This window comes from Cervus canadensis, chromosome 13 (genome assembly GCF_019320065.1).
Source record: "Cervus canadensis isolate Bull #8, Minnesota chromosome 13, ASM1932006v1, whole genome shotgun sequence".
NCBI lineage: Eukaryota > Metazoa > Chordata > Mammalia > Artiodactyla > Cervidae > Cervus > Cervus canadensis.
This window is the reverse complement of record NC_057398.1, coordinates 1,773,386-2,046,014: the sequence shown is the minus strand read 5'-3', so window position 1 is coordinate 2,046,014 and position 272,629 is coordinate 1,773,386. Positions and strand designations below refer to the sequence as shown.

The window sequence follows — 272,629 nt, the reverse complement described above, 5'->3', positions numbered from 1 at the left end:
TGTACGAATCCCCTAGTGGTCCAGTGGTTAGGACTCCACGCTTTACTGCCAAGGGCGTGGGTTCAGTCTTTGGCCTGGGAACTAAGATAACATATGCTGCATGGCACAGCTTAAAAAAAAGAAAGAAAAAGAAAGTAGTACATGTGCTGCCAAAGCCAGAGGAACCCACTCTTGACGGAGGTTGAGTAAAATAGTGTTCTTAATCCTCTAGCTTTAGACGATGCTCGGAGATCTGGGTAAATGCAGGTTTTAAATGACAAGCTGAAAATGAGTTTTGAAACCAACAACTAAAGTTAGTATTGCCCCTTGGTTAATGTTCTCATCGTGTGAGACACCTTCATTTTGATAAGTTATATGAACGATAGCTCCCGACAACCATACCAAGAATTCAAATTTAATCAGCATAAGGATAAGTGGATTGTTTAAATAAGTAAATAAATAAATAAATGAAGGAATGGCTTTGTCTTTGGCACTTGGTTATAAAAGCCTTATTCCATCACAGATATTTTAAAAGTATCATAAACGACCATCCAGTAACATAAATCAGAGCATATACCTTGCAAAGCAATATCACTGATGTCTATTATCTGCCTGTGATTGATTATCTGCTTACCCAGACTCATCAAGTGATGATCTAGACTGCACAATGAAAGCAGATTTGGTTCTAAAAATAGGGGGGAATTTTTTTAAAAAAAAACGATGGTTTCATGGTATAGAATTTTTAATTACTCATCTTAAGCGTACTCACCATCAGGAATAAAGGTAATTGTTAGGTTGTAGTATTGTGGTGGCCAGAGGAACGTGGGAGATGGCCAAGGTGTCTGCATGGCTCTCTGGAGGGAAGTTCCTGGGACCCGCTCTGAAAAGCAGCTTTATTAACCTGACATTCAGTAAAGGCCAATAAAGGGGTCTATTCAATGTGCCAAGTTCATCTTCATCTCGCTGCATATCAATTTCTCACCAAATCAATCATCCTATCACTATTTTTTTAATCTGTCAATGATTATTCTATATTGAAATGTCTGGCTTTTACTCTTCTCTCATTTATGTTTCTTAATTTTAAAAAAATGTTTTTTAATATTTATTTGGCTGTGTTGGTCTTAGTTGCAACATGCAAGATCTTTTTTCTTTCTTTTCTTTTTTTTGTTTTTTGGCTATGCCATGTAGCTTGTGGGATCTTAGTTACTTGACCAGGGATTGAACCCAGGATCCTGCATTGGGAGCACAGAGTCTTAGCCACTGGACCACCAGGGACGACCTTCTCTCTTGTTTCAATTCTTTAATCTATCTTCTCACTCATGCTACCTTTTCATCACCTGTGAAAACCCAGTTTAAAATGTCACCTCCTCCGTGAAGCCTTCCCTGGCTCCAGTTACTTAGCTAACCCCACCTCCTCCTCCAACGCCGCTATATACAGTTACACACTTCCCTCTGCCCCTAGACCTTTCTGAATCCCAGCACTGACACTGTAATCTCAGTAAAGAGAGGATTTTGAAAGTCACGAGATATGCATGGGCACTAAAGTAACTGGGCCATGCCATCTCAGGCAGTTCCCCTCGCTCCCTGCAGCTGCCATCATCACGGCCTCCTCACACACACCCTACATGCAAGCCCTCTCAGCCTCCCATCCTGCTTCCGACTCAAACGTTTCCTATGCTCAACCACGCCGCTCATGTTTTCACCCGTGTATCTCCCCACCTCTCTCCCTGCTTCTCTCTCCACCTGCCCCGCCAGAATTCACATCTCTGCATCAGCAGGGAAGACTTCAACATTCTCTCACCTGCTTCTTGCTACTCTCAGACCATCTCTTGGACACTTCTATCCATGGAACCCTCTGACCTGAAGCCTATGCTTCTCCCTCTCCTGGTCAGTTTCAATTACCTGTTTCAAGTCCCCTCCCCCCGCCCCCCACCGCCCCGGAAAGTCATGGATGCCTTTCGCATCCACTTCTTCCTTTTATCTCCTTCCTGACTTCGGGAGACTTCAACAATGGTGTGGAAACATTAAAAAGCAGTGAAAATCCTAGCTGATATTTTGAGCATCTTCTGTGTGCCAAGTGCCGTGTAGGTGCATTCCTAAATCATCTTGTTTAAGCCCTCCTCCAGTCCCATGAGGCGCATGCTACAACTAAGCCCACTGTACAGAGGAGGGAATGCAGGCTTACAGGCTCCATCTGACTCCCGGCTAAGGTCACTCGTAGGTAGCAGAGCCGGAGTGGAGGCCAGGAAGCCTGTCCCTGAGCTACAAAATGCAGGCGATGCAGGAGACCCAGGTTCAATCCCCGGTCCAGAAGACCCCCTGGAGAAGGAAACACCCCATGCCAGTATTCTAGCCTGGTGGATCCCATGAACAGAGGAGCCTGGCAGGCTAAGGTCCATGGGGTCAAAAAAGAGTCAGACACGACTCAGTTACTAAACAACAACAACGCCTAGTGTAGTCCCTGGCCCATCACAAACGTTCTGCTGATTCATCGATAAAAACTGTCATACTTGCAATTTAAGAAAGACTACACAAGTTGGTGATGGACAGGGAAGCCTGGCGTCCTGCAGTCCATGGGGTCCCAAAGAGTCGGACACCACTGAGCGACTGAACTGAACTGACGCGATGTATAATCTGACGTCATCTGTCAAGAGTCCAAATAACTTTACCTAGAGCTCCACAGGCAACATGCGTGTATCCCTCCCCCACTGTAAGCCCGAGATCACAGGCGCCCGGGGTGCAGGCGGCCCTACACAGGCTGACGCCCCAGCTTCCGTCTGTGTTTGAGAATTCACCGGGATCTGTGTACATTATCCTTTCTCCGAGCAAATGGCACTTCAGCTTGACCAAGTTTAATGTCCATATAAAAAGCAGAAACGCTGCAGACTGAGGCACGTGGACACATTTCCCATCCCTCTTGCAGGCTCCGCCGGCCATCTGGATCCCGCATCACCACCGCGGCGGAGCACTTTCCGGCCAGAAACCTCATTCTCCGTGGAATACTTGAATCAGAACAAATTACAGCAATAAGGAAAATGGGCCTCTGGATGCGCGCGCCGCACAACAGGCACACTCGGGCCGGACTACTTGGCCGTGGCGCGGGTCTCCTAATGGGCTGCGCCTGGCCTCCCTGCACACAGGCCTCAGACGATGGGAGCCTGCAGTTAAAGTCACAGGAGGCCACGGAAACCAGGAGGAATAGAGAGTCAAATTCGTCTCCTTGGGACGAGGCTTTAAAACACTCCGCTAATGGGAAGAAGAAATTGAAAGGGTGCGTTTCAGAGCAGATGTCCCACCGAACGCTGGGCTGGTTCTGCAGCCTCTGCTCCGTACTTGGTTTTCTGAGGCCACCATGTCACTGTTTTAGAAAAGCAACCTGAGACGGGGTGCAGAGTGAGAAGCTGAGCTGGGCCTTGCAAGGGTCAAGCTCTCCTTCCGTGGAGCAGCCCCCTAAAATGGAAGGGGCGGACCAGGGCTTTCTCTAGCTCTCTCTCTCACTCAGCTTAATTGAAGAGAAAACGGCCCAGAAAAACTTAAATCAGGATGGTGTTGCCAAAGCACAGACGTAACCGGCTTAGTTTTTGGCCAATTCCAGCATTTCCCGGGTGGCACTAGCTGTAAGGAACCCGCCTGCCACTGCAGAACACTCAAGAGACACACGCAGGTTTGACCCCTGGGTTGGGACGACCCCCTGGAGGAGGGCGTGGCAACTCACTCCAGTTCTCTTGCCTGGAGAATGCCAGGACAGAGGAGCCTGGCGGGCACCTCCGTGGAGTCTCAAAGAGCTGGATACGGCTGAAGCGACTGAGCCCACACACTCTGGGCTGTGCACTTTTCATCAAGACTCCTCCGGAAGGGGCTTCTCTGGGAGTCCAGTGCTTAAGAAGCCACCTTCTCAATAGATGCAGAGAAAGCCTTTGACAAAATTCAGTACCCATTTAGGACTAAAACTCTTCAAGAAATGGGCATAGAGGGAACCTACCTCAACATAGTAAAGGCCATGTATGATAAGCCTACAGCAAACATTACTCTCAATGGTGAAAAACTGAAAGTCTTCCCCCTAAGATCAGGAACAAGACAAGGGTGTCCACTTTCACCACTGTTTTTCAACATAGTTCTGGAAGTCCTAGCTGGAGCAATCAGAGAAGAAAAAGAAATAACAGGAATCCAGATTGGAAAAGAAGTAAACCTCTGTAGATGACATGATACTGTACATAGAAAACCCCAAAGATAGTACCAGAAAATTACTAGAGCTAATCAGTGAATTTAGCAAAGTTTCAGGATACAAAATCAACACACAGAAATCACTTGTATTTCTATATACTAACAATGAAAACTCAGAAAGAGAAATTAAGGAATCAATCCCATTCATCATTGCAACAAAAAGAATTAAATGTCTAGGAATAACCTTACCCAAGGAGACAAAAGAACTATACACAGAAAATTATAAAATAAATAGCCAAAGGGAATTTGCTGTTTGGCTCAGGAAACTCAAACAGGGGCTCTGTATCAGCCTAGAGGGCTGGGGTGGGGAGGGAGATGGGAGGGAGGTTCAAAAGGGAGGGGATATATGTATACTTACGGCTGATTCGTGTTGAGGTTTGACAGAAAACAACATTCTGTAAAGCAATTATCCTTCAATAAAAAAAAAAAAAATAGAAACAAAGAAGCCACCTTGCAATGCAGGGGACTTGGATTCCATCCCTGGTCAGGGAACCAAGGTCCCTCCTGCCAAGGGGCAACTCGGCCAACAAGCCACAACCAAGCCAGCACACCACAACTAGAGGTCTGCCCGCCACAGAGAAGATCCTGCATGCCACAACTAAGACCCGACACAGCCAGATAAATAAGTAAATTTAAAAAAAAAATACAGAGGGAAACATGGGAATAAACAGGACAATGTCTCAAGACAGAAGGCATATTACATGGTAGTTAATACACTGGACCATGAATCAAAACAGCACTGGGCTTAAACATAGCTCTTTTACTTAGAGCTGTAAGACCGGACCATCGCAGAGCCTTGTGGGTCTCTGTCTACAAGAAAAGAATGGACCGCTGTGCCCCTGAAACTAACACAACATCGTAAATCAACTATGCACGTGCTGTGGGCTCCGTCGCTCAGGCATGTCTGACTCTTTGCGACCCCATGGACTGTAGCTCGCCAGGCTCCTCTGTCCATCAATTCTCCAGGCAAGAATACTGCAGTGGGTTTCCATTTCCTTCTCCAGGGGATCTTCCCGACCGAGGGATCAAGCCTGCGTCTCCTGCACTGGCAGGTGGATTCTTTACCACTGCACCACCTGGGAAGTCCTAACTAACTCCTAGGAGTGGGGTGTAAAATAAATAATAATAATAATAAAAAGAATGGAGCTTTTAATTAAGTTCCAAGGAAATATATTCATCAATGAATTCAGATGATCTTAGCATCTGCTCATTGCTGGTACAAGGTAACAAGTAGCATGTGAACAAGAGGGTGGGTCTATTATTTCTTTCTTTGGTGAATAACATGCAAAAAAAAACTTTATATAAATGTTGGCCACTTGGCTCACTGACAAATGCAAATGCAACAAACACCTAAAGAGGTTGTCCGGGCACCATGTACCTCTTTCTCTGACTCCTGATTTCACCTTCAGTGAACCCTCAGTAAATAGTCTATGACAGCCTTTTTCAACGTAATGATAAAGATAATATATTTGAAATGCTATTTCCAAACTTGGGCAACATTTCTCTGATCTTCAAACACAAATTTCTACCAAATTGTCATCAACACTAAGCCTGCAGAATGTTAAAGCATTTCAACTATCAAAGTTGAAGTCAGGAAATATACAAGCAACTCCTGCAGCTCAATTCCAGAAAAATAAATGACCCAATCAAAAAATGGGCCAAAGAACTAAACAGACATTTCTCCAAAGAAGACATACAGATGGCTAACAAACACATGAAAAATGCTCAACATCACTCATTATTAGAGAAATGCAAATCAAAACCACAAAGAGGTACCATTACGTGTCAGTCAGGATGGCTGCTATCCAAAAGTCTACAAGCAACAAATGCTGGAGAGGGTGTGGAGAAAGGGAACCCTCTTACACTGTTGGTGGGAATGCAAACTAGTACAGCCGCTATGGAAAACAGTGTGGAGATTTCTTAAAAAACTGGAAATAGAACTGCCATATGACCCAGCAATCCCACTTCTGGGCATACACACTGAGGAAACCAGATCTGAAAGAGACACGTGCACCCCAATGTTCATCGCAGCACTGTTTATAATAGCCAGGACATGGAAGCAACCTAGATGCCCATCAGCAGATGAATGGATAAGGAAGCTGTGGTCCATATACACCATGGAATATTACTCAGCCATTAAAAAGAATTCATTTGAATCAGTTCTAATGAGATGGATGAAACTGGAGCCCCTTATACAGAGTGAAGTAAGCCAGAAAGATAAAGAACATTACAGCATACTAACACATATATATGGGATTTAGAAAGATGGTAACGATAACCCTATATGCAAAACAGAAAAAGAGACACAGATGTACAGAACAGACTTTGGGACTCTGTGGGAGAAGGTGAGGGTGGGATGATCTGAGAGAACAGCATTGAAACAAGTATACTATCAAGGGTGAAACAGATCGCCAGCCCAGGTTGGATGCATGAGACAAGTGCTTGGGCCTGGTGCACTGGGAAGACCCAGAGGGATGGGATGGGGAGGGAGGCGGGAGGGGGGATCGGGATGGGGAACACATGTAAATCCATGGCTGATTCATGTCAATGTATGGTAAAAACCACTACAATATTGTAACGTAATTAGCCTCCAACTAATAAAAATAAATGAAAAAAATAAAAATTAAAAAAAATTTTTTAAAAAAAGAAAATCTTAACTATTATCTCGGAAAAAAAAAAAAGTTGAAGTCAGGAGCGCAAACTAAATTTAATTTAGCTCTGATTTGAAAACATTTTGCTGTCATGGTTCTGTGGTTTTTAGAAGGAAAAAGAAGAAAAAAGTACTCACAAGCAGTTCTGGTTGAAACAGGTTGAGTAGGTTAAATCTGAAATAGTTCTCCATTGGTTTGTGGTTAACCAATTCATTTATTGCTTCAGAAACTGAAATTGGTTCGCCAGCCTCTGGTTTGGGTCCCTGATTCAGTTCAGTTCAAGATCTTGGCAAATGAATACTCAGAAAAATGGACAATTCCCAAATGACCCCGTGCTAAATACGCCAGCTTTCTCAAAACCTACATGTGTTCCGCAAACCACTCTTCTGCTGGTAGGATTACAGAGAACTGTCCTCGCCGGGGCTGCCCGGTGTAACCCACATTAGAGCTGCAGCATCTCTCGTCCGAGAGCAGAGACAGTCCTAAGGTCCTGCTTCCAACAGAGGGTGGTGACGGAGCCAAAATGGGCACCTCTCTCTGGCATCGGAAATCTTGGCGTTGGTGGCTCTCCACAGCGACGTCCGGCCACAGAGGTGTATCTCGTTTAGTCATGCGGCAGGGGTCGAGTGCTTGTCTTAGTCGCTCAGTCGTGTTCCACTCTTTTCAGTCCCCGGCCTGTAGCCCGCCAGGCTCCTCTGTCTGTGGGGATTCTCCAGGCAGGAATGCTGGGGTGGGCTGCCCTGCCCTGCTCCAGGGGACCTTCCCGACCCAAGGATCGAACCCGGGTCTTCTCCCGCATTGCAGGTGGATTCCTTACCAACTGAGCCCCCAGGGAAGCCCTGTAAGTGTCGAGTAGTCAATTATAAATAATTGGTGGGTTTTTTTCAAGTGGATATATTGATACACACATGAGCACCTTCATACAGATACTGACTGTATATAAGGATTCATGAACAAATTATTCTGTTACCTGTGCTCTGAATGACATTCTTGACTAGGAGTAAAACGCATGGGGCAACAGGGCACACGTCTAGAAATGTGACCCCCAAGGGGCATAAAGTGCTGTATGTAGCAAAAGAAAATTGTGACGGCAGATACTTTTTCGACATTCTCTTCTTCTGTTCATAGCACAGATACACTTGGAAATGAAGACCTGAAATCCGGACCAGACTGAGGACTGAGGTGTGGCCCAGGTACCCCAGGTCGTGGACTCCCTGAAGTCTGGGTGTAGCCACGAAAACAGCTCAGGCCCTTAAGCCAATTTGCCCTGAAAACAACCAGCTCCAAAAAGATCGTGGTGCCTTGACATGACCATTTGAAAGTCAATAGGTTCTTAAGTTTGATTCTGCTTAAGAGAAATCATCCCTGAATATTCATTGGATGGACTGATGCTGAAGTTGAAGCTCCAATACTCTGGCCACCTGATGCGAAGAACTGACTCATTGGAACAGACTCTGATGTTGGGAAAGATTGAAGGCAGGAGGAGAAGGGGACGACAGAGGATGAGATGGCTGGGTGGCATCACTGACTCAGTGGACACGAGTTTGAGCAAATTCCAGGAGACAGTGAAGGACACGGAAGCCTAGTGGGCCGCAGTCCATGGGATTGCCAAGGGTTGGACACAGCTTAGTGACTGAGCAACAACAAAGAGGAAAAAAAAAAAAAAAACCAAAGAGAAAAAATGACACTTCCTTTTCAGTCAGGTCCCTGTCGGTTTCAACCAGGCTTCAAGTTCTCACCCTTGAGACGGGCACAGTGCCCAGTGACCTTGGTTAATGCAGATTTGCAGAAGCTCAAGCAATAAATACTGAGAAAAGAATCTTCTCCATGTTCCAAATGTGAACTCTGGATGGTGCAGACAAGAGGGAATTTAGAAATCTTCTCCTCTAGTGGCTTCTAGCTGACCAACAGAATGAGCCACACAGCTAGCACTGAAACAAGTATACTATCAAGGGTGAAACAGATCACCAGCCCAGGTTGGATGCATGAGGCAAGTGCTTAGGGCTGGTGCACTGGGAAGACCCAGAGGGATGGGATGGGGAGGGAGGCAGGAGAGGGGATCGGGATGGGGAACACATGTAAATCCATGGCTGATTCATGTCAATGTATGGCAAAAACCACTACAATATTGTAAAGTAGTTAGCTTTCAACTAATAAAAATAAATGAAAAAATTTTTAAAAATAAATAAATAAATAAAATAGTTGACAGAAAATAGCAAAATTCTATAAAGCAATTATCCTTCAATAAAAAATAAATTAAATAAATAAATAAAATAAAATGCCAGTGCTGTAACCAGGAAATCTGGGAATTTAGGAAGGTCCTCCCAAAATTCTGATGATCAGTCGTATGTGGACTCCACTGATCTAGCCCAATCCCCTCCTTCCATTCAGAACGAAGCAAATGCAGACCACGCCTTGATTGTAGGAATAACAGCTAATATGTGTGGGGTGCCCACTGTGGACCAGACACTTTAATATGTGTTATCTCCAGTCTTTACAACCCCTCTTAAATTCATGCCGTGAGCAGACAGCTACTTACAGCCTCCTCTCTCTAGATGTTCAGCACTGTTCGTGTGTAGTTACTCTTCGATGGACATTACGGAGTTCCCACGTGTTGCTCCAACAAGTCCTGCCACCAAAGCAAAGAAGAGAAAGCGACTGAGTTGCATTTCTCATCAGCAGCACGTTCTCAGGGATGTTTCCGGGGACCTTCAGGAATCTACGATCCTATTCTGAGGCTGGTGGCATGGCAGCTCCGCAACGATCAAGGAGATGAACAAACTCCGAGGAGATTCATGTGCTCATGATTCACAAGCTGGTACGAATAACCCAGTGCAAACCCTCATGCTCAGCCACCAGGCAGCCAGAGAGGCTGGGGCTCCTGGAATCCAACGACCCTGTCCCACCTTCAGCCATTTCCATGTGGGGTCAACTCACGATCTGAATTGATGGGACCTCCCAAAGTATTAAGACTCCTGGCTATATGACTGGTTTTCAGATGCAAAGTGGTTTGCCTCTCATTAAACATATTCACAAGTTTAATTTCAAGCAGTTTTCTTGCTGCTTTTTCTACTGCTGCTTGCTTCCAGAATTTCTAGCAAAAAAAAAAAGTTACAAAATGAACATGAATATTTCACTTTTCAAACTATGTTCAAACTTATTAAACATAGTTTCCAAAAATGATAAAATGAAGTAAGTCAGCATCTGACATCACCCCTGGCAGCCCTGCCACCAGACCCTGCCGCTTGCCCTCAGCTCCTTAACCTCATTTCTGAACCCCAATCAAAGCTTCCTAAAGGAAAATTTTGGCAGCCTAAAGACTTAGCTAATCCCCTTATAAATAGTTGTTCTTCTCAACTGCCAGAAAATTGAATGGATTATAACACAATAGAGCTATAAAAGTTAGTGCCTCCATAATAAATGTCAACTACACTTCTTGTGATTGTTTATCTCATTCTGTCAATTATATAGGTAACGCAATTTACATAATTGACATTGTGTACACAGAAACTAATGCCTGAAGCAGGAAGGAGATATAAAAGTTTCTCCTGCAAACGAAAAACTCGATGAGCTTTACAAGGCATTCCTTGGCCATATTGCTGGTTTGGTTCCAGACCGACAGTAAAGCAATTACATGAATTTTTTAGTTTTCCAGTACACATAATAATGTTTAGGGGCTTCCCTGGTGGTTCAGGGGCTTCCTGGGTGGCAGAGTGGTAAAAAAAAGTCCACCTGCTGATGCAGGAGATGTGGGTTCAATCCCTGGGTTGGGAAGATCCCCCGGAGGAGGACATGGCAACCCACTCCAGTGTTCTTGCCTGGAGAATCCCATGGACAGAGGAGCCTGGCGGGCTACAGTCCTTGGGGTCACAAGAGTCAGACAAGACTGAGCAACTAACACACTGGTGGTCCAGGGACAAAGACTGCGCCTTTCAAGGCAGGGGTTCAATCCCTGGTTGGGGAACTGAGATCACACTTGCTTGACACCAAAAAAACAACAACCATAAAACAGAAGCCACATTGTAACAAATACAATAAAGACTTTAAAAATGAACCACCTCAAAAAAAAAAAAAAAACTTTAAAAAAATAAGAAGTTGTGTTTATCCTATGCTGTAGTCTGTTACGTGTGCCATAGCATTACATCTTTTAAAAAAGGTACATACTTCAATTTAAAAATAATTTATTGCTAAAAATATGCTAAACATCACCTGAGCCTTCAGTGAGTCATAATCATTTTGCAATAGTAACATCAAAGATTATGTGTGTATGCTGTCGCTTCGGTCATGTCCAATTCTTTGAGACCCCATGGACTTTGAGAGCCCTGCCAGGCTCCTCTGTCCATTGAACTCTCCAGGCAAGCATCCTGGAGTGGGCTGCCATGCCCTCCTCCAGGGAATCTTCCCCACCCAGGGATCAAACCCATGTCTCTTAAGGCTCCAGCATTGTTAGGTGGGTTACCACTACTGATTACAGCTCAGCATGGCAAATATAGTTAATAAAGAAAATTTAAAATTTTGTGAAAATTACCAAAGTATGACAGAGACACGAAACGAACAAATGCTGTTGGAAAAAATAGCACAGATGTACTTCCTCAACCAGAGCTGCCACAAAACCTTTAATTTGTAAAAAGCAAAATAAAGCAAAGCACAATAAAATGAGACATGCCTGTATTTACAGAAACGTGTGGGGACTTCAGCATCACTGAGTCTTCAGTTCAGTTCAGTCGCTCAGTCATGTCTGACTCTTCACCACCCCATGAATTGCAGCACGCCAGGCCTCCCTGTCCATCACAAACTCCCAGAGTCTGCTCAAACTCATGCCCATCGAGTTGGTGATGCCATCCAGCCATCTCATCCTCTGTTGTCCCCTCTCCTCCTGCCCCTAATCCCTCTCAGCATCAGGGTCTTTTCCAACGAGTCAACTCTTCACATGAGATGGCCCAAGTATTAGAGTTTCAGCTTCAGCATCAGTCCTTCCAATGAACACCCAGGACTGATATCCTTTAGGATGGACTGGTTGGATCTCCTTGCAGTCCAAGGGACTCTCAAGAGTCTTCTCCAACACCACAGTTCAAAACCATCAATTTTTCAGTGCTCAGCCTTCTTCACAGTCCAACTCTCACATCCATACATGACCACTGGAAAAACCATAGCCTTGACTAGATGGACCTTTGTTGGCAAAGTAATGTCTCTGCTTTTTAATATGCTATCTAGGGTGATCATAACTTTCCTTCCAAGGAGTAAGTGTCTTTTAATTTCATGGCTATAGTCACCATCTGGAGTGATTGTGGAGCCCAAAAAAATAAAGTCTGTCACTGTTTCCACTGTCTCCCCATCTATTTCCCATGAGGTGATGGGACCAGATGCCATGATCTTAGTTTTCTGAATGTTGAGATTTAAGCCAACTTTTTCACTCTCCTCTTTCACTTTCATCAAGAGGCTTTTTAGTTCCTCTTCACTTTCTGCCATAAGGGTGTTGTCATCTGCATATCTGAGGTTATTGATATTTCTCCCGGCAATCTTGATTCCAGCTTGTGCTTCTTCCAGCCCAGCGTTTCTCATGATGTACTCTGCATATAAGTTAAATAAGCAGGGTGACAATACGCAGCCTTGACGTACTCCTTTTCCTATTTGGAACCAGTCTGTTGTTCCATGTCCAGTTCTAACTATTGCTTCCTGACCTGCATACAGGTTTCTCAAGAGGCAGGTCAGATGGTCTGGTATTCCCATCTCTTTCAGAATTTTCCACAGTTTATTGTGATCCACACAGTCGAAGGCTTTGGCCTAGTCAATAAAGCAGAAATAGATGTTTTTCTGGAACTCTCTTGCTTTTTCGATGACCCAGTGGATATTGGCAGTTTGATCTCTGGTTCCTCTGCCTTTTCTAAAACCAGCTTGAACATCTGGAAGTTCTCAGTTCACATATTGCTGAAGCCTGGCTTGGAGAATTTTGAGCATTACTTTACTAGCGTGTGAGGTGAGTGCAATTGTGCGGTAGTTTGAGCATTCTTTGGGATTGCCTTTCTTAGGGATTGGAATGAAAACTGACCTTCTCCAGTCCTGTGGCCACTGCTGAGTTTTCCAAATTTGCTGGCATATTGAGTGCAGCACTTTCACAGCATCATCTTTCCTTCACATTCCAGGATGTCTGGCTCTAGGTTAGTGATCACACCATTGTGATTATCTGGGTCATGAAGATCTTTTTTGTACAGTTCTTCTGTGTATTCTTGCCACCTCTTCTTAATATCTTCTGCTTCTGTTTGGTCCATACCATTTCTGTCCTTTATTGAGCCCATCCTTGCATGAAATGTTCCCTTGGTATCTCTAATTTTCTTGAAGAGATTTCTAGTATTTCCCATTCTGTTGTTTTCCTCTATTTCTTTGCATTGATCACTGAGGAAGGCTTTCTTATCTCTCCTTGCTATTCTTTGGAACTCTGCATTCAAATGGGAATATCTTTCCTTTTCTCCTTTGCTTTTCGCTTCTCTTCGTTTCACAGCTATTTGTAAGGCCTCCTCAGACCATTTTGCCTTTTTGCATTTCTTTTCCATGGGGATGGTCTTGATCCCTGTCTCCTGTACAATGTCATGAACCTCCGTCCATAGTTCACCGAGTCTTAGCTCACATTAACTCTTCAGACCCATTCATGGACATTGTCCTGCCTGAGCCTCAGGCGGTTATCGAAGGAAGCATCCCTGGGCCAGTGGAAGGGGAGGACTTCTAACAGGAACCCTAAATTGGAGCCCAGGCTCCCACTGAACTTACTGTGAGATAAACAGTTACAGTATTTAACTACATGTCCATGGCCCTCAGTATCCACATGGAAAATATTCAGGAAAAAAAAAATCCTGGAAAGTTCCCCAAAGCAAAACTTGAATTTGCCACCTGCAGGCATCTATTTACATCTATTTCCATATCATTTACATTGTATTAGGTATTATAACTAATCTCAGTTCCGTTTAGTCACTCAGTCATTGACTCTTTGCCACCCCATGGACTGCAGCATGGCAGGCTTCTCTGTCCAACACCAGCTCCCGGAGCTTGCTCAAACTCCTGTCCATCGAGTTGCTGATGCCATTGAACCATCTCATCCTCTGTCGTCCCCTTCTCCTCCTGCCTTCAGTCCTTCCCAGCATCAGGGTCTTTTCTAATGAGTCCGTTCTTTGCATCAGGTTGCTGAAGTATTGGAGCTTCAGCTTCAGCATCAGTCCTTCCAATGAATATTCAGGACTGATTTCCTTTAGGATGGACTTGGTTGGATCTCCTTGTAGTTCAAAGAACTCTCAAGAGTCTTCATATTATTCATGCGTTTCTCTAGACAAGAATACTGACGATACCAAGAGGTGACTGCATTTAACCTGTCTGAGCCTCACTGTCACTACCTGTAAAATGGGGATGGTAATAGCTACTTTCATTTTACTGAAAAGACCAAACAACATGAACACCTAAAAGCATCAAGGTCAGTAGTCAATTTATACTTTCTGGTGGTGCAAATCCCAGTGGGCAATTTTTTATCTTGACAAAATGATTCCAAAACATAACAAGTTTTCAGGAAGAGTCAGTAAAAAGCCTTAAAGAAGAGTAGCAATAGGAGACTATCCTGGCAGTACATTAATTACCTTAGTGGCCCCCACTTCTCTACCCCTCCCTTCCTGCACCTTCCCTGCAAAGTGCCTCTGCAGTCTCCTCCATGAAAAGGTGAAGTAGATTTCCCAGCCCCTCAGGGCTGAGTTCAGTCATGTGACTTGTTTTGGCCAATGAGATGTTAACAAGCTTGCAACAAACAGAGGTTTGAAAACATTGTGTCTGCTTCCTGTCCTGACCCCTGCCCCTTGCAGTAGGAACATCTGGGCTGGTACCTGGAGGATAAAATGTATGCAGCCTGGTTAATGCAGCTCCTCAGCCCACAGCCGGCAAACCACCAGGCCAAGAATGAGCCCAGCTAAAACCAGCTTCAGTTCAGTTCAGTCGCTCAGTCGTCTCCCTGTCCATCATCAACTCCCGGAGTTTACTCAAACTCACGTCTATCGAGTCAGTGATGCCATCCAGCCATCTCTTCCTGTCGTCCCCTTCTCCTCCTGCCCCCAATCCCTCCCAGCATCAGGGTCTTTTCCAATGAGTCAACTCTTCGCATGAGGTGGCCAAAGTACTGGAGTTTCAGCTTCAGCATCAGTCCTTTCAATGAACACCCAGGACAGCTCTCCTTTAGGATGGACTAGTTGGATCTCTTTGCTGTCCAAGGGACTCTCAACAGTCTTCTCCAACACCACAGTTTGAAAGCATCAATTCTTTGGCACTCAGCTTTCTTCACAGTCCAACTCTCACATCCATACATGACCACTGGAAAAACCGTAGCCTTGACTAGACAGACCTTTGTTGGCAAAGTAATGTCTCTGCTTTTTAATATGCTATCTAGGTTGGTCATAACTTTCCTTCCAAGGAGTAAGTGTCTTTTAATTTCATGGCTGCAATCACCACCTGCAGTGATTGTGGAGCCCAGAACAATAGTCTGACACTGTTTCCACTGTCTCCCCATCTATTTCCCATGAGGTGATGGGACCAGATGCCATGATCTTAGTTTTCTGAATGTTAAGCTTTAAGCCAACTTTTTCACTCTCCTCTTTCGCCTTCATCAAGAGGCTGTTTAGTTCCTCTTCACTTTCTGCCATAAGGGTGTTGTCATCTGCATATCTGAGGTTATTGATATTTCTCCCGGCAATCTTGATTCCAGCTTGTGCTTCTTCCAGCCCAGCGTTTCTCATGATGTACTCTGCATATAAGTTAAATAAGCAGGGTGACAATATATAGGCTTGACGTACTCCTTTTCCTATTTGGAACCAGTCTGTTGTTCCATGTCCAGTTCTAACTGTTGCTTCCTGAAAACCAGCTTAGCCTGACCTAAATCAAGCTGCAGATTCATGAGCTAAATAAATGTGTATTGTTTTAAGCCACCCTTTCTCAATGGAGTCTCCATGAGAAAATTAAGCCCCATAGAAAAAATATTTGAGTGACTATTTTTCTAATCTTCCCCCTTGGAACATAGTTAATTAGTTACATATAATAAATGTCTTAGGGTATTAAGGTTTAAATGCTTCTTGAAACCCTGTTTAAAAGGGTTATTTTAAGCCCTTGCATTTTGGGGGTTTTTTCCTTGGGTGGGATTTTTTTTTTTTTTTGGCCCCTCATGCAGGATCTTTGTTCCCTGACTTGGGATTGAACCTATGCCCCCTGCAGTGGAAGCACAGAATCTCAACCACTGCAGGGAAGTCCCTAAGCCCTTGCATTTTGGATGGTGGTTATACAGCATAGGGGCTTCCCAGGTGACTCAGCGGTAAAGAATCCACTGGCCAATGCAGAAGACGCCAGAGACACCAGTTCGATCCCTGGGTCAGGAAGATCCCCTGGAGGAGGAAATGGCAACCCACTCCAGTATCCTTGCCTGGAGAATTCCCTGGACAGAGGAGCCTGGTGGGCTACAGTCCACGGGGTCACAAAGAGGAGGACACAACTGTGTGACCGAGCACGCATGTATAAAGCATACCAACAGATGACTGACACAACCATATAGGAACACATTGACATATAGATGTATATTTCAGTGCGTTATCAAGTCACCATTTTGCTGAAATACAGTTGATCCTTAAACAGAACAACACACCGGTTTGAACTTGCACAGGTTCACATATATCCAGATTTTTTTCAATAGTAAACACTACAGGACCCCATGGTGTGTGGCTGGTTGAATTCGAGGAAGGGTTGGCGCCCCTAACGCTCTCCATTGTTCAAAGGTGACCTCTCATGTGTCACCAAAATGGCAGAGCAACAGACCAAAATTTAAGCTCAAACAAGTCTGAAATACACACAAAATAGAAAACAAAAGTGGCATGGTAAGTCTTTGGGGAAGAGATGGAGCATTCGATGAGGTCTCTTAGGAAAGGGAGGTATTATATGGAGAACAAAGTTGTCACTACCTGACATCGCGCCTTCAAATATACTCTACTCAGTTAAAAATTTAATATTTTGTTAAAGAAAGAGCTCTATCATAAAAGGTAGATAACAATTTATGTCATTTTCTAGTGAAAGAGGTCTGTTCAAGCACAGTATTAATAAAAGGAGCCAATGCAGAAAGTGTGACAGTCAACGATGTAAAAATTTTAAACATCAGTACATATTTTAAGTATTAACTCTGGCACAAAATGCTTATATTTTGATACGTACTTGAAAGGCAAACAAAAAATGGAATTTGGTCGTGAAAAATAAAGAAGTGAACTGTTAGACGCTCAATCACGTCCAACTCTTTGTGACCCTATGGACAGTAGCCCACCAGGCTCCCCTGTCCATGGGATTCTCCAGGCAAGAATGCTGCTGTGGGTTGCCATGCCCTCCTCCAGGGGATCTCCATGACCCAGGGATCAAATTCAGGTATCTTGCATGTCTGACATTGGCAGGCAGGTTCTTTACCACTAGCACCAGCTGGAAGCCCCTTGGATGTATGGACCATATCTATATCCACTCGTCTCTTGACAGACATTTAGGTTGCTTCTGTGACTTCGCTATTAAGGTAAATTTAACTTAAATAGCTAAATGAGATAAGATACATAAAGTTCTTAGTTCAGGGCCTGACATAAATATCCATCTTCTTCTCTTTTCTCTTTTTATGAATAACACTAAAGTCTAAAGACAACTGAAAATGTTTGCGTGATCAATGTTGACTGTTCTGCTTTATCAACACTAATCTCAACTGGATACATTCTGCTTATTTTACTTCTTTCATACTCTGTTAGTACTTATATGCTTGTATTACAATTTATTTTAACTAATAGAGATTTAATAACCAAATACGTTACAAGATGCTATTCAATAGTTTTGACTGTGGTGTGTTTTTAAAAAAAAAGACATTGGGGGACTTTCCTGGCGGTCCACTGGTTAAGACTCTGCACTCCGAATGCAGGGAACACGGGTTCCATCCCTGGTTGGGGAACTAAGATCCTGCAAGTCACACGATGCCACCAAAAATCAGCAAAGGCAAAAGTCGATTCTTTGGGAAGATTAATAAAGTTAATTTTAAAATAAATAAGACATTCAGGGCACAATTCATGCATCGACATACATGATTGGGAAAACAGATCCACAAAAATATTTAACCTATGTAAGGTCAATAATAAAATCAGAAGAAGTGGTAAATGAGTCCTTTTCTCCCTGAAAACCTGCCTCAGCCTGAAAAGCAACAGGCATCTGTGAGTCATTCAGCATCAAGAATGTACTTCATCAGGGGCCTCGGGCACAAGGAAATTAGATGTTACCGCTTTGCTCCTATGTGTGTGCCTGCTCTGTCGTTCAGTCGTGTCCGACTCTTTGTGACCCCGTGGACTGTAGCCCTCCAGGCTTCTCTGTCCACAGGATTCTCTGGGCAAGAAGACTGGAGTATACTGGGCATAAGCCAAGAGCCCACTGCAGCCAGGCCCCTACAGAAGGAATCTGTCTAACCCCTTCCAGAGTATCCCAAATAAGAAAGTACAATAGGTGGAATCATAGCCGTCTGGAGCTAGGGCACATTTATATCTCTGACAAGTATGGATTATTCAGTCAGACCTCTCAGTGCACCAGCAAGCAGGAACGCGCGGAGAGCTAATAAAAGTAATGAAGTCTTTGCCGGACATGAACTCTCTGCCATTAAATCTCTTCTGAGAAATGGGATGAGCCTGTCAAGTCTGCGGGGGCACAGCTAGGTCCGTGGGCCACAGAAGTGCAAATACCGAGCGCCCTGTGGTCACTGTGGCTGAGATCATGGGTGTTCAAGCTCAGGGATGGAGCGCTTTATCTAGCCTTCAACTTTATGGAGAAGCGATGATGACATAAAGCCCGGCTCATCGCAGTTGTACATTTCAGCGGAATGGAGAGATAAGGACCCGCGTTTGATAACACCCTAAGCTCGGGTGTATCGTGTGGTTTGCAGCCCTGAGCCGCGTCATGTAAACTCTGCATTCTTCACCCAGGGACTGAGAGCATTCTTCTCCCCCGTTTAAGGCCCGATGGAGTCCCTGAAAAGACCCTGATGCTGGGAAAGATGGAAGGCGGGAGGAGAAGGGGATGACAGAGGATGAGATGGTTGGATGGCATCACCGACTCAATAGATATGACTTTGAGTAAGCTCCGGGAGTTGGTGATGGACAGGGAGGCCTGGCGTGCTGCAGTCCATGGGGTCACAAAGAGTCGGACACGACTGAGTGACTGAACTGAACTGAACCGGAGTCCCTGAAAAGCTGGGATGAGGTTCAGGTCTGTGGAAGGGGGTCTGTGGAGCAATGGAGGGGACACAGCACACAGCAGCTGAGGACGGCTTAGTCCGCAGAGCCGCGGGCGGGGACACCCCAGGACGTGGAGGACCCCGGGGTGGGGACGCCGGGCACGCCCCTCGCCCCTGCGACAGAGGTGTCAAGGGAAGGGAGAGGTCACCGCAAACCAGGGATAAAAGTGGCTCTGCAGAAAAGAGCTCCCTCTGGGAGCTGTGACTTCAGAAAAGGGACACGAGCCGCCTGCAGGGAGGGAGGGGGTCCCTGGCCTCTCTTCCCTCTGCGCCCCAGCAGGTAGCACTGACTGAACCCCACCAACATGGGGGTCGGGGCAGGCCACCTCCCAAAAGCCACCGAGCAGGACAGAGCAGCAGGGAGAGCGGAGCAAAAGGGGCAAATGAAAGACGCCCAATCTAAGTGGAAAGAGAGAATGTGAATGACCTCTGGCGGGGGACTTCCAGGGCGGTCCAGCAGTTAAGACTTCACCTACCAACGCAGGGGTTGCAGGGTCCATCCCTGGTTGGCCCACATGCCTCATGGCTAAAAAAAAACCTAACCATAAAACAGAAGCAGTATTGTAACAAATTCAATAAAGTTTCTCAAAAAAAAAACCTTCAATAAATGAATAAATAAATAACCTCTGGTGTCGCCTAAGCCTTTCTCGCAGTCATCCCCGAGGGGACACGCTTGCTTGGTTCCCGCTCCAGGAGGACCAGTTTGAACCCAGGAGCCAGTGAAGGACTTTGCTCTCCCCTGATCAGTTTCCTTGAGCCCTTCCAGGTCACAGATACATCAACTCCTGCTTCCTCCTTCCTCCCTTCTTCAACATCCACCCCCCCTAATCAAGCATCATCACTTCAATCCCCCGAAGAGTATTTATTTTCCTCCTACAAAGAGCACCTACAGCGGAGTGGTGACATTCTTTTGAAGAGAATAATCAGAGCTCTCCGTTTTCCCTTTAATACACATCAGGTGAGCAGTGCACTTCCTCCGAACGCTGGCAGCTTTTTGGCTGCTTGGGAACCCTGGAAATATTGATCAGTTACAAATACCCGGACGCTTGCATCTCCTGGATTTGCTTACTGCAGCCCTTCTTCCTGGTCCGTCAGGAGAGCTCCAGCGATTTTGTTATCATGATAAATTATCCTAGCGGGTAGGTCACTCTTTTTTACCTAAAGTCACCATTTGCTCTCTCCTCTAGGTCACAACCTGATTTTTCAGGGTGACAGATTTATTGCATGCTTTGTGCTCCAAAAAACAAATAGCCAACATTGCTCAAAATACAGTCCTGTCACAATAACTTTGGCTATTTCCCAAACGGGAATGAAACCCAGCATTCATGCCTCTGTTTGCATGTGGTGGAGAGAGAAGCCATTTCCACATGGCTATGGATCGGGGCTGAAGGGGCAGTATTAGGTCAAAGCCATGCTGCTAGTTCAAGCAACTGATAAGTATTTGTTGGCAAGGTCTTGGAGGAGCTTTTCTTCTTTGAAGGAAGCTCAAAAGACAGAGCAAGCAGCCACCTGTGACCTCTCAAGCACGCCTTTTTGCTGATGGCACATTTTCCTCAGCCCTTGTCCTCCATAAAATGTCCCTAAAAGCCGAGAATGATGCTCTGATGTTTCCAGGGTCAGGCCAGGTCACGGAGCAGAGCTCACACAATGGAATGTGGGCCGAAGTGATGAGCAACACTTCCAGGTCTGTACATCACACACCCACACTCTGTCTCCCAGCTTCCTCCCCGGCCTGCGCCCGGGTGTGCCCCCAGCACCTCTGCAGGCACTGCCTCCATAGGAAGTCTGCCCCGACCCCGTGCACACGGGGCTCCAACCCGGCTGGTCTCTGACCCAGCCCCACACCCTGTGTTCTCTTCTCCATCCATTAAACCAGGTTCACCCTCTCCCCCGAAAGAATTCATGTTTTTCTTCCAGTCCAGATCTCCCACGCATCACTAGAAACCAGAAAAAGTTCTAGAGCCTTCTGACTTCTTTTGATCCATCCGTCTGAGCAGTTACCAGATGTCCCAGCTCTGCCTCAGATCCATAAGGGTGTGGTGTGTGCGTGCCCATCGCTCAGTCGTGTCTGACTCTCCATGACCCCATGGACCGTAGCCCACCAGGCTCCTCTGTCCATGGGATTCTCATGGCAAGAATACTGGAGTGGATTGCCATGCCCTCCTCCAGGGGATCTTCCTGACTCAGGGATTGAACCCGCATCTCCCGTGTCTCCTGCATTGGCAGGTGGGTTCTTTACCACTGAGCCACTTGGGAAGCTCTAAAAATAAAGACTAAAATGAGTGAAAAATAGCAGCCTAATTAAATTGTGGAGGAACCTCAATAGCATAACAGTGAAAGGGAAATATGCCTGCCAATACGAGGAGACACAAGAGAGACACATTCAATCCCTGGGTCGGGAAGACCCCCTGGAGGAGGAAATGGCAACACACTCCAGTGTGCTTGCCTGGAGAATCCCATGGACAGAGGAGCCTGGCTGGTTACAGGCCATGGGGTCGCCAAGAGTGGGATGCAACCGAGCACGCGTACACACATACACATATAGTAGGGTTCTGTTTGTATTCAGGGTGAAACGGGCAAGAGGAAGCTGCTTTTTTCCTCTGTGGTATGCATAGAAGGCTGGGTGGCAAGACCAAATAGAGATGGACATTATCCGTATCTCTTCTTTTCTATGTTATCTCTGGATTCTTAAGAGAACATTCTCAGGACTCCCCTGGTGGTCTGGGGGCTAAGACTCTACCCTCCCAGTGGAGGGGACCCAGATTTGAAACCTGGTCAGGGAACTAGATCCCATATGCCGCAACGAAGTGTTTTCATTCTACAAATAAAGATTCCGCACGCTGCAACTAAGACCCAGGACAGCCAAATAAATAAATGCATGTATGTGTGTGTATATATATATATATATATATATATATTTTTTAAATAACATTCTCTCCATGTTTGACACTAGTGTCTACATAGGTGGAACTCTGACAATTTAGTGAGTGGAACACTGAAAATCCAGATGAACTCTTCATGTGATGCCATAAAAAGGAAAAACAACTCAAACGATAAAGTGATGAAAAATGAGTTAAGCTCACGACATGGTGTGGATAGACAGAATTCACATTATTTGCATTCCCCACTCTATTCTAGAGCATGCTTTCTGCATCATCTTTCTAAGCATTTATTAATCTTCCGCTCTGTGTCAGCCACCATGCCAGCTCTGATAACACAAAGATGATTGAGACAAATTTTCCTTCTCAGGGATTTACTGCTTCCTGAAAGGTGATGAGAAAGAGGCAAAAATATTTAAGAGTCACAAAAACTGGTAGCAACTGATGTAATAGAAATGCAAAGGGGTTCCATGGGAATACAAGGGGAAAAAACCTAATTCTTCCTGGAAACAGAGCTGAGAAGAATTCACAGGTGAGGCTTTGTTTTGTTCTTGTTTGAGGGTTTTTTTGTTTTCTGTTTTGGTGGAGTTTTTTGGGTGATTTTTTGGTTTTTTGTTGGAAGAAGTTCATCTGTAAGGAAAAGTGGAGGGGGGTATTTAGAAAGAAGAGTTTGCACGGGAGTGTGGAAGGAAAGCTTTACAGTGTGTTAGGGAAATGAAAATACAGGAGAATGAGATCAGAAGATGAAGGGGCTTGTAGGTCATGCCTTTTGCTACTGCAGACCACAGACGAGTTAAATAGAGCCTGTCATATAAATAAAGCTTTATTGGCACCCAGCCCTGTCCTTCGTTCCCCTCATCACCTGTGGCTGTAACGCAGAACTGAGCGGTTACAACAGAGACCCTATGACCATCGAGAAAAATGGGCCTTGCTTTGCAGCAATGAGGAACAACAGAATAGTTGTAGGCGTGGGTGCATCCCGCACAGGACACCCACACGAGGCGCTCAGGGCATGTGAGCAGAGGGGCAGTCAGGACGCTTCTCACGAGGGACGAGATGAGACCTGTCACTGATGCCACGGTGTAAACGCTGTAGAGGAAGAAGCCTACGACGTGAATAGACGCCAACCTGCTCTCCTCTTCTGCTGTGAATGGACACTTGGCTTCTTGCCAAGGTTTTCCCTCTCTCTTGTGACCACTGCTACCCTGAATCTTTGACTCCAAGTCTCTGAGTCCACACGTGCAATGATGAGTTAGTCTGCGGTGAAGACGGGAAGAACTGCCAGGCCACGTGGTCTGCACACAGTCAGGTTTACTGGGTCACATCACACTGCCTCCCAAACCAGGTAAGCGTGAATCACGTGCACCACCCCAGCCTCCACATCGTCAGGGGGAAGAGGAGAGCAGAGGTGAAGATCAGGGACTCTGGAACCAGGACACGGACCGTCCGTCCCTGGCTCTGCCTCTTCCCTGCTGTGTGACCTCGCAAACTCACCTAACCACTCTGTGCCCCTGTTTCCTCATCTGGTCAGTCGGTTCAGTTCAGTCGCTCAGTCATGTCCGACTCTCTGTGACCCCACGGACTGCAGCACGCCAGGCTTCCCTGTCCATCACCAACCCACACAGCTTGCTCAGACTCCAGTCCATCGAGTCGGTGATGCCATCCAACCATCTCATCCTCTGTCGTCCCCTTCTCCTCCTGCCTTCAATCTTTCCCAGCATCAGGGTCTTTTCCAAAGGATCAGTTCTTTGCATCAGGTGGCCAAATATTAGAGTTTCAGTTTCAGCATCAGTCCTTCCAATGAATATTCAGGACTGATTTCCTTTAGGACTAGACATTTGGCTTGTTGCCAAGTTTTTCAGTCCAAGGGACTCTCAAGAGTCTTCAACACCACAGTTCAAAAGTATCAATCCTTAGGCACTCAGCTTTCTTTATGGTCCAACTTCACATCCATATGTGACCACTGGGAAAACCATAGCTTTGACTAGACGGACCTTTGTTGGCCAAGTAATGTCTCTGCTTTTTAATATGCTGTCTAGGTTGGTCATAGCTTTTCTTCCAAGGAGGAAGCATCTTTTATCTTCATCTGGTAAATGGAGATAATTACAGAACATTCCTTACAGTGTTGTTGAGAGAATTAAATAGCTACTGTGTGTAAAACCTATAAAATAATGCCTTCCAACACAAGTGTTAGATAATTTTCTATAAATTTCATTTAGTGGGAATAAAGTGGTATCTTTCTTGTAGCTTTCATTTCCCAAAATGACAACTCAAATCTTTCCCCACTTTTCTCCTCCATTCATTAGACTTTCTCCTGTTGATTCACTGAAATTCTCTGTGTGGTATTCTGGACTCATCATTCTTCATTTATATGTGTTGCAAATATCTTTTCCCAGCTGTGGCCTGTCTTATTCACTCTTTTTATGACATACAGAGTATAGATGTTGATCTTCACATGAATTTTTGAAAAAGATATCATAAATATTGGGAAGTCAAGGCCCTGATGACTAGAGCAAAGTTTTCCAAACAGACATCTGTCAGCCTCCATCAGACAATTGCCAAACTCTCCCCTTGGCTTTTTACTAAATCAAACCAGCCTAAACAACACACCAAACTCAAATCGAAGTAAATTGATAATCACTAATCCCCCATACTAACACAGTTAGGGACACACAGAAAAATAAAGCACAATTCCTGCCTTCATCAGGTTTCATGTCCAGCTCTGACAAAAGAGCAAACATGTGAAAAGACATCTCAGATTACAGGGTAACGATGTCGCTTCGGGGGTGCACACCACTGTATGCACGTGCAGTCGTGTCTGACTCTTTGTGACCCTATGAACTGCAGCCCACCTGGCTCCTCTGTCCACGGGATTGTCCAGCAAAAATACTGCAGGGGGTTGCCATTTCCTCCTCCAGGGGATCTTCCTGACCCAGGGATCGAACCCACATCTCCTGCATTGTAGATGGATTCTTCACCACTAAGCCAGTGGGAAAGCCCGCACCGTGGTATATATCACCATAATTCATTTCTATGTTCAGGAAACTTATTCCATAAGTCACACCAACAAAGGGAACAAGAGGGTGAAAAAGTCATTTCCTGCCCTGTCGTGGGAACCCTTGAAATATCACAGTTTATAATGTCCAAACCACAAAAGAACAGACTCACTAAATTAGTGGTCCACAGATGGGGGTGTTGCCATGGATTCCGTGTCTGAGAGGACCATCAGGCTGCAGCTAAGCCCCTGCTGTCTCATCCTTACCATCATCTATGATTTCAAACACGTCGTGCCTGTTGAGCAACCCCTGGCCTTTAAAGAAACCTCATTATCTCATTTCTTGTGAACATTGTGGTTTCTTCACGAGAGTCACTTGGGTTGTTCAAGGATCTTCCCATAGGCGTCTTCAGTGATAAATTCAAGTTGCTCTTAACAATTTGTATTCTTCATCATTCTGTGATCCAAATATGGCCTCCGTGGACCTGAAATACTTAAAGTCGACGGTGTTTGATTTAATCAATCCAACTCTGGTTCTGAGGTCAATATCAGTGATCCGAGAACAAGAAATGTTTCCAAACACAGTTTTCACTGGACATTTAAAATGTCATACTTTAGTAGTATTTGTCGATCCCAATCTCCCAATGTATCTCTCCCTCACGCCTCCTTAACCCCTGGTAACAATAAGTTTATTTTCTACATCTGTGACTCTATTTGTGTTTCGTAGAACTCTACTCAAAACTCTGTAATGGTCTATATGAGAAAAGAACCTAAAAAAAGAGTGGACACGTGTATGTGTATAACTGATTCACTTTGCTATACACCTGAAACTAACATTGTACATAAACTATACTCCAAAAAAATTTTTTAAATACCATATTTTGATCATCAAAACTTACTCGAGTCCATATTACAATTATTAGAAGCCAAAAGACCAGTAGGCAAAACTATTTGAATTCTGATGTATTGCTTTAATTCAAGTAATGGTCACAATAATAATAAGGATGGTTAATATTAAATGAGTGTCTTTGTGTGCAGCCCTGAGCAAAGTACTTTATATCAATTATTTTACTTTATTGCAACAGTCACCCTCTATGCTAGGTATTATTAGCATTCCTATTTCACGGGCTCTATCTGAATTAGGACTTATCTATCCAAGTCAATAAACATTTCTCATGCACCTGTTGTGTGTGAAGCAGTCCCAGGCAGTGTGGAGGCTATAAAGACTGCAGCACAAGTGATTACGCTACAAGAGAGCAGACCACCATGAGGTGTCGTAGGAGAAGCACAGCTGCTTGGAAGCTCAAAGAGATCAGTGACCGTATCTGCAAAGCAATCTGGAAAGGTTTCACTGAGCAGATGTTAGCAGATTACAGCTTTAAAAACAAGGAAACACTTCCCATTCCTTCCCTCCCCACTCAGACCACAAGGGCTCTCTGCCCTGGGCCTTCAGCAAAGGCAACACAGCACAGAAGATGACCCCACCTCTGTCGGGACCCCGGCACAGGAGTCCTGATCGCTCTTCCCTGCCGGTATCACCCCCTCTCGGCGGCTCTGATTCTGGGTCTCCATCCTGCCTCGGAGGTGTCACCTGCTCAGGAGTTGGGTCATGGCCCACTCTGATCTCAGCCCGTCCCACACTCCCAGAAAGATCTGTTAGGACCCAACAGATCATGTCCATATATTTAGCTCCTTACATAAGGAAATATGTAGAGATTTAAAGGTGTATCATTTTACCCCCGAAACTATGTAATAAAAACCACAGAGAGCAAAATCCACTGGACTGTAGTCGTGACATGCAAGACATTTGGGGGAAATTGCTTGGGCACGCAATGATACCCCTGACTCCAACCCACTCATATTTTTTTCCATTTCCATTTTGTAGACAATCTATAATAACATGCCGTCAAAAAAAAAAAAAAAAGTATTTCCACAGGAATCAGCAGAATTTTCCAAGGTCCTATCCAAACCGCTCTGTACACATTCAGAATCTGAATCACAGAATTCCTTTTCTGCTGTCAATCACCATGTTTGTTTCCTTTTTGTGGCCACCAGAAGCTACCACTGAGATAACCCAGAAAACCTCAAGCACATAGGAGCTGATTGGAATGGACTTTGCTACTCCCCAGCTGGTCGGAAGAAGTCTGCCTGGGGCAAGGAGCTTCAGAGGCTGGAGGGTGACTCCACCAGCCGGTGGTGTGATTCACCTACCCTGGGGCGGATCAACTCACAGGGAAGTGAGCCTGATCCTTAATGGGAGGTATCGGGGCTCTGTAATCATCACTGCTTGGGAAGACTTGGGGTCCAGGCAGAGATGGGTGTGGCCCAGGGCAGAGATGGGCGAACTCAGAGCAGAAAGACCTGATTCTGCCATAACTCATCATCAGTCTTTGGTTTTCTTCTGCTGCAAAAGAATGGGTAGTTCACTATCGTTTTAACATTTTCTAGCTAGATTACTTTCCCTTCTAGACATGGCTACTCTCCTGTGACACTCATCAGGCTGGTTTCCCAATATACAGAGGAAGGGGCTCTTAGAAGCAGCAGAAGTTAAATTTCAGGTCACCATCATTAAAAACTAGGGTTTCTCTCTGTGCACTAAGATAATGCACCACCTCTCAATCTAACCTCAGATATGCAGACGACACCACTGTAATAGCAGAAAAGTGAAGAGAAACTAAAGAGCCTCTTGATGAAAGAGAAGAGTGAAAAGGCTGGATTAAAACTCAACATTCAAAAAACTAAGATCATGGCAAATAGAAGGGGAAAAAGTAGAAGCAGTGGCAGATTTTATTTTCTTGGACTCCAAAATCACTGCGGACAGTGACTGCAGCCATGAAATTAAAAAACGCTTGCTTCTTGGAAGGAAAGCTATGACAAACCTAGACAGTATATTAAAAAGCAGGGGCATCACTTTGCCAACAAAAAGTCCACAGAGTCAAAGCTGTGATTTTTCCAGTAGTCATGTACAGATGTCAGAGCTGGACCATAAAGAAGGCTGAGTGCAGAAGAATTGATGCTTTTGAACTGTGTTGTTGGAGAAGACTTTTCAGAATCCCTTGGACTGCAAGGAGATCCAACCAGTCCATCCTACAGGAGATCAACCCTGAATATTCATTAGGACATATGCTGAAGCTGAAGCTCCAACACTTCAGCCATCTGACGTGAAGAGCCGACTCATTGGAAAAGAACCTGATGCTGGGAAAGATTGAAGGCAGGAGAAGGGGATGACAGAGGATGAGATGGTTGGATGGCATCACCGACTGGATGGACATGAGTTTGAGCAAAGCTCTGGGAGATGGTGAAGGACAGGGGAGCCCGCTGTGCTGCAGCCCAAGGGGCTGCAAAGTGACTTAGCGACTTAGCAACTGAACAACAACGTAAGTTACCAGACAAAGATGCCTCCTGCAAGACTGCCCATGCCTCTCCCTCCTATGGACTCCGGGGTAGGGGTGGGGGGATGGTCCCTGGCTGCCCTTCCCAACACCACATCCCAGGCCCCATCTTCACTTTTATTTTCCTCTTTAGCACTTATTAGGGCTTCCCCAGAAGCTCAGATGGTAAAGAATCTGCCTGCCATGCAGGAGACCCAGCTTCAACCCGAGTCAAGAAGATGTCTGGAGAAGGGAATGGAAACCCACCCCAGTATTCTTGCCTGGAGAACCCCATGGACAAGGAGCCCGGCGGGCTGCTACAGGCCATGGGGTTGTAAAGACTGAGAGGACATGACTGAGCCATCAACAGTCAGAATTTATCAACATCCAGCATGGGGTACAGTTTATTCATCTCACTTGTTGCTGTCTCCTCTCTATGAAAGTATATTCCGCTTTATTCGCAGCTGAATTTTTAGCACCTAGAAAAATACCTGGCACATAACAGGCACTCAACAAGTATTGGTTGAATGCATAAATAAATATTATTTACTGTTATGATAGGACAATAGCCATTTTTAAAAAGAGGGACATGTGTCAGGCATATAACCAAAATAAAGGCAACCCCTGCCTTCCGGAGGTTTTCCAGCTTCAGATTACAGGAAAGGCCCACTCACCGTCTACTGAAAACAACAACAACAAAATGAACACGTGGCCAATCACGACACAATCTTGTTTCTGACATAAATCAGGGGATGTGGACTCAGGATGATAAGAGAATCAGATAAATGCATTATTCTAGAAGGTTTCCAGTCTGGGCTCAGAGTAAACACAGGTATCTTAAAGGCTTTTCTGCTGGAGAAGAGTCAGGCCGCTTGCAGCCTGGGCTTTGCTTCTTAAGCCCAAAGGGTAGTGAATCGTTCCAACAGCTCCATAACAGAAGAAAACCATAATCTTTCCTCCCGAAATGACTCCCAAACCCAGCGCCGGATGCAGTCTGAAGCGGGCAGGCAGTGACAGGCCCACCCCGTGTCCCTCTTTACTCTCTGAAAGTCACGCTTTCTTGTCTCCTCGTCTGTTTACCACTTCCGGGCTCATCCTTTGGGTTGGCAGAATTCAGTGCCCTCCAGCTATGGGACTGGGGCGCCCCTTTCCAGGCGGGTTGCCAGGTAGGGCCCATTTCAGCTAGGATAGGCTACCCACCCGCGTGCCTCATGGCCCTCTGCGTCTCCAAGCCAGCGAGAGGGTGTCCGGACTGTCTCAGGTGTCCGAGGATTGGGAGACTGCCACCCACCGCAGTAGCTCAAGCTGAGAGTCTGGCCATCTTCCTTAATTCCTCCTCGCCCACCCCACAAGTGTGTTTAACTCTGTCTCCACGTATGTATCAAGTGTATCCATTCAGCCCCAACTCAGCTTCACTGCTCTGGCCCCAGAGTCCATCATGGGCCACCTAATATTATGCAGCAGCCTAACATTCTCCTTGCCTCCCCACAATTCGATCTGACTCTTTTAACTGCCTTTCTAACTCTCGCTTATCCCCAAGATAAGGACAAAGTCCCTAGCCTAGTTTACGAATGGCATTCCTAATCTAGCCCTGTTGATCTCTCTGATTTCATCTCTGGCTTCTCCTTCTGCCCTGCTCTCCACATGGAGTAAAAATCCAGGGATTTCCTGGCAGTCCAGTGGTTAAGACTTTGCCTTCCAATGTAGGCAGATGCGGGTTTGATCCCTGGTTGGGGAACTAAGATCCCACACGCCTCGAAGTCAAAAAAGCAAAACGTAAAGCAGAAGCAAATTGCAACAAACTCAATCAAGAGTTTTAAAATGGTCCTCATAAAAAAAAGAAGAAGAAGAAAATCCAGAATCTCCCTCCTCAGGCTTCTCCTAATTGTTCACAGACTTCCTCCCTGCCCCTCGGCTGCACCTTTCAGAACTGCTTGCTGTTCACCCACACCCAGTACGCAATGCCAGAGGTTTCACCTTCCGGATCATTCTGTCCGCCCGTCAGCTTTCTCAGGTATCACCTTGGAAATCATGTCTTTAGGAAATCTTCCCCAAACCTTCAGTTCTGCCATGTGCTGTACTTACTCCCCACGCCACTCAGCGCATCCTGGTATCATTGTCCGTCTGTAACCCCATCAGATGATAAGAAGCCCTTTTAGGTGGGAACCATACCTTGTTCTCTATCGCATCTCGTGTCGTAAGATGGTGACTTGCAAATACAAAGCACCACATTCTTCAAAAAGTGATTGCGTGAGAGTTGCATCTTCTCCAAGTCCGGGATTCTATAGGGCAACCCATCCAAAGGCAGGGGTAAAATCCTGAGCACTCCCAAAGGTGCGTCCTTGAGTGAAAAACAAGTGAGGGCTTCCCTGGTGGTCCCGTGGTTAGGGGTCCACCCTGCAATGCAGGGGCCGCCGGTTCAGTCCTTGGCCAGAGACGACCCACGTGCCTCAGGGAGACTAAGCCCCTGTGCCACAAGTACCGAGCCCGCTACTGAGCCCGAGTACTGCAGCTTCCGAAGCCCTGCTCCACAGCAAGAGAAGCCACCCCAAGGAGAAGCCCAGGCTCTGCAATGAAGACACAGCACAGCCAAAAAGCGAACAAATAATACAAGAAAAATTAAAGAAAAAACAAATGAGGGGGTAACAAGGCTCCTCTGCTCTTCCTTTGCTTGGGAGGTTTTTAGAAAACCTTTCAGGACGTGAAGCAAGTGGTCCAATGTGACCACGTTCTCCAGCATCCACAGGTGAGAAATCGAGGTGAAACATAATTCTCACGACACTTTCCTCCCTAGGGATCTCCCTGGAAGAAACGGCCTGAATGCAGGTTTTTAGCTAAAAGGAAAACAGATCGCAACTCCTCGAATCGGCCGGGGCCTCCCCCACCATCTGCGGGTGGTGCCAACATCAGCGCCCCCCGGGAGAACCTCCACTTGCTCTTCTAGGGCCTGCGGGCTTCAAACGCCCCGCGCCTCCCACCGCTCCAGGGTGAGGGAACCGAGCGCCCAGCCCCCTCCACCTACAAGGACTGCGGCTGAGATCGCCTCCAGCGTCTCCTCCCCAGGTCATCAGGGACCACACCCGCCTGAATTCACACACAGAAGGCGGAGTGACGGGGACCCCCGGAGATCACACACAGCCAGCCCTTCTGGGTCTCAGACCCCGGGCCGGGCCCCTGGGTTCCCTCCTCCTGAAACCCCATCCCCAGATGTTCACTTAGCCGGCTGCTCCTCCCGGAAGCTTCCAAAGCTCTCACTTCCGTGACCACCCCGTCTAAAGCAGGGTCTGCCCCCAGCCTCTCCGCCCGCAGGGGTGAGACAGCGGCCACCCTCCTCACTCGGAAATTCCTTGGTGCACAGTGAGCCCAAACAAGCGGAAACGTCGGAGTCGCGCAGAGAAAGCTTTATTGCAAGGCCGCACAAGGAGACCCGAATTCCCCTAAGTGTGCAGTGTTTCGGCAAAGCGCTTTTAAAGGCCAGGTTGCAGGAAAGGGGCTGAGGGGGCGGGGAGGGGTCACAGGGTGTGCGATCTCTCTGCTTGGCTGATGGTGAGGGGGCAAGGCTGGTCACAGGAGTTCAGCCCTCAGTCCCTAGGTTGCAGAATCCCTGGGGCGATGAGCTCATAGTTATCAAGTAGTTAACATCTTCTATTGGAGACAGGTTTTTACATATGCAAAACAACTCAGGAAATGTGCATCAAACACTATTATCTAACTCAACATTCAAAAAACGAAGATCACGTCATCCAGTCCCATCACTTCATGGCAAATAGATGGGGAAACAATGGAAACAGTGACAAACTTTGCTTGGGCTCCAAAATCACTGCAGATGGTGACTGCAGCCATGAAATTAAAAGACGCTGCTCCTTGGAAGAAAAGCTATGACCGACCTAGACAGCATATTAAAAAGCAGAGACACTGGAGGAGGAAGCAGAACAGGCTCCACCTTGAAAGCAGGGCTCCATCTTGGGCCGGACTGTGGGCTCTGAGCTCTATGCCCAGTATCTATGGAAACGACATACCAACTTGGGCCCCCAGAAGGAAGAGACTCAGGGCTGTCCATCGCCTAAAAGAACACCCGAATTATCTGTGTTACTGAATAGAATCGTACATTCTGTTATGCTTATTGGGGTATGACCACAGCCTGTTGATAATTGGCCACTGTTAACTAGCTAGGCTTAAGGCATATGAATCACGGGTTAACTTTGATTGTATCTTTCTTTTTCCTTTGTTCAGATTAGTTTCAGAGAATTTGGGGAGGTGGGTTTGGGCACATACACTTAAGGTATATAAGGTTTTCACAAAAGCTGGTCGGGGTCCTTGGCTGAGAGGAGACTCGGCCTTGGGCCCACCAGTGTGATAAACTGAGCTCCACTGTCTGCATTGTCCTTCTGAGTGAGTTTGTTTCCTGCAGTGTGTGGCCACAACAACATTGCTTTGCTGACAAAGGTCCATATAGTCCAAGCTATGGGTTTTTCAGTAGTCACATATGGATGTGAGTTGGACCATAAAGAAAGCTGAGCACCAAAGAACTGATGAACTTTTGAACTGTGGTGTTGGAGAAGACTCTGAGAGTCCCTTGGACTGCAAGGAAATCAAACCAGTCCATCCTAAAGGAAATCAGTCCTGAATATTCATTGGAAGGACTGATGCTGAAGCTGAAGCTCCAATACTTTGGCCACCTGATGTGAAGAATTGACTCATTTGAAAAGACCCTGATGCTGGGAAAGATTGAAGGCAGGAGGAGAAGGGGACGACAGAGGATGAGATGGCTGGATGGCATCACCGACTCGATGGACATGAGTTTGAGCAAACTCCGGGAGTTGGTGATGGACAGGGAGGCCTGGCGTGCTGCAGTCCGTGGGGTCACAAAGAGTCGGACGTGACTGAGCGACTGAACTGAACTGAGGTACTTTAGAGAGAAGCTAAAGCAGAGGATTTGGGGGAGGGGTCTGTCCCAGGAAGGCCCTATGGGGTCTTGGTCATTCGGTTTTGCTGTCTTCCTCAAACACAGGCTCCATGAGGGCAAACAGCTGCTCGGTCTGTCTGCCACTGCAGGGCCGGGTCAGCACAGTGCCCAGGAGAGGTTTACTATCCAATGAGCAAAGGCTGGTCCTGCATTGCCCGAGTGGCCAAAAGTCTGAAGGTCAGTTTTCCAATGGCTGCATTTCAATGGGATAAATTCCTCATAAGCAAGTCAAAAGCAGAGATTGTGGCAATTATCCGGAGTTCAGATGCAAACCCCACCCCCTCCACCCCAAATCTCCATTTCAAGAGACAGTGCCTGTTTCCAGTTCTGGACCTGACTGTGTGTAAATCTCCCCATAAGCTCCTTTCCTACTGCCAGTGGGCAAGAGGGCTTTCTCCTTCCTCCCCAAGTGGGGAGTTTCAAAAGAGTGAGGTGCTGGTGTCATGGACTTGTATGCAGGTGATTTGGGATGGGGTTTTGGTTCTCATTTCCACTCTTTACTTAGAAAAGAAGGCTTCCCTGGTGGCTCAGACAGTGAAGATTCTGCCTGCAATGCAGGAGACCTGGGTTCAATCCCTGGGTCCGGAAGGTCCCCTGGAGGAGGGCATGGCAACCCACTCCAGTATTCTTGCCTGGAGAATCCCATGGACAGAGGAGCCTGGCGGGCTACAGTCCATGGGGTCACAGAGTTGGACTTGACTGACACTTCCACTTTCACACAATATATATAATAGATAAATAACAAGAATCCGGACATGACTGAACGACTGAACTGAACTAAACAAGAACCCGCTGTATAGCACAGGCAACTATACTCAACATCTTGAAATAACCTATAATGGAAAATAATCTGAAGAATAATATACATATTATTATATATAATAACTGTTACTGAATACAAACTCGTTCTGCTTGTCAGAGAGCTGGCTGCCCGAGCAGATGGGGACTGACGTCTCAAACAACCGTCTTCCCTGGGTCTGAGGCCAGGTTCCTCTATGGGTAAGAGATGGGGGAGGCGAGGAAACAAAGTAAAAAGGCCAATAATCTTGCAAATACCTCCTAGAATGGCAAACCTCTGGCAGGGGGATATATTAATTTCTTCCTTCCTGCCATCCACAGGTGGATAGGGTTCTACACAAAGGCATTTTAACTTAACAGTCAGGCAGAGGGGCAGGATTCTCGGAGGCAGGCCACTTTGTGTGATTATAATTACAACAGCAAATGAAAAGCAAGTCAAAGCAGCAGTTCCAACAGAGTCAGAACTGGCTTTTTCGTGCAACAATACTATGTATTGTGTTATATAATATACATATATATAATATATTGGACATATATATTAATACATGTACAAAATATTATATAACATTATATACAGTATTCTTATATATTAATATATAGCTGCAACAATACTATATGGAGTGTTATAATATTTTCTGCAACAATACTATATTTAACACGATGCATAGTATAATATTATATTACATATTAATATATGACTTCCCTGGTGGCTCAGACGGTAAAGTGTCTGCCTACAATGCAGGAGACCCGGGTTCGATCCCTGGGTGGGGAAGATCCTCTGGAGAAGGAAATGGCAGCCCACTCCAGTACTCTTGCCTGGAAAATCCTATGGGAGAAGCCTGGTAGGCTACAGTCCACGGGGTCACAAAGAGTCGGACACGAATATATAACACGATGTATAGTATAATATTATATTATATATTAATATATAGCTGAATCACTTTGCTTTATATCTGAAACTAATACAACATTGTAAATGAACAATACTTTAATAAAAAATAGAAAAAGTTTCACCATGGTTATCTCAATTTAAATCTTTAAAAGAAAGAAATCTGGACCTTCCTGGTGGTCCAGAGGTTAAGAATCCTCCCGCCAGTGCAGGGGAGGGACATGGATTGATCCCTGGTCCAGGAAGATCCCACATGCCTCAGGGTCACTGAGCCTGTGTGCCCGAGAGCCCAAGCTCCACAAGAAGAGAAGCCCACACACTGCAATGACCAATAGCCCCAGCTCGCCACAACAAGAGAAAAACCCTCACTGCACCAAAGACCCAGCACAGCCAAAATGAAAAAATGAAAGAAACCTGCGTACGTCTACTGCTCTCGTGCTTTTAATCTTTTTTTAAAAATAGCATTTATTCTTGGAGCAATTTCAGGTTAACTGAGTGGAAAAGTAGAGAGATTTCCAACACGCCCCCCATCTTCAGGGGTGATCACCTCCCCAACTGTCAACATCCCCCAGGTGTGGTAAGCTTGTTACAGCTGATAAAGCTACACTGACTCTATCATCACTGTTGTTGTTTAGTCGCTAAGTCGTGTCCGGCACTTTTGTGACCCCATGGGCTGTAGCCTGCCAGGCGCCTCTGTCCATGGGATTTCCCAGACAAGAATACTGGAGTGGGTTTCTACTTCCTCCTCCAGGGGATCTTCCCCACCCAGGGATCCTGCATTGGCAGGGAAATTCTTTACCACTGAGCCCCCGGGGAAGAGTCCTAGTTCACATTAGGGTTCACTTTTGCTGTTACACTTCCTGTGGGTTTGGAGAAGTATAATCCACCATAGGAATCTCAGACAGAGTAGTTTCACTGCCTAAATTTGGTTTGGGGATTTTTTTTTTTTTTAACTCTCTTTCATTCTTAAAAATTCAAATGAACCCTTCACTGTTACCATATTCAAGAAAAATATAAAGACAACATTCCAAATGTATATACAGTGATGTCTGGCATTCAAATCCAGAAAGCTGTTGGATAAGATTAAATAAGCGAATAAACTTAGTTTTCCTTTAGTTATGTAGGGGGGATAAAAACGTCTGACGCTCAAGGTTGCTCAGAATCAGACTCCAGGCACCCGCTCTAATCTCTACCCCAGCCTGCCTTCTGTCGTCACTACTGCTCCGGCACACTTTGTTCACTCAAGCCCCCGCATCTTTGCCCAGGCTGCTCCTCCCCCGAGCATCCTCCGTCCACCTCGTCACCATCCCTCCTTCACGGCTCAGGTGTGTCCGAGGGCGCCCAGGAGGCCGCTGCCGGTGCCCCCACGCCTCCCGATATTCCCCTCGCTGACCTCCCGCTCAGTCACTGCTCCATCATTTGCTTTTGATTCATATCCTGGTTTTTACTGCTAGTTAAAATTTTATATGTGTCAGTCTCGTCTCCCCCAACTGAATTGTAAACCACTAAAACACAAAGGCTCTGTTCTCTCCTTGAGAGAGACCCAAGCTTAGATACACAGCTCACCACGTTCTTTGCACATTTCACTAACTGTCGTCAAGCCAAGCCTGCAGTGCTTCCACCATAAGAAAATGGATTTCCCACGCGGCGCTAGTGGTAAAGAACCCGCCTGCCAATGCAGGAGACATAAGAGACGCAGGTTCGATCCCTGGGTCGGGAACATCCCCTGGAGAAGGGAATGTCTACCCACTCCAGTATTCTTGCCTGGAGAATCCCGTGGACAGAGGACCCTGGCGGGCTACAGTCCATGGGGTCACAAAGAGTCAGACATGGCTAAAGCTACTGAACACACCATAAGAAAAGTAGGTACAATCAAATCATAAAGACCATCTTTTTTATGCCTCAGTTGAACTAGAACAGAGCCATAAACCTGACCTGATTTGGTTCACGATGACAAATCCAGATTTACCTCCCAGCAAAGCTTCCACAGAATGGAATCAAGATTGCCAGGAGAAATATCAATAGCCACAGATATGCAGATGATACCATTCTAATGCCAGAAAGTAAAGAGGAACTAGAGAGCCTCTTGATGAGGGTGAAAGAGGAGAGTGGGAAAGCTGGCTTAAAACTCTACATTTTTAAAAACCAAGACCATGGCATCCAGTCCCATCACTTCATGGCAAATAGAAGAGGAAAAAGTGGAAGCAGTGACAGATTTTATTTTCCTGGGCTTCAAAATCACTGCAGATGGTGACTGCGGCCATGAAATTAAAAGATGCTTGCCCCTTGGAAGGAAAGTTATGACAAACCTAAACAGCGTATTAAACCAGGGACATCACTTTGCTGACAAAGGTCTGTAGAGCCAAAGCTATGGTTTTTCCCGTAGTCATGTATGGTTGTGAGAGTTGGACCATAAAGAGGGCTGAGCAGCAAAGAATTGATGCTTTCAAATTGTGGTGCTGGGGAAGACTCTTGAGAGTCCCTTGGACAGCAGGGAGATCAAACCAGTCAATCCTAAAGGAAATCAACCCTGAATATTCATTGGAAGGACTGATGCTGAAGCTGAAGCTCCAATACGTTGGCCACCTGATGCAAACAGTTGACTCATTTGAAAAGACCCTGATGCTGGCAAAGATTGAAGGCAAAAGGAGAAGAGGGCGGCAGAGGATGAGATGGTTAGAGAGCATCACCAACTCATTGAACATGAATAGAGCCAACTCCTGGAGACAGTGAAGGACAGGGAAGTCTGGAGTGCTGCAGTCCATGGGGTCACAAAGAGCCGGACACGACTGAGCCTCTGACCAACAACGACGACAAAGATTCCCAAACAAGAACCAGGCACAGTGATTCCACCTCCGCTAGATGTTAAGTAACCCACAGCTAACCAAACCGATCTTCCCCCAAACTCCACACCCAGCTGGCTCTCCATATTCCTTAGGGATAACTGGAATTATACGTGGCAGATAAATTGTTAGCACTGGGATATATTCCCTCTAAACCAACTTGCCCTGACATACCAGCTCCCGGTCCTTCCGGAAAACAAAGTACATAAAAATGTTTTTGTACAAGTGACTGTCTTTTGGGTCTAATCTCTCCTGGAGTTCTATAGCATGGAAACAATTACACCACAAAAGGACAGAATTGAGAAAGGCGAGTTTGTGTAATGAGGATAAACTTCTTTGGTTGACAGAGGCTATTTTTTGCTTAAAAGCTGTTTTAGTGCTGTTCTAAGATGCCAGTCCCCTTTTTCTTTTTCAAGCCCATCCCTTAGAAGAAAAGAAAATACGGTCAGCGATCATTAGCCAGTTTTATTTTATTTACTAAGATAAGATTTACAGCTTTCAAGCACGGCTAAGCTCTTGTGTACGGCCCACAATTACCTTTGTGACACAGAATATGGTGGCCAAGTTTCTTTGTAAATGCTGGACTCTCCCAAGACAGTGAAAATTCCTGCATATCACTTGCCCCAGTGACCTCAAAGAAACAGTCAAATCACAGCTCATTACTGATTAGAACAGTCATATAACAGAAGGTAATGTGTGGAAAATCAGTTATCACAAGACAACAGAAAAGCAAAGATTATTTTTAAATGGTATTAGGATGACTAGATAACTTTGTGGACAGGGAAAAGGGTGCAAGACCATGATTTATATTAATGCACAACATCAAAGTCCTAACTAGAGCACATTAAATAGTTTTAAAATCATTACAATTTAGCAGAAAACCAAGTAGGTCTTTGGAAAAACAATCACACGTTCCTCAGATTTGACACAACTGAAGAAAATCTGAAAGAAAACAGAACTCTATCAAATAAATAAAATACTTAAATTTCTATGCAAAAAAATATCAAGATTAAAGGAAAATTAGTATAAATGTCAGATAAGGAGTATCATAAATATCTCATCTTAAAGTTTAAGAATAACAGAACTCAAAAAGCCAAAAGACAAAAGATGGAAACAGCTAAGTCAACAAAAGAATATAAAAATTATAAAATAGTGCCTGTTGGTAATTAAGGAAATGAAAATAAATACTGATAATGACAGTAAAAATAATGAACATTTGCTACGTGCTGAGCACTAGATAGCTCGGCTATCAAGCCCGAGCCCCTGGTGGTGGGAGCTCCTATTCTTAGCCCCTGGACTGTCAGGGAAGTCTGAAAAACACTCTCATACAGTAGGAACACATAGCAACATAGGAAAGTATTAAAATATAAGGTACCACTCAAAAATAAGTGTTATCTTTAATTACTATGATTCAGTTCAGTTCAGTCGCTCAGTTGTGTCTGACTCTTTGCGACCCTGTGAACCACAGCACGCCAGGCTTCCCTGTCCATCACCAACTCCCGGAGTTCACCCAAACCCATGTCCACTGAGTCGGTGATGCCATCCAACCATCTCATCCTCCGTCGTCCCCTTCTCCTCCCGCCTTCAATCTTTCCCAGCATCAGGGTCTTTTCCAATGAGTCAGTTCTTCACATCAGGTGGTCAAAGGATTGGAGTTTCAGCATCAGTCCTTCCAATGAATACTCAGGGTTGATTTCCTTTGGGATGGACTGGTTGGATCTCCTTGCAGTCCAAGGGACTCTCAAGAGTCTTCTCCAGCACCACAGTTCCAAAGCATCAATTCTTTGGCGCTCAGCTTTCCTAATAGTCCAACTCTCACATCCATACATAACTACTGGAAAAACCATACCCTTAACTAGATGGACCTTTCTGGGCAAAGTAATGTCTCTGCTGTTTAATATGCTGTCTAGGTTGGTCATAACTTGATTACAATGACCTAAAATGTATAAAAAAGAGATGGAAAGGAAAAACAGAAAAGAAGGGACCATCTATAGTATTTGAGTGTTCCTAAGCATCTTAGCTCAGTTGGTAAAGAATCCGCCTGCAAAGCAGGAGACCCCGGTTCAATTCCCGGGTCAGGAAGATCCCCTGGAGAAGGAATAGGCTACTCACTCTAGTATTCTGACCTGGAGACTATATAGTTCATGGGGTCACAAAGAGTCAGACAGGACTGAGCATCTTTCACTTTCAAGCACATCAAACTGACTTTCAACAATCTACACTTAGAATCTTTATCCAAATTTTATAAAATAAAAATGTTCTAAAAATTTTCATAAAAATATAGATAAGTATGACCTTATATCCTAGTCATCCTTCTTGTTTCGTTTGAGTCAATGAATTTGAAAACTAACGGGGATGGAGTTGAAAGATCCTTGAAAATGCCTTAGGGTTAGTAACAGCTGCACCAGCGCAGATGCAGGGTGACACTGTCATCCACTCATGTAAGCACACGGGGTCTGCAAAGAGCTGGAATATTTTCCTTCCTCTGCTCATTGGGGCAAAGTTTTTTTATTAATTAATTTTGTATTTATTTTGGGTGGGAAGGGTCTTCATCTCTGCTCAGGGCTTTCTCTTGCTGTGGCGCATGGGTTTAGCTACTCCATGGCACGTGGGATCTTCCCGGACCAGGGATTGAACCTGTGTCCCCTGCACTGACAGATGGATTTTCATCCACTGTACCACCAGGGAAGTCCATGGGGAAATCCTTTCAATTTGCTCCAAGGGAAGACAGGCTGTGTCTGAGATCACATAGTAGACAGCTGCCCTCTGGAATCCACTGAGAACAAAAATGGCAGCAACAATACGTGCGTGGCGATGTGCGTTCAGTCGCCCGGCTGTGTCCGACTCAGCAGCAGTATAAGCACCAATATCTTCAGCCTCCCACATGCTGCTGGTGAATTTCTAGGACAGCAGCGCTCAACAATGCCACCAAGACCATCATGTGTTAGCTCTCCTGGTACTGGAAGAACCGTTCTCATCAGACGTGAGTCCGGTTTGGGATCCTTAATGTGAGCATAATATATACATGATCCAAAGTATTGATCCCTGACACGTGCCAGTGTTCACAGCGCTGTATCTTGATTCTGATCCCTTCTTCTGGCATCTTCTTCCATCTTTGTCATCAGAATCTATCCATCCCTCTACTATACAATGTTGGCTATCACATTAAGTGTGAAGGTGAAAGCAGTCCATCGTTTGACACGTCAGCTTGGTTCCCCCTCGGAGGTGGAAGCAGCACAGTCCCCCTGAGCTCCCTGGGAGGCTGGAAATGTTCTCTGCACCTACCGTCCGTTACTGCAGCCGCCAGCCAGAAAGGGCAGAGCAGAAAGAGTTCAACAGCAAGAAACCACACCCCGAGGCCTCCGTGGGACAGCCGGTCAACCCAGGAGCTCAGCATGGAGCTGGCAGGCCCTGACCTGCGGAGGTGACCGTCTCGGACTTTGCAGCCAAAGTCGCTACATCTCCAGGACACAGAGGCCTGTGTGTCCACGGAAGGGCGAGATCACAGCACTTGGTTTCAGTTGATGTGCTATTTATTTACTGAGTTTAGACTAAAGCAGGAAGAAGAGAGAAATGAAAACAGAACTCACTGTTAGGTATGTTGAAAACAGTCATCTAAGGAATCAATTGGACGTGATATGTGATCAATCATACTCTTTGTGACCCCGTGGACTGTAGCCCACCAGGCTCCTCTGTCCATGAGGATTCTTCAGGCAGGAACTGTGGAGTGGGTTGCCATTCCCTCCTCCAGGGGAATCTTCCCGACCCGGGGATTGAACCCGCGTCTCCTGTGGCTCTTGCATTGGCAGGCGGGCTTTTTACCACTGAGCCAGCAGTAAAGTGACAAGATTCATTTCCCACAGGGCTTACAAACTTCTAGACCTTACTCCCTTTCTTCAAAGTCACCAAAGGGAGAGGGAACGGCGGCACCAGTGGCAAAGACCCTGCCTGACAATGCAGGAGACGTAACAGACTCGGGTTGGATCCTGGGGTCGGGACGATCCCCGGAGGAGAGCATGGCAACTGGCTCCAGGATGCGTGCCTGGAGAATCCCACGGACAGAGGAGCCTGGCAGGATATACAGGGTGCAAAGAGTCGGAGGCGACTACAGCAACTTGGCACAGAAGAAAAGAGGATGAGCACATCACGTTCTCTTCCCTGACAACCTGCAGGGTGTACAGATTCACAGATCACATCTCAGCCAGAAAAGCCTGCCAGAATCTATAAGCTCCGTTATTAATGACAGCAACAACTACCCCTAGCGAGAGTTCTGATGAGAGCCCTTGTGCTGGGGCTTTAAACACACCCATCCTCACCCATCTTAAATTCTGCGTGGCCTCCCCATTCTACAGATGAGGAAACAGAAGTTCAAGCGTGTTAAGAAATTTGCCCAAAATCAGGCAGCAAGGAACAGAGTCAGGATTTAAACCCAGATCAGTAGGACTCAAAAACCCAAGCTCTTCACATGGAACTCTGCTCAATATTGTGTGGCAGCCTGGATGGGAGAGGAGTCTGGGGGAGAATGGACACATGCATATGTATGGCCGAGTCCCTGTGCCGTTCACTTGAAACTGTCCCAACCTTGTTCATTGGCTGTGAAAGTGAAAGTCGCTCAGTCGTGTCTGACTCTTCGAGACCCCATGGACTATACAGTCCGAGGAATTCTCCAGGCCAGAATACTGGAGTGGGTAGCCTTTCCCTTCTCCAGGGCATCTTCCCAACTCAGGGATCGAACCCAGGTCTCCTGGACTGCAGGTGGATTCTTTATGAGCTGATCCACAAGGGAAGCTGTACAAAACAAAAAGTTTTTTTAAATAAAACTCAGATGAGACAAATAAACAGAAAGACGATAGGTTTAAATCTCACCATATCAATAGCAATAGTAAATGTAAAGAGTCTAAACACCCCAATTAAAGGGTAGGAAAAAAAAAACCAAAAGCCCGTTCCCACTCCTCAGCTTAACTCCATAAAGTGAAACGCGACAGACACACGGGAACAGCAGCTCACAGCCACGCAGCTGCTGCAGTGGGTCTGCAAACACAGTAAGAACAGCGTCCGCCCTTCTCACCTTTTGCCTCTGTTTCGTGGAACCTGTGTTCTCCTCCTGAAGCCGGACTCCTGCCCTCTGCCCCTCCTCCCCTCTTCTCTCTCCCTCCCGCGTGTGGGTCTCCCGGGAGCCTTCCCCGCCCCCCCCCCGAATAAACCCAAGCTCTTCGATGCAAAAGTGGTCACGTCCACTTCATCTTGGGCCCTGACAGCACTGAACACGGAGATAACCCCAGTGCACTCACAGAGGCTGCTCAGTCCCCGGCGGGTCTCAGGAAAGGAGTCAGACATGAACGCACGACTGTGATCACATATGTCCTTACTTCCCATGCGGGCTTTTATACCAACGCCTACTGTCTCCAGGGCCTGAGGACAGCGAACATTCATTGAGCACCCGCTGTGTACCTTGAGAAACCTGGCACATTATATAATGAGTTGCTAAATGAGAGCATATACAACGGATCTGTCAAAGCATCGATGAAGCAGATTAGCACTTTCATCAAAAGCGGCCTGTGTGTTTGTGGATCAGAGAACTGACTCTAAAGCGGTTACTCGGGAGCCGCTTCGTGACTCCGAGGGTGAACCGGGGGCTGGAACCACAGGCGGCTCTTGCTGACTCCTGCACTGTGCTCAGCCCATCCGAAAATTGGGGCCAGTAGGTTAAAGCAGCCCCGAGATAGATTCTGAAAAATAATTAATCTACTAGAAGGACAGAAAAAAAGTCTTTTCTAATGTTGTAGGGGAAGAAAATCCTACACGACAAAGTCCAATGGATCCTAAGGAGCATGTGCAAATTACACCCCACTGAAAAAACAAAAACATAGACACTCTGGGAGATCCCCAGAGGGGCTCCTGTTTCTGATGGTATCTCACGAGCCATGCGTATAAGGTTGGTTTCCCCACCTCAGTGGGATGGTCCTTTTGTCTCACCTGAAACATCAGGCACTATTGGGTTGTATAGTTTTCTGAAATCCACCCTTTATTTGGATTGCTGCTCAATTAAAAATAGATGAAAAAATTCATACAGATAACTATGAATTGGAGAGGGCAGGATTTCAGTGTTTATTTCCTATCATTTGAGAAAACAATGAATCCTTTGTAGTTGGGAACTTGCCCAAGTCTCACCAGGAAGGGCCCTGAAATAGACACCTGACATTAAATTGTGCCTCAGTGGACACTAAGTATTCACATGGATGGCCAGGTTTAATTCAGTGAACCTAGATACTACCACAATTTATTTTATTCTCAGACAGACCAATTTTAGAATACCTTATGATTTTCAGGGGTGTGGGAATGTCAGCTAAACAGCGTTATCTGACATGGTCAGGTCCAGGCAAGTTACCTGTCCGGTCCAGGGGCATCCTTGCCATCAACTCCCAAGTCCTTAATAATCTAGTTCAACCTGAATCCTTTTCTTTTTTCCTCTGAGCAACCAGTGGAAGCCCGTATAATTCTCATCTTATAAAAGAATTCATTTAGAGCTGGTTTGAAAGTTAATGGTTAAACCCATTGTTTGTGGTCCCATGAATACAGGTCACAATAGTAACAAGCCTTTAGACAGAAGGTACATAAAGAGAGAGGAGCAGTTCAGGACCTTATTACAACATGTCTATCAAACCCAGGGGAACAAACAATGTGTCTGATTGATTTTTAAAAAGTCTGGCAGACAGCTCTCATTGTGCCTGTAGGCCCAAACCTTGCCCCAAATTAAAACTGGAAGCTGAAAAAAAAACCAGCCTTCCTGACTCAACCACCAGGACTCACTCTCTCGGGGCAAAACCCCTCAGTTCCACTCAAGATTCTCATCTTTCCTCTCGTAGGTTCAGGTGTGGGTGACCCAGAGAAGTCTCCCCATCGGCGACTGTGCCAAGGATGGAGAGATTTCTGGAGAACAAGACCCGCCCACCCTGCCCCTGACCGCAAACAGAGAAGCTCCTTTTCACTTTGACTATGTCTGTTCCCTTCAGTCTCTCCTCTTGTTATGGTAAAGGCCAAACACTAACAGGGCAAATGAGTAACATGCAAGAAAGGCCCCTGGAGAATAACTCAGGGAAGAAGATCACTTCTGAGCAGTAAGTCACATCTCAAGTCTCCCAATACCAGCTCTGCAGAGCTTCTGAAGCCCACAGGAAATACGATGGTGGCTCTTATCACAAAACATTTTTGTCTCCATGTGACCGTGAGCCATCTCCTTGCCCTTCTCATCACGGCCAGCGAGTGTCATTCCAAAGGTGCCCAGTCCTGGGCGTTCAGAGAGCAGCTCTGCAGGCTCCACTGGGATAAACTCAGCTGGTTGGGGACTTCAGATTAAAGGTGCAGAGCATGTAGCAGATTATAAAACAATATTTAGATTCAAACAGATACAGGAAATACAGCTGGAAATCGTGGGGGATTAATTAAAAGACACATGGAGAGGGGGCAGCTTTCCTCGCGGTCCAGCAGTTCAGCTGCCAAGCTCCCAATGCAGGGGGCCCGGGTTCCATCCCTGGTCACGGAGACAGATCTCTCATGCCACAGCTAAGATCTCGCATGTCGCAACTAAAGATACCAACTGCGGCAGCTAAGACCCAGAACAGCCAAATAAATACATCAGGAAACATTTTTTTTTAAAAAAAGACTATATTTGGGTCCATTCTAACAATCACATTTAAGATTTATAAAATGCAGGCAAGTGAAGGATAAAAATTGGATGTGGGCATTGTATAAGGTACGAAAGAGGTCTGCGTTCACAATTACTTAGAGGAAGAATCATCTTTCTGGACTTTCAGAGCCAAGGGAACCAGAAAGCAGAAATCTCAGAGTACGGAAGGAGTATATTTGGATATAGCACTTACATTTTCTTTTTTCCACTGACTGGTTCCTGACTACACGAAAACAGGAATTAACTAGCTTAGCAAAATACCAAACCAAATTCCTTTCCCCTAAAAAACAAAAATGAACAAACGAAACAGGTTGTTTGTTTTAGGACAGGAGGTAGGAGAGGACCGACATTCCCCAGTTTTCAGGTGCGAAACGAGGGAAGAGCGTTCACGTGACCGGGTTTCTAAGGTAAAACTGCAGCTGGCATCGCGGCCAGGTTCTCAGGGAGGCGGCCCCCCGCGAGTCGTGTCTCCCGGGACAGAGGGGGTGCTGGGCAGGGCCTCCCCGCACCGGCGGTCCCCACCTGCAGTCCCCGCCCCACCACTGACGAGCCGTTCCGGCGTGCACGCCGTGGAGGTGACACTGTTCACGCTTCCCTCCTGGTGCAGAGGGCAGTGAATGGAGCAGAAGTGTACAACTCTTGGCAATCTACAGACGCCCTCCAGGCTTCCCAGAACACACCTCAGAAAGAAGCATGATATATACATACACACACGCCAAATGGAAAGTCATCCCAAGTGACATCAAGTGAGGTTTACATTCCATTATTTAAAATAGAAAAGCGATGATAATAAAGACTGTATCATTTGTTATCGCCTTATCTGTGGAATCTGAAAAAATGATACAAACAGACTCACAGACATAGAGAACAAATTTATGTGACCAAAGGGGAAAGGAGGGAAGGAGTTTGCAATTAACATATATAGTCCTGAACATATACAGAGAACTATATATAAAATAGATATCAACAAGGACCTACTGTATAGCACAGGGAACTCTACTCAATACCTTGTAATAATCTATAATGGAAAAGAATCTGAAAAAGAAGAGCTATACATATATATGTATATATAACTGAGTCACTTAGCTGTACACTTGAAACTAACACAACACTATAAATTAACTGTTTTTCAACTTCAAAATTAAATAAAATCAAACACTAGCTAGCTGAGCATCGAAGAATTGATGCTTTCGAACTGTGGTGCTGGAGAAGACTGAGTCCCTTGGACTGCAAGAAGATCAAACCAGTCAGTCCTAAAGGAAATCAATCCTGGATATTCACTGGAAGGACTGATGCTGAAGCTGAAGTTCCAATATTTTGACCACCTGACACTAACAACTGACTCACTGGAAAAGATCCTGATGCTGGGAAAGATTGAAGGCGGGAGGAGAGGGCAGCAGAGGATGAGATGGTTGGATGGCATCACCGACGCGATGGATGTGAATCTGAGCAAACGCTGGGAGACAGTGAAGGACAGGGAAGTCTGGAGTGCTGCAGTCTATGGGGTCACAGAGAGTGGGACACGACTGAGCAATTGAACAACAAGCTTTCAAAGTGATAAGATTTTAAAATTCCAAGATAGTATTTTGGTTTTTTAATACATACACACACACATGCACACATGTGTCTGAGCTATGGAATTATATTTTAAACTAAGCCAAGGAGAATAAAATATTAAATGTAGATTATAGATTACAAAAGCTGTAAAGAAAATTCCCTAAAGTAATAAAGTGTAACTTCTATGCTGAATACAGAAAAGTAACTAAACATTGCCCAAAGGCTCTGGAATCATCTCCCTCACCCCTTTCAGGGTCTGAGACAGATTTGTAACTGTAACCAGTTTGTACAGAAGAGGTAACTAGAGCTGAATTAAAATTAAAAAAAAAAAACAACAACACATTATCACAAAAAAATACAAATTGAAGCTCTTGAAATCCAGTTCCCCGTGTTTGGGTATAACAAAAAAATCTGCTTTCAGATTCACAGGTTTATTGTGAATTTAATTAAAGTTCTTTAGATATTTAAATTAGCATTTGGCAATGGTTTTGAACTCTATCTTTTTAAGAAACTGCACATTTGAAAAAAAAAAAAAGAAACTGCACATTTGAAATGACCTGATAAAACATTTAGGAGGAGTTAACAATGCAGCTTATATAAAACTTCAAAAGTTATCAACACAATCGGTCTTTTGTGCCTCTTAATGATTTTAGGACTGAGACAGATCCTTGCAGTCAGTCAAAACTGTTCAAACTCCTTCTAGAACAATGACAGTAATCCAGCTGAGGCTTAACAAAGAGTACAAAATATTGTAGATTGCTAAATTGGGCCAGCTTAAGATAATACTTCTACTGATGTCAAATAAGATAAAACCAAATATACCTAATTTGCTATCAAATTGTTTGGAAACCCATTCTTAAAGAAAAAAGAAATTAAATTACCTAACTCGTTTCACGCATGCAAGCATTTCTCAATTTTTCTGCTTTTTGTTTGTTTGTTTCTGGATGTGTCGCGTCTTAGTTGCACTGGGCGGGTTAACTGCGCCTCGGCAGGTGAGAGCTTAGTTCCCTGACCAGGGATAGAACTCGCGTCCCCTGCTCTGAACGGTGGATTCTTAACATACTGGACCACCAGCGGAGGCTCTCCATTTTTCGTGTTTTGCCTTTTGTTTTGAAACTTAAGCAAACCTCCCATGCCTTCATTTGTCAAACAATGAGTGGACTGGTACTTTCTATAGAAAATACAACACAAATATGCCACCTGTGTTTTGCAACTTCACCAAGTTCTCACAAGCTGAGGCCAGGTCAGCAAAATCAGTGACACACCCCTCCCCTCCCCGACGACGAAAAAAATCTGCGTGTACACTGCCCCACTTCACCAGACTGATTTCCATATTCCATTTTTGCCATATCAACTTTGATATTAGAAGGTCCAGAAAGCAGCTTTCATCAACCACAGTGACAATTCCCAGTATTTGTCCCAAGAAGATAATAAGGGTTTTTCTTATAATTAATTTACATGTAGGTTTAAGATGAATCAGTGATTGTTCGAAACAATTCCAATCAATAGTCAATCATTTTCCAGCTCTAGTCAACTCAGATCCACTTTGGAAGATCTGAGTGGTTTGCAAACAATGGGGACAAAGTAATAACCGATATCCATTGTTACTATGGGCTGGGTTTTTTATGTATTAGCCCATTTAACCCTCACAACAACCTTAGGACCTAAGTACAACCCTTCTTTTACAGATGAAGACATTGAAGTGTCAGGGCAGAGAGGAGCTTGCCCAGGCTCATCCAGCACAGCACACCGAAGCCACTGGCCTCCAGCACGTCACTGTCTCTGGGCGCACACGCACGCACACACACACACACACACACACACACGCACACACACACGCGCGTGCACACACACACACACGCATGCACACCCTCCGCTCACTGCAAATGAGCACCCTCTTTCCCGCTTGGTACTAGCAATGTACTCTCCCGGCAGACACGCAGCGGACATTGTGATCTAATAACACGCCAAACATGCGTAAGGAACGAGTCTGTGACGATTCTCTGGGTCCGAAGTCCGATGCTCCATTATTCTGCCCTGTGCATCCCCCACAACGCCCAGGACAGCTCTGGGAGGACCGTGTCAGTTCTCAGGACTGCCTACCGACTTGATTTTGATAATACTGGCGAATGGATGATGGAACTTAGAAACAAAGTCAGCCCAGTTGCTGGCACTTTCTGTAGCAGCTGGGCGTCAGCCAGACAGTCCAGATAATGCCCACGGCGCGGACAGAATAACCAGGGGAAGGGGGTGAGGTGTGAACGCAGGACGGGCTCTCGTTGTTGTTCTAGATTTTTAGAAATATTGTCCAGTGATCAGTTCTGGTGCTCATACTGACGTGAGTCACTGAGAGAGGTATTTCTGTGACTGAGTGAGTGAGCAAGCAAAGAAGAAAGGGGAGAGAGATGGAACACGGGAGAAGAGGAGGAGACAGCGTCCACACAGACCTGAAACCACACAGACCCGATACCCAGCACTGTGAATGTCTACAAAGTGGAAGACAAACAGCAACACTGAAGAAAGTTTCCATTTTGAGAAAGGAATACAAATTGGCATCCAACAGTAAGTACGCTGCATTTTTAGGCTGCTTAATTTGATTTACATCTGATTAAAACAACAACAACAACAACAGACTGAGCTAGCAAGGTAATGCTCAAAATCCTTCAAGCTAGGCTTCAGCAGTACATGAACCGAGAACTTCCAGATGTTCAAGCAGGATTAAGAAAAGCAGAGGAACCAGAGATCAAATTGCCAACATCTGACTAGATCATCAGAGAAGGAAATGGCAACCCACTCCAGTGTTCTTGGCTGGAGAATCCCAGGGACAGAGGAGCCTGGTGGGCTGCCATCTATGGGGCCGCACAGAGTCGGACACGACTGAAGTGACTCAGCAGCAGCAGACTGGATCATAGAAATTTTCCCAAAAAAAAAGAGAATTCCAAAAAAATATCTACTTCTGCCTCACTGACTACACTAAAGCCTTTGACTATGTGGATCACAACAAAGTGTGGAAAATTCTTAAAGAGATGGGAAGACAACCTTACCTGCCTCCTGTGAAACCTATATGAAAGTGAAGAACTGGACATGGAATAGTGGACCGGTTCCAAAGTGGGAAAGGAATCCATCAAGACCATATATTGTCACCCTGCTTGTTTTACTTATATGCAGAGTACATCATGAGAAATGCCAGGCTAGATGAATCACAAGCTGGAATCAAGATTTCCAGGAGAAATATCAACAACCTGAGATATGCAGATGATACCACTCTAATGGCAAAAAGTGAAGAAGAACTAAAGCGCTTCTTGATGAGAGTGAAACAGGATAGTAAAAAGGCTGGCTTAAATCTCAGCATTCAAAAAACTAAGATCATGGAATCCAGTCCCATCACTTCATGGCAAACAGATGGGGGAAAAGTGGAAACAGTGACGGATTTAATTTTCTTGGGCTCCAAAATCACTTCAGACAGTGACTGCAGCCACAAAATAAAAAGATGCTTGCTCCTCAGAAGGAAAGCTATGATGAACTTAGTGTATTAAAAAGCAGAGACATCCCTTTGCTGACAAAGGTTTGCATAGTCAAAGCTATGGTTTTTTCACATGTACAGATGTGAGAGCTGGACCATAATGAAGGCTGAGCGCTGAAGAATTGATGATTTTGAACCGTGGTGTTGTTGAAGACCCTTGAGAGTCCCTTGGACTGCAAGGAGATCAAACCAGTCCATCCTAAAGGAAATCAACTGTGACTATTCATTGGAAGGACTGATGCTGAAGCTGCAGCTCCAATCCTTCGGCCGCCTGCTGCAGTGCCCCATCAAAACGGACTGACCTGCAGTAGAAACTGGGTGCCCTCAGCTCTAGTCTCTCTCTCTTTTTTCTTTTCTTAGCGATCTTTTCATTTCTGGCATCTCAACTATGTCTTCCTCAAGGCTCACATGTTTGGGATTTTTAAAAATACATTCTCAAGTGTTTTGGCCTTTAGTTTTTCAACTGTTGAAGGTTCCTGGGTTCACATCCCTGTTTAAAAATAAAATAGGTTTTGGTTTTGCTATTAATGTCTCCCTGCCAATTGAACCAACATCGTGCTCCCCTTCCACCCCTGAGTACAGGAAAATCCCGTCTCCTGCCATCTCCTGTCCTGTGTCTGCTCTTCGTCCTCAATTTTCTTGACTTTTCACTGATGACTCATGAGCCACGGGACGACAGCCGTGCCCGCACAGGCAGGCCAAGCCGCAGGGCCACGGATGACCAGGGGCACGACCAGGGCGCACCTCCTGCTCGGTCCACGCGGACCAGGCTCTCTCTGGCATCTCCCGGGGGACATTCTGACCTTCCTCACTTGGCTTCCTACTCGAGGCCTCTGTCTCTTCACAGGTCACCGGGGAGCACCGAGAGAATGTCAACGACCGTATGCCGACTATTAACAGAGAGGGGTGCTGAGAGCTGGGCGGGCTGTGTGATTCACCACGCGACTGGCAGGACACACTTGACCTTACTGGATGAGCAGGGGAGCCAGGTCTGGTCCGAGCTCCTTAAAGGATGGGGAAAAGCAGAGAGACGAGTGGCCAGACTCCAGGACCAGACAAACGGGCCAATCACAGCTCCATTCCCGAGCTGATCGACTCCGGGAAAATAATTTAGCTTCACGAATCTCCACTTACCCCATTTTTTTTTTTTTAAGTATAGGTGATTTACAATGTTCTGTTAGTTTCAGGTGTATAGCTCAGGGATTCAGAATATATAGTCGTTTTTTTCAGATTCCTTTTCCTTATAGACTATTACAAAATATTTAGTAGACTTCCCTGTGCTATGCAGTAGGTCCTTGATAATTATCCATTTTATATATAGTAGTGTGTATATGTTAATCCCAAACTCCTAATTTATCTTCCCCCCACCCTTTCCCACAGACTTAAGCATAAGTCTGTTTTCTATGTCTGTGGGTTTATTTCTGAATGGCCAACAATAGGAGAATGGTAAGTTACAGAGGAGCCATCTAAAAGAACAGCAACCAGAAATTAAAAATTATGTTTTAGAAAGAAACATATGGGGTGGAAAAATATTGATCATATAATGTAAATGTCTAAAAGGGAAGACTATAAAACAATATATATGACACCAATTTTGCCTGTATTTCAGTACTTAAATACACTGGAAAAGACTAGTAGAAAACATTTCAAAGCTTTTCTTCCAGATCCTTGGAAGGATGACAAACCAAGACACTGTATTAAAAGCAGAGACATCATTTTGCTGACAAAAGTCTGTCTAGCCAAAGCTATGGTTTTTCCAGTAGTCATGTATATATGTGAGAGTTGGACCATAAAGAAGGTTGAGTGCTTAAGAATTGAGGTTTTCAAATTGTGGTGCTGGAGAAGACTCTTGAGAGGCCCTTGGACTACAAGGAGATCAAACCAGTCAATCCTAAAGGAAATCAACTCTGAATATTCATTAGAAGGACTGATGCTGAAGCTGAAGCTCCAATACTTTGGCCACCTGAGGCAAAGAACCGACTCACTGGAAAAGACCCTGATGCTGGGAAAGACTGAAGGCAGGAGGAGAAGGGGACAACAGAGGATGAAATGGTTGGATGACATCATTGGCTCGATGGACATGAGTTTGAGCAAAACTCCAGGAGATGGTGAAGGACAGGGAAGCCTGGTTTGCTGCAGACCATGGGGTTGCAAAGAGTGGGACATGACTGAATAACAATAATAACAAAAGATCTCAGGATGCCAGGATTACAGGTGACTCCCTTCATACTTGGCTGCATTTTCTAAGTTGTCTTAAACTCTTTTTCTGTACACATATCTACATGTACCTAGATTGTTTTACTTGAATGCATATGTGATCATACGCCCCTAATTTTTCTTCTCTTTGGCTTGGTTCTCCCACTCACGCAATGACCTGCCTTTGCTCTTCTACTATACATCTTCACGAGACCCCTCCAAGCTTTCCTGAGAAGGCTCTGCGTAGCTTTTCTTTAATGGCCGCATTATAAGGAATGAAGTAGAGATTCTATAATTTATTCAGCTATCCCCCCATCAGTGGTCGGTCTCTCTGCTTGCATGTTTCCATGCTCCCAGGACGGACGCTAAACACAGGCCAGGCTCTGTTCGGGTGGAACAGGGTTAGGACCCCGAGCCCTCCACAGCACCTCAGGAACCCCTGGTTACTTGGCCCACTCTGAGGTGCCCTCAGGGATGCTCCAGCCCCACTTCCGGAATGCTGTCTCTCATCCCTCCCAAGATGCATTAGGGACGCCTGGTACCCCCAGCATCCTACACTCTGAAAACAGCTCTCCTCCTTCCTCTCTTCCACCAGACCGAACTTCACAAGGTCTACTCTTCATCCCCAGGACCAGTTACAGCCTCCTGCACATTTTAGCTGGTGAAGCAAATGGATGGATGGATAAATAAACAGATGAAGATGCGAGTGAACAGACAGAGGCATGAATGTTAGGACGTTTTGAGGAACTACAAGTAGTTCTTTACAGCCAGAGTATAGAATGAATGAGAAGGTAGGGGAGAAGACAGATCAGAGAAGTTAAAAAAGAAAGTAAGGGGACATATGTACACCATGGCTGATTCATGTTGATGTATGGCAGAAACCAGCACAATACCATAAAGAAAGCAATTATCCTTCAATTAAAAATAAATACATTTTTTAAAAATGGTCAGATCCTAAAGGGTCTTGTGTGATAAACAGTATGAATATTTTATTCTAAAGAGTAGGGCAAACCACTGAAAAATTTAAAGCAGCAGAATAGTTAATCACTTTTTAAAAAAATGTGTTGAGCAGGAGTGTGGGAAAAGGCCTGAAGGAAGCCAGAGCGAAGGCAGAGAACCATCTGGAGAGGACAGAGGAATCAGAGGTGGAAATGATGCGCTGGCGCTGTGTTCTCACTCAACCTTCCCGCCGTCTCAGGAGCTGGGGTCCATGCTGCACCCACGCTGAGAAAACAGTGGGAAAGGGAACACAGAACTCACCAAGGGTCACACTGGTGACCGATGTGTGCCCGGACCAGACCTCGAGTCCCTCGGGCTCCAGGCCAGTGAGCTGTCCGTTCTGGACGTCGGAAGCCAAGGCAAGGGCAGGGCCAGAGGACGGATGCCACGGAGGGAGGTTGGGGAACGGAGGGACGGAGCTGGGCCACTGAGTGGACGCGGCAAGTTAATCAGGCGGAGACTTTCAGAGCACTACTCGAATTTCCGGTTTAGCAATTTGGTGGTGTCCTTCATTCAAAAAATTGGGCATTTGAAATGAAAGATGATGAGTTCTGTTTAGGAATGATGAATTGGATCTGCACTTATGATTTATTGATATTTATATATATTTATATTATTTAAGGACATTGTGCCTTACCAATTCTATGTTTAAATTTCTATGCATTTCCCTAGCTTAAATCTTCTAGCCATCAATACTAATAGTGTTAGTGGATATTTATGGAATGACTGTTGTGTCCCAGGCATATAAACCATTTAATTCATAATAATTAGTTTTAGGATTAAACAATAGCACATATGTAAAGCGCTTCGCCTGGCTTATAGTATGTGTTCAACAAATGGAGAAATGATACATGAGGACATAAAAGGGAAGAGAAGTTGAAAAAGTAGGAAAAAATCACATACCTAGTTACAACTATTCTAAATCTCACATATACTCTAATATTAATATAATTAATTGGAATAAAGCTTCAAGATCACAATAATGGCCCAAAAAGGACACTAAATTTAAGCACAGCACAATTAAGTTTGGTGGAATTCTATTGGGTGGTAATAGAAGTTAGTGAAAAAGAGAATAAATAATTGAAATCTCACAATTCCAAATTTTTTATTTACCTGAAAAATCAACTCTCTTTTCTCTTAATTATTAGTTAAAGATAAAGATGATTTATGGCTATTTGGGAAATACAAAAGAACTGGAAAGATCTAAAAAATACATTAGTACCTACATAAATAATGCTTGAGGATATAACTTGTTAGATTCATGGAAATAAAAATATCAGGTAGAAAGTATGCCTGTCTCTTTGAAATTCATTTTCACTTTTCTCTACTTCATACAGTACAAGACAACCGTTCTAAGTACTGGGTTGACCAAAAAGTTCGCTTGGGTTTTTCCATAAACCTTACAGAAAAACCAGAACAAACCTTTTGGCCAACCCAGTATCTTCAATCAATCCTTTCTTTTTTGGTTTTATCTTTTCTTTCCCAAAATGTAATGTGCATTTATGCCCTTATTTTATTACTATCAGTAGATTGGTGATTGATGTTTTGACTAATCACAGATTGCTGTGTGTTCAGAAACCGTTTAAGGATTGCTTACACGGGGGTGTGTGTGTGCGCATGCGTGTTCAGCCGCTAAATCATGTCTGACTCTTTGCAACCCCGGGGACTGTAGTCCGCCAGGCTTCTCTGTCCGTGGGATTGTTTTCAAGCAAAAATACTGGAGTGGATTGCCATCCATATTTTAAAATCCTTCCTCATTTACCATTTTTGATTAAATGCTCTCTTATTTCACAAAGGATTGAGAGGGCAAAAAAATAACAATAAACAGTGTGTATTAGAACAACACAATCAAGATTGAGTTGTATGGCCCTACGGAAGATTTAGCCATGTGAATATTTCATTGTAGAGAAACACTCATTACTTGAAAGATCATTTCACTCATGTAGTCTATCAGATGATGTCAGGTAACATACAACCTTCAGGTCCATGAATTAAAAATGCCTGAAATCTATTTGTGGCTCCATATCTTTTACAAAATAATTACTATGTAATTTCTAGAGAAATAACTTTGGATGTTCTACATATCCCTCTTTTAAAAATAGTTTAGATAATTTAGTTATTTGCCTAAATGTTTTAAAAGGCCTTAAATGGAAACAAAATGGCACTGAATTTATTTCACTTACTCTAAATAAAGATATGAACCAAAAGTCATCAGACCCAGATCACAGATTGTGATAAACGTGGGGAACTCAACACAAGCCTACAGAAGAATCAAGTCTGAAAGATTTCAATTGCTGGAAGATTGACTAAGGCTCTGTTTAATTATTAGTGCTATAAAAAGTGAGTAATATTTACCTGGCCATAATAGTACTGTGTAAAAATAACTTATCTTTCCTGCCAGGTGCCCCATTTCTCACAGTTATTAAAAAGAATGAAAAGAAATCTTTACACAGTCATTACTTCTCCAGATCCGCCACCCCATCATCTTATATGACTGGGGGCGTGTGGATTGTTAAAGAAGCTGATTTTTTTTTTTTTTAACTGCCAGTGCTAGCCCGGGTCTTAAATGAAATCAGTGACAAGTGGCTTTGTTAGTGAAGGGTACCAGCAAAAATACCCCAGGGAGCAACAGGGTATGTGTATGTGTGTGCCGTATGTGTGATAGTGGTAAAATATCTGCCTGCCAGTGCGGAGATGCAGGAGATGTGGGCTCGATCCCTGGGTGGGGAGGATCTCCTGGAGGAGGAAACGGCAACCCACTCCGGATTCCTGCCTGGAGAATCCCATGGACAGAGGAGCCTGGGGGGCTACAGTTCATGGGGTTGCAAAGAGCTGGACACGACTGAGCGACTGAGCACACAAACTTCCCAGTAACTGGTACAGTCAGTCCCGCTGAGTGATGAGTCATTTAGGGTGCTTGTTCTTAGTAAATCCAAACATAAACATACCCACAGGACTTTCTGGGATGTGCTCACGCACCGTGCTGACCAGAAAAACTGATTTTACAAGACTATCAGTTCCTAATGGATATGTCATAATGTCTCGGAAGAGTATATTCAGGAAGTTTACAGCGACTGTGATTCATTAACCCAACTTCAACATCATCATGCAATATGGGTTCAGATGACATTACTGAATGCTTTCTGGATTTTGGCAAAGATGTCCAGGAGTCATTAGTTATCTGTCAATCATTTACAAATCCTTTCTGAAATCAGTTAGCAAATAATGTTTTATCAGTATAAACAAGGGCCCTTGTACATGGGAGTCACTGCAGGTCTGCTCTGTGGTGGTGTCTGATGAGTTCAGTGGGATAGCAAAGGTGATTAAATGCCCACATCTGCCCAAAGGAAATGGTCGGGCTGTGCCTTGATTGGGAAAAATAACAGCTAAAAATTGAGGTTGTAATTCCTCTTTCACTTTTCCCCCAGCCTGGCTGGAACCTAAATTGTTCATTAACCATCTCTCGGGCTGAGTTCTGTGCACCTGTTGTTTGTATCACATGTGAATGTTATTCCAGCCTTCTTTCACAAAAATATGTTCATTTCTCACAAAGTTCTGAGTGTCTATTTCTAGTCAATTAGCCTCCTAGATAAGCTTCAAAAGACCAGAGTAACTCATTAATGCGACATCTCCTCAGCATGCCAGTAAGTTCTACAGGAACGTGAATAAGACAGGCAAATAGCAAATTGTACTTTTTAAAGGTTCAAGTGGGAGTTATTAGGAAACCAGTAACACTATCATCTTTCAATATTTTTTTTATATTTTGTAAATAAGTCTGTCTAATCAGAGGTATATAACAAAGCATGGAATCCAATCTCTCTTATTGTTGCATGTTTTATTAAATAGCCATACACACAAAAGAAGAGGACCAAAGCAAAGAATGACGTGATGCTATTAAATTACAAACCATTGGAGGTCTTCCATAGGGTGTCAGGTCATACCTGTAACTAAGAATGGGTGTCAAGGACAAAACACAGAAAAGAAACTTGCATATATCTTCCAAAATTCCATTTATGGAAGATGGGTCTCTCACCCAAGACCCCAAGTCACCCAGTCCACAGTGGATTTCAATGACATCAACATGTATGTATTGGAGGGCTTCCCTGGTGGTCTAGTGGTTAAGAATCCACCTTGTAATGCAAGGGATATCGGCTCCATCCCTGGTCTGGGAAGACCCCACGTACTGCGAGCAACCAATATGTCACAACTGCTGAGCCCAAGCTCCAGAGCCACAGCCATGGGCCCACGTGTCACAGCTACCGAAGCCCACGCGCCTAGAGCCCAGACTCTGCAACAAGGGACGCCCCCGCAACAAGAGGCCCGCACACCGCAACTGGAGAAAAAGCCCAGACAGCAACGAAGACCCGGCACCGCCAGAAGTTTAACCAGTAAATAATTTTTAAAAATAAAATAAAGACTTCTGTGACTTCCCTGGAGGTCCAGTGATTAACAATCCACCTGCCAACGCAGGGGACACAGGGTCAATCCCTGAAGACCCTACATGCTGCAGGGCAGCTAAACTCACCTGCCTCAACTATCGTCGGCACACCCAGAGCCTGTGCCGCTCAGCAAGAGAAGCCCTTACACCGCCAAGAAGAGCGGCCCCCACTCCGCACAGCTAGAGAGAGCTGGCGCAGAAACAAGACCCAGTGCGGCCAAAACACAAGCAAACAAATGAGTCTTTTTAATTGCTGAAGATTGAAATTAAAAATACACAATATATTACTACAGCCTGAATGCAGAAGTGCATGGGAGAAGGCAGCTTTCTATTAAGCTGGACATTAAAAAGGCTTCTGAAAATGCCACTTTTTAAAGATTCTTTTGCTTTGGAAAATAGCTCTTTTCAATTTTCAATATGTTATCATAATCACCTTGATAACAATAAATTAATATACTTATAACTAATAATTTTTACTTTCTCAATTTTAATTCCAAATGCAATAAACATGAATATATATATATATAATTTACATAACCAAAAACCTTTTGGAGTCCTAATAATTTTTAAGAGAATAGATGCTTCACAGGATCATATATCCTTTAACATTTACACAGGTACATTTCCGGTACTGCACCACATTATTGTCTGATTGCTTAAAGAAATAGCAACAAAGAACTGACATGGATAATTATAATCACCCAATCCTTTGTAGCTTGAAATATATATTTACTTGTCCAGCTAAATATTCACTTCCAGCCTCCCTTGCAGCTAAGTGTGAAAGAAAAAGTGAAAGTGAAAGTAGCTCAGTTGTGTCTGAATTTTTTGGAACCCCATGGACTGTAATCCATGGAATTCTCCAGGCCAGAATACTGGAGTGGGTAGCCGTTCCCATCTCCAAGGGATCTTCCCAACCCAGGGATCGAACCCAGGTCTCCTGCATTGCAGGCGGATTCTTTACCAACTGAGCTATCAGGGAAGCAGCTAAGTGTGCATATGTGTCAAATTTCTGCCTAGTGAAATAAAAGCAAAGTGTTTACACAGTACTTTCAGCAAATGTACTGGAAAAGGAACACATGTTTTCTCTCGTCATCCACACTGCTTCCTGGTAGTGATGGCTGGCCTCTAGCAGCTGTTTTGGAACATGAGGACGGGAGACAGAGGATAGAGTAAATGGAAGGAGTGAGGTCTTGTGTAACTTCATAGGGGCACTGTACCATCCCTACCTCTGAATTTCTTTTATAGAAGAAAAATAAATGTCTTACTTAAACCACTGCCTTTCTGATTTTCCTATTATATGCAGTCAAGTTTAATACAAAAAAATATAATTTTGATGGGGAAAATGCTGTACATAAACAGTCTGTGTTTTCCAAATGGTACCTTAGGCGAAAAAAAAAAAAAAAAATTGCTCCATTAGCAAAATCAAAACATACAAGAAAACGACTAACTGTTCCACAACATAGGAAAAGACATGCATTGTTCTAAGAATCCAGATTTTATTACTTCGAAAAACAATAGACATATTCCACAAGAGCCTAAAACTAATCTTGGTCATTTGAATAATATCTCTTTCATGTGAGGAGTAACCCTTTTTTTCCCATGGATTCAAGGAAAGAATGAAAATTTTTTAATTATGGGATATGTATTTGTCAGCATTAACCTCAAAGTATAAAGTGTTACTTTTGGGGGGCAAAGAAATAGTCTGCCCTTTTAATCAACTGACCAATCTACAAACAAGCTAAGGTTAACTCCTCAGCTAATGAACAGGGACGATTAAAAAAAAAAAAAGCTGGTTGACAAAACAAGAAGAGATAAATGAGCACAAGCTCAGCAAGGCTGCCTGCAGGGTTTCGAATTGTCAATCATATCCCCGGTCATCACTTGGAGAATGAATGTCTGCCCACGTTATCATCTAAAATATATTTACAGAGGTCAGAAGAGCTACGTCTGTCCTCCTCTATGCAAAGAGGTGATGACATCCAGGGGGTATGTCACAAGCCTAAGTTTAGTTAGTGGACTTAAGCTGGTTTGCAGTTTTCCCCACTAAGTGTGATCTTCTGACCCCTCAGTTTTACAACCTTCCACTCTCTGCCTGCACACCAACTCTCCACTTCTGAGTTAATCATTTCTGTGCCATTATCTGCCAAGAGTTCTTATCTCTTTTGCTGTCACTTTATAACAGGGTCCTCTTATCAACCTGCCTGGAGTCACATGATTCGTCCAAGCCTATCAAAAGTTTCCATTCCTCTGATTAGAAACCATCACGAAACTGGATACAAGGTTTACGGCAGATCACTAATGCTGGAAAAAGTACAGAGTCCAGGGAAGGACTTGCTTGTAACTTTCTGGTTTCTTGGAGTTGCTTTTTTTTTTCCCCTTGCTTTTTCTTAACTTTCACTCAGGGTTATTGTAGTCTGATGTGTCCTGCCCAAGGCTACAAAATTTGACAAGCTTCACTTCCTTCTTATACTCAATGATATCTGCTTTAAACCAAAGGACTGCCTATCATTTCATTAAGAATGTCTTCTAATTCGGATACTGGGGATTTACAAGAATCTCTAAAGCACGGACTTACACCTATTGGTAAGTAGGAGTTGCTCTATTTATCATCTATTTATTATCCTGCTATGACACTAATACATGTAATTCAATGCCATTGATGTATTTACTATTGTAAGTCACTGCTTTTCCAGTTGTTTATTAAAAGCACCTAAGACCATGTATATATCACACATTTATCTTTCTTGAAGTTGAAGAGGCAAATGAATATTTCAAATAATCTTATAGCTTTTGTTGCTGGATGTCATTCCACCAACCTAAATCAGCGAGAAAACAAAATGTACAATATATTCATTTCATCCCTAATATTTTCTGATACTTTTAAATGAGAAATAATAAACTAAAAGTTGAACCACTTGAAACAAGTTAACCATATGGAGTCATCATTGGTCCAACCTTAGCAAATGCTTTCAACTGTCCGTGGAGTTTGAAGCCACACCACAGTCTATCTCATTCATTGCAGGTACTACAGAAAACTTTTGTTTTTCGTTCCAAAAGACAAAACCAAAACCCCAAATAATACCATCATTAAGTTAAGAAGTTACAGGTTACAGATTTTCAAAATAATGGGTCTATCTTCTTTTTATAAACAGAATAAGTACACAAAGCTAATTTTCCTTTTTAAAAAGAACAAGCAATGCCAAGTCACAAACGTTAATGTTACAGCAAGAACACCTTCAATTAACCCTAAACGTAAAGGGTGAAAAAGAAAAGACTCCCAGGCATCTGTAATCATTGGTCTGTGGAAAATCTTGCCTTTATTCCTCCGCACTAGTTTTTGAAGGCCCTAAGCCCTTTCTTGCAGCACTTTCTTAGGCTTTGGAATGAATTGGAATGTCCCTGTAATTCGCAAAGGCCTGAGTTCCAGCTCTGCTGAAAAGGAAAACTAAGGTCTGGGTTTTTCCTCCTTCTCCCTTCATAACCAGCTGACTCCACTGAACGCAGTGATTGCTTTTTTATGGGTCAACTACACCCTAAAGTATATCAAATGAGGAAATGGCAAAAAAAAAAAAAAAAAGTTCTGCACTTACGAAAAGGAAAACACTGGGAAGGCAGGCAGAGTGCAACAGAATTCAATTGCTCTGCAGATAAAAAGAAAATACGGGTACAGAAATGAGCTGGAAGAGAACACAGCGGCGATTTCACATCTTTGCCCAGGGAGCAGCCGCCGGGCGCCTGGGCAAAGGGTCCCTGAAGGCGGAGGCCGCTGGGGCGAGGGCGCGCCCGAGTGTGGGGCGCGGGGACGCGCGGCGAGGCCCGGAGAGGCGGGGGCGCGCAGCGAGGGCGCGCTCAGAGACGCACCCACCTGTGGCTGAGAATTCAGGGCGAGGAAATCCGGGACCGCGCTCGGGGACCCTCACGTGGCCGCGCCAGCCCGGGGAGAATGAACCGGGTGAGGGGTGGAAGGGACCGCCTTCGCGTTGCGTCGGATCCCGCCCAGCTCTCAGGCCGCGCGGGGTCTGTCCGGGGCACGTAGCTGGACCCCCTGCCCGTCTGGGGTCCGCGGCGTCAGGAGCGCCGGCGGCCGAGGGGGCGGCGCTGGGGGCGGCCGTCTAATCCCGGAGGGACCGCTGGAGGCTGAGCCTCAAGAAGGTCCTGAAGGAGGAACCCAGGAGCCCACCCCGACTCCCGATCACAGGCCGACCAACTTTGAACAGTTTTCCGTTCAAAGAGCCGTCTCCCCGGACCTCACTCGCCTGCACGGCCCGCTCCGGGTCCAGGCGCGCTCCCTCCACCCACCTTACCCACCAGGTGCCCGGGGATGGCAGCCTCGCAGGTGGTGTGAGACGCCCTCTTTGGAACACCCTGGTCACCTCGGGGAGGCTGCTGGCTCTGGGCGTCATCTGCTCCATAGCGTAGCCTCCGGGGATGCTGGGGGTGGGGGTGTCATTCCCCGGGTGCTGGGGACCCTTTCCTGGATGCTTGGCCAGACGGTCACTCAGAAGGACAGTGCTCCATCAGCTCCTTCAGTGCGTCCCTGAAGGCCACTCGCCTCTAGAATGGGGGTGGGGGTCTGACCGCCCAGGCCAGGCCCACCGAGGAGAACCCACCTGTGCAGCTCGTGGCTGCTTTCCCCGGGGCTTTGATGGCAAATGGCACCTTGGGACCAGGGGAGAGAGGTCCCCAAAACTGAGCCCATTGTATGTACAGCACAGTCAGGGACTGAATTCTGCCTCAGTTCCTCTGTTCCGCTGGGAATGTGCCTGTTTATCTAAAAGGCCGTCTCTGTGGGTCCAAGCTGGCATGACAGTTTTATGTATTGGTGGTTCCATGACAGCTGCATATAGCCTGTGCTCGTAGAGAAAAGTGAAAGTAAGATGCGGGTGTGCCTCCTGCCTGCCCGCAGGGCTGTCTGAGAGCGTGAGGGCTGCAGACCTGGGCTGTAACTAGACTGTTCCCTTCAGGGGAACTGCTCTCAGATGCCTCCCGGACTCCCGGCTTCTGGCTTAGGTTGTTTACATTCTCATAAGTAGGGTGACGTTACAGAGTGATATGCAGTACCAGTTTGAGAGAGAGTAAAGTATTTGTCTATATCACCGAAAGAGCCAAATCTGCGTTGTAGGAAACATGTCATCTAAGGAGTTTTCAGCGACCCTCCAACTATGTGCCCAACGTTATGGTTGATTTGTGTTAAGTTGATGTAATTTTTCTAATTAAGTGCATTTTCAAAGAATATTATACAGTCCGCATAATGTTGCATATGAGCCATAGTAAGTTCTTTGTAGCTAGGGTATATAATAGGAGGTCCCCGGTGGCTCAGATGGGAAAGAATCCGCCTTCAATGCAGGAAACCAAGGTTTGATCCTTGGGTCAGGAAGATCCCCTGGAGAAAGGAATGGCAACCCACTCCAATATTCTTGCCTAGAGAATCCCATGAACCAAGGAGCCTGGCGAGCTACAGTCCATGGGGTCGCAAGGAGTCAGACAGGACTGAGTGACTCAGCGCACGCAGGGTGCATGAGACACAGCGAAAGCGCTGCCCGGAGGCTGTGACAGAAGCGTTGCTCTCTGGTCCCCTTGGTGCTCTCGGAGCCTGCTTTTACTTGGATGGCAAGCTTCAGCGAGCTCTGTGCCCTGAAGGACCTCTGGAAGCCAGCGTCACACCGTGGACGCTGAGACAGCCGGCTGTGTCACCCTAACCTCCCGCCAGCGCTATCCGCAGTGCCGTTGAGAACACTGTCACCCAAGCCAGTGCTCTGGTCCTCGAGCTGGGCTCAGGCGGCCAGTTTTGTCTGGGAGGCTGAACCCCAGAGCCTCTCTCCTCCCTGGCTCCTGCCCGCCTCCCAAACACTGCTTCTGAGATTCTCTTTACTGGCCTGGATCTGCAACTGTGATGGGACTTGAAGGACTTCTTTAATGACTCCTTTAATGAACCAAGAGAGATACACGGAGAAAGCAAGAACAGAGGCTTGGTGATGCTTTTTTCCTTGACTTGACCCTTCCACCCAGACACAATGTCTAGGGTTATCTTGGCTTCAGCCTTGAACTTGAACTGAGCTAGAGAAGGGCTCTGGGACTGTCTCCCACCATGGTCCAACCTCCCCAGACACCTCCTGGCATGCTCTATGCAGGGAAAGAAGCAGACATCTTGCCCCCCAGTCCAGACCCTCCCTCTGAGGGTTCGTCCTTACCCCTCACCTTGTTGGAACTTCTCTGAGAAATCCACTTGGCTTCAAGGAGCTTCAGGAATTTGGGGGGCATTGTATCTGGGGAGGGCCTAGGGGAAGAGCTGAATATGAAAGGTGTCAGTATGAGAGATGGAGCCTGGAAACCCACATGGACTGAAACTGACCAGACCAGTCAATAAAGACTGCCTCCTTCTCAGCCTTTTAGGAAGCTCTGTTATGTTTGTTTACGTGATTCATAAGAAATGATACATTTAACTTTTAAATCTCGAATAAGCAGAATATCTGCAGATAATGCGATCGAGTCCTGAGGACGGTGTCAAACACTGCAAGACAGCGCAGTTGGCAGGAACCTTCCACTAGAAGGATCCATGTTTCATGGTCCTTAGAACGACTGGGCTCCCCAGGAGGCACTAGTGGTAAAGGGCCAGCCTGCCAAAACAGGAGATTGTGGGTTCCATTCCTGGGGCAGGAAGATCCCCTGGAGGAGGGCATGGCAACCCACTCCAGAATTCTTGCCTGGAAAACCCCATGGACAGAGGAGCCTGGCAGGCTACAGTTCATGGGGTCACAAAGAGTCAGACACAACCGAAGCGACTTAGCATGCAGAATGGCTAGTGACTCCCTTCCTACTTGGTTTTCTTACAGAGGATGCTTTGGGGGAAATTAGGGGGAAAGAGAAAAAGATAAAATAACTGATATTAGTAACAGTGTGATGGGCTGCTCTCCTGACATGATCGCCTGCATGTAAAATTTATTTTGTTTTAAAAAAAAAAAAGGTTTTCTTTGTGAACCTTATTTTGTTGCTTAGTCACTGAGTTGTGTCCAGCTCTGTGACCCCACAGACTGTAGCCCACCAGGCTCTTCTGTCCATGGGATTCTCCAGGCAAGAAGACTAGAGTGGGTTGCCATTTCCTTCTCCAGGGGGTCTTCCCAACCCAGGGATCCAACCCGGGTCTCCTGCATTGGCAGGCAGATTCTTTACTACTGAGCCACCAGGGAAGTCCAAGTCTTACTTTACTGATGAAAAAAAAAAAGAACTTAGAAAGGTCAAGTGATTTACCCAAGGTCACTCAGTTTGTCAAAAGAGTGGGCTGTAAGTGGAACCCATGGATGAGACTCTGAAAACCATGCATTTTCCTCAAGGTTGTATCTTTTCGTCCTTGTTGATACAAAGAAGTAATGATCACAAGCAATGTTGATTTATTCAGACTTTCTGCCAAAAGGCATTTTGGACTTAAGAAAGACACTGGTCAATGGCTCTTTGGCTTCCTCCTCCATCCACAGTGCAAACCAGGTTTAGAACCCCCAAGAGTTTGAAAGAGTGGGCTCGCCAGCATCTGGAGCCCTGAGGGCAGAGCAGCCTTGTCTCAGACTCTGCAATTTCCTGAAAGGATCTTTGACGTTGAGCTTGCAGTTCTGTGGCCTCTTGTGACAACCCGTGGGGCTACTAATCGGATGACCAAGGCATAGAAAATTCACAGCATCCACTTATTATCGTCAGAGGTATGAGGATGGCAAGGAAATCCCTCAAAATGAATGCATTTACAGAGGACTTTTTATTCCTATATATAATACAGAAAGTCACTCAGTTGTGTCCGACTCTTTGCGATCTCCAGGCCAAAATACCAGAGTGGGTAGCCTTTCCTTTCCCCAGGGGGTCTTCCCAACCCAGGGATCGAACCAAGGTCTCCTGCATTGCGGGTGGATTCTTTACCAGCTGAGCCACAAGGGAAGTCCAATAGATCTACATTTTACTCCTAAGAAACAAGCAAATGTCTCCTGGGGGGAGGGGACAGGGAAAGAGTTTAAACACCGCCTCCCACGCCCTTTTTAAGCACTTTTGACAAAGCCGGGTGTGTCTCCCACGCCTGGGCTAAAGTGTTTTCACAGTAAACGCTACTTCTGGCTGCGCGTCTGGGCGTCTGCAGCCTCGGGGTCCCAACGCTCCATCACCTCCAGTGGTCTCTGTGGGCCTGGAAAGAAAACTTCTCGGAACCCGCCCCCCGCCCATCCCGTCCCCGAGGCGACGCCCCACAGTGTCCAGACAAGAAACCCAGGGGAAAGCGAAAGGATTCGCCCCAAGGCTCGGCGCACGCTGGCCACCACCTCTTAACCACGAAAGTTGTTTTCCAATTGGAGGCAGGTTGGAAAAGGACCCTCCCCGAATCGCGCGATCCGCGACCCCTTGGGGGACCGTAACTTGCCCGCGCGGCAAGTCCCGGGGGGACGGTCCCCCCGCGAGCCCCGCCTTTCCAAACCCACACTTTCTTTGCTGGGTAAGAGGCACCCAAATTGCTCGACGGCCGCAGCTCAGCGAGTCTGACACCCTTAGATCTTAAGAACCTCCCGCCGGGGGGGCTTCCCTAAGACACAGCCTCGCGGCGGTCCATCCCCGAACGGCCCCAGCCCGGGAAGGGGAAGCTGGGGGGCACGTCACCCCATCCCTCGTGAAGCTTCCAGTCTGGCCACAGTCAGTGGGACGTCAGTCTAGAGTCATCTACCGCTGGGATCCGAGTTCCTGCTCCGGGGTGGGGGGTGGGGTGGGGGCAGACGGCGGGGCGGGGCAGGGGTCCCTCTGGGGAGTGGGGTCGCCCGGGGAGCAGCTCTCACCCAGAGCTTGGTGGTCTGCTCTGGGCCAGCAACGTCCTCGTGGATGTCACTCACCGTTCTGGTTTGTCCCTAACAACCTGGACGGGGTGGTTCCCAGAGTTGAGTTGCAGCTCACTCACGCTTCCATTTCAATCACAGAGAGGAACAGCTAGATTACATTGGCGGATTCCCAGGTGGCGCTAGTGGTAAAGAGCCAATGCAGGAGACGTTAAGGGACGCAGGTTCGATCCCTGGGTTGGGAAGATCCCCTGGAGGAGGGCATGGCAACCCACTCCAGTACTCTTGCCTGGAGAATCCCATGGATAGAGGAGCCTGGCTGACCCCGGTTCTTAAGGTCGCAAAGAGTCAGACAGGACTGAAGCGACTGAGCGCACAAATTAGGTTGGACCAGCACCTACCCAAGGTCAGGTCCCAGCCGGCTCCTTTCGCAAGACTGGATGTCCCCGTTCACCTCGAGGGCCACTGGCTCTACCAAAGTGGGACGTGCCTGGGTCCCTGGGCTGGGGCAATTCTCTGCAAAGCAGAAGTTCTGCGAGGAAGCCTTCATACCAAGAACAGGTTCTGATACTCCAGGCCAAAGTCTCCCCAACCTCACCTTTCCCTCGATACAAAGATGCGAGTTTGTCTGGGGAGAGCTTGAGGGGCCTTGGTTACCCAGGTAACTGTGTCACCTTGCGTTTTCCTCGCTGGTCAAGACGGGGCCGGGTATATACTAAGATGTTCCCATAGTGACTGTGCTTGGATCGCTGTTGGCGGCCACCCTACCCGGCAGTCTTTCCGGGGTAGAAGGTCTAAACTGGCTGCAGTTCTTCTTCCTGGACTGGAGGTTGTGTTGAGGATGTCGGAAGTAGTTATTTACGCAGGCGTCAGAAAAGGATTTTTAAAAAAAAGACACGACTTTTCACCTATTCCAGTTTACTTTCTGAACGCTTCGGCCAATTCCATGCTCTTCGTAACTTACATGTCTGCACTAAAATTTAACTCTTTAAAAAAAAAAAGCGCTTCCAGCGCGGGGGTGGGACGCCTCCACCCCAGCCACCCCGCCCTCCAGCTTGGGAGCGCGACTCCAGAGTTCTTGCTAAATTTAATTTTCAGAGGAAAGCAAAAGTGACTTCTGATGGGCTTCTCGAGTGGCAGGGGCGGAGAAATGAAACAGAACCCGCGCTTCAGCCGTGGATTCTGTCTCCCCCCAGGCTGGCCTGGCCTGGGCGCGGAGACTTTCTGGGGAAAGGGCGGAGGGTTGGGGTGGGAATCTAGGTTTCTTCTGAAGAGTAGACACGTGCTCCGAGAAAGTATTCCGGTTTCTCGAAAGCACCAAAAAGTAGGAATGGAGGAGGTGCTAGACATGGTTTCCAAGGATTCGGATTTGCAAATTTTTGAGAGGTTGGGGTGGGTCGGGGCGGGGGGCTACCCCCACCCAGGCGCGCGAGGACAAGGGTCTGCCATTTCTCTTCCTCCGGGGACCCGTGTTGTCGAGTCCAGGGAACCAGTCCTGAACAATCTTGACATTTTATGCCTTTGCAGAATGCAAAGTGCGCGCGGCCGGCAGGCACGCCTCAGGTCAGGTCAAGGGCAGGCGGTGCCCGGCGCGCCCGGGAACGCGACGCCGAGCTGCGGGCCGGCGGAGGCGGGAGGGCCCGGCAGTAGCCTCCTCGCCGGCCGGGGGCGCGAGACCCCCTCCGCTGCTGCCCGCGGGCGCAGGGGGCGCACGGCCCCGTGACGCTGAGCCTGGATAAAATATGCCGGGACTGCGCTTCTCGGGCTCGTCAAGGCTGCGGGAGCCTCCCCGAGCCATCATCTTTCGTAATTGCAACCGTCAATCAAGGCTTTAAGACAAAGTCAGAACCGGGAAGGGCGAGCCTGGAGACAGGCCCCGTAGGACGGGAGGTGGAGGCGTGGGGGACGCGGGGGGAAAGGGGAGCGAAGTTTGCAGGGGAGCATGGAGCAAGTGGAGTATGTTGGGGGTGGCTGGAGCTGGAGCCGTCTCACTGAGCCTCCGGTCCCCACCAGTTAACTGCCCCGCAGCCGGGGTGGCTTCCTCGGGGCACTCTACCGGGAGGCCGCGGGCGAGACATCCCTCGCCGAGGGTGGGAGGCGTCGGCCCGCTGGACCGGGCTTTGTGATTCCAAGGCGGTGGGTGTATACTTCCGAAAGCGCGGACCCTCCGGGCCTGGACGAGTAGACCACCCAGGCCCTGCCCCTCAGCCCCACCTCCCCGCCCTTCCAGGCGTCCGCGCGGCCCCCGTCCCCCCGCCTCGCGCTTCGGCCGCTGCCACCTGGAACCATCCCCAGGTAACCTCGGCACCGCGGGCGGGCTGGGCGCCTCCTCCCGGCGCTCTGCTTCCTCCAGGGTGTTCGGGGAGACGCCCAGGCCCATCCCAGGTCACAGGGCGAGCGGGTCCCCGGCTCCGGAGGGGGCCCCCTGCCCCGCGGAATTGAACGGGCAAGGACCGGAGGGAGTGCGCGAAGCGGAAGGGTGCGCCCGGAGCCGGGATGGAGCCGGCCAGCCGGCCTGCCGCCCCTCCCTCCGCGCCTGCTGCCCAGACCCCACGCGGAGCGCCCCGGGGAAAGATGACCGTGCCCTCGGCTTTCTCCTGCGGGAGGTTTCCCGCCTTGTCCACCAAAGGCGGGGGTTCCACGTCCCCCGGAGGGATCGGCATAGCTCTGGCCCTCGGGACACCCCTCTCCCGCCCGGTTCCTGGAACGAGCCCTCGGGGCCGGGGGTTCTCGGGAAGGGAGGTTTTCTCCAGGTCTGAGGCCTCCTTCGCGTTCGGTGCCCGCTGGGCTCGCAGCTGACCGGGCCGAGCCGTCAGCCTGGACACGAGCTTCAAAGCGAGGCGAAACCTTTCTGCTGTTACACGCCTGCGCATTCTTTTAAGAGCCGACCTAAGAAGCCCTGACCCGGGCCCCTTTTCTGACACTGTCGCCGCTCCCGTTTGTGAGGAGACAAATGCATGCCAGGTGGTTCATGCCAGGCCTTTGGGGAGTGGCGAGAGGGGAGAGCGGCCTCAACAGGCCCCCTCTAGGGCTGAGGCTGGGCTCTGAACCTGACCACGACCTCTGCCTCCGGCCAGGTCAGGCACACCTTAAGCCCCGGGCAGAGACGGGTCCCACCGCAACCCACGGACCTGTTAGACGCTCTGCATCCTTCTCTCAACCCTCCCAACCTCTTCCTCCTGCTCCAGCAACCGGCGGGCCTTCCTTCCCACACCGGGAGGAGCCCTAGAGACCCCCACCCCCCACCCCCCAGCTGCCAGCTTGGTGTTGGTAAGGAGGGTCAGAGTGCCCCCGGATGCTCTCTGCGGTGGGAGGGCTTTGTAATAAACTGATTAAGGGTTCCTAATAAACTTATTCTGAAAGTTCATCTGAATCCACAAGCAGCGTGCTAGCATTGATTTGAGTCCTTTCTGAGCTTCATTCACAACGAGGCTTAAAACACCAGGCAATACTGAAAATGGACTGGCTGTATGTGATATTATCACCAACATCTGAGCATCAGAAGGGTCACTGATGGCGGCAACTGCAACCCACTCCCCTTTACCACCTAAGGGGCGGCCTTCTCACCAAATTTAAAGGTTTTAATGGAACCTGTAGATGCTACTAAAGCTGAGGTCTGAATAACTTAGATTCTGAGTATTGTATGTTAAGCAGCAAAATGACAAGTCAGTTCTGAGAGGCAGCAGTGTGTGAATGGGCAGGCCTGGGGATGTGGTGAGCAACCCATTTCATTCAAAAGTGTAGATTATGCGTGGCAGTGATTGGAGTACTTTTCAATTCATCAAATACTGGGCTGGCCAGTTTGAGTGTGTGATCTCTGTGCCATTCACATAGAATAAATTCAGAGCCTTTGAGATTCAAATTCACCCCCTTGTGGGTGGACTCTCGGCAGATACTGAATATGAGGCGTTTCACATGCAGTCAGGAGGCTGGGGATAGAGTGTTTTCATCTTGTTGAGATGAGATCTGAAAACTTTGAAGATGGGGCTGGTCTGGTGTGGAAGAGCTCGCATAACAGATGGTTCCTTAAAACTTTTTTTCAAGTGCTGGGCCTCTGGGCCCTCAAGTGGCCCGTCCCACCCCAGAGACCTGGGTATGGAAAAGGAAGCCGGCGCTGTTCTTTGCATTCTGTATGGAAACACGGCTCACTAACATTTTAGGAAGTCTGTCGCCAGCCTGATCTGGGGGCTTGAGGAGGCGGGTGGTGTTTATAAAGTGAGCGAAGGAGCAGGAGGAGAATGGGGGGCTGGGAAGGGCCGTTCGGATTGCCGGCTATTGCGCCAACTCTCGGCGACGCGGCTGTTCCCTCCATAGCAGGTGGACCGCGCCGCTGGGCCCCTCGTGGGGGGTGGGGGGCGACTGCAGACTCAGTGCCGAGGGGAATGGGGCCCGGAGACCCTCGAGCGCAGGCCAGCTCTTCTTTTCTCTCCTGGCTTGTTGAAACGCGTTCAACTCCCCCTGCAGCCCCTCACCCGGCGCGCACGGTGGGCGCACCCCCGCGGGCTTCCCCTCTTCGCGCCGACACCTCCAACCAGCTTCTCCTCGGCCGCCGCGCTCAGACAGAGGTCGCCTCTCAGCCGCTCTAAGACCCGCCGCGCGCACATCCCCCGCCCCGGGCCGGGCGGGGTGGGAGGGGGCGAGGCGGGGTGAAGAGGTTGGGGCAGCGAGGGGCCGGGAAGCCTGCGCCTCTTCCTCATTGGCTGGCGCCTGGGGTCCGACCGGAGTCCGGAACCCGCGTCCCCATCCCCTGTCCTCACCCCTCATCCCGGCCTCCCCGACCCGGTCCTCCTCCCCTCCCTCTCCCCCACCCCCAGTCTCGCTGCCCCGGGGCTGCAGAGGACCTCTCCCGGACGGGAGTGGACGAGGCGGCGGAGGGAGGTTGGAACTTCCAACTCCACGCCAGAGAGTGAGCGGGAGGGAGGCAGACACGGGCGAGGGGCGGAGAGGAGACGAGACTGAGGCCAGAGAGCGCGCGAGCGGGAGACCCTGCGGATCCCGAGCGGAGGGCGGGGTGCGGGTCGCCGAGCCGAGCCGTCCGGGAGCCGCGGCGGCAGCAGCAGCTCGGCCGCCGCCTCCGCTGCGCGCCGGGAGCTCGGCCGGACGCGCCCCCGCGCCCCCGGCAGCTGCGCCCTCGCCGAGCCGGGCCCCCGCGCCCGGACGCGGTCTTCGCTCGGTGCCCGCCGCTTCCTCCTCGCGGTTCGGGGGCGGCTGGGGAGCAGCGCGCCTGGACGGGGCTCCGGGGTCCTGACGGCAGCCCCGGAGGCGGCGGGGGCGCGCTCTAGCGCGCCGGCGAGACAGCAGCCGACCGGTCGCCCCCTCCTTCCCGGCGGAGTTGAAGCCGTGCCGCCCGCGTTCAGGTGCAGGGCTTCCGGACGGACACGGACCCCCTGCACCCGCGCGCGGCCGCCTTGTCATGCTGCCCAAAGTGGAGACGGAAGCCCTGGGACTGGCTCGGTCGCATGGGGACCAGGGGCAGATGCCGGAAAACATGCAAGGTAAGGAGGCGCTCGCGGCGCGCGGCTCCCGCGGCTCCCCCGCCCCCGGCTCGCCCAGCGGGCTGCAGCCGCCGGCCCCGCGCGGGCGCTGGACTGGCCGCCCGGCGCTCGCCGCCGCGGGGCTGCCGGGCGGCGCGCGGGCGTCGGGCCCCCTCCCCAGGGGAAGGCATAAAAGTTTATGGCTCTTGAACAATGTGGGGCGGGGATTTTCCGAGCAATGCCTAATTGGCCGCTTCTAATTAAGAAGAGAGGCTTCGAGGTCCGGCGACCGGAGCCGGGGCAGCCTCAGTCTAGAGATCTCTTTATTCCGACGATCCTTCTAAGAAATGGAACTGCTCTCGGGAAGCCCGAGCAGGTTCCCGGTCACTGGAATCGGGGGAACTTGAACCAGTGCTCTTGAGTGCGGAAGAACCCTTCTGCCTGGGAAAGTCAGCTGCAGAACGCGCAGGACCTCGGGGAGAGCTGGCTTAGTGGTGTCAGGACGCCTGGGCATCCTGCAGCCCCGGCGCACCCGGGGAGTCGGCTGGCATTTGAACAACTTCTTAAAACGGCAGGCAGAACTGGAAAGAACCAGTTGTCTCCAGCCCACCCTCCGGCCGGGCACTGCAGAGTGAGTGCGGGGCGGGGGCGGCGGCTTAGCTTCCAGCCTCTTCGGTCGGATACCTGGGCATCTAGAAGTCCTGTTTGTTCCCCAGCTTTTGATTGCTAACAGCAAGCGCGCGCGGGGGGGGCGGGGGGGGATGGCAAATTCCGTAAGCTGTATTTTCGCCGCGTTCCAAAAGAAGGGATTCTAGACCTGGCCTTGTTAAGCCCTTCAGAAGTTTATCGCAGTTGCTCGGGGCCAGGGAGGGAACAATGCTAGGAAAAGTCTCCAGTGCCCTTCCATCCTCGCCCCCGCTAGCGCGCAGGATGTGCGGGCCGGCGGGCCTGTGATCCCGAGCGCTTCCTGCCATCCCCTCGAGCGAACTTGAAAGGGCCGGGGACGCGCCGAGAGCAGAGTTCAGGGCTGGCGCCCACGGCGGTGCGGGAGAGGCGGCGCTGGGCCCGGGGCCTGAGGTCGCCCGGCTGTTTGGAGACCAGGGGGCGGCGGGAGGGCGTGCGTCCCCGCCGGTGGGGTCGGTCACGGCTAGAGGATCCTGGGGTCTCGCCCAGCCTCCAGGGAGGGCCGTGGAAGTCCCCGGGGGCCGAGCTCCTGGAGTCTAACCTGTAGGTTGGCCGCCCCGGGCAGGACCCGGTTGGCCCAAAGAGGCTTTCCCGCCGGGCACCTGGGATTCCGCGAAGCGAGCGCAGGGGAAGCGGCCCCGAGGCGCCGCATCGGGCCCCACGGCCGCCAGCTGCAGGGAAGGATTGTCCCTTGGGCGCCCTCGGGGCCGGCGAGACGCTGGCGTCCAAGGGAAAGTTTCTGCTTCTCCTTCCCGCGCGCGATTCTGGGCGCCTCGGGGAAAGAAGCGCAGCGAGAAGCTGGAGCAGGAAGTCGGGTGAGGGGCAGACGGGAGGAAGATAGCACTATGGTATTTTCTTTGAAAAATTCGAGAGGGCCGCTCCTGACCCGACCCAGCGCCCCGGAGCAGAGAGCCGGACTTCCCTGGTGCCTGGGGCTCCGGGACGTCGCCGGCTGCTTGCTCAGCCCCGGGGTGGAAAGCTGGTGGGAAGCGCCCGGCGCAGTTTCCTCCAGACCACGCGGCCTGCCGCCCGAGGGGAGCCCCTGGGGACGCGGACCCCACGCCCTAGACCCGCTCGGGCCCTGGCCTGGGCCGCGCCGCCGTCCGAACCGTGGGGGGTGGGGGGAGGTGCAGCAAGGGTACTCCCTACCGGGTCCCGGGACGGCTCGGGGAACTCGTCCACGTGCGTCCGCGGCCTCTGCCGTCCCAGGCGCCGGCGTCCCCCTCTGCTTTCTCAAGACCGGGACTTCTTTGCCCGGATGCATTGGATTCTCCGAAGACTCACTCGGACTACAGCACGTGGGCGCCTCTGAAAGATGCCCGGGTCTCGCACCGCGGCCTCGGTCTCGGAATTTTCCAAGAGGGTCCCCAGCCCCGGTCTTTAGGATGTCGGATCCCGAGGTGCGGATTAGGTCCCCTACGTCTCCGCACTGCTCAGGTGCGAAGTGAAGAGTTTACTTTGCTGGGGAAAGGGGGAAGGAGAAAGGCACACACGTGGTGAAGTACACTTTTCCCCTGTCCAAAAACACGGCTGGAGACAAGAGTCACGACCTTTTAGGAGGGTGAGGCTATTAACAAACCTCTGGAAACCTCAGCTTCAGCCAAACCCCCAAGTTCCCCAAACGCGAGCGGGGACCTCCCTTGGCCCCGCCGAGAGAACTGCGCTCTGCGTCTCATTTGTTTCTTGGAGCTCAGACGCCTGCCTCGGCTTTTCCCATCATTTCGTGGATTCCCCCCTCCCCAAACTCCGGCTAACTCATCCCGATCTACGCCCCAGCCCAGGACTCCGTGTCTCGGGAGAGGCTATCGGTAGGGGGGTCAGTCGAGAAGCGCGGCTAGGGACCCCCCACCCTAAAGGCCCTTTCCAGAGGCCCCCAGAATCCGTAGAGAAAACAGAACTGTATTTTAAAAAAAAAAAAAAAAAACTTTTTGGCCAGGAGGCCACAGTGGTGATGGAGTGGCCTGGCACTTTGGGGATGGGTGGGGGGCCTATTTCTCCCTTTCCTTTTCGGTAAACAAATCAGAGGAAACTCCTGCCGGCCCTCAGTTCCCCACCCCCCCGCCCCGCCCCCTGCAAACGCCACTGATTAACTTAAAACAAACTTGACTGGGGCGTTTGTGCGCCTGTGTGTAGCCCAAAGTTGAGCAAGGGGCGAGAGGCAAGTGCGCCCCGGGGTTTCGCGGGAGGTGCCCGGAGGTTTCGGGCGGCGGCCGGGCCGCGCGGACCTGCCCTCGCGGTACCCCCCGGCGGCGCGCGCTGCGAGGCCCCCCTTGCGTGGACCGAGTCTCCCGGAGAGGCCGGATCAGGTATTACCTGGGTCTCCCGGCCTCCGCCCCTCCTGCGCAGTTTTTCTCGGTCTTGGAGCTGCGAAGACGCTTTCCCGGGACTGCGTCCGGAGCTGGATGGTTACCCGATCCCAGCAGGGAGCCGCGCGAAGCTGCCGCCTGATTTCTGTTTAACCGGGGAGCTCGAGGTGTTTATATTTTGCAGTGATCATCGGAAACATGTGAAGTTCATTAAAGGACTTCAATACTTAGAGACGAAAAGACGAAACCAAACTCTCGTGTGTATCTTTTGCTTTCCTTCTTTTCCTTTTTTTTTTTCTTTCCCTTTCCGTCCGTGCTCCCTCCTTTTTTTTTTTCCTTGTAATTTTTACAGTAGATTTTCAAAAGTGCAGAGATCAAAGCCCAACTAGTACGTAACTGGGTGTTAGGATTAATCTTAACAGCTCTGAACGCTGGGAGCCTCGGGCTGTGGCTGGAATAGGGCTGCTGACAGTGTCCGGGGCTTCCAGTTCTCGGTGGAGGTTTGGCGTTGCTTTCACCCAGACACCCTTAAGGCTCGGTGAACTTTGAGCAAACCCCGTTCCAGTGCGAGGATGACGCTGTGTACTGCTTTCTCTTCCTTAGGAAAAGGTGACGTTTTGGAACTTGCCAGCAAGGCGATTTAAAAGGAATTCTAAGTTCTTTATGCAGTTCGTGTTTCTTTTCTGGATCTCTTGCTTTGCAGAGTTAAGAGACTTGTGTTCAACAGTCAGCTTAAGAATGTTTAACAAAAGAACTTAGAATTATTTTTAAATTAAAATAATGTAAAGTGCTTACTCATTTATGTCCAAAGAGGTTTTACTTCGACTGTAAAAATAACTCTCTGCAGTGCACCTTAAGACATTTTTATTTTCTGTTTTACCTGGTGATGTTTGCCCTCCAGTCACCAAAAGGCTTCCTATTGCAGGATTGAAACCTACCTAGTAAATTAATTGGATGTGTGCATTTCTCTTCTTGTTTCAGTGTCTCAGTTTAAAATGGTGAATTACTCCTATGATGAAGATCTTGAAGAGCTCTGTCCCGTGTGTGGAGATAAAGTGTCTGGGTACCATTATGGGCTCCTCACCTGTGAAAGCTGCAAGGTTTGCTTCTACGTTGCTACCTGAGAAATATAATGTTCAAAACCAAAATAAACCATTGGACTACTTCTTCAAGCTAAACGTAGGCTGTCTTTTTTGGACTCAAAAATGAGAGAGGGAAAGAGTGAGTCTTAGTGAGATGATTCTTAGAAATATGTGTCTGATTTAATCCCCAAAGCAAAGAAATTTATGCTGTTTAGAAAACTTTGCCAGTATCATGACTTTAAAATAGTTTATTGTAGGAAAGTGATGTAGCTGTAGAAAGACTTCTATTTCTAACAGTCCAGAATATTGATTTTGCTTGACTTATATATATTTAAAGCATCGTTGTTCTTGAGAGCCAACATGAAAAAGTATTTCCCAAATACATTTTAACTTCAGAGTATTCTGTGCTACACATCCCAACATTTTTTATCCACAGATATAAAAGTCTAAATTCCCAACTGCATGATTTCATCCTGATTTATTCCAAAAATAATTTTTAAGACTTTTGAAATTTATATCAGAAAGAATAAGATCTTAAGTTTATAATATGAGTAGTTTTAAGTATATGGTGACTTACTTAAATGCAAGAGTTTTTAATATGTGAGATGTACTGTATTATTACTAATAACGTCAACTATACAGTAAGGATTTATCTCAGACTTTTTTCATATATTCTCAGTAAATTTAATACTCCTTAGTTTTCAACATTTTTAAAAGTAGAAAACTCAGTACAATTACTAAACCACTGCCAAGAAAATCTCTCTTTTTTTTATAACAAAGTAAGATGGTTTCACTTTGTGGTCAGTAGGGCAAACAAAGAATATACCATCCAAGCAGTTACTGTGTTATAAAGCTACAGATTTTATTTCTGATTAATTCTTTTGGGTGAAATATAGGGAAGGCATACACTCTGCTAAAACCCAGTTCTCTGCTCTACATGCTGTTTTCTCTTATAAGTTTCACCTTTTTCTTTGCAGTTCCCCAACTTGAGTGTGTTCCAATGGAATTATGAACATTTTCTACATTTTTCCATTTTATTCTTTAAATGCTTTTAACTCTTTAGGGCTGACGTTTATAAAAGGTCTGAAGTGTTTTGTTATTTCATTTTTTCCATTGGTATTTTACTGTAGTTTGCCACCAAAATTATATCAGACTACTTAAAAATAATTCACCTCTCTAAAAGTGCCTTATCTGGAACATGAAGGTTAATAAGAAAAAAAAATTACTGGTCAATATAGCATGTATTTTCCCCTGAATGTTGAGATAAAACGGTGTGTAGACAAAGCTTTCCAAGATTTGATGTGATTCTTGTGAAGTATAACTCTGATGTCAGGAAAATCTCTACCATAGCCTGGTTTTGAAGGGTTGATCTTGTTAAAACGTGAAACAAGCCACAGAACCACATAAGGACTCAAACGGTGCAATGAAAAGATTTACTGGTGATTTCCTTAAAATGAAACAATAGAAAAGACGGGTGTTAGCTTTATAATATGTCTTACTCTTTTCTCTTATAGGGCTTTTTTAAGCGAACAGTCCAAAATAATAAAAGGTACACGTGTATAGAAAACCAGAACTGCCAAATTGATAAAACGCAGAGAAAGCGTTGTCCTTACTGTCGATTTCAAAAATGTCTAAGTGTTGGAATGAAGCTAGAAGGTAAGTTTTTTCTAAAGACTGCTGCCTGTTCAAATTCTCCAAGGACATAGGATTTAAAACAACATTGTACTTATAACATGGGAACAGTATTTTCCTAGTCTTTTAACACTATTGACAACAATATCTTTTTATGTTTTGTCAGCAGTGTAGTCTGAGTCTCATTTAAAGACTGGTGAAATCTAGTAGGAAAAAAACTTTTAACGTTGGCCTTTCGCCTGTTCACCTTATTTTTTAGTTTGAGAAGCAGATGCATTTCATAGGGTAGATGAAAGCAAGACCAATGTGATTCAGCTGAGAACAAGTAAAAATAATTCGCCAAAATGTTTTTTAAAGTCCTTTTAAAGGTTTCAAATCAGGATGCCCTAGTAAAAAAGTTTGATTTTAATCTTTTTAAATAGGTAAACTTGTAATTGTTACTATTAGTTTCATGACTCCTGAATAAGAGTTAAAACCTTTAATTTATATAAGGAGACTTTTCTCCTGGATAGTAGCATTTTGGGTTGTGTGGGAGAGCACCTTTTTTTTAAGACCATGACTGAGCCTGCAAAATGTTAAAAATTTTGAGAATCAGGAAACATGAAAACTAATGAACTGTCATGTCGGTAGCAGTGGTTTGACGAGAACAAGAGAGTGGTTCCCCCAAAGCCACGTTAAGCTTTATGTTGAGAAAGTAGGATCTGCGCTTATGGTGTACAGATTGGAGGAGGTAAGGTTGACATGTGACTGCTGTAGATAACCTGTGCTTCATGGACTGTTACGGTGCGTTGCTGTTTTCCGGTTTCTGACCTACTGACTTGCCACAGATCGCATATACTGTAAATAAAGTAATAAGAAGGGATACAGACCCCGGAGATGTGCCGGATGCGGGGGCCCATTCCATGTGGTCAGTGAGGCACAGACTAGTTGTCTTTGGGGCTTTTCTGTTGCGTGGCACTCAGACTTGATGGAAATACTCAAAAAATTTCAAATACTCTGCAGAAATTGTGAATAGATTCCTTCCCAATAGAAGTAGCCTCGTGGGTTATCCGGGGACTGTGATGAGATTGAGAAAGGATGTAACTGCTTCTTGTCAATGTCTTCATTACCAGTCACTTTATTATTTTCCAAACAGCAAAACAGTGTGGTAGATGCTTATGATAGTATGAGACTCAGAAGAGTAAATGTTAAAAATTAAATGTTGTGATGGCATAGGATGTCACTGATTCCTTTTTTTTCTTTTTAAACAAAAGGAAAAGGTTGCATTTCTTTACCTTAAAAAGTGTGCTTTCTTAACAGGAGGTCTTTTGCGGTACACGCTCATACTTTGTTCACAGTGAGATGAAACAATCGAATATTCAATAAATGATCATCCAGATGAAAAACTCTTTATTATCTTGTGTGGTATTCTGGGTGCCTAGCATTCACAATAAATTTTTAATGCTGTACTAATCCTAAGATAAAAAGCTCCAGAACTTAACCTCCAGCAATTTCACCATGTCACAAGCTGTCAGAGGTCGCTGTGTCTGGTCTAATTGCCAGTGGTCACTATGAGCTAGCAGAGACCCACTAAGGATACTGCTAGACGTGGCCCTGAACACCACCCAGTATTGTGATGGTGGACCGTTTTGACAGCTTCTGAAATGAATCTGCTTTAGTTAGGTCCAGTTTTGCTTAAATGAAAAACAATAACCCGTGGCTACCTGGTGTGTACCCATCGAGTCTGGGTGAGGATGATTTTCCAAAGAAGAGCGTGCACCTAGCAATTTTGCAGCAAATTAGCCAAAAAGACTTTGAGAGAAGAGGATATTCTCAGGAGAAATAGTCACAATTTGATCCAGTCATGGCCCCTTTGATTTTTGGGTGGGGGGCGGGGGGTGTGTGTGTGCGCCCTTTGAGCAGTTTGAGTTTCCATACAGAGAAGCCCAGCCTCGCTGGCAGGACAGAATCTGATCCTCCTTCTTAGCAACATGGGGCATCCCCCGTGGGCAGCAAAGACTAGGAGTCTCTTCAGTCCACCGAAGGGTTAATAATGTGTCCCCACCAAAAAAAATATTTTTTTGATGACAAACACACTTGGAGGAAAGAATTCATAAATAAAGAGGACATGGCTTTTTGGGGGATTCTGAGAGCTATTTTGGTGAAAATAACCACACAGAGACCACTTCTGTCCATCTTGAGCCTTTCTAATTATCCGGAGATCTGGACAGTGCTCATGATTTACATCTTATTTATACCCTTACTTCCTTTTATTTTTCATGCCCACACCAACAGCGGTAAGGGCGGACCGAATGCGGGGAGGAAGGAATAAGTTCGGGCCCATGTACAAGAGGGACAGGGCCCTGAAGCAGCAGAAAAAAGCCCTAATCCGAGCCAACGGACTGAAGCTGGAAGCCATGTCTCAGGTGATCCAAGCCATGCCCCCCGAGCTGAGCATCTCCTCTGCGATTCAGAACATCCATTCTGCCTCCAAAGGCCTACCTCTGAACCACGCTGCCTTGCCTCCTACAGACTACGACCGCAGCCCCTTCGTGACCTCCCCCATCAGCATGACCATGCCCCCTCACGGCAGCCTGCCCGGGTACCAGACCTACAGCCACTTCCCCAGCCGCGCCATCAAGTCCGAGTACCCCGACCCCTACACCAGCTCGCCGGAGTCCATCATGGGCTACTCCTACGTGGATAGCTACCAGACCAGCTCCCCGGCCAGCATCCCGCACCTCATCCTGGAACTGCTCAAGTGTGAGCCGGACGAGCCCCAGGTGCAGGCCAAGATCACGGCCTACCTGCAGCAGGAGCAGGCCGGCCGCGGCAAGCACGAGCGGCTCAGCACGTTCGGGCTCATGTGCAAGATGGCGGACCAGACGCTCTTCTCCATCGTGGAGTGGGCGCGCAGCAGCGTCTTCTTCCGGGAGCTCAAGGTACGTCCGGCCGCGGGGCGGGCCCGCCTCCCTCCGCGGCCCTGGTGCCGCGCGCGCCCCGCGTCCGGCCTTGTAGAGCGGGCTTTCAGAGCTTGGCTTCAGGTCTGCCGCGGCTTCCCTCTGTGGGCCTGTGTTTTCTGCAACTCTTCGTTTAGGGGTGTGGCATTTAATGTCACGGTAAACCTAGTTGGGTTTTTTTTTCTGAACAGGAAAAATGCTGTTCCCTTTCCCTTATTATTACCTCATTCCCTCTACCTTGGTTTATGGCTGAAACATTGACGCCAACGTGAAACAGAACATAGTTAACTTTTGAAAAACTACCAAGAAAGGAGCTCGATTATAATGGTGCCAATTTAGAAGGAAAAAATGCCAACGTTTCGTTGTGTTTAGACGCTAAAGAATGCAAATGGTACCGCTGGTTAAGAGTTATCAAGTAGGTATTTACTACCTGTTTACCTTGACATGAGGTTGGTAAATCTTCTGTTTTCGCAGCAGATTCCAACAGGATGTTTACTGCCTTTGGCTGGGGAATGGGCCCCGTGTGAGTGCTACTCTGCTTGGCTGGGCTTTGGTTCTCATAATCTGTGTCTGTCGTTGATTTTAATGGATTGGTACATTGTAAACACAGTCCTTGTTTGTACAAGGACCTCTGTTTAACTACATAATTATTTTATTTCCTGAAACCGAAGACTGAATTAATATGGGAAAGTTGTAACGAAGTTTGGGATCGGAGAGTGACTGCAGGACTACCAATAGCAGTGTTTGGTGGTCAGTGGTTTCATTCTCTGTGTTAAAGACAGAACTGAATTCTGGGCTTGATTTCTAGTCTATCTGATACAAAATCAATTTCTTTGTTACCGTGGCGGCTTCAGCCTTTGGGAGGAGGTTTAAAAATCTCTGCAAGGAGGACAGTACAAAGCAGACTTTTCATTTAAAGGTTCTGTCTAAAAGTTGTGTGCGTGTGGATGGGCTGGAGCGGGGAAACACGGCTTTCCGTGGCCGCCTTCTCTGGGCACCGTGGTCTGAAACAGAGAAGTTATCTGCATGGACCAGGCAAGCCACTGGGCTGCTGTCTGCCTGCCGTCAGGTCCAGCCCTGCTCCCGGGGCGTCTGTCCCGCGTGTGCAGAGGGCCGATGCTGGGGTTCACACTGGAAGTGAGCAAGGTGCCCTGCTGGCTGCCAGACCAGACCCTCTGGCGTGGAACCCCCCTGGGGTCTTCAGGTGCTTATCATCAGAAACAAGCGACACTTTCCTGGTGGTGACCTTGGGTTCGCAACTTTGTCCCTTAAGAGAACAGGTAAGGGCTTGGAAAATGAAAACGAAAGTGATCGTTCCAGATGCAGCTGACAGGTTAGGAAACGCAGACGGACGGAAGCCTCGCCTTCGCGGAGGGACCCAGCTGGCCTTAGATCCTTGCTGCTTAGTAACTGTCTTTGTCGGGCAGGTTGTCAATCTCTGAGCCTCAGTTTTGTAGTCTGTGAAATTATAGGTGTGGTGTTGTGGGGGGGGTGGAGGTATGTAGGGAGTAACAATACATCTATTGAGATATTTCAAGGAATAAACGAGGCTGTATGGGCAAAGCATCTAGTCCTGGGAACCCAGCATATATTATATACGCAGTGAATCAGAGCTATTTTAAAATTGTTCTTACTGTTTTATGACATATATGTGGAGGCTTCACTTAATACTCTTATATTCAGGGGGTAAAAATGCACTTGTACTCTTTTTAGTTTGATGTTGGAAAGCAGAATTACCATGTGCATGATACAGAAGTAGAACTGTATAATAGTATTTAATTACTTCCAGTTGAGGACCTCAAACTTGCCAGGCAGTACATTGGGTGTAAGATGGATGCAAGGTTGAATAAGACAAAATATTTGCTGTTAAAGACAATTTCATAAATATCTACTTAAAAAAAAACAACTGAAGTTTGTTTCACAAAATCATGAGGAAAGAAATCATGTGTTATAACTTACATGAAAAAAAGAGAAAGTTGTGAAGTGAATATAGAGAACCCCAGGTGGGACTTTAAGAGTGCTAGGAAAGCATGCTCTCCAAATTTCTCTTTTCCTTTCCTTGTTGTTAAATTGTATGAGATTCTTTTCTAGGGCATGAGATTTCATATTTGGTTAAAATATGAACATTTTGGGGAATGGGACATATTAAAGCATTGTGAGTCATTTATACTGTTGTTTAAGGCATTTATCAGTCTTCTGTGAGAAAATGCTTTTAAGAAGAAAAGGGAGCAGATGAGATGCTGGGCTCGCTCCTGTAAAAGGTAGGGGTGACCCCAGGAGAGGACAACTAGACCCTCCTCGCTGTTGGCCTTGGACTTACATTTTTTGCAAGAGGTATTGCCCTTGAAGTATTTTTCAGAGGAATAAAAGTTAGAATTCCAGAATAACTTAGGGATTGTTTAAATACAGAATTGAGAGGTGACCATTTGTTTCGGAAGAATTCCTTTTCCTTTGTTTATAAATCTACTTTGTGCAAACCAGACCAGGGCGTTTGAAGCCAGCGTGGAGACAATGTGTGCTGCCCTGTATTTCTCCAGGGCAGAGGCTTGCAAACTTTTGAACTAAGGCCCGCAGTAAGAAATATATTCTGCACTGGAACCTGGTGTACCAAACACACGCACGCACACACACACTCAGCTGAGCCAAAGTTCCACGAGACAGTACATGCCTTTGTCCATGCCTTGCACGATGATACTTTCTATTCTATTTTGCTTTAGTGTAATTTATTTCATGCTTTAAAAAGAAAAACTAATTCCCAGTCACCACCCCCTGAGCTGATTTCCCGACCCTCTAAGGAGGCAGGCCCAGAGTCCAGGAGTGGTTGCTCTTGGGCAGGGTCGTGGACCAGTCACCGGGCATGGTCGACCTGCCCCCACCAGGAACACCTCCTGCACAAGGCCTCCCCCCGCCCCCCCACCCTCCGGCCTCGCCTCCAGGGCCCCCTGGAGACCTGCATCCCCATCCTCTGCCTACCTTCCTGCAAACCTTGTGATTTTAAAATAGCGTTTGGGAAGATTTAGATGGACGGCCCCTTTTACACTTTTGTCTTGTTAGCTTCACCGTAAATTACCACTCAGGCGGTATACTTGTAGAGCAGATTGCTGATACCTCCACAACCCCAACCTGGAAAGGCACACACGTTTGCTCCAGGAGACGTAATAGGATAATCGGGCAGTTTTGCAAATGACCCCTTGCTCGCACTCACAGGACACGTCACACTCTCTGCGTGGAGAAGAGGGGAATGCAGGTTTCACTTGTTTACTGTCCAAGGGATCAAAAGGGCCAGAGGAAGTCTGGTGGGTTGTTTAGTTACATGGTGCCAAAAAAAGAAAAAGAAATTATATTCTTGTTCCCATTTCAAAATATTGGAATGGGAAAGAGGAAAATTTAACTCCTGTACGTGAGTCTTGAAAAACAGCACATGAACAGCAAAAAAGACAAGAAAAAATGCAATATAGAAACCGTGCAATTTCAGAGCTAGGTGATGGCCGGGAAGAGAGAGAGTGCATCTAAGGGAGCTGTGTTGTTTCTTGTATGAGGGGCAGTTCTGATTTCCGTCCACAGTCGTGGCGTGGGAAAGGTGGATTAGCTGGGGTAGCTGTCCGGCCAGCACCGGTGCGCCCAGCGGTCCTTGTGGCCCAGACACCACAGGCTTTCCCGAGCGGGCCGAGATGGTGGGGGTCCTTAGACTCTAGCCCCTCCGTTTACATGTGGAGAAGCTGAGGCAGGGGGCCTGTGGCCTCCGAGATTATACAGCTGTCTACCGCAGGGAAGAACTGGGGGCTGGCCATTCAGATTCCAAGAAGCTGTGCTTCTCCACAGCCTCGCCCCCCCACCCCCCCAGGACATACCCACGCATACGCATGCGCACACACGTGCACATGACTGCACACACATGCACACACACGCACGCAAGCCCCGTAACCTTTGACTCCAGAGATCCACGCCTTTCCCAGTGAAGCCACAGCAGACTTCCGGGTTATCAGAAGTCCATCACTACCGCCCAATTACTAAATCACTGATAATCAGCGAGACGGATTTTCTCTGAGCCCAGACCCCTCCCTGGGAGGGAGGGAGTCACTTTAGAAAGCTGCTACAGTTCTCGCAGGCCACAGGGGCCTCAGTGAACGAAGGGTGTCTTCCCGCCGGCACTTCTGAGCCCTGGAGGAGGGACCAGACCCTCTGAGTGCCCCCCCTCTGCCCACCGCCCTCGGGAGGACAGGCGGCCACGTGGGGCTCTGCCCTGCTGTGAAGTGGGTAAGGGAAGTTACGTCCTGGGTCCTGCTGGGTGCCGGCTACATCAGCCTGGGCTCCTTTCTGTGTGTGTGTGAAAACAGGCAAGGAAGGGAGGTTAGGACTGTAACCAAGTGGTAGATGGCCATGGATTACCCCAGCCTGACAGCATTTCTGGGGTCAAGCCATACCTTCACTATACCTTCGAATCTTTAAGCTCCACCTGTCTGACAGTGGCCTGTATTCTTGACTTTAACTTGTGTTTTTGGAAATCAAGAGCGAATTCCAGACCCCCTTGCCCAGCATTGCAGAAAGTGCTATCGTCGCAAGTCAAGAAGACGGTGCCCTTTTTCCTTCGCTCATTTTTCTCTCATCTGTGTCTTGAGTGTCTCACAAACGCAAGAGCAGTGGGCAAGTAATTCCCACTTTGTTGAACAACTAATGAATCTGCAAGATCTGTTTGATCGTCTAATGAGACCAGATGTCTTCAGAGGATTCTGGGAATGGATGGAGAAGAACTTCCCTTCTGTGAATGAGTCTCATACATGGAGGAATAAAAAAAGTCTAAATTAATCCTGACTGAAACGCATAACTAGTGTTTCTGTGGAAAATAGGGCTCAGAGGCTCAGGGAGTTTGTGCCAAAGGAATTCAGCCACTTTCTCGAAAGCCAGCCGCCCTTTTTTCTCTGCTCTGGTGCGGATGCTTTTTGAGCAGAGTTTTAATTTATTTATCGTTAACACCCTAGATCCCTTTTCCCAAGTCTCAGTTCTCTTCTCCCAACCAACACAGGTCTGCAGTTTGCAGTTTGCTGGATTTGCCCCAGTTTGGAGCCGTGTTCTTTAGTGGACTTGCTCAGCCCTTCGTTTCTGTCTGTGTGTGTGTTTACCTGCCGTATCTGCCCTCCTGCTCTCTTTAATGCCTCCCAGGCGGCTCAGCGGTAAAGAATCCGCCTGACAATCGATGCAGGAGATGCAACACAGAAGATGCAAGTTCAGTCCCTGGGTCGGGAAGATCTCCTGGAGAAAGAAATGGCAACCCACTCCAGCATGCTAGCCTCGAGATGCCCACGGACAGAGGAGCCGGGTGGGCTGCAGTCCATGGGGTCACAGAGTCAGACAGCCCAGTGCACGCACACACTCACTGCTCCCTTTTGCCTCTGCCTGAGCTTTCAGGACCGTGTACCCAGAATTACAGTCTGTCACTTTATTTACCTGTGTTTTCATTTCTTTGGATGCAAAGTAGTTCCTCCTGGAAGCAGAAGATCAGCATTTAATGTGATTTCCCATAAAGAGGGGAGAAGTATTTCTATTCGAAGGTAAATGAAAACATCTCTGACCATGAAACCTATTTCTCAAAAAGAGATCAGAAGGAAATAAATGGACCTTCCGTAGGTTTACGAGGAAACCGGAAAACTGGCTTTTCTTCCCCTGGGGGAGGGCATGGAAGTTTTCTGCTGCCTTTGAGTTTGGAGGGAAGGTTGGAATCTGCAGGTTTGACTCTGTGACTCGGGGCTCTTCGGCATCAGACGTCTGCGTCTGTGGCTCCTCCTGGCACAGAGCCCCTGGGCTGGTTGCTGGTGCTGAGATGTGGAGCCTTCTGGCTGTCCATGCTTGTCCAGGCTTGCGTGTTCCTACACCCGTGTCGCTTACTGATTGAGGAATCTTCCTGTAGCCATTCAAGTCTTCTTGGTCACTGCCTGCCGGGTGAATCAGCTCTCCTCCATCAACACCTGTTTAAAGTAGAGGTGTTGTTCTTTGACGGAAATGACCCCCCCGACTGTGGAGTGCTAGATGCTCCACCCTCTCGGTTCCTTTTAAGGTATTGTTGTTGTTAAGTCGCTAAGTCAGGTTGGACCTTTTTTCAACCCTATGGACTGTAGCCCACCAGGCTCCTCTGTCCATGGGATTCTCCAGGCAAGAATACTGGAGTGGGTCGCCATTTCCTCCTCCAGGGAATCTTCCCGACCCAGGGTTTGAACTTGCGTCTCCTGCATTGCAGGTGGATTCTTTACCTCGGAGCCACCAGGGAAACCCTTAAAAGCATCACATTTGCTTTATTCAGTGAGGATACATCTATAGGCTGCAGACTCTGTTTAGACTCAGGGTTTCCGTGTGACCAGACACTAGTAGTTACTGTGCAGTCGGGTGGAAGCCAGGGAGTTTGGTGGGAGAGATGAGCGTGGCTTTATGCTGGGTTTGCTTGTTCACATACCCGACGCGCTTCCTGTTCCTGTTAATCTGTGTGTTACCTGCCGGCATGGTGGGGGCATGGGAGAGGCCCGCCACACCAGGGACGCTGTGTTTAACTGGCTGGGCTGCTGTCAGGTGTCAGGAGTGAACAGTGAGGGTGGGGAGAAAATGGGCATCTCCCTGGCTCTGCTCACGGTCAGATGGTGGAGGGCGGAGGCCCCTCCGGTTGGCCGCTCACTCTGCCTGCTGCAGGACTGGGTGCCTCTCCTCAGGCGCCTGTCTGGGCCGCTCCTTCCCTGCTGGGGGGGGGAGAGCGGGACACGGTCCCCTCTTGTCCAGCAGGGGAAAACCCTGGACCCTTGTTATCACGTAAAGTGGTCCTTCCAGAGGACACGTCCGTCCATCCCTTCTGGATCCAGAGAGACACAGAGTTAACTGGTTAATAGAAGTTTGCTAACTAGGTTTTTATTTCACAATTTTTTGAAGTTTACTTTATTCCCATATAATGGATTGACAATGTTATGTTCATTTCTGCCGAACAGCAGAGTGATTCAGTTATACATGTATGTATTGCTTCTCATATTCTTTTCTATTTTGATTTATCATGGGATATTGAATACAGTTGCCTGTCCTATATACAGTGGGACCTTTTTTGTCCACCCTGTGTATAATAGTTTGCTCCTGAGAATCCCAAGCTCCCAATCCATCCTTCCCCCAGCCCCGCACCTTGGAAACCAAAGTCTGTCCTCTGTGTCTGTGAGTTTGTTTCACAGAAAAGTTCCTTCTTGTCGTGTTTTAGATTCCACACTGTGTGATCATGTGCTGTCTGTTTCACTTAAGTCAGTGTGGTCATCTCTGGGCCCGCCCACGTCGCTGCAGAGGGCCTGGTTTCATTCTGTCTCACGGCTGACTAGTGCTCCATCGTATGCACGTCCTGTCCCTTCTTCATCCACTCTTCTCTGAATGGACATCTGGGTTGTTTCTGTGTCTTGGAGGTTTTACATAGCACTGCTGTGAACGCAGGGGTACATGCGTTTTTTTGAATTACAGTTTTGTCTGAATAGACGCCCAGGAGTGGGACTGCAGGTGGCTATAGTTAGTGTTTTAAGGAACCTCTGTGCCGTTCTCCACAGCGGCTGTGCCAGTTTACATTCCCACCAACGGTGATGTAGGGAGGTCCCCTTTTCTCCACGCTCTCCCAGCATTCTTGTTCGTAGACGCTCTACAGACGGCCATTCTGACCAGAGTCAGGTATCACCTCATTGTACTTTTGCTAACTGGGTTTTTAAACCACCAAACTTTTTTCAGTCAAATCATCTGTCACTGGCAAAATTAACCGAGGCACTTCAGTCAGCTTGGGGAGGCAGATGGGAAGTGGGAATGAGGGGGATGGAGGAAGAAACACAGATGCGGGGGAAGCTCAGTAGGTGACCTGCCCCCAGGGCTTGGAGCTACAGTAGTAGGACAGAGCTCAAGGAGAGCTCAGGGTCAGCAGAAAATACTCTGGACAACAGATGATGATAGCAGCCCCACTCACTGAGTTGTTACTGTGAGTCAGACAGTCGTCAGTCGCGTTACCAGTGTTGTATCCCATTTAATACTCGTGACTTCCTGGGCAGCCAGCGTGTTGGCTCTCCGTGTGCAGCTGGGGTTCCGAGACCTAAAGACTTTCCCCGATTTGCCCCAAGTCACGCGGCTATTAAGTACTAATGATGTCATTGAAACCAAAAATGCAAAAATGCATCTGGCGGTCTTTTGTAAACTAGGCCCATCTCAGTACCATTTTACAATGGGTCTTAAAGGACCTGTGTTCTTCTTCAGCTACAGAGAGCCATTTCTTAAAATGGCCCAAGAACAGGTAAATTCTTTCTTTTTTTAATTGGAGGTGACCTTGTAGGGCTGGAATATAGAACCGGAGAAGAGGAGGACTTTGCCTTTGGTTGCAGACTCCAGAGCTTCTAAACCTTAATCTGTAAAAGCGTATGTAACCGGAGGGTCAGCAGGGGGGTGGTGCTCCCCACCTGGGGACGGCGGGCAGGTTCACCCACCCCCACCCCACCCCAAGTGCCCAGCTCTGGCTCCGACCACATGGCTAGTACATGCCAGCGTGTCAGTCTGTCTGCTTAGAAGCTGGTCCACACCTGTTTGCTGAGACTCCCCTGGGTCCTTGGTCAGTCCAAAGCCTGCACACGTCTGCCCAGCAGGACACACGGACTGCTCACAGAGCTTACAGAAAGTCCAGAACGTCTGCTCCTCTGTCCCCGAGCCCCGGGACCCAGCCTGCCGACGATGTCCGCTGTCACACCGCATTGGGTAGTGGGTGACAACGCCGAAAACATGACTGGTGTGTGACTCTCCTTAACACACTTCTGAGGGACTTTGCCCTCTGAACCTGTGAGGTAAAATAGGTCCTTCTACTTTCCAGGGCAAGTGAAGGATGACTTGCTCTGACTTATTCTCCTGCAGCTCGGGAAGTCGATCATACAGATCTCTGCGGGCTCCACATCCATTTGCAGAATGGCTGCATGGAAATTGCACGTCAGTGCTGTTGTTCACGTTAAAGACATTCATCTCCAACCCAAGAATGCCGCCCGCCCTCGAGCACAGCGCGGTCTGCAGCATCCCTCTGCCAGCCTGGGTCTTTCTTAAATACCTGACGCTGAACACCCGCCTCCTCTGTGGGTCTTCCCTCGCCACGTGCCGGGCGGAGCTCGGCCCCGGCGCACGGGGCCCCGGCCAGGGTCTCTGCAGACACTCTGACCTGCTGTATCGTTCTCTTGGTTTCCTCCCCTTTCCTTCACCTCCGTCTCTCCTTTCTAACTACCCAGACGCCCCTCCTCTTTGCTCACTCACGTGGCTTCTCCTCCTTCCCCCGGGGTCCCTTGCCTCCCCAGAGGCGCCTGCGGCGTTGTGGGTCCCGGGAGCCCGCCCCGTCCGGGGCTGCATGTCTATTTCCCTGCAGATGGGACGTGGTGGGCCAGGAGGGCCGCTGAGCCCTGGAGGTCTGAGGGCAGGTGGAGAAGACAGGAGAAACGGTCCGGTCGGTGAACCCAGGAGTGGGCAGCGTTCGTGGGTTGTCGGTGGAACGTCTGGGTGGCCTTGTCTCCGGGCGAGGGGCCTCCATGCAGTGGGGTTTCCTGTTGCAGAAGCAGGTCAGCCTCCAGGGCCAGGGCATAGGAGACTGACCGGGGCGTGTGGGGACCCCTGTCATGCCCACCTACACTGTGTAAGCAACACCTCTGCACAGTCTGCAAAGGGCTGCCCATGTGTCCCTGCCTTTTTACTTCCTCCCTGGAAATCTTGCTCTTTCTTTTTAAACAGTGTTTACTTGGCTGCGTGGGGTCTTAGCTGCGATACGTGGGAATTTCTCTGCGGCATGCGGGGTCTTCATTGCAGTGCGCAGATTCTCTAGTTGCAGTTTGAGGGCTTCATTGCTCCAAGCCATGTGAGATTTTAGTTTCTCGACCAGGGATCAGACCCATGTGTCCTGTGTTGCGAAGCGATTCTTAACCACCGGACCACCAGGGAAGTCCCCTGGAAGTCATTTTCAAACGCCACATTTCCAACCTCCCAGGACCAAGCCTGGGTTATTCACATTCAGCACCCTTGGAAGGAACAGCCAAACGCTTGCAAGAGAAATTGTACAGATCCGAAGGGCACAGGACTGTAGGGCCTGCTGCTCCATTTCTCCGTGAAGATTAAAAGAGCGCCACAGTATCCCGGATATTTAGAAATGTCCCCAGGATTACACAACATTCAGGATTAACTTTGCAACCAACCGTGATCCGATTTCTGACACTGTAAGAAGGCCTTCTCTTGACGTGGCAGATGGACTAATTGGGCAACGGGTCTAAAGTCTGTCTTCTATTGCACAAGACGAGGGTTGCAGAGGCAGAGGGTAACCCCTTCCGTCATTCATTTGGGGAGCGTGGAGGTAGCTGGCCTTCCATCCATCCGTGGCTCACAGAGTCGCTTTTTAAAGTCTGTGCAGCGGGCCCACCTCCTGTGAGATGACAGTCACATTTCTACATAGCCTGTTTACAGAATGCTTTACCTGGGCGAGCAGGGCAATTATTTCCCTTAAATTACAAACACATTTTTACAGAGGATGAAACACAGAAGACATCAGGTCTGTGATGCAGGGATACACTCAAGATGGGGAGGGGCGTGGGGGTGGGTCAAGGCAGCGCTGAAAACACCCTGTCTTCACTTTTAAGCGATATTAAATTCCTAACTGGTCATCAGAAAATTCCCAGGAGGGTGTTTTCAGGGACTTCTCAAGCAGTGTCCCTGATGTGGTTGATGCAGTTGATGTGGTTGCACACTCACATGCATTTGGTAGGAAACAATTCCACGTACACGTAGGTTTCAGGTTCCCCGTGGTTTTCCCGGGCAGATCTTCTGTATCACAAGAGTTTTGCGTGCATACCCTGTTTTCAGACGTGCTCTGTGAAATGTTAGCAGAGTCTAGGAACTGTTGTTCCATTTTGACCAGAGTATCTTGCCTCCTCTGAACTCGCCGCAAACCCTTTACCTCACACGTCTCAGCACCACCACTGCGCTTCTTTGATCCCAAAGTCGCGATAAGAGGCTTTTGCTTATTGCCTAATTTAAAAAGTTACTAAATATTACATTTCCCCTTGTAAAATAATGATATAGATTAGTGTTTGTGCAGAAGTGTGGGCAACAGAATTCTTCAAAAGTTCTCCTTTGGGTGATGAAAGCTGTTAGATGATTTTGACTGGCTAATCAAATGTAATTGGAAGCTTGAAGTGCCTCAGAGTTCCTTGTACGGTTATCAAAGCGGGAAATGTAACTCTTGGAGCTGATGAAAGGCTTCTCTCACGGTATTCTTTCAATTACAGATCTGACAGAAGGCATGAAAGAACAGGGCTGTTGCTAAAAACTCGGGGCTTGAAATGCCCCTTAGCATTAATTGCTGTATTAGCTAGTTAACACATTATTATACATTTTAATTGATTCTTGCTCCAGTTTCGGAGAAAAAAAAGTTCTGGATCTGGTTGGCAAGGAAATGAAGGAGGGATGCTTGGGCGCAGAAATACTGCCGTTTATATAAGGTTCAGCTCATGCCACATATTTAGCGTGGAAACAATAGCCGTCACTGTTGTGGGGTCTGACTTGCTTTAAAAGCATTAATAGTTTGCGCTCATGTATTGGGATTTGTGGTTATGAATGTTTTCAAAAGGAGTTTTATTCGACCATAGAGAATTCCTTTTATGGTTTTATCAATGACATGTCACAAGCTTGAAAACATAACTTCATTCCAGTCATGGATTTGGATGGGTCCAGCTGAGGGTTGGCTTTTGAAAAGAGCCAGAACACATTATGCCTCTGCCTTTCATTCACCAGGACATAGCGTATTTTTTCTTTAGTAGTGAATCTCTAAAGAAATCCTTCAAGAATCTAATCAATTCAAGAAGGCTTGAATCCCTAGCCATTGGTGAAACACTTCTGGTGTCAATGATGAGCTGTGACTTAGGATCAGGGCAGATTTGAGATTTTATCCATTTGTGTCTTACCTGCTCACGCCCTCTTTCACCCAGCCTTTCCTGAGTTCCTACTGTGCTGCAGACAGGACCGGTGGGCTCCCCCCGCCCTGTCCCTGACACCAGCCGTGTCCTCCGGGCCGCTTTGCTCAATTCAAGTAGGAGCAGCACCCGGCCCCCCAGCGGACCCTGCTTCTGGAGGCCTGTGCGGCTACGTGTGACGACGCTTGCACTGGTGGTTGAAACGATAGTGAAACTGAAAGAGATGATTGAATTCTCACCGCCAGCAAGCCAGCCCCTGGGAAACAGCAGGGGTCTGTAGTAGCAGTGGCGAATTGCATAAATGAGCACGTGGGCATTTTATGCATCTTAAAGTATAAATAAAACTTGGGTTTAATTCTGTCACTGAAGTTTAAAAATAAATGTTTCATGTAAAAAATGACATTGGACAATTTCATATAACCACAGTTGACAGAGGTGAATAGTAGAAGATATTTATTTATTCTTCAGTTCAGTTCAGTTCAGTCACTCAGTCGTGTCCGACTCTTTGAGACCCCGTGGACTGCAGCACGCCAGGCCTCCCTGTCCATCAATCACCAACTCTGGAGTTCACACAAACTCATGTCCACTGAGTCAGTGATGCCATCCCACCATCTCATCCTCTCTCATCCCCTTCTCCTCCTGCCCTCAATCTTTCCCAGCATCAGGTCCTTTTCCAATGAGTCAGGTCTTCACATGAGGTGGCCACAGTATTGGAGCTTCAGCTTCAGCATCAGTCTTTCCAGTGAACACCCAGGACTGATCTCCTTTAGGATGGACTGGTTGGATCTCCTTGCAGTCCAAGGGACTCTCAAGAGTCTTATTTATTCTTAGCTATAAATAATGTGGATGAAGAAAGTACAGATGAGGAAAGTGAAGCACCATTTCTATAATCCCGTTAACTGTACATAGCCCAGAATTTGAAGCGCCCCATCAATACGTCTGGGGCTTCCCCCGTGGCTTAGTTGCTGAAGAATCTGCCTGCAGTGCGGGGGACCCAGGTTCCATCCCTGCGTCAGGAGGATCCCCTGGAGAAGGAAATGGCAACCCACTCCAGTGTTCTTGCCTGGAGAATCCCACGGACAGAGGAGCCTGGTGGGCTATAGTCCATGGGGTTGCAGAGTCGGACACGACTTAGCGACTAAACCACCACCAACCAGGGGTACGTTGGCAGTAGTCCAGTGATGTCTAGTACCAAGACAGGAAGGTTTGCCGAGAATGCAGGGTAAGCTCTTGGAGGCACCTTTACCCCGCGTGGAGCTGGAGCAGGCTGGTCAGGGGAGGGGAGGTCTTGGAGGATAAGGAGGAGATGCCAGCCAGATGAGCAGGTGGACATGAGGGGGTCAGGGAGGTGTCTCCAGCAGAGAGGAGCTGGTGCAGAGAGCATAAGGCCTGGGCCCCGTAATCTGGGGCACCTGCGTAATTCCTTTCCCAGGAAGGTGAACGTGGGGGGAGGTGACTGGACAGGTAGCTAGATCAGTCTCGTGGGCTCCTGTGTATGGATCTTGTCCTGGGCAAAGGCAAGCTGCCGGGGGAAGTTGAGGAGTGATGCAGAGGGGCTGGAAATGTACACGGTGGCCACTGGACCTACATGCCTACTGTTTCTTTTGGGGGGGAGGAGTTACTTTTTTCATATGTTTATTATATCTCAAAACCACTATTTTATTTTTCAAGCTTTATTTTTTATTTTAAGCTTTATTTTTTTTATGTTTTCAAAAATATTTTATTATTCAAGCTTTTTTTTTTTTCTGTCTCATTTTTTGAATTCAGTTTTGGTGTCGTTTTCGTTTGTTTTTCCAGTAGTTAGCGGAAATGCATTTCAGTGACTTTATGTATTGCTTAAACGTTGTTGTTGTTGTGAAGAAGGTATAAAGTCCTTTATATATACTTGGTTATTTCTGCTGTTCTTTCCAACAGGCCTTTTCTTCTAGGTAAATTCTAGTCACTGGTGACATGGATATATTCAAGGTTCTGGTTTTTATTTCATGTTTAATTTAAACCCATGTGACATTTGAAAATTCCTTCAGTATAACTCGTATTTTGACCAGTAAACTTTTTCACCGTAGACAGATCTATTGCTGTTTGTTTGATAGTCATTGATTTAAAGGCACCAAATCAGTTTATATTGACAGTGTTGGTGAGAGGGTTCAGCTAGCCCAGTGGACCAAGAGCGATCACATTACCAGCTTTTAAAATTATTTGTTCAAATCATTCATTCACTCTGTCCATGTTAATTAAACACCCACTGAGAGGACTTCCCTGGAGATCCAGCGGTTAAGACTTTATGCTTCCAGTGCTGGTCAGGGAACCAAGATCCCGCATGCCGCGTGGCGAGGCCGAAAAAGTGAAATTATCCACGGAGTGACAAGGCCTGTTCTAAACCCGGGGACGCTGTCGTGAACAAGACCAACACGGACACCATTTTTGCTGATGCTCACTTTGTAGTGGGAGGGAAGCACGCGGTAAACAGACAGGGAAGATGGCATGAACAGAATAAATGAGCGAGGAAAGTCTGGGAGAGAGGGCATCAGAAGAAGCCAGCATGAGGAGCGGGCACTTGAACTGAAACCTAAGCGGCAGGAAAGAACCAGGCTTGCTAAGCTTGGAGACACGGTCCAGACACAGGGAGAGCAAGTGCAAAGGCCCCGGGGTGGAAACTAGCTTGGTATTTTCAAGAAACACGAAGAAAGCCAAAGAGCACAGAGTCAAAGAGTTTGGCAAGGCCCAGCCCACGCAGGGCTTGGATTTTGTGCCGTTTGGGACGGGAACTCTTAGGAAGATCTTAGACAGTGCAGTGTCTTCACTGCATCCTCGTTACGGGAAGCATCTCTGGCCACAGGTGGGAAGTGGTTCAGAACAAAGCAAGAAAGAGTGTGGGAGGTTCAGCAGGCCAGTGGCTTAGACACGGTGTGATGATGGGGCAGGAGAAGTGATGGTGTGGACGGACTCGGGACGCAGGTTGAGGTAAAGCGGACAGATTTGCTGAAAGGGCCTGTCAGAGAAAAAGATGAGACAAACACAGTTTGGGTTGTTGGCTTGAGCCACTGAGAGCCACTGTTGAGAAGGAAGGGGAACCTGCATCCCTGGGAGCAGGGCCTGCAGAGCGCCTGAGATGCTCCTGGAGCAGGTGGATGCAGATGCCGGGACGGGTCCTGAGATGCTGCCTTGGGGACCCTCTGACGCTCTGTAGCTACATCCCGTGAAGACAAGAAGCCAAGTTCTTCCCAGAGACCCGGATTCTTGACACCCTCATGCAGTCGGCCTCAGAGTTTAGCCGGCAAGACGCTCTTTGATTTGCAACTTTAACCCTTCATCCTGCACGACTGTCACCACCCGATCAGTGAAATCAAGACAGGAGGGCAGCCTTGGCTTGGTTCTAATCTCTTAACTGAGTCACAGCTTGTTGAGATGCAGCTACATGAAAACTTTACCAATGTTCTCTCCTTAAGGGATCCAAATGTATTTCGGTAATTAAGATAGGAGTCTGGGTAAGACTGAACCCCTCTGCCAACAGAAACTGACCAGGTTGCAAATTCGATCGGAGTGGCATCTCAGGGAAGTGAATGGCTGAAGACATCCGGTGCTTGGCCAACGTGACTCACCCTTCTGAGAAGGCGGAAGGGAGCTTTGGACCATCAGACCTTTAAAATTGTCAGAAGAATTTGATCCCAAAGCTTGAGTCACCTCCTTGACATGGACCAACCTTTGTTTTCCTCCACAGCCTTTTCTTTTTTATGAGGAGAAAATTGCTTGGTATTTTAAATATTCTACCGAAGCTTTATCTCCAATCCTTTTATTATCTTTGTTGCTTTTCTAAGAACTTTCACTTTCTTTTCTATAGTAAACAGAGATAATCCAAGCTCCAGTCTCTCCAACGCTTCTCTCCCCACGGTGCAGGCCAGGTTTGGATTATAAAACAAATCCAGAGATTTATGTACAAAATTATAGATGGGCATGGATATTCCAGGGGCTTCCCAGGTGGCACCAGTGGTGAAGAACCCACCTGCCAAGGCAAGAGATGTAAGAGATGTGGGTTTGATCCCTGTCTAGGGAAGATCCCCTGGAGGAGGGAATGGCAACCCACTCCAGTATTCTTGCCTGGAGAATCCCATGGACAGAGGGCCTGGCGGGCTACAGTCTGTAGGGTTGCAAAGAGTCGGACATGAGTATGCCTGACGTACCAGGATCATACCCTGCCTACAGCGATGAGGGTTTCATGTATTATAATTCTTACATCTCCTGATACTCCGAAAGGACTTCGTATCCCACTGCTTGTACCTTGCATACTTTGCTTCTTGACATTGAAAAACACCTTGGTGTTTATTTCGTCTAGTATCTCTGCAGTTGGGAAGTTTTCTGAAGCTTAAGCTCATTCATTTCAGGTAAAAGTGCCTCTGGTTTCTATTCCGATAAGGAATTTCCTGCATAGGATGTCACTGGGATAGGAAGGAGGTGGGGATAAAGCTAAAAATCTACACCGTAGTCAAATAGGATTTAAGTGTAGATCGCCCACATTGAATCAACTCTGAATATCCATTGGAAGGACTAATGCTGAAGCTCCAATCCTTTGGCCACCTGATTCGAAGAACTGACTCATTGGAAAAGACCCTGATGCTGGGAAAGGTTGAGGGCGGGAGAAGGGGATGACAGAGGATGAGATGGTTGGATGGCGTCACCAACTCAATGGACATGCGTCTGAGCAAGCTCCGGGAGGTGGTGAAGGACAGGGAAGCCTGGAGTGCTGCAGTCCTTGGGGTCACACAGAGTTGAAGACTGAGGGACTGCACAACCGCCCACTCTGAATAACACAGATAAGAAGCCCAGACACCTTTACCGAGCTTTCTTCCCAAGAATGACGCCTCGCCGGGCATGGGACGACGACGGCAGTCCTGCCAGTGGGTTCAGGTCGTAGCTGCAGTGTCGGCGTGAGAGCATCGGGTGCTGTCCCGCTGGTCCACCTTCTCACCTGGACTCCTCGGCCGGCCGCGCTCACGCATCTTCCTGTTTCCACGGCGCCACTCCCCTTGTCCTAAGATTGTCTCACGCACACATCCGACCAGTTTAAATAGAAAGTGCCATGCGTTTTATGTCAGTTTGGCTGACGCATTCGTAAGGAATCCGCGCTCTCCAGTAACAGGCGTACTGTGTGCGTCCATGTAGGTGTCATAGCGACCTGCTGAGAAGGGCGAAGGGTTTCCTCTGGTGACGTGAAGAAGGATGTAAAGGTTTGAAGAGCCTCCTATTGCAGAAATCCAGTTTTTCTATTCTTAAGAGGAATGGTGCAGTCAACTACTGAGGAATCATACATTTTCTCTTGGATTTTATTTACCCAGTCTTTTAGAAAATGGTTTTTATTTTTTAAATTGTTTTACTTCTTGGCCCTGCCATGCAGCATGTGGGTTCTAGCTCCTTAACCAGGGACAGAGCCATTCCCCCAGCTTTGGGATCGTGGAGCCTTAAACACTGGACCGCCGGGGAAGTCCGTATTTACCCAGTCTTAAACATCTGAGTGAAAAGACTAGAATTCTGCAGGGATTCATTGGAAGGAACGCTGGGAGACAGACTCTCACTGGGTCTCAGTCCGATGCCTGCGTCCATGAGTGGTTACCTCCCAGCTGGCTTTCAAATGGGATCTTGGAGAGGGTTCTGGTGAAGAGTTTACTTTCGAGAGCTCAGTGTTCAAAATAAATTTAAAATGTTTTGAGAAGTTTTTAAAAAGTGAATTTTTCTCACTTCTAATTACTGCTTTAAAACACTGAAGTGAATTTCTCAAGTGGGTTTTGTTTGTGTGGTGGTATGGCTAATGTAAGTTGTGCAAAAGAACTTAAATGTCCTCACCAAAACAAAAATGAAGAAAGAAATGAGGCGATGGATGCTAATTAACTAAATGGAGGAAGCCTCAAGAAACATAAGGGGGATATTGGGATTGACATACACACTCCTATGTATAAAATAGGTAACTAATAACCTGCTGTACCACATAAAGACCTCTACTCAACACTCTGATGATCTGCACGGGAGAAGAATCTAAATAAGAGGGGGATACGTGCATGTGTAACTGAATCACTTTCCCGTATAGCAGAAGCCAGCGCAGCATTGTAAATCAACTATACTCCAATAAAAATGTTAAAAAACCAAGATACAGATGTCTCAAATTATCACAATATACACTTTAAGTATCTTAGAGAATTTGGTATGTCAACTAAATACATTGATAAACCTGAAATAAATAACTTATTGTATAAGGAACCAGAGGAGTATGTGTTGGTTGAATGGATGGGTAACAGGCCCCTTTGTGCATTCGCTGTGAACTTTTGTCTTGAGGCGTGACGAAGGGAGTGAGGGAAGGGAGTCCAGCAAACTCTGAGCCAAGTCATATTTTGGAGTGTCTTTTGGATTTTATATCTGAGTAAACTGTAAGAATGTCCTATTAATAAAATGATCAGTCAGGAGACTTCGTGGACTGTTTCTGCATAGTAACATTTCACAGAAAATCTGATGTAGAAATTGAATGTATCCATAGGTCTGGATTAGAGCTGGTTCGGGTTGCCGACTCTCTGCAGGAGCGCGCTCCCTTGTGACTATAAACTGGGCAGTGATGATAGTAAGTGGGAGAACTCCGGAAGAATTTGTAAGGCAGAGGAGAAACTCGTTGGCATCCTTTGAAACAAAAGAGTGAGGATGAATGTAGTTTTAAAATTTTTTATTGGAGCATAGTTGATTTACAGTGTTGTAGTTCAAGTGTAGAGTGAAGTGAATTGGTTATACGTATCCATATATCCACTCTTATCTAGATTCTTTTCCCATATAGGTTATTGCAGAGTACTCAGTAGAGTTTCCTGTGCTGTACAGTAGGTTCTGACTGAAATGAATTTATTTTGTGAAATGAGAACGAACTACCTACTCTTCCAGATTCCTATTCTTTTATGAGTTTTTTTGTTTTGGTTTGGTTTTTTGAGCCATTTTCTTCTTTGGTTAGGAACAATTTACCCAGATGGCTACCTGGTGAGAAGAAATTAGACATCAGTCACATCATTTTTAGAACCATTTAGACTAATGTTCTTTGGTTTCTAAATCAAATGTGCCGCACAGAACACTTTCCCAGACAGGAGCTTGGATCCACAAAGTAGGATTTTAGCAGTCCGGTTTTCCGAGGTTTTGAGCCCTAATGCACTTCACTTCAGGAGGTGGAAAAAACCCCACTATATCAATAATTAGCTTAGGTTCAAAAGCACTTTGCTGCTCAGATGTAACATTTTACAGAGGTTTCTGAGATAAGGAGTATCTGTTTAGCTTTAACTTCATCAAAGTAAAACACTAGGTAAAAACATGTGGAAAGGGCCCTTGAAACAGCAGAGGTGTCGGAGTCTGTCCTTCATATATGAGGACAAACCCAGTTGTTAAGTTACTCCATATTGAGATTGGTGAGTAAATGTTTACATAATTGCTCCCACTTTTCCTGACTCTGTTAGTCTGATCAGTTTTAGAGCAGAGAAGTAAAATATAATATATATATATATAATTAAAAGAGAGCTTTGAGATTGAGTCCTTTAACTGCTGATTGTTTCTCTAAATAGACCGTTTTCTTTTTTCCCTTGTAATATTGCTTTACTGTTTAAAATGACTTCTTCATTTAGATCATCTTATTTGTTTATTTTCGGCCGTGCTGGGTCTTGGTTGCCGTGCGGGCTTCTCTTGTTGCGGGCGGGGGCTCTCGGGTGCGTGGGCTCAGCAGTCTGCATATTCTCTGCCACCGAGCCACCAGGGGATCCCCTGGTTCACTTTTATGTTGAATAAACGGCTCTTTCTACTCTAAGGTCCTCTTGCAGTTTTCAGAAGTTTCACACACACGATTTCATGTAATTTCAGAATAACCCTTTGTTCTCACCTCTATATTACCCCCTCCCCTAAACTGGTAACCACTGGTGTGTTCTCTAGGTCTGTGATTCTGCTTTTGTTTTATTTACTGGTTTGTTGTAGTTTTTAGACTCATATATGTCGTGTCTTTCTCTGTCTGACCTGTTTCACTTTGCATAATGTGCTCCAAGTCCATCCATTTGCTGCAGGTGGCAACATTTTCATTCTTTTTTATGACTGGGTAGTATTCCATTGTGTATATATGTACCAGGTCTTCTTTATCTATCATCTGTTGATGAACACTTAGGTTGTTTCTATGTCTTAGCTGTTGTAAATAATGCTGCTGTGAACACAGGTATATGTATTATTTCAAATTAGTGGGTTCCTTTTTTTTTTTTTCCAGATATATACCCAGAGTGGAATTTCTGGGTCATATGGTAGTTCTATTTTTAGTTTTTGAGAAATATACTATTTTCAATTAAAAAAAAAACAAACCTCAATTGTCTCCATTCTCATGGATTTAAGACTCTGGTGGAAAGCAGAGCTGATATTAAGGAAGACCACAGGAGCTGGTACACTTCTGTTATTCAGCATCTCACCTACCCCTAGACAGAGCCAGGCACAGTATTTAGCAGATTTTTTTTTTCCTGAATGTTTTGAGAGTCGATCAGTTTAAAAATACATGTACCCAGACTATCCTGACTTTGACTTTGTGATTAAAACAGTCTATGCTGTGTTATAAAGGACCCCATGGAGGGGACGCTGGTTCAGATTGACAGACTACGCCTGTATGTTGTCTCAGATACAGGGAAGAAACAGACTCGTCTTTGCTGTGACTGTCTTCCCGAGGAAATACTCTTAAAGGGATAGGCTCTAACTCATCAAAAACCAAGACAGTAAATGTGAAAAGAATTTCAGAAAGACTAGATCAATGTATGTATGTAAGTGAATCACTTTGCTGTATGCCTAAAACTAACATAACACTGTTAATCAACTATGCTCCAATATAAAATGAAAACTTTTTTTAAATCAAGGTAAAGAAATAGTAGAAATAAATCTGACAAAATTGATCTTACTGATTCTGGGTGCTTTTTATACCAGAAAACCCATTGGCTACAAAAGGGGATCCCTAGATGGGACCATTTATAGGGACTGTATTCCAGCAAGCAGTTTGGGGGCAAGTGAGGGAGAAGATGAGGCATTTTTTAATATTATAGTTTTTATCATACTGTATAGTAATCAGATATGTTTTTAAATGATAGTCTGTTTATTAATAAACTCTTTGTGGTTAGTCATAATAGCAACTTTGTTTCAGTATCAAAAGACAAAATTTGAATGATTTGAGGATACATGAGCTACCACATGAAGTGAGGTTCTTTTAATCAAAATGTTTAAAGGTCAAATAATAACGTTTCATATAAAATTTGAAAAGAAAACACACCCCTCCCCCCACCACCATTGAAATCTGTTTTTAGTTAATAGGAAATGGGAGTGAAATATTTTATTGAGTCTAAATATAAGCTTTCATATATTAAAAGAAAAGCTATTTACAGGTGATTTGTTACTAAATACAATCTTGGAGGGGGCACTTTTAATTACCAGAAAGGTAAGGTAACAATAAACAGAGGAAACATAAATGAATATAGTGTTCACAGAGCCGTGCTGCTATAAATAACCCCCCTGCTCTGTCACTATTATTAGCATGGATGAACAAAAGAAGATTCCAGAAATAGAAAGGGGAAGAGCTTCTCCAGGAGCCTTGTATTCCATGGAGTAGGAAATATTTCTAGCAAGCTCATGAATTTAGGGGGTTAATTGATTTTTTGAAAAGGACATTTCCACGCTGTCCATTTGCCAAGGAAATTCTTTTTACTGGCATGTTTGTAAAATTGGCAGGCCGACATTTCCTCCGGGTGACACAAGGTGTGATGAAGAATCTTATCTCGACTTCCTTACTAAAATCTGCACCGAGGGCTTGCCTTGGTAACTTATTTGGTTATTCCCACACTATTTCTCTAGGGGATCAGGTGATGTGACCGAAGCTGGGAGGGGGTGGTGGGCAGCCCTGACCGGGAGTCAGGTCTGAGCATCACCTGGGCCACCGACTCTGAGCTCCGGGGCGGAGCATCTGTGGATGCGTCCCTGTGCCAATTTGCCGGTTGATGAACGTGACAAGTGTGTGTCGAGCTCCCTGTCCTCCAGGTGCAACATGAAGCAGTGGGGCTCCGAGGTAAATGAGGAAACCTGCTTCCTGCCCACAGACCACGCGTGGCTGGGGGGACAGACCTGGAGCTGATGAAGAATACATCATAGAGATGGTCCTGTGCAGGAATACAGAGCAGGGACTTCCCTGGTGGTGGCCAGCTCTGCACTTCCAATGCAGGGGAGCACAGGCTCGATCCCTGACTGGGGAACTAAGGTCCCATATGCTGTGAAGCCAAGATGGTAATAACAAGCGAAGTAAAAATAAGCTTGAATGTTTGTTTAAAAAAAAAAAAAGCAGGGCAGAGCTGTACTCTTAAGGGCACTGAAGAAAGCTTTATAAAAACGGGGCCATCTGAATCAACTCCATCTCAGAGGCTGCCTCATCTATAAGAACAGATGGAGGCGGCTGTACTTGCTTATCTGCCAAGGGTCTGGTGAGAAATCAATAGCATCATAAAAGTGGGTTGAAAAGAATAAAAGAAAATATAAGCATAGGCTACTCTTGTCCCATATGACACATAGAACAAATTTCTAATTTGTCTCACTTTTAATAACAAAAGATTCACATGCTTAAATAGCACTTGTCCTTGTGTGCGCTCAGTCGTGTCTGACTTTGCGACCCCATGGACTGTAGACCCCCAGGCTCCTCTGTCCACGGGATTCTCCAGGCAGGGATACTGGAGTGGGTTTCCATTTCCTCCTCCAGGGGATCTTCCCGACCTAGGGATTGAACCCACATCTCTTACATCTCCTGCGTTTGCAGACCCATTCTTTACTACCATGCCATCTGGGAAAGGCACAAATAGTTTGTTGCTTGCTAATTTTCTTTTTCTTTTTTGATAACTAATGATGAGTGTAGTTATTTGAGAACTGACTATAAAACTGTGATTAAGTGACAGAAACACGAATCTCAAGTACTTTTTGGTTTTGGTTTTTGATCAGTGTGGTCCAGAATCAAAAGAAATGATAACTCCTCCAAAATACAGATATGTTTTCCCATAGGTAGCAATGATAGTAATTACTTCTGAAGTAGTTATATTTGTGGTGATTTTCAGGATGTGGAGTTATGACGATGTGGCAATTAGTGTTACTATTAGATCACTTTTAAAGAAAAAGCAGATTCCTTAATGCACAAACTATGTGTTTTCTGGTGAAAGAGATCATCTTTCTTAGGCAAATTAAATATCAAATTTATTTCTGTCTAGTAAAAATTTATTTTCTTATCCTCAGTTGGATAGCTGGCACTGTGATTTACTGAGTTATTCCACAAGTATTTTTTGAGTGCCTATTTTGTGCATTGTCAAACTGGGTGAGCAACATCTTATGGAATATGTTCCAATATGTTTTTTTATTTATTTTTTTTAAATATTTATTTTATATGTTTGTTTATTTAGCCGCATCAGGTCTTAGTTACTGCGTGTGGAATCTAGCTCCCTGACCAGGAACCAATGCCCCCTGCAATGGGGGTGCAGAGTCTTAGCCCCTGGACCACCAGGGAAGTCCCAAGCAATATGTCTTCTTAGAATGAAACATTTTTAAAATTAATTTTTAGTGGCGTATAGTTGCTTTACAACGTTGTGTTACTTTCTGTTGTATAGGAAAATGAATCAGTTATACATATATCCCCTCTTTTTTAGATGGAATGAAACACTTAAACAAACATGCAAGTCAATCATGGATTGCATTTCCCACTCAGCACCTCCGTTCATATAAGTGAATCAGTGTTTGACCACAAAAAAAGAGGGAAGCCTCTTTTTATTGCTTTGGCAATGTTCAAATTAATTGGGGGTATGCAAAGGATTTGAGCAGACAAATTACCATTTAAAATTACCATGATGAATAACTTTGACTTCCAATATCGAATTTATTAAAAGCAGAAGAGAGACAGAGAAAAGGGGGAAATCAGGAGGTCTGTCCTGTGCCCTTACCCCTTTACTGACAGGTTGGCATAGAGCTCCACCCTGACAGCCCAGGGTCAAGTTCAAAGGCACAGGGTGTCCAGGGTGCAACCCTGCCTGCAGTCCGTTCACACTGGCTTCTCTCCCGGAAGCTCTCGCCTCCCTCCTTTTAGCAGCTCGCACTGAGCTGAGAATTCTCTCTTCAGGAGCCTTCATGAGCCCCCTGTTTCCAGGTTTCCAGTAAATGTAAGCATGGTAGTTTCAATTTAGAAAGAGAAAAAAAAAAATCAAAGTGTATATGAAAGCTCTTCTGCTTTCATTTGATTTCTTTTTGTTAAGAAACAATAGTGTTTATTTATCATGTTTGGCTTAGAATTTCTTTGGTATTCGGTCCTCTCAATTTTTACAAGAAGCAAAACTCAGTCCCATCTTTAGCAAACAAAATAGTTTTCAGTTGAGGGTGGGTAAGGAAGTTATATGAAGATTGAGTGGGAACGTCAACCCAAGGACATAATAGACAAGAAACCATTTTTTTCCTCCTTTTCTTCAGAAGTAGTCTTCCGCATGGTTTAATGTGCTAACATAGCCCCGGTTCCAATATTTCAAAAGATACAGAACTTCCCAGCATGATGATAAAGTTTTCCTGTGTTCCAATAATAAAACCTCAGCGTACCAGTGACTTCCAGTTCCTTTGTGGCAACTTGTGAAGACCAGGCAGGCCCGGGGCCTCGGCCTGCAGTATCAGTGTGGGTGTCGGAAACAGATGTTCGCGGGACAATGCCATTTCTTGTCACTGTCGATACTCTGTGGCAACTTTCCCAAACGAAATTGTTGTGGATGGAAAAGAATGTAAGCAGTGATTCATGCCCAGGAATTTTTTTTTTTTTTTTTTTTTGGCTGCAGGCTGATCATATTTTTGTTTGTTTTAAATCACAGACCATTAATGGATTAAAAAATTTTTAGGGTAACTTATTATTAGAGTATCTTTTCCGTTTTTGGGGTCCAGCGTTTCCTTCTAAAAGGAGTGACTATTTTAGGTGATTTACTGGAAATATTCAGTGCCTTGCTTTTATCTGAGGATTCAGAGAAATGAATGCCTGCCTCGCTTCTTATTTTTGTTCATAATTTGGAAGCATAGAGAATTCAAAATAATCAAACATTAAGTAGAACATTTATTGCTAATAGGCAGCATTATATGATCTTGGTTTGAACTTTTCATGATTATTCCAAAGGAGCAGCCACGCTTACCGTAAGAGACAGTGGTTTTATCTGTGCAAATTAAATATTAATTTATAAAAAAGCTTAAAATATGCTTACAATGAAATAGGTACTACAAAGCTACTTAAAAATTAGGCCCACTGTGTTCTATCTATCTCTCTGTCTCACACACACACACACACACACACACATACACACACACTCTCACATCTTTTTCAGGAAGGAAACCTAACAAGAATTCAAGGCATCATATCCATCATTCTACTGCTGTTTTTATCAAAACAAATTGTAATCCGCAAAGGAAAGTCTTTCCATGTTTATTCATAACAGTAGATGCCTAAGGCCATAATTATAAAATATTCTGTTTTTTTTAAAGACATAGGTATCTCTTATAATTAGGTTTCCGCATCACAGAAAAATTATTTCAGGGAATATGAAACAAAATCTGACTTTTAAATAAACGGCCAAAGGAAAGAAAGGCTGCGATCGCACATAGAGGAGTCCTAGGCTGGAAGCAGGCGTCTGTGGTCTCCTTCCACCAACTGTGATTTTTAAAATCGTGGCCTTGTGGCAGCCTCATCTCAGCCTACCTTGCCTCATCTGTGAGATGGTGGGTCAGGCTGGGTGACCGTTGGGGCCTTTTCAATTCTCGAAGTTCCAGATTCTTGTTTGGTGATAAAACCAACAGTGGGGCTTCAGGTTCTACTTTCTGTCAATCCTTATTCACCTTCTTTTGGATCACAGGCACCTGTGAGTATCTGATGAGGATTATCATGACTCTTTCCAGGAAATTGCATGAGCAGGAGTTTGCGAGCGGTCCTGGGGCTTCACAGACCCCTTGGAGCCCAGGGAGAGGGCCCCAGGTTAAGAATCCAGTGACTGGGTAGCTTCATGTTTTTGTGAAAACTTGATGAGGCATTTAAAAATAGCTCAAAACTTTAGCAGCAGAACGTTCAAAATTATTATCTAGGTTAACTGTTTTTATTCTCTAACGCTTCCACGTGGTAGATTGGATGTTGGTGTCAGCCTGCCTGAAGAATGGAAACTCACATTACTTGGTCAACTAAAGCCCAGAGTGTGTGTGCACTGCTGGGGGAGAGGGTGTCACACGTCCCGGCCAAGGTCTCGCTTCAGAGCAGGAAATGAATGAGCTGAGGTCTGCTTGCATCTCCCAATCAGCGAATCGAGACTTTTATTGTTGTTTTTAATTTATGAAGAATTCAAAATTAAATGCTCCTAACAAAGGACTTCCCCGGGTGGTTCAGTGTTAAAGAATCCACCTGCAATGCAGGATGCACAGGAGACATGGGTTCAATTCCTGGGTCATGAGGATCCCCTGGAGGAGGGCATGGCAACCCACTCCAGCATCCTTGCCTGGAGAATCCCATGGGTAGAGGAACCTGGCGGGCTACGGTCCATGGGGTCACAAAGAGTCAGACACAGCTGAAGCGACTTACTAAGTATGTATGTACCAAAGAGACTAGGAGCCTAGGGAGGGCCATTTCTAGCTCTGTTCATTTTCTGTGCCCTACACAGAATATGGAATGGACAGAGCAACTGGGGAAAATCATAACTCGTCATACAGAAGTACAAAATAGGAATTAATCCTAAAGCAGATTGAAGAATGTTTTAACTGCTAATTTCCTCCCAGTGTAGGTCTCCCTATTTCTAAGCCACCCATGGATGATTCAACATTTTTCTAAATTCGAATGTCATTTGGAGAAAGCTTTGGACTTTTTTTTTTAAATTTTTGGTTGCATCATGTGGCTTGTGGGATATTAGTTCCCTGACCAGGGACTGAACCCAGGCCCTCAACAGTAAAAGCGCAGAGTCCTAACCACTGGACTGGCAGGGAATTCCTGGACTTTGTAAGGTCCGTTCATGTAGGTAATCTTACTTGGTCCTTTAGCGAGCTATCTTTTCGGGGGATACATACATCACTAAATGTGTGCAGTTTCTTTTAATGAGTCACGTGAGTCTCAAAAAATCGACTCACCTGCTTTCACCCAGCAAATTTATAAGCTTCAGTAAAACTTTGTTTTTATCGTCACAGCCGCAGCATTTAAGTTCTCAAGCGGACACATTCCTCATGGGCGCCCTTTTACATTTTTCGAATTCTATTAACTTCTCTGTGTTCAGGTCAAATTAGATAGATGGATGTTGCCTCCTCTTGGCAGTCCCAGCCAGTCTAAGGCATTCTCCAGAACACAGAAATTCTAGTCCCGATGTTACAGGAAAGTCCCCCGCTCCCCTTGACAGCAGCAATCCCGATGAGGGCGCCCCGCCCTCCCTTCCATACCCTCTGGAGCAGATGGTATTGGCATCAGGGACACGCTGGGGTCCGAGAGAGCCCGCCCCGTCCGAGGAGCAGGGTCCGCAGAGCTCCACATCCCGGCTTTGATCTCCGGCGGTATTTTTCTCTGTTATGTCACAGAGGTCACCTGGCTCATGTGTGACAAACTGCCTGCATAAGTCACAGTGCCAGTGGCAGAGATTTGTAACCGTGCGCCTGGTCCATTGCTCTTGAATTATTTCACAGGCCCGCTGCTTTACATTTACACTCTGTCGGAAGATGAACAGGGGAAGGGAGTAAAACCAAGGGCAGGGTCTCATCCTGAAGGACAAGGGGAAACAGGTGGAAGGTTAATGGCCCTGGAGCGATTCCACCAGCCGCTCAGCCTTGATATATGGGCCTCGGGCCTAAAACGGGCATTGGCTTTCAAAGATATATTATTTCATTTGAGGAGAGACATCCTGGAGTTCCTGCATTTGTCTGCTGATAGATGACCCCCCTGTCCACAATTGGTTATGGCGGCTGAGTTTTCCTTGGGCCCGCTCCCGTACATAAAAATTTTGCTGAGCTCTCCAACCTCTCGCGGGCCCGGGGAGCAAGGATGGGACATGTGCAAGCCGCCTGCCAGGCTGCGGCTGGAATGCTGTTGCTATTTTAGTAGTTCCTTTTGAACCAGGAGGCAAGTGGGGGGTGAAAGACGCCTCTCTTCATTCATGCAGAACTTGATACGGGCAGCCTTGCCCGAAAAAGAGGAGCGTGGAAGGGATGGTGGTATAGACCTGTGTGAGGGTCGTGTGAGATGAACCTGGACTAGTTGGGGACGCTGCCCTGGCCAGCCAGTGGTCAGGACTCCTCGTATCCCATGCAGGGAGTGCAGGTTCGATCCCTGGTTGGGGGCTCAGATCACACACGCCTTGCGGCCAGAAAACCAGAACGTGATAGCAGAAACAATACTATAACAAAGTCAATAGATTTTAAAAATGGTCCACATCAAAAAAATCTTGAAAAACACAAAACGGCGAACCCAGGGAGATGCTCCGCCATTAGGATCTCATTAGAGGCCACCAAGAGCTTCGGGCTTTCCATTTTGCACCCACCCCTAAGCTTTGAATAAAGGGCTTCCTTCGTCTGCTTTATTATTTTGTTCAGAAAATTTGAGTTGATTTGGGGAAGGGAGAGAACACAGAGCAGTGATGGATTTGCCCGATGAGAACTGCCGGATAATGCAACCAAAAAATTTATCTCGTGGCTCAAATGGTTTTTGTGAATTGAACTGGGCACCAGAGTAATAGAACCAGTGCCTCTCCACCTCTGAGAAGTTGTCCTAAAGATTCTAAAGCTGCAAAAGTCACTCTTAGTATTCATAGATTTAATGGTCATGAGAATATTAGGCATTCTGGTAGGCCTTAATGTGCAAGTCTTCTGCAATTAATTATTAACTCTAGTTGTGGGGTGTGTCCATACAAAATCTTCAACTTTATAACTCCGGATAACTGTTATATGAGCCTTGTCAGAGATAGTGGTTGTTTTTATGGCAAGCATTCAGGAAAAATGAGCTCTGTAAACTCACCATCTAAACAAAAGGTGAGTTTTCTTTCCAGTTCTTTTGTGTTCTAGTGCCCTTGTGTTTGGTGAATATATACAGTGTCAAAATTCCATTTGGGAACATTTTTATGCTGAATACCTTTGTCAAAGGCAAACTAATTATCGTCATAGATACATTGGGATTTATAAGAAGTTAATTTTGGGCAACCCATCTGATAATATATAAGTACCAATAGGAATTTAATTTTTATGTGAGAGACCCAGCCATGCTGCAAATTCACGTATACTTGACAAGGCACCATTGTCCCAGTGCTTATTCAGACACCCTCAAGCCTGGCCTTCAGTGGAAAGATACCGTGTCTGACCATTGGCTCTGCTAGTAATATGCTTATATTATTGTTGTGTAGTTTCTAAGTCATGTCTGACTCTTGGCAACCCTTTGGATTGTAGCCCACCAGGCTCCTCTGTTCATTGGGTTTCCCAGGCAAGAGTACTGGAGTGGGTTGCCATTTCCTTCTCCAGGGGATCTTCCCAACCCAGGGATCAACCAGTATCTCCTGTATTGCCAGGCAGATTCTTTACCACTGAGCCACCTGGAAAATACTGTAGGCTTATAGAGATGTTCTTTTCTTTTCCTCTGGAATATTGTAAAAGTTCAGGTTAGACCAGACTCGAGAGACCCACAGGAAGAAGATGCCCTGACTATTTTAAAGGAAAGCTTTAAGATCAGAACCTCCAATTATAGAGTTAGTTGGATGGGGAGTGGGATCTCCCTTGGATAGATGAGGTCCCTATGGGCTTCCCTGATGACTCAATGGTAAAGAATCCGTCTGCCAATTCAGGAGACGCGGGTTCAATTCCTGGGTCGGGAAGATCCCCTGGAGGGGGAAATGGCAAACCATTCCAGTATCCTTGCCTGGGAAGTCCGATGGACAGAGGAGTCTGGCGGGCTACAGTCCACGGGGATCGCCAAGAGTCGGACACAACTTAGGACTAAACAACAAGAAACCAATCAAGGGGACCATGGATAAAATAATCCCAGCAGAAAGGCAGGTCCCAAACCACACCGGGGTGTTTTCTGTCACAGAATATGAAGTGGTGGCTGTAGACTTTTTGCTCGTGACCGGAACGCCTCCTTTTCACCTTTTGCAGAGTTGGCAACTTCGTTTCAGCCCTCTTCCCCCTTCCTCCGTGCCATTTCCCCGCCAGCAGACCCCCACCCTGTGGGTTCTGTCCCTGCCTGAGGCAGAGATCAGATCAAAGACTCTCACATAATAGGAGCTCACTCTGAATTAGCGAGGAGCCCCCACCTCCTGCATCTGTCGGCCTCCCGCTCAGATGGACTCTTCCAGAAGGCCGGCGAGGAAGCCACATACTTGCAAACAGTCTCTTAATTGCTCATTTGCAGTTGGACAGAACGCTAACCGCAGAAAGACTTCAAAGCCAATGGAATCTGCATTGAAAACAGGATCTCAATACCCGTAGTCGCTTATTGTTGCAAAATTAGAATAACAAATGTTCCCAGCATGGAGCCAACATAAACTTGCCCGAGTATTATTCAACCTGAGACTGATTCAACTTTTTTTTTTGCTTCACCGCAATAGAAGTGGCACACTTTGCCCTCTGTTTGTTATTCTATACGGTTCATTTTAATGATATATTTAAGTCTCCATCACACTTTGTATTTTTACGTATAATTACCCGTATTAAAAAAACACTCATTAGCGTTCCGTTCCACTGACTTAATTATGCCCTTAATTAAATCTTGACTAACTGGGGGTCACTGCGGTGTCAGTGGGATTTGTCACTGTTCGTCAGCAGGTGTCTGTTTGCTTCTATTTTTGGTTTTCCTCTGGTTTGAATGTATTTAAGAGCTTGCTTTTTCCTAAATACCAGAGTCCTCATTGGAGGAAGGAACAGCATATATTTGACAAGCAGCTGGAAAGCTTGTTTGTAGGAGGACATTTTTGTTATCATTATTCTAAGAATACCCCTGGGTTAGGGGAAAGATGCAGAGAACAGAGTTGGATACCACAGATGCACTTTTTAAAAGATCAATATGTTTACATTCTAGAAATCATAATCATATTCATGTATGCAATTCTAAAAATTTCCTTAAGTAACAAAAAATGATGTTTTTGTGGTGGTTAGGAGATCATCAAATTAGATGTTTTGCACCAGAGTCCTTTGTACTAGTTAATTATTTCACTGACATTTGTTGTTATAAAAATATAAAGCAAATTACAAAAATAGGAATCAAACTGAAACAAAAAAGTGTCTTTCATGTGTCTAATGTTCGCATAAAAGTCAATTCATTGCTTGGAAGGACTTTTAATAATTAGACTGCTTATACCATCACATTTCATATTAGAATGTTTTAGGCTCATGATTTTAGTGCATTACTTAAGGGAGATATAATTCCCGTGTTTATGTCTATAATAGGCACCTAATGTTGATCTGAGTAATTGATTAGTCCAGTCAGATTTGTATAATTAGTTGTTGTCAGCTTTTCAACATAAGCCCCCAAAACACTTGCTGTGAATCTACAAAGCTTTTACATTTATTAATCAGTTTTTTCATCTAAAAATGTATGCAAGCTATCTGAAAAGAATCTATATATGTTTTTTTCTGGAATTAGGATGGCTCTTCTATCTAAGCCCTAAGAAACTAAACTCAGACTATATGTCTCTTAAGTTTTTCAGTCTCGAAATTCTGATTTTTTGAGTAGCATTTATTTTCATTTAAAGGTTAAAAAGTCACAGTTTTTCTACCAGTTAAGATGTTTTTCAGAACTTAAATTTCTAATGGTAACTTTAAATAAGACAATGGGTTACAAATATCAGACTATCAACAACACAAAACATATATTGTGATCTTATTGTCATTATATTTTGATGTTACATAAACAATTTAGATTTACCTGCAAATAGGGTAGGACAGTAAGAAGGGCTTTTTTTTTTTTTTTTAAGAAGGACTTTTTAAAGAGATAAATACTATAATTCAACTCACTCTGTTTCTCAAATCAATCAATTTCATCCTAAAGTATTAATTCCAGCTGCCTTTTCTAGGGGCTTCTAGAGTAATGAATATTTTCTTTGTTATCTAAATTGTCGACGCCAGTGTAATCTGAGATTTACGTTTTCTTAGCAACTTTAAACATAATTTAAAATCTAAATATGTGCTTATACCGAGTTTCTAAACCATTTCAGTGATGAGATGAATTTTTATGAATTCTATGGGTTCCTGTACAGACCTTTAATAGACCCTGGAGAATGAAAGCCTGGATCCTGTGTGTGACCAACAGTAGCTACCAAAGCGACATGAAATCCGATTTCCTTACACTTACACGATTGAAGTCATAAGCGAACAGTTGAATTGCCATAGGGTTGATCAGACAATTTTACGGTCCCTTCTTTCGTTCAGTAAATACTTCTCAAAGGTCAGTTGTGTCTAGTTACATCTTAGGACTTAGAGATTCACCATCCCTCCTTTTGAGAAATTTGTTTTACATATATTTTAGTGGTATTGAACCTTTTTTGAGTAATTACACTGACTTAATAAAAGCATTTGTAATTTCACAAGCCAGCCTAATCAAGGATTAAAAGGTCCAAATCATGGAGTGTTTCTGCTCCCCCTCTGCTTAAGTTTTCAAGAGACCCTGCAGCTTCCCCATCCAGTGCATAGTATGATTTCAAGTACATTCCCTGGCTGTATTCAGAGATAATTTTAACAGTTAGTGTCCCTTTTGACATTCAGAGTCAAGGTGAAAAGGAGCAATAATGATTAAGGAGAATAATAATTTTTTTCACAAGTTAATAGTAACTTTATTAGATGAATCAGAGAAGGGTGAATATCATGTAGGTAAACAATGCTTTTAAAGCCGGATAGAACCTCCAGAAATATTTTTTCCTGTGACAGCTGAATGATACCCACTTGTGGACTTTGACTGGTAACTCTCCAGAGCTGCGTAAGTTATGTGGTTTCATTAAAAATGCATCAATCCTTTTGGGATACTTTCTCTAATTCATTGATTTGATAATATAAGCCTAATAAACATTTTTGGCATCACAAAATGCAATATCAAAGTGTACTATACCTACTAGTACACAATGTTAACAGGAAAGCAAGTATACTCACCAAGAGAATCGGCCACAGGATAGTGCGGGGTTGAGCAGTGCTAAAATGTGATATTAAACTGAGTGGGACCCTTCGGCTTCCCAGGTGGCTCGGGGTAAAGAATCTGCCTGCCAGAGCAGGAGACTCGGGTTCGATCCCTGGGTGGGGAAGATCCCCAGGAGAAGGAAATGGCAACCCACTCCAGTACTCTTGCCTGGATAATCCCACAGACAGAGGAGCCTGGCGGGCTGCAGCCCATGGGGTCGAGAAGAGTTGGACACGACTTAGTGGCTAAGCCACCACCACAGGACCCTTCAGGGCCTTTCCGGGTACAAAAGCCTTTCTGTGTCCCCTGATTCATGTTTGTGGGAAAAGGGTTTAGTGTCCTAGGCCTTCCCTGACTTCCAAAGAGCAGACTCAAGCAGTTACTAATTAGGGAAGTCAGGCAACACAGTGACAAAAAGCAGTCAGGAAATAAGGTAAAACAAAGTATGAGGATTGCCCACACATCACCCCTTACCTCATCACCAAGCCATCAGGAGAAAGTCACACACCCTGAAGCCCTCACCCTAAATGTTGGGTTTAAAAATTGCCCCCTGAAAACCAGTGGGGAGTTCGGTCTTTTGAGCACGAGCTGCCCATTCTCCTGACGTGGTGCCCTGCAATAAACGCTGTGCTTTCCTTCACCACAGCCTGGGGTCAGCGGGCTGGCTCTGCTGCGTGGCCAGCAGGGGACCCAAGTTCAGTTCAGTAACACTATTTAAGAGTTCTTTCATCAGGCCGTTTTGTAAGCTGTTTTGTTCCAGGTCAGATGACTTGAAGGTAAGGGGAGGCAGCAGCATCTGGACTTTGCCCCAGGGAGGCTCCAGGGTGAGTTACCTCTGATCTGGAAACATCCCTTTCTTCTTTCCTTAATTGATACCTGAACGTCTGGTGCTGCGTTTGATACAAATTCCTGGGCTTGTTGCTGGGCACTGAGTAAACTGTTCTTTGCCTCTCATCACCGCGGAGGCCTCATCACATGGCCTCTGTTTCCTGTTTTTGTTTTGTTTTGTTGTCTTTTGGACCTGCTCGGTGGTACGAGAGATCTTGGCTCCCTGACCAGGGAGGGATGGAACCCATGATCCCTGCATTGGAAGGTGGATTCTTCACCACTGGACCACCCATCCTGCATGGGCTTTGGAGTCAGACTTGCCTCAGATCCTGGATCTGCCGCCTTGTGGTCACATGCTCCCAGGAAGGGAACTTAACTTTAGTGTCCTTGTCTATAAAATAGGGATCATGTACTGTTGATGTGGTAATTTTAAATTAAGTGAAATCATATTTGCAGAGTGCACTGTGCAAGAACCTGGATGCACAGAGATGGAATGGTCTCCATCCTCAGATCTTACATATGTGTAAGATGTGAGGGCCCGTGCTATTTGGGAGGTGTGGGGAGAGGACCGGTGAGGTTTGGCAGGGGCAGGGAGGAGAGGACCAGTGCTACTTGGGGGGTGGGGGAAGAGGAGAGAAGGCTGTCCCCCAGGAAGAACTACATCTCCAGGGCTCTGCAGTAGAGAGATCCCTGGTGTAGATCGGCAGCCAGCAGGTGTGTTTATTTGTATGCATTTCGTATCTGCTCTTAAGTTGCCCAGACCTTTACAAGACAATTCTCTCACATCTGGATGGCTCTCGCTGCATCTCTTGGGTCTAAAGGAAGGCCTGCTGTCTCTGGTCCTCACTGAAGGATGCAGGGAGGGGAGGGGAGCTGTGAGGCCGTCAGCCTGTCCAGCTCCGCAGTCAGGAGACAGATGCTGGAGGGAAGGAAAAGGACTGCGGGAGTCAAGTATGGTGCACTCCCCTAAGTTGCTCAGTGACTTTGTGCTTCCCCGTACATAGCATGTCAGACAGGCTTATTTATGCCGAATAATTATGTCTGTTATTAATGGAGGGGCAGGAGGGCGGGGAGAGAATGAGTTCCGGAAACTTTTTTAGAAATTAAAAAAAAAAAACCCTTAGGTAATTGCTTTACAATATGGCAAGTGCAATAATAGAAGTCCCCGGAGGAGAAGAAAGTCTCAGCACATGTGAGTCCCTGTTTTTTCTCTGCAACCCTGACCTGGGTTAAAACTGGGGACCCTGAAGCGAAGGGCAGGCAGGTTGCAGCTTCTGAAGAAGTCGAAGGGTTTGTGCAGGTGAGTTCGTTTTTAGCCCCGACCTACCTGCCCTGTTTTAGCTACAGGTATTCTCCATAGATGCACACACACACACACACACTCAGACGCTCTCCGCTGTGCCTTTAGCTCGGCGCCCCTCTTCCTGCTGTGGAGCCCGAGGGTCCCTTCTCGTCTCCCAGGTTCTCTTCCTCCTGTTATTTCTCATTGCCCGTCAGCTTTTCCAGCTTCCCCTCCACCAGGGCCCTTCACCCCAGCAGGCAGGTGTGACTCCATTTCTCAAAAAGCAAAGCCCATCTCCCGAGCCGCATCCGTTCCCAACAGGGTCCCCACACCCTGGGCTCTGCTGCGGGCATCTGCAGGGTCCACGGGGGCCGCACCCCACCCCGCAGGGAGATGCTCCCGCGGCTCAGAGCCTCCCGGCGCCTGGCCACGTCCCCTCCGGCCGGTGCCTGCTCTCCCTCTTGCACCCCTGAAGCTCCCCTGCAGCCACTCCTGATCGCTTCCTCCCCGGTTCCCCTGGCCCGGTTCCCCTGCCATCTCTCTCCTCATGCTGCGCGTCCTTGGAGATGCTGCCCACAGACCTTCTCCCCCAGACTCCGCTGTTTCCAGACACATGGGCTCATCACCGACGTCAGCGCGCAGAGGCCTCCTGGGGTCACAGCCCCTCCAGCTCTTTTCCCAGGTTGTGTGGTTTCATCACGCTGCTCTCAGGGGCCCACGGCCTGTGCAGAAAAAGCTGCCGCTCACTGGGAGGCATCACCCCCGCCTTCTCACGTCCCTCCCCAACTCCAGACACTCGGAGCTGCTCACACACAGCCACCGCTGTGCTGGGCCCGCGTGGGCAGCCCTTCACTGCTTTCATCAGACGCAGCTGGGCTAAACTCCAGTTCCAGGAAGCTTCCGCAGTGGCTCGAGGTGGAATTAACTTCCCTCCTTCCTCTGCGACTACAGTTTCCCACTTGTTCTTTTTCAGCTGATCTGTCTATATTTCCAACACCACCACTGCCAGATTCAAAGCCACAGATGGGCCCAGTGTAAATGTAGCCTCAAAGGTCTCCAAAACTGGGGTGTCAGACAGACCCTGGGACCCGGGGTGCGGCTCTCCGCTTCTTTCCCCCGGGAGCACTTACTTGTATGTCTGTGTCCCCCACTCATTCGCATCCCGCCTTTGTCACTTTGGAGGACCCTCCCACAAACCCGAGCAGAGAGTTTTGAACTCACTGCATAGCAAGGTTCATTTGTCAGAAATTCACCCACGTTCCTATGAAAATGCCATACTGATTTAAAGCAGGGATCTCAAACTTTTTTTAAGAATGTTTTTGGCTGTAACATGCAGTACGTGGGATCGTAACTCCCTGATCAGGGATTGAATTCAAACCCCTTGCTTTGGAAGCACTGAGTCTTGACCGTTGAACCCCCCAGGGAAGTCCGGTCCCAGAGGTCTCAACCGTTTTGATCACAGGACCCTTTGCACTCTTGAAAATGACCGAGGACTCCAAGACCTTTAGTTCTTGTGAGTTTTTAACTCTCAATGTTAATGTCTTCGGAGTTAGAACTGAGAAATGGTGAAAGCAGAATTCACCGGCCCACATTCCACTCAGCAGGAGAGTGATGTCATCCCATCCTGGGGCCTCTGCACAGTCCTGAGAGGCAGGGGTCAAAGGGCGAGTCTCATCCGAGTGCAAACAGGAAGACCTTCTGACCGCACTTGTTAGCCCGTGGTTTAGGTATCCCTCCTGTGGGTATTTCCTCTCTCGTGGGAATTAAAGTGTGATGCCAGCTGAGTGCACTTCCCAAACCAGAATTTCCACATCAGCCCCCCCCGGGGAATGAAACCTTCCCAGCTGCTGTGCTTGTGAAGTCCCTGTCGTGGAGGGGGGCAGCCGTGGGGGCAGACAGACCTGTGTGGGAGTCACAGGGCAAGCGGGCCCCTGCCCTGGTCAGCCCCGGCCACCCCAGCACGCTCGCTCACCTGCGCCGTGACCCCTGGTGAGGTGGCCGGGCACCACAGCGTGCTCTTCCTGAGGTCGAGATCCTCTGGGTTTGTGCGTCAGCTACAGTTTCTGTCTGGGCTCCCCCAGGACAGGGAAGAAAGTGAGCGGAGGGACCCCATCCAGACGAAAGCTTGGACTTGGTGCTTTGGTTTTCATTTTGGGTTGAACTCTTGGGTGGTAGTAATGACTGAACTGAGGATGAAGGACTGTGCCTGATTTTTGTAGAAGCACAACGGTGTCCTCTAAACACAGCGAGTATTTACTGAGTACAGGCCTTGCCCGAAGTTCCAGGCATGTGCCAGCTTGGTGAGCTCCCACCACAAGTTCAGGGTGTCAGCATTTATATTAGACTCTGAAGGGGGCTGGGGAGGGGCTAGGGATAAGTCAGGAGCTTGGGATTAAATACACACAGTACTTTTGTAAGATGGGTCATCAACAAGGACCTACTCTGTATCACAGGGAACTCTGCTCAATATTCTGTGATAACCCAAGTGAGAAGGGAATCTGATAATGAATATATGTCTGTGTGTGACTGAATCGCTTTGCTGTTCTCCTGAAGCTAACACAACATTGTGAATCAGCTACACGCCAATAAAATCAAACAAAGGAAAAAAGGAATGTGGTGGATGCTGGACTCCAGGAAGGCTCAAGGAGTTAAGGCTTTGCCCGGCCCTTCTCTGTTGGCTGCTGGTGGAGTCTGGCTTTGCATCAGGCCTGACAGATTGCAAAGCTCTCACCCCTTGCCATCGGGTGTATTTCCTTACACCGTATTTGTGGGCCCCAAACGTCAGTTTGTGAGTGTGTGTGTGTATTAGACTGTGTGCACACACACTCACACTTGGAGGGGGTTATCTGTTTCCTGGACCTCTGCAGAACTTTTCATTCAGGCGGTGGTGATTCCGTCAGCACCGCCCCACTGTCAGCCTGTCAGGCATGCTACAGAGCCTGGTGAATCAGAGCCTGTATCTTAACAAGAGCCCAGCCAACTGGAGGCGCCGTGGCATTTGAGATACACAGGTGCTGCGTCTCTTGACCTCCAGAATGAGGATGACGTGAGGCTGTTAGTGGGGCTTCTGCTTAGAGACACATCCAGGAGCTTCAGTGAAAAAGCGGAGAAAGGGGTGCTTCCTGGGAGAACACGCTTTCAAAGCACGCATGTACGCTATCTCATCCGTAATCTCAGACAACCTGGACGAATTCCTCAAGACCTAGTCTGTACAGAGGACGCACTGTCATTTCTCACGGTCATCTTTGAGGTCTGCCTGCAGTGTGCTTGATTAAAAGCCAGCAAAGACGGAAGGGCCCCCTTGAAGAATGTGGTTTGTGGTGGAGTCTAATTTGTGCCACCGGGCAAAGGTCACGGAGAGGAGCTCGTTAATGCACTCGGGCCGGGACGAGATCCATCTCCATACTTCACCGTATTGATCTGGGCGCGTGGGGGCACCCCTCCTTGAACTGATCAGCTCACGGGTGGTGTGGATGGCCAGCTTTCTGAGCTGAGGATTCTTAGCAGGGCAAAAGGTGGATGGGCAAACACCCTCGTTTTACGTCTTCTGTTTGGTGCCTAGGGACTTGTTTTTTATTTACTCAGAAAAAAAAAAGTAAGAGATGGGTTGCTTTTCTACTGTGAGGAATTGTTTTTCTTCTGCATTCTCTCTAAATCACGTGAGCCCAAAGGAGGGATTAGATGCATTTGGATATAGACAGATGGTTTGCTCTCAAACATAACATGGATGTTAACAAACACAGCTCGTTTCTTCATTAAATGATACCTGCTCAGCGTGGTCTTTAGGACCCAGGAGTCACCCCATCCGTGTTTCTTTTTGTCAAAAGTCGCTGCCATTCCTGTGTTCCTGTCATCCTTTAATTGCCTGAGCACTGAGGAAGCAGTGGCTCAGTGGATCCAGCTCGTAAAACATTTATGTGACCTTTGTGTACTTCTTCCTGGAAGTAATGGGCCATGGGAATTCTAGAAGTGCAGTAGCAAACATTTCCTTTTTCTCCCTAAGTGTAGATTCCAGATTCAAGCTGGACGGGAACACGCTCAGCACGCTGCTAAGCCTCAGGCTTGGTTTCCAAGAGACTCGCCCCCCCTCCCAGCCCCCGTTACCACCGTCCACGTGGTGACAAGCTCGCAGAGAAGTTCCCTGGTGACCCGTGAACCCCTCCCCGCCCCAGCCCTGCGCCGAGCACAGCAAGGAGCCGTCAGCTTTAGAGGCGCGTAGGCTTCTCCCAGACTCCATTTTGCTCATTTTCAAGCCAAATTTTGCTTTGGAAAAGAGAGTTAAGCCTGTATCTGAGGCGAGTAGACGGGTCAGGTTTTTGTAACATGAAAATTACACCTCCTAGGGATTTCTGAAGTGGATGTCTGTGGAATTCCACTTTGAAACGGGTTTTCGTGCTGAAACGTCTTCCCAGGGAAAGTCGCCTCTTGAGGCTTCCGTGAGATTCCCCATCTGAGGCGTTTCCTCGCATGTTCCCACGCCCACCTTGTGGAGGCAGGAGGTCCCCAGGAGGAGCACTGCGCTCCGTGTTTTTTCATTTTGGTTACTTTGCAGCATCGTGTTGGTTTCTGCCACACATCACCCCGCGTCAGCCGCAGGCACACGCAGGTCCCCTCGCTCTTGCGCCCCGGCCCCACCCCACCCCTCGAGGCTGGCAGAGCGCTGGCTTCGGGTTCCCTCTGCGCGCGTCTGTGCCGAGTCGCTTTAGCCGTGTCCCGCTCTTTGGGACCCTGTGGACTGCAGCCCGCCAGGCTCCTTTACCTGCGTCTAAAGCAGATTCCCACTGGCTCTCTGTGTTGCATATGGTAATGTATATGTTTCCATGACTGGAACAAACATATACACTGTCTCAGATCACCCCACCTTCTCCCTCCCTCACTGTGTTCAGAAGTCTGTTCTCTGTGTCTGCGTCCCATTGCTGCGTAGATGGGCTCATCAGGACCAGCTTTCTAGATCCCAGGAGCGCATGCGTGCTGAGTCGCTTCAGTTCTGTCCGACTCTTTGCGACCCCATGGACTGTAGCCCGCCAGGCTCCTCTGCCCAGGGGATTTTCCAGGCAAGAATCCTGGAGTGGTTGACATGCCCTCCTCCAGGGGATCTTCTCCTCCTAGGGATGGAACCCGAGTTTCTTGAGTCTCCTGCATTGGCAGGTGGATTCTTTACCTCTGTGTCACCTGGGAAGCCTCTAGACTCCATATATATGTGCAAATATATGATATTGGTCTTTCTCCTCCTGACTTTGCTTCACTTTGTTCATTGGTGTTTGAGCTCCTTCTGAACAGTTGAAAGAGCAAGGAGACCCCAGGGTCCTCCATCTGATCAGCCCAGTCTCGGCTGCGGTTCAGACAGCGCTGAGTCGGGCCCCTGGGAGCTGGGACGGGCCCACTCACCTTGCGGCCTGACTGAGTCCTGTGTGGGTGAAGCTTCTGCGCGCTCTAGCGGAGGAGTGAGTTAGGATTATTCGGTATCTTCTAGGTTCTGAATCATAGTCAAGGAAAAAGTGTTAATTTTTTTTGGCAGGGAAAAGTCCTAATTGGTCATAAAGACATAATAGGAGAAGAGCTGCATGTCACAGCTGGAAGGCCTTTGCTTTCTATTAATAACTCGTGAGCAGTGGCCAATGTCGCTAAGACACGCCAAAGGAATGGGAAACGTGTTGTAAGGCCCACCCTCCTCATACAGGTGCAGAGAGCTGGGGATGCTGCTGCTAAAAATCTAGCTTCTGTGAATTCCAAATACCATTACCGTGCAGCTCTGTAGGATGTTTTCCCCTTTGAACTGAAAAATTGTTCAAAACCAGTGCCGATACGATGTTGGGAAACAGTGTTTCGACGATGCTGATGTCCTTCATGGTTAGCTCTGGGCCCTTCCGGGGATTGAGGAGTCCTGGGTTCCCCAACCCCCCCACCCCCCGCCCCGCTGAGCTGCAGGAAGGAGTTTCGTGGTGACTCAGCTCACCTTCGGGTCCTCTGGTCCTACCCTGCCTTTCAGTGGTGACCCCGGGGTACCAGGATGCCGGTGCATCACTGCAAAGGTGAGCTGAGAGGTTTGATGGAGGTGACCCCCGCTGCTGCCCCAGGGACACAGCCCGGAAACGTGGTCCCCACAGACAGCTGGCCGGGGCCACTCACTCTGTCCTGACCCCGGGGACACATCCTCTGAGGTCAGGTGTGGGCTGTTAGGGGAAAGGGATCAGCTTAAGTTCTTTTTGGCCTGCGTCTTAAGAGAAGAACATGGTTAATGGTTGTCATTGTCGTTCAGTCACTCCATCGTGTCCGACTCCAAACTGCAGCACGCCAGCCTCCTCTGTCCTCTGCTTATCTCCTGGACTTTGCCCCAGTTCGTGTCCGTTGAGTCAATGATGTCAATCATACCAGATCGTAATTTGTGGATTTTCAAAAATGTGAATCGAGGAGGCTCTTTTTTTCCCCCTTGCCCCTTCTCCCTCTTGGGTCTACTTTACCCAGAAGAACCACACCCTTATTTCCATTGGGGCTCAGAACAGAGCCCCTTGGGATTAAGGAAATGCCAGGCCTTAGCTCACCTTCCATTCAAGTTGCCTTCATAGTCTTTCCACGGAAATAAGGAAGAACTCTTATCTAGATTTTACGTCCAGATAAAAGCTCCAGGCTTCTGTCATTGGGTGACTGTGTTTTTGTGTGTTTCCAAAGGACTTTTTTTCCTCAAATCAACCTTTTTTTACATCTGAAATAGAGAAATTATATTACCTTTCGTGTATTTCCTTGCCGGAAATAAATTGAGGCAATTTATATTTTAAAAAAATAAAAATAAAAACTTTTAGCGAGAAAAGACTGTTTTTAATTCCTGTATGAAGGAGGCTCAGTGACTGGGCACTGTGCTAGGATTCAGAACACCTGGGTTCCCATCCCATTTCTGGCCCCCGAGTCACCTTCTCTGAATCACAGCCCACCCGGACAGTTTCCCACTCTGTAAAAATGAAGTCTTCGAACTAAAGGGTCCTTTCAGCACTGGTCAAGTGAACGTTAACTAAGCAAAGCAAAAATGGTTTGTTTACCTCAAAATAATCATCCCGCACTTTGGGGCTCACCCTTGCCTCCTGGAGTTTTGTGGGTTTTTTACTTTTTATTTTGTGTTGGGGTATGGCTGGTTAACAGTGCTGCGTTAGTTTCAGATGACCAGCGAAGGGACTCGGCCATATTACTGCATATGTATCCTTCTCTCCCAGACTCCCCTCCCATCCAGGCTGCCACGTAACCCTGAGGAGAGTGCCCTGTGCCATACAGTAGGACCTCGTTGGTTCTCCATTGTAGATAGAGCAGTGTGTCCATGTCCATCCCCAACCCCCTGAGCTATCCCTTACCCCCATCCTTCCCCCTGGCAACCATAACTTCATTTAGGTCTGCGTTTTGTCTGTGTTTTGCAAGTTCATTTATATAACTTCTTTTTAGATTCCACATAGAAGGAGTATCAGGATATTTCTCCTTCTCTGTCTGAGTTACTTCACTCAGCATGACAATCTCTAGGCCCATCCACGTTGCTGCAAATGACATTATTTCATTCTTTTTAACTTCTGAGTGATATCCAATGGAATTGAATACTCATCGTATGTATATACCATATCTTCTTTATCCATTCTTCTGTCGATGGACGTTTAGGTTTCTTCCATGTCCAGGCTATTGTAAACAGTGCTGCAATGAACATTGGGTGCCTGTATCCTTTTGGACCATGTTTTTCTATGGATATCTGTCCAGGACTGGGGTTGCAGGGTCCTGTGGTAGCTCTATTTTTAGTTTTTTAAGGAACCTCCATACCATTCCCCATAGTGGCTGTACCAATTTACATTCCCACCAACACTGTAGGAGGAATCTTTAAAAAAGCTACAGATGAATTTACCTACAAAACAGAAATAGAGTTACAGATGTAGAATCATGAGGTTTGTCTTCAGTTGTTACCAGTTCTCTGAACATATTTCTGGGCATCTCTGAAGGCACAGGTTCACATACCCTCAGCGCTGCCCCCTTAAGAGGGGAGTTGAATCATGGGAAGGGAGCAGGTCCTCCTGTGTCACTAGGGAACTGGGTGGAGGGATTCTCCCAGCAGCCTTTGTGCCCAGTGAATTCCCATCATGGTCCCCAGGGACCGGTCCTTTGCCTCTGCCTTAATTTCAATTGTATTTTTGGTGAGTGATATTTAGGCCACTTGGGTTCTTTCCTCCTTTCTTTGGCTGAAAGCCTGATTGAAGCAGCCAGCCAAAAAGGACCCAAGGTCATTTTTTAGCCTCTAATAACTATTTTTTTTTCCTTCTGACTTTGAAACGCAGTCTACAGAGGGGAAGCTGCGTCCCCAGAACTTAAGGGCATCACAGAGCTTGTATCTTTCTTCTCCACCTGGTGTCCCAAGGACTCCAAGGAGGAGTCCATTTCATGGGGTGCAGGGCAGCCAAAACCTTGCCTCATTTATGCCTTAATCACCGTTGTCCAGACAGTGAGCCATAGCGTCCCCGGGATTCTCTGGCTGGTGTCATTATTGTCTTTAAGGCAGTGTCTGGAAGAGGAAGATTACAATCTTAATCTTGTTGCCCTACTCTGAAAATGACAATGGAATTCACAGATGCTTTCTGGCCTTTCCAACCAGGCTTAAAGTGTTTTGTCCTCATGGCTGGACCATCCGCCTGGTCGGACATGTGAGGAACGTTGCCTTAATTGTACAAGAGGAGACTTCTAAACGACACAGGAAACAGGCAGTGGTCATAAATGAAACAATACCTGCTAGCAGAAAGCACTGGAAAATATTTCACATTAATCTGCTTTAAAAGATTTCTCATTCATCACCCTTTTCCATCACCTGAAATTTTTCCTTCGTACTTCATTTAGCACCTCTTATATTTTGCCTTCCTTTATTTCGTTAGAAGTTATTCCTTCAGGTTTCCCTACCATTAGTAGGGTGTCTACTGTGCCCACCCAGCTGGGCACACTTATGTTTCATCTCATTTAATAAAAACAGTGGCTTGTGAGAGCAGCTGAGGTTGAAGGAATCTGAATTCTTTGCCCAAAGTTATATGGTGCGGAACCCAGGAGCAAGGCAGGAACCCAGGGTTCTGAACTGTAAAGCCCAAATGTTCCCTTCACAATGTCTCATGGTTCTGAACCAGGAGATAAACGGGCTTCCCTGGTGGCTCAGCTGGTAAAGAATCCACCTGCAATGTGGGAGACCTGGGTTCGATCCCTGGTTTGGGAAGATCCCCTGGAGAAGGGAAAGGCTACCCACTCCAGTAATCTGGCCTGGAGAATTCCATGGACAAAGTCCATGAGGTCGCAAAGAGCCGGACACGACTGATCGACTTTCACTTTCACTTTGCCTCCTTTTCCGGAGTGTCCTGGTTTATCTTTGGAAGCCAGGCCACCAGAAAGTCGAGTTTCAGCATCAGATTATCACAGCCCCCCTTGACGTCGCCGTCAGCTTCCCTGACTGTGAAGCCCAGTGCTGTCTGCGACCGGGATACTGTCCTTGCCTGGCCTGCGTGCCGTCAAGAATCCTCCTGTGAAAATGCACACGAGGTTTCTCTCAGGAGTCCAGCACTAGGAAAGCAAGCCAGACCGTAAGGAGCTGCTCCAGCGACAGGGCCCCGGCTGTGGCCCCTCCCCGCCCGGAACAGCCCTGTGGAGCTGGTTTGGGGACTGATGCTGTCCTTGGCTTCAGCTTCTTCTCCTGCCTTCATTTTCCCTTGGTCTCCACTTTTTCATTTCTGTCCTCATGCATCTTTTACTCTATTTACATAGAAACTGCTTCAAAAGTTTTTAAGGTTGTTGCATTTTATTTTATTTTATATTGGGTAGAAGGAATGGCTGGCAACCCACTCCGTATTTTTTTTTAATTTAGAACTGCAAATTTTATTTTTTTTTCCCATTTATTTTTATTAGTTGGAGGCTAATTACTTTACAATATTGTAGTGGTTTTTGTCATACATTGTGGGAGAAGGCAAGGGTGGGATGTTTCGAGAGAATAGCATCAAAACATGTATATTATCTAGGGTGAAACCACTCCAGTATTCTTGCCTGGGAAATCCCATGGACAGAGGAGCCTGGCGGGCTACAGTTGATGGGGTCACAAAGAGTCGGGACATGACTAAGCACAACAACACAGTTGATTTATAATTTTGTGTTAGTTTCAGGGGTACAGCAAAATGAGTTCAGTTCAGTTCAGTTCAGTTGCTCAGTCATGTCTGACTCTTTGCTATCTATCCCATGGACTGCAGCACGCCAGGCCTAACTGTCCATCGCCAACTCCCAGAGTTTATCCAAACTCTTGTCCATTGAGTCGGTAATGCCATCCAACCATCTTATCCTGTGTCATCCCCTTCTCCTCCTGCCCTCAATCTTTCCCAGCATCAGGGTCTTTTCCAGTGAATCAGCCCTTCACATGAGATGGCCAAAGTATTGGAGTTTCAGCTTCAGCATCAGTCCTTCCAATGAACACCCAGGACTGATCTCCTTCATGATAGACTGATTGGATCTCCTTGCAGTCCAAGGGATTCTCAAGAGTCTTCTCCAACACCACAGTTCAAAAGCATCAATTCTTCAGTGCTCAGCTTTCTTTATAGTCCAACTCTCACATCCATACATGACTACTGGAAAAACCATAGCTTTGACTAGATGGACCTTTGTTGGCAAAGCAATGTCTCTGCTTTTTAATATGCTGTCTAGGTTGGTCATAGCTTTTCTTCCAAGGAGCAAGTGTCTTTTAATTTCACGGCTGCAGTCATCATACGCAGTGATTTTGGAGCCCAAAAAAATAAAGTCTGACACTGTTTCCACTGTTCCCCATCTATTTGCCATGAAGTGATGGGACCAGATGCCATGATCTTAGTTTTCTGAATGTTGAGCTTTAAGCCAGCTTTTTCACTCTGCTCTTTCACTTTCATCAAGAGACTCTTTAGTTCTTCTTCACTTTCTGCCATAAGGGTGGTGTCATCTGCATATCTGAGGTTATTGATATTTCTCCCAGCAATCTTGATTCCAGCTTGTGCTTCATCCAGCCCAGCATTTCTCATGATGTACTCTGCATATAAGTTAAATAAGCAGGGTGACAATATACAGCCTTGACATACTCCTTTCCCAATTTGGAACCAGCCCATTGTTCCGATTTTGGTTCTAAGTGATGCTTCTTGAGCTGCATACAGATTTCTCAAGGGGCAGGTGAGCTGGTCTGATATTCCCATGATTTAGTTATATATATATTTTTTTTCAGATTTTTTTTCTCATATAGATCATTACAGGAATCCTTGTGCTATACAACAGGTCCTTGTTGATTGTCTATTTTATACATGACAGTGTGTAAGATGTCATATTTTACACACACAAACACATGTGTTTATTTTCTGATAATTGGCTCCACAGAGCCTAACACTTTAAATGCTATCTTGTGCATTGATTATTTTGCACGGGTATGTCAGGTTTGCTTGGTTGGTTTGTAACTTCCTTGAGCACAAGAATTACGTCTTATTCCAACCAAGTCTCAGCAGCACCGAGCACCAATCTGTGTAGTTTGACTGACTGCTGGCTGAGAAATATCCATAATCTGACAAGATGAAGGACTGCTAGGTTCACTGTGCCCCCATAGAGACCATCCTTTTTAGTGCCAGCCTCACAAATCTGGAGCTGGATTGGCCATGAAATTCATCGATATACTAATTCCTGTTTCTTTACTTTGTAAACGGTTGCGACCGTACAGAAGAATCACCCCATCTTGCTGAGTTTTCCTGTCAAAGCTATTCTTACGGAAAGGATGGACCCAGCTCACCTTTCATGAGTGGCGGAAACCCCCTTCTCTGCCCATCTCTTTGCATATGAATGTGCTTTTGAAGCAGTGGGATGTGATTGGTTCCATAATAAAAATGGCCTTTTTACATTTAGGCGCTCCCCTTAATCAGGTCTTATGATTCTGTGTGGCCGGACCTGGAAGCTAAACAGAGAACACGACCAGGACCACTGGGCGCAGACTCTGCTCCGAGCCCACCGGTGCCGTGAACGCACTGTTAGCTTACAGTTAATTCTTACTTCAGCTGGAAGCTTTTAGAAATGCGGGAAGAGGAAGAGGAAAGTCTAGGCAAAAGTTTTCCTTCCCTTTGACAAATTCTTATAGTATCCTGAGTTACTATTCTGTTTAAAAGAAATGGCTAGATTGTATTGTGTGGTCTGTTGATGAGTAGATCTCAAGTGATATTTCACAGTTACATACATTATGCAGTCTTTTTCCTCCAAGCCTCACACATGTCTCTCACTTATGTAGTTACCTCATATGTATACAAATAAAAAGGTGGCACTGAACATCTGGCATTAGCACATCTTTCAATAAAAGAATACTCCCTGGCAGTCCGGTGGTTAAAACTTCGCCTTCCAGTGCAGGGGCTGTGGGTTCAATCCTGGGCCGGGGTGCTAAGATCGTGCATCCCTTGTGGCCAAGAAACAAAGCATAAAACAGAAGAAATATTGTAACAAATTCAGTGAAGTCTTTAAAAATGGTCCACATTTTTAAAAAATCTTTTAAAAAGATTAAAAAGAGAGAAAAGAATATTGAATTCAGCATTTCTGGGAATTAACGTGTATCAGGAACTTGAATACTTTTGATAAATGAAACAATTTCAGAAGCATCTGACTTTGAAAGAAATTTTGTGTTTTTTTTTTTGTTGTTGTTTTGGATGGAAAGCCTGACGCAGAAGTCACAGGATCCCTCATTTCCAAACCGAGGATTTGCTGAGCCTGTGCCGATGACTCGTGGTGTCATGGGCACCTGCTCTGTGGCCCGAGGTTCAGGGTGGTCCCCTTAAGGGTTCCTGAGGTCTCGGGCCCTTGATGCATCTCCTGCCCATGGATTGAGACGTTCAAGAGGTAGATCGAGGGCTGGTCTGTTTAATGTTATACCTCCTTCCTCTGCTGACAGCTTGCATGTTCGTTTCCCAGCTCTTCCCCCCCATAGTGTGGAGGTGGCCCATGTCCCCAGAGATCAAGGCTGCCAGCTGTCAGGCAGCCCACTCAACCCTTCAGTTCCTGGATGCAGGGCCAGTGGGCACCCCGGTTGGTGGTGCCCATTCCCCAAGCACTGGTCAGGGACATCTGCTTCGGGAGAGGTCCTCAGAGGGGAATCTAGGGAATGTGGAAGAGTCTTGTGTCCGAAGGAATAGCCTGACTGCAATAGATCGTTCTAGTGACTGTGTATGTGATAAATTGGAGGCTTCCCTGGTGGCTTAGACAGTTAAGAATCTGTCTGCGATGCGGGAGACCCAGGTCCGATCCCTGGGTTGGGAAGATCTCCTGGAGAAGGAAATGGCAACCTGTGCCAGGATTCTTGCCTGGAGAATTCCAAGGACAGAGGAGCCTGGTGGGCTACAGTTCACAGGGTCACAGAGAGTCGGACAGGACTGACCGACCGACACCTTTCATGTGATGAATTACTTGACAGAGAAGCACGGGGACTCACCTCGGTCCTGATTTCCATGGAGCCTTGGTCGGGACCCTCATGGAAGGGACTTGGTGGGAGTGGAAACAGGAGGCAGATACCTTGCAGTCAAGCCCCTCTGCCTCCTGCTTCCCTCTCCAGGAAGAGAGTTTGGATCCCAAGGGGAGAAAAAAAAAAAATCCTTTGTTGCTTTGCTGGAGAAACGTAGAAAGGGGCAGAAGAGCTGAGGCCCGGGGCTGAGTGTTGCCAGGTGAGTCCTTGTGCTCTGCGCCCGCGGCCACACAGTCCAGCAAACACACCAGATTGAGAGTCACTTCAGTTGTCCTCCGAGAGAGGAAGGACTTCTGCTCATAAATCTGTTGGGCTTTGCAGCAATTGACGGGGGAGTTTGACTGCCGTTACTGCTCTTGTTCAGTGATGTTGTTAGTGCCTGTTTAATCATTGTTAATGTGAAATCATTTCTTCTTGGACTTTGTAGCAGTTTATTATAGAGGTTGCAGATAACCGTCAGTGTTCTTCATAAAGACGGAAAAGGGGCCAAGTAGTTGTGTGTCTGTCCTGCCCAAAGCAGGTTCTCATTAAGAGTGGCTAAGTTGGTGCTGGTTTGTTTGGGAGTTGACTTTCCTTTCCCGTCTTCTGAATATTCCTTTATAAACGTCATCATTGTCACGAATGGAAGTCCACCTTCAGGGTTGTTTTTTTTTTTTCTTTTGTCCAGAAATAATAGCTGGATGTTATTAATAATGATTCTGAAGAATCTTTAAGATCATAAGTGGTTTATTATTGACTTAATATATATAATAATTGAAAGTCCCTCAGTCGTGTCCAACTCTTTGCGACCCCATGGACTATACAGTCCATAGAATTCTCCAGGCCAGAATACTGGAGTGGGTAGCCTTTCCCTTCTCCAGGGGATCTTCCCAACCCAGGGATCGAACCCAGGTCTCCCGAACTGCAGGCAGATTCTTTACCAGCTGTGCCACCAGGGAAGCCCAATATAGATAATAGTGGCAGGTCTCCCGAACTGCAGGCAGATTCTTTACCAGCTGTGCCACCAGGGAAGCCCAATATAGATAATAAGTGGTTTATTATTGACTTATGTAGCAGAAAATAGGCTAAGATATGTTGCAGTCATCATAATGAACTTTCTGACTTTTTATTTTGATTGGAGCAGAGCCGATTAACAGTGTTGTGACCGTTTCAGGGGAACAGCGAGCAACTCAGCCACACATGCCCACGTCCCCGTTCTCCCCGAGACTCCCCTCCCACCCAGGCCGCCCCATGACCTCGAGCAGAGTCCCCGGTGCCTGCAGGAGGTCCTTGTTGGTTGGCTGTCCGTTTTAAATGTAGCATTGTATACGTGTTATCTTAAGAATCTTCTCACTACTTTTTAAATATTTTGTTCCAAGAGTTGTTTCAACAGAAGCTACTGAGAAAAAAGACAGTATTATTAAGTGATACTACAACATTAAGACCTGCTGAAACACACTGTTCTCCTAAGCTTCCCTGAGCCCCGGGGAGTCCCCCCACGAAAGAAGCAGGGTGGGGTTTGGGGGAGAATGATGTGTAAGTACGGCTGAGTCCCTTCACAGCTCACCTGAAGCTGTCACAGTGCTGTTAATTGGCTCTGCCCCAATACAAAATAAAAGTTTAAATTAAAAAAAAAAAAGAAAGAAGCAGGGTTAAGTGGCCCCAGCATCTAGAGCACATGGGGTTATAATAACAGATGGACCCTTCTGATGCGTCTCCTTTGAGTGTGACTTTCTTGAAGGCAGGGTGTATCCCGGTCACCTTCGTTTCCCCCCTAGTCTCTGGTACGAGGCCCGGGACGCATCAGATTTAATGATCAGAAACGGGAAATGGGTTCACGTCTACTCTGAATTACCGACCCACGTCAGTTGAATGTTTTCCTAAAAATGCTTTTCCTAAAGCTACACCACGGTGACTCACGATGTCGATTTTCTAATAAAGGCCCCGGGAGAGGGAACGTGGACTCACAGTTCCGTGGCCAGACGGTGAGAAGATAAAGGGCCAGGGGGCAACAGAGAGGCTCTGATAAGTTCAGTGTGGGCTTGAGAAAGATCCACACATTTTTCTTTTCTCGTTGTTTGCCAGCCTCGCTGCACTTATGAGAAAGCACAGGTTTCTAATGATTAACCTCCTGGGCCGTGGGGAGGTGTGCGGGCAAGCCCAAGAGGCCTGTGCTGGTTCACACGCTCATCTATAACGTCACCTGAGTGGCTGCCCGCAGAGCGGCTAGGCTTCTGAGATAAGCCCTCCCTTTTACTACAGCTGGTAACGCAGGACCGTGTGAGGTGGCGTTGCCAGCGAGCGAGAGGTTCTGATGTGGACTGGAAGTTACACTCCGTCGGTCCCCCGTCTGGGCTTCCCAAACACCCCCCGAAAGTGTTGACAGCATGAATATGCCCAGAGAATTGACTCAAAAGGAGGAGATCGTTTTTCTCCTTCCTACCCCCACCACCGCATCACCTGTAAGCTTGTTTTCTAAGGAGACATTATCTTTGGAATTGCCAACATCTCTTATCTGGAGATAAGGAAGGAGTCGGTCAGCGTATTTGCCTTGTCCTCTCATTCAAAGAGCTGCCTACAAACTAAGACACCCGAAGCCCAGGGGAGTTGCATACTCGCCAATTTCAAGATAACATAAAATATCACATAATCAATTATGGAAATACTGAAATGGGATGTCAGCCTGGAAAGCCTCCTCAGAGAGCCTTAAAACAAGGGATCAGTTGCCTGAGAGGGGTGTTAAAATTACAGTTAGTCAAGAAGTCTTTACCGAGGGCCGGGGGTGGGTCCAGACCCTCCGGCCCACGTGTGGGGTCAGCTGAGTGTTCGAGGGCCCGGCCCCCCACAAGCACCTGAGGAGTGGCTCTCTGGCTGTTGTGGCCCAAGTGCCAGGGACACAGGCTGAAAGCAGGCACTTGCGGGAGGGAAGGTACCTCCATCAGTCACGTGTCCCTCCATTGATCTCACGGGCATTTCTGCCGAGGCAGCGCTGAGCCCCCCAAGAGCTGCTGCTTCCGGGCACCCCCAGCTACAAGCAGGGAGACCGGTAAACAAGCACAGCCCTTGGTAGAATCAGAAGAAATGATGACATGAACAGCACAGAGTACAAAGCCGAAAATGAAGTGCTAGCGTGAGAAATGGACGTGCGCAATCTCACCCATGATTGCAGCTCCCGAAGAAGCTGCGCTTACTTGCTCAGTTACTTCTGGCTCTTTGCAGCCCCACGGACTGTAGCCCTGCAGGCTCCTCTGTCCACGGGATTTTCCAGGCAAGAATACTGGAGCGGGCTGCCATCTCCTCCTCCAGGTCCGAAGAAGCTGAGGACCCAGGAAATAGATTTCCAAAGCCAGTGTGTCTCCTTCTCGCCTCTGGGTGTGGGCAGGGGTAGACATGAAGACAATCCCGTGCCTTCTGGCACGAGCCGTGCTCAGAGCTGCGAGGTGGGCTTTCATCAGGTGCTGCCGCAGCCCAACCTGCACTCCCAGCGCCCAAGGTTTCCCGGGAAGAAGGATCTGAGCGTCTGCTCTCATGAGCCCACGCACCGGTGTGGGTGAGCATTCTCCCTGAAGAGGGGGCATTTCCACAAGCGAGGGCCTGCCTCTGCCGTGTTCAGCATCACACCCCAGACCCGACACTCACTCTCCACAAGTAAGTGGCTCTTCACGTCTGTTTACTCCAGGAGTGAAATTCTCTTGGTCAGAGCCGACTGACTAGTTCCGATCATTTCTGATAGAGATGTTTCTGGATCTGTTTTCCTGATCACAAAGTAGCGTCAGTCTCTGCAGTTGCCTTTTCCCCTCTAAAGAGGATCAATACCGTCTTCCAGATGGGAGCCTCATGTTTGGCACTGTTTCTTCATTTATGTCTTGTCTCACCCTTCATTCACTCCATCCTCATGACAAGAACTATCTCACGTATTTTTAGGTGAGAGGATAAGGGTTAGAGAACTAAGTGGCCTGGCCAAGCTCTTGGAGCTGGAAAGTGCACAATTGTGCCTGGAATCCTTGGTTTACTCTAAGTTCAGTGCTGGCTTGACCACATTCACTGTTTCCTAGACTCATGGAAATAGTCAGTCCTAAACTTATATCATTGGATGAGACCCTAATGCTGGGAGACTTTGAAGGCAGGAGGCGAAGAGGGCGACAGAGGAGGATGAGCTGGTTGGATGGCATCACCAACTCAATGGACATGAGTTTGAGCAAACTCTGGGAGTTAGTGAAGGACAGGGAGGCCTGGCGTGCTGCAGTCCATGCAATCGCAAAGAGTCGGACAAGACTTAGAGACTGAACAACAAGAAGCTCATATCACTGCTAATGTATGAGTGAAAACTTCCTAAGACTCCCCAACCATCCAAATCTCATCGAATACTCACTTAAAATTGAGTTTGTTAAAAGTGAGTTAATTTGAAAAAAAAAATCGGTTTAGAAAATTCTAGCACCTTTTTCCTTTTTTTTTAAGTTGAGTGTGATTGATTTATAGTATTGTGTTAGTTTCAGGTGTATAGCAAACTGATGCAATTATATACATAGATATATATACTTTTCAGATTATTTTCCATTATAGGTTGTTAAAGGTATTGAATATTGTTCTGTGTGCTGTACAGTAAATCCTTGTTGCTTATTTATTCTATATGTGGTGGTTTAGTCACTAAGTCGTGTCCAACTCTTGTGATTCCATGGACAGAGGAGCCAAGCAAGAATACTGGAGTGGCTTGCCATTTTCTTCTCCAGGGGGGTCTTCCCAACCCAGGAATTGAACCCAGGTCTCCTGCATTGCAGGCAGATTCTTTACCAACTGAGCTACGAGGAAAGCCCATTCTCTATGTAGTCTTGTGGAATATTAATCCCAAACTCCTCATTTATTCCTCCACGCCTCCCTTTCCCTTTTGGTAACCATACATCTGTTTTCCACATCTGTGAATCTGGCACCTCTTGGTGTAATTTGGAGACACCCTAGAACTTCAGAGAGAGAAAGGAGTCGTCTAGGTGGACCAGCTAATTAGGTCTCTGAGACCCTATTTTCTCATCTGTAAATTGAAGAAAATGATGTCAGTTCTGTTAACTCCATAGGCAGGTTCTCTGAATTCAATAAACAATATACAAAGCTCTTTAAAACTCTTTAGCTGTTACATGACATCTAAATGTCAGGTGTTATCTATGTAAAAGCATGATGTATCAACATTCAGGCCCACCAAGATCTTTGGCTGGTTACAGTTGCAGAATGAAGAGAAACTGTTACAAATAGTCCTGGAAATGGGTCCATATGCCCTCCACATCTGACGGTGGATATGTGACCTGTACCTGAATAGGTGTGTTGCTGGCATTCAAGAATGCGGTCCCCTGGGAGCGGGGTGGGATCGTGTGGATTCAACACTCACTGTGTCAGCCCTCTGCCTTTTACTCCTCCCCACTGCTGATGTGGGAGGGAAGTACTGTTGTCCGCCGGTGTTTCAGATGCCGAAACTGAAGGGGAGGTAGTTTGTGGGAGGATTGGCCAAATCTTAAAGCAAGTGCAGGTGAGCATCAAGCCTGGGCTTGGTGACCGTTCCCGTCAAAGTCTAGCACGATGTGGACTAGCTGAGACTGACGACAATGGCCCTGGGCCTCTAAATTCTAAAGTCATGTGAACTGTCATGCTGATTGCTTTTCATATAAATCCTCACGGTTTGGGGGCTTGCTAATGCGTGTGTGCTTGCTCACTCTCTGCGACCCCAGGGGCTGGGGCCCACCAGGCTCCTCTGTCCGTGGGATTCTCTAGGCAAAAATCCTGGAGTGGGTTGCCGTTCCCTTCTCCAGGGGATCTTCCCCACCCAGGGATCAAACCTGCACTGCAGGCAGATTCTTTACCACTGAGCCAATATCCATATACTATTTGAGCTTGGGCTCAGTGTATTAACCTCTAGATAGATATACAGCCTGGGGTATTTGAGTCATTCTTCTCCTTCTTTTCTTTCGTATCTTATTTTTATTTTGGCTGTTCTGGGTCTTCATTGTGATATGCAGACTTTCTCCCTGAGGCATATGGATCTTAGTTTCTGGTTCAGGGGTGGAACCCAACTTGCCTGCATTGGAAGGCAGAGTCTTAACCACTGGACTGCCAGGGAAATCCCTAACCGGGGTCATTTTAGTGGGTTCCACTGAGGACTGTCTGAGGCACCTGGCCCTCCCACGAGCAAACGCTAATAGATCTACTCATGACAACTAGACCCATCTGATGGAGTACCTTTTCCTAGCGACTCATTGATTACAGATACTTTGCTTAAGTATTTCTCTGTGGCCTGAAATGTATTTGTCCAAATGCAAAGAATGACTTTGAGGAGGGAGGATGTGAATTCATCTGGTGACCATTGGTGGTTTTTCCTGGCTTATATGGTAGATTCTCTTGTGTAAAAAACAAACAAAAAAATCATGCAAAATAAAAAATGGTGGTGAGTTCCAGAGTCATTTTTTTCCCATTTCTTTTACAGGTGGATGACCAAATGAAGCTGCTTCAGAACTGCTGGAGTGAGCTCTTAATTCTCGACCACATTTACCGACAAGTAGTTCACGGAAAGGAGGGCTGCATCTTCCTGGTTACTGGGCAACAAGTGAGTGCAGACGCCAGAAGGAAAAAAGAAGTGTCTTTTTATTAAGCATGTGCAGGATGGCAGGAATTCAGCTAGGTCAGAAGCTCTTTTGCGCTTTGAAAGGGATATATATTGGCTGCATATAATTTAGAGACGCTGACTTGGGGTGCCCTGTTCCCGCTGGGGTGATTACAGTGAAACTTGTCCCAGACAGCCCACGCCTGCTGGCCTGCTGGGGTTGCAAGTGGTGCTTTGAAGGGTCAAAACAATTGCTGAGTCAGGATTAATGGTTGGTACCTTGGGTTTCTTCCCAAGCTTCTGCATGAATCTGTCACACTTGTTAGCTATAAAAAACAAACTTGGAAATGATGGAATCTTGATATTTTGGAATCATGTTGGTGGAAGAGACTGATTCAGGTGTTGTGTCAGTCATCTATATCTTTGGCCTAAAGGCAACCAAGTGAGAAGGAAAGGCAGTGTTCAAGAGTCGGTCACTGTTTTTTTTCCCCCTCCACCTTTATTTTTTCTGTTTTTAAATTGGAGTGTAACCGCTTTACACGCTTGCGTTAGTTTCTTCTGCACAGGGAAGTGAATCAGCTGTGTTTAGATCCATCCGCTCCCTCAGAGGCCTCCCTCCCACCCCCGCCGTGGGATGGGCCCAGCCCTCTCGGTCAGCACGGAGCTGGGAGCTGAGGCCCCGTCCTCCGCAGCAGCCCCCCACTAGCGATCTGTTTGCACAGATGTATGTATGTCAAGCCTACTCGCTCAGTTCGTCCCCCTCTCCCCTGGCCAGTCATTATCCAAAAGGAGCATGGAAATAGGAAATTACCGTGAGGTCCTTCTCCTTTATGAATGGATATTTGTTTGGTCCCCGAGTATTTTCTGAGCATCCTGCAGGGTCCCTCGGTCACTGTCCTGTGGCTTTGGCATATATTAGTCACCAAAACAGAAAAGTACTCCACGATAATGGGGCTTAACGCTTTAGCAGGAGAAGCTGACAGTAATCAATAATCCTAATAAATGTGAGAAGTCAAAGTGCTATTGAATTAAAAAAAAAAAAAGGAATTGCCGTGTAAAGGGGAATCAGCGTCCATCCCTGGTGTGTTGGTATGTGAGCCATGGGTTGCAGTGTTAACGGGACGGGTTGGCTGAGTCTTATTCAGAAGGTGAGATTTGAGCAAAGCCTTGAGGGAAGAAAGACACCTGGGAGGAGAGAAAGTCTACCTAGTGATCCTGATTCCAACTTTACCAGGTTCTGGCATGTCCCTCCTGGTTCTTGGCCTCCGTTTTCTGTTTTCTATGGGTTATTAAAATGGATGCGAGGGATGCAGAGACCCGATTAGTCCAGGGGGCTGTTTCAGGCATGCATTGAAGGCTGCTGCAGAATTCAGGACTCAGGCACCGTGATCTTTTACATCCGACCATAAATGTTTATGTGCTGTGAAAGCCCGGCAGTGCATATTTGAAAGTGAAAGGCTGTTTCCACATCATTTGCTGAATTATAGATAAATCACATGTTCCCAATCAAGTTAAAGGCAAGCACTGTCTCAGAGTTTTTGCAGATCGGATCAGCCACCATCACTGCCTGGTCCCTGCTTCCTGCCCCGCTCCTGAGAAAAAGGCTTTCTAGAATCAAGCCTCAGCGGGCTTGACTTCCCCATCTTTTGAATTTCCATTGAGCGTTTCCAGCCTGTGACCCAGGTCTTTGGAAGAAGTGTACCCATTTTCAGAGCCTCATCACAGCCTGCCTCCCAACCCCCACCCTCCCGGGCCCCATGGGGAGCTACATTAGAAGAACAGGACTCAGCCCACAAATTAATTTGATTTCGTCCTTCCGAGTTCCAGAAATCAAATGGGTTTGTGCCGTTCTTTCTCAGAGCACTTCCCTTCCTGCTCTTAGAAATGCTCCTCATTTCACGTTCCATTTTGCACTAAGTGCTGACCCTGGGTAAAGGCAATTACCATGTAAAAAGTAGAGAAAGTGCGCGTCTTCCTCCGATTTTCCAAACCCAGAGCGGTCAAGGAGTGGATGGCGTTTCTCTCTTTAGTATCAATTATTGCTACTTTGTGTTTTGCTATCACAAGGGAACTTCTTACTTAACCCTGAAGTTAGCTATTTTAATTCTGTCTTTTCTTCTGGCTTTTCTAAGGGTACATTAAATTACCTTTTTAAGCCAAAAGGAAAAAATGATTGTCAGTAACATTAAGCATCACCAGATCAATTCTATATATCAATATTTAGCATCTTATCACTATGATGATAATTCATTTCTTTTCAGTATTTTTAAACCACATGCACACAAAACATGTGGCTGAAAGTGCATATATCAAATAGCAACAGAGGATTTTGAAGTGGTACGGCTTTTGGTGGTTTGCATCTTGTCTTAATGAACAGCCGCTGTAACATTTTCCTGTGGGAAGGGCCTGCTGGCACCTTTTTCATTATCTTCTGTTATTGTGTATCGTATCAAAAAGACAGGCATCTGCCAGCATACAAGTCATCAAAAATTTCAGCTATCAGAACGGAAAGCAATTTAGCTAAAACTGTTGCTCCCTTCATGATGAGCAAAATTTATCCAGAGGGGACATCCACTTACAGTATTTCTTCAATATCTCCCTTGAATTTAATGGCACAAAGATTCTGGGTAAGGGAGTAATAAATTAATTTTACTAAGTACATAAAAGACAAGGCCAGCTGCTCCTGCGGTGAGCGCAAACTCCACATTCGACAATGAAAATATAATTATGTTTGTAATAAAATGTAAAGAAGTTGCAGATCTGGGCACTGTTTCAGGAATAAATCACTGCTCCTCCTTCAGAGCCATGTGATTTGATAAATTATCCTTGAAGGAGAAGTTATCAGAGCCCCCACTTCATGAGCATGTTTGAGCTCTTGCATTAGCCTGTATATAAATACATAGCGATAAAGTTGTCCGTGTGCCAATTGATTTCCCGAAGTCCACCTCAATAGTTCAGAGTCCCGTGAAACCATTTCAGTTCCTTTCTCTTAGAGGGTTTTATGTTTCCAAGTATGAAATTCTAACAGTTGAACTTATTTCCTACCTGTTCAGTCTCTACACCTGGAAAGTTTTAACTTACCCATCTTTTTAAAAAATTGAATTTAGAGTCCTTTCAGTTACAATGTACTTGATTTGCAGCTATGAAGTTTTGCTTTCTAACTTACTGCCTACCTGTTAGAACCACACACATGGCAGAATTGAATTAACCCCATCTTAATAACGAAAAAGAACCACCTGTTCAGTCACGCCCGAGTCTTTACAACCCCGTGCACTGTAGCCCACCAGCCTCCTCTGTCCGTGGGATTTCCCAGACAAGAATACCGGAGTGGGTGGCCATTCCCTTCTCCAGTACCAACATATTTGTGGCTTATTTTAGTACACTTTGCAGGTGTAGGGCTGACTGGTGACTTTTTTTTTAATGTGTTATGTGCATTCTAAGCTATAGTGACGATGCTTTCAGCTGGTGATTCCAAGTTTAAGCTGGCAATGTTGTCCCAGCTGTTCTCGTTTCTTAATGATGGTGGGAGTGGGTGGCCGCTTACTGTTATCAGGCTGAACGCCTCACTGAGAGGAGGGCACGAAGGGGCGGGGCCTCCCGAGACTTCCACAGGCCCCTCCTCTCAGGGGCTTGGCCCCGCCTCCCAGGGGCTTGGCCCCTCCTCCCAGGGGCTTGGCCCCTCCTCCCAGGGGCTTGGCCCCTCCTCCCAGGGGCTTGGCCCCTCCTCCCAGGGGCTTGGCCCCTCCTCCCAGGGGCTTGGCCCCGCCCGCCGCACCTGCTCTGCGGGGGCTTTCCTCCACCTCTGACCCTGGCTGCCATTCCCTGCTCTACCCTGCCTTTGTCCCGTAGGATTTATATTCTTCTTCTTAGGAGGAGTCGTTAGACCTTGTGCAGTCCCCAGGGGATTTGGAGCTGAGCCACCCCTGCTAAGTAAGAAGAACGTCCTTGGAGTAGGAAGCTCTCCTGTCGGGGACCTGGTTCAGTGAAGGTTGGGGCATCCCTGGGCATACCCGGCGGGCGACCCTGCAGTGGTCCGCGGCATCCTTCCGCGGGGCCCCTCTGCCTCCAGCTCAGGCTTCAGGCCGCCTGTGTGCTGGCCCTTCCTTTCACACGGTCTGAGGCAGAAGCCGCAGGAGCGCTTAGAACAGCTGATGTGTGAATTCAGGGGGCGCTGCGGGCCCCTGGCCCAGGCGAGGAGGACGGTGTGGTGGGACGCGGGGCCTCACGAAGACACGCATGGACTGGGGCTTTTTCATGCGCAGTTGACTCTCTGTAAACTGATTGACACCTTTGGGGGGTCGTCTTTCCACTGACTCATAATTTTTCTCCCTCTCGAAAAAAAGGTTTCTGTGCACCCAGTATTCTCTAGTTAAAGCTGAAAATTCAACTCATCATATTTACACAATAAAAAAAAATCCATTCTGCCTTGTTTTTAATTGCAAATTCTCCTCTAGAGACTCGTTCTCCTGCTTAGGAGGCAGCCCTGTGCCTTCTCCTAGAGAAGCAAGTGCAGTCAATTATGGTAATGAAATGTCAATAAATATAAAAATTTAATACAGTCTGCTCCGGGTGAGTGGCAGATGAGGACTTGCCTCCCAGACAAATTTGCTGCTGCTGCAAATATTAAATGCACCTAAAAGAGTATCTGGTTGCCTGAGAGCTCGCCAGTGAAGAAAAGGATGGGGGCGGCAGGTACCAACCGGGCTCTCCCATTATGCTGTAATTGCAGCGGCAAAGCCGGTTCTGCGTTGACAGCCACCCCAACATCTTAACTCACCATCGTAGGTCGAACTTTCGGTGTCCCTGTGAATAATCTGAGATGGATGCATCTGCTGCTGCTTTTTTTTAAACGGAGAAGAAAATAAGCCTTTTTGGTTTTCCAAATCAAGAAATTATTTATTCTTCTCATAAATAAGATCGTCATAAAAAAAAAAAAATAAGATCGTCATGTCTTTAGAGAGTGATGTATTAATAATCACATGAGGGTGGCTAGTTGTTGTAGCTTTTTAGAAAGCAGCCAACTTAAGAACTGCAGGAGGAAATGGCAATCCACTCCAGTATTCAGTATTCTTGCCTGGAGAATTCCATGGACTGAGGAGCCTGGTGGGTCCATGGGGTCGCAGAGTCAGACACAACTGAGTCACCATCACTCACTCACTCAAACCAAAGAATAATCTCAGTGTGATTCTTGAGAGTCCCTTGGACTGCAAGAAGATCCAACCTAAAGGAGATCAGTCCTGGGTGTTCATTGGAAGGACTGATGCTGAGGCTGAAACTCCAATACTTTGGCCACCTCATGTGAAGAGTTGACTCATTGGAAAAGACCCTAATGCTGGGAAGGATTGGGGGCAGGAAGAGAAGGGGACAACAGAGGATGAGATGGTTGGATGGCATCACCGACTTGATGGACATGGGTTTGGGTAGACTCTAGGAGTTGGTGATGGACAGGGAGGCCTGGCAGGCTGCGGTTCATGGGGTCGCAAAGAGTCAGACACGACTGAGTGACTGAACTGAACTGAACTGATACCTTCATCATCTGTAAGCATAAAGTCTTGAATAATGATTACTTTAAAATGAAGTCTCTTAATAATTTTGTTAAATAACATTTTAAGAATAAATAAATAATAAACACATCTCTGCCATCACTTGCCTCATTAATTACCTTTGTATAAACTTAGAATGTAGGCTGCCCAGGTGGTGCAGTTGTAAAGAATCGCTTGCCAATGCAAGAGATACAGGAGGCGTAGGTTCGATCCCTGGGTCGGGAAGATCCCCTGGAGGAGGAAATAGCAACCCACTCCTGTATTCTTGCCTGGAGAATCCCATGGACAGAGGAGCCTGGTGGGCTGCAGTCCATGGGGTCTCACAGAGTTGAACACCACTTAGCGACTGAGCATACCTTTAGAATGCTGCTCTGGATTCACTTTTTACGGTCAGTGTATTTTCCTTTAAACTTATTCATGAGTTAACAATTTTCATCTTAGGTGATAATGTCATGTCACAATAGGAAAAAAGATAAAGATATCTACATGTGCAATTGAGGTCTTCAAGACCTGCTTCCTGCAAAGCTCATCAGAATGATGGGATTGGTCAGAAAGATTATGATACAATTTATCATAACAGACTGTGTCTTAAACTGCTTTCATGGGCAGAGTATCCTGTGTTATGAATCTGATTTTGCCTGTACTGCTTAAAAGTCTCAAGGGGAAAAAATATATATATACACACACACACTTATATATGTATATATATGGTGTGGTATGTGTGTTCAGTCACATCAAACTCTTTGAGAGCCCATGGACTCTTGGCCACCAGGCTCCTCTATCCTCTATCCATCTTGCCTGGGATTCTCCAGGCAAGAATGCTGGAGTGGGTTGCCATTTTCTCCTCTGGGGGATCTTCCCGATGCAGGAATTGAACCTGTGTTTCCCAAGTCTCCTGCACTGGCAGGCAGATTCTTTACCACTGAACCCCCTGGGAAGCCCCATGTATGTGTATGTGTGTGTATGTATATGTGTATAAAGTCTAAATAAATAGTGATGTATAGAGACTTGCCAGTGGCATGTGCAGTTTTCCCACTAAGACGCGGTTCTGTGTTGCAGGTGGACTACTCCGTCGTGGCCTCGCAGGCGGGGGCCACACTCAGCAACCTCATGAGCCACGCACAGGATCTGGTGGCGAAGCTCCGTTCTCTGCAGTTCGATCAGCGAGAGTTCGTGTGTCTCAAGTTCTTGGTGCTCTTCAGTTTAGGTAAGGAATCCTTTCCTCATCCAAGTGACTAAATGATCCCGGCCTTTGAGTGCCTTGAAGTCCATCCATGTTTTTGTTTTTCCAGAAGAGAAGAACCTTATTTTCTAATCTTGAGATCTTCCAGCTTGGTCATGTTTTCCTATGTGGTCCTGGCTGAGTTGTAGCTCTGTAGTGGGGCGTGGAGAAGGAGTTATGACTGACAGCCGTAACAAGTGGGCGACCCTGATGGAAAGCTGTGACAGAGGGTCGGGAAGGACGCATGCGGTCACATTTTCGCCACCTTATCTGCTGTTGGTCGTTCTCTGTATCTTTTGTTTCAGCTTGCAAGCTACTGATGTTTTTGTTCTTATAAAATATGGAGAGTAATTAAAAACTTGATTCTTAAATCTCTATCAGGATTAACTAGGGTATGTTTATAACCAAATGCACACTATGCAAGCATAAAAGATGACGGTTGTCAAGGGGAAAGGATGCTTCTTTAGGAAAGCTTTGGAGAAGAAAGATAACTAAGCAAGACAGATTAGCTAAATCAAGGTTCCCAGTGAGTCAGCTGAGAAAAATCACCACTGCTTGGAATAAAAAAAGGATTAAGGAGATGGATTTTTATTGACTTCAAAGGAACAGATTTTTCTGCCTGTCCCGTACTTGATTTCTGTATTTTGTTGGCTTAATAAAGCCAACTTAAATAAACTTTTTGCCAAGTGCATTTATTACTTATTGGCAGACAGCTGAGGGAGGCAACTTCCCTTGAATGAAAAAAATGCAGAAATCAGATTTACCAACATATGTTTTTTCTTTAGTCTTCAGTTATAAGATAGTTGTGAATTCATATCCTAAGAAATAAAACAATAAAACATACTGCAAAGTAAAACAGATGTGTCTACGCTCCAAATTTGGTACTTTCGTTTTAAAATTCTTCTTGACAGCACAGCACAACTGTTGCTAATAAAGGCATAGTTTGAAGTAATAGAACCAGAGTTAATTTTTCACATGTAGTCAACATTTAAAAGAAAAGGAACATTTTCATATTTTGGAAAATGTGATAAATATAGCAAAAAGAAATGTTACTGAAAATTTTAAAAGACAACAGAATTTCATAGATGTAGTGTTCAAAGGTTTACTATGCCAGCCCTGGGACCTGTGTGGTTTCTATATTAACCACAAGAAATAGGAGAGTTCTATTCAACTAAGTCTGTGTCTTTTACCCAAGAGCATTTTTTTTTAAATGGCGAGGAACATATAGCATAGGCCTGCTTGCTGTCATCTCACAAATTATTCTGCTTTATGGCAAGATCTTAGTCTTTTCAACTCATGCATTTGATCAGTAATTAAATGAAAAATGTGGTAATGTGTGTGTAAGAAATCTTACAGCATCTCAGTGATAAAATATTTAGAGAGAGTCATCTCACTTCAATGGTATTTTAAATTAGTTGAAGAACTGCGTGACATTTGAAGATGTGGAGATTAACCATCAGCCATGTTTCGTTTTCATCGCTTTTATCTTTCCCTCATCATTTTTCAAATTTGTTATATTCTCTGCCAAATCCTATGGATGGGTGGTCGGGGGCGTGGGCCGGGGGGGCAGGGCAGTTCTGAAGTGCTCGAAACACCCGAACTTCACAGGTTATCTTTCTGAATAGTTAGGCCTTGTGTTTACCAGAACCGCACTCTCTGTTTTAATGAGTATGTTAACCATTTCAGGATCCTGAGCATCAGGTAATACCCAGTTGAATGTCCCTTAAAACTACTCTTGTTTATGGCTTAAGGAAGAAAGGAAAGCGTGGCTTTCTGGCTAGATGTAAATCAGGTCTGGCTAAGAGTTCATTTTTAAAGAATCATGAATAGTTCCGGGCTGTAAAGTCCAAGTAGTTTCCAATCTCTGAATGGAAAACTTTAGTCCCCCTTAGAAACAATAAATAATCAGTCTTTGGAAGGGATGTGGTAATTCACCATTGGGCACCCACGCCAGCCCCCAAAGCCTGTTGTACCCAGGATGGTTGTGAAATCAGATCAGGGCCTCCCCCAAATGCTGACCCTGTGCCCCTGAGTCTGAAACCTCAGACTCAGATGCGGTGTTCCGGTTGCAGGTTTATTCCTATGTTGCTGGGGTCAGTATCCCTTGAGATGTTCCTATCTCAAGGCTCCAGCCTCGAGCCTCTGGGATCCTGGAGATGGCTGAGGCTTCGTGTGTACTCATCTGAGGCCAGGGGCTGTGTGGACTGAAAGATGAGGTGGGCTTTCCAGGTGGATGTGGTGAGAGTAGGTGTGAGCCCTCGCAGGTCCAGCCTCCTAAGACACAGGATGCCACGCCGTGCAAAGCATGGGAGGCAGGCGGGCAGATGGACTGGGGACCATCGGGGCACCAGCAGGGGTTGTGGCTGGAGAGGCAGGCGAGAGGCACTCCGCAGATGCTGAGCACTTCCTGTCCCAGTCACGGGGGTGCAGTGGCAACGAAAACTGGGGACCACAGTCTTCATCCTGCAGAAAGTCCGGATGCTTTTTAAAGGGGTAGAGGCGCGTGACTGAAGGGGATTTGCCTTCCCTGTAGCGACTTGGAAAGTGGACTAGAAACTGTGTTCAGTGGATTTAGCACGCCTTGAAGACAGGAGTGAGATGGGTGTGGACGTGTCACGGGGCACAGACCTCGGGTGCGGAGGAGAGGCTGGGATGCATCTCGGGGTTCTGGGCTCCTCACCCAGAAGAGGAGATTCTACAGCAGCGGCAGCTGACTTAGTTCAACTTAGTTCAGTGTGTTGGTCGCTCAGTCATGTCTGACTCTCTGTGACCCCATAGGCTGTAGCCCGCCAGGCTCCTCTGTCCATGGGATTCTCCAGGCAAGAATACTGGAGTAGATTGCCATGCCCTCCTCCAGGGCATCTTCCTGACCCAGGGATCAAACCCAGGTCTCCTGCATTGCAGGCAGATTCTTTGCCATCTGAGCCACCAGGGAAGCAAGTAGGCTTCTCCTAAAAGTTGTCCTACGCTGAAGCTGCATCCTGATTTCACGAAAAGCTAATGACGGAACTAAAGTGAAAGCTGCAGCTGACCAAAATTCTTCCAATCTGCTACCTGATTTTTTCCCCTTCAAATTGTGTTCATAAGCAGACATCAGTTGATTAAGCTGGTTGAGAAAAAGAAAAAGTGAAAAAATGCCCTATCTTGCAGGATATTTCTGTGTATGATAGAATAGATTCCAGAGTCCCAGTCTTCGCTGTTTTTTTGTTTGTTTGTTTGTTTTCTTAAAATTCTATTACTTTTTTATTTTTTCTTTTTCTCACCTAACTATGCTGTTGTGTCCAACTCTTTGCTATCCCATGGACTGTAGTCCCCCAGGCTCCTGTGTCCATGGGATTCTCCAGGCAAGAATCCTGGGGTGGGTTTCCATTTCCTCCTCCAGGGCATCTTCCTGACCCCGGGATCAAACCCACATCTCCTGTGTCTCCTGCACGGTCAGGCAGATTCTTTACCACTGAGCCACCTGGAAACCCTTCTCACCTTACTATGAGATAACATAATTTGCATCCGTGGAGATAATTCTAAGTTGCCCAGCGCAAACTGATGACCCAAGAGAGGCCAAAATAAAATGTTTATTTATTGGCTCATATCCCCACCTTTTAAAGAGGAAGCAAGGTGACTGATGCCGTTTGCTGTCACCCACCAGGACAGAGGTGACCCTCACAGAGGAAGAGGTAGGTGTGTGGGGTCATGATCCCCATACTGTCTTTACCGCGTGGCTTCCAAGACCAGTAGACTGGTCCCATCCACTGCATCACCTGAAAACACATGCAGAGCTGAGAAGGTCTGATCTGAGCTGAGGAGGTCACCAGGCCTGTAACTGCTGCTTCCTGGATAAGGCCGTTGCATGGTCCAGCCCAGCAGGGACGTGATGTGGTCTCAGAACTCAGAGAAGGTGCCAGCTAAGAGGTCACCCTGGCCGGGATCTTCTCAGCCTCGGGGCTCCGTGGCTGGACTGGCTGGACTCCCGTTCGATCCCAGGTGGCAGGAGAAAGAAGACACATATCGCATCCTGTTTCGCCTGGCGTGTGCTCTTGACCGTTGTAAGTCATTCTCTTGTCTGGTCAGTCAGTATTTCTGACAGCACTTTTTCATGCTCAGCTGAGTGGAAGACATTGTTTATTCTCTCTGAGACAATTTCCCCGATCTAAAAAGTAGATTGGGGTTAGAAGTTGTCCTTTATTTTTCTCTGTATCCCAGGTTTCATTGCTTGTTACGCAGCAGGGACTTAGGAAATGTCACTGATGGAGTAGACGCATTAATAGAGTTGCTCAGCATTATTTTATTTTTTTTAGCAGATACTTTTATTCACTTTCATTTTATATTAGAATATAGTTGATTTACAATGCTATGTTAGTTTCAGCTATACAGAAACATGATTCAGTTCGACTTACTCAGTTTTAAACTCAAGGCAAAACCTTTACCAAAATAGTTTGTGATTTGTAATAGGTATTTCAGCCAGAAAGTGAACTTCTATCCAAGTGCTAAGTTGATTCAGACATGTTCGACTCTTTGCGACTCTATGGACCGTAACCAGCCAGGTTCCTCTGTCCGTGGGATTCTCCAGGCAAGAATACTGGAGTGGGTTGCCATGCCCTCCTCCAGGGAACCTTCCTGACCCAGAGGTCGAACCCACATCTCTTATGTCTCCTACATTGGCAGGTGGGTTCTCTACCTATCCAAGTGCAGGATAATTTTCAGAGACTAGTTTTTCCAAAGCACTCTCCAACAACTGCCTCCTCAAAATTAAATTCTTTCTTTCTTTTTTTTTATTGAAGTATAGTTGATGTTCCAGGTGTACCACAAGCGATTTAGTTATACGTGTATGTGTGTTTTCTTTTTCAGATTCTTATTCAGTGTAGCTTATTACAAGGTATTAACGATAGTTCCCTGTGCTCGGCAGTAGGTCCTTGTTGGTTATCTACTTTGTACATAGGAGTGTGTGTGTGTTAACCTCAGACTCCTAATTCATCCCCTTCACCTCCGCTTTGGTACCCTAAGTTTGTTTTCTGTGTCTGTGAGCCTACTACTGTTTTGTAAGTAAATTCATTTGTATCATTTTTTTCAGATTCCACATTAAGTGATATCATGGGCTTCCCTAGTGACTCAGACAGTAAAGAATCTGCCTGCAGTCCAGGAGACCCAGGTTCAATCCCCTGGAGAAGGGAATGGCTACCCACTCCAGTGTTCTTGCCTGGAGAATCCCACGGACAGAGGAGCCTGACGGGCTGCAGACAGCAGCATGTGTGTGACTGGTTCACTGTGTTGTGCACCTGAAACTATGCATTATAAATCAGTTACACTCCAATAAAAGTAAATATATTATAAAAAGACTTTTTAAGTAATAGAAACTGGAAAAATTAGTTTTAAACAATGTATAAAGTTTCATGCAGGAGGCTAGGAAATAGATCCTCTGGATACATATTAGAGAATTTGACATCTTTTTATTTTAGAAATTAAGGATACAAGTCTTCCCATTGTGAGCAGAGTTCTTACTAGGGAAGTAGAGACTACACAGAATCTTCTCCTTTGGGAATAACATAATCAACGACATTAAGGACCGATGATCAGTGTTCAGGTTCTGCTGAAACGGCGGCCCTAAGGGGCTCAGTGTCAAGTGAGCCGTAGAAGGAGGGCGCAGGAAGGCATTTCTTCTCTAGTGTTCATAAAGTACCCTCAGGACTCCCCTGGTGGCCCAGGGGGTGAGAGTCCGCCTTCCAGCGCTGGGGGCCTGGCTTTGACCCCTGGCTGGGAACTGAGATCCCTCGCGCTGCAGGACAGCCAAGCCCGAGTGCCGCAGCTGGAGAAGCTTGCGTGTTGCAACAGAGACTCAGCAAAATGTTAAACAACGTTTTTAAATACCTTCAAGTGGGTAAACGTCTTACTATCTCCCTTTCATTTTGTATTTAAATAAAGAAGACCAGGTAGTTTACCCCCAACATTTTAGGCTCAGAGCCACATCTGGAACTAACAACCCCAAAGTCCAGTCTGGTACGACAGACTCTTCAGGGACCCATGAGCTCATCAGTCAGTGTTTTTTAAATGCTCCCTACAAAAAAATAAAAAAATAACAAATAAATGCTCCCTACATCCTAAGGCACCGTCTCTACAGACAGAATGATGTAGGGAATCAGGACTGTCATCTGAAGAATATGGACCAGAAAGAAGACCAGACTCTCAGGTAAAAGCAGGGAACTGCTTTACGTGAATTTCCCATTTTTATTGACTGTGCTAAGTCATTGCAAAGCTTTTCACCTCCCTTGGTTTCTAAATGTGAGTGTGTGTGTGATATCGTATGTCTGTGTGCACTCTTGGTTCAGGATTTCAGCGAGCTTGTGGAAAGCATTTGTGTCGTAGCCTTGGTGCCTCCCTCTCGAAGAATCCCTCCTTGTGGTTCATTGTTGCCTCAGCTTTGTCTTTTTTTTTTTTGCCACAAACTACACCTTAGGAAAGCTGCATGATCCCAGGCTTTCAGCACTTGTGTGTCTGCTTTATATCCAGTTGGGTTCTGTGATGTTCAAAGGACGTGGTTAGCCAAAGTAGCTTGGTGGTCATCGTCCTCTTCCGCTTGGTCATCAGCGTCAAACACCCTAAGCAGAAAAAGAGGAGTCTAGAAGGCTCGGGCCGTGAAGCTCCTTGGCGGGGAGGGGCGGATTAGGACATTCTGTCTTCTGCTTTGCTGAAGGGTCCACCCTGACTCTTGCAATATGATGTTGATTTTGTTAATAGTAAATAGAGTCACACTCGGTTTTCTAGCTTGAGAATGTGGATGGTGAGTTCAGTGTTTTGGGTTAAAGAGACTTATTTTTGGTCACTGGTTTTCCCAAAGAGCTTATTCTTTGATAGGATGGGTTTGGTTTTGTTTTTGTTTTTTTAATCTTGTCCAGTAATTCTTCTGCTTGGGGCTTTTAAATAGGATTTATTCTTGTTTCCTTCTCCTGCACACAACGTTTCTCCTCCTGGCTTTCAGTGTCAGAACCTGGCCAAGATGCATGGTCAGTGCTCCCCAGGGAGCAGGTGGCAAAGAAAAACGCCAGGAGGGAGATGGGCCCCGTGCAGTCAGAGCCTCTGTGCAGAGCTCAGAAAGCTGTCACCGAGGGGACTGGCGTCCCAGTCGGAACCAGATTGTTTCTCTATGTAGATTTCATTTGAAATGAGGGCTTTCTAGTGGGCTGGGAATCGCAGAGCAAATGTTGCTCTCAGATACCAACTAACCAGAGGCCACAGGACTTGCGGGAATGGTCAGCACTGCGTCCTTAGGTGGCGCACAGGAGAGGCCCGCGTGTCCCGGCCTTAGCGGTTCCATGCTGGCCTCGGTACCTGAGGCCGCTGCTCCTTCTCTGCTGTCGATGGATGGTTAAGACCACCTTGAAGCCATTGCCGAGGGTGGCGTGTGCCCGCCTGTAATAAGAGCAGACCTCACCCCCCTGCACGCCCGCCTCCTCCCCTCTACCCGGTGTTTGCAGCCCGGTGTGAGCTGGTTGCTAAACTGCATTCCATTCACCAGTCCCAGTCCAGAGGTCATCGAGGCATCAGCGTTCAGTCCCGCCTGCTGCGGGGAGGAGACAGTTTTACAGGATCTGGTGATGATTGGCGAGTTATGGGACGTCGGGTTGTTCTGGCCTGGGCTGTGCCCCCGATGCCCCACTGACCCCCAGCTGGGCGGCCTTGGCAGGGGGTGCACATACGCACACAGCAGAGGCCCCGTGCTCCGCCCCCCGGCTTCTAGATGAGTCTGGAAATAGCGACAGCCACCTTTCGAGGAGGGGACCCCGGGAGAGGAGCTGCAGAAGAAAGAGCTTGTTTTGCCCACGTCTCCAGCAGAGGCCCAGCAGCTTGCTGGGTTTGAGGGGTTGGACTGTGTGACCCTGTTGAGTTGGAAGGGGCAGTGGAAGGCGGATAAGAGCACAGTTCTAAGCAAAGCCACAGGAACCGAGGGAAACACAAAATCCCCTCTGCTTTGCTTTTTGGCAACGTTAAATCCAGTTCACGAAAGTGGGTCCAGACCCAGCAGATTTGATGACAGTGGTCAACGCTGTGTTTGCAGCGCCTGAAGCAAAATGAACTGCGCTCTCTGTCAATCCGACCACAACACACGAGCGTAGGGTCAACTGCGGCGCAAACCCACGGCCGACCCGGCCGTGTGGCTGTGCTCAGCCCACAGCCTCGGTCCAGAGGGGCCTGGAGAGCTTGCGGAGGCTGGAAGACCTCCCTATTTGTGCATCCCCCTGTGTGTCTGAATATTAATTCAATTCTGAAAACAGGCACAGCTGTCTGCACCTCACAAAACGACTTACAAAGTATCTACATAAAAGATGCAACAGCAAAAACTAGTTTTCCCTTGATGTGGTCATTGTTTTTCCTGAAGCTGGTCTCAATATTTGCTTTATTGTAGCCTTCCAAACCCTCACCTGTGTGCTTGAGCACACATGTGCACGCGTGTGCTCACACACACACACACACACGCCATCACTGACCGGTGGATATATTCCCTTCACATTGGTCCCCAAGTGCATTGGTTAAATTGTTCCTTGTGAAACATAAGGAGAAGAGGGCTCCCGGCTTCTTCCTACAATTACCATTCAGTCTCAGTTTGTCCCTTCTCATATATGATATTCTAATTTAGAAAAACACTCACCAGACACTTCCCAGATCTCCATAGTAATGCCCAGCTGATGGAGATGCAGCGGAAGGTAATGCTGGCAAATAAGCATTTCCTAAAATTTATGTAATCATTTGAAATTCAGAAAGGATTGATTAGCATTCAGGAGATGCCCCTGCTCAATATTTACACCATAGAGATTTGGCAGGAGCAAATAATGGCACATAAAGTTGATGCTTGTCTTAATTAAATGCGGTATAATAGGTGTTGTGTGGATTTTTTTTTTTTTCTTTCAGTGAGCAAAGCAGTTTAGCAATGAGCAGATATAATTCATTTTGGAGTTCTAAGTTTGAGCTGAATCGATATGAATTTACAGCCGTGGAAGAAGTGATTATCATTTGTTATCTGCTGGCGAAAGAATATAATTGCCTAAATAGCATTTATTTAGGCATATTTCTGAATAGATTATGCCTAAAAATATTTATCATTTTTTAGTTGTTCACACTAATATTGTCATTTTGCTAACTACTGCCATTTAGCGAGATGATTTTTCAGAGTGTGATTGGCCTGGCATCCTGGGAGGAACCTGGGAGGGAGGTGGCAGAGGGCGCAGGGCGTCTGCCCAGGTGCCTCTTGCCTTGGTCCTGCCAGCTGCCCTGTGACATCCCAGAGCCGGCTGTCTTAGTTGGACTCAGAAGAGGTTAGTTGGTTAATGTGGCCGGCTCAGGTCCTGCACGCTAGTTAACTCCAGACCCCTCAGGGGCATTCTAGAAGGGAGCCGGTCTGTCACTCATGGCTGACACGTCCGTAAACCTTTTCCTGTTTGATGATGGAATCCAGCCTTGAGTCCCGGGTCCATTTGGTGTTTGTTGTTCAGTTGCTACGTCCTGCTCAATTCTTTGTGACCCCGCGGACGGCAGCACGCCGACTTCCCCGTCCTTCACTGTTTCCCTGAGCTTGCTCAAACTCATGTCCATTGAGTCGGTGAGGCCATCCAACCATCTCATCCTCTGTTGTCCCCTTCTCCTCCTGCCTTCAGTCTTTCCCAGCATCAGGGTCTTCTCCAATGAGCCCGCTCTTCATATCAGGTGGCCAGTGTATTGGAGCTTCAGCTTCATTATCAGTCCTTCCAATGAATATTCAGGACTGATTTCCCTTAGGATGGACGGGCTTGCTTTAGAATATTTGGTTAAGACAGACCAATTCAAGCCAGGAACCAAGAGGAAATGTAAAAGATAAAGGCCCTTCATCGTTTTGAAGCGTTAAATGACAAAATACACCCAGTGCCTGCTACGTGTAAACCATTGCATTGGGCAGTGTGTGAGCTGACAATAAAGTGTGTGACACAGCCTTTCCAAAGAGAAGTAAGCCGCCCACCGGACAGAGAACTTAGTTTGGACCCGGGGACGCCGTTCCAGAAAAGGCCTTCCCTGGACCGCATACCCTGATGCCCTGGCTCCCTCCCTGCCTCCTTTCTTCCTCGGACCCACGGCACGTGCCACACACGTGGCCGGCTCCCCAGCCCTGTCGTGCAGTGAGAAGGCCTCTGTCAGCCCTCACGTGGCGAGAGTCTGACCGCCCGCAGAGGCAGGAGGAGCAGGAAGCTGGGTGTGGGGTCCGGCAGAACCTCTGGAGGGGACTCTGCCCCGCACCCCCGCACCCTGAGCTGCCTGGATTTTTGGCAGAAACTGTGGGCCTGCCCCCAAAAAAGACACTGAATCCTAGAATTTTATGTAGAAAAGACCCTGCACTGAGTCCAAGGCCAAGTCCAGGCACTTCTCCCTGGACGAGGAAATGGGGCCGAACAGGTCAGGTGACTGGTGCCTGGTCCCGCGGGGTTGGAGTCTGAACTCAGGGGTAGACTCCGCACACAGGCCCGATTTCAGCAATGACTGCGTTACTGCTTTTGCACAATTTCAAAGTTAGACGGCGCTATTTCTTGGGTATCTTTCTTAATGAAATCTAAAACTGTCATCATTCTGGTTCATAAAAGTAATTTTCTAGGAAATTAAGGCGTGCTCATTGCCTTTTATTACACTCCTGGTGGCTCAGAGGATAAAGAATCCGCCTGCAATGCGGGAGACCCGAGTTTAATCCCTGGGTCGGGAAGATCCCCTGGAGAAGGAAATGTCAACCCACTCCAGTATTCTTTCCTGGAGAATGCCATGGATGGAGGAGCCCAGCAGACTGCAGTCCACAGGGTTGCAAAGAGTTGGACACAACTGAGCAACTTCACTTTCACTTTCTCCCTCTAATACCTGCAATCATCAGGCAGAACTGTTTTTATTTAGAAAGTACTCTTTATACATAACATAACATTACAAGTGGGTCAGCAACTGGCTGACATGCCCACGGCCACACAGCTCCGAGTCTGCGAGCCTGTGGCCCAAGCCAGGCTCTCTAACCCCAGACCTGTGGTCATCCGTCTACACCCACAGGGAAGCTGGTCCTAGGCTCTGGGTCTGAAGTAGGAAAGGAGGGAAGAGGGAGGCGTTTGTAACCAGTTGCTTACTGCCCAGGTAGGAAAGGCTGCAGGCTTGAACCCATTCCTGGGCAGCTTAGCTCTCCTGTTTCCCCATCTGTAAAATCGAAATAATAATGGTCTCCTAAAGGCACTGTTGTGAGGGCTAAATGCAGTCATTATTATGAGGAGTTTAGCTCAGCACCTGGCCCAGGGTCCCAGTAAGGTACCCATAATTATTAATATTATTTAAAGCATCTCTGTTTACATTAGCAGAAGTCATGTAAGTGAAGGTCCCTTATTGGGAAATGCCTCTTCCCAGAATATAATCTCTGGTGAAGAGATTATATGAAAAAGATCTTCCTCGTGGCAGCAGAAACTACTCTATTAATTCAGCACCAGGACATAGTTTGAAATCTGCCATCTACTAACCCACGGTGCCATGATTACCTTGGATATTTTGAAATGTGTCAGAGGAAGCAAATTCAAGCCACTTCCCTTCACTCCGTGTACCACAAATCTCCAAATTCCACCGCAGGCACATGAAATAAGCAACCGGTCCTCTTTCTAAGCTGCTGGGGCCCCAGTCATGATGTCCTGACCACATGGAGGAGCTGGGTCAACACCTGCTCTCTACAAAAATGTTTGCTCCAGATTCAACATTTCCCTCCAATTGTCTAGGATTATCAGTGCTCTGTAGTTAACTTTACCTGAAAAGGTTGTAGGTTCTTCTTTCGGACGTGTTAATACTTGGTCTCTATGTCAACCCACTCCAGTATTCTTTCCTGGAGAATGCCATGGATGGAGGAGCCCAGCGGACTGCAGTCCGCAGGGTTGCAAAGAGTCGGACACAACTGAGCGACTTCACTTTCACTTTCTCCCTCTAATACCTGCAGTCATCAGGTAACTCTAATGGCTGTATAGAAATCACAGCTTCCGATATACAAAATGGAAGATTTCACTTACAGAAAGAAAGCGATTTCTTTTGGAATGAAAATCCTGGGTAACCTTTTCCCCCCAAGGGAGTTGTTGGAATTCAAGAACTGAAACCTTTCAGAGACGTTAACTTTGTTCTTTTGTGAACACATTTTAAAATAAGAGGATGCTTTATTAATAACAATTATTAATAGTGATTTTGAGATGGTGAGGGACAGGGAGGCCTGGTGTGCTGCAGCCCATGGGATCGCAGAGTCGGACACGACTGGGTGATGAACAACAATGGGAATATTAACAGAGTCTCCCCCACCCCCCGTTTATGTTTTTGGCTTCAAACTCAAGGGGCTCAATGGAATAGGAAAAATGAAACCATGAACTGGTGCATGTTTTAAACTATTTTCGGTTCAGAGTCCTGGGTTCTAGAAGCAGGTTGGGGTGGGGGTTTGGGACGCCCGGGCTGACGCCGCAGCCTCCAGCGTGTTGTGAATCTCCCTGGGGCTTCCCCCGCCTCCGGTGTAAACACGGGCACCGGGGTCTGCCTCGCGGTGTGTGCGGTCCCCCTTCCCGTCTCGGGTCCAGCTCACTGACTCCGAGGGGTCTTCCTCATCTCACAGACGGGCTCATGCTTCCTCCTCTGGGTTCCTGTTGCTTCTTCTCAAATCTCCACCAACCAGTGTTTCGTCATCCAACTCTACCTCCCGCGTGTGACTCCAGGTCTGATTTTCATTCTGCATTCCTGGTGCTCAGCGCCATGCCTGGAAAATCGTTCATATTGAAACCAGTACTTGCTTAGTGAGTGTGCCCAGTGCTTAAGCGTGTAAACCATAAGGCTCTCTACCAAAGCTTGTCATTTAGGATAGCGAGGACCTGGCCTAAGTGGACCAGTCAGGAATCTGGAGGGTGTCTGATCTTCTGCATCTTTCTTGCAACAAGAATGGACCACCTGCCGGACCTCCGTCTTGGCTAGAAGGTCCCCTTCCCAACGCCCTGCTCAGGACGGCCACGTGTGGTTTCACCCAGGGCTGCTTTCTCCTGACCCATTTTAGGAAGGGGATGGCAGATTTTCTCAATGCAGATTCAAAAGCGCTGTTGACATTTCAGGACTCTTAGCTTTCACACTGGTTAGCTGATTCTGTGCAGATTTTCTTTTTAATGCGAAGACGCATCTGGTGTCCAAATTCCTACCTTTCAGGTCTTTACTGTGAACAGAATCTTATGACTTATCGGATATGCTAAGCTTGGGTCCTCAACAGGTTCTCCCTTTCCTACTATGGCTAGTTTCAAACTCAGAGGACTGGGCTCAATGGAGCAGGAGAACAGGAAGTGGAGCTGAAAAGACGAATGTGTGTGCGTGTTTTAAAGTATTTTAAGAATCACCAAAATTAAAGTTTTTATCATAAAAGTCTTTAGCACATTCCGATACTCATAGCATGGAGTTTTAGTAATTATCTATTTCTTTTAAAATTAGAAAAAAACAAAGTTACTGTCGTTATTGATTGCTGCAAAAAAATTATGGGGCAAATTGCATAGCCACATTTGGCATTTGTCCAGAACAACCCATATCAAAAAGGATCAGGTCCATGAATACTGTGACAGTACCATGTCTAATTATAACTTCAAGGAGCTTCCTATCTCAAAGAGGGAGCTGCAGAAACTTACTCCGAGCTTACAAAAGAATGGAGGTTTTTAGGATTAAAAAGCATCTTCATTTACCATTTTTGCGCCATGTTTTCTAGATTCCCATTTTGATTCTTGTGGCTCTGGAATCCTTCCTAAATCCAGAGCCTGGATCATCATTTTCACTGATCCATAGATTTCGTTGTTTAATGTACCACAATCTATTGACTGATTCTCCAGGTGGCAGATATTTATTACAAACCACACCCGGCTGTGGCTCAGTCGTGTCTGACTCTTTGCGACCCCGTGGACTGTAGCCCGCCAGGCTCCTCTCCCCATGGGATTCTCCAGGCAAGAATTCTGGAGTGGGTTGCCATTTCCTCCTCCAGGGGATCTTCCTGACCCAGGGAAATCAACTATACTCCAGTACAAAATTAAATTATGTTTTTAAAAACACTGAAATCCAGGATACAAGATTACTAGAGATTAATAAGGTGGCTGAACATTAACAGTAAACTTCTTGAGTTGCTAATTTAGTTGTGGAAAGACGTCACTGGTTTGTGGAGAATTCTTCAAAGTACACATGAGCTGTCAACAGCCCTCCATATGTGAACAAGAAAAAGAGGAGCCCTGCTTTCTGTCTCCCTCCTCAGTGGCCCCGCTGCTCGGGATCCCCTGGTGGGGCTCGTGCAGGCGGACGCAGGACAGTGTTCTGGGCTTATTTGCTTTAACTTGACACCTTGGTGATGTTAACAGCCTGTGTGAGTGGCCGTCAGTAACTGCCATGGAGACCTCCTGCCCTCCTTCGCTTCTGGGTACTGGAGTGCAGCTAAGGCAACTTATGATATGTGCAAGGTCTAGTGTTCTACTAGTAAAAAGATCTTCATGGCTTTTAAATATTAAATAAAATCAAGTTAGAACAGTGTGTTAACAACCACTGCGTTCAGCTTGCTGGGAGAGGTGCAGAGCATGCCCTCCCGTCCGTCCCGAGAATCACGGCTCCTGGGGCACTCAAACCGCCCCAGGTACTTTCAGTACTTCCGAAGCTCCATTTAGAAACTGTACACTTACCTACAGTAAGATCACCAGTGCTAAAAAACGCAGCATTTCTTTTGTTTTCTTAATGACAACAATCAGTATACCAGTAATCATCTCATGCTGGGTAGGTGTCTGATTGGCAGTTTTATCTTTTTCAGTGGTTATAAACAAACCAAAGGCTAGTTAATTACTAGTTAACAATCACATTAGTAAAAAAAGTGGTTTTTTTTTTTTTCAAGAATTCGGAGAAAAAACAGTACAATAGAGGGGAAAAAAACAGGGCAGTCCTGATACAGAAGGTGAGAGGTCGAAGACAAAAGATGAATGTTCACCTGAAACTCACTGTTAATCAACGATACTTAAAGAGTTATATTCAAAAAACAAAAATAAGTTATACATAGACTGTGAATACGAGCGAAAAGCAGTTTTTGAGAATAAAAACTTCCCTGGTAAAATTAAAATGTATTAAAAGCAGCATTTCTATATGAGTGATTTTCTCTTTCCTTTTGTACATTTCCTTGGCTGAATCATCTCTAAACAGGGAATAAAAATTGACCTCCGGCCCTGAGGAAGCGTGAAGGGGACCCTGTGGGCCTGTTCCGGCCTCATGAGGGTGGAGAGGCTCCCTTTGTCGTTTTGGCCCAGCTCTTGGTTCAGTCATAGCACGCTTGCAGACAGTCTGTTCCTACTTCTTAGTGCTGTAAATTCACGCCCCTGTATTCAGAAGGGTGAGTGTGGCTGATGAGGGGATTGCTGGCGTGTGTGGTCAAGGGTGCTTCCCAGGTGCCTGCAGCAGTGGCCCCCTCGGGGTGGGGCGGGCCCGTCCCTTCTCGGCTCTTGGGATCACACGTCCGGTGGTGCTGAGCGCAAGAGGCTCCTTGTTTCTGATCGTGACCACCAAGTCAGCGTCAGCCACAGGGTCACTAGGGTCTCCCCGCCACCCACAGCTGTGTGTCCGCGTCCACTCACACCCCCCGCCCCTCAGCACACTGCAGGCACGTCGAGGGGATCCCATTCGGGAGAAGGGGCCTTTCTCCCAGGGACAGGCTGCGGGCTGGGGCTGCTTGTAGCAAGGACGAGCTGCAAACTCAGAAGGCCCCGGGTGCCAGCAGTGTGTGCGCCTCCCAGGCTGGGAGCACACCCACCAGGAGCTCCTCCCTCGTGGGAGCACTCCTTTCTTTGCGTTATATCCCAAGCGGCGCTGACCAAGCCGGAGGTGTACCTGCCCGCATCACTGAACTTCCGATTGCGCCCGTTGGCTCCTCTTCATTCCCTAGGACCCATCTAAGTGTTGCCTCTTCCCAGATCGCTGCCTGACTCCTCATGACGTTTTTCTACCAACTTCCATGTAGTGATTGCAGTTACCTGTTTATCTCGGGGTTTGCACCACTTGCTGAAGTCATAACCCCAGTCTTGGCAGATGTAGGTGTTCAAGAAGCCTGGAATGGCTCGCTGGCTGGATGGAAGGAGGGTGGGGGGTGGATGCATGGATGATGCATGGATGGATGGACAAAACAGTCATCGATTAGCAGGCATGTCAAGCAATTTGAAGCAGCACTCTCTCACACACACTTTTTTTTCCCCCATCCCAATTCATTCTATCCCCAGAATGACACATAAACAGGAGCCAAAATCAAATGAAAAACTAAGAACCTAACCCCTATCTTGTCATGTTTGGTACATATTAGTGGGGGAAATATGAAATTGTGCTATTCCTTCGAAGAGTTATAGGTAAACCAGTTTGTCCATTGCTAGGTTTGTTTTTATAGCATCAGTGTGATGTAGGGTCTAAAACAATCCTGGACATTACATTAGTGAGTGTCATTTATATTTCATGCCTCTGTGTTTATGGCAGTAAGACCCTGGCTGATTATCAGCACCACTTAAAAATATGACTCCTTGTTAAATAATTGATACACGTGATGGGGAGAGCTTCAAACAGTGCTCAGAGCTCCAATAATTAATGGGCTGATTACAAGATGCTTGTAAGATGGCTTAAACACGAAGCGTATGGCATAGGTGTAATTGTGGCCGTGTTAACCCTGTGTATATGAAAGTGGGCAAATATTCAGTGAGGCTGGGGAAGGGTGGGAGACAAAGGGGAAGACAGGTCATGAGATGGCATGTTGATATAGAGGTCTCTGTTATTTTTGAGGATTACTCTTCTGTGGCTGCCCTGGGCCTTCCCTGCTGTGCCCGGGCTTTCTCTGGTTGCCGCGAGCGGCGGCTGCTCTCGAATGGCGGTGCGCGGGCGTGTCATTGCGGTGGCTTCTCTCGTGGTGGCGCGCGGGCTGCAGGCGTGTGAGCCAGCAGTAGCTGTGCACGGGCTTCGTCGCTCACGTGGCATCTTCCCAGACCAGGGATCGAACCCGTGTCCCCTGCATTGGCAGGCGGATTCTTTACGGTTGGACCACCAGGGATGCTCTTCGTACTATGGATTTAAGATTTTTCTTTAAGGCTCTATAAAGGCAGGATAAAGGCATTGTTGATGCCCCAGACATTTTTTGAGAATGATTCTGATGACATAATAGCATCACGCATGAGTCACAGTTTGCCGCACACCTTTTTAAGAGGCAGAAGATACCACAGCTCAGGTCTCATCAGCCCGGGCACCTTTTCTGATGCAGTAACTAAAGCGCTCTTATCCAGCGCCCGGGGCCCAGGACTGAAGGACTGGTGGGGTGCCCTGTGATTCCTCTCTGTCGTTTGCTGTCCTCGGAAATGGCCCACCCTCTAAGCTTTCTCAGAGTCTGTGACATTTCAGCCCTTTTCCTTCCAGGATCAGTTTTAGCATCTGTTGTAAAGCTGGCTTGGTGCTGCCAATTTCTCTCAGCTTTTGCTTGCCTGTGAAGCTTTTGATTTCTCCGTCGAATGTGAACAAGAGCCTCGCTGGGTGTTCTTGGTTGCAGACTTTTCCCTTTCGTCACTTGACTATATCATGCCATTCCCTTCTGGCTCGTGGAGTTTCTGCTGAAAAATCAGCTGACAACCTTACGGGGATTCCCTTGTGTGTTATTCGTTGCTTTTCTCTTGATGCTTTAATATTTCGTCTTTGTCTTCCATTTTTATGACTGATTACTCTGTGTCTTGACACGTTCCCCCGTGGGTTCCTCCGTGGGACGCTCTGCACTTCCTGAACTTGGGTGACTGTTTTCCCTCCCGTGTTAGGGAAGTTTTTTGCTACAATCTCTTCAAACATTTTCTCAGACCCTTTCTGTCTCTCTCTTCTCCTTCTGGGACCCCTATGATGCAAATGTTGGTGCATTTAATGGTGTCCCAGAGGTTATGATGTTTCAGACCAAGAAAGAGGAGGGGGACAGGAAAAGGGCCCTCCCTGCCAGCCTACCCCCCACTCAGCCCCATCCCAGCCTGAGGACTCAGCCCCACGCCCCCTCCCCACCCCCGCCCCGAGGGAGAGGAGCCTGTTCAGAAGATGAAGCACCATCTGATCCTGCAGCCGCTTCGTGGGCAGTCTGTCTGTCAGGACACAGTGGGTGGCTGTAGGACAGTCTTTTTCAGGAAAGCCGTGGGTTTCACGTTCGCAGGGACCATCCATCAGTTCCTAAGATTACGGCGTGATTTACTGTCAGAGCATCACGCCGTCTCTGATTTTCTGCCTCTCATGAAACATTGTGCTTTCCTTTCCTATTGATGTATCAACTATAATAGTTACAAGCAGCTACAGGAAAATCAATAGCGAGCTTTCATTACCGTCTCCATCAAGCAGAGAGCCCCTGTGTCAGGAGCGCACCTGGTGAGACCCGGAGCACCAGCCCGAAAGGGGCACGTGAGGGTTTCTGCCAGGCTGGACGGAAGGTGGTGGGGTTCTACACTCCCGCTGGAGGGGGTTTTAGAAACGCTGCTGTATTTGAAGGCGAAGGGGAGAGAGCCTGGGCAAGCCACGCAGAAGGCGTGGAGGGTGCTAGCACTTCTCCTTGGACGTAAAAATGCTCCTCCCGTGGGTTCTGTTCTGCAACTGGCCCGTCAGGTCCTCTGGGCCGTGGAAGGACGCTCCAGGTGACTCTGCCCCAGGCTGACTCTCGGAGCCGGGCGTGACCGCTGCTGAGGTGAAAGGTACAAAGGCCACACGCCGCCCAGCCCAGCAGTGAGGCCTCTGCACACCATGTCCCTGCAAAGCGATGTCGCCAGAGTCCAGTCCGCTCCGGAGGAGGGACGGATGCGTGGGTGAGTTGAATAGTCTTTCAGAGCACAGGTTGGAGGACCGAAAAAAAGAAATAGGATTTTAAAGCAACGAGAGAATCTTGGCTACCAATCATGGTTGGCGGACAGGCAAGACCTCGGGCCTCTCCAGCATTTCGGCATCAATTTGGGCAACATAAAGAGGCAATTTACAGAGCAGATCCTAACACATCTCGAATCTAAACTGTCTGGAATCATAGGTCCTGTTAAGTTCCCAATCTCAAATACATGGACAATGAAATGCTTTCTCATATTTCAGTACTTCCTGACAGTGATGATCTGTACAGTAAGTCCCCAACATGCGAACTTTGAAAGGTGCAAACGTGTGTTCGCATGTCACATCGGTTAGTCCACACGTGAGGCACACATTGTCCCGTGCGTGCATCCTTTTTACGAGTGGTGGTGCTTTTATAGAGTACAATAGTACAATATCTTAATTTCAAGCCCAGCGTGTCCGGAAGCAAGCGTAAAAGCAGCAATATGTAGCCAGTTCTGTTAGTTGGACACATAGGCTAACTTTGTTGGACTTGGAACAAATTAGACTTACGAACACGCTCTCAGAACAGAACTTGTTAGTATGTAGGGGACTTACTGTATAAAGGTTTTTCATAGTTGACTATTAATAACTGTGTGCCAACTCCAAACCCCCATTATAAAAATTACCTTTAGAGACAATATATTTTATCAAGAGAGTAGAAATTCACACATGGATAATTTTTGTACTTGTGTAAGAGCCTTGAAGAACTACAAAAATATTTTTTGGAAATGCCACCCAAGCTTAAACAAACAACAAACCAGGAAAAACCCTGAGCAGGAGATCACCTTCCCAAAGCTGCATTTGAAGATGAATGTCAACATGTAGTTTGAGTTCTTGGGGCTGGCTTGTTTGGAAGGAGATGGGGGTGGAGGGATGACGGATTTTTTTTTTTTCAATGATGGATTTTTCAAATATTTCAATATTTGAAATTCAATATTTCAAATATTTCAATATTTTCAAATATTTCAAATATTCTATTTTCTTTCATAGTATTCCCAGTTTCTGGGTTTTTTTCCTTCCATGTTTATATGCTACTAGATTTTGCATGAGACTGTTTCAAATTCCCTTTTGACATTCTGACAGCAGGACAGACAGGCTCTGTCCTTCTGCCCGAGGTCCTCGGAGACAGGCAGTCCCCTGCCTGACTGGTCAGGTGGCCGTGATGTCCATTTTTATTTGCAGCGTCCCCAACAATTAAGCCTGCACGGGTAATTCCTACAATGCCAGTCTCTAATTGTATCCCTGTATCTCATTTTTTATTTCTTTTGCTATTCTCCCCTTTACTTAACAGGCAGTATTTTTTTTAAACCTGCTTTAGAGGTGCTTGTCCCTTCTATAACCGGAGATCTGAGTCAAATGGAGTATCATTTGGACCATTTTCAACCGGGCGGGCATCATTACAGAATCCCTGTGAACTCGGCTAATGCGTCTCTCGATGTCACACCCGTGTTTTTTAATAATTCTGTCGTCTGGCGGCCAGAAAGCACTCTTTGCACATCCTTTATCTTGCACAGTTAAAAAGCAGTCCTTGCACGACACACTTACCCTGATACCCAACACACTGGGGCGGCCGCAGACAGAGGGCACAGACCCTGGCAGGAAGCCCTGGAGCTGGGTGAGGTGCCAGGAGGGGGCTTCCCAGCTCAGCTTCCTCGGCCCCATGGGCTCAAGTGAGTGGGGAAATCCAGAAGGACAGCAAGTTTGCCATCAGGTCCTCTGCTTCCCCACCAGAGAGGCTGCGGGTCAGACATCGCCTGTGGCGTTGACTGTTTTAAAAGTAGCTACAGTGAAAGAACACACTTTAAGCAGGAATTGAGGGTGCAGTGAAAATGAGGTGATGATGCATGAGAAGATAAACAAGGGGAAGAGAGAAAGAAGAAAGGAAGGAAGGAAAGAGAAGAAAGGAGGGATCAGTTAGCGGCAGAAAACCAAATACCCACTAAAGCAAAGGAACAGTTATACTTATTTCATTCCCTAACCATATACGATTTGAATTTTCTTCCTAATCAAGAGAAAAAAAATAGTTGGAGTTCATAATTATTCTAGAATTGCACTGGCATAAACATTAGTCTGTGATCCAGTTGAATTCTTCAATTGGTCCTTTCTTTATCCAGATTAGTTAAGAAAAATAACTTCACCGTTTGAAAATATTACATTTTCACAAGCGTTCTTTCCACTCTCACCCCATCACGAGGTCTTCCCATCGCAGGGTCCCCGCTGGCCCTGCCCTTCCGGCTGCTCGGCGAAGAAGCCCTGGGGTGTGTCGCGGCGTCTGGAAGCCAGGCGTGTGAGCGTGGTCACGGGTGCCTGTGCGGGAAGGTTCTAGGACCAGCCTCACAGGGGGCGTCATTTCCTGAGCTGGACTCCCCGGCGATGATGCCTGTCCTCGCTCTCGACATGTTCAGGAGGGGACAGGCGTGTACTGCGGCAGAGGCCACGCACCCTGTCTTCACCAGCCCTGGTCCAGCCACAGGAAGGGGACCGGCTGGCCTTGCACTGGTTCAGTTGGTCGCCGTGGCCGTGGCCCTGTGAGCGTCCAGAGCAGTGGGCGACGCTCAAGAGAGAGGGAGCCCTCTCCTTTGGTGGTCCCACCACTCGGAAGTGGATACCTGATCTTTAAAGGGCATGGGAACCCCAAGCAAACGGTGAGGAAGGGTCTTATCAGAGACAGTGACGCACACGTGCTCAGGAAGCCGCCTGTTCCCCCGCTAATGGCTGGTTTGTGTAGAAGCTGGTCTTACGTCTCTACTTTTCCTGGTCTGCCTGAATGACTGGAAGCTCTTTCGGATGTTTAAGATGTTTCCTTTCTCTGCCCCATCCATTCTGCACTTGCCAGCCTCTCAGGGAATCCCCTTTGTAGACGGGGCTCCGGGAATATCGATGCTGCAACTCTGGGAGCAAAATCCAATGCCCTTCAGGAGGCTGGAAGGAGCTTCATCCCTCACCTCCACACCCACCGACGGCCGAGGCTCCCAGGAATGGAAGGCGAGCCTGAGTCAAGGCCCGGAGGGCAGACTGGAGACTAATCCAGCTCCCATTTCCGCCGCCAACCAGCACCAAGTAAATAATAGAGACGACAAGAACACCATCAACCCGCTGGGCTGTCTGAAGCCCTGAATGAGAGACCGCGAACACGGACAGACTCTTAAGAAAATTTCCTTGCTGACATCATTGGTTAATAGGCCATTCATCATACATACACAAACTCCACCCCGTTACAAGCTAAAAATGCTCAGACGTCTGTTACAGGATATTTGTCTGCATACATCCAGTGGACTTCCTTTCTGCCAGGACTTCTGTTTTAATCGGAGAAATAAGAACTGGTCTTGATTAGATGGTGAGGGATTTGTTTGCTTTGAAATAGTGAACGTAAACAGTTGCTCTGCTCACCTCACACAATCTAAGATTTATGCCTTTTTGAAAGAAACATTTCTATCCATGACTGTCAGGCATCTGGAGAATGTTTTGTGTTTTGTTTTGTTTTTTTTCTGAGATGTGCTTGCTGCTTTGTAGAAGTGTTTCTTTAAAATTCAGGAGATAGAAGCTGCCTTGTTTCTTCACAGTGCTTCAGTGCCCAGCTGCTCAGTCATGTCCAACTCTTTGCAACCCCGTACACCGTAGCCCACCAGGATCCTTTGTCCATAGGGATTCTCCAGGCAAGAATACTGGAGTGGGTTGCCATGCCCTCCTTCAGGGGATCTTCCCAACCCAGGAATCAAACCAGGGTCTCCTGCATTGCAGGCATATTCTTTACCAGCTGTGTTCCTTCACAACTGAAGAATAACCACAGCATGTTCACCCTTGTTTGTGATCTAATGTCACAGCGTGGGAATTTAAAAATTTCCCCCGCGTTTTCTGTTAATGAAGGACAACACAAAGTTGGCAGCCTTCCACAAATCAAATCTTAAACAGTTATTTCAATCCTGCTTCACAAGATGAGACTTGTTACTATTACCAGCTGCATCTTGGAGAGTGGTCTGGAGCTGCCCTTGACCTTGACCTTGGCCCGGGTCCCTGAGCCACTGCCAGGCAAGAGGAAGGCGTACCCAGCGCTTTGTGTCATGTACTGGACACCCACTAAGGCTGGAAGCGCCCGTGAGACACGGCGGTTTCTCACCCCGGCTCCTAAGGGCCGCGGGAGCAGCTCCCTCGCCCTGCGGATGAGTGCAGGGCGGAGGTCGGGCAGTGCAGCGTCATCCCCGCTGACCCTGACTCTTACCAGAGACGCTCCGGGTGACCCTGGGTCAGGAAGAGCCTTCTCTGCGCTGGAGATGTTTTGCAGCAGCGAAGTCATCACTGTGGTGAAGTGACTGAAGGTACCTTACCGCCTCACAGGGGGCGTCCGGCCTCGTGGAATCACCCTTGGAATTCATTGCACAGGTGAGGGACCGGAGACCTGGTTTCCTCGTTCAAGATCATTTGACCAGTGAGACGTTCACAGATTTAAATCACCTCCTTTCCTTTTTCCCAGCTGCGGAAATGCAGAGATCAGTTATTCCCCTAAATAGTCAAGCATTGGCTGTAATGCAGCCTCAAGGGGCACCAGCGTCTGCCGGCTCTGACATCCACGATGCCCCGTGGGGAAAGGTGAGGTGACCACCTCTTCCTCATTCCCTTGCTCTGCAGGCTTAGAGTTGAGCACGACATTTTCCAGAACAAATATGGTCAAATGTAGGGTATTGTAATACCAGCGCCATCACTGTCTCAGCAGAATCCACAGTCACAGTTAGAGAAGGGGGTGGAGTGGGCGGAGAGCTTGCTTTGCCAATGTTTCAGGCTCTTAAACATTCTTCCTGTCTGTCTGGTTTTTTTTTTTTTCATTTATTTTTATTAGTTGGAGGGTAATTACTTCACAACATTGCAGTGGGTTTTGTCATACATTGACATGAACCTGTCTTTCTTTTTTCTGTTCCCCTGGGTCTCTGGTTGCAGAGCACCGGCCCAGAGTCGTGGTGCTCAGGTCTAGCTGCCTCGCAGCACATGGGATCTTAGTTCCCTGACCAAGGATGGAACCCGAGTCCCCTGCATTGGAAGGCACTCTTCACTGGACTACCAGGGAAGTCCCTTAAAAGGTCACATCATTAAACAAATACAGAACAAACTGGTGATGGATTTTCTGTCTTTCACTAACAAATACATATCCCTAAGCAGTTGGGTGAACTATTAATTTATATCCAAACAACTGATAAGTATTTGTCTTCAGTGATCTCGTTAGGTAATCAGTATCCCTTCCCGTTTCCTGGTTCTCACCCCAAAGACCTCTCTTTTCTTTTTATATCAAATGATTCTGATAAGTATCGGTCAACTGAATGATTTTTTTTTCCCCTTCATTCAACCTCTGATCTTATTGAGCAGAATTTTAATAAGCTGAGGAAAATGATGTAATGATAAGTAGCAAGTATATCTAGCTCTTGAAGGGTAGTTTTATTTGAATCCTACAAACTAAAGAGAAACCTTGGCTGTCTCTATCAGATGTATATAAATAACAGTTCTCATGTGGACCGAGGGTTGCAAGCGTTCTACTAACTGTGATAGTACCTTTTAGTACCGGTGGAAACAGAACATGCGAAGTCCAAGAAACCTCACTAATTCCAAAGAATTCAACTTCAGCAGAAAGCCGAATTCACATGCAATTAAAGAAATGCAGTTTGGGGACCTCGCCCCAATGCTCCCTCTAATATAACAGAGTCAACACGGGAAGGTGGGGGTGTTGTGAAAAGAGGATTGGAGGCACCAGGTGCAGCGTTAAAAACTCCCCAGTTTTCCTTCCAGCGCTCACATTCGCCCTGGTGTCTCAGAAGAGGGGTGCTGGGGTGCCCCAAGTGCTGGGCGGGGGCTGGGGGAGCTAAAATAGAGGGAGAGGCTGTGGTTAACACATCAGAGAGCAAAACAAATACTTCATCCTCAGAAACTGTAAAACATGATGAGCCGACATTTCATAAAATACCTTACAGAAAGCCTTTAACATTTTAAAATTGGATTTTAAAATAGATGACACATTAATAGTAGGTTTTGGGGGGGTCTGCACTGGGTCTTCCTTGCGGTGCTGGGCTTTCTCTAGTTGCAGAGCCCAGGACTCTAGAGTTCGGAGGCTTCGTTGCCTCAAGGCTTGTGGGATCTTAGTTCCCCGACTGGGTATCGAACCTACAGCCCCTGCATTGCACGGCAGATTCTTAACCGCCCAACCACCAGGGAAGTCCCAATAGTACTTTTAATTCCTTGAATATCTGATTCTGCTGCTGGTTTCAGACAGAATTTATTTCTCATGAATTAAGATATTTACTGTGAAAAGGAAATTAAATGTTAGTCGCTCAGTTGTACCCAACTCTTTGCGACCCCATGGACTGCAGCCCACCAGGCTCCTCTGTCCGTGAGATTCTCCAGGCAAGGATACTGGAGTGGGTTGCCATTTCCTCCTCCAGGGGATCTTTCCGACCCAGGGCTTGAACCTGGGTCTCCTGCACTGCAGGCAGATTCTTTTCCGACTGAGCTACAAGGGAAGCCCCATGAAATGGAAAGGGATCTTTTAAACTTATCACAAATAAAGCCCGAATACAGCCTCTGAATGTGCAGAGTTCAGCTTGCTGAGTCTTCATTCGGGAACCAGACGCAAATCGCAGTGGAGGGTCTCGGCCCTGTTCCTGCGTGGGAGGCAGAGTTCCTTACCTGTCACAGCCTTGCGTTGGCTTAACTGTCACGGGCTCCATCCTTTTGGAATAACCAGTGCTTGTTCTTCCAGATGACGTGTGTGTTCTGTCACATCTTGGTTTCCGTTGAAATGAGTGAGAGGAGAGCTGGTCCCGGGGTGTCCGATGCGTTCCCGCCTCGTCCCAGCCGCCCCGTCACCCCGGGGAGTGGGCCGCAGCTGGGCAGTGGAGACCCTCGTGTTTCTGACCCCAGGCTGCTCGTGGACCCCGCCCTGGGAGAGTCCGTGAGCTTCCTGCCCAGCCAGCCAGGGGCCCTGAGGGCTGCGTGATGCAGGTTATACAGAATAAACTGCTTACCTGGGGGAGGGTTTTGAATGCTTTTTTCCAACATTTCCACCCACCCTTTAGTTTGCAGTCAGCTCCTTCTCCCCGTGGACCCTCGGCCCTCTGCACCCCTGGCCCTGTCTGCCTCCCCCCGGGCCTGGAGGATGGAAGGCAGGCTGGAACGGGCCCTGGATGGGGAGCAGCCGCCCCTGGCCCCGTCTGCCTCCCCCCGGGCCTGGAGGGTGGAAGGCAGGCTGGAACGGGCCCTGAATGGGGAGCAGCCGCCCCTGGCCCTGCAGCCACCCTATGGCCTGTGGACTAACGGGCAGTTTAAAGAAAAAGCGTTTCTTTCAAATGTTGAATTATGAAGGAGTATTGATTGTATGGTGGAAATATCTGGAAGATTACATCTTTTGTCTTCTGGACCAAGGCTCTAGCATGCAGAAAAGCTTCAAGTCAATTGTGTATTGTGAATATAACATTGTTTACTAAATGTGCATTTATATTCTGAAACGTTACCCTCCCCCTTTATTTTTTTCTCTTAGAAATAACCTCTTTGAGAGTTCATAGGAAAGTTCTAAAACACTAACCAGAGCTGAGTAGGTGTGGCTTTTTGCCCCTCACTCTCCCTCCAAATAAGATTTTAATTGGCTAAGCTAATATTGGATCCAAGTTCATAAAAGTTTGAAATCAAATCATTAAATGCAAATATGGTCTTCATCCCAAAGACGATAAGAATGCCTTTAAGCTAATATTTTTAACAAGAACGGTTGGACAGCGGTCTCTTGTAAATTTTATCATACCTGAGGCGGTTTTCTTCATTCGATTAGCTGGAAAGCTGAATTTATCCCCAGGCAAACCAGACATCGAGCCTGGGCTAAATTCAACAACTGGAGCTTAAATTTGGCTTAATATATCCCCACTTGGATCTGCCTGTTTAATTCTCTTTCATATGATAACGCTGGTTTATTCATAGGCTTGACTTGCCACCTGAACAAACTGAAGACCATAACCTTATTCAAAGCAAGTAAGGAAACTTGGCCAAAACCACAGAAATTCCTGAGTAAAAATCAAAAATACAAACTCGTGAGTCGAAAGCTATTCTGGGACGTGACGACGAGCGTGGGGGGAGGAGCTTTTCTCTGAAGGCGGACAGGTTTTCATGCATGTGGACGTGTTGTATTCTGAGCAGATGGTCTTTATAACAAGGTAAGGAGCGAGGCTGCCAAGGCGGGCTGGCCAGGGCCGCTCCAGCTAGAAGTAGTTCCTGTTTATCAAGCACTGTGTGCATTTGCCCCAAGGATTAAGTCTGTCTGACACATAGTTTTATTTGAAATTTAGGAGGAGACCAGAAAATTGTTCTATCCTCTGCCCCTGGTTCAAACTACTGCATTAGTTCCCAGTCAGAGATTTTTCTCTTTTTTTTTTTTGCCTGTCATTCCGCATGCATTTTTATGTGGTTTTCAGTATCATCTGGCCTATAGAACTTGATAAAACTTACGACCTGCTTCAATTCTTGATCTTAAAACCCCTGTTGTATAGCCTTCCTTCCTCATTTTTATCCCGTAGCTTTCTGGAAAACACACTGCAGATGTGTGTAGAGACGGAAAGCATGAATGCCCTCTGTCACCGGTGGTCTGGACGTGGCTTACAGTGCCCAGACAGGCTTTTCTCAACATCTTCTGATGACATACCGCTTCATGATACCAGGCAAACCAGATGTTTTTCCTTCTGAAGGTCACTGAAGTCAGTTTCATCTCTTTTCCCAGAGCTGGATGACAGAAAGGCGTCCTGCTGTGGTATCTGAGGTTGGTCGTGACTTCACGCCGTGAGGAGCTCTGAAGCCGCCTAGGGCTCTAGCTGCCGGGGCTCGGGCGCAGGAGAGGTTAGCTGGCCCTTCTTAGGGAGTTAGTTGGCACGTGGTTCCTGCTTCTGGGAGCGTGGTTCCAAGTGGCGAGTCTCCTCAGGTCTGTCCTGGGCGCCTTGCCTTCCCCGGGGAGGCAGGACACGGGCTGTGGGTCTGGGAGGGTCCGATCAGATGTGTTCAGAGGGCCTTCAGACGCATGCAAGGCGAAGAGGGATGTGTGCATTAACGTGAGAACGTGTTCTTCCATTCGCCGAGTGTGAAGGGGGCTCCTTCACACTTTGCCCAGGCCCGGTGGTAGGACGGGGGAAGGCTGGCCGTTACCGAGGTCGACATCCTGTCCCCACGACTCACAGGTGACCATGTGACACCTGATGCCCCCTGCGACGGGCAGACAGACCACAGTCCACAGAGATGGGCTTGGAGAGGCCCCCTGGAGGCCAGGCTGTCTGGGCTGAGGCCTGGGGACGTCGGCTGATGATCAGAACAGGGGAGTCCAGAGTCAGAGAGCAGGCTTGGGTACCAGGGAGTGGAGGGCGATGTTACCGCCCGAGTCTGCGATGCCCACCTGCCAGTCGGAAGCCAGGAGGTCCGGAAGCCAGGATGTCCAGAAGCGGTTGGATCTAAAGAGGAAAGTCACGCCCTGGAGCCATCATCCTGGGCCTGGAGTGTGTGGTGAAGGTGGACCCCGGGCAGAGGAAATAAGTGTTCTACACACAGAAGGTGCAGAGGAGCCCAGGAAAGCCGGCGGGCCTGACGCTACCGTCAGCGCACACAGCCAGCACCCGGTTCAGAGTCTGTGTCCCTAGAAGGCACAGTCCATAGTGGGGTTGGTGCTTTTTGCTTCTGATCATGAAACAGTTCTACACGAAGGAAAAACACGGTGTGCCGTGAATTTGATGTGGAAGCATGAACAGCGTGTCAAAGGCCAAAAGAGGAAGAAGGAAATACTTTGGTTCAGCGCCAGGCAGCATTAAGTCAAGACGGGGACTCTGCGGTCATCCCTCCGCAGCGGGGGAGGGCGTCCCATGAGCTGCCCCCCGGCCCGGGTGTCCCTGCCTTCACAGCGGCCCTCGTGAGGGCGACTGGCAAGCTTAAAGATCAGATAAACACTTTATAAAGAACTAGACAAGTAACTGTATACTGTGAAGTCAGGCAAGCAGGCATCAATAAGAAGGTGCAGAGTAAGGATGTGAGCGAAGAGGAAGCACAGAACGGGTAGCAGTCACCCTTCAGCTGCGGGAATCTGGTCCGTGGAAGGAACACAGAACGTGGGCGGCCTGGGGAGCGTCGGGGATGGTCTGGTTCTGCAGAGCAGTGGTTCTCAGGTCTGTGTTTTATCATGTTCCAGCACCCACACAGACAGTATGGTTTTCAATGTTTAATTGTGGTAAAATACACAGCACGTAAAATTTCTTGTTTTTCATTGAATGGCAGTTGTGTTAACGATGTTGTGTTAAAGTCTGCGTACAGCAGAGTGACTCAGACATACATGTGTTCTTGTATGCGTGTTTTCTCATAGTCTTTCCATGTGGTTAATCGCAGCGCGTGTGCGTTGAATCCAGCTCCCTGTGCTAGGCAGTAGGACCTCGCTTATCGTCTGCTAATCCCAAACTCCCGATCCGTCCCTCGCCCTTGGCAACCACATGTCTGTTCTCTACGGGGCATAAACTTTCTCACCCTTGCCATTTTTAAGTGGACAGTTCGAGGATGTTAAGTGTATTTACATTGCTGTCAGGTCAGTGTCCCGAGCTCCTTCCGCTTTGCAGAACTCTGCCCGTTAGACACCCCCACCCGCCGTCCCCCAGGCCCTGGCAGCCCCGCTGCACGGCTCTCTCCGTGGGTCTGACTGCCCCGGGCACTCCGTGAGTGGAGGCCTGCGCATCTGTCCCTCTGTGACTGACCTCGCTCCCGGCACAGGGTCCTCAGGGTCCCCCACGTCACCCCCGTGTCAGAATGCCCCTGCTTCCTAAGCGGTCACTTCACTGAATCTACAGACCCTGCTTTTTTATGCCTTTACCCATTAACAGGCACTTCGGTCTCTGCCCCCTTTTGGTGCTGTGAACGGATGTGGGTGTACACACAACTCTTGCATACATTGTAAATATTTTTAAGGAAAAGAAAGGCAGAAGGAGGGGCCAGAGTGATTCGATAGGGAGGCAGAGCTGTTTTAGAAAGAGTTGTCAGCGGAGGCGTCCCGAAGGGGTGACGTGTGAGCAGAAACTGGGGTGTCCTGGGGGAAAAGTCCACAGGATCGAGAAGAACCATCCAGACTGCGGGGACAGCACGTGTGAGGTCCTAAGTCAGGAGCAAGCGAGGAGGCCAGCATGTCCGGAGAGGAGCCCGGCAGAGGCGTGAGCGCAGGGTTAGACCGGGGCGAGGACGTAGGTGCCGTCCTGGGAAGGAAATGTGCTCGGGCTCGGTGGGACAGCGCTCTGCTGTGGCTGCGCCGGGTCTTCCCTGCCGGCACGGGCTCCCTCGTTGCAGCGGGCAGGCTTCTCGTGTGGCTTCTCTCCCTGCAGAGCACCGGGCCGCGGGCTCGAGGGTTCGGTCATCGTGACGCACAGGCTTAGCTGCTACCAGGGACCGGGCAGCATCCCCCGCACGGGCTGGTGGAGTCTTACCCACCGCACCACCAAGGAAGTCCTGGAATGGTGTTTGCTTTGACTGTTTAAATGAAGCCATTTGTTTTCAATCGGTCTATACTCTGGATTCCCGGGCCAGGCTGCCTGACTTGGGTCAGCAGCCCGCAGCCCGCTTTGCACCGTCTGAGCTCTGTGGTCAAGTCCACACAGAAACTCCCCTCCCGTGTGGTAAGGGGGTGCCACGTGGATGTACATGAATTCAGGTACCGTGTTGCTAACAGACATTGTGTCCACTCTCGGCTGCCTACTAAAGAGAGTTTGAGATAATTTGCGATTCAAGCCCAAAACCGTCTCGGGGAATCAAAGTCATGCGCGGACAGTGGAGTGAAAACGCAGCTGACGGGGTGGGCGCAGGGCAACCCATGTCACTACTTCCGTGCTGACTGTGAATCCAGCGCCTTTCTTCCAAAGCTTGGAGTCACAGTCACGCAGTTGTGGACGCTTAGGGCTGGGGCGATGGGAGATGGTCGAGTCAGCCCTTGCCCTTCAGGGACCAGGAAACTCAGGGCCCCAGAGAGCGATGCGCTCATGATCTCACAGTTAGAGACAGAATCAGGACCAGAAGCATGACGTTTGGTTGGTGCGCGGCGCTCTTTTCCGTTGGGGAGAAGCTGCTGCCTGGTAGGGGTGACGAACTATGAGTGCAAACTGACGCACGCCTGGGTCCCCGCAGGTGACATTCTTTAGGCAGCAGTGCTTCCCGAGCCTGTGCTTTCGGCAGCCCCGGGAGGCACCGCATTAGTAGCTTTTTGTGGAATGTCCTACATGTTTGGGGAAATTAAGAAAACAGAGTGGAAAGTCTCTAAGTGAAACTTAAGGTGTGGCCGTGTTTTCCTGAATATTCTTTGTGATTGAGAGTGGGATAAATGTGCAAGGAATCCTCTCCCTTTCATTGATTCTGGAAAACTGCAACATCAGAGATACTGTTTTGCCCATGAGACAGCCCCGGTGTCGAGGGCTGGGATCGGGGGGTGGGGAGCGGCGCAGAAAAGGCCCCCAGGAGGGTACTTATGACTCTGGCCTCTGCTCATGTCACTGTGACTATTTATAACCATGACCTGAGGCATTAAGATGGTTAAGGTGTCTAATAGATAAATATGGGGCTAGTGTTAAAGAGCCCACGTGTCAGTGCAGGAAACATAAGAGACGCTAGTTGGATCCCTGGGTCGGGAAGATCCCCTGGAGAAGGAAATGGCAACCCACTCCACGATTCTTGCCTGGAGAGTCCCATGGACAGAGGAGCCTGGCGGGCTGCAGTCCACGGGGTCACAAAGAGTTGGAGATGACGGAAGCAACTTAGCATGCATCAATATGAGTGTCAGGGGTTCGTTACTTCATTCAAATTCTCTGAAAGCTGTTCATTCACAAACCTTGAGACGCTTTAGAAGCTGAGCTATTGGACCACCCGGTACGTCCCATTCCGAAACCCCCTTAGGTGGCAGGAGCTTGCGGTTGTGTGACACATTCACAGTCTTAAGAGGTCTGTGAAAACATCCTTTTCAGGTTGACTAATGCTGGCTGAATGTTAGCCATTCCCTTGTTCTCCGGGTCTGTCCTTAGAGGTCGTGGAAAAGCTGTTTAGTCTTTCTGAGTCTAAATCTCATAACCCATAACGCTTTCTCAAGAGAGAATCCTCGGCAAGTCGGTGGTCTCCAGACTCCCAGCCCCAGCGCTTCTCGTCTCTCTCCACACGCTCCCCCTGACTCCTGGGGTTCCATCCTCAGCTGACCACCGACGGCTCCCGCATCTGGACGCCAGTCCCGCCTCCCCACTGAGTCTGGACCCCCGTCTCCAGCCGTTGGCCCTGCATCCCTGGGGACGCCCCACGTGCCCCTGAACCCACCGTGGCTGCACCTGGACTCACCACGTCCTACACTTCCACGTCTCCTCCTGCCGGGGGACGGGGGTGGAGGTGCCCTCCACTCTCTCGCTTGACAGACACCCAGACCACCAGCCAGGGCCTCTGCTCTCTCCCGCTGTCGATCAACCCGGGGCCGGCAAGCCCTGTGGCATGCACCGCCTGGATGACCTTCGCGTCCATCCCCACCCCTGTGGCCACCGAGTCTGTCACCTGTGGTCCCGCACACACCTGCCGTTTCCCACTCAGAGAAACGTGGCCTGACCGTGGCCTGCCTTCCTCACATCTTGCGATGCTTCTGTGTAGCTTCCAGAACAAAAGGCAGACTCCGTTGTCCAGCGCCCCCCACCCCAAACCTTACGGTCCACCCTTCTTACCCCCTCCCGCCCCTGTGCCCACCCCCGCCCCCCGCAGCCCTTCACGGAAGCTGAGCTGCCCCGAGGACCCGTCCCTGTCTCGGGGGCTCTTTGTGCGGGCCGCTGTCTCCTCCCACTTCCCCGTGTCGCTCGGCTCCCTTGCCTCATCACCTCCCCCGAGGACTCGTCTGGCCCCCAGGCCCTGTGTGTGCTCGGGGCACCCACGGCTTGGCTCTAGCCCGTGACCCAGAGTCTGTCTTTTATTCCTGTATCTTCATCGTCTCACACAGGGCTGAGTGAACGAATGAATTCCTAGACTGTGTGCACATAAGGTGTGAAGGAGTGAAGCGCGGTCGTATGCCTTGTCGTTTATAAAGCACCAGCTGGTTGCAAGGAGAGCCAGCCAGTCCCTCCTAAAGGCCAGCAGCCCTGAATGTTCACTGAAGGACTGATGCTGAAGCGCCAGTACTTCGGCCATCAGATGCAAAGACCTGATTCATTGGAAAAGACCCTGATGCTGGGAAAGATTGAAGGCGGGAGGAGAAGGGGACGACAGAGGATGAGACGGTTGGATGGCGTCACCCACTCAATGGACATCAGTTTGGGTGGACTCTGGAAGTTGGTGATGGACAGGGAGGCCTGGCGTGCTGCAGTCCATGGGGTCGTGGAGTCGGACACGACTGAGTGACTGAATTGAACTAGTTGTAAGGGCTCATTTCTATGTGCAAAAATAATACATATCCTGTATGCCCATGTTTTTACACGTAGTTCCCGCCAAAGACTTGGATTTTCTCGTTCTGTGAAGACGCCGGGTTGTGTGTTCCGGTCGCTACCAATAGCCCGTGGCTCATAATCATACACATGTGTACACATGCGCAGATTTATATAAAGGACTTAGCAGTTAATTTAAAATCTTGGGTTTACTTTTTTCTGGAAACAGAGTGTAGCCACCAACTGCAGGCGTCGGCACTGAAGAGCGCCCTGTCTGCCCGTCTCCAACCCCAGACAACCCTCACTCTTTATTCAGACAGCTTGGTTCACAGGAAAAGAGCTAGCATGTTGCTCTCCAGAAGTTCCTACAAAATTATTTCTACAAATTATTTAAGGTTAGCCCTTTAAAAAATTTTTTTAATGAATTCCCAATAGAAAATTCGTTTGTTTTCTCTTCGCGGGACAAGTCTCGAGCCAGTTTAGAGGTGGCCCCTCCGAAAGCCTCAAGGGGAAGCAGTATTCTCCGGGCGCGGAGTGGTACCTCTTCCCCCCACTTTTGTATCTCTGAAAGGACCGGATGAGATTTCTTTTGTCCCCCCAACGTGCGGAAAGTTAACAAAGATGATTATACTCTCCGGCCATTTGAGCCCCCCAGCCCCCAGCCCCCTTGCTCTGCAGAGGGCCAGTCTCCAAAAAGAGCGTGCGGTACGGGAGCCGCGCCACGTGGCCGGGGCCAGGGCGGCAGATACCGGCGTCTTCAGCTTCAGAAGGAGGCTGAAAGCTGCGTGTGACCGAAAAGCCAGCTGTAATGTATTCAAGAAGACCTAAGGGTTTGCTTTCCAATAAGGGTGGAAGAGACTCTGGGCCCCCACTGTGAGCTGATCGTCAGGCTGCTCCATATAACAAGTTGGTAATTAGTCCCTGAGTGAGTAAAGTAGAATAGATGATAGGAGATTGATACTTAGAGGAGAAGCTCAAAATGCTTTTTTTTGCCAGTCATCAAAATTTAAAGGCGCTGGAGAAAGTGTTGGGGGTGCCTCTGTCTGTTTACGTACTGTTTCCAACTCAGAATTTGTAATGATGGGGTTCATTAACTTGCGTTTCTAAATTGTATTAAGATGAAGCTTACATCGGTTTCAAAGAAAGAGAAGGCTCGGGGATCCGGCATGACGCGCCCCAGAAGAGCTGGGCGGGGGGCGGTTTCGGTCTCCTGTCGATCTCCCCCAGCTGGGTCTCCTTCTCAAACCCATGTGTGGGGCAAGGCTGTTTCATCTGGGAACTGAAGAGCAAATCCCGAAAGCAGATTTCCAAGGACCCCAGAACGTGGAATAATTTGTCCAAATTTTGCTTTCTCATATAATTAGCTATCAGTTCATTCACGAACTTCCAGTGTTATGGACCGCTGCTAGAGGTAAGACCCCGAGACATGCCAGCACCCATTCGTTACTTGTAGAGTGGGGCTTGATTTCTAAGACAGCGTCTCAGAGAAAATGCTTAGCATTTTAAGGGCATTTCATGTTTAGTTTTTTAGAACAGGGCATGAATTAGCCGAAAATTCAATGAGCACAATTAATCCTGGTCTCTTCCTAAAAAGTACACACAAGTGACTTATGTGAAAGAGAAAATTCCAAGTCTTCCAAGAGGTGGTGGCGCTGTTTTGGCACTTTTCGTGTCTATTTGCTTTCCTTTTTGAATTCACAATTTTTGAAGGTTATGCTCCACTCATAGTTACTATTAATGTAACATACTGACTGTACCCCCTGTGTTGGAGGATATATCTTGCCCCTCCCCTTTTCCCTCTTCCCACTGGTAAGCACCAGGTTGTTCTTTGTATCTGCAAGTCTGTTTCTTTTTGTTCTTGTTGTTATATTCACTAGTTTGTTGTATTTTAGGTTCCCCTGATAAGTGATATCATACAGTATGTGTCTTTTTCTGTCTGACTTACTTCACTAAGAATAATGCCCTCCAAGTCTATCTGTGTTGTTGCAAATGGCAGAATCTCATTCTTTTTTATAGCTGGGTAGTGTTCCGTTACTCAGTTCAGTTCAGTTCATGGACTACAGTCATGTCCGACCCCATGGACTGCAGCACTCCAGGCCTCCCTGTCCATCACCAACTCCCAGAGCTTGCTCAAACTCATGTCCATCGAGTCGGTGATGCCATCCAACCATCTCATCCTCTGTCATCCCCTTCTCCTCCTGCCTTCAATCTTTCCAGCATCAGCCTGTTTTCCAGTGAGTCAGCTCTTCGCATCAGGTGGCCAAAGTATTGGAGTTTCAGCTTCAGCATCAGTCCTTCCAGTGAATATTCAGGACTGATTTCCTTTAGGATGGACTGGTTAGATCTCCTTGCAGTCCAAGGGACTCTCAAGAGTCTTCTCCAACACCACAGTTCAAAAGCATCAATTCTTTGGCACTCAGCTTTCTTTATGGTCCAAGTCTCACATCCATACATGACTACTGGAAAAACCACAGCTTTGACTAAATGGACCATTGTCGGCAAAGTGTTCTATTATACATATATACATGTTGCTACTGCTAAGTCGCTTCAGTCATGTCTGACTCTGTGTGACCCCATAGGCGGCAGGCCACCAGGCTCCCCCGTCCCTGGGAGTCTCCAGGCAAGAACACTGGAGTGGGTTGCCATTTCCTTCTCCAATGCATGAAAGTGAAAAGTGAAAGTGAAGTTGCTCAGTCGTGTCCGACTCTTAGCGACCCCATGGACTGCAGCCTACCAGGCTCCTCTGTCCATGGGATTTTCCAGGCAAGAGTACTGGAGTGGGGTGCCATTGCCTTCTCCTACATATTTATATATATTTGTTGTTCAGTCACTCAGACTCTTTGCAACCCCATGGACTACAGCATACCAGGCTTCCCTGTCCTTCACCGTCTCCCAGAGTTTGCTCGAACCCATTACACCTTCTTTATCATCTTTGATGGCCCCCTGGGCTGCCTCCACGTCTTAGCTACTGTAAATAGTGCTGCTGTGAACTTTGGGGTGTGTGTGTCTTTTCCAGTTATTTTTTTCATTTTCTTCAGATACATACCCAGGAGTGGAATTTCTGGGTCATTATGGAAGCTGCATTTCTAGTTTTTTGAGAAACCTCCATGCTGTCTTCCACAATGGCTGCATCAGTTCACATTCTCCATGTGGAAAAACCAAGTTCTGCCTGTCAGACGGGAAATACAAGACTCAAGAACAAGGGGCCATCATATTCCACGCCCAGAGGAGTGCATGGTCATCTTCTCCCTGAAGCAAAACTGACCCCCGTTGTCAAAACACGTGAACTGAGACTTGGTTATTCAGATCATAGAAAGGCTTACCACAGGATTCTTGAGTAGAATACACTATTACATTTAAAATATTTTACTTCAGGGAGAAATTTATTGTATAAGTCAATTTTTGAAAGCCGGTGTCAAACTAGAAAAAGAAAGGAAACCGACTTAGAAGACACGCAGCAACTCAAGGGTTTCCCAGGCGGCTCGGGTAAAGAATTCGCCTGCATTTGAAGGAGAAGCGGGAGACTCAGGTTCAGTCCCTGGGCCAGGAAGAGCCTCTGGAGGAGGAAGTGTCAACCCACTCCAGTATTCTTGCCGGGATAACCCCACGGACACAGGAGGCTTACGGGCTGCAGTCCATGGGGGTCACAAGGAGTCAGGCAGGACTGAGCTCACACACGCAGCATAAAAAAATACGTAGCAGCTAACGTAATAGGTCATTTCATAATTAAGCCATGTTTGGACAAATACCCCTAAATGTAAAGCAAACAATTGGAGAAGTCTTTGGGGAGGCCTTGACTGAAATATATAACACAGTTCTCATCCCAAGATGCTGGCCGTTTCCATGGGGAAATGGACGGTTAATAAAAGAGGACAAGATGCTGTGAGAGCTGAAACAGATCAGCCAGAGCTGTGATTTGGGGACTTCCTGGTCAGTGATGAGAGGAATTCAATCAAAATGTTTTTCTTTCCTTCCTTCCTTCCTTTCTTTCTCTCTCTCTTTTTCTTTCACTTTATAGCTTTAACATCAGAATCGTTGCCACTGAATTAAAACTGCCTGTATAGACATAGAAACAAAGCAGACGTTCAGTAAGTAGGTACGTTTGGGACAACTAGCAGCGTAACTTCTGTTTACAGTTAATGATAAACTCATTGAACAGCATTTTCCTTCAGAAGGACAATTGCATGTGTTTTTAAACTTTGGGGAGTTTGGACCAGTATCCATAGAAATTATCCAGCAAATGCTGACCTGAAGACTTTAAGCAGTTATCTGTAACACGAGTAAGTGGTTTAACCAGAACTTATGATCCATCCTTCGTTTTCTGTTTCTTAGCAGTTCATTGTGTTTTGATTTATTTTTATTAAGAGAGTGGCATAATTTATCACAGAAGGTTGAACCTTATTCTCAAAAAATATATTTATCATAAAAAGGTTTCAGAAACGACTCTCTGAAACGACTGTTGTTCGTTTATCTTGCATTTTATACTGCACAAATTCCTGCATCTCCCTATGAATCTCGGTGACTTTCGTTAGCTTTTCTTGCTGTGACAATATCTGTCATTGTAGCATAAAATAATATGTCATTTCGATTTTTTTCCCCTATGATTGTGTTAAAATCACTATAACACTGGAATTTGCTTGTCTCTTTTTTTCTTTCAACTTCTTAGTAGTATATAAAAGAGAAAACTAAATTATTCCTTAGGTTTTAGGTTTAAAAGTTTTCTTTAGGTTGAGCGGAAGGGTAAAGCGAAGCAGCACTAAGAAGCTGGTCAGAATTCAGATGAACTATTTTTGAATTACTGGTTCTCTGCCATGATGCTTTAGGAAGGACCAATGTCTGTAACCAGGGTGTGTGCCTCTGAAATTCGAACAGTGTGGCAGAGAACCAGGCTGACATGAATGTAGATTTTTCTGTCATCTGTCTTGGTACAGCATATTCAAGGGATTTCCAGTTGTTTACATTTTATAATTTTGAACCAAATATAACTAATGAGTATTTTAATTGAATTCTAAGGCAGTTGAGATGAGATAGACGGAAAACGCATCATTAACTGCCGTGCCTCCTGTGTACAGCGTCCAGTGGACAACACCTTGGAAGGCGCACGCGCCTCGTCGGGTCGCATTTGTCTGTTTGTGCGTCTCGTTAATAAGGAATCGAATATTTTTGACTCTGCCATTGCACTTTGAAGTAGATGTGATCCTACCAGTGCCCACGCTTTTTCAGTACTAATTCCCCACTGTTTTTGATTTGGGGCAGAGATTTGGGGACGGAATTGGGGAAGCATGCTTCCTGCAAAGTTATGGCTCAAAATGTAAACACCGAAATCATCCTGGACACGTTTCAACAGCACATGTGAGGCAGCCTCTTGTCACAGCACGTAGAGACACCACAATGGCCGTGCACGTGTGTGCAGACGAAGCGTCACACGTACAGTGGCAAAAACACGGGGCACGAGTTATCTTGGTGACGCGACGGAGTTTGGTACATTTAACCTTTTAGCCATAGTATTATTTGGTTTTCTATGGAATTGTTCTTATTTATTTTTGTCCAATTAGAAAATAAAGCAGGGGGAGAGGTGCCTGCATCTGTTTGCTTTCTTAGCACGGATGATGCATGTAAACACACACACGCGTCTTTAGATTTCTCCCAGAGGCGTCTGTCTACACATGGTAAACAAGTTGTACGGTTCACATAAACAAACTCCAGAAGAGAAATTCCACCAGAGCCATTTTCCCTTGCTCATTGTCTGTGTCTGCCTTTTGACTCTGTTTCCCTCTTACTCCACGTGATGAGGATCTTCAGGAGTCAGGCCGGGTGGATTGTCTGAATCCATCTCCTCTGTGTGAGTGGCTCCTGTCTAGAAGGGAAAGGAAAAAAAAGGCAAAGTATCAACTTTAGAAACCACATTCAGGTTAAAGGGCACCAGCCATCCTGGCCTGAACTCTGCCTAAAGGACGGACCTTTCATCTGATAAAGATCATTAGTCACCAAGACACATATTTCAGAGAGTTCCCAGCAGCAACACTCCACTGACAGTCACTGGAGTGTACCAGATGGTTCATTAGCATAGGCTAGACAAGTCAGAGGCTTTCAGAATCATTTAGAAAATGTCACCCAGAAACAAGAACCCTGTCACTTTTTATTAGAATTAACTACATCATAGCCTGGACACAGATTTCACCTTGGGTCAGAAAAATTAATACAGAGTTCCATGCATTGTGTCACATACTGGGTTAAGATCAGTCCTCCTCAAGGGACTCATTTGCTGGCAATATATTATGATCCTTCTACTTTCGGAATCCTCAAACCTTTTCTTTTGTGAGATATGAAAAGAATTGACCTTGCTCAAAAGCCACTGGTGTCTAATTGATTGGAGGTATAGGCAGGATTTCAACAGGACGTTCTTCTAAAGCACATTTGTGACTGTTTTCTCAGGTACTTCCAAGAGTGGGGTTGACCGACCATCCAGCAGTGCATCAAGTGGGCTTTATGTCAGGAGAAAAACCCTTAATTGAACACGCTGCTAAAAACAGAAATTAAAACACCATTGAAATATTGTGGGTTTTTTTTTTTTTAATCCAGATGTCAAAAACCTGGAGAACTTCCAGCTGGTCGAAGGCGTCCAGGAACAAGTCAACGCTGCCCTGCTGGACTATACCGTGTGTAACTACCCGCAGCAGACAGAGAAATTCGGGCAGCTGCTGCTCCGACTTCCGGAGATCCGGGCCATCAGCATGCAGGCCGAGGAGTACCTCTACTACAAGCACCTGAACGGGGACGTGCCGTACAACAACCTGCTGATCGAGATGCTGCATGCGAAACGAGCTTAGTCACCGCCCCCAGGAGCTCGGCTTCCCAGAAACACAGAGATGGGTGGGGTGGGGGAGGAGGAGAACAGGAGAAAGGGAGAAAAATACTCTGAGTGGCTCCAAGCAACATGAGTTAAACACTTAGTTTAAAGATACTGAGTTTGATAAGGCATAGTAATCAGATACTGAATAGCCAATAAATGATGTATCAGGGTATTTGTATCGCAAACTGTGAATCAAAGGTAGTCACATCCCCAAAGCGTTCCGTGCAAAAGACGCTGGAACGGAGTGGACTGAACCCACAGGCGGATCCCAGCACCATGTCAGGCTGGAAACAGACAGAAGCTTTCTTGTATATTGAAACTGATCTCCAATGTGAAGAATTCTGAGAGCTGATCCGTGTTATTCGTTAGGCTTACGTGGCAGGGAATTTGAGCTTACAGAATTCCTCCATGGTAAAGCTGAACTGAAACATCCTCAAGAATCCATCAGCTGCACCAATAACAACCCTCTCCTCTTCCTTCCAAGGACCCAGCAGCTTCTGTCCTCTGATCCCGGAGTCTGTACCGAGGACCTGTGCTCCGCCGCACCCCCCAGAAGCTCCGCTAAACCTCGAAAAGCCTAATCTTGGCTGTCTGTATCTTAGACCTGCCAACAGCTAATAAGAACAGTCCATTAATACGTGAGCTTGCCATTTTGACTACGTTCTGGTTTGTTTTGTCATGTGTTCATAATGTTTGGGGGAAAATAAAGCAGGCAGTGTCCCTCTTCTGATCCTATTACAAGCGTTCATTAATACTAAGGGCAGCGACTACAAACTTTTAAAGCTTTAGCTTTAGCATTACTGGATTTCATAAAAAGTCCCAGCAGAAAGGCTCGTTAGGATGCATCAGCCTTTTTAACCATCAAGGTTTGTAGTTCATTAAAAAAATACAATAGGAAACATTTTGCTGGAATGTCAAATAGTCACTGTTCTGAACAGGAAAACTACACGGAAGCATGTTAAGCTATGCAAAATAAAGGTGGGGGTGAGCAGATACATTGATTGACATGTTGCAATTGATCATCCCCTGAACGTAGAGAGGAAACGGTGATCTTTACGTAGCCTGGAAAGATAGTAATGTGCTTCAAATCGTCCCCCATAGGGAAGGGAAGAGAGTGACAGTGACCTTTCTAAGTCACTATATAGACCAAAGTCTGCTATAGAACAATTATTGGAGGACAGAGAACTGTGAAACGAAGTCTCCCGACCATTCTGTCAGTATTATCAACAGGCGATGCCAGAGATACAGAAGTCTTGCCTTACTTCACAATTCTCAAAGGTAGCAGATGTGCATCAACACTTGTTTAAAATAAAGTATTAATACTTTAAAGTCAAATAAAATAGAGTGTTTACATTCCTTAGGTCCTCTGGGGGGAGCGGGGGACTGTGACATGACAAAAGACCTGAAGTCGCAATTTCCTTACTGTTATTTTTCTGATCGGTCATTATTTTTAACAGTACTTAGTTATTGTATGTCGTGAGACACTAAAATCAGAAACGGGGATCTCATTTAGGTTTTAATTTTTTTTTTTTTTTGAGATTATTGGCGGCACAATCACTTGTAGAAACTGTAAAAAAATGAAAGTATCTCCTAGTCCCTTAATTTTTTCATAAATGTTTCTGGCTTTTGAATAGTTTATTTATATTGTATATCATAGTTTCAACTGTAGACAATTATGATGCTAATTTATTGTTCCTTGGTTTCACCTTTGTCTAAAATATAGCCAAGACTGAAGAAACCAAATCTATGTGTTTATTGTAGCATGTCAAGTTAGTGGGACATAGTTCAGAGACAGAGAGGGGTCTTAATGAATTTAAATCATTCACTTGATTAAATGTCTGTAAATCTTCATGGTTCTTACTGTAGTTTATTTAATGTCTATTGTAAATTATGTGACTTGTAGCTTCCTCTGTTTTCTAGTAAATTTAACAAGGGTGGAGTCTTATCTGGTTTACTTTCCAAGCGTTGTAAGTTGTATACCAAAGATATTAGTTATTACTTCTGTGAGTACAGAGAAGATTATTTTATTATTTTTATTAATCACCTCTAACACATGTCCAAGTGAAGGGTACCCATAGCTAAGCCGGGAGTCCATAGCTCATCACTCAGAGGTCACCTATGTTGTCTCCATGGCTCAAAGGACAACGGAAGATAGTTGATCAGAGTCCGTACCCAAAGCAGTAAATAGAGCAGCATCTTTACTCTCCCCAGTTAAAAACCAAGTTGGAGGGGAAAAGTGCCAACAGTTTATGACATGGTTCCATCAGTGTATATGGAACACGGGTTGAGACAATTTCTAGATCTGGGAGATAGTTATTTGGAGGGTCCTTAACATTGCAAAAAAAAAAAAAAAATTTTCAAAAACAAATACATTGATCCCAAAAGTCCAAGTTCTATTTTAAATGTACAGTATTTCCCACTGACTATTTTATCTAAACAAGGCCACATATTATTGTGTTGTTAACCTAATAAATTACACCAGGAGAACAGTTAGAAAGATGGGGAACATGGAGACTGAAGCCACGCTAATGGTGACGTTAAAGACAGAAGCTGATGAACAAGAATGCCGCTTGGCATCCATGGCGCATGCAGACTTTCTCTAGCGTTTGTCACTAACTGGGTTGCAACCAGACGTTGACTTAGCCACTGCCTTATCACCTACAGGATTTACTAGTAAAGGCAGACTCAGATATGAAGGTTTGGGGCTTGGCCGGGCTCACTGTCATTGGTCTATGTTTATAAACAGACAATCTGTCACATCTGGATATTTATCTTACGGATCTTCTGCTGCCCCCTGGATCTGAATCCACGCGATGTCAAGAGTGTGAAGTCAGTTCCTTGTTGACGTTACTTAACTGTATCCGTGAAATCAAATTGTCATGTTGGTTCTTGCCAGGAATTTCTCAACAAAATGGAATTTTTTTTTTCAGTATTTCAATAAATATTGATATGCCCAGCCTGATCATTTTTAAAGGTTTTTATGGTGTCCTTATTCTACTGGGATCTAAAGCATCTATAGTAACTGAGATCCTTGACTAGGAGTGGAGTCAGAAGAATTCCACACGCATAGACACTTCTCGGCTGGTCCCCTGTCCTTAGTGGGAAACTTGAAGCATTGAACTCAACCTGTGCGTCACCTCTCCAAACATAAAATGAAGCATTTTGTATCGCTTACTGTTACAGCTGATGGAAATATCTTATAGTATCTGTCTTTGTAGCGCTCACTGTGCCCTAGTCATTTTCCCAGGTGTCCGGTCAATTCAGTTGATCCTCGGATCAGCTCCAAAGTCTGACTCAGTGGACGTGAGAGTGTGCAAACTCCAGGAGATGGTGAAGAACAGGGAGGCCTGGCATGCGGCAGTCCCTGGGGTCGCAAAGAGTCAGACACGAGTGAGCGGCTCAACAGCAACGGATCAGCTTCACGAGGTAGCGTCCTCTTCCTCTGACAGCTTCCTGCTCCAAGTGATCCATTAGTCCCTGGGAAGTGTGGATCCAAGACTCAGAAGCCCTTTAACACAACACTGTGTCTGTCTCTAGGCCAGGATGACACTTAGGATTTGCTTCAAAAGGAAAAGATACGTTAGACAAAGTCAGGCCTCTGGTACTACGTTATTGGTATTTGATATAAATTTTATCAGTGATATTATCCAGATGACGCAGTGGTAAAGAACCCACCTGCCAGGGCAGGAGATGCAAGCAATGAGGGTTTGATCTCTGGGTGGGGAAGAGCTCCTGGAGAAGAAAATGGCAACTCACTCCAGTATTCTTGCTGGGAAAATTCCATGGGCAGAGGAGCCTGGCAGGCTACAGTCCACGGGGTCACAAAGAATTGGATGCAGTTGAGCAACTACCCACACAAAGGATACCAAACAATCAGAACGCCATACCTAAGGTCTAGTAGATTATGGAGCTGAGATTTTTAATCAACTCAACAGTGGCCCACAAAAGACATCTCCCTTGTCAACCTCTTACTAGGAAGAACTTACAAAATTCTTGCCGACATTCCATGGAATATGAAAAAGATAAGTATATGTTCATACATTATGTTCATACATTATCTACATTCATACATACAAATATGTATATAGTTCATTCACGACCTATAACTTAACACATAGAAAAGTACATAGTTTGATAAACTTTTACATGTGTATACACCCAGGTAATTAATCATCACGCAGGTCAAGGAAGTCATAGAACAGTTTTTTTTAATGTTTTTATAAGTGGCTATATACAGTTTTTAAAAAATTGGTGGAGGGGCCTTTTTTTCCAAAGCCCAGCCCAGCAGCCAGTGGAGGTGATCCTGATAAGCTGAGACCTCACTCCCAGCACTTAGAATAACTCTCACAAAGTTGCTGAGTCCCTCAGCGTGAACCAGCCCTGGGGTCGGGGTGGGGGGTGGCGGGACATGGTTCTTGCTGATGTGCATTTGATTGTTATATTCGATATTCACAGTAACTTTGAAGGGGTTTGTACCTTTAACTAAGTTTGACGTTCGGTTTGAAGCCACCTCTGATGTATATTTTTATGAGAACCATGTGGAGGGTTTGTTCTCCGCAACGTGGGTCAAAATGCTCCGACACTCAGTGATCTTGACATTTCCCTGGAATAATAAAGACCAATTTTCCTGAACGCCGAACAGGAAGTGTATAGTTTAGTCACTCAAAATAAATATTCCTGCAGGACTTTAACTGCTGCACACAGGCATTTGTTTTATGTTAAGTGAGGAATTAATAATTCAGTGACTCAGATCAGGCTGTGGTGGTGGTGGTTTTGTTTGCAGGAAAGCTTAGAGCCAGTCTGTGAAACGTCACATGTTTAATTGTTGCTGGGAAGGAGGGGAGAAGGGGGTGTCATTAGACCAATCGCTGAGTATCCCTGACGAGAGTTCGGCACTAAACGATCGGGGAGCCAGCAGGCTGGAGGCTGCAGGCCCTCCACGCTCCCCTCCCGAGCTGCGGCCGGTGTGGGCCGGACCCTGGCCTCCCCGGGACAGGAGGTCTGGTGGTCCCCAGACCAGCCTCCCTGGGCTGCTGTGTCTAAGACTGTTTTCAGGACCAAGTCAGTGAGAAAGAGCTGAGAGGAGATGGGAGGTATCCTTCCAAGGACAACTTTTTGAAAAAATTCTATAAATTCATTCAAAACTGCTTCTCTAAGGGACCCCTCCTGCACTGTTGGTGGGAATGTAAATTGGTGCAGCCACTGTGGGGAGCAGTATGGAGTTTCCTTTAAAAAGGAACAAGAGCTGCCGCAGGGCCCTACACGCCCGCTCCTGGGCGCATACCTGGGGAAAAACGTGATCCAAAAGGACGTGTGCACGCTAACTGTTCACTGAAGCACTGTTCACAGTGGCCAAGTCATGGAGCAACCTAAATGTCCACTGACGGGAATGGATTATGAGGATATGGTACATGCCTACACGGAATATTTCCCAGCCCTTAAAAAGAATGAAATAATGTCATTTGCAGCAAAATGGATGGACCTAGAGAGCGTCATACTGAGCGAAGTAAACCAGGGAAGAAGAAATACCATGTGACATCCCTTATACATGGAATCTAAAAAGAAATGATGCAAATTAACTTACTTACAAAGCAGAAAGAGACCCACAGATTTTGAGAACGAACTTACGGTTGCCATGGGGAAGGATAGGGGGACAGGATAGTTAGGGAGTTTGGGATGTATATGTACATATTGCTATATTTTAAATGGTAACCAACAAGTCCTTATAGCACAGGGAACTCTGCTCTGTTATGTGGCGGCCTGGATGGGAGGGGATTAGGAAGAACGGATCATGTATGTGTATGGCTGAGTCCCTTTGCTGTCCCCCTGAAACCATCACAGCATTATTAACCAGCTATACCCCAAGGAGAAGAGGGTGTCAGAGGATGAGATGGCTGGATGGCATCACCGATGCAATGGACACGAACTTGGGCAAACTTCCAGAGATGGTGAGGAACAGGGAGGTCTGGCATGCTGCAGTCCATGGGGTCACAAAGAGTTGGACACGACTGGATGACTGAACAACATACGCCAATACAATATAAAAAATTAAAAAAAAAAAACAAAAACCTGCTTCTCCAGCATCTGCCATTGAGTGGAGGTCAGTTGTGGTAGTGGGGGTGTTGGCTCCCCAACCTACCTGCTCTGGGGGCACGGGGGTCCCGGGATGACCTGGTGAGGTCTGTCCACTGACCAGGCTCAGATGAGAGAGAGAGAGGAACTGCTCTTATTTAAGCCATTGTATGACGGGGTCTCTTTGTTTCAAAAGCTTGGTATTTCCCCAGATACACAAAAATGATACTGCTGAATCCTCAAGGCAACCCCATCTTCACAGCAAGGAAGCCGACATTTACAGGAGTTAAGTAGTTTGCCCGAGTCCCAGCCGGGAGGTGGTAGGGCAGGGCGCACACGGCTCTGACTCCAAACCCCGTGCTTTGAACCCCCAAGCACAAACCAAGGCACCCCAGGACTCGTGTTCATCACTGACCCTTTTCCCCGGGACTCAAAAGACGCGATGGTGACAGACGCGTTTTTTAAAACAGCGGCACCCAAAACCCGAAAACGTGCTTTGTCTCAACAGGAGCAGGACTGATCAGTTACAACCACTGACATCTGAAACAGGTGCGGACTGACTTATAGAATGAGCTTACGGTTGCCGGCGGGAAGGGTGGGGGGAAGGGACAGTTAGGAAGCTTGAGATGGACATGGATGGACATGCTGCTGTATTTAAAATGGATAACCAACTGAGTCCTGCCGCACAGAGCGAGGGGCTCTGCTCAGCGTCTTGAGGCTGCCTGGAGGGGAGGAGAGTTTGGGGGAGAATGGATACATGTGTTTATATGTGTGTGGCTGAGTCCCGTTGCCGTCCACCTGAAACTGTCATGGCATTGTTCATCAGCTATACTCCAATACAAGATAAAAGGTTTACAATGAATACATAGGTAAAACAGGTGTTGACTGCCAGGGGCCTCAGGGACCCCCGAAACCTACAAATTCTTTGAGCCTTACCCCCAGGAGAACCAGGGGTGGAAACCTTTATTTGTACACCTTCTCAACAGGAAACGTCGCCGTCGGCACCATCCACCCTTAGCCCTGCCCACGTTACCACTTTAAGAGCGCCCCTAATTTTCCCATACTGTGGTCTGACGAGTACTTTCCCTGTTCAGTGTCACCACAAAACCATTCGAGAAGCATCCTATTTGCATCCACTGTTCATAACATCCTGTCTGAGGGACTTCCCTGCCGGTCCAGTTGCTGAGACTCTGCACTCCCAGTGTCTGCGGCCAGGTTCGGTCCCCGGTCAGGGAGCTAGACGGCACATGCCACGACTACAGAAGAAGAAAAGGTTCCACGTGCTGCAACTGAGGATCCTGCATGCCCCCTGACACACCCGAATAAATCAATATTTAAAAAAAATATTCATAGACATCCTATCTGGGAATGCAGGGCAATAATGTTTATGAAGAATAAACATTTGGTGCATGTCAATTCGGCTCACTTCCTTTGCCGTTAGCCCACTTACTAACATATTCACTATTTGAAAAAAAAAAAAAATCTTATCCCAAGGATTTTCCCCAGAAATAAATCAGAACTGTCAAAATCTCTCTGCCCCCGCGGAGGAGCGGCTTCTATAAATAAGTGTGGAAACACGTGTCGCGCTGCCCCTGGTGTGGCCGTAACAGGTTTCATTTCCCCTCTGCTCCTCCGAGGCCTTGTGTTATTCCAGTGTCAGATGTTCCTACAACTATTGTGTGGCCTGGATTGCGGCCAAGTTCCCCCAGCAATGCCTGGCCAGCCTCCCACCTCCCTTAAAGGAGCAGAAAGTGTACGATCGCCCATCCCGTGGGAGAAGAGGCCTCCCCCTCCACGACCTACTCCCAGTGTCGTTGATGAGAAGAGGATGACGACGGGGAACCGCGACTGTGCCCTGGAACAGGCTGGGCATCGCTCGGTCCAGGCGCCTCCCCTGAGCCTCACAACAAGCCTGGGAGGTGGGCTCTGTTTGTCACCATCGCGTCGCAGACGAGGAAACCACGGCTGAATCACGGTAGTTTCCTAAGGTCACACAGCTGGCGGGGCCGGGCCAGGATGCAAACCCAGCTGCACTTCTCCACGCAGCCCAGCAGCTCACCCGGCTCAACGCAGACCCCGCGAGGGCACATGGGAACACGGGAGCTCGACTCCCCACCTGCTTTTCCATCTCCTCATCACGCGGCCTGACTCTCGGGGCAAACGTCCCTCTGCCCACGTTCACGTGAGATCTAGGTCCATATCAAGAAACAGCAAGACAACACACTCTGGTCACATGATAATTTCATGTCAGTAAAAACCACCACCTTGACATAACTTGACATAACATAAGCACAGACGTAAAAGCAGTAAGCCTGGGTGGCAGGAAGCCCCGGCTCTTGTGCTGCTTTTTTTCTCTGTTTGCTTTGGCTTTATTTCATTTTAATGTGTTATTCTTGTTGTTCAGTCGCTCAGTCGTGTCCGACTCTTTGTAACCTCATGGACTGCAGCGCACCAGGCCTCCCTGTCCATCACCAACTCCTGGAGTTTACTCAGACTCATGTCCGTTGAGTCGGTGATGCCATCCAACCATCTCATCCTCTGTCGTCCCCTTCTCCCCCTGCCCTCAGTCTTTCCCATCTTCAGAGGCTTTTCTAATGAGTCCACTCAGCATCAGGTGGTGAAAGTATTGGAGTTTCAGCTTCAGCATCAGTCCTTCCAATGAACACCCAGGACTGATCTCCTTTAGGGTGGACTGGTTGGATCTCCTTGCAGCCCAAGGGGCTCTCAAGAGTCTTCTTCAGCACCACAGTTTAAAGCATCAATTCTTCCGTGCTTTATGCAAAGGGACTAAAATGAGGGCCTGGGTTATTTTCAACACTAACATGCAGGCACTTTCCGCAGCCACATTGGTGCCTAGAATTACTGGCCGAGAGAATCTGGTGGAAGGTGCAGCGTTCAGACGCGTGGTGACGACTGAGGGACGGGAAGTGGGAACCGGCTGGAGTGAGGGGGACACGGCAAGGAACGGGAGAGCCCAGCCGGGACGGGAGGGTGGGCCCGGGGTGGGGGGCACCCCACCCTGCAGTGTGATCTGGGATCTGCCCGGTAACAATGAGAAGGGTCATTGTTCTCCTAACATTGAACGGTCCCCGCATTACCTCATTCTGTGGACAACCGGGGCCAAGTAAGGAGCTGGGGTGTTGGGAGGTGACATGAACGTCTCACCGGTGTGCGGTTTTCAGCTCCGTTGAAGCACCCTCAAAACTTCCTGCGTTTATTTTCCCGTGCGGCAGCAAGCAATTCCCTGGCGCAGAGAGTCAGGAGAAGGGGGTTTCCACCCAGCTCTGATTTACGACCCTCGGAGGTGCCAAGTTCCTGTTTTTCCAGCCCTGCGGGGAACTTTCCCAGATCCGATCTGCTGGGCAACAGAGCCCCCAGCAGGCGTGGGCGGGAGGGGGCAGCTGGGGGACCGGGGCTGCGAGTGTGAACACAGTGCAGGATCGTCCCGGGGGCGCAGGGAAACCCAAGCCCGCTTATTTTGTAATCTGCTCACGAACCACTTACTCTTTTAAGGTTAATCATCTCTGCCTGCTTCTAAGCCCTCCACGCAGAATAAAGGCCTGGGACCTCCCTGTCTCTCACCAGGAATTTCTCAGGGGGTCAGGAGTGGAAAGGAGCTACCATCATCCCCTAGGTGCCTCCCTGGGGGTCCTGGCTGCCTTCAGCCCCTGGTCAGAAGTGTGGACTTGTGGCGGGGCGGGGGAAGTGCAATGGCTTTGCAAACACGGGGGCTGCACACCTGCCCCCTCTATACCTGGGGACATGGCAGAGACAGCATCGCGCTCCCGGAGGTGGAGGGGAGGGGGACAGCGGCAGGCAGGGCGTCCCCGCTCCCCCGCCCTGCCTCACCTTCCTGCTTTGTCATCAGCTCCCTGTAAATCAGGTCACTGTGCTCCCCACCCTGCCTGGGACTCCGCCCCCAGCTCGCCCGGATCTTTCTCTGCATCTTGGGGGCGCAGTCTCAGACCTGCGCTTTCCTTGGGCAGAGGAAGGTGAGCAGGCGGACCGCCCACCTGTGGTCAGGGGCTCAGGGCAGCCGGGCTCCCGGTCCTGGCCCAGACGCCCTTCCCATCCTCCCGCTCGACACCAGGCCTGCAGAGCAGCAGCCACAGTCTCCGGTAGGGAGCCGTGCCCTCACGTGGCCTAAAGAATTAAAGAGGGAAGTCTAGCAACACCCCCGAGTTTCTCCCACGGGGAAGCTCTCGGGGGCCAGGCTCTCCACCAGGGACCTCCAAGCCAGTTCACAGCCTTGGCGTCTTGTAACTCCATAAGTGAAAGTGAAGTCGCTCAGTCTTCTCCAACTCTTTGCGACCCCGTGGACTGTAGCCCACCAGGCTCCTCCGTCCCTGGGATTCTCCAGGCAAGAATACTGGAGTGGGGTGCTATTTCCTTCTCCAGAGGATCTTCCCGACCCAGGGATCGAACCTGGGTCTCCCACATTGCAGGCAGACGCTTTACCCTCTGAGCCACCAGGGAAGCCCTTGTAACTCCATCCCTACTCATACTAGGGCTTAACAAACGTTCCTTGGATTGAATCAAATATGTAATGGCTTTCCTCATAATTAACATATGTTTGAAAACAAATAGTTTAAAAAGCAGGGTTAATGGTCGTTCACCATGAAAAAGACAGACACTTCCTGAAATATAAGAAAAGCCTCCTTCTCACCTGTCTTATAACTGCTTTCAAACAGAACCCAACACTGTGCTTTCACAGTTCCTCCTTTCTATGTCAGTAGATTCTTGATTATCTAGGATAAAGGAAATAAGGCTTGGAAAATAGCTCTTTTTTTGATTTTTAAAAATTATCTACTTCTAATTGGAGGATAATTACTTTACGGCATTGTGTTGGTTTTGGCCGAACCGCAACATGAATCAGCCACAGGTCTACATGCGACCCCGCCCTCTTGATCCTCCCTCTCCTCCCACCCACCCCACCCCTCAAGGTCATCACAGAGCACTGGGTTTGAGCTCTCCGTATGCAGCAAGTTTCCATTAGCCATTTCTTTTACATGTGGTCATGTGACAGATTTCCTTTTCTTGGGCTCCAAAATCACTGCAGATGATGACTACAGCCACGAAATTGGGATGTTTCAAGAGAACAGCATCAAAACATGTATATTATCTAGGGTGAAACAGATCACCAGCCCAGGTTGGATGCATGAGACAAGTGCTCGGGTCTGGTGCACTGGGAAGACCCAGAGGGATCGAGTAGAGAGGGAGGTGGGAGGGGGGATCGGGATGGGGAATACGTGTAAATCCATGGCTAATTCATGTCAATGTATGACAAAAACCACTACAATATTGTAAAGTAATTAGCCTCCAACTAATAAAAATAAATGAAAAAAAAAAAGCAAGAGAGTTCCAGAAATAAATAAATAAATAAATAAAAGACGCTTGGTCCTTGGAGGAAAAGCTATGACCAACCTAGACAGCATATTAAAAAGCAGAGACGTCACTTTGCCAACAAAGGTCCATCTAGTCAAAGCTATGGTTTTTTCAGTAGTCATGTACGGATGTGAGAGCTGGACCATAAAGAAGGCTGAGCGCTGAAGAACTGATGCTTTCGAACTATGGTGCTGGAGAAGCAAGTCCCTTGGAAGCAAGGAAATCAAATCACTCAGTCCTAAAGGAAATCAACCCTAAATATTCATTGGAAGGACTGTTGCTGAAAGTCCAATACTTTGGTCACCTGATGTGAACAGATGACTCAATGGAAGAGACCCTGATGCTGGGAAAGATTGAGGGCAAGAGGAGAAGGGGGCGGTAGAAGATGAGATGGTTGGATGTCATCACTGACTCAATGGTCATGAGTTTGAGAAAACTCAGGGAGACAGTGAAGGACAGGGAAGCCTGGCATGCTGCAGTCCTTGGGGTTGCAAAGAGTTGGACACGAGTTGACAACTGAACAACAAATGTATATAAGGGGCTTCCCATGTGGTGCTAGTGGTAAAGAATCTGCCTGCCAATGCAGGAGAAATAAAAGACACGGGTTTGATCCCTGGGTCGGGAAGATCCCCTGGAGGAAGGCATGGCAACCCACTCCAGTATTCTTGCCTGGAGAATCCCACGGAGAGAGGAGCCTGGCGGGCTACAGTCCCTGGGGTCACAAAGAGTCAGACATGACTGAAGCGGCTAAACAACAACAAAGTACTTTCTTAGGTGGAAGTGTCTTTCATCACCTGCTGTTCCCAGGTCAGCTCGCAGCCTCCGTGCTGTGTCCGGAAAGAACCCCCCAAGGGTGATGCTGTCCCCCGGCTTCATCCAACCCGGTCTCTGCCTTTTCATTAGAAATCCGTTCCCTTGAATATGTATTACAAATACTTGACATTTGCCATGACTGTCACAGTCAGCTTCTGAAAACAAGAACATTTTTATTGGTATGATTACACTAGTTCCCAGCTGCATTTAGCTGAAACCGAAGGTACAATTCTATTGATTTGAACACAGTTTCTTAAGAATGTACTCAGAGAGAAGGTCAGTAAAACAGGACTGGGAGAATTTCCCCAGTACCCATAATACTTAGAAGTCAAGAACTTTCAAGTATCAGGACAGAATGTTCAGCATTTTCATAATTAGCTCACCATAACCTGGAAATGAAGATGGGGGAAAAAAAATAAAACAACCTGCTCAGAAAACAGAAACAGTGTGCTTAAGCTCCCGAACTACAGTTGAGCTTCGCACATTTGGCTGAAAAAAAAATTTTTGAGACCTCGTATTAAGCATTTTCTATCAGTTACAGTATTTAAAATTCAAATATACTCTTTTTTTCTATATTTGAACTCACTATTTTGCTTTCTAATGTAGATTACTTTGTAACCTGCAGTTTAAGCATTACATGGCCAATTATTCCTATTTTGTTCATTCTTTTCCTCAAAATCAAGTTTTTTTATTCTAGCAAATGGAAGATTATGTCAGTCCCTTTATAACCTAAAGTTACAAGTTCTTTAATTTAAAAAAAAATTTTTTTAATTTTTTAAATTTTAAATTTAAAAATAAAAATTTTAAAAATATAGTCTTAAAAAAGAAGACCTAGATGTATCTAAATTATTAAAATAATAAAAAGTCTTGCTCCTTTGGAAGGGGAAAAAAACAAGGAGACATAGTGGAGACAGTGAAGCCTGAGGTCTATGTACTTAGGGTGCTTGGATTAAAGTCTATGACCGATGAATTCTCATTTTTAAGTCCCCCTAATGATAAGCTCAGATTTTAATAATTATTTAGGGGTCCTTAAAGGAATATATCGAAGATAAAATTCCAATTTCAAGACTGAAATTAAATGAGGATAATTTTATGATGAATTTGGGATAGCTCTACAAAGATGAGAATATAGTAGGATGTTTCAGACTTTTGTCCTGTAGCTATTTTATTATATTAAACAACCCATGAAGACCGTAAAGACAAGGGTGAGACTGTTGACCCCTCTCACCTGACTGTCCTGCGCTGGTGTTGAGCGAGCTCTGGGAGCTGTGTCCGTGAGCCACGGCCCTGACACGCGGGGAGCTTCGCTGCCGCGCTCAGAGCAGGTCAGTGCGCACGAGAGACATCCAGCCTGCGGGGCCACGGACTGTGATCAGATGCGCCAGAACCCAAGACGCGGACGGACAAGCTGGCTCACTGGGGCGAGGTTATAGTCAAAAGAAACACTTTGGGATGTTCATAGATTAAAACGAGAGCTTTCAAAGTCCAAGAGAGGCCACTCGTTGTCATCAGCAGCAGAATAAAAGACCCAGGGTACGACCTGGACAGCACAAGTTCTGGTTCTGAACCAGTCTCCGATCTCGGACAGTTGAGTTTGCTTCCCTGGACCTCAGTTTGTTTACCTGGAAGTGAAAACGCATCCTGGCATCGTCTCAAGAGCTTCTCTAGCTCTAAAATCCTGGGATGTGATGGATGATAAATCTACACACACCGTATGACATGACCAGGACTAAATGAACTCTCAAGGGGAACAGAGTAGGAAACAATCCAACCATTAGGATCTTGATGACAGTATAAAGAACAGACTCTAAATTCACAGATGTTAAATAGAGAATGGCTAAACATATATGTTAAAAAGATGCTCAACTTCATTTCTAATTTTAAGATACAAATAAAAACAAGGATACACCCTTTGACTGGTCAGATTAGCTAAAATGAAACATTTAGATTCCCAGGGGTGACTGGGTGTCAAGAAACTGACACTCCAGATTCCCTGGGTAAGAATAGAAATTGGTGCAGACCTCTCAGAGGTCAATTTATTGACATCTACACAAAGTTAAAATGCATAGACTTCTTGAATAAGTCTATTTCTAGGAAATTAGCTTACAGATACACTAGCAAAAGTATGCTATGTGTACAGGAAAGTTCATGAAAGAACAGTCATTACTTCTCTCTCGAGGTGAATTTCTCACTGGTGTAAACACAGCCATACAGCGACCCCAGAAACGTGACTGCAGGGAAACTTCACAATTCAATTCAGTTCAGTTCAGTCACTCAGTCGTGTCTGACTCTTTGCGACCCCAGGGACTGCAGCACACCAGGCCTCCATCCCTGTCCATCACCAACTCCTGGAGCTTACTCAAACTCATGTCCATTGAGTCCGTGATGCCATCCAACCATCTCATCCTGTCATCCCCTTCTCCTCCTTCTTTCCCAAGCATCAGGGTCTTTTCCAATGAGTCAGTTCTTCGCATCAGGTGGCCAAAGTATTGGAGCTTCAGCTTCAGCATCAGTCCTTCCAATGAATATTTAGAACTGATTTCCTTTAGGATGGGCTGGTTAGATCTCTTTTCAGTCCAAGGGACTCTCAAGAGTCTTCTCCAACAGCACAGTTCAAAAGCATCAATTCTTTGGCACTCAGCTTTCTTTATGGTCCAACTCTCACATCCATATGACTACTGGAAAAACCATAACCTTGAGCAGATGGACTTTTGTTGGCAAACTAATGTCTCTGCTTTTTAATATGCTGTCTAGGTTAGTCATAACTTTTCTTCCAAGGACCAAGCGTCTTTTAATTTCATGGCTGCAGTCACCATCTGCAGTGATTTTGAAGCCCCAAAAAATAAAGTCTGTCACTGTTTCCATTGTTTCCCCATCTATTTGCCATGAAGTGATGGGACCGGATGCCATGATCTTAGTTTTCTGAATGTTGAGTTTTAAGCCAACTTGTTCACTCTCCTCTTTCACTTTCATCAAGAGGCTCGTTTGTTCTTCGCTTTCTGCCATAAGGGTGGTGTCATCTGCATATCTGAGGTTATTGATATTTCTCCCAGAAATCTTGATTCCAGCTTGTGCTTCATCCAGCCCGGCATTTCTCATGATGTACTCTGCATATAAGGAAAATAAGCAGGGTGACTTCACAGACCCCTGGAAAACGCCCCCAGTTCTCTCCTTCTGGGTTCAGGCCGCCCTTGCGGCCAGGAGCTGAGGACACGCCACTCACCACGCTGATCCACCGAGATCAGGGCCGGCACACTTTCCACTCACCCTGCGCCTTCACTGACACCAGCTCCTCCAGCCAGCCATAAATCTCGGGGGGTTTGGGCCCTGCCAGGGGCCAATCCAGCAGGCGGAGACACCATGTCCCCTGCCGCACCTATCACAGACTCAGAGCCCCCGACACGGCCTGCACCAGAGGGTGACGGTCTCCGAGAGGCCCACTGCAGCCCGGATCAAAGGGAACAGCGAGAAGGCATCTGTCAGTCCTGAACCCGACAGGCGGGCTGTGACCCCGTGGCAGCCGGGCTCTGTGGCAGCGCCCTGACCGTGTCCAGCTGCCAAGTCACAGGGCTCCTGGGGACCCCAGAGCCTGCAGGCTTCATGTTTCACTGGTAGACTTTCTGGTCTCCACAAACTCAAAGGCAGGTGCACAAATAAGGGTACAGAAAAGACCTAGAAGAAACATGTCACTGTCGTGTTCCACGCAGCTGCTCCTATGACTGAACGACATTGAACCAAGTCCCCTCCGGGTCCTGGTGGCAGCCCCGTGGGTTCTGGTCGTATGTGACTAATAACAGCTGGAAAAAGCATAGCAGCCCGTGAGGAGTGATGACGTGCTGGCCCAAAAGGGAGAGCTGTTACAATGCATCTTCCCTTTTATCTGGTAATTCCAAGCTTACCCCTCCTCCCTTCTCCCCTGGGAACCATAAGTTTGCTTTCTGTGTCTGTTGAGAGTCTGCTGCTGTTTTGTAAAGATGTTCATTTGTATCACGGTTTTAGATTCCGCATGAAGTGATATCACACGGTGTTGGTCTTTCTCTGACTTGCTTCACTTAGTATGATCATCTCAGGTCCGTCCGCGTTGCTGCAAATGGCGTTACTTCATTCTTTCTTACGCCTGAGGAACATGCCGTCGTATATGGGTCCCATGTCTTCTTAATCCACAGAGTGCATCTTGCTCCTGTTTCAGGTGATTAAAACGCTCTGCGCGTCCTGACCCGCCCCCTGCCCTGTCTCGACTCCCCCTCCCAGGCCCTCTGTTGTCCGTTCTGCCTCCGTCCATCACTCCTGCACCACCACTCACCTGAAAACATGGGACCGGGCAGCCCTGGATTCAACCGTGTTATTTTCCTCAAAAGATAACGGATGTGCTTATCACGATGGGTAGAGGTGGGGAGAGCACAGAAGAACATGTGTGCTCACGGTATTTAAATGATTCCTTATTGGCTGCATTGAAGGCAAGAGGAGAAGCGGGGGGCAGAGGATGACATGGTTGGATGGCATCACTGACTCAACAGACGTGAGTTTGAGCGAGCTCCCAGAGATGAGGAAGGACAGGGAAGCCTGGCGTGCTGCCGTCCAGGGGGTCGCAAAGAGCTGGACACAACTGAGTGAGTGAACAACAGCAACACTGGCTGCAGGAAAAAAGCCTAGAAGCCCCTCAGCCATCCAGACCCGGGCTTCTCCTGGCACTCAGGAGGTTGCCCTTCCAGGCACACCGGCTCCACAATGGCCCCCTGGTCCTGCAGCTCGCATGATCCCATCCCCTGGGAAGCCTCCATCTTTTTAATTACTATCCCTATTAGACTGAAAGTATCTTGAAGGCAGAAGCCATTTCATATTTAGCTAGCCTGATAAGAGAGAAGATACAAGCATATAAAATAATAGCAGATTAACTAATAACCTCTTGAATGGGTTGATGACTCCTCTTCAGCCTCAGAAGACAGAGCTCCGACTCCATCACCTCCATAAAGCCTCATGGCCCTTCTGTCCTTCAGGGTGCCTTCATCCTTTATTCCTCAGCTGAAAGAAAGGATGAAATGATGCCATCTGCGGCTACGTGGGTGAACCCAGAGATGATCCTACCAGTGAGTCAGAAGAAGGAAGACAAATGCCAGATGCTATCGCTTGTATATGGAATCTAAAACGGTGATATAGTAATGAACTTATTTACAAAACAGAAACAGACTCACAGACATAGAAAAGAAACTTAGGTTACCAAAGGGGAGAGGTGCCGGGGAGGGATGAATTAGGGGCTTGGGAGTGGCATACGCACACTATATATAGAACAGATCCCCCCAGGGGCCTACTGCACAGCATAGGGGCTCTGCTCAGTACTCTGTAATAACCTACTTGGGAAGAGAATCTGAAAAAGAGCAGATATATGTAAATACATAACTGAATCACTTGGCTATACACTTGAAACTAATACCACATTGGAAATTGACTATACACCAAAATAAAATTAAAATTAAATAAAAACTACCCTGGCATTTTCATCTATACAGTTAATTTAGCAACCAACCATGAAATACAATTCTTTTGCTATTTTTTTGTGCTGTCATTTCTATTTTTGACAAGTCAAGGCTTTATCTCCTCAGGCAGCAGGAAATGTCTTCCCTACCCCAATCTCCCAAGTCCTAAATAGGTCTCTCAACAAACTTATCAATTTCAAATAATTGAATACTTATCAATTTCATTTGCTCATGTGAATTCTAATTGTGTATATTAATATAGTAAGCTCCAGGAGTTGGTGATGGACAGGGAAGTCTGGCATGCTGCAGTCCATGGGGTCGCAAAGAGTCGGACACGACTGAGCAATGGGACTGAACTACAGATCCAACCAGTCCATCCTGAAGATCAGTCCTGGGTGTTCACTGGAAGGACTGATGTTGAAGCTGAAACTCCAATACTTTGGCCACCTGATGCAAAGAGCTGACTCATTGAAAAAGACCCTGATGCTGGGAGGGACTGGGGGCAGGAGGAGAAGAGGACGACAGAGGATGAGATGGCTGGATGGCATCACCGACTCGATGGACATGAGTTTGAGTAAACTCCGGGAGTTGGTGATGGACAGGGAGGCCTGGCGTGCTGCAGTCCATGGGGTCGCAAAGAGTCAGACACGACTGAGCGACTGAACTGAACTGAACTGAACTGAATATTCAGTTAGTTAAAGCCAGGTTAAGTTTTTTAAAGCATACTAAAATTTTGTAACCCCGCACTGTTTGATATTAAAGTCAAACACTCTACATTTTCTAACACTAGTGATCGACACGTTAAACATGACCATTTAGGACTAAATTTGGAAACTGAAGTATAATTCCTACAAACATAATTTAAGGGACACCGTCTCTGATTTGAGTCACTGTCAAAACTCTCAGCAGGTACCACTCAGAAGACACCCAACAAATTGGCTTAATTATTTAAGCTATTAATAAAGGGGCAGTCAGAACCTCCCTTGAGTTGAAGGCCCCCTAAATGCTTCCTGGTGGTGCAGCAGTTAAGACTCCACACTTTGAAGGCGGGGGCGCAGGTTCAATCCCTGGGCCGGAAGCTAAGATCCCACATGCCGCGGGGCAACTGAGTCTGGGAGCCACAACTAGAAAGGACAGCTGCCCCGCAATGAAGAGCCCACACGATGGGATGAAAGAGCCCACGGGCTGCAGTTAACACCCAGCTCAGCCAAGGAAATAAGAAGGAGTGCCCAGGAGGTCTGGGATGGCCCCTCTGAGGCGCTGTGTCTGAAGGGAGACCTTAGAAGCAGCCCTCCAGCGCTGGTCCAGGTCGTCCATGTGTGTGAAAGCCTCGGGCAGCAGGAAGAAGCCCCACACGGGTCAGGGCTCCAGGGACGGGGTAAGGAGTTCGATTTTCCTCTAAGTGCAGCAGGGAGCCTCGCAGAGACCGAAGTTGAATGGCTCTGTGATGGGATTCGCATGTTTCAATGATGACGCTGGCTACCGTGTGTGGGACGCATTTGTCCCGGGAGCCAGCGTGGACGCTAGACCCCAGGGAGGAGGCCGGTCAGCAGAACGAAGGAGCCAAGTGGGGCTTCGGGCCCCCAGCTGAGCCGCCCCCGGGGGCCACCCGCCCTCAGCCGGGGGGCAGGCACTTGGCAGGACCCTGAGGAGATGCGCCAGGAGCCCAGCACGCTGCCTGAGCCTCACCATGTCTGTGCCTTCAAACCCCTCCTCCCGACACCGTACAACCACGAGGGGGAGGCGAGGAAGGTGGAGGGGAAGATGCGAAGACACCTCACTCTCCACTGTCCCTCTTCAGGGAGGAAGACATCCTTCCTCGAAACCGAGGGCACGAAATCGGAAGGAACCCCACCCCCATGAGGCTCAAGAGCCAGGCAGACAGCGCTCCCACCACAGCTCCATCACTCTGGGCAGTCACCTCCCTCACCTCTCAATCCCGACCTCTAGCCCCAGGTGAGTAACATGCGCTATCATCTCAGCAGGGATGACACGCGGTCACGGCTGGGGCGGGCATAGCCCGCCAGTGCCTCCCCCACTTCCTGCCGACTTGGCTCTGGACACAGGCTCTATCACGGTCAGAGCCGCACGCCCACCCTTCACCCACAGCGCAGACCACCGAGACAGCCCTGAGCAGTTCACCTGCATTTTGGTCCAGAACCATTTGCTGTTCTCCTGTCCGGAACACACAGGTCCCTGTGTGGCTCTAACCAGTTGGTAGTGTTTTGAGCAATACATCATGGGGCCAATGGCGCCTTAACCACGAATTACATTAATATATCATCAAAGCTACGGCACTGGTATGATGTATGGCTTCCATACATCATTGGGGTGCCAGGCTGCTAATGATGTATTACTCAAAACCATAGCAACAGCTAGAAAGATCAAGATAAGTTTTGTATTTTTCAAACTTATTCTCAGTAAATGCGATTTTTTTTCTCAGTTTCCACAATAAAATACGTGTTCCAAGGGTATATGGGGATGCAAGATCTCCTGATAAGTATCAAGACGTTCCCTGGGTTGTTTACTCTGTATTTAGTCACTCAGCCGTGTCTGACTCTTTGTGACCCCATGGACTGTAGCCCGCCAGGCTCCTCTGTCTGTGGGGTTCTCCAGGCAAGAATACTGGAGTGGGCTGCCATTTCCTCCTCCAGGGGATCTTCCAGACCCAGGAACTGAACCTGCATCTGCTGTGTCTCCTGCATTGCAGGTGGATTCCCGTTGAGCCATCAGGGAAGCCCCCGTTTACTCTATACCTTGCTCCCAAGTTCACTTCGAAATACCGAAACCAAGTCTCAGAAAAATCGTTATCACCGATAAATGTACAGTCCTCTGCATTTTCCAAGGGTCTCCAGTCCAGAGTCACAATTACAAGTCTGTAGAGCAACTGTTTTGCTGATGAAGTTCAAGCATTTTCTCCCCAAACTTTCCAAAGGACCTAGACTATGTCAGGGCAGAAATGTCGTTCAGTCAACTCACAGGCAAGCTAGCTTCATACAGCCTGACAGAGCAAATGCCTGCGTCTCTTCTTTCTCCTCCTCGCCTGCAGAGGATGCAGGCAGTGTCCCTGAGAGATTTCCACCATGTCAGAGGGATTTAAATCTAAACCACAAACCTCCCACCTGGCAGCCCTGGGCCATCGCTATTTTTAGCACAACGCGAATTGGCAAAGAAAGGGGAATCGTATAATTGCACCCGCTGCAACAGTAACTCCATCACTAACGGGGAAATCTTTTGATCCAGATTCTCGCTGCAAATCTCAGCTGTCTGACACCAGGTCCATTCACTCGAGGATGGTCGAAGAGCAAAGAGGCACTCGGCATGTGCACACACAGTCACGGAAGCACACACATGCACACCACATGCCCACAAAGCAGGAACGAGGCATTAGAACCAGGGAGCTAAGCCCAAAGCAGGCCTTCTGAAGGAGGTGCTGGTTTTCTACCAACCACGGACCCTTGGATTTGACTTCTCACTTTAACTCCTAAGAAACTTCAGGAGCTTCCCTGGTGGTCCCGTGGCTGAGATTCCGTGATCCCAAGGCAGGGGGCCCGGGTTTGATCCCTGGTCAGGGAACTAGATCCCACAGCCTCAAATAAGAATTTGCATGCTACAACTAAACATCCCGTGTGCCAAAACTGAGGCCCGGCACAGCCAAATAAATAAGTGTTAAAAAAAAAAAAAAAAGAAAGAAACTTTCAGAATCAGTGTCAGTTAGAGAAGGGAACTGTGGTGCTGGAGAAGACTCTTGAGAGCCCCTTGGACTGCAAGGAGATCCAATCAATCCATCCTAAAGGAAATCAGTCCTGAATATTCATTGGAAGGACTGCTGCTGAAGCTTCAATACTTTGGCCATCTGATGTGAAGAGCTGACTCATTAAAAAAGACCCTCATGCTGGGAAAGATTGAAGGCGAGAGGAGAAGGGGATGACAGAGGATGAGATGGCTGGATGGCATCACCAACTCAATGGACATGAGCTTGAGTAAACTCCAGGAGATAGTGATGGACAGGGAGGCCTGGCGTGCTCCAGTCAATGGGGTCGCAAAGAGTTGGACACCACTGAATGACTGAAAGACAGCTCCCAGGTCTACGCAAGGTGGGAGCACGTTCCTGAAGCCTCTGAGACAGGCGTCTGTGCCCTCAGCACTCGGCACGTCCTGAAACTCAGCGCAGCATCCTGATCCCTAAGTGGGGTGCCTCTTGCCATTTTCCCAGGCAGGCGGGAGTCCGTCACCCCAGATCCCTTTGAGCCCCTCGAGGCAGGAAAGCCGGTCCTCATTCCGATGTCTGACATGGGAAGTGAACCCTCTCCCCCTTCCTCTCTTCATCTGGGCTGAAGGCTGCAGGGGAGCCGGCCGTGTGAGGATGATCAGGGAGAATCGATGATTCAGCATCTGCGCTTCTCGCCTGGAGCTCGGTGATCACTTTAGTCTCAATCAGCAGATAGAGAATGAAAGCCCCGGAGAAGAGACAGAAGATTCACGCCAGGACAGGCAAGAGTGACAAAGATCCTTGGCTCAGAAGCGGGGGGTGTGTGATGGGCTTGGGCTGAAAAGACTCTACCAGATGGGTTTATAGTTCGTTCTTGAAGGCAACCAGAGAAAGGGAGCCTGGTTACCTCTGAACCGGTTAACCACAGAGCCATGGGGGACCTCAGAGACTGGAGCCCAGACCCTGGTTTTAAAAATGAGGCTCATGAAATGCCGAGGGGATCTGTGATTCCTGGACCATTCTGGAAGCATTTGTTCATTATTACACTCTGTGGGGCTCAGATAGGAGTGGGAGGTTTTCTCTGTCCAGAATGACCATTTTCCTCGTCTTCTGCACTTGGTCTGAGTCCAGCTCCTACTTTAAAAGCCAAGCCCAAGTCTCACCTCCTCCAGGAAGCCTTCCTGATTTCCCCCAGCCTGTGGTGCTTCCCCTGGAGGCTGACCGTCTCGGAGCTTTGACAGAGTGCTGCTTTGTATAACTACTCACACTTTCTAAGAGACACCCAGTAAGCTCAACCTCAGCAACTTCAGAAAAAACGCCCTTTGAGGATCATGGGCCTGCTTCGGGAGCAGGGTTGGAGGGGGGGCGGGTGTATGGGAGGAGGGTGGGGGCAGAGGAGCAGGCACTTCTTAGAGCAGCTGTCTAACTCAGGGTGTTGATAAAGGCGGGAAACAGACGGTGTGATACAATCTTTTGTAAAGGCTGAAGACAGTCCTAATGCCATTCTGTATATTTGCCTGCTTCCTGCCTTATGGACAACCTGGCTATGTGCCTTATTTGCAAAGAGGAAGGAAGTTCTGTAGCAAGTCCCTTAATCAGGGTGCAAAGTAAAACTTCTGTGCCCCTTTCACCAGTATGCAATAATCACTTCTTTCTAAGCTTTTAAGCTGAATTGGCACTGTATCATTTTTATGCATAGGTAAATAAACGAATGGAAAAAGACCCTGATGCCGGGAAAAACTGAAGGCAGGAGGAGAAGGGGGCGACCGAGGATGAGATGGTTGGATGGCATCACCGGCTCCAATGGACATGAGTTTTAGCAAACTCCAGGAGATGGTGAGGGACAGGGAACCCTGGTGTGCTACAGTCCATAGGGTCACAAGGAGTGGGACACGCCTTAGGGACTGAACAACAAAGTATATAATGATATGGTTATACAGGCAGAGAGATGTATATGCAATCTGTAGTTTCCTACACACACAAAGAAACATAACAAGGTCTGGTCATTTTTGCCTAGATCCTTCAAAGAAAATTAGAAATTGATGGCTATACCAGAATTCTTAAGAAACATATTATTATATGGTTTCTTGAGGAGAATTGTTTTGTTTTGTTCTGTTTTTTTGTCAGTGCCACACGGCTTGTGGGATCTTAGTTCCCCAACCAGGGATTGAACCCACACCTCTGCAGTGAAAGCCTGCAGTCCTAACCACTGAACCGCCAGGGAATTTCTAGCAGTCTTGTCTTTAACTGCTTCAAGTAAACAAGGGTTTCTCACACTCATCCAAATAAAATGCTTCCTAATTCTTCTGAGTTTTCCCACAAACCATCCAGAGAGAGCCTGCGGCTCCACTGAGTTTTCAAGATATGAGAAAAGGCGTGTTCACTGCAAAGTAGCCATCTTTCAAATCTGTAAAGCGTGGCCTTAGGAGATGCACCTTGGAAAAGGATCTGCCAGCCCCTCCATTAACAGTCCATATATTAACAGAAGAGTAAATAGGGAGGTTTATCACGTAGTACCAAACCTCAGAGTACTGGCGACCGTAGGGCTTCCACTGGGGTGGGGGACGGGGAGGCTGGTGGGGACCGGGAGGCTGGTGGAGGGGATCAACGCAGATGGACGGGTGCTCAACTTCTGGCGGTGAGCGTGTCGTGGCAACAGCAATGGAAGGACAACGCTGCGCACAGGAACCATGCAACGCTACACAAAACGTTCACTAAAAAAATAACTTGGAAATAAATAAGTACGTGTGTCTCAGGTTCACCGGCGCAGCAAGGCAGCACAGTGAATCGCTTTCACTTAAATCGAATTCCATGAGCCCCACCGAGCGTGTCGCCTCCTCCTCCCGCCCGCCTCGCGGACGCGGACGGTGCGCGGGGCCCCCTCCTCCCGGGCCAGCGAGACGCACGGCGCTGCCGAAGCGCCCCGTCGGCCCACGTGACGCCCGCCGAGGCCAGACCCGTCTCCCCAGGAAAGGACGGCCAGGCGTGATGTGTTTCCCCCGGCGCTGCGGGCGCTCCCTGACCTTCCTTCCTGCCCGCGCCGCATCCTTTGTTACCAAGATAACTTGTTTATAAAAGGGCTGGGGGTCGGTTACGGAAAACAAGGGGCACGCGCGCGGCCTGGGCGTGCCGGGAAAGGGGCTGCCGGGGCCGGCCGGACCAGGGGCTGCGCCTGCCTCAGTCCAGGCTTCCAGAAGCGTCGTGTGGACACGAGAACGCCCCCAGGGCCAGAGTTTCACGCTGCAAGCTGCAGACAGTTCCCCTCTCTCTCCCCGTTGTGATTTGCGCCTTTCACGGCAGTGTACGCTCTTGTTTCTGAAGTGTAAAAAGGCGTTTCTACGCATGCCTGGCAGCTCATCCTATGTGCCAAGCCTTGACTAGGAAGAGTAAGAGAAATGAGAAAAACGCAGCACACTCTTCAGCGGGGTACACAGTTACATGTGAACGGGGTTTCCTAACAGAGTTATCTCTGAAAGTTTTTTCTAACATTTCTATTTTGTCCATCCTAGTGGAAATCAGTCCTGAATAGTCGTTGGAAGGACTGATGCTGAAGCTGAAACTCCAATACTTTGGCCACCTGATGTGAAGAACTGACTCATTGGAAAAGACCCTGACGCTGGGAAAGATTGAAGGCGGGAGAAGGGGTCAGCAGAGGATGAGATGGTTGGATGGCATCACCAAGTAGATGGACATGAGTTTGCAAGCTCCAGGAGTTGGTGATGGACAGGGAGGCCTGGCGTGCTGCAGTCCACAGGGTCGCAAAGAGTCGGACGCAGCTAAGCGACTGAACTGGTACTGATACCGAAATTGAATAAAGATCCCATTTTAACAAAAAAATGAAATAAAAATGCATTTGTGTGTTTGGGTATAATGCACATTATGCAACAGATATTAACTAGACTTTCTGTGGTGGTCATTTCAAAACAAATAGTGAATCATCATGTCCACCTGAAACTGATGTGTCAATGATACCTCAATTTTTATTTTCTTGATTTTTAAAAAATTTAAATTTTTTGGGCGTGTAGTTGATTTACAATGTTGTGTGAGCTTGAGGTGTACAGCAAAGTGATTCAGTTACACACAGACATATATTCATTCCTTAGATTCTCTATCACAGGATATTGATTCCTCAGTTTTAAAAATGCATTCGTGCACGGCTCTGTCACGTCCACTTTGCAAGTCTTGTGAACCCACCCCCTCACTGTCTGCTGTGTCTACCCCGCACTGCCGCCCCCTCCTCCGGCGACCCCTGACCCCACGTGGGTGGTCCCTGCACCTGGAACCTCCTTCCCATCCCTTGCCCGGCCAATCACTGCTTGTACCCCACGTCTCACCTCAGTCTCCCCTTCCCCAGGAAGTCTCCATGACCCCAGGCATGACACCCGGAAAGGAGTGAAGGGGTGACGCTCGGTGCCTGGTTGAGGAGCTGGCCTGGGCGGGGGAAGCCCTCCTCACCGAGAGGCTCCCTCGTCTGTGCCGGAGCACGTGAAGACCTGGGAGTCCACCCAGGCTGCTGTGCAGAAGCCCTAGCTCCCGAGGAGGCCTGGTGTCTAGAATAGGAGAGGTTCCTGGCAAGAAGAGCAACTGGCAAGAAGTTGAGTTCTTCAAAGACCCAAAAGGATTTGAATCTTACCAGTATGTCTCATGCTGAAGCTGAAGGTCCAGTACTTTGGCCACCTGATGTGAAGAGTCGACGACTCATTGGAAAAGACCCTGATGCTGGGAAAGATTAAAGGCAGGAGGAGAAGGGGATGACAGAGGATGAGATGGTTGGATGGCATCACCGACTCAGTGGACATGAGTTTGAGTAAACTCTGGGAGTCAGTGATGGACCGGGAGGCCTGGCGTGCTGCCGTCCATGGGGTCGCAAAGAGTTGGGCGTGACTTAGAGACTGAACAAGTAGATCTCAAATAAACAAACAAGTTCACATATGTACATGCCTAGGTGTTTCCTGGGTCTTAAAAGGCATAAACTCATCATGTGGATAAATACGCTTCCCACTAAGGAGACGTAAGAGGACCCCAGGAGTATCTGAGTGTTCCAAGACCTGGAGCAGCTCTCAGAGACCCACTGGTGTGTAACCCAGCTCTCAGGACAATCTGTAGTCAAATTACAGAACTCAGCCCTTTTGGAGCTGAAGGGCCAACCTGCCTCTTTCCTGCAAGAGCATCCAATACCCTTGGAAGCTTCAGGGGACAGGAAAATTCACTCACACTGAGCCCCAGAACTAGGAGCGGCCCAATTAGCCTTCTCCGAATAGGATGAATGATATTGCACAGACTGCCTCGGGTTTGAATCCAGGCTCCCCCACTTATTAACTGTGTGACCTCGGGCAAGTTCCTTAACCTCTCTGAGCTACCATTTTCCATCTGTTATAAGATAATGGAATGACACTCTCTCAGGGTAATTGGCAGGTTATATAAACCCCTAAGCAAAGAGTGAAGGTTCAGTAATCACTGGCTATGATCATTAATAAATACAAGTGGTTGTTATGGAGACACAAGTGTTGCAAAGTAGAGGACTGTGACACAGAATTTTGAGTTACGTCCATCCATTTACAAAAGAGCCACCAAAACTCAGATTGTTACCTGCTGGTTCTTTGTCGTATGTCCCTTTTTTAGAGAGCCCTTTGAAACTGGGGGGATATACACTAATATGGCCTGGTATTAACAACATGTCATTGCTTCTCTAAAAGGAATTATACCGCATATCCGCAGGATGAGACTCACCACTCGGGGCTATAATTAGTCCGTGTCTATTAAATAGCAGTTGCACAACTTCCTAGTAATTTACAGGAATCCTAAATTATAAGGCTGCTTCTTGAAAATGTTTTTGCCTCCATCATCTCACCCTCCCAGTCTCTTTAGACTCGGGACTTTTAAACCAGAAAGAGAACTAACTGCTTTTTTGCATAGCAGAGAACAGATTCTAAAAGCATCCCTCTAACTCTATCCTAAATTTCACCAACAAGAGGGAGAAAAGGTTTACGTGGCAACTGAGAAAGTAATACGGCAAAGGAACCCGCATGAAATTAGGTCTAACAAGTTTATTTTCCCCCGTATCTCTACAGGAACACAGTTGGAAGAAATATCATTCATGTGTGTCTGTGATATTTCGTGACGTTAAATTGATTACAAACAGATTGACTGGGTGGAGTGTGCTGTGTTGAGTAAGAAAATTTAGTATATGTGCTGCTGACGCTAGGACAGAGCAAGAAAATTTAAATCAATGGCAGACCCTATCCAAAGGTCTTTAAAGAGATCATCACTTTGTAATAATAAGAAAACAGGAATGCACGGATTGCCCTCATTTCCAATGCTAATGCAAGAAAACAGACTTTAAAAATCTTAAATTAAGATGTATTGTGGATGTGAAACCAGAGTCATATTTAGGAAGAGAGAGTATCTTACATAAAAGTGATATAAATTTGCATTCATCTAGAAAATTCAAAGTAAATCAATATGACATAAATTATAGGTGCTGGGAATTGTGGGGCTGGTTTTAAAGGAAGATAATGTACGCTGATCTTCACAATGGTGTTAAACAAACACGAACAGGAAGTACAACCTGGACGTCAAGTCCGTTGCAAGCACACTGGTGGTCCTAGGGCATGGGCACCCCTAGGATGAACCTGATCAATGTAAGTGACATGCAGGTAGCTGGTGGGTAACAGGTGCACCAGGTCATCAGCGGTCAGGCCTGAGCCTTGTTCCTGAAGGTCAGTGGGAGAGTGGGAGGACCTCCTTCTCTCTGTCCCCCATCCACGCTGCTGCCCTGATCCAAGTTTCATTTCCATTTTCTCATCCAATTACACCTTGCTCAGTTCCTCACTAAAATTTATAGCAAACTTTGCAAAGCTTTTGACCTGTAGCATCTTATTAAACTTTTATGAAAAATCAATGCCTCTCCATCCTATGGAGGGGCTGTTCCTCACGCCATTGTCAGGGGTGAGTGAAGCCTATTTACCCCCGGATCTGACGAGAGAGATTGAAACTGCAAGAAGTCTTCATCTCATAGGCCAGGGGGCCATAAACAGGAAATTCTCATATTTTTCTAAAATATGGTGTTTCAAGAAATGCCACCTTGGGAAAATGAGTCTGAAAAGAAAGCAAAAGTGTAAGTTTTTAATCATTTGTCTTTTTTTATTGTTGTTTTGATTGCATCGTTCTCCCCCAGAATAGCGTCTCCGGGCCACGGGGGACTCCCCGGGGCCGGGGGAAGCTGAGCTTGGCTGAGAGCGGAAAGAACTGTGCTGGTTGGGGTGGTGGGTTCGGTCATGAGAAGCCCAGACCCCCAGGGCCTTCTAATGGCCCACATTCTTAAAGCAATGTCAGATCTCTGGCCAACGTTTCTCCTCTTCCTCTGCTGACTCCCCAGACAAGTTCCAGAAACCGTTAAAGGGAAAACTCAAGCCCATTCAAGACCTGGGTAAGGAACCCAGGTCAGAGGGCAGGCTTCCCGCGCCTCCCTGCTTCACTGCGCGGAAAGCACCAACCACCCTCTCCTCTGAGCACTGGACCCGAGGTCCGGGCCCCGCCAGGACCTGGCTGCCGTCTGAGTTCCTCGTGTGGGATGCACCGGACCCTCCTGGACAGGGACCCGGCCCCACCGTCCCCCTGCTCTACAGCTATCCCAGTGATGTGCACCACCGGTCAGCCGGTTAGACACCCAAGAACTGGCCCAGAACCCTCTTAACTCGTAAACTTTTTGCGATTCTGTACCCTGGCTCCGACCCTCTCCCCAGCCTCCGCTCTGTCCTTACGTCCAACACGGCAGCCCTCAGCGCTCTGTCCTAGACCCTCGCCAATGGCTTCCTAACTCTTGTCTCGGCCGCCCATCTTTATTTTAAATGTGAAGCAGTAAGTACTTTTTAAAAGTGCAATTGATTTTTTAAATTTATTTTTATTTATTTATTTTTGGCCGCACCATACTGCACATGGAATCTTATTTCCCCAGCCAGGTATCAAACTCGTGCCCCCTGCATACAGTATTAACCACAGAACTACCAGGGAAGTCCCTCCGCCTCCCATCTTGGCCACATACGTCCATGATAAACTCTGACTCCATAGCGATCTACCGTTCCCCACATTCTGACCACACACTCCCCGCCACTGAAGCCCTTCGGAGTCCCTATCAGCCATCTTCACGAGGCCCAGCTACTTGGAGCCAGGAGCCAGGCCCCTCTCCCTCCTGAATCTGGAACTCGGGGACTTGAGCTTGGTTTCTGTTGAGATTGAACATGTAACAAATGACAAAAGTCGTGTCCGACTCTTGGTGACCCCATGGCGTATACAGTCCGTGGAATTCTCCAGGTCAGAACACTGGGGTGGGTAGCCTTTCCCTTCTCCAGGGGATCTTCCCAACCCAGGGATCAAAACCAGGTCTCCTGCATTGCAGGTGGATTCTTTACCAGCTGAGCCACCAGGGAAGCCTTAACAAATGACAAGAGAGGGTAAAACCCACGTTCCCTCTTTCTCTGAGCAATGGTTTCCCTCAACCTTTCTGAGGGAGAAACAGCTGCAGTGAAAGGAATAGCTCAAAGCCCACCATCAACTAAATACTCCAGAGTTGACTGAAGGCAAAGGCTTGAAAGAAACCGGAGACTTAATCAGAGGCAGCGGGTTCTCGGTGGGGGGCTGGCTTCCACCCACGGGAGAGAGGAGAGCCGTGCTGGGAACACGGACTGTGCAGACAGACCCCAGCGCAAGCCTCCTTGCCACTGCCTCAGTGTGCGGCCTCGCCGGCTGCTCAGCTGAGGAGCCTCAGCCTCCTCTCCTGTAAATGGTGATGCTCACAGGATAAGTCACAGGGTCACTGGGAAGGCTTAATGGGAACCTGACCTAGGACCCAGTGGAGAGTGAGAACTCAAGCAAGGCCAGGTATCGTCAACATACCACCTCACAAGGTGTGCTACCAGCTACCAAGATTCTCTGTACACGATAAAATTCCTTTCTTCTCGGTGACCTAGTTCCTATATTAGTTTTCTCCATCAGCTCTGTCACATGCAAGACAACCTGCTCAAACTGAACCAGAGTCAAACAAAAGTTAACCTGTGTTTCAGGGAATTCCCTGGCCATCCTGTGGCTAAGACTGAGCCTCCATGGCAGGAGGCATAGGTTCAACCCCAGGTCGGGGAACTAAGGTCCCACATGCCTCGAGGCACGGCCAAAAAATATGTGTGTGTGTGGAGGTGGGGGTTTCCCAGGGACGCAGTGGTAAAGAATTCAGCTGCCAATGCAGAAGCCACAGGAGATGCAGGTTCGATCTTCAGGTCAGGAAGATCCCCTGGAGGAGGAAACGGCAACCCACTCCGGGATTCTTGCCTGGGAAATCCCACGGACAGAGGAGCCTGGTGGGCTACAGCCCGTGGACTGGAGAGTCAGACACAATTGAGCAATGGCACACACACGTGTGTGTGTGTTTCTGTGATTGTTAGACATACATACATACACACACATATATGTACAACTGAATCACTTTGCTGTACCCGTGAAACACTGTAAATCTACTATCTTTCAAACAAAATAAAGTAACAGGGACGGGATTTGACCCACCTAGTGCAGCGCTTAGCCATCACACTGCTGTCTTCTCGCATCACTTGATCACCCAAAATCTCCAGGGCCCCGCCTTTTGCCTAAAGAGCCGTCACAGTCAAGCCCCACCGCCCAGAGGGCCCCTCCTCCCTCCTCGCCCGCGTGCCCCATGGTTAGTGTTTTGGGATTTTGTCGCTGTTGTTTTTCACATGGACCACTTTTAGCCTTTTATTCAATTTCTCACAATACCGCTTCTGTTCTGTGTTTTGGTTTCTCGGCTACGAGGCACGTGGGGTCTTAGTTCCCAACCAGGGGTCAAACCTGCACCCCCTGCATGGGAAGGGGGCGCCCCGGCCCCTGGACCCCAGGAAGTCCCTGCGGTGCTTTCTGGACGCGGCCCTCTTCCCTCACACTCTGCACGGGCCGTTCCCTCCGCCGGGAGCGTCGCTCCATGCTGAGCACGGTCAGGGGGCCCACTCCTATTCCAGCCCAGCCCAGGCGGGCTTTCTCCCCCTCGCTCCCAGGCGTCACAGCCAGCCCCCACGTCCTGGTTTTCACACTGTAAGATGAATGTTGGTTGCCTCCCTTATTAAACACTAGGCTCCCTGGATGGTGACTTACTCCACCGCGACCCTGGCCAACAGCATATAGGAGATCTAGGTAAATACTTGTGGACCGGATGAATTCATTATACTTGCAGCTGTCGTGTAGGAAGCAAGATTAGGAGGCCTGACCATTCTTAAAAACTGACCTATGAATGCGTACCTGAGTATGCGCTCAGTCACTTCAGTCAAGTCCAGCTCTTTGTGACCCCATGGACTGTAATCTGCCAGGCTCCTCTGTCCATGGGATTCTCCAGGCAAGAATCCTGGAGTGGGCTACTATGCCATCTTCCAGGGGATCTTCCCGACCCAGGGATCAAACTCATGTCTCCTGCAGCTCCTGTATGGCAGGCAGATCCTTTACGGCTGAGCTACCAGGGAAGCCCGACTTAGGACACTAGAATACTAAAAGTATTTTACAGCTTCAGACACATTATCATGTGACCAAAACTCTGTTGCAACTGTGAGCACTGAACCAAACAAATCTTATAACAATCTTTATAACAAGCAATTGAAGAAAGATAAAGTATAATAATAAAAAAAATAGTATACTCTGGCCTCCAGGCAAAAGGCATTAGAAATTGGTATTTTTTTCAAGAAAAAAGTCAACAGACATTTTGGCAGTGAAACGGGAAAGTCAAATTTAGTCAAGATGATGTTATCATGGAAAGAAATTGATCCAGTAGGCTCGTCTTCTAAAACTATTCAGCTCATCTTGATGTTGTCTCTGAAGGGAATATAATTTTTCTCTGGCTTGAACCTTGATTACCATGGGGGAAAGCTTTAACTGGGATGCTGTTTTGGTGATAGATAAAATGTGCGTGGATGGGTCACAGAACATGAGCAGAATTCTCCAAGGAGTTAAGGGTTTAGTCATTCTATGGCCAACGGAATATTTTTATGAAGCTGTGTTTATAAATATGGCTGATTGTGGAGTACTTGCTGAAATGCTGAATTTTTACTCTTTTAATCAATTAGCCATATAACACAGAACTATGACGGTTCATGAAAATGTTCTTTAAGAAAAAAAAAAAAAAGGAGTGTAGGTTAGCAATATTGTCCAGGAATCTAAAAATAAATCATTCCAAGCTGTGGATAATAGGAAATGGTGGTACAAAATGACATTTGGGAAAGGACTGTGGCTATCAAAAGATGAGGGTAAGCAATTTGAGAAAGTAACCAAATCATACAACGTTGGAACAAGAAAACCCCTTACAGATCACAAGACCTTGATTACTAACCTCATTCCCAAGACCTGGTAAAATCAACTACCAAGTGCAGTAATATTCCAGCTACTAGCGTTTCAATCCTGTAGAATCTTATACCCAGACCTGGATGTATTTCAACCCTAGTCAGATAAATAATTGACGTATTTTTAATTCTTTGCAAATCCACTAAGTGTCTGGTATTTTTTTTTAATTATATTGGGATAAACTCCCTTGCCTGTTTATTACATGTTTACTGGTATCGTACCATATATCAACTATGTTATAGGAAAACCTAGTGTCAGATTAATCCAGTCTTCCCAGCTTTAATCTTGTGCTCTTTTATAAATCAGAGAGCAGTGTGTTGAAAGATTTCTCCATCAATTACTACAAGAAAAAACTATTTCTCTTAGTGTAATAATTAGGGAAGAAGATACAAATAAATATGGCAAATGTTATAGAATCAGAACATTAATAAGAAACAATCGTCAATCAAAATGTTTATTTTTTCAGCTTTTTAAGAAAAATCCATTACCATTTATTTTACATGTTTTATACTCTTATCTCCCAAATATCTGAGTGAAATTTGATGCCAGGACAGCTTATGGAAGTAGGTGAACAGAGGAAAATTGGAAACTGGAATGGCATAAGTTCTCTGTTTAAAAATAAGTATTTTTGTAAAGCAACTATACTCCAATAAAAATTTAAAAGATAATAAATTAATTATTAAAAGTAAACAATAAGCAATAAAAAAGAAAATAGGCACTTTTTAAAAAGTCAATAAATTTTTTAAAATAATATAACATTCATAAATGATTTTTGAAATTAAAAAATGTTTGAAAGGATGGTCTCTTTTAGGAGAAATAAGAAAACAAAAATAAGGGCTCCTTTCTGTTGAGACAGAATTAAGAAATAAGGTCATCAGAAGATTTGGGGCAGGAAAAAATAGACATCTCAGGTGTGTAATTTCTCACTATGAAAGACTAAACTTGGACTGCATCTAAATTTGAATTTTTTAAAAAGCATTCTATACCATCTAATAAATACAAGAGAAAACAGTGTCAAACTGACTTTGAAGAAACACATTTTCATTGATTTGATTACAGGGCCACTGAGAAGTCTCTTCACACTTGAAAAATACTCTTCCTATTAAGTTCATTGAAACCTAAAACTCCAAAATCTTATTTTCCCAGCTTAGAATTTTATCTTATTTTCAAACACAATACTCCTAGGAAAGGTGGACTATTCAACTATTCAGCAAACTGTCACTTATACTTGAGTGTAAGCTAGGTTATCATAATCTCTCTGAGTGTTGCTAAGAGACCAGCAGAAATGATGGAGAATCTGGATGCAGAGGAGGAAGACAGAGGCAGTAAAGAGGAGGCCCACACAGGCTGAAGTGCAGCTCACTCGATATTTGGCTGAAGCTAAAGAGATCTCTAAATTTTGACCACATTAGTCAAGGCAAACACTAGAACGTCTTCAAATAACTAGACAGTCTTTAATCGCCGTGCATTGTCAGGTTATAGACCCAAAGGCCTGGAAGGGAATCAGCTGAGCCTCCATCTTGGCGGTTTCCTTGGCTGACTCCCTGATCAGGTTTGTTTTGCAAAGGTCACTTAATTAGTACTCTGGGTAACAGTTATAAGTTAACATTATCTTCCCCCAGATAATGATAGCATTTTGCATGTGCTAAGTCAAACAGGAATTAACAAAATTCCGATGGCTTACTTAAATGATAAATAATGAGCCATTTTAAGGAAGCCATCTCCTGGGGTGTGCGGAAAAGCCTGCCACTCCAGTGGGCTCCCGGACCGGAAAACAGGAAAGGGAGCAGCCCACGCTGGTTCAGGAGGAGAGGCAGCGGGGAGCGGGTCACCCAGGGTGGGCACAAGCCCACGCTCTGCTCTGGCTCTGTTACATTTTTTTTTTCCTTTTCTGTGCTATCCTTTTTTTTCTTTTTTTTTTAAGCCAATCACTCTTGAGACATCTATGAAAATACCACGCATACCAACAGCCAATAAAATGATCTCCCTAATCCAAATTATAGAGGTGTGAATCATATCTTCACCGCTCCCAGGCTGCCTTCCTGAAATAGCGTTTGACCAAACTATTATCAGCGCAGTTTCAAACTCTTAAAAGCTCTGTAAGGAGGACCTCCTCGTTGTCCTAGTAGCATCACGATCACGAAATATTCCGGTCTAGGTTACCTGTTTAAACATATGATTTTATTTATCTTTGGTTGCACTGGGTCTTCACTGCGGTGAGGGCTTTTCTCTAACTGTGGCAAGCGGGGGCGACTCTCTAGTTGTGATGTGCGGGCTTCTCGTTGCGGCGTCTTCTCTTGGAGCACGGGCTTCAGTTCTTGCAGCCTGTGGGCCCACGAGTTGCTTTCCCCAGGTGCTAGGGCACACGCTCCGTACTTGCGGCTCCGCAGTGTGTGGGATCCTCCCTGACCAGGAGTCAAACCCGTGTCTCCTGCATTGGCAGGCGCATTCATTACCACTGGGCCACCAGGGAAGTCCTAGATTAACTTTTTATGGACAACATCTTTTTCTTGCTCAAACCTGGGAGCTTAAAGCTTTGAATTTCAAGTGATAATATAAAGAAGGCCTATAACCCTATAAAAATATAGGGGATCGAAACCTGTTTCTTATCAAATTTATTGAAATGATCTGCTCCAGCAGGACAGTTGGGAGCCTGGTCCCCACCGATAGAGGACAGCCTGTCTTTACTGTGCTCCTAACAGCCTACATCAATCTTGCCTTGAGGACCTTACGAAGCATCAGTAAAATTCAGTCCTGTGTCACATCGTACGACCTCGTTCCCTACCCATCTTGATCTTAAAGGTTATTTCTGGAGAGAATAGGCCAACAAATCATATTTTCTTAAACATTTTACTTTAGTCATTTATGAGCTCACCCATCTTGAAAAATACATCAGAAAACTTGAAGCATGGTAACTCAGAAATGACACAACAAATAATGCACGAAATTTAACCCAAATATGACATAAAGTTAAGATTATGTTTATGTAGAAAATAATTATTTGAATTATTCTGTTGAGGCTCTTTTCTGTTCTTGTACGAGTTTGAATTTTAGGGCAAATTAATATACAATATGCTTTTCCTATTTACTCATCTTTCAGGTATGTTACAATGAGAGAAATTTGCAATGGTGAACATACCCTGTTAAAAACAGGGACAGTTTCTCAGGTTCTTCTTTAACAAGAAACGAGCTGGACCTCCTTCCCGTGGATAGTGTTGTGAATGGCAATACACTACAGTACACAATGGCAATACACAATGGAGGCTACGCCTCCAACACCATCAGCGATGCACCTGGAATTTTAAGGGAGACGCCGTAAAGACAAGGAAGGAAGACAGAAGAACGCAGGTCGGCCACGCACGTGTATTAATCCCCAGTAGGACAGGGCCTGATAGCAGAGCACCTGGGAGGAAGAAAACAGAAGCATTCACGGCCTAAACATCCCCAGCGGGGAGCTAGGAGGCCCAGAGGTCCTGACTGCAGGGCAGGTAGGGACCTACCCGTCCACCCAGCCCTACCACCACCACCGGCGGGGAGGGCCGCTGCGTGTTCATTGGGCCTGGGGCCGCGGCTGCGATGGACCATCAGTAAAACAGAACTGGGGGCAAGTCACTGAGAGTGCCTGCGGTGACAGCTCTAGTTGCCACTATCCTGCCTCCTAAGTTACTGTCTCATTTCGTCTCCACTGGGTGTGGGAACGTCAGCCACAGGACTCTGTAAGAGGCAGTCCTGGCCACGGACCTAAGCACCTCGAAACCCTGGAAGCTGATGTAAACAGCTTTTAATAGCAGTGAACATTTGTTGGCTTTGTTTAGACCATCTGGATATTCCATTGTGTTCGGCTGAACGCCGACTGCCGCTGGGTGACAGTTGATGTATGTTAAGTACAAGCAAAGTGCGCGCCCGCACTGGGGCCCGGAGAGGGAGCTTGCAGTGTTTTGTGGAATATTCCCTCAGATCGCCTGCATCCTTCGTGGCTCCGGGCCAGAGTCCTCCGGCATTTTTTTTTTTTTTTAATCAAAGGAGAGTTTTGCTTTTACTGTTTGCAAGGTTAGGAAAACCATGCCAAAGTTCTTGCAGGCATCTTGGAGAGCTTGGGCACACAGGAACGACTGTCAGTGTGGAGGAAAAAGGAAAGGTATCCTGGGAGCAGGCAGGCTCTGCTGGTTTCACGTGCAGTGTGCCTGACAAACCAGCCGATAAAGCGTGGATAAACACGGAGCCACTCGAGGTCTGGAAAGGAGAGAGTATCCCTTAGAAGCTCTCCTCCCCCTGCACAAGCCGGCTCGAGGTGTGCGTCTGTGCCCGGGGAGGTGCCCTGCTCACTCAGGCGGCTCCCCCCGCTGGCCCTGACGCTGCGGGATCGGCAAGAGCCGGAGGACTCCGCGCGGCACCGGCCCCGTGCAGAATCAGCACAAGCGCAGTGGAGACCCGCGGAGCACCAGGAGGGCTCGGAGTCTCCCCATCGCCCCCAGCCCGACGGCCTCGCGGGAGCACCTGTGAGACGCGCCACACGCCCTCCTGTCGCACTCACCGCTGGCGCTGCCGCTGCGTGAATCCGGGGGACGCTGGCCCTGGAGCTCCGAGGGCTGGAGAGGAAAATGCTGCTCCGCCTTTTTTTTTTTTTAACTATGTCAGTTAAAAAATGGTTTAATAAATGGAATTCCACATTACTGCACAAGATGAAGAAACTGGATGATGGGTATGTAAGACTTGATCTCAGGTTGTTCAGGTGGGAAACACACCGATACCATCCTGTGTTTGGAGCACCGCCAAATCTCGATGGACAGGAGACATGAGGGGCAGAAATTCCACCCATGAGTGAAATCTATGATTTGTGTAATCCTGGGTACAAGATTCAGGTAACACGTGGTTCTGACAAGGACCAAAATTGCGGCACTGTCCTTCTTTATACTGGAAGGCAAAATATAGGCCGGGAAAACGCCTGCAGGAAAAGAAGAAATGGTGAAGACCGGATATACTCATCTGTGAAATGGGTATACTACACTGCCACAGAGTCCTTCTGAGGATTAAACAGAAAGTCATGCAAAGACGTCATGCATGATACAATAGGGGAGACAAATATATGTATATATATATATATGTATATGCATAAAATTGAGGGGCTTCCCGGTGGCACTAGTGGTAAAAAAAAAAAACCTGCCTGCCAAAGCAGGAGACATAAGAGACACGAGTTCGATCCCTGGGTCGGGAAGATCCCTGGAGAAGGAAATGGCAACCCACTCCAGTGTTCTTGCCTGGAGAATCCCATGGACAGAGGAGCCTGGCAGGCTACAATCCATAGGGTTGCAAAAAGTGGTACACGACTGAAATGACTGAGCATGTATATATATGTAATTATGACTGATTCAAGTTGTATGGCAGAAACCAACACAAAATTGTAAAGCAATTATACACCAATAAAAAATTAATAAAATTTTTTAAAAAGATGTCACATATAATACAGTGTAATGTATTTCAACAAACTTTGGCTGAAAATTATTATTAGAAAATCTATACTGAAAATTTGATTATGCAAAGTTGTTACATGTACTCTGGGGGGCCCCAGGTTCAATCCCTGGTTAAGGAACTAGATCCCACATGCTGCAAGTAAGACCCAGTGCAACCAAATAAAGAAATAAAAATAAATAAATATTTTTAAAATACCCTGATAGATAGCTTTGCGAGGCTGCGCTGTGTTCTTTAAAACAATTCACACCAAACATTCTAAGTTCCACTTGTGGATTAATTGTGTATCAAGAGCAAATTACACCTTCTGATGGCTTCTAACAATTGCCTTTATCTGTCAATTCTTTTCCTTATTACAAATTAAACAGGACTTCCCCAGTGGCTCAGTGGATAGGAATCTGCCTGGCTCAGGGTTTGATCCCTGGCCCAGGAAGATTCCACGTGCTGTGGAGCATCTAAACCCACGCACCACAAGTGCTGAGCCTGTGCTCAGAGCAGACGAGCTGCAGCTACCAAGCCTGTGTGCTACCGAGCCTGTGTGGTACTGAGCCTGTGTGCTACAACTACTGAGCCTGTGTGCTACAACTACTGAGCCTGTGTGCTACAGAGTCTGTGTGCTACTGAGCCTGTGTGGTACCGAGCCTGTGTGCTACTGAGCCTGTGTGCTACCAAGCCTGTGTGCTACTGAGCCTGTGTGCTACCGAGCCTGTGTGCTACAGCTACTGAGCTTGTGTGCTACTGAGCCTGTGTGCTACTGAGCCTGTGTGGTACTGAGCCTGTGTGGTACTGAGCCTGTGTGCTACAGCTACTGAGCCTGAGTGGTACTGAGCCTGTGTGCTACTGAGCCTGTGTGGTACTGAGCCTGTGTGCTACCGAGCCTGTGTGCTACTGAGCTTGTGTGGTACCGAGCCTGTGTGCTACCGAGCCTGTGTGCTACTGAGCCTGTGTGCTACCGAGCCTGTGTGCTACTGAGCCTGTGTGGTACTGAGCCTGTGTGCTACAACTACTGAGCCTGTGTGGTACTGAGCCTGTGTGCTACCGAGCCTATGTGCTACAGCTAGTGAGCCTGTGTGGTACTGAGCCTGTGTGGTACTGAGCCTGTGTGCTACAACTACTGAGCCTGTGTGCTACAACTACCGAGCCTGTGTGCTACAGAGTCTGTGTGCTACTGAGCCTGTGTGGTACCGAGCCTGTGTGCTACAGCTACTGAGCCTGTGTGGTACTGAGCCTGTGTGCTACAACTACTGAGCCTGAGTGGTACTGAGCCTGTGTGCTACTGAGCCTGTGTGGTACTGAGCCTGTGTGCTACTGAGCCTGTGTGCAACTGAGCCTGTGTGGTACCGAGCCTGTGTGCTACTGAGCCTGTGTGCTACAGCTACTGAGCCTGTGTGGTACTGAGCCTGTGTGGTACTGAGCCTGTGTGCTACAGCTACTGAGCCTGTGTGGTACTGAGCCTGTGTGCTACAACTACTGAGCCTGAGTGGTACTGAGCCTGTGTGCTACTGAGCCTGTGTGGTACTGAGCCTGTGTGCTACAACTACTGAGCCTGTGTGCTACCGAGCCTGTGTGGTACTGAGCCTATGTGGTACTGAGCCTGTGTGCTACAACTACCGAGCCTGTGTGCTACCGAGCCTGTGTGCTACCGAGCCTGTGTGCTACTGAGCCTGTGTGCTACAACTACTGAGCCTGTGTGCTACAGCTACTGAGCTTGTGCGCGGCAACTACTGAAGCCCACATGGCCAGAGCCCGCGCTCCCCGACAGGAGGAGCCGGTGATAAAGCCGGCACCAGCAGGAAGGGCAGCGCCGGCTCACCGCAACTAGAGAAAGCCTGCGCAAAGCGACAAAGACCCAGTGCGGCCAAAGTAAATCAACAGATAATATTTAAAAAACCAAGTTAAACAAAGAAACTCTACTCCATAGTTCAAAAGAAACGAGCACAGAGAAATGTGTTACATCTGTTAGATAAAATATATACATACATCACTGTGTACACTGAAAGTTCCCCTCTGAGAATAATTTCCAAAGTGCCTAGAACACTGGCTGGTTCAGGACAGAAGCACAACAAATATTCACTGACTAAAGGAGAGAACTCTTAAAGACCCTAGATGCATAATGCTACAACGCAGCCATCTCATCTCCACTGTCAGCAAACATCAAACACGATTATCACAGCAAGTGAGCTTCTAAAGTAACAACATACAACAACAAAACTGACAACAGTCAGAATTTTTGGAAAGAGTGTGGCTTCTTTTCATCAGAACCTAACTAATTTCCAAAGGATGATGAAGTAGATATTGACTAAACAATGGTTATAGTTCTTAATTCATAGTTTTTATTTCCCATAGAACCTTACATTATAGATGATAGATTTCAAAGTACTTTCACACTCATTATCTCATTAGAAATTACCTGTCTTAAAATTAACACATTATAAATCAACTGTACTTCAAAAATAAAAATATTTGAAAGAAAGACCTGCCTTTATGCCCTTTTCTCTGGGAAAAAAAAAAAAACACAATTTGAAGTATGCTGTTTAAAGAATAATTACAGTTGAATCATTAGAATCTTGTTTGATTTTTCTATTCACTTTTGCCTCTCTCAAATTAAATCACACCCAAAATAATAAATGTTATGCAACAGGATGGAGTACGTGGCTTCTGTGACAAGTTGTATCATGCAAACGTGACTTCAGCATGTCTCATTCCACAGACTCTTCTGAAATCTGACTTTGATGCTCCCCCTTCAAGGGCGAGGGTCTGTGTCCCCTCTCCGTGAATCTCAGAGGACTTTTATGCCTATGTCAGCCCAGAGTTCGGCACAAGCAATGCTGGGACTTCTGAGGCTAGAGGTGATAAATGCCATGGTCTCTCATTCAGTCACTCAGTTGTGTCCAACTCTTTGCGACCCATGGACTGTAGCCCGCCAGGCTCCTCTGTCCACAGGCTTCTCCAGGCAAGAATACAGGAGTGGGTCACCATTCCCTTCTCCAGGGGATCTTCTCCACTCAGGAACTGAACCGTGGTCTCTTGCATTGCAGGCAGATTCTTTACCATCTGAACCACATGGAAGCCCAAATGCCTCCACCTTATTCTTTTGGGACGCTCACTCTTGGAACTCGGCCAGGCAGCCTAGAAGAGGCCCGTGATGGGACGCCGCAGCCCTGGCTGAGCTCACAGCTCACAGCCAGCGCCAACCTGCCTGCCGACCATCTGAAGGAGCCGCCTTGAAGAGGGATCTTCAGCCCCTGGTTCAGTGGATGAACTCAGCCCAAGGTGAAAACACATGAGCATTTCGAATAAATGATAATAAAATAAATGATTTCCCTGTTTCAGACGACTACGTTTGTATGCAGGAATATACAAGTGCACATTCTAACACTAGAATTCTAAGACCCTGCAAAAGCTCTTCTATGTCTATTATTTATAATATTTTGCTTAAGTGGTTGATTGAGTACAGTGACTATTTGTAGAACTCAGAAATAGTGGGTTACTTCCAGATGGTCCAGTGGCTAAGACTCTGCGCTTCCAGTGCAGGGGGCTGGGTTCACTTCCTGGTCAGGGAACTAGATTCCACACGCCACAATTAAAGGGTTCCCACAATGCAGCTAAAGATCCCATGTGCCGCAACTGAGACTCGTCACAGCCGAATAAATAAATAAACTTATTCTTAAAACAGTAGGCTAAATTTTAGTACTAAACAAACTGCACTGACGCTTTTATCCGAATTTCCTCTCACCTACAAAACTCAAGTGACGTGCAGGCTTCACTTACGCTCTCCAGAAACTGTGAAACAACATAGCTTCAAATAATTAGAGCTTATAAATGTTATTATTAAGTCAGCTGAACAACCCATCCAGAAGTGTGTTTCAAAAATTATAAAACCTTTTTGTACAATATAAAGTTTGGTTGTTGATCCAATGAAGGAACATAAATGGAAAGACACTTTGTGAACTGTAAAACATTTTCCTAAGAGAAGTTCAGATTTTAAAAAAGCTTATCATTTCAAAGTCTAACAGTTAGCTACAGTTAGATATACATGATCAGAACATTGTAAATAATACATTTATAAATTCATTAATCCTTTTTAAAATTCCAGATGAATGAAAAGTTGTGCATTTTTAAACAGCTTCTTTGCCAAGAGGGGATTGGATTGGATGACCTCCCAAAGTCCTTTTCAGGGCCCATGAATCTGAGAGACGCAAACTGCCTTGCTGTTCACAGACACCAGATCACAGAGGATTTTGAATTTAATTTCAATTACTTAAGTTCTGTGTGTTCTGCAAAAATGAAGAAGCTCACCTCAATGCCTTTATCAGTGAAGCAATAATTGAATCATTTTTCATAACAAATAGCACAAATGTAAAGATCGTTCATGTCTCAAAAACATGAATATTATTTGAATATTTGCCTCTGATTTTATAAACATGACTATTATTTGCCTCTGATTTTAGTATTTTTAATTTCTAAAATGCAACACTCTTACAATAGCTAGGAGAAAGTGAAACTATAAATTAATAAAATCTTCAAAAGAGCATTGCCTAAATAAGCATGTTTCACGAAGGTCCCCAAAACAAGAGGTTAAACATTTCTCAGAATCACAGCGAAGATATTTACGGAGGGATTTTGACCGTGTTCAGTGGAATCAAATTAATATTCATGACTTCATCTGCATAAGCACTGGAAGGGTCTTATTTGATTCCTCAGTTTTCTGTATAAATATCTGTTTAAATATTTGCTACCTCGGAAACAAAACCAGCAACTCATTAGACACTAGAAAAATTAAAGCAAAACATAAAAAGCAAATTTTGATCAAACATAGTGGTAGGAGCACGCCAGCGATCCCAGAGCATCTGTACGGTGAAATGGAATGCCACCTAGTTCTTTAAAAAGTGAAGATGCTAATTCTGCTGATGAAGACGTTGTCTTCCCCTCTCGTGCCCTATTCATTATGCAAGGCTGCAGAATATGAAGTGCGGCCTGTGATCCGGCCGATCTAATGATCTCCCCCACCTGCTCATCTGGTACAATTTTAATTAACACTCCAAGGAGGTTTGTCAAGAGTAATCAAAAACATTGTCGCTTATAAAGCTGTGGCAAGAAATCAATAGTTTTCATCAGAAAAGGTAAGGTCTGGCATAACTGAACCATTTAATTGCTTCATTCCAATAAACAAAAACTGCACATTTTAATGACTTGATTCGGGAGATCAATATGGAGCCGCAGCTCGCATTCGACAGCAACACGTGGCGGGGCGCCCGCAGCCCTTCGCCTCCCGAAAGCTGCATTTCTCTTTTTTATTTCATCCCGGAGCGGCAATGGGTGGCTGCGCCCACGCGGGCCCTGATTTATATGCGCTGGGTGACCTCCAGGGCCGTAAGACGGGGACGGGTGACTAGTTCTCAATGGTAAGCTACTGGCACTTGACAAAGTGCCTGAAGCAGAATGAATTTACTTCTCTTTTCCTCCGTCATCAACAGGCCCTGCCCTGACCCCCGCACTGACTCCTATAACAAGATCTCCTGTCGCCGCCGGAAAAATTTACTGTCTCCTCTCCTTCTCATTGAGCCCGAGTGAGGGCTGCCGTCACCTTCAGTGAACTGAGTCCACGGGAGATTTAACTAAACACCAGCCCTAGTTTAAAAACTAAGGCAGTGCATTTCCTGTAAAGCAGGAGGCGTTCAAAGGCATCTGTTTGCCCACGGCATGATTTTCTAACAAGCGAAGTCTTTCTTTGGGCTACGTTTAAGGCAGAGCCACGCGTGGGCCCCTAACCTCACTATTTCAATGTGGCGCCCTGAACGTGAAGCTCTCGTTAAAACGACTCACCTTAAGAACTCTGTTCATCATCGTTGCTGGAAGAAGACGGATGTCCCCACGGCACTGAAGTCATTTTGAAGGTTACTCGAAAACAGAGATTTTTAACCGTGCAAAAATATCGTATGTGATATGCATAAACGGAACCCCATCCAATTCCGCTGTGATAACTACGCAGAGATGCAAGAGGAAATAAAGACATCAGATTAAACATTCTGAGCAGAAGATGTGCCCTGGCAACTTTCTTCACGGCGATATTTTTAAACACCTTGTCAAAAGGGACTTTTCAGCAGCGACTTAAAAAATACCCAGATAATAAGTCTCAGTCTATTTGAACATTCACGACTTAAATACAAGCATGAAGCATAAACCCACATTTATGAAATGTACCCGATCTTAATAATCAGCTTAAAATACTTAAGCAATCAAAACGAGTATTTGCAAACGCTCGTGTCAACAACACGGCAATTAAAAGACTGACGTGTGATGGTTTATTCCATCTCACTGAAGCCTTAACACCAAATTTCCACTCCCTCTTTAATTTTCAATTCTTCCACCCTCCCTGCTTCACAGCTCCTGGCTATTGGCTTTTACAATCTGTCCCCAGAGAGTGAGGAGTTATTACCCCTGTCGATGGAAGAGAAAGGGATGTTATTCCCTTGTCACCCTCTGCGGCTCCAGCAGATTCTGAGCGCTGATGGATAGCCTTCATTGGAGAGAGGCTGCTGAGACGCTGTTAGTCCTCAGGACTGTCAGATCCATCCACCTGTGCCCCTGGCATTACTTACTGGAGTCGGAGTGACACTCGGTGTCCCCGGAGACGACCGAAAACCTCCAGGGGCAAAGCCTGCACTGACCGCTCTGCTGCCCAGGGCGCCCGGCAGAAAGGATGCGACACCTTGGTGTCTTTGGCATCACGGTGAGTGCAAGAGTGGACTGGCCAAGTCCCTCAGAATGGCACCAAGTTTATCTTTTACGGCACTGAGTAGGTATCAAAAGGAAGCTGAGGGAAGCTGAGGGGACGCTGCACCCTGGTGAGACTGCTCTCCAGCGTTTGATTCCTCTTGTCGCTGTGACTTCATCATTCCATCATGACAGTCAGGAGACTGGAACTCTCCACTTAATTCATAACTTTCAGGACCATATTTCTTTCTCTCAGATTCAAAATGGGAATAACTGCGTCCATCGATTGTCAAGAAGTCATTATTTACAGAATGATTTTTTAAATTTTATTATGAAAAATATAATAGATTACATGGCCAGAAAATACCAGCCAGGGGTACCCCATCCCGAGAAATGTCTAGTCAGCCTCTAAACTGCGAGAAGTTTCTTGTTTTGCTTTGTTTTTTAATCAAGAGAACAAATCCACACTCTTACATATTTACTTCTCAATAAGTTTAAATCCTTGAAGGGGACGGCATCCCATGGATTCTGTGTCTCGCGGCCTCAGCAAGAAGGTGCTGTGCTGTGCTTAGCCGCTCAGTCGTGTCTGACTCTTTGTGGCCCCCTGGACTGTGGCCCACCAGGCTCCTCTGCCCGTGGGGATTCTCCAGGCAAGAATACTGGAGTGGGTTGCCGTGCCTTCCTCCAGGGGATCTTCCTCACCCAGGGATCGAACCCAGGTCTTCCACATTCCAGGCGGATGCTTTACTGTCTGAGCCGCCGGGGGACCCCAAGGATACTGGAGTGGGCAGCCTATCCCTTCTCCAGGGGATCTTCCCGCCCCAGGATTCAAACCTGGGTCTCCTGCATGGCAGGCGGATTCTTTAGCAGCTGAGTTACCAGGGAAGCCCAGCAGGAAGGCAGCTTCGGGATTTGACAGAAGCCATATGCCACGGCTTCATGCGCAAGAGTTCCCTCTCCCCAGATGACTCTGGTGTTGTGAGGACCTCCCCCCAGAGCTGCTGTTGTTCTTTGCAGTGTACACATCAGCCAGCACATCTCTTGCCCAGACAGAATCAGTTTCCTCTCTATCATGTGCTGTCACTTCAGTCATGACTGACTCTCTGTGACCCCTTGGACTATAACCCACCGGGCTCCTCTGCTCATGGGATTCTCCAGGCAAGAATACTGGAGTAGGTCGTCATTTCCTTCTCCAGGACCTCTCTAGCATACACACCCTCAATTTTCAAGAGAGCTGCATGTTCCCTCTGGTTCCGTGGACCCGGCTTATAATGGGCACACTTGGCCCACACCTTCCAGACACGTTCGCCGTGGTAGGGGTCCCATTCCCAGCAGCTGGGGGCGCTCATTCTCAGGGGCCAGGGGACCAGCATCACCAGCCCCAGGTCTCCCCCATCCTGTCCTGCGTGTTGCTGGCACCCACAGACATCAGCAGCTGGGACAGCTTCGCGCCGCATCGCTCCCTTGCTGAGGGCACAGCTGAGCCTGTGGCACTTACTAGCGTCCAAAGTTCAGCTGCTCTTTACTGTGGGAAATTTCTTTTTTAAAAGGAATATTTATTCATTTATTTGAGTGTGTTGGGTCTTAGCTGTGGCGCACGGGCTCAGTTGATCTGAGGAGCGTGTGTGATCTCAGTTTCCCAACCAGGGAGCGAACCCAAGTCCCCTGCACTGGATGGCAGATTCTTAACCACTGGACCACCAGGGAAGTCCCAGAAATGTCTTAACCGAGGCGCGTAGCACTTTAATGTATTGTCTCTGGTTTGCCCCCCACATCTATCCTCCCTGCTGTCTTTACCCTGAGGTGGGGGGTCAATGGGGGCTCTGCAGTCACCGCTCGGGGGGTCTGAAGACCTACCCCATGAGCCAGGAGGTCCCCGTCCACAAAAGGTCAAGGTGAGAAGCCCCGGCCTGTGTATGGACTCCCAGATCCTTTGGTTACAAGACTTACCAGGACCTGATTCCTCCACCTGTACATTTATTCGTTTATAATTAGACACAACCAGCGGTCCCAAGGATCCTCAGAACCAAACCTGCTTCGGAATTTTCCGATTCCAGCAAGGTCACAGGGCGCCGGTCATCACACAACATTCTTAGGACTCGAGGGCACCCGCCTTTCCCGCCCCACATGAGGAAGCGTCAGGACTTCTGCAGACACGGGTGCTTACGCTGATGACTCGGACAACTGTGCTCAGTAAAAGCTGTGAATAGCCACACATCCATTCCGGCCAGCGCAGGCTGACTCTACAAATGAATTACGGAATAGCGTGTGCATTTCAGAGCTTTTGGACATAAGGACAAGGGACTGTGAGCCTCTACTGCTACACAGTTACGGGGTAAAACTTAAGTCAAAAAAAAAAGGCTAAAGGGAGATGAGATGAAAACAGAAAAGGGAGCACTGATATTTCCCTTTAGTGGGCCACAGTGTACGCACTTTATCTTGGAAACCACTGGACACCAGCAGACAGTTCTCAGGCTCCAAGAGGGGGGTGCACCACGTAAAACTGCTCCAGGCAGAAGGATGGGGGGTCACTTAACAGTTCCATGGTTCTCCCCCCACCAAGAGGAAATGCAGAACTTCAGCTTGGCTACAGTTAAAAGCCAAGGCCCAGGGACTTCCCTGGTGGTCTAGTGGTTAAGAATCCACCTTCCAATGCAGGGGACGTTCGATCCCTGGTCTAGATCCCACATGCCACGGGGAAACTAAGCCTTCATGCCACAACTAGAGAAGCCTGCTCCCCGCAGCAAAGACCCAGTACGGTTTAAACAAGCCAATGTCCACGCCAACCCGTCCAGGCTGTCCCTCCTGAGGACGCACAGTGCCTGCCTAGGTAGACTTACTGATAACCAGGAGGGAGGAGGACAGGTCACAGCCCGAGGTAAGCAAAAGTCCCTTTGCTAAACCGACTGGTTTATGATGACCGGGGGACACATGCACAAGTGTTCACCTGTGTGTTTACTAGAACTCTTGCAAGGATTAACAACCGATTTTGTTTCTCTAGAACTGACTCAGTCTTACCAGTCCTCACAGTACTATTGGGCTGGACAAACAGTTCATTTGGGTTTCTCCACGTTAAGGGAAAACCTGAACCGCGTTTTTGGCCAACCCAATGTTTTAGTACGGGCCAGTAATCTTACTTCCCACTTGAGCTCTGCTATCCCATCCCCAGGGGCCAGGTGAACTGAGGCACATAGAAAAAGGGTAGGTTTTTGCTTGAAATCTTCAGTGAAGGGTTTTTAATTGTAGCATAAAGCACTTTCCACAAAGAGCTACCATTCATCCTGAGTGGCTCTTGCCACAATCCTGATGGTCAAGCCCTTGCTTGCTCTTATCCACATTTTCTTTTAATGAGAAGAACAGTAAGGAGACCAAGTGAGGGGTTGGTGACGTCAGAACACCTAGACTACTCCTAAGGACGGTCAGTGTCTTTCCTCTGCATTTTCCCTTGGACTCACATTTATTTTGCTTCTACTTAGACCCCAGAGGCAGTGCTTCTCCCAGCATGGGTCAATGCCCCAATGACAGTACTAGGAGCTCAAGCAGAGAGTGGACCCTACCCCCCACCCTCCTCATTGCCCCCCACTCCTCCCATCATCTCCCACCGAGGGCCCTGGGTCTGATGGGACAAAAAAGAATCTCTGTTGATTAATGCAGAAAGTTTTAGAAGTTCACGCCAGCTGTGCTCTCATCCACAAGTACCTCAGTTTGACCCTCACAAGTACCAATTAAAGGAATGATATTACAAAGCGGTTTTAGCTCTGGAGTCAGTATTCCATGCCCGGAGGAATTCCATTTGCATATAATTTGTGCTTACTTCATGTCAGCATTTATCAAAACGTCCTGAGCCTCTTTTTCAACAAAGACAGGCTTTTTACACCCAGAGTTGTGAGAATCCCCAAAGAGGGCTGATCAATCTCAGATCCAAGTTCGAGAACTGCCCTAAAGACAAACTCTCCTAAATATCAAGGAACACAGAGGTTCAAATTCACCAAAATTTCCCCTGAAAAGAGAAAGACATTCTTTGTCACCTGCATTGTGAAATGTGTTTTGTAGTTTATTATATATTTGTCTCCCATTCACGTCATAGGTTCAGCCGAAAGTAAAAAAAAATAAAAATCCCCACTGTGTAAAGACAGCGTCTGACTCAAACTGGACAGTCCAGTAGAATCCTAGCTCAGGACCTCTTCAAAATATCAGATCAATTCCAGCCATGTTGCCAGGAGGTAATTCTGTGCCCCAGTTGACAGACAGACATACAAGTAAAAAAGTCACCTTATCCATGGTGCTACTTTTGAGTTCTAAAGCAGCCCTGTCCATTAGAAACACGCCAGTCACATACTACACTTCACATTTTCTTGTAGTCACTTTAAAAAAGGGAAACAGAAATAGATGAAATTTTACTAACATATTGTTTCATTTAAAATGTTATTATTCCAACATGTGATTTACAGAACAAAATTATTAATGAAGTGTTTTATGATCTTTATTTCATAGTAAATCTCTGAAATGCAACGTAAATTTTACAATCACGAGTTTTCTCAATTTGAACTACAAATTTCATCCGATATAATGGATATGTTTAGGTTTTATAAAATTTAAAGTAAAAAATGTAGACTCACATACTTAGTTGTTCCAAGTCATACTGAAAGCTTTCCAATAACTGACTCAAGTCACCAGTTTTTCATATTTCAATTTTACTTTTAATTTGTCACAACTTAAAATTGAGTTTTCCAAGTTGTAGGACCTACTTTGCAAGCACATGGTGGCCTCATGTGGCCAAGCGGGACAGAGCTGGACACAGCACCTCCTGAGTGGGCAACAGGCTGGGGGCGGGAGCAGCCTCACCCTGCACACCCAGGGCCCCGCAGCTGGGCAAGTGGCCAGTCCACTCGGGCGCGTGTCCTCAGCTCTGCAAGGGATCCCCTGATACCACGTGTGCTGGTGGGGGTGGGAGGGTGGCTTCCGTCCTGCCATCCAGTCCCCTCGCAAGAGCCCATCTCACTCAAGCTCTGATCAGGAAGTGGGCCCACGGTGAGGATCACAGCCAGAGAAGTGACTACAGGATCCAGACGGCCCCCAGTTGGGGAGGGCACAAAAGACCAGGGGAGCATCAGTGCCAGCATAGATGGACACAGGTGGGGACAGGTGGGGACAGGTGGACACAGGTGGGGACAGGTGAGGACAGGTGGGGACAGGTGGACACAGGTGGGGACAGGTGAGGACAGGTGGGGACAGGTGAGGACAGGTGGACACAGGTGGGGACAGGTGAGGACAGGTGGGGACAGGTGGACACAGGTGGGGGCAGGTGGACACAGGTGGGGACAGGTGGACACAGGTGGACACAGATGGGGACAGGTGGGGACAGGTAGACACAGGTGGGACTCAGGGATGCTTAGAGTCAGACACAGGGTAGACCCTGCTGCTGCTGCTATTTAATCACTAAGCTATGTCCAACTCTTTTGTGACCCCATGGACTGCAGCACACCAGGCTCCCTCCCCTCTCCTCCACCATCTCCTGGATTTTCTCAAACTCATGTTTGAGTCAATGATGCTATACAACCATCTCAATCCTCTGTCATCCCCTTCTCCTGCCCTCAATCTTTCCCATCATCGGGGTCTTTTCCAATGAGTCGGCTCTTCGCATCAGGTAGCCAGAGTATTGGAGCTTCAGCATCAGTCCTTGCAAACAATATTCAGGGTTTATTTCCGTTAGGATTGACTGGTTTGATCTTCCGTCTCTTTATTGGAAAGATAAAAGTCAAGGTCTCCAGCAGGTTGTAGCAATTACTCTCAGAAAGTCTAATGGCCAAGAAGTTTGATGCCTTTTTAACTGCATCCAACTTTCATGTTAGATGTTCCCACATTTACATCAGAAATTAAACAGTCTGAGAATATGTGTATTAAGATCAACAAGTTCACAAAATTGTTTAAAATGTATGTAGGATATATATATATATAATTATGACTGATTCATGTTGATGTATACCAGAGACCACCACAACATTGTAAAGCAATTATCGTCCAAAAAAATAAATAAAAGAAAAAATGTATGTATAAAAGGGTAAAATAAATACTGTATGGTTCTACTTGTATGGGGTCCCCAGAGGAGACACATTAATAGACAGGAAATAGAAAGGCGGTTGCCAGGAGCTGGGGGAGGGGGCGAGCTTGAGGGGGCGGGGCTTCGATTCAGGGAGGAGGAGCTGAGGGAGGGGGAGAGTTTGACGGGCGGGGCTTCGGTTTGGGAGGAGAAGAAAGTCTGGAGATGGACTTCGTGATGGCTGCACGGGACTGAACGGACTGACGGCTGAAAGGACTTACAGCCACTGAACTCACAGCTCCTAAAAATGGTTAACGTGCTAAATCTTCATTCACCACCACAACAAAAGTGGGTGCTAACCGAGCCTGCCTCACTACACAAATGTACTGCTCTGTAGAACTGGACTTGCTTGTGCTCAGCCGTGTTCGACTCTTTGGGTCCGCTAGACCATAGCCCGTCAGGCTCCTCAGCTCGTGGGATTCTCCAGGCAAGGATGCTGGAGTGGGTTGTCATGCCCTCCTCAAGGGGATCTTCCCTACTTGGGGACTGATCCCGTGTCTCCTGCATTGCAGGCGAGCCTTTACCGCTGAGTCAGCTGGGAAGCCTGGGAAGCTGGATGATGGCCCAGAGAAAACACCCAGGCCCTAATCCCTGTAATGTGAGAATGGTTATTGGCAAGATGGACTTTGCAGGTGTAATTCAGATAAGGATGCTGAGATGAAGATTCTGGATTAATGTAAGGATGCTGGATTGTCTGGATGCACCTCAACTGTGATCACCGTGCCCTTATTGGAGGCAGGAAGATTTGACACAGAAGAGAAGAAAGTCACGGGAGGAAGAAGAAGGAAGCGGAGTTGGAGGACAGCCGCTCCCTGCCAGCTCTGAAGGCGACAAAGGGATCCGAGTCCCAGGAAGCCAGAGTGCTGCTCTGCGAGCCCGAAGAGGCAGGGACCTGGGCTCCTCCAAGGGGCCTCGGAAGGACCGCAGCTGTGCTGGCAACTTGACTGTGGTTCCGTGAACTGACTTCAGACCCTGACCTCCAGAACAGTGAGAGAAGTGTGTGCTCTTTGTACGCCCCTAGTTTATAGTAGTAGTTTGTTACAGTAGGAAGCTAATACATATATGATGCTCATATATTTATATAACAATTATTATTATTATTTTTTTTGCAATACAGTGTTACTAACTATAGACTTCCCAGGAGGCTCAGTGGTACAGAATCTACCTGCCAACACAGGAAATGTAGGTTTGGTCCCTGGTTCGGGAAGATCCCCTGGAGAAGGAAATGGCAACCCATTCCAGTATTCTTGCCTGGAGAATCCCACGGACAGAGGAGCCTGGCAGGCTACAGTCCGTGGAGTTGCAAAGAGTCAGAACACACACTCACGTTATTAACTGTGGTCTCCATATGTTACATCCTCCGGACTTATTTACATTTTAACTGGAAATTTGTACCTCATATTTTAATAGTAAAACTATATCTTTGATACAAAATGTCTTATATATTAGTTACAGTCCCATTTTTTTATCTTAGAAAGCTTTGTATTAAAGGTATTATATTAAATGGTATTGGTATCTCCAAATTATAATCAAATAATTCTCTTTGAAAATTCAAAATGTAAAATACTCAGCATAGGCAGAATACCCTCTGACATAAATCAGGCAGTATTTCGGGGGATCTGTCTCCTAAGGCTAAAGAAATAAAACCAAAAATAAACAAATGGGATCCAATTTAACATAAAAGCTTTTGCACAGCAAAATAAATCATCAACAAGATGAAAACACATCCTAATACAGGAGAAAATATTTCCAAATTATATAACCGACAATTCACAGCAGTATTATTTACAATAGCCAAGACATGGAAGCAACCAAAATGTCCATCAACAGCCGAACAGATTAAGAAAATGTGGTATATATACACAATGGAATACTACTCAGCCGTAAAAAAAAAAAAAAAAAAGAGTGAAATTGTGTCATTTGTGACAATGTGGGTGGACCTAGAGAGTATTATGCTTAGTGAAATAAATCATCCAGAGAAAGACAAATACTCTGTTATCACTTATTTGTGGAATCTAAAAAAAAAAAAAGAAAGAAAGAAATGAATGTGTATAACAAAACAGATACAGAAAACAAACTAGTGGTTACCAGTGGGGAGAGGGAAAGAGGAGGGCCAAGATGGGGGTTGGGGATTAAGAGATACAAAGTACTGTGTGAAGAATAAATAAGCAAGAAGGATACACTGTACAGTACAGGAAAATATAGCCATTATTTTCTAATAACTTTAAATGAAATCTGTAAAAATACTGAATAACTATATTATACATCTGAACAAATATAATATTGTAAATCAACTACACATCAATAAAAAAAGTGCTCAGGAAAACCCACCAGAAGCAAACTATTCCTAACCCATTAATCACCTAAAATAGCCCAGTATATCTCCAAAGGCATTTAAAGTCAAAAATCAGACATCCTTGAAATGGAAGAGGTGAACAGAATATAGGCAAACTCCCTTCAATTTGCATTCATTCCAGGTTTAATACACACGTAGGTAAGAACAGCTTCTAAGACTGGGGAGCATTCACTGAGCAGACCCCTGGATCCCAGGGAAGGGCCTAATACCCTCCTAAACCTTGGAAAAGCAACACGAAATTCACCCCCCTCCCCGGTCACGCCAGGAAGCCCGCAGCCCTTAAGGCATGGCCCGGGCTCATCCGGTATTCTCCGTGTGAGCCGCCATCCCCTCCCGGAGATCTAAGACGATAACATTTCCTAAACGGGGAGTATTCGATCTCTGCACTGTGGACTGTTGGCCCTGACACTGCCGGGTTCCTAACATTGACGGATGAAAAGCGCGGGGACAGACCCGGGCCGCGTGCAGCAGGGGCTGGGCCAGCGCCTGGGCGCCCCGGCTCACTGAGGCAGGGGGGCCCCAGCCCCAAGGAGGTGTCGCTGAACCAGAAAACCACGCTTTCCTCCGAGCTCTGGGGTTAGGTGGGGGGCACCGCGGAGTTACACGTAAAATGTTGTTTTCAGCAGAGAAGCTGAAAAGCAATACCAATGTTCTCCCCAATCATTAAGCTCTGAAGACTTCACCTCCCGACACAGTTCAACCGTGCGCCCTTCCACCCATTGCCGCACGGTCACCCCCGCCCCTCACTGGGATTCCAGGCCGGGCTGACTGCAGGAGCCCCCAGCCCCTACTGACGCCTCATCTCCGCCCCCACCCCCGCCCCGCCTCGGCCCTTCCGACCGTCCACTCATCAGCTGAACTCCCCGGACTGAATGCAAACTGGTGGGATCACCCATCCACCTCCTACTCGAAGCCCTGTGATGGTTTTTCCTCCTTCTCAGTGTTAATCATGCTGTCCAGGAGTAGCGGCGTTCCCCAATCAACAGAAATTGAGGAGAGGCCTGGAGCTCAGACCCACACCACCCACACCATTTAAGGGCCCAACTCAAGGGACATCGACTACCAGTCCTCCGACCAAAGCAAGCCACGTGGCCAAGTCCAAAATGAATGAGACAGAGAAGAATCTCTGCCACTGGCCGGAGCGGAGGGGAGCGAGTGCTTGCCGACAGCAATAGAAACTCTCGGGCCTGGCTGCGGAGAACCGAGTCTCGGTCACACGCGGCACCGCTGTGACCCAGCTCGAGGCACGTGCCACTATGAAGCCACCGCGCTCGGAGATAACAGTGGTCCCCAGCCCGAGCCCAGGCCCTGCGTCACCAGTCAGAGCCGCCACTGAAAAGGGCCTTCCCGCTGAGACGCGCCTCTCCAGCAGCTCCTCACGCGCTCCGGGGTGGGTAACAGCGGGGGTTTACTTAGCTGTGGGTAATGAGCGTGAGGCAGCCCCTCAACTCCACAGGGACTAAGAAATGAATATGCAAGGAGAAGCAGGATGCAAAGAAGAAGAAATTAAGTGTCGTTGAAGCAAGAGAATTGTGGGTATTTCTTAAGTCATCGAGTGCTGAAATTTTCTCCAAGATAGCTTCAGAGTCGCTCCGGCTAAATAAAAAAAGGTTATTTGGAGATTCATTTGTTTTTTTAAGTTTCATGAGACCACACAGCAACTATCCCATCAACCCTGCTGTCTGTGGCCACAATGATTATTTGAAAAGGTAGATCTGATCATGTGCCCTCTGGTTAAAATCCAGTCTCCTGTCCATGGTGTCCTAGAAGCCTTTCACCTCTCCAGCTTCACCTCCCAGCCACCCTCCTCCTGGGGTCCAGCCACCAGGGACGTTTTTGTTTTTAATAAAAAGTCATCAGGCCCTCCCTGGTGGTCCAGTGGTCAGGACTCCCAGCTTCCACTGTAGCAGGGTTCGACCCCTGGTCAGAGAACTAAGATCCTGGACACCGCACAGTGCAGCCAATTTTTTTTTTTAATTTAAAAATAAAATTAAAAAAAATAAGAGTAAGACGTCACAGTCTCATCGCTAGCCCTCTGCACTTGTTGTTCCCTCCTCCTGAGAAACTCTTCTCCTTCCCTTCTTTGTCTGGCTAATTCCTGACCAGTGCTTGGGTTTAAACAGACAGAAGGCTTCCGGGCCCCACTGCCTCTGTGTGCCCCGGAGCATCCTGTCACCCGCCATCACGATAGGCATCCCACGCCTGTTGCTCCTCTGTCTTCCTCCAGTCCCCTTACTCCCACGAAGGCAAGGACTGTGTCTCTGACCCACTCCCCACTAATTACATGTCCTCAGAAGGCTGCTTTCCCCTGTTTTCACTGGAATCTTCTGCTGTCTTCGTCTCAACAGCTGTTGAATCTAATACCAGAGTTTTCGGCAAAAGAAATTCTGCTGAAACTTTTTAAAAACTATACCAACTCGGTGTGTGGTTGGTAACAAGCACTGTCTCCAACTTCTGTGCAGCCTTCAAAGTTCAGTTCAGATTTCGCCTTCCGGGCCGGGAAGGCCTCTGTGCAACCCCTGCAAGCAAAGCCTGAGGCCCTGCCTCTGGGCTCGCGGGGTAAGAGTGTACACCCGACCTCAGCACCCGCCATGTCCTGCTCTCGAGTTTCTCAGGAAAGATATGCTGATTTCCAGGGAACTGAACTCACATGTGACCTTAACCAGAATCCTTTTGGCCTGTGCTTCTACTGATTGGCCACTGGCTCTTTCCTGAAAGCAGTGTTCAGTTCAGTTCAGTTCAGTCGCTCAGTCGTGTCCAACTCTTTGTGACCCCATGCACTGTAGCACGCCAGGATTCCCTGTCCATCACCAACTCCCAGAGCTTGCTCAAACTCATGTCCATTGAGTCGGTGATGCCATCCAACCATCTCATCCTCTGCCGTCCCCTTCTCCTCCTGCCGTCAATCTTTCCCAGCATCAGGGTCCTTTCCAATGAGTCAGTTCTTCACATCCGGTGACCAAAGTACTGGAACTTCAGCTTCAACATCAGTCCTTCCAGTTACTATTCAGGACTGATTTCCTTTAGGATGGACTGGTTGGATCTCCTTGCAGTCCAAGGGATTCGCAAGAGTCTTCTCCAACAGCCACAGTTCAAAAGCATCAATTCTTCGATGCTCAGCTTTCAATATGGTCCAACTCTCACATCCATACGTGACTACTGAAAAAACCTCAGTTTTGACTAGATGGACATTTGTTGGCAAAGTAATGTTTCTGCTTTTTAATATGCTGTCTAGGTTGGTCATGGCTTTTCTTCCAAGGAGCAAGTGTCTTTTAATTTCATGGCTGCAGTCACCATCTACAGTGATTTTGGGGCCACCTAAAATAAAGTCTGTCACTGTTTCCATTGCTTCCTCATCTATTTGCTGTGAAGCAATGGGAAAGCAGTGAGGTTGCCTCAAATCAAAACATGCATGAAATAATATTCCCATAATTACATACTCTCTATATCAGTAAAATTATAATAATCTTTCATAAATGTATTTTGGCATATACCCCCCTCCCCAGAGAATGGCTATTAAGTATTTACCAGCACATCACAGGGTTTCTCAGATGGCTCAGTGCTAAAGAATCTGCCTGCCAATGCAGGAGACGCAGGTTAGATTCCTGGGTCAGGAAGATCCCCTGGAGAAGGAAATGGTGACCCACTCTAGTATTCTTACCGGGAAATCCTATGGACAGTGGAGCCTGGCTGGCTACAGTCCATAGGGTCGTAAAGAGTCAGACAGGACTGAGCCACTGAGTCCACAAATGCAATCAGCGCGCCACCCCCTGCCACCCACATGAACACCCTGGCTTGTGCCGTGCTGAGTCGCTCAGTCACGTCCAACTCTTTGCTACTCCTTGGACTATAGCCCACCAGGCTCCCGTGTCCATGGGGATTGGCTTACTCTTTCCTAAACATCTTATTATTTTCAAATTCAAAGGCCTAGTTTTTCCTTATATTTTAAGAACAACATCATCTTATTATTATACTTATTTATAAATATTTACAAATATTATTTTACTTATTACAAATATTTACAGATATTCATACCACCTTTAAGGGTATTGATTAATATTTCTTGCCTTTCACTGAGAACATTAAATTTTTACAAAAATTTAAATTGCATTTATAAGTTTAATCTATCATATTTATGTTAAATATCTCAATTGACTGATAACAAATAAAAAACTCTCAAGTACCTAAATAATACTTATAAATCTTACCCATTTAACTTGCATGTCTTGTCACGCCGATGTGAGAGAACTTGGTCCCTTGTGTCCTTGTGTCCCTACGCTGGCCACTGCACGTACACAAGCGTCACCAGTACACCAGCACTTCCTATGACCCACACCTCCAGTACACCATCACTTCCTGCATACCACACCTCCAGTACACCATCACTTCCCCCATACCACACCTCCAGTACTCGGCACTTCCTACATACCACACCTCCAGTACACCATCACTTCCTGTATACCACACCTCCAGTACTCGGCACTTCCTCCATACCACACCTCCAGTACACCATCACTTCCCTGCATACCACACCTCCAGTACACCATCACTTCCTGCATACCACACCTCCAGTACACCATCACTTCCTGCATACCACACCTCCAGTACACCATCACTTCCTGCATACCACACCTCCAGTACTCAGCACTTCCTGCATACCACACCTCCAGTACACCATCACTTCCTACACATACCACACCTCCAGTACACCATCACTTCCTGCATACCACACCTCCAGTACACCATCACTTCCTACATACCACACCTCCAGTACACCATCACTTCCTGCATACCACACCTCCAGTACACCATCACTTCCTGCATACCACACCTCCAGTACTGGCACTTCCTACATACCACACCTCCAGTACACCATCACTTCCTGCATACCACACCTCCAGTACACACTTCCCTGTATACCACACCTCCAGTACACCATCACTTCCTACATACCACACCTCCAGTACACCAACACTTCCTATGACCCACACCTCCAGTACACAGGCACTTCCTGCATACCACACCTCCAGTACACCATCACTTCCTGCATACCACACCTCCAGTACACCGGCACTTCCTGCATACCACACCTCCAGTACACCATCACTTCCTGCATACCACACCTCCAGTGCACTTCCTACATACCACACCTCCAGTACACCATCACATACCACACCTCCGGTACACGGGCACTTCCTGAATACCACACCTCCAGTACTCGGCACTTCCTGCATACCACACCTCCAGTACACCATCACTTCCTGCATACCACACCTCCAGTACACAGGCACTTCCTGCATACCACACCTCCAGTACACCATCACTTCCCGCATACCACACCTCCAGTACTCGGCACTTCCTACATACCACACCTCCAGTACACCATCACTTCCTGTATACCACATCTCCAGTACACGGGCACTTCCTGTATACCACACCTCCAGTTCTTGGGCACTTCCCGCATACCACACCTCCAGTACACCATCACTTCCTACATACCACACCTCCAGTACACCAACACTTCCTATGACCCACACCTCCAGTACACAGGCACTTCCTGCATACCACACCTCCAGTACACCATCACTTCCTGCATACCACACCTCCGGTACACGGGCACTTCCTGAATACCACACCTCCAGTACTCGGCACTTCCTGCATACCACACCTCCAGTACACCATCACTTCCTGCATACCACACCTCCAGTACACAGGCACTTCCTGCATACCACACCTCCAGTACACCATCACTTCCTGCATTCCACACCTCCAGTACACCATCACTTCCTGCATACCACACCTCCAGTACACCATCACTTCCCGAATACCACACCTCCAGTACTCGGCACTTCCTACATACCACACTTCCAGTACATCATCACTTCCTGCATACCACACCTCCAGTACACCATCACTTCCTGTATACCACACCTCCAGTACACGGGCACTTCCCGCATACCACACCTCCAGTACACCATCACTTCCTACATACCACACCTCCAGTACACCAGTCACTTCCTGCATACCACACCTCCAGTACACCATCACTTCCTACATACCACACCTCCAGTACACCATCACTTCCTGCATACCACACCTCCAGTACACCATCACTTCCTGCATACCACACCTCCAGTACACCATCACTTCCTACATACCACACCTCCAGTACACCTCCAGTCACTTCCTGCATACCACACCTCCAGTACACCATCACTTCCTGCATACCACACCTCCAGTACACCATCACTTCCTGCATACCACACCTCCAGTACACCATCACTTCCTGCATACCACACCTCCAGTACACCATCACTTCCTGCATACCACACCTCCAGTACACCATCACTTCCTACATACCACACCTCCAGTACACTGGCACTTCCTGCATACCACACCTCCAGTACACCATCACTTCCTGCATACCACACCTCCAGTACACCATCATTTCCTACATACCACACCTCCAGTACACCATCACTTCCTGCATACCACACCTCCAGTACACCATCACTTCCCGCATACCACACCTCCAGTACTCGGCACTTCCTACATACCACACCTCCAGTACACCATCACTTCCTGTATACCACATCTCCAGTACACGGGCACTTCCTGTATACCACACCTCCAGTTCTTGGGCACTTCCCGCATACCACACCTCCAGTACACCATCACTTCCTACATACCACACCTCCAGTACACCAACACTTCCTATGACCCACACCTCCAGTACACAGGCACTTCCTGCATACCACACCTCCAGTACACCATCACTTCCTGCATACCACACCTCCAGTACACCGGCACTTCCTGCATACCACACCTCCAGTACACCATCACTTCCTGCATACCACACCTCCAGTACACCGGCACTTCCTACATACCACACCTCCAGTACACCATCACTTCCTATATAGCTCACCTCCAGGATACCGGCTGCAAAGAACAGTTTAGCATCCCAGGAAATGCCCCTCCTTGTGTCACCGGCTGCCTTGTACCCACAGCACAGATGAGCAAAAGTGGCCAGCCCTCGGGTCCTTTCCAGTGCTGGATCCTGCAATGCCCAAGTGGTGCATGAAACACCTGAGGTTAAGTTCAGAGCCTGGAGACACCAGCTCCATCCCCCACCAATGATCATTTGTCACATGATCTTCTTCTGAGTAAAGACCCAGGTTTTGGAGAAGGCTCTATTCCCTTAAACAAACTATTCAACATCACTGAGAAGTCCTTACAGATAACGAAGACAGAAATAATCACACCTTCCACGGAGGAACTGCAGGCACCCTTGTCTGCACTCCACATACCCCCAGGGGTCTGGGAGACCACAGACAGGTGGTGACATCTAAAACAATGGATGGATGGCGAAAACTTCAGGCACTCCTCCATAAATATTATTTCTCTCTGCAGAGCTTCTTGAAAGGTATTAATGGTGATGAGTCTGAGATTATAGTTCCTAATAAAAGAACCTGGAAAGCAATGATTCCAGGTATCCAGTTAAAAGCAAAATAGTTATCTGATGAGCATAACCTGATGATGTATGTGTATATTCAACAGGTAAAAACACTCTGGAAAGTAATTCTGAATAATAAAGCATGCCCTTCTTTCTTTTCTCAGTCATCACAAACACCTACCTATTAATTTCTCTAATCAGCTAAAATAACCACTCATGCATCACCTTCTATATGATATGACAGGCCACTCAAATGCCACTTCGAAAATTAAGTACACAAGCAGTGATAAGTCATGTGAACTCCTGTACATGGTAAAGTAGTTAACAGATGGTGTTTTGCAGGATTCAACACTTGAAGTTCAAACCCATCACTTTATAAACAGGGCAGTGCTTCACCGCGCTGTTTGTAAAGGCGCTGATTTTTAGAAGAAAATTAGTTTCCAGAGATGGCCACTCTGCAAAGACATAGCAGATTCATTGCCAATATCTGGTTCCTCATCTACACTGAGCAGTTAGCACGTCCGTGTCCTTGTGCCAGAAGCTTCTGTGAGAAGCTACTGTGAGAGACACAGAGCTGCAAAAGGGGATGTGGCTCAGGTGTCACTCAGGAATTCAAGAAAAACGTGAAGACCAGCTTCCCTGGTGGCTCAGTGGTAAAGAATCTGCCTGCTAATGCAGGAGATGTGGGTTCAATCCCTGGTCCAGAAAGATCCCACAGGCCACAGAGCAACTAAGCCCGCACCTGAGGGCTCAGTCGTGTCCGACTCTTTGCAACCCCATGGACTGTAGCCTGCCAGGTTCCTCTGTCCATGGGATTCTCCAGGCAAGAATCCTGGAGTGGGTGGCCATTTCCTCCTCCAGGGGAATCTTCCTGACCCAGAGATCAAACCCATGTCTCCAGCATCTCCTGCATTGGCAGGTGGATTCTTTACCGCTGCACCACCTGGGAATCCAACTAAACTCATGAGCCACAACTACTGAGCCTGTGCTCTAGAGCCCATGCTCTGCAACGAGAAGCCTGAGCACCGCAACTAGAGAGTGGCCCTTACTCGCCGCAACTAGGGGAAAGCCCACACAGCAATGAAGACCCAGGACAGCCTAAGTAAATAAACACAATTATATATGTACATATATGAAAAACATGAAGACCGTGGCAAGGCATTCTGTCATACACCAAGGGCACGCACCCCCAAACTGAGCCCCGCAAGTCCATTCACTTCCTCAAACTACGAGCAAACCTCAACAAAATGGTACCCGTGTCTGAGAGGTGAAAACTCCCGTCACTGTCACTGAAAAAAGGCCGTTACGCCACGGACTTGTACTCCTGTTTCAACTTCCCTTTAGAGAAAGATGTCTGCTAAATGTTTCCTTTTGTTTTCTTAATTTACATCTGATATTACAAAAGGGGTAACTGAAAGAATGATTTGTCTTTGAAGAAATAAAATACTCAGGTAAGCCAGCAACATCTGTGAACTGCATGATCAATTCTGTGATCAGGCAGCAGAGCCCTGAGCGCCCACATTGATCTTAAAATGCAAATCTGGACACAACTAATCTTCACATAAATATAATAGGCAGAGCATTGATTTTTCCCTCGCGATCATATGAAAAATTAACTACAGTGATGGTAGCAAAGCAATATCATGTTATTTGAAGGTAGACTGTGATAAGTTAAAGAAACATATTGTAATCTCTGAAGCAACCACACACACACACAAGGGTCTAGCTAAAAGTCAATAGAGGAGATAAAATGAAATACTAAAAAATATTCAGTTTACCCAAAGGAAGGCAGGAAAGGAGGAGGAGAGGAACAAAGAATTGTTGAGGCAGATACAAAACAAAGATGGTAGGCTTGAATCCAATCGTACTGAAAGCCCTACAGTAGAGGATTTGGGGCAAAGGTTTTGGTAACAGTGACACTGGCCACCATCCAGCATGTCTTATTTAAAACAGACCAATGGTGGGACTTCCCTGGCGGTGCATTGGTTAAGACTCCATGCTTCCAAAGCAGGGGGAGCAGGTTTGATCCCTGCTTGGGGAACTAAGATTCCAAATGCCACGTGGCACGGCCAAAAAATAAATTTTTTTTAAGAATATTAAACCTATGTCAATATATTTTAATGTGTGTTTGTCTCAATTTCACATGTGCCAAGTGGTCACTGGCCGCACGTAGAAGGAAAAACTCACTGGATAATTCTCGACTCCAGTTACACCAGCAAAGTCCCCCAGTAGAGATTATTGTGGTGCGTGTGCCCGCACTGAGGCTGATGTCGCAAAGGGAGAAGTTATGCCCGTATACTCATTTGCTCCCCTCCTAACTGCTCTTGTGAGTCTGAGACACCTACTTGGTGCCCTAAAAAGGCAAGATTCAATAAAGAAAAGGTATGACATTAGTCACAGGGCTTCCCAGGTGATGCTAGTGGTAAAGAAAGCAGAAGACAGGGTTCGATCCCTGGGTCAGGAAGATCCCCTGGAGAAGGGAATGGCAACCCACTCCAGGATTCTTGCATGGAAAATTCCATGGACAGAGGAGCCTGGCGGGCTATGGTCCATGGGACCGAAAAAGAATTGAACACGACTGAAGCAACTTAGCACGCGCACATTAGTCACACACGCACGTGCACAGGAGAGTCAGGAAGCTTGACATTAGAAGGAATGTAGGCACGATGTCCACACAGATATTTAAGAATCAATTTCTAGATCTCCTAAACACAATAATGCAGCAATATTTTTATAGCAAAGCAGACTGAATTCCCGTGATAAATAATCCCCAGTCCCACACAGGCAGGAGTCTTGACGAATTTCTGCTTTAATAACTAGAAGGTTTAATTACAAAGCTGATGAGTTATGACCCACGCTCCTGGACTCCCCCATCTCTGCTCCCGACCCCCGGTTCCACCACCGCCTACACAAGCAACTCCCCTGGGCCAGCAGAGGTCAGAGACTGTGCCTGGACGTCCTGGAAAGTCACATGATCACCGAGGGGCACGCTTCTTTTCCACTTGATATGAACATGGGCAGAACCAACTCCCCACCCCAGCAACCCTGAACAAAAGCGACTGCTGGGCTATTCGCCTGTTACTAGAGTTTTGGGCTAAAACAAATGATTATTACCAGGTTATAAACCCTTTAAAAAAAATCCCTAATGGAAATGCTAACAGCTCATTAGCTGTAATGAGGGCCATCCTACAGGACGTGTGCCAACAGACAGACGGCAACTGCGCTAACACAGCCCTTCAGCGATGAGGAGGGCAGGTGGCCAGGGCGGGCGGCACAGGCCCTGGGTTCAGGACCCACCTCTCCTGGTTCCCAGATCGGGCCTGCACACCCAGCTTATTCATACCACCTCCTTGTACCCAAAGACAGGGCAACACACCTGTGGGGCAGCTGATAAAGAGGGGACCGCAGGGACTTCCCTGGTCTCAGAGGTTAAGACTCCACATGCTTTCACTGCAGGGGACACAGGTTTGATCCCTGGTCTGGGAACTAAGATCCTACAAGCCATGCGGTGTGGCCAAGAAAAAAAAAAAGACAGGACCCCAGCTCTGGGCACCAGCAGGCTTGAGACCATTAGTCTCGGACATCAGACAGCAGGTAGGGCCTGTGATTCTGAACAAGCCACTCACTGTCAAACTGTTTCTGGAGATTGTTTACCTGCATGAAATTACTCATCCCCTGGGGCAGGGCCAGAGCTCAAAGGAGAAGTGTGGTCAGCTGCTAAAAGGATGTGAACCTAGGACACAAGGGGGAAGAACAGTTAGCTGAGTCCTAGGAAACAGTCTCAGGGCCATGAGAATGATAACGTGTTCTTTTAGAGCATCGATTAATTTTAATTCCAAAAGCTCAAAGCCACATATATGGCAACTAATTGCTAATATTCCCCAAAGAGAGATCCCCTGGAAGGCTGACGACAGCAAGTGTGCCGAGGCTCTGACTGTGCCAGAACATAAAGGTCAGAAAGCAAAGTAAGGTTGGTCTGCGTCCCCCCAGGTTGGGTGTGGGAATCTGCAGGCCAGGAATGGTGGCCACACTTAGTAGGTCTCACCCAGGCCCTTCCTGAATTGTAGTTACTACGTCTCTGAGGATTTGGCTCATGACAATCACCCTCGGATTACGACCACGGTCACCCTCACCTGATGTTCAGGAGAGAAACAGGCCCCCAGGCCCAGGGCCTGACCTCAATATGTAAGTTCCGTCACACTCTTCTCACCGACGTCTCCAGGGAAAGCCCCTCATGTGACTTTTTAACCTTGGGTGCAGACCGTGAGGTCCCTGAGATGCCGCAGCCCATGGTATGCCATCAACCCGGCTCCACACACGTGTCCACTCTTTTAATTTCTTTAAAATCCCTTTTGATCCCCAATTCCCTTCCACCCACCTCCCTCCCACCCACAGCAGGCGCAGAAGGGTTGAACATGGAATCCGTCTTTCCGGATACTGAGACGTTGCTGTTTGCTCAGACGCGCCTGACCCAGTGTCTCTTCTGCTCATTTACAGTCCGTTCCCGGTCTGTCTGTTTCTCTTCGCCTACACGGCCTTACACATCGTAAGTGAGCAGAGGCCACGTCCCTGTGTTCTCAGGCTCCATCTCACATTTCTTTCGTGGGTTTTCTTCCCGGTCTTCGGTCGTCGTTTTTTCTTATCTCCCTGCACCCCCAGCAGGTGATCACTGCTCACAGCACGGCCAAGGCCTGTCTACACAACCCCTCCAGATCACTCACTCCCTTAAATTTATGGATATATATAAAGATGTGCGGTGGTGGCGTTGTTCGTAAAGACGTGTGTGCGCACGCCATAAGATCTGGTTCAATGAAAGTGGATTCGCAAGCCATATCTCTGCCACTTGCTCTTCTCAGGTAGGATTATTTCATAGCCGCCCTTCTAGGTTAGGAGATGCATCTCTCATGCATTCTTTTTAACCATTGCATAATGATTCTCGGGACAGATGCCCAACTGTTCAGTCTGCCCTTCCCTTACAGACGGGCAGGGGCTTGGGCTCAATGTTTCACCACCACAGCCAAAGCTGCAGTAAATATCTGTGTATGTGAACTCACACATATGGGCCCTAGGGTAGATTCCTAGGACCCTGCATGCATTTTTCACTGATTTGGTGGTATTAGGTTATATACCACCTTCTGCTCCTTACTTTCTTCACCATGCCTCAGGCCTTCGAGAGCCAGCGACGCTGTAATTACAGGCCGGATCTGTTGATGCTACGAGGGGCCCATTGCCCCAGCCAGTTTAACACTGTAGCAACACAAGGCATACGGTTCTTTCAAAAGAACTACTACTGAAAAGCTCATGTGCTTAACAATAGAGCACCAAAAGGAAAAAAACAATAATTCCACTTTTTTCAAACTCTCCACAAGTTCGATTTTGGAAAACTGTTATGACCCGGGGAGAGAGAGAAGGGGGAGATGGCCAAGGAGGGCTCACACTTGTTGAGAATCTACCGTGTGCCAGCTCTTTAGAAAAATCTTATTCGGTGCTCAACACAAGCCTTAGGGTAGTATCTTATCCGCTGATGGGATGAGGAAGCTGAAGGTTGGAGGGTCACTGAAAGTCCTCCTTGAGCTGGGGTGGGGGTGGGGAGGCAAGGGTTCCAAGCCACGCTCATCTGCTCCAAGCCTCTACCCTGCTCCTGCCTCTTCCCGAGCTTCAACCCAGACAAACATCTCACTTTTCTGAAAAGCACTCATGAGTGTCAGGGGGCGGGGGAGCAAGGGGGCCACGGGAGGCACGTAACGTATCCAAGGGAGGACTTTCCTGGGCTGCAGTGATTACGAATCCACTGGCCAGTGCAGGAGACACGGGCTCAATCCCTGGTGCGGGGAGACCTCACGTGCCACGGGGCAACTCGACACGTGCGTCACAACGACACAGCCTGTGCTCCGGGGCCCCGGAGCCACAACGACCGAAGGCCCCTCACCCAGAGTCTGTGCCCCACAATGAGAGAAGCCACCCAGTGAGAAGCCTACCCACCACCAGGAAGGGCAGACCCTCACCACAACCTGAGCAAAGCCCACCCAGCAATGAAGACCCAGCACAGCCAAAAACAAGCAAACAAGTCATCTTTCCACACAGTCGCCATGGACAGTCTCGTCCAAGGATCCTGAGAACACTGAACCACAGATATTCTTCCCGGCAAAAATTACTGGGTTTAAATGAAAGTTCCAAGAAGCTCCGACCAGCCCGCGTCCCACAGCCGTCACGGGGCTCGCGTCCGGCACTGGGCTTTCTCTTCCCCAACACGCGGGTGCGATCTGGCCACATGCTGTAGTCAGGGTGGGTAAGGACCCCAGAAACCGTCACAGCGCTGTCAGATGATGGGGTTCAGCACTGATGAGACACTGAGGAAGGTTAAGAGTTTGCACAGTTTTCCACCAAAGGCTCCACAGTCAGAACAGAGGCCATGAGACCGCTGAGATTTTTTTAATTTATTTGGCTGTGCCAGGTCTTAGCTGCATCATGTGGGACCATCACTGCAGCACGTAGGACCCAGTTCCTCCACCAGGGATCGAATCCAGGCCCCTGCATCAGAATGGTGGAGTCTTAACCGCAGCACCACCAGGGCAGCCCCTCACTGAGACGAAAGTGAGCCGAGACCCAGCACCTCGAGGGCTCAGACCGTCACCCCAGGGGCCCAGTGCCCAAAAGTCCAGGACGAGGCGGCCGGGGCAGGGCAGGGTGGGGGAAGCCGAGGGTTCCGTCCACACCACCAAACAGGTAACCGACTGGCTCTGGGTCCCGAGGAGGATGAGGCAGCTGAAGAGAAACCCGGGAGCCCTGAGGGAGACAGGAGCACAGGAAACGCACGCCGTCTGATGAACGGAGGAGAACCTCCGATCTGAGGGGCTCTCGGGCCCCCAGGGAAGAGGCAAGTGCGACAAAGCGCGCAGGGCAGGCAGACAGAAGCCAAACACAAGGCTGGAAGCGGCATGGAAGCGCTTCCCTGGGGGTCCAGTGGTTAAGACCTCACCTTCCAGGGCAGGGGATGCAGGTTCAGTCCCTGGTCAGGGAGCTAGGATCCCACATGCCTCTCAGCCAAAAATCCAAAACATAAAACAAGAGCACTATTGCAACAAATTCAATAAAGACTTTAAAAATGGTCCGCATCCAGTGTGTGTATGTATATACACACACAGACTGGATTCTCCCTGCAGAGTCGGGAGGGCCTCACAGAAGGGATGGCCTCTGGCCGAGACCTTGAAGGAGGACCAGGACCTAATGGTCATCCTAACGTCTGACGTTCATCACCAGGTCCCTGGGGGCCGGCACTGCTCAGGCGGCTTTGTGTGTAATAAGTCATCTACTGTCTCAACCATGATTATAGACCTTGTGTGTGTTAAAGGTGTTACAGGGTTAAGAAAACGAGGCTCAGAGAAGTTAATCAACGTGTCCTCAAAGTCACAGGTAAGTAGTAGGGCAGAAATGGAATCCAGGTCTTTTTTACTCCAGAAATTCTGGGTTCCCTCTCTTCACCTATGTTCAGCACTCTTTCAGTATCCCCCTCTCCAAAAACAGGTGGGTAAGGGGAGAGACTCCTGGAGAAGGAAATGGCAGCCCAGTCCAGGATTCTTGCGTGGTAAATCCCATGGACAGAAGAACCTGGCGGGCTTTAGAGTTGGTCACGACTGTGACTGAACACACGAGGGGAGACGACCCGGAGAAAAGGGCTTCAGGAAGCCTTGGAATCAAGAAGGTGCCTGGACTTTAGGTGGCGGCCACTAGGGGGCGGTAGAGAAGAGGGGAGGCTGTGACCTCGGGGAGGGACAGCAGGCTGCGGGTGGGTCCACCGTCTTTAAGGGTCATCCTAAGGTTGTTTGACTTTTCCAGTTGAGGTGAAATTCACCTAACCTAAAATGAACTATTTCCAAGTGAACAGAGCAAGGGCATCTAGGACAGTCAAAGGCGATGCAACCACCCCTGCATCTAGTTCTGCATCATTTTCCTCATCCCCGCATAAACTCACAGCTGCTGGACATCCCCCACATCCTCCCGCCCAGCCCCCGGCACCCCAGCCTGCCTTCTGTCTCTGCCAGGTCTGGACCGTCCCTCTGGGCCCCTTGGTGTCTGGCTCCTCTCACTTGACAGCGCTTTCGAGATTCACGTTGTAGCAGGAGTCAGGGCTTCACCCCTTTTCGTGGCCAAAGGATATTCCGCTGTGTGGATGCACCACGATTTCTGTAGCCAGGCACTCACTGATGGACGTTTGGGTGCTTCTACCTGTTGGCTCCTGGGGACAGAGCCGCTATGAACCCTGGAGGCGGTCACAGCAGCTTTTAACTGACCTGTGCTGGAGAAAGACAGGTAAGGGTTACAAGCTGAAGGGGACCAAACTCCCTACTGAGTGCCAGAGCTCCCCTCATCGAGACAACCAGAAACGCCCCAGAGTCTCCACAGCGCCCTCGGCGGAGCCGCTGCGCCGCCCACTCACTCCGCCTCACACAGAGCAGAGCGGGCACACACTCCGTGCCCAGGACGACGAGATCTCACGAGATCTCATGAGATCTCGTGAGACACCCCCCCTCCCCCCACGCAGATTACCAACTCCATCAATGAAGGGTCGGATGTGAGAAAGAAGGCAAATTACAACAAAATACAAACTTTAAAGGAAAATTTATGTGAAGATTGATCTAATCACAGGTGAGGAATCCTTCCTAAACCCCAAACCTCTGATTTTCCTTAGAAATCACAAAGGAAATTAATTGACCACAAAAACTGTTACATTTTTGGATGGAAGAAGGACAAGGAGAAAGGGAGGGAAGGAGGGAAAAGGAAGAAGCAGGAAAAAAATTTGCCATAAGCATTAATGTCCCTTGTTTTAAAAGAGATTTTACAAATTGATTAAAAGGAAAAGCACAACCATGTGAATAATGCCACTGAACCATATACTCGAAATGGTTAAGATGGCTTAGAAGAAACAAAAAGGAAAAAGAAAACTAAGAAGTTAATAACAAGAAAAGATTCAGCAATTAACAGAAAACAGAAATTCTAGATGAGACAAAATATAGTTCCATGAATACATTTTTAATGTTAGAGCTTCATTAGTCATTAAAGACATCCAGAGTAAGTTTTCATTTGTAACTGAAAAGATTAGCACAAGTATAAATTTGAATCGGTGGTGCTCAGGCCATGGCTTGTGTCCGATGAGACAGGAATTCTCAGTCTTGGTGTCAGAGCGTACAAGCTCTCCAGCACACACTCTGGTAGCACCTGCAGTGAGACCTTTGCTGCCGTGATGAGCCAGTCCTGGCGCCTCCCTCCATCAGAAGCCCTTCCTTCCCAGGGGAGAAGAGCCCACCCGCACCAGGAGTCAGCTCTCACGTTAGCGGCCCGGCCCCACCCAGGGCTGCAGAGGAGCCGGCTGTGCTCTCCCCTCCACTCGGCTTCATTTACTGGCTCCAGCCCCACAGCAGAGATGGTGCCCCCAGCCCCGGCGACGCCATCCTTGGAGCGACAGAGCCCAGATCTTCACCTGGTAGGCATCCCGCCAGAGGGACTCTGGTTGGCCCACACGGTCACCTTCTGTGATCTGGAGGGTGGGGTCACACTGACTAGCCAGCTCACTCAGAAGATGTGAAGGCTGGAAAACTTAGCTTAACTAGACTACACAAGTGTTAGGCTCCCCAGGTGGCACTAGTGGTAAAGAGCCCACCTGCCAGCGGAGGAGATACAAGAAACATGGGTTCGATCCCTGGGTGGGGAAGATCCCCTGGAGGAGGGCTGGGCAACCCAGTCCAGCATCCTTGCCTGGACAATCCCATGTATAGAGGAGCCTAGTGGGCTACTGTCCATGGGGTCCCAGAGAGTCGGACACGACTGAAGCGACTAAGCACACACGCACACAAGAATCATTGGCTCAGAACAAGAGCCAATCAAAAGCCACCCCGAGTTGCACAACAATGTAAATGCACTGAGGGCCACTGAACGGTACCGTTAAATATGCTTAAAGTAAAATGCTTTATATTAACATGATTTTTACTGCATACAAAAACAACAGTTTAAAAAAAGAGGACAAAATTCACCTTGCAGAATCTTACTGAGTATGTTTAAAATCTTAAAAAAAAACCTCAAAATGACTCGTACTTGGGCGTGATATTATGGATGGCTTTTATTTTCTTCCCCATATTCATGTATTTTCCACATTTTCTTCAATGAGCATATACTTTTTTAAAAATCAGGGAACATATATCTTCCAAAGGGGAACTGAAAACTGTATCTATGACACATAAATCCTGAGGCCAGGGGCTCTACTTTGAATAAAGTACACTTTTCCATTCTTTATTCAGATTTTCTACAATGTGCACATGGCATTGAAATAGTGTGTTTAAAAAAAAAAAAAAAGAGGATTCTTTGAAGGATCCTTTCCTGACTGCAGGGGCTTTACTCTGCTCCTGAGGCTTCTGGCTCGAGTCTTATGGTCCAGGATCCAGGGAACTGTTCTCACAGTTTCTTTTATAATTGGAACTCTTACCACCAACGGCACTCCGGGACTGCTTGCTGCGGGTTCAGTACCAGGAACACGCAATAAGATCGGTACCATGCAAAATGAGGGACCCAGCCAAAAATGACTTACACAGTCAAAGGACAAATGGTTTCCCTATTTATGCAGGTAGAGGGAGGAGCTGAAGTAGCTTGTGAATTTAGCAAGTTTTCCCCATCTCAGATGAAACGGGAGGAGAGTGGTGATGGAGCCCAGGGCTGAGCGCGGTGGATTTGGCCGCTCTCGGCACCAGGATGACAGGCGGACCGTCCACCCCTCCCGGGCCCCTCCCGTCCCTTCAGAGCCAGCACACGTGGGGCGGGATGAGACAGAGGCGAGTTCTGGAATATTCCCAATTGAAAGTGCATGGACCAGGCAGGGGACCATGGAGCCAGACCCTGACGTTCTAGCGTCCGTCGTGCCGAGGAAGGTCCTCCCTCGCCCGGGGGGATGTCCCTAGACACCAGGCTCCCCCAGGCAGGCGGCCCACGCCCCACTCCGTCCTCACCACACCCCAGCGCGGAGGCCCGCAGCCCGAGCGCGTTTCCGATAACTGCTGCGGTCACAACGCCGCACGCAATGCAGCAGCTCACAGCCTCGGCGGGGCAGGGGGATTGAGGGCCGAGCCCTCTGAGACCCGCTGCGTGACCTGCGGGAGCCGGCTCGCCGCTCCGGAGGGAGGGCTCGGGGCCCAGCTGGGCGGAGTCTGAGCCCATCACCCTCCCGACCTGAGCGCCGTGTGCCCAGGGAGGGCACCTTTCCCCCGTCACTCAGAAGCAGCCCGTGGGCGGCAGAGCCCTTCGTTGTCCCTTTCCAGGCTTCAGACAGGGACCTTAGTCGGGTTTGCATCAAGACCCTTAATCCACCCCCAGCTCCAGCATAGGCTTTACTTATCCACAAAAGCTTCATAACGGCTGTTCTTTATCAACGGAACCAGAATCTAGCCTGGGGTAAGGGGGCTTCCCAGGTGGCGCTGGTGGTAAAGAACCCGCCTGCCAGTGCCAGGAGACGTGAGACGCAAGTACGATCCCTGGGTGGGGAAGATCCCCAGGAGAATGAGATGGCAACCCACTCCAGTATTCTTGCCTGGAGAATCCCACGGACAGAGGAGCCCGGTGGGCTACAGTCCATGGGATGGCCAAGAGTCGCACAGGACAGCGACTCAAGAAACAGTCAACATACAGATGCAGAAAAAAAAAGATACAGACTCAGCATTCCAGTACTTATATATTTTTAAATTATCCAATGACAATCTAAGATGTTTATAATTATTTTTAATGTTCACAGTCAGAAAGCTTGATGAGGTACCCAAGCCAATAACTCTCATTCGTGTAGATCCTGAACGCAGGTGCCAGAGCAGAAATCATAGGAGGGCTCACCCCCAGCGTCCTGCCCGTCACAGCGTATGGAAACTACAGATGCAGTCACGTTGTTTTAAAGCGACAGATAAAGAGTGACAGACAATGCTGTAATCGCCCCTGTGCCTCTAGGAACTAGCCAGACTTCCTTTTGTTTCATGAGATAAACATGATCATCTGACTCATAAAACCACGCCTTACATTCTAAATAAATTAATCTTGGTCATTCCCCTTAATAACATATACTGGTGCACATATAAACCAAGACAGGATTTGCTAAATGATTATTGATAGCTGTGGGCAAAAGAGCCGTACCAGAGGGGGCACAGTCCACGGCTTTACCACTATCAGGAGCTCATGCTGTTTTACTCGTTAACATTCCCGGTTTCTCCACTCCAGCGGCCAGACAGCCTCAACTGCAGGCCTGGGCTAGTTAAGTCAGACACCACTCTCTGCATTTCCAGGCAAGTGAGACAAATGAATCCTTTCCATTGAACCATCTTCTCCAAACTCTATTCACACGGACAGCTTCACTGCGTGGGCAGGGCAAGTGTGGCACTCACCCAGCAGGATTCCAGAGTTCCACCCCCAAAGCAAATGACAACACCGGGGATCATCTCACAACCCCGCCGAAACAGAAGTCCCAGATCCCAAGAACCTGCTTGCACAGAGGCCCATGGTAGTTGTCAAGCGACCTCCCAGGTCTGCTGTAAAATCCATTCCACGGGAAAGCACTTGTGTGTGCATGCTAAGTCACTTCAGTCCTGTCCAACTCTTTGCAACCCCACCAGGCTCCTCTGTCCATGGGACTCTCCAGGCAAGAATACTGGAGGGGGTTGCCATGCCCTTCTCCTGGGGGTCTTCCCAGCCCAGGGATCAAACAGGCATCTCCTACATCTCCTGAATTGGCAGGCGAGTTCTTTACCACTTGCTCCACTTGGAAAACCCAGGAAAACACTTAGAAATTGGTAAAAAATGTGGCATGCATTTAAAATGTAAATAAATATGATCACCTTCAAATCAATACTAGGAATTTAACAACTAACCACTAAATCAGAATTGTTTAGTCTAAAGAACAGAAGCATGCATCTAAACCATTGTGGGGCTTACATGGAGGATGGAGAAGAGAAACACATCAGTGGGCCAGGATGGGACCCCCGGAATGTCTCCACGTCTTCTTCAGGTTACTGCCAGCATGACCTACAAGCGGGTAGTGAAAGTGAAAGTCGCTCAGTCATGTCTGACTCTTTGCAACCCCATAGACCTTACAGCCCATGGAATTCTCCAGGCCAGAATACTGCAGTGGGTAGCCTTCCCTTCTCCAGGGGATCTTCCCAACCCAGGGATCAAACCCAGGTCTCCCACATTGCAGGCAGATTCTTTACAAACTGAGCCGCCAGGGAAGCCCAAGAATACCGGAGTGGGTAGCCTATACCTTCTCCAGGGGATCTTCCGGACCCAGGAATCGAACCAGGGCCCCCTGCATGGCAGGCAGATTCTTTACCCACTGAGCCATCAGGGAAGCCCGAAACCAAGTAGTTCTGCAGCGGACCCTCCGTGCCGGGTAAACTGGAAGACTGCTCACTGTCTACCAGCAATGACTCCTGTTCCCTGACGAATATTATACTGAATCTGGTCACTTTGCCAAGAGGCAGTGGAAGACTGGACAATCCAGAGCATCTGAGCCATAAAAACACCAACACAACAAACATTTGCCATCACCAAGTGGTCAGTGACGTACAAATTAAAGTTATTGTGTCCGTGAGAGTTAGGGAGCAAAACTGATAGAAAGCAAGGCTAAAGGGAGCAGGAACTAGGAGTGTCCTGCCCTCAAGGGAGAGCTGTGCAGACTGAGAGGTCGAGTCTATACACCAAATTAACTGCATATCAGCAATTAACAAAAGCAGAGTTAGTGACATTAACAAAAGTTGTTTAATGTCAATAATTATGCTACAGTTAATATCAGTGATTAAAATGAAGATATCCTACTTCAGACCAGTGTTCACTTAAGTGAAAAAACAGTACTTTCTGATACTAAAAAGTTTACTGTTTAATTAAATGAGTTAAGCCAGGTGAAAGTGATTTGTGAGCAGCACAATGGCTTCATAGATAAAAATCAACACTGACTATTCATTGGAGTGACTGATGCTCAAGCTGAAGCTCCCATACTTTGGCCACCTGATGTGAAGAGCCGACTCATTGGAAAAGCCCGTGATGCCAGGGAAGATTGAAGGCAGGAGGAGAAGGGGATGACAGAGGATGAGATGGTTGGGTGGCATCAACGACTCGATGGACATGAGTTTGAGCAAACTCCAGAAGATAGTGAAGGACAGGGGGTGTAGTCCGTGGGGTCGCAAAGAGTCGGACATGATTTAGCAACTGAACAACAACATTCTACTTCACAGTCTTCAAAACTGGCAATTCAACTCCTGGTAGAGATTAATTAATGATTTTTCTGAGTTGGACTATGCCATATTTAAAAAAAAAAAAAAGCTTAAGAATAAAATTGTACCCACAGAACTTTTTCTTCACTGAAACAGCCACCCCCCCGCCCCCACCTCCACCCTGCCATTCAGCAGCCACTCTTGGCCCCCTTGACCTCTGGGAAACCAAGAGCCCCAGGCTGTGTTTCCTACCCAATATAATTCCCCTAATAGATAACCAGTGATTATTAGACGCACCGTTATCTTTTGGGCCTCAAAGGAAAAAAAGCAAAAGGCCAAACAAAACCAAAAAGGCCAAATCTAAGCTTATCACAGTTTCAAAGATGAAGATAGAGACCATGTACATTTCCAAAATCAGCGTGATCCACATAGCCTACCTGAAATGCTAGTCCTTCTGAGCCCAGTGTCACCAGCCGGCCCAGGCCCTGTGTAGCTCGCCGGGACGCGGCAGGCACTATCCCTCCCCTGCTGCCCCCAGTCCCTGCCCCACCCCACTGCCAAAGCCACAGTCTCTTCACTGCAAGTCTGACCTTCCAGCACAAATCCCATCTCTCTCGGCTTAAAAGACCTCACTCCACAGGGAGGGTCTCCAAGACCCTGAACGCTCTGACTTCCATTGTCCCCCAGCCTCACCCCTCACAGCAGCTTCTCAGCCAACTTCTCACCCTCATCACATCCCATCCCACCCTTCTCGGTTCTTCAAACACCGTGCCGTCCCCAGCTCCAGCTTCCACACACCCCGCTTCCCCCGGGAGCTCCCTGTCCTGCTTCTCTGCCTTGTCCACTGTGTCTGCATTCAAATCTCTCCCCAGCTCTGGCCCCCAGGACAGGCCCCTGTGGCCTGTCCCCAGGTCCTCTGCTCGACGCCTGCCCTTTGTACATCTGCAATGTCTGACTTCGCTATCAGTTTAATTATGTGTCTTTCCAACTGGCAGTTCTGTGATGACTGGGGTTCGTTTCCATCAGGGTGGATCCCCCACAGTCCAGCACAGGATCTGGTACGTGCAGGATGCTCTGTGTTTATTGACTGACCAAAAATCGTGAATGATAGCCAGGGCAGTTCTCGAAACACTGTTTGGCAGAAACTAGTTTTTGCTGCCAACTGTTAATGGGTGTTCTAAAGAAGAGGCTCTCGAAGTGTGGTGCTGGGCACACAGTAAACGTTTAATAAATCTCAGTCATGATGCTGCTGCTGATGACAATGACAACCACAAATGCAACAATAATGTAACAAAATATAAGAAGAGTCCCTTTTTAAATACCACGTGACTGAGGTCTCTGCCGTTCTCGTCCCAACGGCTGTCTAAGCGAGACCTATGATAACGATATTAAGCATTGATCCTAAAACCCCAGGACAGGAAAACAATCCTAGCACCAGTTTAAAAGGCCGACGGTCAAGAACAGATACTGACAACAAATGCAGTCAGTGAAGTGTCTTTTCCCCTCAGTTATACGGATAAAAATGCATTAACTGTAAATGTGATAGGACAACGTTTGCTGACTTTTAAGTTCTAAAGCATTAAAAAAAAAAAAAAAAAACTAAAATATAAGGCAGTTTCCTCCTTTGCCAACTCTGGTGATATCCGGTCATTTGTAACAGGACAGGTATTGTCCTGTGTAACCATTTCATATCAGAGAGTCCCCAACTGACCATCGTGTTCCTAGCTGATTACTTGGGATTTGCAATGAATTTTCCCACAGGCAGTAAACTCTAAGACAGGGTCTTAGTAATTTTCATACCAGTTGTTACTATGGTATGTGTGATGGGCTGTGTAAGCTTTATGTGCTATGACATGATGCACTGTGGATTAAACAGGCTTTATGAGTCCACTCTGGAACCTGGACACATTTGTTGGAATAAGGTTTCTATGAGAAAAGAGGTTTCAGGGTCCCAGAAGCGATGAAAACGGAAAGGTGCCCTCCGGCCTTCACCTCCAGCCCAGGCGGGCAACTGCAGCCCTGGGCAGGAAGGCAGGCCAGGGCCCCGCGAGGCAGCCCACCCTCACCGCAGCCCGTCATTCACCGGCGAGCCAGGACCCCCACCTCCCTCCCTTCCGCCTCTCAACAGTCTCAGCAAAACTCAACCAAACTGCTCATGAGAGCCCGGGGCTTCCCAGGTGGCGGTAGTGGTAAACAACGCGACTGCCGACGCAGGCGACTTAAGAGACGCAGGTTCGATCCCTGGGTCAGGAAGATGCCCTGGAGGAGGAAATGGCAACCCACTCCAGTACTCTTGCCTGGAGAAGCCCGTGGACAGAGGAGCCTGGCTCCTCTGCGGTCCATGGGGTCCGAGTCAGACATGACTGAAGCAACTTAGCACAGAGCCCGGGAGACGCCCCTCTTCTGGGTTCCCTCTGCTCCCCGGCCCCGTCTGAGGCTCCCGCCGGGTCCCCGGACCCCCTTCCAGGAAGCGCCGCCTTCTCCGGGGGTCCCTGCTGCCCAGGCAGGGCTCCCGTCCACAGCTTAGGGGTCCACGCGGCCAGGCCCCTACCCCGCTCCCGCAGACGGATGCCCCTGAGAGCCCGGGGCGCCCCGCCTGCAGCCCCAGCTCTCCCGCCTGGAGCGGGGCTCCACCCGGCCCACCACGCGCATCACACAGCACACGGCGCACACCCACCCACACACACACACCACACACACACCCCACACGGCGCACACACACAGCACACACACGAGACACACACCACATGGCGCACACCCACACACACAGCACACACACCACACACACACCCCACACGGTGCACACACACAGCACACACACGCGACACACACCACATGGCGCACACCCACACACACAGCACACACACCACACACACACCCCACACGGCGCACACACACAGCACACACACGAGACACACACCACACGGCGCACACCCACACACACAGCACACACACCACACACACACCCCACATGGCACACACACACAGCACACACACGAGACACACACCACACACACACGAGACACACACCACACGGCGCACACATACAGCACACACACGAGATACACACCACACGGCGCACACCCACACACACAGCACACACACACGACACACCACAACATACACTCCCGCCTGGAGCACAGGCTCCGCCCGGTCCAAGTCTGTGTGCGTCCACCACACACATCAAACACAGCGCAAGGCGCACATGCACACACCGCACAGCACACACAGGAGACACACCACACAAAATACACTCACATACCACACACATCACACACACAAGACACACTACATAATATACACACAGACCACACACATCATACACACCACACAGCATACACACACACCACACACATCATACACACGACACACACCACAACATACATTCACACGGTACACACATCACACACACTACACACACCACACGCGAGACACACCACACAACATACACTCACACACCACACACATTATACACACCACACATACAATGTATATCACACACACATACTGTACACTCCACACATACCACACACATCACACACACGAGACAACATACATTCACACACCACATACATCATATATACCACACAACATACACACACACCACACACATCATACATACGACACATACAATCTATACCACATACACACACCACACACCACACACAAGACACACACCACATATACCACACACATCATACATACCACACAACATACACATCACAGACATACACACCACATAGACACAGTATATCACACACACACCACACACACCATACAATATACACTCACATATTACACACATCAAACACACTACATATACACACTATACCACACACACACACCACATATACATCACAGAAATCACATACATACCACACTACACATCATACACACACACCACACATAGCATACACACACATGACACACACCACACATCATACACAAACTACACACACACCATATCACACACACACACAACACACACCTCAGGGATCACACACCACACACAACATATACTCCACACCGCACACACCACACATACCTCATACATCACACACCATACAAACATACACACCACACATACCACACACATATTACACAGATCATACACACACAACACACAGAGAGAGAGCAGCCGGCTGAAGCAGACACTGGCGGAGAGTGAGTGAGGGGTCAGGGAGGCAGCGACAAGCAGGACAGAGTCGTGGACCCACGGGGAGCCGCGCGGCGGAGCCGACTGGACTGGACGGCAGCTCCCTCCGTACCGCCTGCGTTAACCTCGGGCAGGCGGCGCTGCGCTCGGAGGGGCTCGGGGACCGGCTCTGCTCCCGCGGGGAAACCTGGACGCCGACCAGTGACCTTGACCCCGGCGCGCGCGCGCGACCCTCCTCAGCCTCCCGCCCCCTCCCCGCCTCCCCTGTGCCGGTGCAACCGGAGTGGCTCGCTCGCCCTGAGGAGAGCCGGCCCCGCCTCTTAAGGCGCCCCGACCCCGCCCCCGGAAGAGCTGGTCCCGCCCCCGAGCGCGCCCCGGCCCCGCCCCCGAGCGCGCGGCAGGGACTCGGCCGAGCGGCTCTCAGTTCGCGCGCGCGCCCCCAAGCCTCCCCTGCGCCCCCACGGCCGCGTCCCCTCAGCGATACCTCTGCCCGAAGTTGGGGCGGCGGGGGGCGGGCAGAGAGTCAGGACCGCCGTCTTCGGGGGTCGGCCTTCCTCTCCGCGTCCAGGACCGCCTTCTCACCCACCTGGCAGCCTCGATCAGGACGCCTGCAAAGCGCGCGGGAACGAGGCGGGCAGAGAAGCCCGGTCCTCGCCACTGACCGCCCCTTCCCTCCGACCCTCCCCGCCCCGCGCACATACACTGTCCCCAGGAGTGATTCCCGCCAGAGGGTCAGCCGGACACCCGGAAGCGCCGGACACACAGCCCGCCGGCTGGGTGGCTCGAGCGGCCTGGGTCCTGGTGCCCGGGGCGCGGGGACTTCCTGGGCCTGATTCCTCGACGTCACCACCGAAAACCGCGCGCCGCCGCCCGCGGCCCCAAAACCCCCCAGTGCCCCGCGTGCCCTCGGTCCCGCTCCGCGGCCCGCAGCCCAGTGCAGAGCTGGCCGGGAGCGCAGGGCCAGGCCGCGCGCGGGGCTGCCCCCGGGGACCGGACGCGGGGCGAGCTCTCGCGAAAGGAAAACCGAAAAGAGCTCAGGCGTCTCCGAGCTTCTCTCGCCAGGAAGAATCGCACTCACACTGCAGAGTCACACAGCTGCAAGGGCAGCGCCGTTTTGAGGGCGACTCTCATCCACACCGTCCGAGAATGACCGTCCTGCTCGGGGCATCTGTTCGGAAGGTTATGCTCGCTCCCGAGGAAGGGCAAGTCGAGAGCCCCTCCTCGGTTGCCAGAGACACCACCTGGCTCCCGGGTTCAGAGCAGAGAAAAAGGCGTGAGCGAGTCCCCGAGGGGTTACCCGCACCTTCCGCATCCGGGGACGCCCCTCGCCCACCGGGAGTCGAGTTGGAACGGCGGTGTCCTTCGTACTGTGACCCGCATCAGTAAGAAGTGATGTTTCGGAGACACTTGGTGTCCGTGGTTTGATGTTGTTTAATCGACGGACTTCTATTAACAAGCCCCCACATCTGAGGCCTTCTGGAGACCCCCATTCCTTTCCAGATGGAGCCGCAGAGCAGGGACCAAGGGGGACGCGGCCTTCCTTCCAACAGTCCTGATTCGCCCAGGCTGCGGGGTGGGCACGTGTAGACCGGCCCTGGTCCCCACTCGCGCGCCTGCCCCACAGAGGCTAACCCACGCCCAGATTCCGTGCGCGCTCCCACGCGAGTGTGAAACCGGCTGGAACGGCCTTTCCAGCAGCCCTTTCCCGCAGGAGAAGGGCCGTTTCCCTCTAAGTAAGCACCTCGCGGGGATTCCCATTACATAAAACTTGACGATGACCTAATTTGTTCATTCAAGAGGATAAACTCGTCCTAGACATACATTATTGTTGTTATGGTTTCCGTTGTTAAATTATACATAAAAGGCCACCAAGCCTGTTTTAGAAATGCAGTGTTTTCAGAACATGAATCTTAATGAGAGCCTTATTTTATTTATTTATTTATTTATTTTAATTTTCATTTCTTTATTTTTGGCTGCACTGGGCCCTCATCGCAGTGCGTGGGCTTTCTCTAGTTGCGGCAAGCAGGGGCTACTCTCTGTGCTGCATCGGCTTCTCACCGCGATGGCTTCTCCAGGGAGCACCAGGCTCAGTGGTCACGGCACACAGGCTTAGCTGCCTCTCAGCATGTGGAATCTTCCCGGACCAGGGATCAAACCCGTGTCACCACATTGAACCCACATTGGCAGGTGGGTTCTTAACCACTGGACCACCAGAGAAGTCTGAGAGCCTTAAATAATGGCTGAGAGTGTGCTATATTTTAGATCTCTCTTTATACTTTCACCAATTTGTAATTCTAAATGCATTTCCTAATAATTGTTGTAAAATACATTTTCTTAGACTATGTTCATTCACTACCTTAGACGGGCCTGTTTGTTGTTCAATTGTTAAGTCGTTTCTGACTCTCTGCGACCCCCATGGACTGCAGCATGGCAGGCTCCTCTTGCTCTTGCAAAAGGAAAGTCAAATATGGAGAGTTACCTCAAATTCATATTCATTGAGTGGGTGGTGCTATCTAACCATCTCATCTTCTGCTGCCCCCTTCTCCTTTTGCCTTTAATCTTTCCCAGCATCCGAATCTCTTCCAGTGAGTGGGTTCTTTGCATCAGGTAGCCAAAGAGCTAAGAGCCAAGAGCTTCAGCATCAGTCCTTCCAGTGAATATTCAGGGTTGATGCCTTTTTGGTCTTAGGTTATTTTGGGGTGAACAAAGGATAGAATGTACAATTAAAAGAGGTTTTCCAAAATGATGCACTCTTTCATGTCCATCACCTGCAAAATAAGCCCCTTTAGGGTTTGCCTTTCCTAGGTCCACTCTCCCTCTGTAAACTTTTCCCACTTTTTCTCTGATAAGGTCTTTTCAAGCATGAACGAATCCATAAATGTGCATTTCCCCAAGTGTGGTTCTTCCAACACCAGTCTTGCAAGATCACCTGTGGAAAGGAAGTTGGCCAGAGCACCTGGGAAATTCTGCTCATTCTCCCCTTGTGATGTTTCCAGATCACACCAGGCGCTCAGTCAAGACACCTGCAGAGCTTGCCGTGGTCCTGCATTTCTCAGATCTGCGTGTGGAAACTGTCCAAACAAGGCTCAACAACATGCTGTGGGACTTTCACTTCTAGGATTACATGTTAGGAATTAGTGATTTAAACCAGCTAATGTATGGAATGGGTCATTCAAAGCTGGGATAAGCCAAGCTGCAGCATAAGAATTTTCAGAGAATGAAGTGGAAGCTGACCCTAGTTGCCCTTAGTGAATTTCATAAGTCCACTGCATTTAAAAAATGCTTTAAATATTAGGTGAACAATCAACAGATGAACAAAGATGTGATATATAGAGATAGATACACACATGCACACATATATATAATGGAATATTACTCGGCCATGAAAAGGATGAAGTCTTGCCATTTGCAACAACATAGATAGATTGGAGGGTATTATGCTCAGCAAAATAAATCAGACAGAAAGACAAATACCATATAATTTCACAGTATATGTGAAACAAATAAACAGAGCAAAACAGAAACAGAATTGTAGACACAGAGAACAAACAGGTGGTGGTCAGAGTAGAGGGGAGGAAATGGAGGAGAGATAGGAGAGGGGGATTAAGAGGTACAAACTTCCAGTTGCAAAATAAATGAGTCCCGGGATGATGAATACAGGGTGGGGAATAGAGTCAATAACTATGTAGTATCTTTGTACAGTGACAAGTGGTGACTAGATTTCTCATGGTGATCAGTTTCAAATGTATAGAAATATTGAATCACCATGCTGTGTGACAAGAACTCACATGGGGCTGTAGGTCAATTATACTTCAGAGACGAACACACAAACAACTCATAGCAAAAGAGACCAGGTTTGTGGTTTCCAGAAGTTAGGGGTGGGGGAAGGGGGACTGGATGAAGGTGGTCAAAAGGTACAAACGTCCACAACCAGGATCTACTGTACAGCACAGGGAACAATACTCAATACTTTGTAATAACTATAAGGAAAAAGAATCTGAAAAAATAGATATGTATGTGTATATAACTGAATCACTGTTATACACCTAAGACTAACACAGCATTATAAATCAAATACACTTCAATAAAAATAAATAAATTAAAAAAAAATACTAAGTAAAAAGATCTCTGGAATTCAGAGGAAACAGAACATTCAAAAATATATCAATTATTGTGAAAGTAGTCTGATTCTATGTAGATCATTTGAAAGCAAAAGAAAAGTGAGAAAAAAAAGGAATAGAAAATCTCCCATATTCCTGCCACAAAAAAAAAAAGGTACCAACCTCCAGTTGTAAATAAGTACTAGGAATGTAATGTACAATATAATAAATGTATTTAGCACTGCTGTATGTTGTAAACAAAAGCTATTGAGAGTAAATTCTAAGAGGTCTCAACACAAGAAAAAAAGTTTCTATTTCTTTAATTTTGTGTCTATATGACATGATGGATGTTCACTAAACTGTGATAATCTTTTCATGATGTTTCTAAGTCAAATCATTATACTCTACACCTTAACTTATATAGTACTGTATGTCAATTACCTCCCAATAAAACTGGGAAAATATATATATATATATATTCTGTGTATATATGCATATACACAGAATATAAATATATATAAACAGACACTGTGTCAAACCTCAAACTACACAGAATGAGAAGTTCCCAGAAATATCTCTTTTTGCCCATGGGAACTACAACCCCAAGTAAGGCAGATACCATCTTTGTTGAGTCAGCCCCCAGCACAGCTGGGGTTTTGGAAATGCCTGCCCTAGATACAGCCTCCTGCTCTGCTCAGGAGAGGGGCCCCCAGTCCGAACCTGCTCTATTGCTTGAACCCCACCTTTGTCCCCAAAAGACCACCCTGCCCCCCAACCGGCTCTGTGCTCCCAGAGGCCTGCATGGTTGACAATTCTTTTCAACACCTTCTTTCCCTTACGGCAGAGGGCATAAAAACACACAACCGTCATCCTTGAGAACAAGAAAGTCAAACTAGCAGCCTAATGGTGCTCAAACTGTGGCCCATCTGGACCGACTTTGATTCAATAAAACATTTTATGAAAGGAACTCCAGGTGTTTCAAGCACCTGACCTAATAGGAAGCGAGGAGCAGCCACATGAGAGGAGTTGTATTGAAATTTCTCCATCAGAGATTCTTTAGAAAGTGAGAAAGAAGCATTTTTTTTTATTAAGCTTTTTATTTTGTATTGGAGTATAGCTGATTAACAAAGTTGTGATGGTTTCAGGTGGACAGCAGAGGGACTTCAGTTCAGTTCAGTCGCTCAGTCGTGTCCGACTCTTTGCGACCCCATGAACCGCAGCACGCCAGGCCTCCCTGTCCATCACCAACTCCCAGAGTCCACCCAAACCCATGTCCATGAGTTGATGATGCCATCCAACCATCTCATCCTCTGTCATCCCCTTCTCCTCCCACCTTCAATCTTTACCAGCATCAGGGTCTTTTCCAATGAGTCAGCTCTTTGCATCAGGTGGCCAAAGTATTGGAGTTTCAGCTTCAGCATCAGTCCTTCCAATGAACACCAGGACTGATCTCCTTTAGGATGGACTGGTTGGATCTCCTTGCAGTCCAAGGGACTCTCAAGAGTCTTCTCCAACACCACAGTTCAAAAGCATCAATTCTTCGGCGCTCAGCTTTCTTTATGGTCCAACTCTCACATCCATAAATGACCGCTGGAAAAACACAGCCTTGACTAGGGACTTAAAACACTTAACAAATCGCGTTTAGATAACCCTTCCCATCCAAGGCTAGGACCCTTTCTCTGCACGCCTCCCCCCAACACACATTAAGGCACAACAGGTAACATGAATATAACTAAGAAATTATGCTTTGACTTTGTCTCATGTTCCTCTCAACAGTGGAAAAAATAGATGCTCCATAAATACTAATCACTTGGCTAATTAATTGATCAGCTGATACCCCTTCTAAGGTTATTTATTATCGGAGAGAACCTGGACTTACACTGTAAACACTTTGTTCCTGTTTTACCCCCAGGAGATTATTTTCTATTTCAAAGGAGTCTCACAGTTTAAACTGGACTGTGAAAAATGAACCAAAACAGGCGGGCAGATACTTCTCAGAATCTATTCCACCCACAAAATTTGCATTACGTCTGATGGTATTTGTCAAATGCCCTCAAGCCCTTCCTATTTATCATCCTCTCCCAGAATAGCTGGAAACCGTGCACGTTTGCTTTCTGTCACCTAATAATTATGAATTTTATGGAAACTTCTTAAAGGAATGGAAATGATAGGCAAAAATAGATTTCATCTCAGCCCACCAAATGATTGCTTTTAAAGATATAAACACAAGTTTAATTTCATTACTAAGAATTATAGGTTATCACATCACATATACCATTAAACAAATGAGTTTGCCTTGAGAAAGTTCACTGGGCTCAGCTATATGAAACCCAGCATCTGCTACTTTAAATACTTATATTTGAATTGGCTAGATATGTTTAAAGCAGAAAATGTTATCCAGTGGGCATCTGGTTAAGAATTTGCAAGCAAAGATCCCTGCTTCTCATACTTTCACAGAAAATGAAAGTGATACTTAGCTATCAAAATAAAAATCCTCTGAATCTACCTAAGTGAGGCAGCTTCCCCTTTTTCTGTTATTTTTAACCCCCACAAAGTAGAAGAACTGAAAGAGATCTTTCGGTGCTGATGCAAAGAAACTGAAGTCTTTTTCTGTTCAGAAGTCATTTCAGAAGTCATTTCTTCAGGCAGTTTATAGCGTCTTTGAACAATGATACTTTGTGGTAAAATCAAGTGTTAATTATAGCTTGGGAAATGATCATCGGTTTTATAAGTGCTCTTGATTCTGCCAGTGATTGAGCTCTGTGCATTTCTGGCGTGGTGCTCAACGCCCTGAGAAACATTTACCAAATGCTGTCTTTGGATGTTTGTGACCTTTAAACCCCCTTCAGCCTTGCTCTCCTCCTCCGGGGATGTTTCAGGGCAGTTTGATGGGCCCCGTATTCACAGTGCGTGCAAGCGGAAGCGAGGTTACAGACAGGATCTCCTGTCTGCGGGGCTTCTCTCCGGGTCGGGAAAATGGGGCCGCGGCAGGCTGGTGTTTACCCTGCCACCTCTCGGCCTTACCAGAAACGACACCTCCATGCAGAGTCCTGTCGCCTGCTGTTCGCCCGTGGTATTTGTGCTTTTACATGAGGGGAGGGGAGCTCAGAGACCCCCCCTGGAGAGAAAGTTATGAAAGCCCTGGACCTTCTTCCTGGAAAAAAAACACGTGCACACAAAAATCCTGACCCTGAAGGCCTCCCATGCACCCACGCCTGAGCGAGTACACCACACATCCAGCAGCGCAGTCTCAGGTTCTGTGCGATGACCAGAAAAATCTGCAGCGTGGAAGAAAGCGGGCGATCCGGGAGGATCATTGGAATGCGAGACTCAGAAAGATAATTTTGATTTTTAGTTCAAAATTGGCTGTGTTGAAAGAATTAAAAATAAATAAATAAAAAACCTCCATCAACCTTTCCCTGCAGCCGAGACTGTTTGGATTTCACTTCAAAGTTAATCAGTGGGAAAGGCAGGCTCCCTGGGCATCCCGGGCGACATTTCCAACAGAAGCATGATGCTTTGACACCGCCGTGTTGATCTCGCAAATGCTCCCGGAGCTGACTTTCGGGCGGGTGACCGTCTGGAGCCTGCGGTCCGATCGCTGGCTTGGTTCACAGCGATGGCGTCTGGGCCGGTGAACGCTGCTGCGGCCCAGCCTCCTCCGCGGTCTCGGTGCTGCTCGGACGTCTGTGCGCATGCTCAGTCGCTCCCGCGTGTCCCACTCTGCAACCCCATGGACTGCGGCTCACCAGGCTCCTCTGTCCATGGGGTTTCCCAGGCAAGAATACTGGAGCGGGTTGCCATGCTCTCCTCCAGGGGATCTTCCTGACCCAGGGATGGAACCCGCATCTCCTGCGTTGTCAGGCGGGTTCTCTACCTCTGAGCCACCTGGGAAGCCCCTGTTCTGCACATAACCCCGTGCTTTCCTGATCTGGAGGCCTCCCCCCGCCCTGCCTCCCATTTCCCACCGAGGGAGGGGGACACACAGTCAGTAGAGCATCTGAGAAGCTGCTGGGACTCATCCCCCTGGCCTTCCTCCCTAATGGGTGATTGGCAGACACCTTAAGAGCTATCGATCCACCCTGCCGGTCCAACGCCCTGGTCTTCTTACCTGTCAGCGTGCCCAAGGTACTGACCCAGAAACACTTGGAACCCTACACACGTCCCCTCCTCGAGATGAATCCTCTCTTCACGAGGTCCCCCTGTGCCTGCTGTAGACTTGGGGAAGAAGTGATCTTTAACATTGCCGGAGACACAACCGGATGGCTCCGTCTGCCCAGAGGACAAGAAGCCCTCTCAATCTGCTTTTTGTTCTCATTGAGTTTGAGTTTTATCTTTGCTTTGTTACTCTCATAGCTCTCAGGTAGCGTGTCATTCCAGCAGCATGTAGTATTTTATCTTGAAAAATAATCATTGTTATTTTATGGGTGGGAGAGAGCTTCCCCAACATGCTGTGTGTTGCTACAGCTAAGAGCGATTTGACAGACTCTTAGCTGCTGAAGCCATGAGCCTTAATAATGTCGCCTCTCGCCCGAGCTGGGCTGCTTCAGGAGTTTTATTAATGTAATAAAATGTAGCTTTTACAGCTATCTACAGCATGTAACTACAAATGCATATTATTGATATTATCAGTGTGATGCTTGAGTTTCCTTTTCCATTAATGGAAACGCTGCATTTTATACATGAGTTATACAAAGAATTAATGATGGTTTATACAAGTCTGTCTACAAGTAGACATTTTAGAAGCAATTATACTCATACGAGAGCAATCCTCTCTTGAATAACAGCTTTTGTTCCAAAAGTTGATTTTAAATTTATTTGTTCATAAACATAACATGATCCTCACAAGGAAATACAGTCAGTTAAAGCTGGGGTGTTTTGTTTGTTTGTTTGTTTTCTGGCTGGGCCTGACGGCTTGCGGGCTCTTAGTTCCCCAACCAGGGACTGAACCTGGGCCCCTGCAGTGAGAGCGTGAAGTCCTAATCACTGGACCGCCAGGGAGCTCCCCTAAAGCTCAGTTTTACAAGAGAAGGGTAGAACATGGCATCGGTTCTTGTAAAGTTGTCCCTGTTCATCGTTTTGAAAAATTATGTCCACTTTTACGTTGCCTTTCTTTCCTAGAACTAGACATTCTCGAGGTGGTGCTGCACTCATAGGTGGTGAAGAGGTTAACCATGTCTGGATGGCACCAGGTCACAGCGGAACTAACGTGACCCCAGGTACCCCGGCCCCTCTGCCCACTCGTGGTGGTGAGACTCACCCTTGTCACTCATGCCCTGGGGGACCCTCTGGACAGGATCTCAGAGCAGCTTCCCCCACTCTCCTGATCTCTGCAGTCCATTTTTTAGGAGAACTGCCTTGCTTCCCCAGACTCAGGCTTCCAGTACCCTGGACCTTTCTTTGTGATTGAAGTGTAGTTGATTTACAGTATCTTGTTAGTTTCAGCTATACAGCGCCGTACTTCAGTTATATGTTTGAAAGTGTTAGTCGCTCAGTTGTGTCCAACTCTTTGCCACTCTATGGACTATAGCCCGCCAGGCTCTTCTGTTCATGGGATTCTCCAGGCAAGGATACTGGAGTTGGTTGCTTGCCATTCCCTTCTCCAGGGGATCTTCCTGACCCAGGGATTGAACCAGGGTCTCCTGCACTGTAAGCAGATTCTTTACTATCTGAGCCACTGGGGAAGCCCAGTTATCTGTATACACGTGTCTATTGTTTTTCAAATTAGTTTCCCATTTTTGCTATTACAGAGCATTAAGCAAAGTTCCCTGTG

General features: G+C 47.4%; 1 protein-coding gene, 1 long non-coding RNA gene and 1 other non-coding gene across 9 annotated transcripts; 2 read left to right on the top strand and 1 right to left on the bottom strand.

The window, feature by feature from the left end:
• Positions 1-34,870: 34,870 nt before the first annotated feature.
• Positions 34,871-34,942, top strand: TRNAC-ACA. Its single transcript has one exon. It is a non-coding gene; the product is annotated as a tRNA-Cys (tRNA).
• Positions 34,943-60,611: 25,669 nt separating this feature from the next.
• Positions 60,612-185,455, top strand: NR5A2 (nuclear receptor subfamily 5 group A member 2). 7 transcript variants are annotated; one of them, XM_043485734.1, is made up of 8 exons: positions 60,612-60,885; positions 72,455-72,592; positions 76,543-76,661; positions 78,158-78,299; positions 80,550-81,196; positions 136,403-136,522; positions 143,122-143,269; positions 183,163-185,455. In XM_043485734.1, exons 1-8 carry the CDS (start codon positions 60,822-60,824, stop codon positions 183,408-183,410), a joined length of 1,626 nt encoding a protein of 541 aa, XP_043341669.1. In that variant the 5' UTR covers positions 60,612-60,821; the 3' UTR covers positions 183,411-185,455. The 7 variants fall into 7 exon arrangements, with proteins under 7 accessions (XP_043341669.1, XP_043341664.1, XP_043341663.1 ...); XM_043485729.1 differs by lacking the exon at positions 72,455-72,592 and having other exon boundaries at positions 60,614-60,885; XM_043485728.1 differs by lacking the exon at positions 60,612-60,885 and having other exon boundaries at positions 71,909-72,592.
• Positions 185,456-252,402: 66,947 nt separating this feature from the next.
• LOC122452425 lies at positions 252,403-262,969 on the bottom strand. Its single transcript, XR_006272687.1, has 3 exons — positions 262,818-262,969; positions 257,327-257,416; positions 252,403-252,668 (listed from the first exon to the last, which is right to left on the bottom strand). It is a non-coding gene; the product is annotated as an uncharacterized LOC122452425 (long non-coding RNA).
• Between the last annotated feature and the right edge of the window lie 9,660 nt (positions 262,970-272,629).

What these genes read in the sequence shown, in the direction of transcription:
- NR5A2 (XM_043485734.1), top strand. Translation starts at nt 60,822, where the DNA reads ATGTCTTCTAATTCGGATACTGGGGATTTACAAGAATCTCTAAAGCAC. An exon ending in GCACGGACTTACACCTATTG is followed by an intron (nt 60,886 to 72,454) that starts GTAAGTAGGAGT and finishes GCCCGCGTTCAG; the next exon opens with GTGCAGGGCTTCCGGACGGA. An exon ending in CTTGGTGCTCTTCAGTTTAG is followed by an intron (nt 143,270 to 183,162) that starts GTAAGGAATCCT and finishes TTTTTAATCCAG; the next exon opens with ATGTCAAAAACCTGGAGAAC.